This window comes from Plecotus auritus (genome assembly GCF_963455305.1).
Source record: "Plecotus auritus genome assembly, chromosome: 5".
NCBI classification, from domain to species: Eukaryota; Metazoa; Chordata; class Mammalia; order Chiroptera; family Vespertilionidae; genus Plecotus; species Plecotus auritus.
The window spans coordinates 89,593,472-89,855,537 of record NC_137776.1 but is presented as its reverse complement, the minus strand read 5'-3'; the positions used below and the strand labels follow the sequence as shown (position 1 = coordinate 89,855,537).

The 262,066-nt window shown below is 45.7% G+C and overlaps 2 protein-coding genes and 1 pseudogene across 11 annotated transcripts; 1 reads left to right on the top strand and 2 right to left on the bottom strand.

Moving 5' to 3' along the window:
* Positions 1-53,856: 53,856 nt before the first annotated feature.
* Positions 53,857-230,596, bottom strand: DBI (diazepam binding inhibitor, acyl-CoA binding protein). Of its 4 annotated transcripts, XM_080671404.1 has the most exons (7): positions 222,866-222,965; positions 198,567-199,066; positions 196,310-196,837; positions 190,317-190,481; positions 57,712-57,829; positions 55,583-55,645; positions 53,857-54,142 (listed from the first exon to the last, which is right to left on the bottom strand). In XM_080671404.1, the coding sequence occupies exons 2-7, from the start codon at positions 199,044-199,046 to the stop codon at positions 54,069-54,071; spliced, it is 1,428 nt and encodes a 475-aa protein (XP_080527530.1). In that variant the 5' UTR covers positions 199,047-199,066; positions 222,866-222,965; the 3' UTR covers positions 53,857-54,068. The 4 variants fall into 4 exon arrangements, with proteins under 4 accessions (XP_080527530.1, XP_080527531.1, XP_080527528.1 ...); XM_080671402.1 differs by lacking the exons at positions 53,857-54,142; positions 55,583-55,645; positions 57,712-57,829; positions 222,866-222,965 and adding exons at positions 182,424-184,992; positions 230,448-230,596; XM_080671403.1 differs by lacking the exons at positions 53,857-54,142; positions 55,583-55,645; positions 57,712-57,829 and adding an exon at positions 182,424-184,992.
* On the top strand, positions 59,164-167,178 carry LOC308249686 (UPF0538 protein C2orf76 homolog). 6 transcript variants are annotated; one of them, XM_080671407.1, is made up of 8 exons: positions 59,164-59,205; positions 97,246-97,357; positions 97,740-97,796; positions 98,914-99,058; positions 116,704-116,754; positions 121,186-121,223; positions 132,384-132,465; positions 139,909-140,085. In XM_080671407.1, exons 4-8 carry the CDS (start codon positions 98,926-98,928, stop codon positions 139,983-139,985), a joined length of 381 nt encoding a protein of 126 aa, XP_080527533.1. In that variant the 5' UTR covers positions 59,164-59,205; positions 97,246-97,357; positions 97,740-97,796; positions 98,914-98,925; the 3' UTR covers positions 139,986-140,085. The 6 variants fall into 6 exon arrangements, with proteins under 6 accessions (XP_080527533.1, XP_080527535.1, XP_080527532.1 ...); XM_080671409.1 differs by lacking the exons at positions 97,246-97,357; positions 139,909-140,085 and adding an exon at positions 167,051-167,178; XM_080671406.1 differs by lacking the exon at positions 97,246-97,357.
* Positions 86,723-88,114, bottom strand: LOC308249535 (splicing factor 3A subunit 2-like; annotated as a pseudogene). The gene has a single exon. The product of its transcript is annotated as a splicing factor 3A subunit 2-like (transcript).
* Positions 230,597-262,066: the final 31,470 nt, after the last annotated feature.

Genomic DNA, 262,066 nt, shown 5'->3' with positions numbered 1-262,066 from the left:
ACCGGGCTCTATGGTCTTCACCACCCGCTGTGTGACCTTGGGCTGATTGACTAACATCTCTGAGCCCAGGTTAAAAACGAGATACTTTTGAAGGTTGGGGACTCGGCGAGGCCTCAGTGAGCGCTAGAGGAGTGGAACCTTCGGGGTCAGTCCTTCTGGCGTCAGTTTTCTCTTCCCGAAAGGGGGATGTACAGATCTGCACCCCTCCGGCCTCCTTAGTGCCATCAAAAAGGCAACAGGACAAAACACAGGTCATTCTTCTTCCTCGACTTGCATAAAGTCTCCACACCAAGAGGGATGGGGGTGGGCAGGAGGGCCCAAGGGTAGAAATTTCCAAGAAAGACTCTCCTCTCCCATCTCAGTTTGTGGGGATGTGTGTGTTGTAAAGATGGAGATCCTGCTTAAGGTAAAGCAGACCCCCTCTCCGTCACTAAATGGGGTAAATGACATTATTTGTATCATTCAGACAGGCGGGCAGCTCCCCCCTCACTTCACCCCAGGATTCAAAACAACTCACTTATCTCTTTTCCCCCTGGAGCCACGTGAGAAAGGGGGAAAGTTACAGTTATCTGCATCTTCAGTCAGATGGTCATGGATTGCATCACTGCCCAAGAGGCCTTGTAAAAACCCTCAAACCCAGCCCTCAGGCCCCAGGCGCAGGAGGCCATGCCCTCAGCCTCCCACATTTGAACCAATGGAGAGACAGGACTGGACTTCCCTGGCAGAACCAGTTTGGGTCTGAGTTCTTGCCAGTTTTGCATCAGAATCACCTGAAGGGCTTGTTAAAACACAGACTGCTGGGCCCCACCCCAGAATTTCTGACAGTGGATCTGGACTGAGGTCCCCACCTGGGCTATTTCTAACAAGGTGCTCCTACTGCTGCTGGTCTGGGGGCCCTGCTTTGAGAATCACTGAACTAAGGCAAAGGGGAGCTAACCAGGTCAGCCCCTTTCTGCTAGGGGCCTTTCCCCCATGGCCCCCACCTGCCTTCTCCACAATCATGGGTCCCAGAAACCAGGTTCTCCTCCCTCCACAGTCCTGGGCTCCTGAGCAGGGGCTGACATGGGAATGGAGCACCTGGTGTTAAAGCATAGTAAGAAGCTAGGAAAATTCCAGGACAAGTGAGTAGGGAACCTAAGACAGATAGCTGCCTGGAGCCATTATGGCCCCAAACCTGAGCCTCCTGCCCTGAAGCATGCTGGGATGGATTGACCCTGACTCGACTCTGCAAGCTTCCTAGCTGTCGGCCTCCTTGGCAGGCGGCGTCACCTTGCCAATGGTGAGGGACCTCTTCTCTCCTGACTTTGCTCCTGGTGTTTCTTATTTTTCATTCCCCCTTTGGAACCCCCTCTGATGTGTTGCTAGATGGGGTGCTGCCCGATTCATGAATCACTTAATAAAGCCAATTGCATCTTCAAATTTACTAGGTTGAATTATGTTTTTTTAAAGATTGAAAAAGAACATTTTTATAACTTCAAAAAATTTTCAGAATTCTACATGATAGTTTCTGATTGAAGAACATAGATGTTTGCATGTGGATTCCTAGACTCCCTGCAAAATACTCCTGCTGTTCTGCTCTCAGTAAACGGGAATTGTCTAAACTCCTGACTGACGAGCAGAGAGGCCATCGTGCTCCTTTGTCCCTCTGAAGACCCCCTGGCGTGCTCTGCAGGGTGTGGGTGACAAATGCATGGTAGGGGCTGAGGGGCCTCCAAACTCTGAGTATAAGGGATGGTGTAGGTGTACATTAAACATTTTCATGTTTATCTGTAGGTGTAAAGAGGTCTTTCCTAGTCACAGATGTAGGCTGCTCTAAACTCTCTTTTCCACCAAACCTTCTTCTGGAAGTTTCTTACTCTGACTCGGGTGTGCCTCTCCCCCTAGAAGTCGGTTACCCGCTGTGGCAGAGTGAGCAGGCGGGGCCTCGCAGCATCTGTGGCCCAGGGCTGCTGGCCTGAAGGGTTCCGTGGGGTGTGAAGGGAGGAAGAAAGTTTCCATCCTTTCCCCTGATTGTGGGCTGCAGCAGAAGAATTATTTTGAACTGAAGGCATTTGAGAATAGATTTTTTTCTGGAATTCCCTTGTATGAAAGCAGAGCCTCTCTCTGTCTGGTTCATGGGCTGGGGCCTTGTAAATGAGGCTGACAAAAGGTGGAGGAACAGACACGCTTATTAGCTTGTGCATCACACAACAAGGGAGCACCCAGTGACTAGAAACTCAGAGGGGCAGTTTCAACTGGCATATGGGAACAGAAGAAGAATACATTTGTAGAAAACAGACAAGACCAAGGAAGGCTTCAGATTTCCAGGGTGGCAACCAGTGGGAAGGTAATGGAAGGGAAGGGCCAGTGAGCAGGTTGTTATGTGGATTCCTCTGGTGCCTTCTCCAAGGGGATAAGTGATGGTCCAGAGGTATCTCAAGTGAATACACTTTGTCCTTTCTGGCAGAAAGGGTAGGGGACATCTTTACAGATGTATGTCCTGCGGTGAGGTAGACAGGGAGAGGGCCCAGAGCTCTTCTTGGCTCTGCTTCTCAGTTGCCGTCAGCTCAAAATAATCCGTCAGCGTGTCTGTTCCTCCTTAGGCCAAAGTGCAGATTTGGGGTTTGGCATATTCTGCCTGCCCCCTTCAAATGCAGTTGTTATAAATTCCTCCCCAGAGGCAAGCAGGGAAGATGAACTCCATCACCAGAAACTGGAAATCCTCATGGCATCACTCCTAAACAGAAATTGTCACAATGTCTTACCCCTTCCTCTATCAAGATGGTATATAAGCCCCCAATTCTAACTACTTCCTTGAGTCACATTCTTTTTCTGAACTTCCATTTGTACATGATTAAAACCTGTCGTCTCTCTTGCTAATCTGGTTTTTTGTCTGTTTAATTTGTAGCCCACCAATTACTTAACCTAAGAGGGCAGAGGGAAAGTTTTTCCTCTCCAACAATATCTTCCCATCTCCTTTCTTTTTATTTTTTTTATTTTTTTTATTTTTTTTATTTTTTATTTTTTTTAAATAAATCTTTATTCAGATTACAATTATTTCTCCTTTTTTCCCCCATAGCTCCCCTCCACCCATTTCCCACCCCACCTTCTGCCCTTACCTACCCCCCACTGTCCTCATCCATAGGTGTATGATTTTTGTCCAGTCTCTTTATGAACCCCCCCATACCCCTTTCCCCCTGAGAATTATCAGTCCACTCCCTTTCTATGCCCCTGATTCTATTATATTCACCAGATTATTCTGTTCCTCAGGTTTTTAATTCACTTGATTTTTAGGTTCACTTGTTGATAGATATGTATTTGTTGTTCATAATTTTTATCTTTCCTTTTTTCTTCTTCCTCTTCTTTAAGAATACCTTTCAGCATTTCATATAATACTGGTTTGGTGGTGATGAACTCCTTTAGCTTTTTCTTGTCTGTGAAACTCTTTATCTGCCCTTCAATTCTGAATGATAGCTTTGCTGGGTAGAGTAATCTTGGTTGTAGGTTCTTGCTATTCATCACATTGAAAATTTCTTGCCACTCCCGTCTGGCCTGCATAGTTTCTGTTGAAAAGTCAGCTGACAGTCGTATGGGTGCTCCCTTGTAGGTAACTATCTGTTTTTCTCTTGCTGCTTTTAATATTCTCTCTTTGTCTTTTGCTCTTGGCATTTTAATTATGATGTGTCTTGGTGTAGTCCTCTTTGGATTCCTTTTGTTTGGGGTTCTGTGGGCTTCCTGGACTTGTAAGTCTATTTCTTTCACCAGGTGGGGGAAGTTTTCGGTCATTATTTCTTCAAATAGTTTTTCAGTATCTTGCTCTCTCTCTTCTTCTGGCACCCCCATAATTCTGATGTTGGTACGCTTGAAGTTGTCCCAGAGTCTTCTTACATTATCTTCAACTTTTTGGATTTTTTTTTTTGCTTTTTGCTTTTTCAGTTGAGTGTTTTTTGCTTCTTTGTAATTCAATTCTTTGACTTGATTTTTGTGTTCCTCTTGTCTGTTTTTGGGTCTCTGTATAATATTTTTTATTTCAGTCAGTGTATGTTTAATTTCTAGTTGGTCCTTTTTCATCTCTTCGAGGGTCTCGTTATATTTATCGGCCTTTTCTAGGATATTCTTAAAAAGCCTTATAACCGTGGTTTTGAATTCTATATCCAGTCGTTTGTTTTCCTCCATTTCTTTTGTTTGTGATCTGATTCTTAGACGCCGCATTTTCACTGCTTCCCTGAGTTGGTAGATTTGTGTGCTAGGTTTCCAATTTGGCCCAGTGGGTCTGCCTCCCCAGTTAACCTGAGGTGGACACTCTTGGTGCACCCCTTTGTGGACTGTGTGTACAGCCTTGTTGTAATTAAGTCTTTATTGTTGTTGGTATCACTGGGAAGAATTGACCTCCAGGCCAGTTGGCTGTAAGGATCAGCTGTGTCTATGCTGGGAGAAGTCCGGTGCTGGAGACAGCCTTATAGGATTAGGCTTGCCAAATTGCAATAGCCTCTGTGCTCAGCTTGGATGGGGTGGAGTCTCAGTCTTGGCTTCCCGTCAGCCTTGCCCTTGCGCGCAAGTGTGTGCCTTCAGTCCTCTGCTTTCCCGGCTCCCGATTCTCCGCCCGAGAGTCCAGACTCCCCCCACAAGAGCGTGGGTCCCCAGGGGCTCACCTGGAACTGGGGTTCACTGCAGTCAGAACTGGGGCTCACTTCAGTCAGAACTGGAGTTCAGTGCCGTCAGTAGCCTCTCACTCCCTTCTGCTAGGGAAAGCCTGTGGCAGCCTCCGCAGCCTTTGTGCGCACTGGCGCGAGCGGACTTTCAGTCCTCCGCCTTCCCCGGCTCCTGAGTCTCCGCCCGAGAGTCCAGACTCCCCCCACAAGAGCGTGGGTCCCCAGGGGCTCGCCTGGAACTGGGGTTCACTGCAGTCAGAACTGGGGCTCACTTCAGTCAGAACTGGAGTTCAGTGCCGTCAGGAGCCTCTCACTCCCTTCCGCTAGGGAAAGCCTGTGGCAGCCTCCGCAGCCTTTGTGCGCACTGGCGCGAGCAGACTTTCAGTCCTCCGCCTTCCCCGGCTCCTGAGTCTCCGCCTGAGAGTCCAGACTCCCCCCACAAGAGCATGGGTCCCCAGGGGCTCGCCCGGAACAGGTGTTCAGTGCAGTCAGAACTGGGGTTCAGTGCGGTCGGGGGCTCCCTTCCCCCTTCCGCCAGAGAAAGTCAGCCAGGCTCTCAGCCGCCCTTCCTCTCTGCGTGCACAAAGACCCTTTGCCGTACCTCCAATTCTCTGTGAGCTTTTCTCTATCCTTCTAGTTGTAGAATTTTCACTCAGTCAGCTTTCCTGCGGTTCTGGATGGTGTCCGTTCTGTCTTTTAGTTGTAGTTTTGAAATTGTTGTGCGAGGCAGCAGTTTAGGTGTTTACCTATGCCGCCATCTTGGTTTCTCTCTTCCCATCTCCTTTCTTATACAGTCTATTTCTTTGTGACTTTCTCCCCTAGATCAATGATCCCCAACTTTGGCTGCTCAATGAATGGAGGTTCAGATTTAATAGTCTGTCCTAGACTCTAAAATTGTGACTGGGATACATCCAACCCAGGTACCCTCCCTAACATTCTCTGACTTTCTTCATTGACTTGGAATTCAATTGGGTGTGAGGAACTTATTAATATTAAGTTGGGGAAAGTTGATTTATTTTCCCCAAGGAAGTAAACATTTAATTTGATGACACACAAATCTCTAATTTGAAGACTATCTGGAAGTATAGAAAAAGTTAAGTAAAATAACAGAGTTTTAGGCTGAGGACAGATCCTGAGCCAGGATTGCCAACCCTAACTAGAATCACCCGGGAAACTTTTAAAACCACATCAAGCCAGCCCCGACCCAGACCTAACTAGGCGTCTCTGTGGGGCAGAGCCTGGGATTTGCTTTTTAAAGCTCCCAGCTGTTTCTAATATGCAGTTGAGGTTGAAAACCTCTGTCCTAAAGGCTTCCTGCTTAGTTTCTTGCCCTACCCTTTTCTCTTCTGGGCTTACAGATGTTTTGACCTTGGAGTTTTGTTAGTTTGTTTGTTTATAGCTGCTCAGAGAGAGCCATGTGGGTTTAGAAGGCAGCGGGAGGGAGGGGTGGATCCTGTGGACAAAAAGGGCTTCTGTGGAATATAACTTCACAGGATGATCTGACCATAAGTTCCTCACTGGGCAGGTCACGGAGGGTAGTCAGTCCCAGACCTGTAACTTCTTCAGTGAAAGGCTTACCTTTGCCTGAAGCCAGCCCTGCCCATTGCGCATCTAGGTTAACACACCTTTGACCTGGCTTTTTTCACACCCCTCCGTCTTGAGGTGGCTACTCTGGAGAGAACACGTATTGGTATTAAGCATCCTGCAATCCACTCCCGCCTGCTTTCTCCCATCTTCGTATAATCTCCCTGAGTTCCCTCCTTACTTCACCTGCATAAAAGCTCCTTCTAAGAAACGTTTTTCTCAGCCTGTTGATCTTGCTTCCTGGTACATCTTCTGACTCAGGTAAACGCTTTTAACATTCTCTACAGTAAGCACGTCAAACTCAAAGGCTAACACGGGCCAGATAAACAAGGTTTAAATTGATGTGGGCCGCAAAAAAACAAAGGTTCAATTTTCATAGAAATGGAGGTTTATTACGATAGAGACATGCTGGATACAAAGGGCTGAAATAAATGAGTCATCGTTAATATAAAATAATAGAGCATTTTAATAAAAATTCATATTTTTCTTGAACATTAACTAACCAGACACTGAATAACTGCACAAATTAGTAAGTGTAACACAAATAAACCTATTTTTCTTGCTCTCCAAAAGTGAAATATTTCCTGTTGTGCACACCAAACAAGTCAGTCCAAGACTAATGACGTGGCAATTGGCTGCTAAAATAATTGCTGCTACTATTAGAGGAGAGAAATGGTGTGCCTATGCGTAAGGCGCATAAGGGAAATGAATGCAACACGATCATAGTAATCAGTCATTAGCGAATGTTGTAGTTCGTTATTAATAATTATGTATAACAGGACATTGTAAAAATTAAGTTTCAAAATTTTTATTAAGATGTTTCTTACATACCGTTATATTGGCTGGGCTGCAAAAATATTTGTTGTGGGCCGCATGTGGCCTGCGGGCTGCGAGTTTGACATGCTTGCTTTACAGGTTTGGACATTTCTTACACCAACACTTGCTTACCCCACATGTTATTTACTTGGCAATTTCACACGTGTCAAATACAAGTCAGAACCAAGAAATAAGCCTCCAAAAGTTCCTCAACAGTCAGTCCCTGAAGTCATTGAATTAACTTATTACACTGACTGATGTCCCCATGATCTCAGTTCAATAGAGAAAGTGAGCTCACTCTTGTTTAAGAAGATAGGGAGCCCACAAGGCCCTGAGGTTTCTGATTTTTACTGATGGAATGTTGTTGCCCAAAGGACCAAATGCAACTATTTGAAAGACTGCTTTTTGTCCATTCAGATAAATAGGGTATCAATGAGTAAATTTGAAGAGCTAATTGCCTTTTTTTTAGCAGTTCATGAATTGAGCAGCATCTCATTTAGCAACTGGAAGGGCACACTAGGGGCTGTACAAAATGGAAGGTTTTTATAGGCAGAAAGAGGGTGAGACAGGAAAGTTAAAAGAGTAGATTACCTCAGGAAAGGTCACCTTTGCTCAGGTGAAGGTAAGGGTCTGATTAGGCAGATGACCTCACTAGTGCTGACCAGGGAATTCCAGATTGATTGATCTAAAATTCCATTCCTGGGAGAGGCTGAAACTGCAGTTACTTCAGCTGTTATGTTTTGGTTTGGTGACAGGCTTAGCAAAAGTGACTCCATTTTGGTTGTTCTTTTTTTCTTCCCCTCCCCCCCCCTTTTTTAACAGAGAGCATAATCTTATATAATAAAAGCCTAATATGCAAATCGACCGAATGGCGGAATGACCAGTTGCCATGACATGCACTGACCATCAGGGGGCAGACGCTTAATGCCGGAGCTGCCCCCTGGTAGTCAGTGCACTCCCACAGGGGGAGCGCTGCTCAGCCAGAACCGGCTGATGGTTGGCAAGCACAGCGCTAAGAAGCAGCAAACCGAGCAGTAAGGAGCAGCGAGCAGGCATGCAGTAAGGAGTGAGGAGTCCCAGACTGCAAGAGGGCACAGGCCAGGCTGAGGGACGCCCACCCCAGTGCCCTGGGCCTCTAGTATAATAATATTTGTTGAGCACATATTATGTACTAGAAACCATGCCAAGCATGCTAGAATGTATTGTTTTATTTATTTTTCACATCTATCTTTTAAAGGAGGTACTATTGTCTCCATTTTAGAGAGAATAAACAGAAGCACAGAGAGGTTAGACAACCAACCCAGGCACACGCAGTCAGTAATGGCAGCATGGGTGTTCATATCCAGGCCTCTCTGCAGGGCCAGCACTCCAAACCTCAGCACGACACCCACACCCTGGACTCATTGTTCATATCCGGAGTGCTCTAAAAAGGCCTGTGGGGTTTTTTTGTTTGTTTATTTTTTTTTAAAGTGTTTTTATTGATTTTAGAGAGAGCGGAAGGGAGAGGGAGAGAGAGATAGAAACATCAATGATGAAAGAGGATCATTGATCTGCTGCCTCCTGCACACCCCCCTACTGGGAATTGAGCCTGCAACCCGAGCATGTGCCTTGACTGGGAATTGAACTGTGACCTCCTGGTTCATAGGTCAACACTCCAACACTGAGCCACACCAGTGGGGCAAGGCCTGTGTTTTTAAAGAGACTCACAAATATACCACAGCTGTTTTCTGGAGACTATTCAGAATGCCCAGCTGTTAAGATGGTGAGCAGAGAACGAGGAAATGCCTCTTTCTGGGGAAAATGTAAGCAGAAACTTGAATGGGTAGGCAGACTGTGGATCTGTGGCCCAGACTCCCTCGCACACACCCCTGGGCAGGCAGAGCGAGAGAGGAAGCATCTGTCTCTCTTCCCTTCCTTGCACATACAACAGAGTTGTGCCAGCTGGCAATACATTTGGTTCTCAAGTCTTGTCTATGGGCAGAGGACTCCACAAATCTCAGCAAGTCACAACATCTCCCTCTGCTGGCACCTGCCTGGGATTACAGTCAAGAACTTGTTTCATTCCCCCACCAAAGCCTAGCACCCCACTGCCTCCTTGGTAACATTGCGCAGCTCTCTAGAGAGATTGGTCCTCATGTCACTCCATCCCAATGGGAATATGATCTCAAAATCCCATGTCCCCTGGGCATAGCAATGGGCACATGGCCCAGGGTGGCAACAGTGAGGGGCCTAAGGGGTGGGAGGGGACAATTCTGGGCATTATGTGTACACTGCGGAAGTCTCCTTCCTCTTTGGTCTCCCCTGGTAGGGCTGTCTGTGGCCTTGGCCCTCCCTCTGGAATAAGGAAGCCCACCCACAGCAGGAGGGAATATGCCAATGGACAGAGAAACCAGAGGGAGGGAGCAGGAGCCTCCTGTGAATTTTTAGGTCCACTCTGAGCTAGCTGACCAGTTCCTTTCTTGAGAGCAGGGTTTGCTGTGGGAGTGGAAATTTAACTGAAGGAAAAGGCCCCAAAGGAGGAAGCTGGTGGCTTCCTAGGGAATTTACCACCTTCAATCTTCCCCATGGATGTGGCAGGACACACTGAGCACCCATAATTGGGAGTACCCTTGAGCAGTTTCCATTTGCACACTATTGCAGGAATTCAGAATGAGCCACCCCAAGATGTGCCTCTGTGGTAAGCAGATTACTGTGAGCTAAAGGCGGTTTTAGCTTCAGGCTCAAGAGAAATATCTGCCCCCTCCCCACCAACTACCTAGAAGAACTTGAATCAGGGAACTTGCTCATAATAAGATACTAGCAGAGGTAACTTCTTTTGACCTATCTATAGGGCAGGGCAAACTTCTACTTACTACACCTCTGTTCTTCTTATCACCCTGCAATGACCTTTTGAAGCCCCCAAGATACATGACCTCATCCCTAGCCCAGAACGTCTTATACACCTCAATCCCCCTTTCTGTCTCTGAACCTCTCCTGCACACGGGGTCTCTGACTCTCATGTATGTGGGGTTTCCATACATATGTATGTAGTAAGTTGCATTACTCTCTCTTGGTAATCTGCCTCATGCCTGTTTGATTATTAGACCAGCTGAAAAAACGTGAGGGTAGAGGAAAGTTTGTTCGTCCCCCAGAGTATCCATGTCTCACATATGCCCTTTTGTCTATCCTCTATGTTAAGCTCTCTCGCTTTTTCCTGAGCAGGGGCAGATGCTTTCATTTTATCCAGCAGTCCTGGTCCTATGTTTTTAAATTGGGAGGATCTCAAGCTAAGCCTCAGTTTACCCAGTGATGTGTTGGGGGCCTATGTCAGGAGCACAGCCTCCCCTCCTCATCTCTACACAGCTGCTGGCTGCAGAGGTGCTGGAACCTCCAGAGGCAGGATTGCCCAGGTGTCCCTCAGGGGAGGACAGAGGGCAATGGTTTGGCTCTCCTTCCCTTAGTGCTGGGAGTCCCAGATGCAGCTAGTCCAAGTGAGAGTGCACATTTTAAGACCTGTGCCATTTCTGCATTCTAGGCATGGTGGCAAAGAAAGAATACTCTTTCTTTCTTTTTTAAAATCCTTCAAAACAAAATTGTCATTTAGACTGCAGAGGTTGAGCCAATGATAAATCACTGAACTTCTGCAGGTCATTTGATGGCAACCTTTTTTTTTTAAAAAAAGAAATCTCTCCTAAGATATCAAAAGTACAACTAAAATACAGAACAACCATCATTGAGAACCCCCTGAAATCTGGCTAAATGGAAATCCTACTACTACAGAAGTAAAGAAGAAAGCAAATCGAGACTGGTAGGAGGGGCGAAGGCATGGAACGGCCTGGTCCGACACCCACATGTGGCATTTCTTTAATCTGGAGGGATATCTCCAAGACCTCCTATGAGAAGCAGGGGGTTCCAGAGCCATATCAGACCCATTGCCTAGGGTTCCAGAGCTGGGAAGAGAAGTCCCCATAATTTTGGGCTACAAAAACCAATGGAGATTGTGGCGGAGTGACACAGAGGTTGCTGGAGATCCAGGTGTTCCTCTTAAAGGGCACGCACACAAACTTACACAGTCCTGATTCATCTGAGCTCCATCACCAAGTATCAGCTTTTGGGGGATCCAGATACATAAGGGGAGGAACTGGACTGTCTGGCATCAGGGCAGAAACTTAGGGGTGCCTTTCTCCCAGACAGGGGTGCTCACAGGGGTCATTGCTCCTGTGCAGGGACCTCCCCCATCACAGAGATGACTGGAAGCCATATCTGAGTTTCCATCAGTGTGGCCCACACTGTTCGCTCCGCCGTGGTGATTCCCTGATACCCCATCCCATCCGATTTGTAGTCCCATCCAAACTGTTTGCAGCTGCTTTTCCATATGAATGTCTTGTCTTGGCTCAGGCTTCAGACTTTGATAAAATATCTTAAACAAGCAGCAGCTGGCATCAAATCTATCAATAAAAGGCCCAAGACCCAGCACTAGCACCAGCCTGCCTTGCCTCACAGCTGGGCCTCACCTGGGCACTTCCTAGTCCCGTGGTTGGCAAACTGCGGCTCGCGAGCCACATGCAGCTCTTTGGCCCCTTGAGTGTGGCTCTTCCACAGAATACCACGGCTTAAGCGAGTCTATTTTGAAGAAGTGGCGTTAGAAGAAGTTGAAGTTTAAAAAATTTAGCTCTCAAAAGGTATTTCAATCATTGTACTGTTGATATTTGGCTCTGTTGACTAATGAGTTCGCCAACCACTATCCTAGCCCAATACAAATAGCAGCCATCTGCAGACCTTTCTGTAGTTCCTCCCAGGTGGCCCCAGGCATTGGCTGACTTTGCACCTCCCGGGAGGGGTGGAAGAGAATAACCAAAGATCTTATATGCATATCTGCATTACTTATGGACACAGACAATAGGGTGGTGAAGACTTGGGGCAGGGACAGCACCCAGTGGACAGCTTCAGGCCATACCAGATTACAATAACACATCCACAAAAGACACACTCAAGGGGCAGACTCAGTGAGCACCAAGGTTCCACTGAAACAAGTCCTGCTCCATAGGGGTATCTCCTGCATAGAAGCTCTTCCACTGTAGACACAGTTGGTCCTCACAGCCAATTTTCCTGGAGGTCAATTCCTTCAAGTGACACCAACAGCAATCAAGGCTCAACTACAAGACTATGCACACAGCCCACACAGGGGCACACCTAGAGTGCCCAGCTCCGGTGCCTGGAGAGGCTGAGCCATGGGGCCCTACAGGACACCTACTACACAAGGCCACTCTACCAATTCCAGGAGACATAGCAGCTCTACCTAATGCATAAAAACAAACACAGGGAAGCAGCTGAGATAAAGAAATATGTCACAAATGAAAGAAATGGAAGCAAGCAAACTACTGGGTACATACTGGTAGTTCAAAACTATGGTTATAAGGTTACTCAAGGATCTGAGTGCTTCAAAGGACTTAGTGATACTTTCAAGGATCTTAGTGAGAAAGTCAAAGTCATGGAAAAGGATCAGTCAGAAATTAAGCATACACTAACTGAAATAAAGGATAATTTTCAGGGATTCAATAGTAGAGTAGAAGAGTCTGAGAATCAAATAAACAATTTTGAATATGAGGAAGCAAAAAACATCCAGTCAGAAGAGCAAAATAAAAAAGAATAAAAAAACATGAAGGTAGTGTAAGGAGCCTCTGGGACAACTTTAAGCATACCAACAATTGCATTATGGGAGTTCCAGAAGGAGAAGAAAGAAAGATATTGAAAACCTATTTGAAGAAATAATGACAGGAAACTTCCCCTACCTGGTGGAAGAAATAGACTTACAAGTCCAGAAAGCACAGAGAGTCTCAAACAAGAGGAGCCCAAAGAGGACCACACCAAGACACATCATAATTAAAAATGCTAAAGGTTAAAGACAAAAAGAGAATCTTAAAAGCAGCAAGAAAAAAGGAGTTAGTTACCTACAAGGGAATGCCCATACGATTGTCAGCTTATTTCTCAACAGAAACTTTGCTTGCCAGAGTGACAAGAAATATTCAAAGTGATGAATAGCAAGGACCTACAACCAAGATTACTCTACCCAGCAAAGCTATCATTTAGAATTAAAGGTCAGATAGATAGAGATCTTCACAGACAAGAAAAAGCTAAAGGAGTTCATCACCACCAAATCAGTAATACATGAAATGTTGAAGAGTATTCTTTAAGAGGAAGGAAGAAGAAGAAGAAGAAAAGATAAAAAATATGAACAATAAAATGGCAATAAATACATATCTATCAACAATTGAATCTAAAAATAAAAATAAAAAAACAAGAAATCTAATGAACAAAATAAACTGATGAATAAAATAGAATCAGAGGCATGGAAACAGGGGAGGGAAGAGATTAACCAAAGATCTTATATGCATACTAGTGGCCCGGTGCACGAAATTCGTGCACATTAAAAGGGGATTAATTAGAGGAAATAATTTAATATTGCTATTTGCCCTTTCTCTATAATAGAAGTGTCAGAGATGAAAGAAAATTAGTAAAATGTATATGAAAACCTTCCTCCTGTCAGAGTCTGGGGCACACCACAGGACCCAGAGTCAAGTCCCCGCCCACCCACATGCGCCTCAAAATCGCGTGAGACCCAGACCTGGCCAGGCCCCCCCCCCCCCTTAATTGGGATAGATCCAGACCTGGCTAGTCCCACCCTTGTCAAGCCCCACCGGGCAGGAGGTGTAGCCTCAGGTCCCCTGGCCTGGCGCCAGGACGGGGGGCATGCCTTGAGGTCCCCCGTCAAGCCCCCTGCCAGGTGTGGGACATGGCCTGAGATCCCCTGTCAAGCCCCGCTGGGTGGGGGGCATGGCCTGAGGTCCCCCATCAAGCCCCGCCAGGTGGGGAGGGCACAGCCTCAGGTCCCCCAGCGTGGCACTGGTTGGGGGGGAACAGCCTCAGGTCCCCTGTCAAGCCCCATCAGCAGGGGGGTGCAGCCTCAGGTACCCCCTGGGTGGAGGGCACGGCCTGAGTTCCCCCGACCCAGCACTGGAGGTGCACCTTGAGGTCCCCTGTCAAGCCCCGCCAGTCAGGGAGGCGCAGCCTCAGTTCCCCTGGCTCAGTGCTGGGGCGGGGGGTGCAGCCTGAGGTCTTCCAGCCTGGTGCCAGGGTGGGGGGTGCGGCCTTAAGTCCCCTGTCAAGCCCCACCTGGTGGGGGGTGTGGCCTGAGGTCTCCTGGCCTGGCGCTGGGGCCGGAGGAGCAGCCTGAGGTCCCCTAGCCCAACACCAGGACGCACCTTGAGCTCCCCGTCAAGCCCTGCTGGTTGGGAGGCGCAGCCTGAGGTCCCCTGGCCTGGCGCTGGGGCGGGGGGCGCAGCCTCAGGTCCCCTGGCTCAGTGCTGGGGCGGGGGGTGTGGCCTGAGGTCCCCTGGCCTGGCGCTGGGGCGGGGGAGCCGCCTGAAGTCCCCTAGCCCAGCACCAGGACGGAAAGTGCACCTTGAGGTCCTCTGTCCAGCCCTGCCGGGTGTGGAAGGCGGCTTGAAGTCCCCTGTCAAGCCCCGCCGGGTGGGGGGCCCTGTCAAGCACTGCCAGCCTGAGGTCCCCTGTCAAGCCCCACAGGGGCGGGGGAGGGCGTAGCCTCAGGTCCCTGCTGATTGTTTGTTAAGGCTCCTTATGGGAACTTGGCCTCAGCTGTGGGTGCAGCCATCTTTGGGATGGAGTGATGGTTAATTAGCATATTCCCTCTTTATTAGATTATTAGATAGGATATGCATTACCTATGCACACAAACAATAGGGTGGTGAAGGCTTGGGGTGGGGCAGGAACCAGATGGAAAGGGGCAATGGGGGGAAAAAAGAGGGACATCTGTAATACTCTCAACAATAAATATCTCCTAAGGTTCTCCTAATGTATTTTGCTATAATTGGTTACTCCTGAGCTTGTGTTCCTGGTGCTTCAGCCATACGTGGGGTTGCTCAAAGACTGGAATCAGGGTGCGGGGGAGAGCCCCAGGGAAACAAATCCGTTCCCTTGCTTACTACTCTTAAATACCATTCCAATACTCTGATTTAGGTCATGAACTAATCTTACCATTCTCTGATAAGAACTTTCAATCAAAACATTGCACCACACTCTTGTTGAAGTGTTCTGTTGGGTCAAGGGAACATTTCGGATCAATTAACCGGCAATGTGCTCCATGAGGTCTTGGGTTAATGAATGATTTAGTCTCCTTTGGAATTCTCGAAGAGTCCATGTCTCCCGGGCATGCTCTATCTTGGGTAACCCACAGCGCTGAATCTCCCCTAAGGCTCTGTGGCTGCAGCGACTAGCTTCAAACTGCTTTCTGCACATTCCGCAAAGTCAAGAAATTTGCTAAAAGAACCTTCAGCGTAAGAGAAAATTCTGCAAGAGGATCTTTTGGGAGATTTTAGGGAACTGGGAAGATTTGAGCAAATGGATAACAGTCATTCTTTACCTCTTTTGGAAATCAAAACCCTCTGGGCATCTCAAGAAACCTGTGTAGCCTCTGGTCAGATTTAGATGCAGGTGCCCTGGTCGCCCACTTTCATGTTCTTTCAGGGGAGTCTAGACTATTTAAGCCCAGGCTAAGGGCTTGTGCTCCCAATTCTAAATGATTGTTACACAGACAAAAACAAAAAGTGTTTATTTCCCCCTAATATGAGTGGGGCGGGAGTTAGGGAAGAGAATCAGAGAAATGTCAGGAAAGGGCAAGAGATTGGGGAAAGTGGGGAAGGGGATACTGCAGGGGCTGGCTGGCCGGCTGGCTCTCAAAGACCTCTCATCTTCAAAATGGCCCACCCTACTCCCCTCCTAGGACCAGCCCAATCTCAGGACTCTGGGTTCTGTCCATTTCTCTTCAGGGGCATAGAGGGAGCCCACAGCCACTGGCCGTCACAGTCAGTCTGGCTTCTGGTCCTGTTCTGTCTTTGCAATCCCTTGTTCCTGTGGCCATGTGACCCCTTCCACTTCTGCTGCTGCTTGTGAGGGGGACCAGCTCTCTCCACCAATGGTCACTCCATCCCCCTCCCCAGTGCCCTATGTGTGCACTGGACGTGGCAGCCCCTTCTCCAAACTGACACTGGGCTGGAGTGGGCAGCACACATTATGATCTAAGACATTTTTAATGTAGGAAAGGGCAGGTTTAAAACTGATGTTAAAAAAATATGCCATGTACTTCTGCATCACTCACTGGAACAGTCATCTTGACCCTCCGGCTCACATTCTGCCTCTGAGGGACAGGAACGCTGCAGTTGGAAGACGGCCAGCAGCGTGGAGCAGAGATGGTGTGGCTGGTAGTGATGGTGTGGTTACAAGGAAGCCCCTGAAGCTTTGCTTTAAGGCTTCTCGCTTGCGTGGGTCTTTTCTAGATAGACTAGACGCCCGGTGCATGAAATTCGTGCACTTGGCGGGGGGGAGAGGGTGGTCCCTGAGCCCGGCCTGCAACTTCTCGCAGTCCAGGAGCCCTCAGGGGATGTCCAACTGCCTAAGCCAGCAGTTGGACAATCTTAGCGCTGCCGCAGAGGTGGGAGAGGCTCCCACCACCACTGCTCAGCTTGCCAGTCATGAGCCCACTTCTGGCACACTGACTACTAGAGGGCAACTCCTGCATTGAGCATCTACCCCCTGGTGGTCAGTGTGCATCATAGCGATGGGTCATTCCGCTGTTCGGTCGGTTTGCATATTAGCCTTTTATTATATAGGATAGTAACTTTCAAACCCAATATTGGGTGAACCATTTACATCTTCTGCTTTAAAGAACCCACTGGCCCCCTGCCACTAAAACGTTTAAGTCCACAAAACCTGCCACATCCAGCCAGCAGGGAGCACCAAGCCTGACATAGGGGCTTTGAGGACTAACATTCAGTTTTGTTTTAGTCTTTGGTCAGAAATTTGGGTGTTTCTTGTGTGGTGGTTGCAGTCAGATGGTTGAATGAATGAAAAACAGACAGGCAGCCCTCTGACTTCCTGTTCTCTCATGGCCTCCCCTGGGGTTTGGCCATGTGGGTGAGCTTGGGCTTCCTAACAGCATGGCAACCTCTACAAAGTCAGACTCCGCGCATGGCAGCTGGAGGTGTCAAGAGTGAGTATTCCAGTGAGTGATGCAGAAGTACATGGCATATTTTTCTAACATCAAATTTAAACTTGCTCTTTCCTACATTAAAAATGTCTTTAGATCATAATGCGTGTTGCCCACATAAGCTCAGTGTCAGTTTGGAGAAGGGGGCACTATGCCCAGTGCACACAGGGGGCAAACCCACAGCAGTATAAAGAGGGGGGCACAAGGCTCAGAGAAGGTGAAATCTCTCCCACAAACCCCGTCAGGACACAGGGCCTCCCCTAGCTTCAGGGAGGCTGGCCTGGGAGTCCCATGATGGGCCAATTCTGATTCTTCGCCTGGGACTGGGCACACTAGCAAGCCTGGAGCAATGGATGGCTCTTGACTTGGCTGCTATCTGTGTCAGCCAAGGGCCCCCATGGGCAGAACCTCCAGGTACAGGAGCCCCCACACTGGGTACACTCGGTGGGGGGACACCTGGCTCTTCACCAGAGTGGCCAGATTCTGGCAGAGTTCATAGAATGGCCAGATTCTGGCTGGCTCCAGGGGAATTGAGCCCATGAAGGTCCAGGGCCCCGTGCTCAGGAGGGCCTGGCTGGCTCAATGCTCTGCTCTCACCGTTTTGAAATTCTTACTCTTTTTTAACAAGAGGCCCTGTATTTCCCTTTTGCTTTGGTCCCGAAACTTAAGCAGCCGGTCTTGCTTGTGTAGGAGGTACAAATCTACTAGTAAGGGCAGGGCAAGACCAGAGCCAGCTGTGTGGAGCTGAGGCTGATGGAGACCTGGGCTTTCCTCCCCCTCATTTCACGGATGAGAATGGAGGCCTCAGGGGAAAAATCTGGAGGGAGTTTGGTTAGGGGCAAAGGCAAGGTCCCCCTCCCTCCTTTCTTTCTTTCTTTCTTTCTTTCTTTCTTTCTTTCTTTCTTTCTTTCTTCCTTCCTTCCTTCCTTCCTTCCTTCCTTCCTTCCTTCCTTCCTTTCTTTCTTTCTTTCTTTCTTTCTTTCTTTCTTTCTTTCTTTCTTTCTTCTTCTTCTTCTTCTTCTTCTTCTTCTTCTTCTTCTTCTTCTTCTTCTTTTTCTTTTCTCTCTCTCTCTCTCTCTCTCTCTCTCTCTCTCTCTCTCTCTCTCTCCCTCTCTCTCTCTCCTTCCTTCCTTCCTTTCTATCTATCTTCCTTCCTTCCTTTCTTTCAATTAAAGTATAGTTGACATACAATATTTATTATTTTCAGGTGTACAACATAGTGGTTCAACATTTATATTCCTTATGACGTAACCACACAATAAGTCTAGAAACCATCTGTCGCCATACAGTCATTACGATAACATTGACTATTTCTCCTGTGCTGGTCATTATATCCCCATGACTTCTCTATTTTATAAGCGGATCTCTGTACCTGTTGTTCCCCATTACCTTTTTTACCCATCCCCCACCCCTCTCTCCTCCGTTCTCGTTTCTGTGAGCCTGTTTCTGTTTCGTTTCATTGTTTGTTGCGGGACTCTTCATTTCCACACACCTGGTGCTGCAGCAGCTCCCAGGGGTATCCTGGTGGCAGAGGCCCAGCGGCTACTCCCTGCAGAGGCTGCCAGAGCGAGGGCAGCCCAGCGGTGGCCTCAGATGGACTGGCGTCCGATTCCTACCTGTGGGATCTTGGAGAACACTCAGCCATCCTGTGTCCTCATGGGAAAAATGGAGATGACACAGCTGATGTGAGGACTCCGTGGAGCCTGGGAGGGGCCAGTCGCGTCCTATAAGCCATTTTGTAAGTATTAGTCCACCTTATTCATTCCTCCCCAGGGATGAGCTGCAGCATCTAGATGAGTGGCTGCTGGACCCAGAGCATTGGGTGGACTCCAGGGTCTGGGCTGGGTGAGGTCTGCTTGGGCTAGCCCTGTCCCTACACTGTAAGGTTTACTTGCTTGGCCATCGTTCCCATCAGCACCTATGTCTCAACTGCGCTGAGCTGTCATCACTGATCAGGGCCTTAACCCTTTGTGGCTGGATGTTGGAGATTCCTCAGGAGGGAGGCTGCAGGGAAGGGACCCACAGGAAGTTTCCACTGACCAACTTGTGCTAAAGCAGCTGAACTTGGGGGAGTGGGAACAGCTGGAGAGGTCAATGGGGAAAAAAGGAGACATATGTAATACTTTAAACAATAAAGAATTTAAAAAAAGAACAAAATCAACACAAAGGAAGCAGAGTCAAGAGACAGAGACGACAGATGTTCTCCAGATGACACTGTTCTAAGCCCTGCATGTAGTCATGCAAGAAGCCAGTCCATCGCTTGATCTTCTTAGGTACAGGTGTCAACTGATATTCCTTTTGGCTTATACAAAGTTTGAATTTTGTTTTTGTCACTTGTAACAAGCAAAATAAACTTTAACACATTACATATTAAACCAAAACCAAAACCCAAAACACGCACGACAGGGGTACTATTATTCCTGTTCTATAGATGAGGCAAGGGGAACAGAAATGTTAAATAACTTGCCCAGTGGTGTCATCATGTTAGAAGTGGGCACTTTATTGAGCTATCACTTATATACACTTAATATGTATTCACCCAGGTGGCCACCTCCCAGATCAAGATTAGAACATTTTCATCACTCTCAAAACGTCCCTCATGCCCCTTTCCAGCAAATATTCACTACCCCTCACTCCCAAGGTAACCAATATTCTGACTTCTGTTCTCATAGATTCTTTTTACATATTAAACTTAATATGAATGGAATCATTAAAAAAAAAAAAGCAGCTGAACTTTCTGGGTTCAGTGGGCAACACACAGCAGTAATCCGCAAATGCTTGATGAGTGAGTGAATGAATGGAGAACTGAACAAAGTTGAGGAGGGAATAAACTTGCCCCAGATGCCTTCAGGCTGTACTTCTGTTTGGGTCTGTATTTCATGCTGAGCACAAATTCCCTTGAGGCTCCTGATTAGAGTGGAGTGAGCTGGAGGGATCAGAACCCTGAACCCATTGCCCTGCAGCAGGGGTGCTTTCTAGACTCCAGGCCTGTGAGAGCCTTTGGTGCTTAGGAAAGCACTACCTTAACATCCCTGCCCGTGCCCTTTGCACCGGGGAGTTTCAGCTCCAAGCTTGCACGGTTTCTTCCCGCGGGGTGGCTGCTGCAGGATGGGCTAGAAAGAGGCAGCGGAGTGTAGAGCCAAAGTTTGCAAACTGTAGTGTGTGCTGGGAGCACCAGAAGGGCTGCTAAAACTCAGATCAGTGGGCCCCAAACCGAGTCTTTGATTCAGCAGGTTCGGGATGGGGCCTAGTGGTCGCACTTTGAGAACCACTGGACTGGATCAAGAACAAGGAGGCGCTGCTGCAAAGTCTCTGGTGACTCAGTAACTTACCCATCCTTTCTCTTCTTCAGCTTTCTCATCTGGGAAGTGATAATAACAACCCAAAACTCAGAGTCGTTGTGGAATTAAGTGTGGTAAGATGGGTAAAACATTTGGCACAATGGCTGGCACATAGTAAGTGCTCAATAAATATTAGCAATTATTACCTGTGGAATATGGGTCGACTAATAAGCTTGGGATAGTAGGTATGTGTCATGTGTGCAAACCTCTGACCTCTCTCGGGTCAGGCTTCACTAATTAGCGCTTTCTTACCACGTCTTGGGTCTGGCTTCAGAATCCTTCTCAACACAGTACTCCAGGGGGCCACCACCAGTCTCTCAGTTGGGCTCAGCACTCAAGTTGAAGCCCATTTGCTCTCCTTGAATGTGGAGACCACAAGCCCTTCTAGTGCTAACAATCAGATGCGAGCTGAGCCTATCTGGGAACACCAGTCACCATGACAGGCAACAGGTGGACAGAAAGCCCAAAGGGGGAAGGAAGGAGTGCCTGGTTGGCCTCGGGGATCAAAAAACTGGCCTTATGTGAAGCAGGAGGAAGAACTAGTAGGAAACCTGGCTCATGCGATGACTATAGGGATGGGTATCTGGGACAACCACAGCCCATGAGTCTCTCATGGAAAAATGGACCATCACACTAACAATCATAATGTTCTCAGTTTTTCATTAAAATTAATTTAATTCATTAAAAATTCTTAAATTTTTTGCTACTGAGAAAAATTTATAAGAAAAGCACTTAAAATTGAGAACGTTTTATTCATGTCTAAAAAGTCATGATTCGTGCTGGGAAGAACCTGGGCCCCCCAGGCATAGGCTCAGGGTGGCCAGCCATCCAGGTCTGACTGAGGCTGAGCGGGTGTCCAGGATGCGGGTCTTTCTGTGCTGACACCAGGACATTCCTGAGCAAACCGGACAAGCAGGTCACCTCTGCGGGCTCATCGGCTGAACCACTGTGAGCACTAAAGGAGCACAGAGCCAGAGACGAATGCTCAGCAAGTGCCCCCTGGGAGCAACTGGTGGGCAGTATGTGAGCTCGGCCTCCAGGAGTCTCAGGCATTGGCACCCCAGGTGTTAGGAGGCCAGAAGCTCCTGGCTTTCCTTGGGAGCTGTAGAAATTTCGGAAAAGCTCAGCTCCTGATGCTGGGAGAGACCTGGATCCATGTACGGAGAGTCAAGCTGTAGGACTGGTTGCAATCAGGGTCACTGATTATTTACATGCCCGTGCCCTGAATTCTATTTTACATGTCAATTATTAAAATGTCTATACAAAAGCATCTACCCATCATCGACTCAGGGCCAATCTTCTCTTATGTATATACTGCTACCTACTCCCCTAACCCCCATCGACCCTTGAATGATTTTGAAGCAAACACATCACATTTCATTCAGAATACTTCTGTATTATCTCTAAAAAGTAAGCGTAAGAATTCTTTTTAAAATATCATAACTCAGTATCAATATCACACTCCTCCAATAGTAATTCCTTAATATCATCAAATGTTCTATCAGTATTCACATTTTCTAGTTACCTCATCACTTTATTTTTGAATCCTCACTCAAGGATGTATTTTTATTTTAGCTTTAAAAAATGATTTAAAGAGAGGAAGGGAGAGACATAGATACATAGAAAGAGAGAGAAAGATTAATGTGAGAGAAACATCAATCGGTTGCCTCCCATATGCGCCCCTACGGGGGACTGAACTCGTCACCTTTAGGTGTACAGGACAATGCTCCAACCAACTGAGCCACAGCGGCCAGGGCTTTATCTCTTTTTAAAAAGAGTTGTTTTTCTCAACTCAGGACCCAAACACAATCCATCCATTGCACTTGGTTGATTTGTCTCTCAGGAGTTCTTTCTCCCTCTTTATGTCCCCCAAAGTTTTGCATCTTCCTGACAAAACTGGAGTTTTGCCCTAAGCATCTGTACCCACTGGATTTGCTGGTTGCATCCCCATGGGGTAGTTTCACATGTTCTTCCTCTGTGTCCTTCATTTTCTATAAACTGATAGGCCTGGACCTTGATCAGACTGGGCTAAGGACCCAGAGGTGGAATAGTGGCTCCATTTGCCTCTTTCTTGGGGGACTGAGAAGGCTTGAAAGCAGGAACAGACACCTGTGTGGCAGGGCCTCCTTAACCCCGTGCCTGAGATGAGGAGCCTCAGTGTTCTCAGAGCAGAGAATTGCATGGATTGCCTTTCTCCATTGCTAGTGGGAGTGGGGCTCTTGGGGTACCACTGGAATGAGCATTTCCAGAGGCCCCCACAGGAGGATGAGATGTGGTAGAAAGCTTTATTTGCATGGAATTATATCCATTGGTTTCAAAAGTCCCATTTCCCTTAAACTGGTCCTGGAAAAGGTGCAGCTGGGGATTCAGCAGAGCTAGAAGCAAAGCCAGAGTCCAGAGTTTCCGTTCCAGGGGGGAGCTGGGCCTGGCAGAGCATCAGGCTAGTTGCAGTCCATCAGTCCGTTGTGTGTGGTCCATATAGCGGTGAGCCATGTGGGTGACTGCAGAGGAGCGTGCCACTCGCAACAAGAGATCCGGGAGCCCAATGTGCAAGAGAGCGCAAGAGCGGGAACTCCTTTGTTCAGGAGTTTGTGTATCTCAGATGTCGTGCCTTGCAGTGGCCATGCCCATCCTGGCCAATGACCTGCTCCCAGGTGTGATGGACAAGTACCTTTCCTACGTCACCCAGACTTTACTTGGTGTGCCTATAATATTCCGCCTCCTCTTGTTTATTTTATTTTCCCCAGTTAATTAATAACTGGGTTAAATACAACAATATCATCAGCTGTGGCCTTTCAGAAGGTGAGAACCTGGCCTCCATTTGCATCAGGCTCCTGTGTGCATCCCCTGGTGCGGGCCACTCAAATGCCTTCTCCCCACAATGTGGTGCTCTGTCTGTGGGCAGACCCCTCCTAACCCGGAGCGCACCCCAAGCCCATGCAAGGGGCTAAGTCAGACTCCCTGTTGCCAGGATGGTCAGAGTAGGGGAGCAGGTATTGCAGAGCCACCATTCCTTTCTCTTGGCAAAAAGCCCATGAGGAGGCAATGTGGAGAGCTGGGGTGAGGGCTCTGGGCGGGCACCAGGTCACAGCCAGCGCTGCCTCTTACTGTGCACCTTGTGCCACTTACTTCACTTTTCTGTGTCTCAGTTTCATAACCTGTCACGTGGGGACAATAACAGCACCTACTTCCTGATGCACGGCTCCTACCTATTCCCCATCACCAGCTATTCCATCGCCTGAACACCCAGGCAGTGCTGAGGCCCCTCAGGCAGTGCGGGTGGGGCAGGCAGTGACCCTGGGAAGGCGGCATCACCCCAGCATCTTCGTTGCTCTGACACCCACAGATGCCCTGGGAGCGAGTCATCTTTTAGGGGTGAGCATTGCCTGTCCCTCATTTCTCCTTTTGGAAAGCAAATATGTGTAGACAGCATTAAATCCTAAGTAATTCTGGGGATGAGAGTAAGATAAAAAAAATCCAGCAAATGGAGGCTTGGAAGGGGTGTCTGGAAAGGCCAATTCTGCTTCCACCTGGAAGGAGCAGCCCTCAGGGGAGAAGCTCTGAGCAGATTTAGCTCCTGAGATAAGCGGGGGTTGTCATCCCAGAATGTCCCAGAGAACGGCAGAGTCATTCTTAGAGAATACGCCTGTTCCTGCTCTTGAGGTGTGTGTGTGTGTGTGTGTGTGTGTGTGTGTGTGTGTGTGTGTGAGAAGATCTGGGGTGGGATGGGGCATGTGTATTTAGAAAACACATTCAGATTGTACAAACTTTGTTTGGCAGAGGAAAAGAATCCTACTGCAGTGCAACCAGCTGCCCACAGAAGTAAAGCCGGACACAAAACCCTGGTGATGAGCTTTCCAGGCCACGGAATGCTTCTGAGGCCTGACGCGGGTCCTGTTTTCAATGAGTCTTGAAAAACACCAGCTGGCTTGGTGAGTGGAGGCCTGGGTGTGCCCTCTATCGTCCAGGAGCCCAAAGTACACCGGGACCCAGTGTCAAAGCCCTGCCCCCTTGCTCCCCTCCCTTCTCTGCCCCACCCTCCTGGGGCAGCCAGAAAATGCTCACGTTTATCGCGGTTGTCTACGTGGGGGTCTACAAGAGTATGAGACCCAGGCACAGACCTGGCAGTTGAGGCTTATAAGTCAGTCTGAAGCTACGGAGAAACAGGGAGGTGTAGTTTGGGACTTCAAAGGGCAGGAAGGGATTTGCAATGGGATGCAAAAGCAAATGTTTGGTAAATGAGGTCTGCTGGGCCCTCTTTACCAATGGGACATGGAGGGGCTGTGGACAGATGGGCCTGCGAGGGTCCTCCCTATCTATCTCACACTAGTTTTCCTGGAGCAGGTCCTCTTTGGGGCAGTTAGGGGGAAGGGCAAAGGTTTATCCTGAGTCTTTTGTTTCTTAAAAACACCCAGCTTAAGACCAATGTCCCTAAAGGCATATTCTGGGGAAATTCTGCTTCTCTTCATCTCTGAAAGAAGAGAACGAACTGCCCAGACTTCATTCCTTGAGCTCTGGGAGCTGAAACCTCTGGCCATCCTCGTGAGTTAAAATGAGTCCTCCTCATAAAGCGAGGTGCTTCTGATAGGGGCAGAAATAGAAGGTTGGGAACCAGCTAGAATTGTAAGAAATATTAATCATGCTCTGTTAACTGTGATTGTTTTGTTCTGATTAAAGAAGGCACGTTCTAACCTGGCTGGCAGCTGCACTCAGGACCTGGGAGCTCACCTGGACATGCGGCCCATCCTCCCCATCAGGGAGCTGCCTGTTATGGAAAGATGAACAACCTGTTGCAGAAACCAGAGCCACCAGCCCTTTGAAGATCCCCAGCCCTTGCATATCACTAAGCCCTTTGAAGATCCTCAGACCTCTGCTTACCTGTTAACTGCCCATTTGGCATACCCTTTGGCTGCTTCCCCATGTAATCTTTGTCCTTCTACCCAATATAAGCAGCTGGCTTATGGTGGGGTGCAGAGCAGATTTTTGTGGATGACCTGCTGCTCTCCCACACTGCTAGCATTATTGGAATAGACCCTCATATACGATCCAATCCTGTCTCTGCTGAATTGGCTCAAGTAGTGACAGGCAGCGCAGACCCATTGATTGTCTGGGTACATCTCTTCCTCTCCCTCCTCCCCCTCTTCATTTCTCTCCTTCTCTTCCATCTTCTTCTCCCTCCTCTGCCCTTTCCAGGGTCTTTTTATTGTATTGTATTCCTAGAAGGTATTGATACCAATTTTCTGTTCAGATCCGAGTTCGCTGTCTTGCGAAATCGAAGGAGTTCATGGACAAAGAAATGAGCAAAAGCAAAGTTTTATTACAGAAAAGCCCCCTGATGCAGGGAGGGGACCCAGGTGGGTAGCCGTGGAAGCTTCTTTGTCTAGGGGTTAATATGTGCCCAGCTAACTTCCCATTGGTTGGTTGGAAAAATTTGGCCCTCACAACAACCATACATTTTAAACTTCAGGGTTCCCGCTCATTTCCCCCTCTCTGTGTGTCCAGCCTGAGATCAGGGGCCTTTGTTCTTACTTTGTCCAACTGGTCTTGCTCACGCCTGCAGGGTTCAGCTGCATTTCTCTTTTACCCCAGTCCCGTCCCTAACTGCCTAGCTGCTTCTTACACCTTAGTATCAAAGTAGGCCCCACCATAACCCTACAAAGGTAAAAGAACAAGTGTAAGGGTGATGATTATAAGATGAATCACATGTGACAATATTTTAAATCAATTTTTAATGTAAATGTAGGAATTAGCTTTTTAAAAAAATATATTTCATTGATTTTTTACAGAGAGGAAGAGAGAGGGATAGAGAGTTAGAAACATCGATGAGAGAGAATCATTGATCACCTGCCTCCTACACATCTCCTACTGGGGATGTGCCCGCAACCAAGGTACATGCCCTTGACTGGAATCGAACCTGGGACCTTTCAGTCTGCAGGCCAACACTATCCACTGAACCAAACTGGTTAGGGATAGAAATTAGCTTTGTGGTCATTGTATTCATGGATATTTTATTTCAGTCTAGATTGTTGCCAAGGAAAGGCAGCCACAGATAACTTCTGAACGACAGGCAGGGCTGTGTGAGAATAAAGCTTTATTTACAAAAGCAGACAGTGAGCTATAGCTTGCTGACTCCTGGACTAGGATATCTGAAGTTTCAAATAGTCAGTTGTGGACAATAAAGGGCCACATGCTAACCTGACAAGCTCAGGTTAGACCTGTGTGGCAGCCTTGCAAACTCAGAGACCTAAAGTAACCCAAAGGATGGTCTGAAATTAAAAATTTTTTAATTAAAAAGCAGTTTATGGTGGGTAGTCATGTCCTAGGTTGGTATTGTGGATGAAAGGGGCCACATGCTGACCTGACAAGCTCAGGGGAGGCCTGCATGGCAGTCTTGCATACTCAGAGACTTAAAGTAACCACAAAGGATGGTCTGAAATTAAACTTTAACTAAATGCAGGTGGGCAGTTACAGCCTAGGCCAGTATCTTCACTGACAAGGTCAACCTTTACCTTAACTGAGCCTATCTGTCTTTTTGCATCTATGATAACATATCCTTGAAATGTCTGGGTAACTTGTAACTTCCCTTTTTCTGGAGCCCCTGGGGCACAACCAAATGTGGTGGGCGCCAGGACTGATACCACAAATTCCTTCATTATCATGTTAATTGTTCCTGCACCCACCTAAGTATGTGTCCATCATTTTACTTTTTATCCAATCCCAGGGGTTTCCCACAGCTTTGCTTTATCCCACCTCCTTAATCCATCACCAATAAATTTCATGTAACCCACCTATGTCCCTCCTTTGATTGCAATGTATAAATACAAATGTAACCCGCCATTCTCCGGAGCATTATCTCAATACGTTGAGGTTCTGCTTCCCGGCATATGTCGACAGTTTGGCTCAAATAAACTCACAAAAATTATTTACAGGTTTCAATAGTTTTTTTTACATTAACAGAACAGAAATCTGTTTGGGGCGTCCCATGGGTGAGCAATAAAATTCTATTGAATTAAGCCACTGAGATTTTAATTATTATAACAAATGACATTATCTTAATTATGGCAATGGTGGATAGCAATGAAGATTTATTAATATACTTTATTTTAAAATATCTTTGAAGGGGGTAGGATGAAGGAAGGCAAGAAGAAAAATGGATTTTGAGGGGTCCTTTCCTCCACACATTTAACAAATGTTTATTGAGGATTTATGTGGCTAAGGTCTGAGGATACAAGGATGTCACCCAGAAGAAAGCAGGGAGTTGTGCTAAGAAATCATTCTAATACAGCACGCTGAGTCCTGTGATAGAACTATATGCTTGTGGGGGGTGGGATACAGGACAGAGTTACCAGTTGGAGAAACAAAGGAACAACTTTTCAAGGGCATACGAGGATGCCACGGCCTGGGGCCAGCTCGATCTATAGTTGGGCAGGGAGAGGCTGGGGTGGGAAGGACTACTGGGAGGTGGGCCGAAGAAGCAGATACCCCATCAGGTCCCACCAGGCAGGTGAGGCGGGTGGGTGGGGTACAGGATTGAGCTCTACATAAAGAATTCAAGATTGAGCCCGGCTGGTGTTGCTCAGTGGTTGGGCTGCTGTTCCATGCACCAAGAGGTCACAGTTCCATTCCCATCAGGGCACAGAGCCGGGTTGTGGGCTCGATCCCCAGTCAGGGGTGTGCAGGAGGCGGCTGATCTATGTTTCTCACTGGTGTTTCTATCTCTCCCTCTCCCTTCCTCTCTCTCTAAAAAATCAGTAAAAATATATTTTTTAAAAAGTTCAAGATTGAGCAGAAATCTACCCTCAGAGTGCCTTTTCCAGCCACTGCGAGAAGAGGCTGCGCAGTGAGCCAGGCAACAGGACTGGAGTGAGTTTGTGGGGACCCCTACAGTGATGGTTGGCATCATCATAGTACTTCCCTTGGCCTCCAGAGGGAGCCCCGATGCTTCCTATAAAGGTTCATTCTTCCACTTCACACTGACAGTAGGGGTGCCAGGTCAGCTCCAATCCCACTGCCCAGTAGGCAGCAGACATTCCATCCTGTGATCAGCCCACCCAGAGGCACACGTCTGGGATTCCAGAGGAACTCAAAGGGGATTGGCTATATGTCCACCATAGGTAGGGAATTCTTGCCCCTCCTTCTGGAATTTGCACACCAAGTGCTTGTTCCCTCCACACAATAAAAATTGTCCCATTTATTGAGCAGATGCTGGGTGCCAGGCACTTCATACATTTTATTCAATACTCATAATAATGTGTGTTTTTTTCCCAGAAAAGTAAAAGAAGTCCCAGAGAGGGTAAGCAATAAGTGGCAGAGGCAGGATTTGAATCCAGGCCAGCCGGCACTGAAGTAAACCCCATGCTTTAAGCCCTCTATCCTCCTCTATCCTAGGGCTCCTTCAGGCAGGGGCGTGCACACGATGACTGGTCCCCAGGCCTTCCTTCCTCCAAACCTGGGCCCGCTCCAACCCAGACGCGGTCTCACCACCTCTCTCTGTGCCTCTCTGACAACTGTAGCTGACTCCCTCTGGACTGTCTCGTCCTACTCTGCCTTCCTATGCAATGGTGCGTAGAATCGCCTGTCCTCTTCCCTGGGGCGCTGGGCAATCAGGTCTCCTTGTGACAGCTCAGCCTTCTTCTACTGCTGAGATGTCATGGCCACGGTCACCGGTACAGCTTTAGGTTTAGGTTTTCTCTCACCTCCAATGTCTTCTGGCTCTCCCACAAATTCTACTCAATGTACTGTTTGCCTCAATTCTACTTTCTCTGGGATATTTACTTCCTGGCCCACAAGGACCGGACCTCTGCCTTCGAATTACCTATGATCACCACCGCTAAAACACTAACTGAATGATCATATGTTGCCCCAGGACACCCCTTTCCAATACTACCTATTTCTAGTATATTATCATATATACATGCTTTTCTTACTTTAGCAAGACTGGACGTGAATCCAATTTTTAATAGGCTTAAAATGTTAAGATGCAATTAAAGTACAACTTTATTTTTGTTTCTATTAGTGCTCATTTGGTTTTGTTACTTTAAAAACGTTAACTTTATGAGGTATCATTTAAAACCAATAAAATACAACAATTTTGAATGTACAGTTGATGAATGTTGACAAATTTACATCATCATGTTAGACCACCACAATTGAGATATAGGACATTTATATCACCCCCAAAGAATTCCCTGTGCCCCGTCTCCACCAGTTCCCCACCTTCATCCTGGCCCCAGGCAATCACTGAGCTGGTTTCTGACACTATAAATTAGATTTGTCTTCTCTAGAGTTTCATATAAAGCATGTACTTTTGTGTCTGACTTCTTTTACTCAGCATAAAGTTTTGAATATCCATTCATGTATCAGTGGTTCTATGTTGTTGCTGAATAGTAGTTTTACTGTATTAATACACTATAATTTGCTTTTTCATTTTCTTATGTTATGTTGTTTTCTGGCTATTGAGAATAAAGTTGCTAGAACCTTTGTGTATGAGGTTTTCTGTGGACATGTTTTCATTTGTCTTAGCCAATACCTACAGAGAGGAATCGCTTGGTCATATGGTGAAGGTTTGTTAATAAGAAACAATCAAATTATTAAGTGGTTGCACCATTTCACATTTTCATCAGCAATGTATGAGAGTTCCATTTGCTGAACATCTCCAACACCTAATAGTGTTAGCGTTTTTAACCTGAGCCATTTAAAAATTTTATTGATTGATTTTAGAGAGGTAAGGAGAGACAGAAACATTGATTTGTTGTTCCACTTTTTTATGCAATCATTGATTGCTTCTTGTATGTATCCTCATTAGGGATCAAACTCACAACCTTGGTGTATAGGGATGCTGCTCTAACCAACTAAGCTACTCAGCCAGGGCAATCTGAGCAATTTTAGTAGATATATATGATATTTCATTGTAGTTTTTACTTTCATCTCCCTAATGACTAATGATGTTAATTACCTTTTTTGTTTTTATTGGCCTTTTGTATATCTTATTTTGTGAAGTGACCATTTCAATTGTTTGCCCATTTTTAGAAATCAGTTTATTTTCTTTTTATTGAGTTGTAAGAACTCTCTATATTCTATATACAAGTTTTTTTGTCAGATAAATGTATAGCTAATAAAGACAGTTTTATTTCTTTTTTATTTTTACAATCTACATGCCATTATTTCTTTTTCTTGCCACATTGCTTTGCAAGAACCTCCAGCACGCTGCTGAATAGGGGTGGTGAGAGTGGATGTCTGGACCTTGTTCCTAATCTTAGGGGGAGAGCAGTCAGTTTTCATCATTAGGTGTATTATCTATAGTTCTGTTGTTCATGCCCTTCATCAAGTTGAAGATGGTTCCTTACAGTCTTTGGACTGTATTCTATATGTTTATCTATTCCACATTATTTATCTACTAGAGGCCCAGTGCACGAAATTCATGGATGGGGGAGGGTGTTTCCCTCAGCCCAGCTGGCACCCTATTGAATCTGGGACCCCTCGAAGGATGTCCAACTGCCCATTTAGGCCCAATCCTGGTACGATCAGGCCTAAATGGGCAGTTGGATATCCCTCTCACAATCCAGGACTGCTGCCTCCCAATTGCTCGCCTGCATGCCTGCCTGATTGCCCCTAACTGCTTCTGCCTGCCAGCCTGATCACCCCCTAACCCAGCCTTGGGCAAACTACGACCCGCGGGCCAGATCCGGCTGTTCTATCCAGTTCTCTTGCTCTCCCCTCCGCTCCTTTACTTTGAATTTATATTAGTTCACACAAACACTCCATCCATGCTTTTGTTCCGGCCCTCCGGTCCAGTTTAAGAACCCATTGTGGCCCTCGAGTCAAAAAGTTTGCCCACCCCTGCCCTAACCACTCCCCTGCCAGCCTGATCAATGCCTAACTGCTCCCCTGCTGACCCAATTGCCCCTAACTGCCCTCCCCTGCCAGCCTGGTCGCCCCTAACTGCCCTCTCCTGCCGGCCTGGTCTCCCCCAAATGCCCTCCCCTGCAGGCCTGGTCGCCCCTAACTGTCCTCCCCTACAGGCCTGGTTGCCCCCAACTGTCCTCCCCTGCTGGCCTGGTCACCCCTAACTTCCCTTCCTTGCCAGCCTGGTCTCCCCTAACTGCCCTCCCCTGCCAGCCCACTTGCCCCTAACTGCCCTTCCCTGCTGGCCTGGTCCACCACAACTGCCCTCCTCTGCAGGCCTGATCGTCCCCAACTGCCCTCCCCTGCAGGCCTGGTCCCCCCCAACTGCCCTCCCCCGTCAGCCCAGTCACCCCTAACTGCCCTCCCCTGCTGGCCTGATCACCCACAACTGCCATCCCCTGCTGGCCATCTTGTGGTGGCCATCTTGTGTCCACATGGGGGTGGCCATCTTTGACCACATGGGGGCAGCCATCGTGTGTGTTGGAGTGATGGTCAATTTGCATATCGCCCTTTTATTATATAGGATTCTTCTGTTGATGGACATTTGGGTTGTTTTCGGTTTTTGACCATTATGAGCATTTTTGTGCAAGTCTTTTCATAAATGTAGGTATCCATTTCAGGTGGGTCTATAACCAAGAATTGAATTTCTGGGCCATAATGTATATATTTAGCTTTAGTAGACATTGCCAAACAGTTGTACAAAATATTGAACTGTGATTTTAAGTTTCCCTGATGACTAATGAGGTTGAATACCTTTGCATTTGTTTATTGGCCATTTGAATAGCCTCTATTGAGAGGTTCAAGTCTTTTGCTCAGTTTCCTATTGGGTTACCTGTCTTCTGTATATTTTTATTTTTAGAGAGAGAGAAAGAGACATCAATTTGTTGTTCCACTTATTGGTTGCTCCACTTATTGGTTGATTCTTGTATGTGTCCTGGCTGGGGATCAAACCTGCAACTTTGGTGTTTGATACAATGCTCTAACCAACTGAGCCACCTGGCCAGGGCTGGATAGCCTATTTTGAGAGGTTCAAGTCTTTTACTCATTTTCTCATTATCTGCCTTTTAAAAATTATTTTTAATTACTAGAGGCCTGGTGCATGAAATTCGTGCACTGGGGGGGGGGGGGGGGGTTGTCCCTCAGCCCAGTCTGCACCCTCTCCAATCTGGGACCCCTCAGACATCCCTCTCACAATCCAGGATTGCTGGCTCCCAACCACTTGCCTGTCTGCCTGCCTGATAGTCCCTAACCACTTCTGCCTGCCAGCCGGATCACCCCCTAACCACTCCCCTGCCAGCCTGATCAATGCCTAACTGCTCCTCTCTGGCCTGATCGCCCCCAGCTGCCCTCCCCTGCTTGCCTGGTCGCACCCAACTGCCCTCCCCTGCCAGCCTGGTCACCCCTAACTGCCCTCCCCTGCAGGCCTGGTTGCCCCTAACTGCCCTCCCCTGCAGGCCTGGTCCGCCCCAACTGCCCTCCCCTGCAGGCCTGGTTGCTCCCAACTGCCCTCCCCTGCTAGCCCGGTCACCCCTAACTGCCCTCCCCTGCTGGCCTGGTCCCCCCCAACTGCCCTCCCCTGCAGGCCTGGTCACCCCCAACTGCCCTCCCCTGCCTGCCATCTTGTGGCGGCCATCTTGTGACCACATGAGTGCGGCCATCTTGTGCAAGGGTGTGATGGTCAATTTGCATATTACCTATTTATTATATAGGATTACTTTGTTTACTGATTTTTAGAGAGACAGCGAGAAACATTGATTTGTTGTTCCACCTATTTATGCCTTCATTAGTTGATTCTTGTATGTGCCTAACCTGGGATTGAACCTGCAACCTTGATATATTGAGGCAATGCTCTAACCAACTGAGCTATCCAGCCAGGACAGATATCTGTCTTTTTATTATTAATTTGTAGGAGTTCTCTATATGTTCTGGATAATCTTACAGGATTGATATATTACAAGCATATTTTCCCACTCTGTGGCTTGCCTTTTACTCTCTTTTTTAAAATATATTTTTATTGATTTCAGAGAGGAAAGGAGAGGGAGAGAGAGATAGAAACATCAGTGATGAGAGAGAATCATTGATCAGCTGCCTTCTGCACACCCCACACTGGGGATTGAGCCTGCAACCTGGGCATATGCCCTTGACCAGAATTGAAGCCGGACTCCTTTGTCCACAGGCCGACGCTCTATCCACTGAGCCAAACTGGCTAGGGCACATTTGTACTCTCTTAATGGTGTTTCCCACGGTCACTTTCAATTTTGTTGGTTGTTCCCTTGTCCCTGAATGAAAACTGTGTTTCCAGCAGGCCCTATAGTTTGCCAGTTTCCTCTTACACAATAAAGTATCCTTAAAGGTCCCTGCTGAGTGGTTGAGTGACAACCTAGGAACCAGGAAGTCACAGTTCAATTCCAGGTCAGTGCACTTGCCTGGTTGTGGGCTTAGTCCCAGTAAGGGGCATGAAGGAGGCAGCTGATCAATGATTCTTTCTCATCATTGATTTTCTCTCTTTCTTCCTCTCCCTACCTCTCTCTGAAATCAATAAAATATATTTTTCAATTCTTAAAAAAAAGCGTCCTTAGATGGAGGGAAAGAAGTCTCACATGAAGAATACATATCTGACTCCATCTCTAGTAAGTGGTAGAACAGGCAACACCGATCTCTGGTGGAAGACAATAAAAGCGGTATTTACCTCTGGGAGTGTGATGACAGGTAATGACTGGAAAGGAGCATGAAGTAACTTTCTGGATTGATGGCAATGTTCTGTATTTTGCTGGGGATCTAGGTTGCACAGGTATATGCATTTGTTAAAAGTTATCAATTGATACATTGAAGATATTTGCATTTTATTGTATATAACTTTTACTCAAAAGAAATAATAAAACTAAAAAATGTTGGACTTCACTTAATAATATATATGCCTAAGTATTTAGGGGGACGCTTACTGATGTCTGCAACTTACTTTGAAATGCATCATAAATAATTTGGGTTGCTGGATAGACAGAGTTAATGGGTGAATTGCTATATAATAAAACAACTAGAGTAAAATGCTGCAGTAAAAATCTGTGCAGTGGGTGCAAAGGTGTTCACTGTAAAAGTCTTACCACTTTTCTGTAGGTTTGAAAAGTTTCATAACAAAATGGACAAAAATAAATAAGTGAATAGAAAGGCCTGCATGTCCTTGGGAGGTTGGTGTGGCTAAAAGCATAGTCTGCTCTGGTCCAGGCCAGCTTTTCTCCTCCGCAGTCACCTGCTTCCTCAGACTTTGCTTCCCCTGGGCGGCCAGATGCTCTGCCCCGGGGCTGTTTGCGTTGGAAAGCAGCTTCTTCTCTCAGGGCCTGGAACACCACTCCCTTTGCCCACGAAGGGTGCCTGCACAGGCGGTTCAATATTGTGAGTGTGTGTGGGTCAGAAGGGTTGCTTCCTCACTTACTACCTGCATGGAGGCCAGAAAAGGCTGGCCTTTGGTTTCCGTGTGTGTGTGTGTGTGTGCGTGTGTGTGTGTGTGTGTGTGTGTGGCAGCCCCTCTCAGCACCGCTGCTGCCTCCAGGGGCTTCTGGGTAACTATTTAACATGCAGGACCTTGGTTAACAGAAAACATCTGGCCACTGTTTCCTGGCAGAATTAGACTTTGGAGAGCAGAGCTGGAACCGAGAAAGAGAAAAGTCTGAGAGAAGAGCTCCAGTCTAACAGGAAGGAAAACAAAAGACCAGAAATTATAAATTATGCAAGATTGTGCAAGATGATGACGATGATGAGAGAGAGAGAGAGAGAGAGAGAGAGAGAGAATGAGAAGGAGTAGAGGCCACGAAAGAAGATCTTGGAGAAGGCAACTCTCAAATTTTATTCACTTTAAGGGAGGCTGAAACTGCAGGACACTACATTTATTTCCTGTCAAATTATAAAAACAAAACGAATTTTAAATGATACTATTAAATGTTGGCAAGTATGTGATGATGAAAGCACTTTTATAAATTACCAGAAAGAGCTTTTCTTTTTTCTTAATCCTCACCTGAGGATATTTTTTCCATTGCTTTTCAGCGAGAGAGGGAGAGAGAGAGAGAGAGAGAGAGAGAGAGAGAGAGAGAGAGGAAGGGAGGAAGGAAAGGAGCGGGGAGAGAGTGAGAGAGACATCACTTGGTTGCCTCCTGCAGGGGCGGTGGGCGGGGGGGAGTGGTTTGGAACCTGGTACCCTTGATGCGGAATCAAACTCACAGCCCTCTGGTTTACAGGCAGTCGCTCTAACCACTGAGGAACACCATCCAGGGCTATGCAGACATTTTTTTTAGGGGAGAAAATCAAGTTATAGAACTTTACACACTGTGTATGCTAGCAGATTATGAGAGACTCTTTGTTCTCTTTTTCATAGTTTTAAATGAAGCACTCTGGAACTGGGATATAGATGTGTCTACCTGGGAATTTGGAATATGATAGAATGAGTCACCCTAAGATATGCCTCTGTGATATGCCAATTATTTTGAGCTAGAGGCAACTAAGACCCTGTGGTCTCAAAAGAAACTCTGTCCCACTTAACTACCCACAGAATTTATGTGCTGATAAGAGATTATTAGAGACTAGGGGCCCAGTGCACAAATTCGTGTACCTTGAAAGGAACTGTGGGCCCTGAGGCTGCAGTGAGCACAGGGGTGAGTCTCAGCCCATCCTCCAAGCCCCTGTCCGGCCCCTCCTGCCGTGGCCCCCCGGTCCCCTGTCTGCCGGCAGCCCAGCTCCTGCCTCTGCCGCTTCCACACGCTGACAGCATGGCCCTGCTCACACCTGATGACAGCACAGAGCGATTGGGGCCGGCACCAGCAGCAGGTGCGAGCAGGGCTGGCAGCCCCGATCGCCCTTCAGGAGCCGGGGAGGGGGGGGCGGGCAGAGAAGCCCTCAAGGGCAATTGAGGCTGGCAGCCACTGCTTGCACCCGCTGATGGCACTGAGTGTTTGAGACTGGCACTGGGCACCAGCAGAGGGTGTGGGCTGCAGCTCTGCCGCCGGCAGTAGGTGCGAGCAGGGTCATTGCCGGCAGAAGATGCAAGAGATGGCTGCCAGCCCTGATCGCCCCTCAGGGCTTCTCCACCTCCCCCTACTCCTGAGGGGCGATCGGGGCCAGCAGCCGCCACTCGTACCTGCTGGCGACACTGAGCCATAGGGTGTGAGTGGCGGCTCCGGCTCCGGCGCCAGCACGGGTGCAAGTGGGGCCGGCACTGGCAGCAGGTGTGAGCACTGGGCGGGACCATGGTGCATGGAAGCAAAGAATTTTCAGTAACCACCAGAGACGCACCCCATGACAGCCCCAGGCACCCCACCTTGGTCTGGCGCCCCCGCTCACTTGCTCCACCATCCCACCATGGCCAATGCCTGCCATGTTCCGCACTCTGCCGCCTGCTGCCGATGCCCACCATGTTCCGCGCACGCCCCCTGGTCGTCAGCGCACATCATAGCTACTGGTTGTTCGGTTGTTCCGCCGTTCGGTCTATTTGCATATTAGCCTTTTATTATATAGGATAACCATTTCCTTACCTATGTATGTGTCAGGGCAAACTTCTAATTACTAAGTGGCTGCTCTTCTTATCATCCTACAAGCCCCCAGGGCACCTTACATTATCCCCCTGGCTCAGGTTGTTAAAAGTACACACTTTTCCTTTTGGTCTTTGAACCTCACGTGTATGCATATGTCCATATTAAGTTTGGTTATTTTCTCTTCCTTATCTGTCTCATGTCTTTAGATTATTAGGTTAGCTGAGAGAACTTGAGGGTACAGTCTCTTCCTCACCCACACCTGTTTAGCAAGCTCTTAAAAATCAATTTGAAAACTCTTTTCCTTATAATATGAAGATAGTGAGATCCCAGTTTAGGATCAATTGATGCAAATGTTAAGTCAATGGGTAGAAGGAACAAAGACTACTGCTAAAGCATGGGGTTCTGTCTGCATTGGGCTGGAACAAATGTATTACAAAATTCCTGAGAGTGGAATTGCAAGCCAGGACTGTGAAATGTCTATAGTGGTAAAGGTTGCTCTGCTGCCATCTTGCAACATCAATGGCATTAGCTGCAATTTCCCTCTATCCTCAGGGGAAGGGAAGGGTCACTGGGAGGGAGGGAGCAAGGGAAGGAACTTCCACTACAGTTTGCATTGCGATGTGAATGTTGCAAGCACTATCAGTCATCCAATTCTAACAGCAAGCCAGTGAGATGTGCATTATAATGTTGTTGAACCATTAAAGAGCGATGTAATGGGGTTCAGTTATCCAGAAAGGGCAGCTTGATGGAGGCCTCATGGGATAAGACATGAATCTCTGGCAAGTTATATTTTTCCCAAATGGCTGCAACAGTGTCTCCTACCCCACAGGTCTTTCCTACAAGTGACTTTGATATTCAACTCATCAAGAAATGGGGTCTTGGGGCAGGAGGAGGGGGCCAATGGGGGTGGGGAGAGGACATCTGTAATAACTTTCAACAATGAAGATACATTTAAAAAGAGAAGAAATGGGGTCTGTGTTCTCTCTCCTTGGATTTGGGTGGGCTTATGACTATGGCAGAAGTGATGCTATGTGAGTTGTGAGGCTAGTTATAAAAAGTGATACAGATTCTGCCTGGATCTCTGGGAACTCAGCCACCATGCTGTGAGGACACTCAAGCCACATGAAGAGCTGAGTATAGGTGTTCTGGCTGACAGCCAGCATCAGCCACCAGACACGTGGCTAAGGAAGGTCTGAGATGACTGCATCCGCCATCCTCTAGCTGCAACCACATGAGCCGGGCTGTGCAAGAGCCACTCAGCTGAGCCTAGTCAAGCTCAGGCCATGAGAATAATGAAATTATTGTTGTTTGAGGTCATTGATTTTTGAGGTGATTTGTTACATAGCAACAGATAACTTTTTCCTGCCGGTGTCTAAATACAATCACAGGTCAGAGCTAGTCTGTCAAGTCACATGCCCACCCTTTGATAATCACTAGGGCTCAAGGAATGGAGTTTGGTGACCTAGTTGCCACCTGCCCACCCCAATACACACTTTTCCATTCCCTGGTTAACGACATCCCAATTTTATTTTTTATTTTTAATATATTTTTATTGATTTCAAGGAGGACGGGAGAGGGAGACAGAGATAAAACCTCAATGATGAGAGAGAATCATTGATGAGCTGCCTCCTGCATACTCCCTACTGGGGATCGAGCCCACAACCCAGGCATGTGCCCTGACGGGGAATCGAATCGTGACCTCCTGGCTCATATGACGATGCTCAACCACTGAGCCACGCAGGCCAGGCCCAATTTTATTTGGGTTAACAATGTACCCAGTGTCTCTTGTGGCTAGGCATGGATAGGTGGTTAAATTCTGGCCAATGAGATACAAGCAGAGGTATGTGTGGTTCTTTAAGGACAGATCCTGCATTTATTCCTATAACCCTGCATCGACTCTTGTTGCTGTAACAAGTCACTACAAATTTAGTAGCTTAAAACAACACACCCTTATTGTCTTGCAGTGCTGGAGGTCAGAAGTCTGACAGCATCTCACTGGGCTGGAGTAAAGGCGTCAGGATGACTGCATTCCTTCCGGTGGCTCCAGGGGAGAGTTGTTTCCTTGCCTTTTCCAATTTCTTGAGGCTGCTGCGTGCCTCGGTTCATGGCCTCTTTCATCTTCAAAGCCAGCAGTTGAGTCTTTCTTGTGTTGCATCACTCTGACATTAACGGTTCTCCTTGCTTCTTTCACATTTAAGGACACTTGTAATTACACTGGGCCCACCAAGATAATCCAGACTCATCTCCCTATTTTAAGGTCAGAATATTAACAACTTTAACTCCCCTTTGCCTTGTAGCCTAACATATTCACAGGTTCTGGGGATCAGGACATGGACACCTTTGGGATGCTGTCAGTCTGCCTACCACAGATACTTAGAAGGAAAAAAGTACCCTTTTGTATTTTCCTCCTCCTTCCTACTGCCTTGAATGGACTCATGACATGTCCATCTCTGGGATGAGGTTCTGTGTTGGCAGCCTATCAGAACCAACTTTTGGCAGTTGCTCAAATGAAAGACGAATTGTTACCAGTAGAACAGGAGACAGAGTATCGCAAAGGCAAAAGCACCAAATGCCTCCTCACAGATGCCTTCTATGATAATGCTGCATGACCAACAACCTCTAGTCTAGACCCAGGTAAGGTCTTCAGTTGATGGTGGTTCTGTCAGGTTTGTCTGGGATCGACTGGTCTTGACTTGAGGCTGTGGGTTAGGTTCGGGTGTGCTCTACTTGGCTCTCATTCACCTGGCACAGTGCTTCTCAGAAATATTCTCACGGCGACGGCAGAAATACAAGAGGGCAAACCAAGCCAAGTCAGCACATTTACAGTTCTTGCTTGCATCACGTCTGGTCACACTTTATTGACTAAAGCAAGTCACATGACCAAGCCCAGAGTCAATGGGATGGAGGTGAGCACTCGCCCCATTCTACTGGGAGGGTCTTCAAAGAGACAAAGCAAAGGGCATGGATATAAAATTCCATCACAAGGAGGGTTAAAGGGCTGACCACAGCAGCATAAACCAAATGACTCCCCTCACCTGTGTGGAAGTTTGCCAGGGGTGGGCAAACTTTTTGACTCGAGGGCCACAATGGGTTCTTAAACTGGACCGGAGGGCCGGAACAAAAGCATGGATGGAGTGTTTGTGTGAACTAATATAAATTCAAAGTAAAGGAGCGGAGGGGAGAGCAAGAGAACCCTCCGCTCTTTCGCCTCCGCGGGCCGGATAGAACAGCCGAACGGGCCAGATCCGGCCTGAGGGCTGTAGTTTGCCCATGGCTGGATTAGACTCTGTGATCAGAATGGGTACTAAAGGGATTTTCTTTTCCTCCCACTCTTTTAAAAGATACTTAAACATATAGAGAAATGAAAAGACTAATACAACACATACTGAAATATGTACTCACAACCCCAATTTAAGAATTTTTTCTTACTAAAAAAAATCACCTAGATTTGTATTCTCTTCTTTTTCTATTTTTGGAACATAAAATTTTAAGGACCTCAGATAACTATAAATGCAGTAGTTTCTGTTCCAGAATTTGGATCTCATACACTAGAATTTTACCATATTTATCTTATATGGACAGTCCTGACTAATCATAGCATCTGTACTACTGTGGGCAGTTAGACAGACATGAGCTGAGCAAAGACGATGGGCCAGGTACAGAAGGTCACCAGGGTGGAAAGCCCCAGGTGTCCAGCAATGGACAATCAATTTAGGGCAGGACCTTGCCCCCAGTGTGACTTTTCCTCCCCTAGCTTAACATGGTCATGAGGTTCGGACCCCTGACCTCTCTTCCCTAGAGATAATATCTAGGCTTCAAGTTGTATTTCAGCTCCAGGCCCAGATAAGCAACACAGCCAGCTTCAGGACCAGCTGCATGGAATAATGACCCCCTGCCCTAGTGCCAGCCAATCAATCAGTGGAGATGACAACCCTGAGTGGACACACCTGGAAAGCTACTGAATATTCTATTGAGATCTTCCCCTGGTTCCTCTCCTAAAATCTCCACCCTTAAAATCCTTAGGACTGAGGACCCAGTGTGCTCTCCCTCCAGGGAGCACACCCATGCCTTTTCCTTTCTCCTCCCCACCCCGCCCTCCCAGGCACGTTACCATTAGCTTCCTCACCCCCAAGATCCAAGGGCCCCTCCTTTACCCCCATTGTTTCCTAAGCTGATTTCTTCTAACAATTACTTCTTCTACCTCTGTAATTTACCAAATAAATGTTCTCTTACAGTTTGGGTCTGGACTTTGAATTCTTTCCTAGGAAGAACCCAAGTACCGAGGTTGCTGAACCCAGGTTTGGTCTGACCCCAATGGTCAGACATATGGTGCCGTTCCCACCACCTACAACAGCACCACTAGAAATTGCATTTGGCTGCAAGTGACAGTGCCCTGGATAAGGTAGTTCAAACACACAGGGACTATTCTCTTACAGGAAGAAGTCTTCAGGTAAGCAGCCCAGGCATAATTCAGTGCCTCTCCAGAATCATCAGGAATCAGGATCCTTCTATCTTTATGTTTTCATCCTCGAGTTCTCCTCAGGATCCAATATAACTGCTGGAGCCCCTCTATTATGTCTACTTAGGTGTCCCTTTTCTCCTTCATCATTCCATGTACATTCTTCTGAAATTAATAACTTGGTGGGAAAGGATGACCTCCACAGACCAAGGAGAATGTCTTTTGGTCAAGGCATGAGCGGTGGAGCTACATTTGTGACCTAGGACTTTCCAGCTCCCAAGCCTATTCTCTTTTATAGACTATTATTCTCCATTTCTCTCCTCCTCCCTATAACAGAATTATATGTCTATGTCCTTTGTCATGAAACTGCAGTGCCTCTCAGTGGAGTAAGCAGAGTGAATATTCCCAAACTTTGGGCTTCGGGCTTGGCCTTGAAACTTGTTTTTATTTTAAAATGTGACCCAAGCAGAGTCTTTGAATGTGTGTACACATCTTGATTTGACCTCTTGAAATTTCTGCAATCTTCAGGGAGAAGAACATGCCCAGGTGGGTGCTAGTTAAGAACAAGAAGATATTAAAAAAAAAAAAAAAAAGCAGCCCTAGCTGATTTGGCTCAGTAGATAGAGTGTCAGCCTGTGGATTGAAGGATCCCAGGTTTGATTCCAGTCAAGGGCACATGCCGGGTTGCAGGCTGAATACCCAGTGGGGTGGGGGGGGGGGGCGTGCCAGAGACAGCTGATCAATGATTCTCTCTCATCATTGATGTTTCTATCTCTCTCTCCTTCTCCCTTCTTCTCTGAAATCAATAAAAAATATTTTTAAAAAAGAGTTAAAAAAAATAATGAGAAGATATGTGGAACAGACATGGACCTAAATCTTAACTCAGAGTCAAACTCAGCTAATCTCAAGAAAATCCATCAGGGTCATAGCTAAACTACTGCAGACTCATGAGTAAGAAATACATGCTTATTTTTATAAGGTAGACTTGTGGGGATTATTTGTTAAGAGCATTATAACAGCAAAAAACTGACTAATACACTCACCAGCTGGTCGATTCAGGAGAGTTAAGAATACTGTTTGTTACTTTTTCTGTTGAAAATGACAACAAGCCAAGCTATATCAATATGAAAAGCCCCAGGCAAATCTGGCATCTTATATGGCTGCATTCAGAACCCAGATTATATTGCAGAGCTTTGTGTTTCTGCCTATCCCTCGCCTCTGCTTCTCTTTGCATATTAACATCATTTTATTGCCAGGGCACATAGCTTCCTCCATGCCACTGGTTTAAATGACAGCAAGCAACTCTAGCTGATAATATTCCTACAACTAGAGATTCTGGGAAGATGGTTTGGTTCAGAGATGGTCAGGTAGCACAAGAAATCATTCTTCCCTAGGATTTTCTTTCTTTTTTTTTAAAAAAAACATTATTTATTTTTCAATTACAGTTGATATAAAATCCTATATAATAAAAGAGAAACATGTAAATTGACCGTATCTCCGCTACACTCACCAGCCAATCAGGAGTGACTATGCAAATTAACCCAACAAAGATGGAAGGTTAATTTGCATACACAGGCACCAGGTGGAGAGCAGAGCGGGAGAGCCGGCTGAGAGTGGAGAGGCTTGGGGAACTTGGCTCCCCAAGCCGCCAGACGGAGAACAGAGAGGTAGAGCTGGCAACTTGGAGGACTTGGCAGAGCGGGAGGCCGTGGGACAGAGACAGAGCAGGAAGGGAAAACCTAGAGCGTGGGGAGCACCAGGAATGCTGGGAATCATAGTTCTGGTGGCAGACAGATCTCCTAGACACTAGAGCAAAGTGAGCCTGGAGCAAGTTACTGTTGCAGTGGGGGATGGAGGGAAAACAAAGGTGAGAGACATAAGTAAAATCAGAGTGTCTAGGAAAAATTAAAGGGAAGATATCCTAAAACTTCCAGGAAATCTCCATCAATGAAGCAAAGCAAAAAAAAAAAAAAAAAGCCTCTAATATTCTGTGAGCAACAAACCAAACTGGGTTGGGGTCTTTGACAATTTGTTCATATGATTGCAAAGACAGACAGAAACTTCCGGGTTGGAGGGGGCTTCCCTGAGGGCTCCTAGGTTAGAGAGAGTGCAGGTTGGGCTGAGGGACCCACCCCCCATGCACGAATCTTCATGCACCGGGCCCCTAGTCCTATATAATAAAAAGCTAATATGCAAATTGACCAAACAGCGGAACAACTGGTCACTATGACATGCACTGACCACCAGGAGGCAGATGCGCAATGCAGGAGCTGTCCCCTGCTGGTCAGTGTGTTCCCACAGGAGGAGCACCACTCAGCCAGAAGCCAGGCTCACAGCTGGAAAGTGCAGTGGTGGTAGCAGGAGCTTCCTCCGCCTCCAAGGTAGCACTAAGGATGTCCGTCAGTCGGACATCCACCAAGGGCTCCTGGACTGCAAGAGGGTGCAGGTTGGGCCGAGGGACCGCCCCCACCCCCGCCTGAGTTCACAAATTTCATGCACCGTGCCGCTAGTATTATATAAGTTTCAGGTGTACATCCCAGTGATTAGACATTATATAACACTAGTGACGTGGTGCATGAAATTCGTGCATGGTGGGGGGTTCCCTCACCCCAGCCTGCCCCCTCTCACAGACTTGGAGCCCTCAGGAGATGTCCTACTGACGGCTTAGGCCTGCTCCCCATGAGGAGTGGGCCTCAGCCACAGTCTGGCCACCCTCTGTGGGAGGTGACTGGGCTGATCAAGGGAAGGCGCCAGTCCCATTACCCTGCTGCTGCAGCTACTGCCAGCCACTGCAGCCGCCAAGGTGTTTTCATCAACACAGACTCTAGTCCCTTCACTGTGAAAAAATGACAACTTTCTTTAGGCATTTTCAAGATGTGTCTTTCATAGGATATGACATTTCTTTCTTTCTTTTTTTTTTTTTTTATCCTCACCTGAGGATGTTTCCATTGATTTTTAGAGAGTGTGGAAGAGAGAGGGAGAGACAGAGAGAAACATCATTGTGAGAGGGACACTTTGATTGCTTGCCTCCTGCATGAGCCCTGACCTGGGCCCCGGCCAGGGAGGAGCCTGTAACCTAGGTACATGCCCTTGATCAGAATTGAACCCAGACCCTGCAGTCAGCAGGCCAAGGTTCTATCCACTGAGCCAAACCGGCTAGGGCAGGATATGACATTTCTTAGCCCCTCCTTCAGCGGACCTTCGTTTTTCCTTTTAGGAGTGAGGTGGAAAAACCCTAGATCACCTTCTTGGATTCTTACTACCCAAGTTACCTAGAACACTGTGAGTGGCGGCGTACAGGGAGCTTAACCAATGAGCGGGCAGAAAAGGTGTTTACGCTGTAACTGGTTTGGCTCAGTGGATAGACCGTGGGCCTGCAGACTGAAGGGTCCCAGGTTTGATTCCTGTTAAGGGCATGTACCTTGGTTGGAGGCACATCCCCAGTGGGGAGTGTGCAGGAGGCAGCTGATCAATGTTTCTCTCTCATTGATGTTTCCAACTGTCTATCCCTCTCCCCTCTTCTCTGTAAAAAAAATCAATAAAATATATATATTTTTAACAAAATGGTGTTTCCTCTGCAACTCATGCGGCCCCTGCGTTGTATCCACTGGGCTAGGGGGGTGTCCCTGCCACCTAGTGGTGGCTGCCGGGGTCTCCTCACATCCCAGAGACCAGCAGCCAGCCCCCGCCCCGTCGTGGGCGCTGGGCTGGGGGTATGGACTCGAATCACCGCTTGGCACTGGCGCACGAGCAAGCGGCTGGGGGCAGGGTGGGAACATCCCCATCTCCAAAGCCCCTGAGGCCAGCAGCCAGCCCTGTCATGCGCGCCGGGCTGGGGGGGCATGCAGGGACCCCTGGGCCGCACACGGTGGCGGCCACCGGGGTCTCCGCAAGCTCCAGAGGCCAGCAGCCAGCACCCTGTCTTGGGCACCGGGCTGGGGGCATGGACCCGAACCGCTATTTGGCACCGGGGCACGCGCAAGCGGCTGCACCCGGAGTGGCTGGGGGGTGTTCTGGGACCCCTGCTGCTCAGGGCCTAAGTGCGGGCCTACAGGCTAGGAGTGGCCTGGGTCCCAAGGATGTTCCCGGGACCCAGGCTGCTCAGCACCTGCATATGCAAATTAACCACCATCTTTGTTGGGTTAATTTGCATACTCGCTCCTGATTGGCTTGTGGGCATGGCTTGTAGGCGTAGCAGAGGTATGGTCAATTTGCATGTTTCTCTTTCATTAGATAGGACTAGAGGCCTGATGCATTAAAATCATGCAAGAGTAGGCCTTCCTTCCCCCAACTGCTGGCACCAGCTTCCCTCTGGCACCTGGGACCCAGGCTTTGCTCCAGCTGCCAGCAGGCACCCGGGACCCAGGATTCCCTCTGGCCCTGGCTTCATCCGGAAGGATGTCAAGTCTAATTAGCATTTTACCCTTTTATTATTATAGATACTAAGTGATCATCCCAATAAATCTCATATTCATCTGACAGCATACCTTGTTATTAGAATATTATTGACTATATTCCTATGCTGTACTTTACATCCCCATGACTATTCTATAGGAACCAATTTATAGTTCTTAATCCCTTCACCTTCTTCACCCAACCCTCCAAAAACCATCCCCTCTGGCAACCATCAAAATGTTCTCTATATCTATGAGTCTGTTTCTGTTCTGCTTGTTTGTTTATTTATTTTAGATTCAATTTTTGATATGTATTTATTACCATTTTATTATTACTATTTTAAATTATTTTCCCCTTCTTTTTCTTAAAAAAGACCCTTTGATATTTTATGTAATACTGGTTTGGCGGTGTTGAACTCCTTTAGCTTTTTCTTGTCTGGGAAGATCTTGATCTATCCTTTGATTCTAAATGATAACTTTCCTTGGTAGAGTAATCTTGGTTATAGGTCCTTGCTTTTCATCACTTTGAATATTTCTTGCCAATCCCTTCTGGCCTGCCAAGATTCTGTTGAGAAATCAGCTGACAGTCTTATGGGAACTTCCTTGTAGATAACTCTTTTTTTTTTTTTTTTTTTTTTTTTTTGCTGTTTTTAAGATTCTCTCTTTGTCTTTAACCATTTGCATCTTAATTATAATGTGTCTTGGTGTGGGCCTCTTTGAATTCATGTTGTTTGGAACTCTTTGAGTTTCCTGAACTTATATGTCTATTTCTTTCACCAGGTTAGGGGAATTTTCTGTAATTATTTTTTAAATAGGTTTTCAATTTCTTGTGCTCTCTCTTTTCTTTCTGACATCGCCATGATGTGAATGTTGGTACACTTGGAGTTATCCCAGAGGCTCCTTACACTATCCTCATTTTTTTTGGATTCTTTTTTCTCTTTGCTGTTCTGATTGGGTGTTTTTTGCTTCCTTATATTATAAACTGCTGTTTTGATTCTCAGCTTCATCTACTCTACTGTTTATTTCCTGTAAATGACTCTTTATTTCAGTTAGTGTATCCTTCACTTCTGACTGGTTCATTTTTATGGTTTCCATGTCATTTTTTTTTTATGCTGTGGAAGTTCTCTCTAAGTTCATCTATTCATCCCCTAAGTTTATTGAACATCCTTCTAATCAGTGTTTTGAACTCTACATCTAGTAGATTGCTTTTGTCCACTTTGTTTAGCTCTTTTTCTGGAGTTTTGTCCTGTTCTTTCCTTTGGGACACATTTCTTTGTCTTCTCATTTTTGCTACCTCCCTGTGTTTGTTTCTATGTATTAAGTAGAGCTGCTAGGCCTCCTAAGCTAGATAGAGTGGCCTTATATAGTAGGTGTCCTGTATGGCACAGTGGCACAACCTTCCCGATCACTCGAGGGGCATTCCAGGTGGGCCCCCCATGTAGGTTGTGTACACCTTCCTGTTGTAGTTGAGCATTGATTGTTGCTGGCATGTCAATGGGAGGGATTTACCCCCAGGCTTACTGGCTGCAAGAATTGGCCATGATCACCTTGGAGGATCAGCTGTACAGGTACCTCCACCCTCCTGCTCCCCCAGAGCAGGACTTACTTCAGCGGGGCTCTTGTACCCACTGAGTCTGCCCCTTTTGGGTGTGTCAGTTGTGAAGGTGGGGGAGTGGTGCTTCGACTTGGTCTGAAGCTGTTCACTAGGTGTGCTGACTCTGGGACCTCCCAGAAAAGGCAGGCCAAGGTCATTCACCACCTGTGTTCTGTCTGGGACCACCCAGCATGAGCTGCAAAGCAATCTGCAGGTGGCTGCTACTTGTGCTGGGCTTAGAGGTGCCCAGGAGAAGAGGCTAAGCTGTGAACCAAGGCCAGCTGCCACTAGTGCCAGGCCTGAGGCCACTTAGAGATGTGGCATGCTGAAGCCGGATGCTGCTTGTCTGAGAGATCTTAGGAAAGTCTGAAGCATGAGCCAAGGCAGGCAATTCACATGGAAAAGCCACTGGAAACAGCTTCAGTGGGACAGCAAGTTGGGTGGGGTGGAGTCTCAGGATCACCAGGGCGGGGTGAACAGTGTTACGTTGATGGAGACTCAGATATGGCACCGCCTGTCAGGTCTGTGGGGGAAGAGCTCCGAAAAGGAACAATGGCCTCTGCCAGCACCTCTCTCCGGGAGGAAGCTGCCCCTCCAGCTCTCACCCTGATGCCAGATGCTTTAGTTCATCCCCATACGTCCCTTTTGCCTTTTCTGCCTTAGTGCTGGAGCTCAGAGTGGGCGAGTCCTAGTAAGTCTGTACATGGGCCCTTTAAGAGAAACTGCCTGGGACCTCTCTGTCTCACTCAGCCACAGTCCCTGCTGTTTTTTACAGCCAGAAGTTATGGGAACTTGGGTGTGGGGGGAACTTAACCTTGGGCTGTTGTGAGGCTGGGGCTCCTCACTTTTCAGGGGGGACCTCCAAAGCCGAGATATCCCTCCGATTTTTAACTGCCACACATGGGTGTGGGGCCAACCTGTTCTGAGTCTCTGCCCCTCCTAGCAGTCCCGATGTGGCTTCTTCTTTATATCCTTAGTTATAGGACTTGTGTTCAATTAGATTTCAAGTGATTCAGAATAATGGTTGTTCTGTAGTTGAGTTGTAATTTTGATGTGGTGGTGGGTTGACTAACGCATTTACCTATGCCATCATCTTGACTGGAAGCTTTCCTTCCCTAGGATTTTTATGTTGGGACTGTCAGTAAAAATAATCTCTACTATACACTAGGCTTCTGATTGGCCAATTCCCCAAGAATAGGAGAGGGGAAATTATTCTTCAAAAGAAGGGATACTAGTCCAAGCAAACAGGGACAAGAGTATACAACTTAAGGTTGAGGACATCTGGGCTACCTAACCAGAATCTTTTAAATTTTAAAGCCCTAAAAAGATTAATTCATTCTTTATTCAAATTCTTTTGATTAATAATAGCTATTATATATTCATTTTTCTTTTGTGAATTAGACATTTATTAAATCATCACTCAATGGTGCAACATATAAATTATTCCTATTTTATAGACAGAATATTTGAGGCTCAGAGAAAATGAGAAACTTGCTCAAGGTCATGAAGAACAAAAGTGGCCATGCTGTGATTCACATTCAAGTCTATCTGCAAAGCCCATCTCTTTCCACTTGATGAATTGACAGCATCCCTTAGGGCCATCCTTAGGCAAAATAGTGTTAAGAGCCCAGGTAATCTGCCCCTCAAACCCTTCCATTTTGTAGTCCCCTCTTTTTTTCTCACCCGAGGATATGTTTATTGATTTGATAGAGAAGGGGGGGGGGGAGAATTGGAGAGAGAGAGAGAGAGAGAGAGAGAGAGAGAAACAATGATGTGAGAAAGAAACATGGATTAGTTGCCTCCTGTATGCATCCCAACTGGGGATTGAACTGGCAACCTAGGTTTGTGCCCTGACCAGGAATCAAATCCCCAAACTTTTTGTTGTAGGGGACAATACTCCAACCAACTGAGCCACCTGGTCAGGGCTCTTTCTGTCCTTTCCCTCCCTCCCTCACTCCCTCCCTCCCTCCCTTCCTTCCCTTTCTTCCCTCCCTCCCTCCCTCCTTTCCTTCCCTCCCTTCTTCCTGGATGCTGATGCTCTAGAGCTGGTGATGATTTCTCAGTGCGGGCATCATGGCAGCAACCTGAGCTCTAGCTTCTTTATGATTTCAACCAAAACTATGCTAATTCCCATACCTTTAAGGCCCCTGGTCTCTAACAGATGAACCTAATCAATTATTCAAAACAAAGCCCTCCAGGCAACGGTGTTACATATGTAACAGGGGTCAGCAGGCATATCCATTTCCTAGTGCTGCCATAGCAAATCACATCAACTGGGTAACTTAAAACAACAGAAATGTGTTCTCCACAGTTGTGGGTGCCAGGAGTCCAGATTCAGGGTCTCAGCGGGGTTGGTTCCTTCTGGGCCTCTGCGGGAGGATCCATTCCATGCCTCTGTCGTAGCTTCTGCTGTGGTAGCCCTTGGCCTTCTGCAGCCCGTTGCTGCATGAGTCCAATCTCTGCCCCATCTTCACCTGCCTTTTTCTCTGTGTGTCTGTGTCTCAATTCCACCCCTCTTCTCTCTTATAAGGACACCAGTCATTGGATGGGGGTTCATCTTACATTCAGAATGATTGTATTTTGAGATATTTTATGTTAATTATATCTGCAAAGATCCTATTTCCAAATAAGATTACATTTACACGGCATTGTGTGTGGGGCCTTAGGACTTGGACATATCAATTCAACCCACTACAGCAGGGTATTTTGGGACCCCACAAGTCACACCCTTAGGACACCAACCCTGCCCCGCAAGTGCATAGTTCTGTGCCATGATTGATTCCTCACCAATTTCCCTGGAAAAACTTTATGGGGCGATTTTTACAGAAAAAGGAAAATATTTGCAATGGAGGCCCATGTTCATTCATTACTTAGTAAAAATACTTATAAAAAAATCATAAAACCCTAGAAAAAGCTGTGGGTCTACGAAATCCTGGCCTTCCAAGGACTGAGCCGTATCCAAGGCAGGGGAGTTGCAAAGCAGGGGCAGTGCTGGGAGTGCTCTGCAGGGGGCCTCTGCTCTGCACTGTGGTGACAGCTCTTTCAGGCAAGGCTGGCGCCTGAGTTATCTATCCTGAAGCCGCTTTGCTTATTTTTTGGTCTGTTCTTAGTTACCCGATGTTCTTTCGGAAAAGAGATCATCTGCAATCATACACATCAAGAAGGTAAGAAAGTTCCAAGTTTCTCTTCTCTGGGAGCGGCCAAGGGCAGAGGAGCTGTCTTGCCCTGGCCCAGGCCCCAAAGGCACAGCTTCACTGCAGCCTGCCTCCTGGGTACTTCTGGACTCATCCTCAACTTCAAACACCTGTAACTGAATTTTAATCGTTATCCATCTGGCTGCTTAAACCACCCCCGCACAACCTCCCAGCCTAACTTCCGCCAAGCCAACCACCCCAGGGCCTTCTCCTCCCCCTCTTGTGGCTCTCCTTCTTATCTACACTGGACACATGACCTTCCTGGCCAGCCCTTTTACTGATGAAGAAAGCAAGGCTTACACAGGTGACAAAACTCGCTCCCTGTCTCTACCCTGGGCAGTGGGCAAGGCCTCTGACTTGCAATCAGCGGCCTTCCCAAGTCCCACAAGCTGTGTGGTCCCTGATCCACAGCACTGGTTCCCAGGCTTTTGGACCTAGGAACTACTTTGGTGTGGGGAGAACATCCTAGGAAACCCCCACTGACTTGCATGGTTGACCCCCAAATTATTGGAGCACTGCCAAGGTGGGGAGCAGCACTTCGTGGCCCCAGGGCAGGGTTTGTGCAGTCAGTGGGGAGGGTGAGGATGCAGCTGGGAAAGAACCCCAGGCTGCTAGGCAGTTGCTGTTTGCTGGGTATTGTGCTAAGCACTTGCCCCACCTTATCAGCCCATTGTCCACATGCAGTGTGTCTCCAAGAAGATAGTGACTTAGTACCTGAGGGGCTGAAGTGGGATTCACAGCTAAGTCTGTCACCAGAGCCAGACTGGCAGTACAAAGTACCACAGGGATACTGTGGGCGTGTCATAGAGGAGAGGGGAAGCCTGTGCCCCACTCTGCTCCCATTGCTTCATTTGTTCCCAAATAACACCCTGTGTGGGACACACCCTGGGCTGTGCATGGACACCTGCAGAAGCCAAGGGAGCAGGCCTGAGGCTGCTGGGGCGTGTTCTCAGAACACCACCCCAACATTACTTTCTGAGAAACTGGTACTACTGCTTCACAGTGAGTGGGAGGGAGGGCCCTCCCACCTGGCCATGCCTCAGAATCACCTCAGGTACTTACAAAATTCTGGCTCCCACTCCAGCTGTGGGGATGTGACCTGCTTTCCCAAGCTGCTCTTCTGGAAGGAGTTGTGCAGCAGACGAGGAATTTATCCCATCTTATGCTAGCCCAGTGAGATGGGGGTCACTCTATCATCTGAGTGTCAGGTACAGAGCTGAGTGGCAGCCAGTACCATTAGAAGAAACATGATGGAAGGGGACGAGCAGGGCCTTTCTGACCAGAGCCCTGAGTTTGGACCCACACACATCGCCAGAACCTTAATTTCCTCAGTGAATAATGAGCACAGTAATCCCCATTGCACAGTGAGGAGTAGGGCCACCTTCAGGACTGCAAGGAATACATTCGAGAACCAAATCACAGAACCCAAGTGGGAGTCTGGCCCGTCAGCTTCTCGGCAAATGATGGCCGTTAATTAGAGGCCACACCAGAGGTGGGCAGATGGGCCTAAGCCTTTTCACTCCCACAGTGCTTCTCTCCCATCGTACACACAGAGAACTGCTGAGTCATCACAACAATCTTAGTTAGCCCAGTGTGGCTCTGAGCACCAGACGGGCTGTATCAGGGCTTCCTTAGGCGGAGGCCTTTCCTCTCTGACTCTGTCCCACAGAGGCGCTGACACAGGGCCTGAGCACACGTCTGCCAGGCTGCCTTTCACAGGCTAGAAATAGGGCAGAATGCTAGGCAGTGTTACCCAAGGAGTGATCACTTGTTCCTGGACTCAGTCCGTGACTCTGATGCTGTCAGGGACAAGAGTTGATTTGAAAGTTGGTGGAAAAATTTCTGATAAAGAGGCACACAGGGCACGCACTCTATGCCAGGAGCTTCTCACATAATCTCATTAATGCTCACCTCCACCCTCCGGGAGCTGCACCAGCCTCCAGGAGCCAGATCTGTTTGGACAAGAACCACGCCTTGGACTTCATCTAAGGTTGTTTTTCCTTTGTTTCACTCCTGAAACAGCCAATAACTGAGCTAGGGAGATGGTCCAGGTATGGGTTCAGGTGAGTAGCTGTGGCTCCTTCCGCCTCCCTTGGTACTCAGGTGGGTGGAGGACTGTAGGCTTCCTGCCTCGTCCGCCCTCAGTTACATCAGCACCAGGAAAGACTGTAAACCCCACATAAAGGACACTGCTACTCAGAATGTCACCTCACTTGGGCCACATGTTAGGGTTTTGGACCGTGACCCCGTTGTTTTGTTGGAGCAACCTTCCCTTGACTACCCCTGGGCTGCAGCCTGGTTTCCCATGGGCAGGCTGGGCTGACTGGAAGAATCGCTGTTCTCAACAACTGTTGACCAAGTACTCACACCCCATCACCTACGGCCAAATTCTGTGCTTTACATTTTACAGGGAAGGCATGCCCACCACAGCCACACTGGTTGCCCTCCTTCCTGTTCCCTTCTCCCACTGCAGCGTTGGTTGTGCCTGAGGCCACCTGGGGGTGCTGGCATCTGAACCATGATCTGCACCTGAATGATGGTTCTTAGTTTATTCACCAGCGGAGTGACCTTGGGCAAGTCACTCTAGCGCTGGGGCAAGGCTGAACTGTGTCTAAGACAGGGCACAGGCTTTGGTGAGAACTGACTGCTACCTTGCCTCAGAGAGCTTCTCCTCAATCCCCATCAGCCCCAATATCATCACCTGCAAAATGGGAAAGCTCTTATCTCCCATGCAGGACTGTGGTGTGACCAAAGGGGAACATCCTGCAAGGAGGGTCTGACAGCTGGCAGCTCTCGCTTTTTCTTTTTTTTTTTTACTTTTCAACAACCTACTTCCTCCAGGGTCAAGCTCATCTTTCTTCTCTGCAGCCTAACCCCTTGCCCGGCCCATCCCCCAGGTCCCGATCTCCCTTCCCCTGCTCATTTCTGCCTGCCCAGCTGCCTGTGGCCAAGCTTCCCCTGGGCCTTTGGGAATGCCCGTGGCAGATGCGCGTCATTCCTGGCTCATTGGCTCTGGAACTGTGGACTGGTTTGACCTGAGACAAACCTCAAACACTTGTCAACCCTGCCTTCCTCTGAGCAGGAGGCTAGCAATGTTCCTGACGGGGGCTTAAGCACCTGCAGACTGAAGCCTCTGCCAGGCCCCTAAAGGGTGCGGCAGGAATTGGGAGGGAGAAGAGGCGGGGAAGGCCACTCCTATGGCCGCTGCCTGCCCGTGGGAGGTGAGTGCACTCTGCGCCTGGAACAGGTGGAACTGCCTGCCTCACACCTGGCAGAGGACCCGGGATGGGACAGAGCTCACACACTTCCAGACAAAATCTTTAGAAAAAGTGAGATTGGAAGTGTAAATTATTTCAAGAAACCAGATTACCAAAGACTTAAAGTAACAAATGCAGTTTTAATTGATCTATAGATAAAAACTACTCCGAAAGGTGAGTAACCATTTCTGCTCCTTAATGTTGGAGCCGTATCCTGGACAGTGTTCAGGAAGGAGGTTAACTTCATTATTTCACTTCATCCGTGGTATCAGAAAAACAAGGCATGATTATCAGTTTAGATGACATGCGTGGCTGGCAGCCAAACCCAGTCCCTACATTCCATATTTTTTCTTCAGTTCTTCTACTTTGTTGATGTACGCTTTCATGGCATCTTCCTTGGACGTCCCTGTAAGGAATCAACAGTGTTCGTCAGAGGCAGCACGGTAGTCGAGCGGCAGCCTCAGAGCTCCAGACAGCTCTGGTTTAATGCTCTGAGGCTCAGTTTCTCACCTGCAAAGGGGGGGCCCACACCTCGAGACCTGGCCGGGATCTGACGAAGAACTCGAGAAGCCTGGCCCACAGAGAATGCTCAATGCTCCACAAAGCACTGAATCAATGTGTGTGTGTGGCTGTCCTGAGGCCTGCCAATGGCCTGCTGGCCTTGTGAGTCCCCCACTGTCATGAGTGAGGGGTTAGTCTGAGCCTTGGGGAAATGTGGGGCCCTCCAGACAGGCAGGAGAGCCGTACTTTGGAAGCCAGTGGCCTTACGGGTCCTGCTGACTTCCCAGTTTGCTTTGGCCTATCAAGTATTTCTCTGTTGGGCTCTTAACTGCCAGAGCTGTTAAGCTGGTGGTGAAGCAGCAAAGTCAGGCACGCTTTTCTCCCGAGAGAAGCTACGAGAAAAGTTTTGAGAACTCTGAGCAAAAGCAGCTGGCTCTTGGAGGGAGATGAGGCCAGTTTTTGCCTTCTAGGTACTGTATAAGAGACAATGACTACATAGTCCTCAGAGACAGTAACATCTCGTTTCCCGGATCCACAGTGAAGGAGAGATACCTGCTGGAAATCGGAGCGTGTCTGAAGCACTTGAGTGTGTGGGGCCTGAGGATGGCATGGAAATGCCCAATGAAAACGGACAGTCGGACAAGCATTCCTGTTCCAGTTACTTCAAATCCTAGGAGTGTTTTTATTGTATTCTGATCCTTTTTGAGTTCAAGTGTTTCTCATTTGCAGGAAGACAGAGGGCTTATTCAGAAGCTAGCTACAAGAACAAAAAAGCTGGCAGGCACTTTAGTGCCAACTTTTAGGTCTTGCTAGTGCAGGTGGCACGTGATTAAGTCGGAGCTGGGACACTTGGCTGCTGTTGCTTAGCATAGAAAAGCTCCATTCACTGAGCCTACGAGTGCCAGAGGCTTGCCATGCATTAGCTCATTCCTTTCTTTTTTGTGCCTTTCTGGCTGGAAGGGAACTGGGGAGGGCTGTTTGGGCTTTGGGGTCACTGCCTGGCCTTGTGGGGGAGAGGAATTGTGGGCAGCAAACCTCCCCTAATTCTGAGTATATATAAAGCCCTCACAAACTATATCGCCTTCTAATCTGTTTCTCAGTGGCCTGGCCCCTGTCCCCCCTCTCGATGACACCACTACTTGGAGATGGTGCTTTTGGAAAAGGCATTACTGGTATTAAGAGAAAAAGTAGGTGGCCCAGTTTTTTTCCATTCTGACACAGGTCAAGCTGTTTCCAGCCCGTGCCTCACCCACTTTGTTTTCCCTCCTCACCCCTTGCATGCCATAATCAAGAGTATTTCATTACTGGGCTTCACAAATGAGGGGAAACTGATGAGAACAATTACCTTTCAGCTCATTCCAGGCATCCCACTTGGCCTTGCCTTTGAGGTCCAACATCCCAGGCCGTTCTTCAACAAGAAAAGGAAAGACATTAGGTCTGCTTCCAGTTCCATGGGAAAACTTTACCAGCTTTCTTGCCGTGAAAGGCATCTTTATTACACCGATCCCTTCTACACTGTCATGAAGGTAAGCAGGCCCAAAACAGTGTACAGAAATACAGACTTAAAATTCAGAGACAGTAAAAGGGCAACTGTTACCATTACTAGAGGGTCCTTGTCTTCTAAGGTAAGTATCTCCCAAACATCTTTTAAAAACTTTAAAAAATACTACAAAGTTTCCTTCCCACCCCATTTCTGTCTCATGCATTATTGGTTAGTTTTCTGAGTGTCCTTTTCTGTGGACTGTATGTTCATACCCTTGCCCCATTTCCCCACCAAATTGTTAGTCTATTTCTTGTTGATTTGTGGGAGATTTTTCCTGAGAGCAACGTTTATTTAAGTTTTTATGCTTACAGACTGGTTATCAGTTGCACTTGGGAAACACACTTACAAGTTCCCTGCTGACCTATTCCCTGCCACGCTGAGAACAGAGCCAAGGGGAGCAATCACATCGCCCACAGCTGGACCCTGTGCCAGAGGAACATCATGCCTTCCCCTAAGTACTTGCTGGGAAGCATTCCCAGGGGTACCCGGGAGAAACTGCACCTGCAGTCATCAACCAAATTCTAGAGCAGCACACCCCCAGCAGCCCTTCTGTGATGATGGAAACGCTGTACATTTGCATTGTCCCACGTGTCACTTGAGCTCCTGGAATAGTGGCTTGTGCGACTGAAGACTGAACTTTTGATTTTACTTAATGTGAGCTATCTTCAGTTTAAATGTAGATAGCCACACGTGGCTAGTGGCTACTGTACTGGACTGTGAAACCCGAGAGGGTGCTGATCCCTCCCTGATCGGGAAGTTATAGATTCCCAGCCTACCTACCCTCACGTGACAGCAGGGGAGGCCCAGTCTCTGTGAAAACACTGCTTGGCAGAAGAGCATCTTGGCAGCTCTAGCCACCCCCACTTCATCTCTCCACCCCCTTCCCAGGCCAATACAGTTTATAAACCCAGCATAAAACTCACCTCCACCACAAGACCTTTCTCAACTCAGCCCTCCCTGGGAACCCAAGTTTAATTTGGCATTGCACCAGATCCTTACCTCTGGGCACTTCTGCATGCAGCAGGCTCACAGCCAGCCCATCTGCTCCACCTCTAACCCAACTGCAGTAGAATTGAGGGCCACACTCACCCTCCTGATCAGGAAGGGGAGAGGGTAACCTCCTTTGTGGTGCCATGGCCACCACCTCTGAGTCCTTGCATGGACTGAATCATGCCATTGCCTAACCCATTTCTCTGTCTCATGCATTACTGTTTAGTTTTCTGAGTGTCCTTTTCTGTGAACTGTATGTTCATACCCTTGCCCCATTTTTCCACCAAATTGTTAGTCTATTTCTTATTGATTTGTGGGAGACTTTTCCTGAGAGAAAAATATACACCCGAGTATCAGGGACTTTGGGGGAAGAATAAAAACTGGCCAAGGCAGGAAAGGCAGTACTATGGAATATGTTAATTCAAAGTATGGCCTCAAAATCTGCACTAAGATCTTTCAACAGGGAATGGTCACAAGGAAATGTTTCAGCAAAAATGCTCTGATCTGTCCCAGGAAGCCAGCTGCTTCTCTGCTCCTGATTTAGGCTTGGTCCACTGCCAAGTGCTCTGAGACTTTGATCTTGCCCATTTAGGGTGGAAGCAGTGTGCTTCAACAAAGCTACCAGTGAGCTGAGTTGAGCAAATCTTGTCCAAGCTGGGGGCCTTCACCACCTCCCAAGTAGATAGGAAGTGCTCTTAATAATCAGTAAAGTCTAGGATTGAATTCTGCTACCTGAGCTACTAAGAAACAAGAACAGTGCAGGGTCTGTAAACCCAATCTAGGAACGTATCTCCGGGAACCTCTCCCAGCTTACACCCCAGGAATGTCATGAAAAATTACCATTTGAGCAGGGTTCCCACAGATTAAGAGTTCCAGCACCAATCAAGGCTGCTGAGTCTGCTTTGATGAACAGGGGCCCACCCAGCTTCATCTCAGCATACCTGTATTTACGTCACCCACAGTTGCCTGTTTGTAGCGGCTGTAGATGAACAGCATCTCATCGTCTGCTGGCTTGGTCTTGAGGTGCTTAACATCCTCAGCAGCTTTGTCAAACTCAGCCTAAATGCGAGGGAGAGGAGAGGCCTGAATGGAGCTCAGTAATGGGGATGGAGGAGTTGCAAAGGCAGCACTCCTGTAATGCAGGTGAGGAAAAGCAGCACCCTCTCAAGTGTCTCCCCTCCTCCCCACAACCGGACAGCTAGAAAGACCCAGCAAAACACAGAGGTGGCTCACAGGTTCCCTTATTTGATAACTATATTAAGAAAGCTCTCACTATACCAGGTGCCAGGTACTGCAAATACCGCGGGAAGGAGACAGGCTAAGACTGCCTGCAGCGGGAGTGTACTCCGCAGGAAAAGCGGCGTGGCCAACTGCCTGGTCAATACAGGGTCGCCCTAGGAATGGCTGAGGTCCCCGTGAAGCCCTGACCTGTGGACAGGGGTGGCACAGGTGCTTAAAACAGCTGAAAAGGGGCCAGGGCATGAGTACAGCAGGGCCAGGGCCTGAGTCAGTTAGCCCCCTTCCCCTGAGTTTGGGGCGTCCAGCGCCAACCTCTGTCCCAGTGCCGGACTGGAGAGAGAGAGAGGAGAGGAGCCAAAGGTCGCCCAACACAGCTCGGACTCCGAAAAGCGGCTACATTCAAGGGAGGGAAAGGCCTCGGGGGATCACCTCTCCCCCGGCGCACCCTCCCGCTGCCGGCGCACGCTCCCCTGGCCGCACGCCGGACACTGGGCCCCTACTTCTGAACTCCAAACGCTCAGCCACCGCCTCCTTGCTTCCCTACTCCGCCCTTACTCATGTCCTGACCTTCCGGATAGGGGACTCGGTCCCCTTGCTCCTTCCATCCACGCAACCCTCTACCTCTCATCTTTCTACCTCGGACCCTCGCCTCCGATCCCTATCCCTGCTTCACCGCGAAGTCCACTCGATGGGCAACTTCCCAGCAGTTGCAGGGTGTTTGGCGGTGTAGGGAGCCCCAAACCGGAAAGTTCCGCTCTCAAGGCTCTGTCCAAAGGGTCAGGGCTGGGCATGGGTCCAGGAGGAAGAGCGGAGCCGGGAAGAGAAACACCTTTCAGGGTTCTGCCTGCGGGTGGTCCCCACGCCGGCTTCCCGCCCCGCTGCACTTTCGCAGCCAGGCATGTGTCATACCTGAGACATGCCGGCGGTGTAGGTGCAAGGACTGCAGGAGCTGGCGGAGGCGGCGAGGAGCTGGGAGAAGTAGCGCAACACCCGCCTGGCAGCGCCTTTAGAGGCGCAGTCGCAGGCCTCCCCAACTGGGCTCGGGCGAGCGACCGGTAGCCAATCAGAAGCCAGCTCTACGCGAGGGCGTGGCCATCCTCTTTGGCGGCGCCCGCCGCCCGCCTCACCCGAGCCCACGTGGGTCTGCTCGCGCACGCGCACGCGCGGACAGGAGCCGAAGGGAACTCCGGGAGCAGGTGGGGACCGCGGAAGTAGGGCGCACATAATGGAGAGGGTGCTGTGGTCCGACCCCGGTTCAGTCCCAGGCTGCGGGGGGGAGTGACCCACAGGGCAAAGGAGAGAGGGTGGAGGCTGAAGAGCAGTGACTGTTACATTTGTTTCATTAAATCCCGTGTCCGGTGGGCGCGAACACGCCGGAAGTTGCTCTGGATGAGTAACCACCCTGGCGTGGGGAGGGCGAGGGGGCTCCTGCGCATCTCAGGAATCTAGAGGAGATGCCTGGAGGATTGCGCGCCGATGGGTAGCTGAACCGGTCCCCAGAAAAGCGAAGCCGGCCTCGTCCTCTGAGCATTTGGCACTCTTTCTCGTTGCCTTAGTTTGCAGCCCTGTGATGCACATTTTTGTTTGTGGTGCATTTCTCAAGGCAGGGACAGTGTCTTATCTTTAACAAACTTGGCCCAGACCTGGTGTCCAGCAAATATCTCTTAAGTGGATGACACTTGCATTCATTAACAAATATTTACTCAACTCTTGTCAGGTAACTTGCACCTTCCGGCCCTCAGGATACAGCAGTGAAAAAAACCCCCACATAATTTTTTGCATCCTTAGAACTTATATTAGGGATAATAGTTAATAAAATAAGTTCAAGAGGATAGGGAGTTGGAAGTTTACAGTTTTACATGGGATGGGCGGGTGGAGGGTTAAGGGAAGGTAGTTTGAGAAAGACCCTCACGGAGAGGAGGGAGCATTCCTGGCAGAAAATTAGTGTAAAGGCGGGAGCAGGGAGTGAGGGGAGGAATGGAAACAGATGAGGCTGGAGAGCTAAGGAGGTGGCAGGCTAGTTAGATGATGCAGAGCTTGATCTTTATAGGGACTTTGACTTTTATTCGGAGTGACATGGGAAGCCAGAGGCTTTCGAGCAGAGGATGATGAGACTGAGGGGGGCAGGCCCTTGCAAAGTTGTTACAGAGGCTGATGTTCTCCATGGGAACACAAAGGAGCAGCACAGGTGGATGGCAGAGTTTGAGGGTGATGCCCAAGAGACCAAAGGGTGAATTTCCTGGTGGTTACAAAGAAGTGGGTGAAGGGAGATTATTAAAAATAGAGATAATTCCTTTCCTATTCCTAATATGTGACAAGAGGACTGGACTACAAATGTTCCCCCATTTACAATTGTAGGTGTTTAGAAAGAAAAGCTAGGTGGAAGCTTTCAGAAGTAAATGTAGGTGAGGCTTTATGAAATGGGAAGAAGTAGAGGTTCAATAGTAAGGAACAAATCTAGAGCCTGTAGTCTATGAATAATTTTGTTTGAGAAAACAAAGTCAAGCAAATTCACAAAAGCCTTGGAGTTAAATGTGAAGAAATTACATTTGAATTGTAAGAAGTGTGGGTTTCTCCCCAAATGATAATTCAGAGCTGTTTTTCCCCCTGAGGCCCAGATAAAACCTGGAAGCATTTTGGCTCCATCATTTGGTGCTTACAGCGTCCTTGATGGAAATTCAGGTTATTGTCTGTGTGGGTCAGATTTTGTCTGTGTGACAGTGTCTGCTAGTCAGTAGGTTTTAACATTAGGATATTGTGTTTGGCATATTTGAAAAGATGAGGTACCTCTCATAATGTAATTTTTAAAATGTACCTCAGATTGGTTGGAGTTAAACATTGTAGAAAGCCAGATTCATGTTTTATCTTGGCAGTCTCCAGTTTAAGTGGTTGATTGATTTGTTTGGAATCTACTTCACTTTCCTAAAAACAAAACATTTTCCACAAGGTAGTTTTGTGCCTAGGTGAGTCTACAACAGTTGCTTAAAGCAACTCAAGTATGGGACTAATAAGGATTGTGGAATGGCATTCAGCTTTAACATAGAGATAGTAACAAACCAGCATTTGGGATTTTATTTTTAAAAATAAATTTTAGAGTATATTTGGGGCCAATAAATTATATAAATTTTTAAAAAAATATATTTTTACCGATTTCAGAGAAGAAGGAAGAGTGAGAGAGAAATAGAAACATCAGTGATGAGAGAGAATCATTTATTGGCTGCCTCCTGCACACCCTCTTCTGGGGATAGAGCCCACAGCCAGGGCATGTGCCCTTGACCGGAATCAAACCTGGTATCCTTCAGTCCGCAGGCTGAGGCTCTAACCACTGAGCAAAACCAGCTAGGGCTGAATTTTTAATTCTGTATTTCAACAGTGTTGGAAAGGAAATTGCTTTTCATATCTGGAGAAAGTGTAAGCTTTTCAGGTCTGTTTATAGCCATGTCAGCCACTGTCACACTTTGTAATTATTTTATTTAATTTTAATTTATCTGTCTCTCTGAGCCCCCTCTACATAAGCTAGGGAGGATAGGGATCACTATGTATTGGTCAGTGCCTATCTCCAAATGCCTGGAACTTCTTAGGCACTCGACTAATGTTAATTGAATGAACAAAGTGCTTTTCTGACTATGAAATGTATTCCTTCTGATTAGCCATGAACTGGAAACCAACTGAGTTTATTAGAACTGAATGTGAAACTATGGGCTAGAGTAAAGTAGATGAACTCTGGTGCAAGGACCATGTAATCTCTATGATTTCCCCGCCGTGGAAACAGAACACCTGAAGTGTTAAGGGAAGATGGGGAACCCGGTGAGCCAGTTGGCCTAATCAACCCCTCCCAGTGAGTAGACAGGCTCCTGTCATTATAACAGCTCGCCCTCACTTTCTTGGGATCGCTGTTTTGCCTAAGAGGCTTCACTTGCTGGTTCTCAGGGTAGTCAGTCAGGCAAGATGCATTAGCAGCAGTGAAAGCAGTTCTTGTCCAGGGGTATGAATAGTAGTTTAATATTAGATTTCTCCTTATAAATGAAATCTCACTTCCTAAAAGTAACCTATCATTAAAAAATGGACTACAGTTACAGCAAAGCTTTATTAGAAGGCACGGGTTAGAGCAGCCGTGGGCAAACTACGGCCCGCGGGCCGGATCCGGCCCGTTCGGCTGTTCTATCCGGCCCTTGGAGCCCAAAGAGCGGAGGGTTCTCTTGCTCTCCCCTTCGCTCCTTCACCAGCAGCAATGTTAACATGGCAACGTCGGGAAACACAGCCGCAGCTCCTTCTTCTGAGTGGGCGGATTTATATCCCCCCATTCAGTAGAAGGAACAACCTCTCAATCTTCCAGAGGCTCCTTGTAATGCCCGCGGACGCGTCCCCCGACATCACCCTGGGAATGCGTAGACATGTTATCGTGGTGATGTAGGGAGACACGCCCCTGGAGAGCACAGTATCAGAACATTAGCTAGAAAGGAGACCAACAACACTGTTCCCAATGAGGTTGATGTTTTAAAGACCAAAAACCTTTCAACCCAGTCTACATTGCCATCTACATCTACGTCCCGGGCATAATTTGGAAGTTGCACTAAAGAAAATGTTTAATTTACTGTTTACACATTTTGTTCTTTTCTATTTGTTTTAGTTTTAAATTATTTTATTATATTTAAGTTTAATTTGAAAGGCTTTTGTACCTTTCCTTTGTTAGGCAATTTTATTTTGCCTTTGCCATCTTCAATATAAGGTATGTTATTGTGCTATGATTCCTCCATTTTTTGAAGTTTCAGATTATAATAATTAGTGTTTACATTCTTCTTGTTAAAATGTTTGAAATGAATAAAACTATTGAAATAAAAAAAAAAGACCGTACCCTTTTATGTAATGATGTTTACATAATGTAATGATGTTTACAAAATGATGATTTAATTTATATTAGTTCACACAAACACTCCATCCATGCTTTTGTTCCGGCCCTCCGGTCCAGTTTAAGAACCCATTGTGGCCCTGAGTCAAAAAGTTTGCCCACCCCTGGGTTAGAGTATTAACAAGGGGTGAATTCTATTCACTTGGTATTTATTTTCCAGTTGCTTGGAATGTGACTCCTCAGGCTTGGCTCCAGGAAAGCTGGGAGGAGACTCCTGTGTTTTAAAGGGAGGGAGGCACTTGGGAAACGCTTCTGGGAAAGGACCAGGGAGAGGTGGGCAGACTTGGAGGTCTTTGATGAGATGGGTGTACTTGCCTTGTCCTGATCTTAGGGAGAAGGCATTCAGTCTTTCACCATGAAGTGTAATATTGGCTGTAGGGTTTTTCATACATGTCCTTTATCACATAGAGGAAGTTACCCTCTATGGCTATTTCTAAGAGTTCTTAGCATGAATGGATATTGAAATTTATTAGATGCTTTTTTTTTTTTTGCATTGATTGATGTGATTACATGATTTTTCTTCTTTAGCCTATTAAAATGGTAGATTACATGGATTTCTTTTCAAATATCGCACTAGCCATACTTCCCTGGAAGAAACCCCACTTGGTCATGGTTTATAATTCTTTGTATATATTGCAGAATTATATTTGCTAATATTTTCAGGGTGCTTATGTTTGTAGTCATAAGGGATATTTGTCTGTAGTTTTTTTAAAAAATAATGTCTTTGGTTTGTTATGGAACTACTGGCTTCATAAAATGAAATAGGACATGTTTTCTCCTTTTCTATTTTCTGAAATAAGTTGCTTAGAACTGATGTTAATTCTTTAAATGTTTTGTAGAATTATCCAATGAAATCTTCTGGGCCTGGAGATTCTTCTTCTGGGAGTTTTAAAATTATAGGCCATTAAAATCTTCTATCTCATATGGGTAATGGTGGTAGTTTGTGTTTTTCAAGAAATTGGTCCATTTTATCAAAGTTGTGAATTTTGCATACCTGGATTTGTTCATAGTATTCCCTGTTATCCTCGTGATGTGTGCACATTTCCTGTTATCCTCATGATGTGTGCAGAGTCTAATGATATTCTCTATTTTATTTCTGATATTGGTCATTTGTGTTTTCTCTCTTTTTTTTCTTTGCCAAGCTTGTGCAAGATTGTCAATTTTTAAAAATATCTCCAAAGAACCAGCTCTTTTTTTAATCGATTTTTCTATTGTCTTTCGGTTTTTTAATTTTATTGATTTTTGTTTTTATTATTTTTCCCTTTTGCTTGCTTTGGGTTTGTTTTGCTCTTCTTTTTCTAGGTTCTTGAAGTGAGAGGTTAGATTATTGATTTGAGTCTTTAAATTTTAATGAATACATTTAGTGCTATACATTCCCTCTTAGTTCTCCTTTGGGTCCCCCAAATTTTGTGTTGTATTTTCATTTTCATTCAGTTCAGTGTATTTTAAATTTCCTTTGAGACTTCCTCTTTGACCCAGGGATTGTATAACTGTCTCTTGCCTAGTTTCCAAGTGTTTAGAGATAGACCCCATGTCTTTCTGGTTTTGATTTCTATTTTTATTCCACTGAGGTGAGAGAAACACTCTGTATGATTTCACTTCTTTTAATTTGTTATGTGTTTTTCTGTGGCCTAGGATATGGTCTTACTGGCATATATTTTGTGGGCACTTTAAAAGAATTTGCATTCTGCTGTCATTAGTGGAATGTTCTGTAAATGTCCATTACATTCTGTTGATTGATGGTTGAGTTTTATATCCCTGCTGCTTTTCTCTCTAATTATTCTACCATTTGCTGAGAAAGTGGTGTTGAAATCTCTAACCACAACTGTGGATTTGTCTATTTCCTCTTTCAGTTCTATCAGGTTTTTTCTTCACATATTTAACAGCGTTGTTTTTATACACATTATGATTGCTGTATCTTGTTGGTGGATTGACCCTGTTGGTCCATGGTTTTCTTTCTTTTAGGGTAGGTGTGCTGCTAACAAATTCTCTTAGTTTTTCTTCATCTGAGAATGCCTTGATTTTCTCTTCATTTCTAAGGAATATTTTCACTGGGTATAGTATATGGGTTGATGATTCTTTTCTTTCTTTCTTTCTTTTTTAATGTTTTTTATTGATTTTAGAGAGAGAGGAAGGGAGAGGGAGAGAGAGCTAGAAACATCGATGAGGGAAAAGCATCAACCGGTTGCCTCCTACTGGGGATGGAGCCCGAAACCTGAGCATGTGCCCTGACCAGGAGGAATCCAACCAGTGACCTCTTGGTACCTGGAAGGACGCTCAATCCATTGAGCAACATCAGCCTGGCGGTTGATGGTTCTTTTCTTTCAGCACTTGAAAAATGTGCCACTTCCTTTGGCTTCCATAATTTATGATGAAAAACCCACTGCCATTTGCATTTGTTTTTCCCCTATAGGCAATGTTTATTTTCTCTCTGCTTTCAAGATATTTTCTTTTAGGGCTCAAAAGTTTGATTATGATGTGTTTTGGAGTGGATTTCTTTATGTTTGTTCTGTTTGGGGTTTACTTCACTTTTTATTCTTTAGAATTATATCTTTTACCAACTTTGGAAAGCTGTTAGACATTACTTGTTTAACCCTGCTCTTTTCCGATCATTATAGTCCCACAGGCTCTAAGGCTCTGCTCATATATTTTTTTATGTTAATCCTTACCTGAGGATATTTTCCCATTGATTTTTTTAGAGAGAATGGAAGGGAGAGGAGAGAGAGAGAGAGAAAGAGAGAGAGAGAGAGAGAGAGAGAGAGAGAGAGAGAGAGAGAGAGGGAGAGAAGAAGAAGAAGAAGAAGAAGAAGAAGAAGAAGAAGAAGAAGAAGAAGAAGAAGAAGAAGAAGAAGAAGAAGGAGAAGAAAGAGAGAGAGAGAGAGAGAGAGACATCGATCAGCTGCCTCCCAAACGTGCCTTGGGGGCGGACACTCTAACCATTGAGAACACCGGCCAGGGCTTTTTTTTTCAATCTATTTTTTCTGTTGTTCAGGTCAGGTAATTTCTGTTGTTTGATCTTCCAGTCCACTGATTCTTCCCTGTGTTCCCTCATTCACTGAGTTTTTGAATTGAGATCTGTGTTTTTCAGTTTTAAAATTTCCACTTGGTTCTTCTTTATAACTCCCATTTCTTTTATGAGACCTTGTAATTTTTCATTTGTTTCAAGCATATTTACAGTTGCTCATTGAAGCACATGATGTCTGAGTAAAACCTTTGTCAATTATTCTGACATTTCTGTTGTGTTGGTGTTGGCATCACTTGATTGCCTTTTTCCATTTCAGTTGAGATCTTCCTGGTTCTTGATATGCTAAGTGATTTTCAGTTGAAACCTGAACATTTTGGGTGTTATATTCTGAGACTCTGGATCTTATCTAAATCTCCTGTTTTAGTGACTTTTTATCTGACACCTCCCTGACAGAAGACTTGCTGCTGCAGGTGGGGATAGAAGGTCAGGTCCTTGATTTGGTCCTGTTGACACCTGAGGTGGGGTGGGAGTTTTCACTTCCCACTAGGCCTCCCGCAGGATAAATTTCAGTTTGGGAGGGGTAGGAGTGCTCCCCATGTGTCTTCCCCAGGCATTGAGGTAGAGGTGGGCGTGGCCTCATTATGGATGGGTGGTGGTGAAAGTTTTGACTCACTGCCACTCATCTGATACTACCTGTTATGATTTTGTTAAATTAACTTTCGTTAAGTGAAGCACAGGGTGCAGGATGCTGAGCTCAGCCAGAAATTGCGAGAGAAATTGAAATAGAGAAGTTTATTATTCACAGGTCCTGGAGGAGATACCTGGCACTCCTCGTCGGGCCGCATGGGGAGGTCAAGGCAGGGTGCACGCAGACAGAGCGGCAGGACCTGGGGCACATGACTTTATTAGGGTCTGTGGGTGGAGTGCTTTGGGGTCCTCAGGCTAGGGCTTGCTGATCAATTCAAACCAAAAGTTAGAGGTTCTGGGAAGCCCCAGCGGGTCTTACTTACCTAAGGGGTGCACAAGCGAAGGCCCGGAGGGGAAACTGTTGCTCACAAGGACTGTTGGGGGAATCATGGTGACTCTGTGGGCGGCTGTCTAGGGTATGTACTTGCATGAGGGGGGCAAGTGTCAGTTTAAGGTCCCTGCAGGCCGCTTGGCCAAGCAAAATGGGATTCCAGGTAGCAATACAATGGGTAACTTAGCTAAACTCCTGACACCAGTGTGGAAGGGGAGGGTTCTTACCTTATGCTCAGTGGAGTTGGAAGGCTGAGTTCCCCAGGTAGTCTCCACTGACACTGGGTTTCAAGAGTCAGGCTTATTATTGCCCAGCTCCCTGCTCTGCCTTCTCTAACGTCGCCCTGAGGGTGGGTGAGTTTTATTAAAGCCATATGTCCTGACTGGGAATTGAATTGTGACCTCCTGGCTCATAGGTCAATGCTCAACCACTGAGCCATGCTGACCAGGCTAGAAATAGTTTATTTTAAAAATCATCCTTTCTGGGATGATACCAAAAGTAAGTTTCGAATTTATCTTTCTTAACAGTATTTTCTGATTATATATAAAAAGCACTGGGAGTACTTGCATGAGGGGGCAAGTGTCAGTTTAAGGTCCCTGTTCATGTCTTGTTGCAAGGGAAACTGGTTCTCTATTAGAGCTAAATACATTATCTGTGTAATATGATACGAAGCTCTTGATGGAAATGACAAGTCTTGGCTCTGCTACTGAATCAGCAGCATTATTCTTAACTCACACATCCTTCATTTCCTCATCTGTAAAATGGGGACAGCTATACTGACTTTGCTGATAGTTATTGAGGATTATTGATGATGTACCTGTAGCATTTAGCACAATGTTTGACACATGCTGGGTAGTTATTATACAATCATTAATGCCATTTATTAAAGCAGAAACCTTGAGGCAAACTCATAACAAAAACAGGGTTCAGATAACCTTCGCTGTCCTTACAATAAGGTTACAGAGTTGAGTCTGTGGCCTGTCTTCATTGACTCCATTATAATTTGGTCAGGACCTATCTGTGATTTCTTTTAACATGGATCGGTGTAATAAGAGACATTTGCACAAAGGGTTGTGTTTTTGCCTAGTAGTGAGGCTTCACTGTAATTGTAGTCTATCTTTTAACAATTAGATTACTTGTTAAGAAGTTTTAGTTTAAATAAAGACATGTAATATTAATGTCCCTGTGCCCGCCCTTCCCTCCGTAAGAACACCTCTCACTTCTACATATGACTTTCCATTTTGGCATTTGTATTAGTTTCCTGGAATAAAGTATCACATACTGAGTGGCGTAAAACAAGAGAAACTTATCGTCTTAAAGTTCCAGAGGCTAGAAGTCCCAAACCAAGGCGTCAGCAGAGTTGGTTCCCAGCCTCTCTCCTAGCTTCTGGGGGCCCTGGGCATTCCTTGGCTTGTAGATGCATCACATCCATCTTCACATGGCCATCTTCTAAGGACACCAATCATAGTGGGTCCCTAGTAGGACTGATTACACCTTCAACAATCGTATTTCTAAATGAGGCCCCATTCTGAGGTACTGGGTGGAGGTTAGGACTTCAACTATCCTTTTTGTGTGTGTGGGTGGAGGGAACGGGACATAATTCAACCCATATCAGCATTCTTCTAAACACCAGAAGCAAATTGCTGTTAAACACAGTCCTTGCCCTAGGTAGTTTAGCTCAGTGGATAGAGTGTTGGCCTGCAGACTGAAGGGTCCCAGGTTTGATGCTGGTCAAGGGCACATGCCTGTGTTGCAGGCTTGATCCCTAGGAGGCAGCCTATCAGTGATTATCCTTCATCATTGATGTTTCTATCTCTCTCTCCCTTTCCCTTCTCTGAAATCAATAAAAATATATTTTAAAACAAACAATCAAACAAAAAAACATAGTCCTTCCCCTCATGCATTACTGTATCCTGGTTGGGGCAACAGAGAGCAAGGGAATAACAAATGGGCCTGAGCCAGCCAGGAAAGGTCCTTCCAAGGAGGTGACATTTCCATTGAGAACAGGAGGATCCAGCTTTAGAAAAATCGAGAAGGTTTCCAGCATTGAACTGAAAGAAGACCAGTGTCCTGTTGGGTGGTGATTTGGGGGAGACGGAGTCTGGGTTCAAATCACGCAGAGACTTGCTGGTCATGATAAGAGATTGCACTTTACTTCAGGGGCTGTGGGGGCCTGTGGAGAATCTAAGCAGGGGAGAGATACTTGGATTTATATTTTCAGAAGATCACTCTTGATGCTATATGCCACATTGATAAAGGGGCTGGACAGTAATGGGAAGACCAACTAATTGGGAACCTTTTCCATTATTCAAGAGACAGAGACTAGGGTGGCAGTAATAAAGATGGAGAGAAATGGAAAATTCAAGATACATTTGGGGGAAAGAGCTGATAAGATTGCTGATGGATTAGCTAGAGAGTAAGAGAAAGGGGGACTCCTTTGCTGATCGCTTGAGTAACAGTGGATGGTTGTATAATTACCAAGACTGGGAATCCGGGTTGTGGTTGAGGTCAGATTTAAACTGCCAAGTTCAGTTTGGGATATCTTAAATGCCTTGTGGTAGTTAGTGAAACAAATAGCTTAATGTATGAGTTTGAACTGAAGGTTGAGGATGTATTTTTATTTATTTATTTATTTATTCAATCCTCACCTGAGGATATTTTTCCATTGATTTTTCAGAGAGAGTAGAAGAGAGAGGGAAAGACATATCGATGTGAGAGAAACACATCGATTGGTTGCCTCCTGCATGTGCCCCAACCAGGGCCCGGGCTGGGGAGGAGCCTGCAACTGAGGTACGTGCCCTTGATTGGAATTGAACCTGGGGCCCTTCAGTCCACAGGCCAATGCTCTATCTACTGAGCCAAACTGGCTAGGGCTGGGAATGTATTTTAGAGAGTGGTCATCATACAGATGGCTATGAAAGACAGGGGTGTGGAGGTGGAAGTGTGCCTCTCAGGAGAGAGTGTAAGGAGAGAAGCCAGATGTAGTACTGACCTGGGGGAGCACTAACGTTTCAACATCTAGAAACTTGGGTTCCTCTTGTTTGGTACTCTCTGCACTCCCTGGACTTGTAAATTTATTTCTTTCACCAGGAAGGGGAAGTTTTCTGTCATTATTTCTTCAAATAGGTTTTTAATATCTTTCTCTTTCTCTCATCTTCTTCTGGCATCCCCATAATTCGAATGTTGGTATGCTGTCCCAGAGGCTCCTTACACTATCTACATATTTTTGGATTCTTTTTTTGTTTTGCTCTTCTAATTGGGTATTTTGCTTCCTCATATTCTAGGTCAGGGGTGGGCAAACTTTTTGACTCAAGGGCCACAATGGGTTCTTAAACTGGACCGGAGGGCCGGAACAAAAGCATGGATGGAGTGTTTGTGTGAACTAATATAAATTCAAAGTAAAGGAGTGGAGGGGAGAGCAAGAGAATTGTAATTTGCCCACAGCTGTTCTAGGTTGTTGATTTGATTCTTGGACTCCTCTACTGTACTGTTGAATCCCTGTAAAATATTCTTTATTTCAGTTAGTGTATGCTTAATTTCTGACTGGTCCTTTTTCATGTCTTTCACTTTCTCACTAAGATAACTTGAAAGTCTCATGAAGATCCTTGAGTAACCTTATAACCATGGTTTTGAACTCTGTATCCAGTAGTTTGCTTGCTTCCATTTCTTTCATTTGTGACATGTCTCTTTGTCTCCCCATTTTGTCTGCTTCCTTGTGTTTGTTTCTATGTATTAGGACAACGGTTGGCAACTGGTGGTCCACAGACCACTGGTGGTCTGTGAGGTCCAAAAGGTTGGTGACCACTGATTTAAGGAAACCTTTGGAGCAGTGGTTGGCAACCGGTGGTCTGCGGACCACTGGTGGTCCATGAGGTCCAAAAGGTTGGCAACTGCTGTATTAGGAAGAGCTGCTATATCTCCTGGAAGTGGAGGAGTGACCTTGGTAGTAGGTATCCTGTAGGTTCCCAGTGGCTCAGCCTCCCCAGTCACCTGAGCTGGCACTCCAGGTGCATCCCTGTGTGGGCTGTGTATACATATATTCTTTTTTTTTTAAAAATATATTTTATTGATTTTTTACAGAGAGGAAGGAAGAGGGATAGATAGTCAGAAACATCGATGAGAGAGAAACATCGATCAGCTGCCTCTTGCACACCTCCTACTGGGGATGTGCCCGCAACCAAGTTACATGCCCTTGACCGGAATTGAACCTGGGACCCTTCAGTCTGCAGGCTGACGCTCTATCCACTGAGCCAAACCGGTTTTGGCTACATATATTCTTGTAGTTGAGCTTTGATTGCTGTTGGTGTCACTGGGAGGAATTGACCTCTAGGCCAATTGCCTGTGAGGACCAGCTGCGGCTACAGTTGGAGAGCTGCTGTACAGGAAACACCCCTATGGAGCAAGACATGCTTCAGTGGGGCTTTGGTGTTCACTGAGTCTGTCCTTGAGTGTGTTGTCTATGGATGTGTAGAGTTATAATATGCTGTGGTCTGAAGCTGTCTACTGGGTACACTGGTTCGCGGGCTTCCCAGGAGGTGCAAAATCAGCTATTTTTATTGGACTTAGAGAGGCCCAGGTGTTAAGCAAGGCAGGCTGGTGTTAGTGCATGGTCTTGGGCCTTTTATTGATAGGTTTGGGGCATGCTGACCCAGCTGCAGCTTGTTTGAGAGATTTTAGCAAAGTCCAAAGCCTGAGCAAGGAAGGCCATTCATATGCAAAAGACACTGCAAACAGGTTAGATGGGGCTGCAAATTGGATGGGGTGGTGTCTCAGGGAATCACCAGGATGGAACAAACAGATATGGCTGCCAGTCAGCCCTGTGACCCGGGAGGTCCCAGCACAGGAACAATGACCCCTGAGAGCACCTCTGTCTGGGAGAAAGCTGCCCCTGAATTCCTGCCTTGATGCCAGACCATCTAGTTCCTCCTCATATGTGTCTGGGTCCCCTAGAGCCTTGCCCTGGCACTGGAGCTCAGAGGAAGCAGGACTTTGTAAATTCAGTTTGTCTGCCAGCCCTTTAAGAGGAACAACTGGATCTCCAGCGGCCTACCAAGTCACTCAGCACCAATCCCTGCTTGTTTTTACAGCCCATAGTTATGGGGACTTCTCTTCCCAGCTCTGGAACCCTGGGCTGGGAGTCTATGTGGGGTTTGGACTCCTTGCTCCTCATGGGCAGCCTCCACAGAGATGACCTCCCTCCGTATTAAAAAAGTGGCACATGTGGGTGTCAGACCAGCCTTTGCCCCTCCTACCAGTCTCGGTGTGCTTTCTTCTTTATTTCTGTAGTTGTAGGACTTCCATTCAGCCAGCTTTCAGGTGGTTCTGAATGATGGTTGTTCTGTATTTTAGTTGTAATTTTGATGTGGTTGAGGGAGGTGGCAAGCACAGGCATTTATCTATGCTGTTAATCTTGGTTTTCCAATTTCTTTGTTGAGGACTTTAGCATCTGTGTTCATCAGGGATATTGGCCTATAATTTTCTTTATTTGTAGTGTATTTATCTGGTTTTAGAATTAGGACAATGCTGCCTCATAAAATGAGCTTTGGAGTCTTCCCTCTTAAATTTTTTGGAATAGTTTGAGAAGGATGGGTGTTAGTTTTCCTTTGGAAATTTGATAAAAATTCTCCTATGAAGCCATCAGGGCCAGGACTTTTGTTTATTGGGAGTTTTTTTTTTTTTCAATTACTGCTTCAACTTCACCAGTTACAATCTGTCTATTCAGATGATCTGATTCTTCCTGATTCAGTTTTGGAAGATTGTATGTTTCTATGAATTTATTCATTTTGTCCAGATTATCTAATTTTTGGCATATAGTTTTTCATAATATTTTCTTACAATCTCTCTATTTCTGTGGAGTCAGTTGTTACTTCTCTTTCATTTATGATTTTATTTATTTGGGTCCTCTCTCTTTTTCTCTTAATGAGTTTGGTTAAAGGTTTATCAGTCTTGTTTATCTCTCAAAGACCCAGCTCATGGTTTCATTAATCTTTTTGTATTAGTTTTTTAGGTTCTATTTTGTTTATTTCTTCTCTGACTTTTATTATTTCATTTCTTATACTCACGTTGGGCTTTGTTAGTTGTTGTTTTTTTGTGTAAAGTTAGATTGCTTATTTGAATTTTTATTGTTTCTTGAGATAGGCTTGTAATGCTATGAATTTTCCTCTTAGGACTCTTTTGCTGTGTCCCATAAATTTTGGATTGTTGTTTGCTCATTTTCATTTGTTTCATGGTATCTTCTGATTTTTTCCTTGATCTTATTGTTTAATAATATCATGTTATTTAGCCTGCATGTCTTTGTGTGTTTTTCAGTGTTTTTTTTTTTTTTTTTTCATGTGATTGGTTTGTATTTTTATACCAGTATGGTCAGAGAAGATGCTTGATATGATTTCATTCTTAAATTTATTGAGACTTGTTTTGTGTCCTAACATATCCTAGAACACTGGTTGGCAAACTGCGGCTCGGCTTGCGAGCTGCGGTTTGCCGCTCTGTTGACTAATGAGTTTGCCGACCACTGGGATAGGGGCTTAATCACAAGGAACAACAACAGCCTGTAGTTATTGGAATTGAGAGTCTAGGTCAGTGGTCGGCAAACTCATTAGTCAACAGAGCGGCAAACCGCGGCTTGTGAGCCGCATCTGGCTCGTGAGCCACAGTTTGCCGACCACTGTCCTAGAAAATATTCCATGTGCACTTGAAAAGACTGTATATTCTGCTGCTTTGGGGTGAAATGCTCTGAAGATACCAATTGAATCCATCTGATATAATGTGTTATTTTAGGCTGCTCTTTCCTTGTTGATTTTCTGTCTGCAAAATTTATCTATTCATGTCAGTAGGGTATTAAAATCCCCTACTATGACTGTGTTACTGTTGATTTCTCCCTTTAATATCCATCAAGATTTGCTTTATGTATTTCAGTGCTTCTGTGTTGGGTGCATAAATCTTTACAAGGGTTAAATCCTCTTGTTGGATTGTTCCCTTTATCATTATGTAGTGTCCTTCATTGTCTCTTACTACACCCTTTGTTTTAAAGTCTGTTTTGTTAGATATAAGTATTGCTACTCTAGCTTTTTTTCATGTTTATTTGCATGAAATTTATTTTTTCATCCCTTTTCTTTTAGTCTCTGTGCATCTTTCATTCTGAGGCAAATATCTTGTAACAGCATATATATGGGTCTTATTTTCTTATCCATTCAGCTACCCTATGTCTTTTGATTGGAGCATTTAAGCCATTTACATTTAGAGTAATTATTGATAGGTATGTTTTTATTGCTATTTTATTCTTTTTTTAAAAAATAAGTCTTTATTGTTCAGATTATTACAGTTGTTCCTCTTTTTTTCTCCCCATAGCTCTCCTCCACCCAGTTCCCACCCCACCCCATGCCCTTACCCCCTCCCCATTGTCCTCGTCCATAGGTGTTCGATTTTTGTCCAGTCTCTTCCCGCACCCTCCTCCCCCGAGAATTGTCAGTCTACTCCCTTTCTATGCCCCTGATTCTATTATATTCACCAGTTTATTCTGTTCATCATATTTTTTATTCACTTGATTTATAGATTCACTTGTTGATAGATATTTGTTGTCACTTTGTTGTTCATACTTTTTATCTTTACCTTTTTCTTCTTCTTCCTCTTCTTAAAGAATACCCTTCAGCATTTCATATAATACTGGTTTGGCGGTGATGAACTCCTTTAGCTTGTTCTTATCTGTGAAGCTCTTTATCTGACCTTCAATTCTAAATGATAGCTTTGCTGGGTAAAGTAATCTTGGTTGTAGGTTCTTGCTATTCATCACTTTGAATATTTCTTGCCACTCCCTTCTGGCCTGCATAGTTTCTGTTGAGAAATCAGCTGACAGTCGTATGGGTCCTCCCTTGTAGGTAACTAACTGTTTTTCTCTTGCTGCTTTTAAGATTCTCTCTTTGTCTTTTGCCCTTGGCATTTTAATTATGATGTGTCTTGGTGTGGTCCTCTTTAGATTCCTCTTGTTTGGAGTTCTCTGCACTTTCTGGACTTGTAAGTCTATTTCTTTCACCAGGTAGGGGAAGTTTTCTGTCATTATTTCTTCAAATAGGTTTCTAATATCTTGCTCTCTCTCTTCTTCTGGCATCCCCATAATTCAGATGTTGGTATGCTTGAGGTTGTCCCAGAGGCTCCTTACACTATCTTCATATTTTTGGATTCTTTTTTCTTTTTTCTTTTCCAGTTGGGTGTTTTTTGCTTCTTCGTATTTCAAATTTTTGACTTGATTCTTGGGATTCTCTAGTCTGCTGTTGGATCTCTGTATATTATTCTTTATTTCAGTCAGTGTATGCTTAATTTCTAATTGATCCTTTTTTATATCCTTGAGGGTCTCACTAAATTTCTCAGAGGTTTCTAGAAGATTCTTGAGTAACCTTATAACCGTGGTTTTGAACTCTATATCGAGTAGTTTGCTTTTATCCATTTCTGTCATTTGTGACCTGTTTCTTGTCTCTGTATTTTGGCTGCTTCCCTGTGTTGATAGAGTGGCTTTGTGTGCTAGGTGTCCTATAGGGCCCAGTGGCTCAGCCTCCCCAGTCACCTGAGGTGGACTCTCTGGGTACACCCCTTTGTGGGCTGTGTGCACAGTCTTGTTGTAGTTAAGACTTGATTGCTGTTGGTATCACTGGGCGGAATTGACCTCCAGACCAATTGGTGTGAGGACCAGTTGTGTCTACAATGGGAGAACTGCTGTGCTGAAAACACCCTTATGGGGCAGGACTTGCCTCAGTGGGGCTTTGGTGCTCACTGAGTCTGCCCCCTGAGTGTGTCTTTTATGGATCTGAAAAGTTGTAATCTGGTGTGGTCTCACTTTGGCCACTGGGTGCACTGGCTCTTGGACCTCCAAGGAGGTGCAAAGTCAACCTCTGCCTGAGGCCACCCAGCAGGAGCTACAGAGAGATCTGCAGATTTCTCCTCTTAGTTTGGGGTTTGGAGGTGCCCAGATGAGGCGCATCTGTGAAGCAATGCAGGCTGCTGACGAGCCTTAGGCCTTCTTTTGGAAGCTCTGTGGTTCTTTGACCCAGCTGCAGTTTGTTAGGTTAGTTTGCAAAAGGCCAGGCTATTCATAAGCAAATGCCTCTGCGCGCAGCTTGGGTGGGGTTGTAAATTTGGTGGGGCATGGTCTCAGGGAATCATGGGGCAGTGCAAACAGCAATGGTTGTCTGTTGGCCCTGCCCCGGATAGGTCCCTGGGTCTCTGTGTCTGTGGCCCTGTGCAGGAACAATGAACGCTGCGACCACCTCTGAGAGAAAGCTGCCCTAGTGTTCCGGCCCGATGCCAGACAGTCCAGTTTCTCCCCATATGAGTCTGGGTCCCCAGAGTCTCGCCCAGTACTGGAATTCAGAGCAGTCAGGAGTTTGTATCTCCCTCCCAATTGAAAAAGACCACAACGTACCCACTTGCCAGCCTGTTTCCACGCGCCTCCGTACTTTCGCTCTTCTGCACCTCTGCACCTCCTACAGGTCTAGATGCACTTTTCTCTTTCCTTCTTCTTGTAGAACTTCCACTCAGCCAGCCTTCCCGTGGTTCTGGATGATATCTGTTTTTTATTTTAGTTGTAGTTTTGATGTGGTTGTGTGAGACAGCAAGTTCAGGTGTTTACCTATGCTGCCATCTTGGTTCCTTTTCTATTTTATTCTTTATACCTGTCCTTCTTTCTTTTGTTTCTTCAAGAGGACCCTTTAACTTTTTATTTTTTTGTAATACTGGTTTGGTGGTAACAAACTTAGCTTTTTCTTCTCTGGGAAGCTTTTTATTTCTCCTTCAAATTTGAATGATAGCCTTTCTGGGTAAAGTAGTCTTGGTTGTAGGTCCTTGCTTTTCATCACTTTGAATATTTCATGCCAATTTCTTCTGGCCTGAAATGTTTCTTTTGAGAAATCAGCTGACAGTCTATTAGGAGCTCCCTTGTAGGTAACTGTGTTTCTCTTGCTTCTTTTAAGATTCTCTCTTTGTCTTTAACCTTTGCCATTTTCATTATGATGTGGGCACCTATGGGTTCATCTTGTTTGGGACTTTCTGTGCTTACCGGACTAGTGTGTCTTTTTCTTTCACCAGGTTAGGGAAGTTTTCAGTCATTATTTTTTCAAATAGGTTCTTGATCCCTTGTTCTCTCTCTTCTCCTTTTGGTACCCCTTATGATGCAGATGTTGTTACGTTTCATGTTGTCCCAAAGTCCCGTAAACTATCTGTATTTTTTATTGTTGTTGTTAATCCTCACCCAAGGGTATTTTTTCCATTGCTTTAGAGAGAGAGAATGAAAGGAAGGGAGGGAAGTGGGAATGGGGAGAGAGAAACATTGATGTGAGAGAGACACATTAATTGGTTGCCTCCTGCATGCACCCCAACCATGCCAGGGATAGAACCTGCAACCCAGGTGTGTGCCCTTGACCAAGAATCAAATCCATGACCCTTTGGTGCATGGGCGAGTGCTCTAACCACTTAGCACACTGGCCAGGACTGTCTTTTTTTTTTTATTCTTTTTTTTTTCCTGCTCTGATGGGGTGTTTTCTGATACCTTGTCTTCCAAGTCACTGATTGGATCCTCTGCTTCATCCTGCCTACTGTTTATTTATTCTGGTGTATTCATTTTAGATATTATATTCTTTATTTCTGACTATTGTTTTTTATGGTTCCTCTGTCATTTTTTATGTTTGCTATCCCTTAGGTTAAATTGTCATTGATTTTTCCATTCTTCCCCTAAATTTCTTGAGCGTTCTTATAACCATTGTTTTGAACTCTAAACTGGCAAGTTGCTTGCCTCCTTTTCCAGAAATCTTTTTCTGGAGATTTCTCCTGTTCTTTCATTTGGGGCATATTTCTTTGTCTTTCCATTTTATCTGACTCTTTGTGTTTGTTTCTATGTGTTGGGTAGATCTGCTGTGACTTTCAGTGTATGTAGGGTGGCCTTATGTAGTAGGTGTCCTGTAGGACCCCACTGCACAGTCTCCTTGATCACCTGCTCTGGGTGCTTCAGGAATGTCCCTTGTGGGGTTATGTGGGCCCTCCTGTTAGAACTGAGTCTTGATTACTATTGGCCCATTTATTTTGGGGACAATTCTCAGGCTGGCTAATGGTGAGGATTTACCCCAACCACAGGTGTGGGAGCTGCTGTGCAGGTGCTGACCCCTCAGCTGAATTTGTCTCAGCAGGGTTTGTTGCCTGCTAGATCTCTCTTTGGATAGTCCAATTATGAAGCTAATTGGATCCTGCTCTGATGTTGTTTGATGTGGTCACTGGGTATGCTGGTTCTGGTGCCTCTTAGGAGGGACTCTGGTGCAGGTCAATGTCAGATGCTGTCTGTGGCTGGCCATTGTCAACCTGTTTGGAATTACAGTGTGATCCACAGTTTGTGGCTTCCTCTGCTGGGCTTGGGTTTGCACAGGAAGGATTAAACTGCATACCAAGGCTCGCTTTTATCAGCACCGGACCTGGGGGCCGGTCAGCAAAAGTCCCTAGGAACCCCGAGGTCCACTTCCAAATGCCTCTGCCTGCTAGGTACCTATTAGGCTTAGTCACTGAGAGAACCTCTGGCGGTACTCAAGTTGCACTCAGTGGTTTTCAGTGAGTTAATGGGTAGGGGCGAGAGGTGTTCTCCAGATCTATAGGTGTTCAGTCTTGGTGCCAGTGCTGGGTCTGAGGCCACTCAGCCAGTGTCCCAGGGTATACTAAGTCTAGTTGCTACTGCTGGGTGCTTGCACACTTTTGTGGTGGGGTGGGGTCTCAGGGAGTCGTCAGGGTGAGGCCAGCAGAGTCTAGCAGATCTAAAGAGACCAAGATTTGAAGGGAAGGCTCTGCATTTGTTGGGGGTGTGAGGAAAAAATGTCCCCTGTTCTAGAGCCAACTCAATCTGTCCTAGATTCTGCCAGGAGCTTGATCTCAACAGGGAGGGGCCATTGGGAGTCAAGAGAGAGTGAGGTGCCTGTGAGGTTTGTGGGAAGTTGCAGGGAGTGGCCCCTGTCCCAGAGCCACACAACTCAGATTGTCTCAGATTCTGCTCAAATCTTGGCAGGGTGGAGCCACCAAGAATCAAGAGGATCTACTGTGAGGGGGAGGTGCCAGTCAGGATCACGGGAAAGTGGGTCTGCCCATACCTCTACACCCTAGCCCATGCAGGGTGGATCAACAGGGAGTCCATAGGGTGGAGCCATTGCTTTCCCCCAGGATGATGTCACACAGAGGAGCATGTTCCACCCAAGAAAGATGGGGTCTGTGGTGCAGTACAGTGACTCAGCACAGGGGGTCCAGGCAGTTGTCCCCTCAACTCTCTCCCCAGAGCCACAAACTCCAGTCTCTCCTCATATGACTCTAGTCTGCTCCGCCCCCCCTCTGCCAGAGCCAGGGTGAGTGGTGGGACAGATTTTGTGTGTTGGCCCCTTAAGAGGGTGCCTAGTTTCTAGTGGAGTTCCATCTCGCCCTAGTGGACAGAAACACCACTGTTTTTCCAGTCAGATGTTTCATGGGTGCCTCTTACAGGCTCTGGTGCTCTGGGCCGGGGAGCCCGGCTTGGGCTTGAGAGCCCATGCTGATCAGGTGTCCGCCCCCCCCCCTGCCCCGCTCCCGCCCCCTGTCCCCTACTGAGATATCCCTCAGGAACCTCAGCCGCTGCCTGTGGGAGCAGGGCAAGCCCTTTTTGCATCTCCGCACTTCCTACCAGTCTGGAGGTAGCTTCTTCTGTAAAGCCTTGCTTATAAGACTTCTCTTCAGCTAGTCTTCAGTTGGTTGTTCAGGTTGATTGCTCTGTATTTTAGTTGTCCGCCTTTTTCTTTTAGTTTCTCTATTGACTTCCCACTAGGTTTGAGGCATCAATCCAGGGCAGGAGCATGTGCTAGCCATTGCACAGATTCTACCTGGGGCACAAGGAGGAGGCCTGGAGCGATTCTGTCATCCATAACAACCCCGGCCAGTGAGCTAACCACTAAGCTGAATGCGCGCAGGGCAAGGTGGTATTACTGCTCCCTTTCATTAAAGTCGGAATATTTCTTACCACCTTTTAATTGGGAGACTCATTGTAGGTAAAACTGCCCTTGGGGCACATTTAAGATAATGATTCAGTTAACCCTCCTAGAAGCTTCCCTGAGTAACCAAGGGCAGTTTTGGAGAGCTTGCCACCAATGGTCTAGTAATTGATCATCTGAGAGCTTGCTTATGGTGTTCTTTGAAACACCTGCAGGTCTAAGATAGAAATAAGGGTATTTTTTGGGGGGGAGGAGGTTAAGTCGATACTGGCTTCCACAAATAAATTACAGGCCTAGAGGTATACATGGTGTTCCTGGGAAGTAATTTCTTTACAATCTACAACTGGGCCCTACGTGAGCGGAGGGTACAGGTTGTCAAGGGCCTCCAGTGTGGCCTTCCGTCAGCTGGTAGGTATGGGTTTTCACTTGAGTTCACATCATCGAGTTTAGAACTTGGTTTTGGAGGAACTGCCTGAGGGCAGTCAGTCCAGTCGGTCTGGTTTGTCTGTGCTACCAGCTGAGTGGTGTTTGTCCCACAGAATGTCTGTACAGTGGCTGAGGGGATGGGTAAGAGGTTGGGGTATCAACAGTTGTATTGTATGAGAGGCACAGCAGTTGGGGTACATGTTTCTGATAGACTTGTTGGTAATGGTGATCATATTGTCATCAGGCCATCTGCCAGAAGTTGCCAGATTCAGGAGTCAGTTAAATTTAAGCTGCTTTCAGCAGTTTGGTGGAGCCTTGCTGCAGTGATTTGCGTCCTGAGAATTGGCCCAGGCACAGTTTTGAGAGACAGAGGTCATTAGTGGGTGGCCCTCCCCATCCCTCTCTCCTGGGGTATAAGTTGTTGTCTCCTTACATGCGGAGGTTATTTCTTTCCTCCACCTCCAGAAAAACTCGTGTGCCCATTCCAGTAGCAATAATTTCATTTTTTATTGAATCCATTCCTAGTTTCTGAAAAGAATTTTTGTAAAACTTACAGAGACCCATTATGTCCCGCACTTTGGCCTACAGTGTACTCAAGTGGCATTATCCTTGTGATCTAGGATCTTGTAACCAACAAGAGAATTCAGGGAGACGAGACTCCAAGATCTCAAGAGGTGCCTGCCTCCCTTTGCTAGAGGCTCCAGTTGGCAAAATCGTCAGAGACTAGTACCTCAAAGGGGTCGTTAAGGTTGTGGGGCCCAAATGCACCGCAGCTTGCTGGATAGCTCTCCATGCAGGCGATTGATTTTGGCACCACTAAGGTGCTGCCTTGTGGTGTAGCCAGTATACAGGACCAGTTAGAACGTCCAAGAGGGGACTGTATTAATCAAGGTCAACTGGAGAAGCAGGGCAAAATATAAAACACACACACATACCACATAAGTTGTTGGCTTACCCCATCGTGGGGGTTGGCTAAGCAACCCTGAAGTCCAGAGGCAGGCAGACGGGAAGGGCCGATGAGGAGCAGCTGGCCCCACACAGACACCAGCTGAAGCCTGTGGTCCCAGGCAGCAGTCAGGAGGGGGACCCAAAGGAAGGGAGAACAACTGAGGCTCCCACTGCAGTTTGGAGTCTGTGGGCTCAGGGAAGGCCTAAGTCCTCCCTGACTTCTAAGTGATGAAGTTAGGCCCACCCAGGAAGAGCTCCCTTTTGAGTAATTTAAGGTCAGCTGATTATGGGCTTTAATTATGACAGCAAAGTATGCTACAGTCTGCTTGGCCACACTGACAAGTCACAGAGTCACACTGCCTCCAATACCAGAGTCTAGCACAACATGCCAGGCTGCCTCTGGTGATTGGTGGCTGAAGGGCCAGCTAGCTGTTCCTTGATGGCTAGAGGGATTGGGCTTTGTGAATTCACCCACACAATCCCAAGAAACTGTACTTGGCAAGTAGACCCCTGGATTCTGCTGGTGGAGGTGTGGTAACAGCACAGTCAGGGACCGTTGGGACGGAGGTTTCTGACTTGTCAGTGAGCAGGGCATTTCATATATTGAAACCTATATACATCAGAGGGTAGGGGCAATTCCATGAATCCTAACCCACCCACTGGACCTGGACCTCTTCCAGATGGGGGAGAATCAGTCGCCTCTGGCACTATGGGCAGGGAAGTCTATATATATATATATATATATATATATATATATACACACATATATATATATACATACACATATATATATATGTATATATATATATATATACACACATATATATATATATATATCACATCTTTTATACATTCAGACGTAGAAACAACAATCCTTTGAATCCGCCTGAAGAAACCCATCTACTCCGTCATGTTAGTTTCCCTTCGCCACTGTGAATCCTGTCCAAAACCCATTAGCTGAATCTTGAGTACCCTCTCCCCACACTGGGCAAGGTAGGGTGGTGCCTTGGGTGTCTGTACCCATAGAACCATAAAAGTTTGAGTCCCTTCCGTCCCTGAAGTTCCCCAACACACTTGGGTGCATAATGCCTTCAGTCTCTTGGGGACCGGGAGACCTTGGCCGCCTGCTCCTAATCACCTTCCTTAAAACTTCCTGGAGGGTGAGAGGTATCAGGAGGTGTAGAGAGGGAGGGCAGCTCTGCACCAGCACGCAAGGCATACTTCCTCTTAGTTTCAAGTGGCCTGGTGGCTATTCATGGCTCAACTTAATTTACTTTTCAGTTACCCAAAGCTCTACAACCTCATTGCTGCCATCATTGTTTCCACTCTGGGGACTCTCAACAGCTACAGCCACAGTGCCTGTCACCTAGGGTCGTGGAGCTCACTGCCTTATTGAGGAGAGAGAACCACAACCGAAACACCATTGGGCAGCTTGTTTCAATCCTACCTTTTGCTCTAATCCTCAAAGGTTAATTAACCCTTACTCCCCCACGGCCCCCACTTGGACAAGAACATTTGCTGCCAGGTCGCAGGGAATCATCTTATCTCCCTTAAGCTCATGGGACCTTTGTCTTCTCTGTTCTGGAAAGTCATGCCTCTGCCGGCATCCCATCCTTGTCAGTGAAAACTGTGAAGAGTCTTACTTGTAAGCTGGTCAGCCAGCCTGTCAGTGTCCTGGGGACTGAGGGAAGACATGCGACTCCTGGGTCAGAGACCAAGGACTGTATTACAGCACAGCCAACAGCATGAGCTTCCTGTTTGTGTCATGTCTGCCTCCCCATAAGTCCACAGCTGAAGAGCCCCGAGTTTAGGTAATTCAAGAAAACCTGCTCAACCTTAACCCAGGGAGAGAGACATCATTTTGATTATACTGGACAGTAAACAAATCTGCACTCCACTCAGGAGGGAGATAATATCTCAGTCTTCCTATGCTGTTTGCTATACAGACATCCTTGAACAGTTAGCTCAGAACTAAAGCAGCCAGTACCTTTGCTTATGAGACATGCAGAAGTGTGAGAGACTTATGAATTGTCTCCCAACACACTGGACAAGACTTAACATACCCACTGATGATAGTGGATCAAGAAAAATAGAATTTATATTCAGTTACCTTGTTTAAGAGAAATGTATGTGTGAAATATTCTTTCCAGTTAAGTCTCTAACCCTTTGGAAAACTCAACTGTTCACAACAGTTAGTTCTCTGAGAGTCTTTACCTCCTTTGAGCAGGGAAAACAAGTTATGATTTTGTGTATTTGCCCCAAATTGAAGGTTACATAGGCAGGTATGTGGAATTTTAGGTGTTGATTTGTCAGTGGGTGGTATACTCAAGGTGAACAGCAATCATTGACTTATCCTAATATATAAAAACCCTGGGTCTGTCACATCTGCAACAACCGGGAGGCTTGACTGTTCACCAGGCTGCGCGTGCAGCAGGTGAGTGGGCTGAACTGCTGACCTCTCAGAGAGAGAGAGAGGCGGGGCTGATCAGCAGTGGCAGCGGCTGCTGGCGAGTCCCGGATAGAGAAGCAGGGTGATCAGACCCTGCTTCTCTCTCCCTCGCCAGCAGCCAAGCCTCTCTCTCTCTCTCCCACTCCCAGAGGTCAGTAGTTCGGCCGCTTGCCAGCAGCCTGGGGTGGCTGCTGATCAGCCCTGCCTCTATGATCAGGCCCAGAGATAGGCCCGGAGATGCTGACTGGCATAGAAACCGACCAATCAGAACCAAATTGGCCAGCAGAGGAGGCCAGTTGGGGGTGAGATCAGGCCTGCAGGGGAGGGCAGTTGTGGGCGAGATCAGGCTGGCAGGGGAGGGCAGTTAGGGGTGATCAGTCCAGCAGGGAAGGGCTGTTGGGGGCCATCAGGCCAGCAGAGGAGGGCAGTTGGGGGCAAGATCAGGCCGGCAGGGGAGGGCAGTTGGGGGTGAGATCCGGCCAGCAGGGGAGGGCAATTGGGGGCAAGATCAGGCTGGCAGGAGAGGGCATTTGGGGGCTACTGGGCCAGCAGGGGAGGGCTGTTGGTGGTGATCAGGCTGGCAGGGGAGCAGTTCAGTGTGAATCAGGCTGGCAGGGGAGCAGTTAGGGGGTGATCAGGCTGGCAGGCAGAAGCAGTTAGGGGCAGGCAGGCAGGCAGGCGAGCAGTTGGGAGCCAGCAGTCCCGGATTGTGAGAGGGATGTCCCAGATTGGAGAGGGTGTAGGCTGCGCTGAGGGACACCCCCTCCAGTGCATGAACTTCATGCACTGGGCCTCTAGTCCTATATAATAAAAGCCTAATATGCTAAGTGTCCAGTTGTCCATTCAACCAATCAAAGCATAATATGCTAATGATATGTTAAGGTTCTCAACTGCTCACTATAATGTGCACTGATCACCAGGGGGCAGATAGTCGACTGGTCGACCAGTCGCTATGACATGCACTGACCACCAGGGCGCAGACGCTCAGACTGGTAGGTTAGCTTGCTGCTGGGGTCAGGCTGATTGGGACTGAGCAAGATGGGCCGGACACGTCCTGGAGTCCTCCCGTGGTCCCTCCCCAGCTGGCCAACCTCCCACATCCCTCCCTGGCCCCAGTCGTGCACCAGTGGGGTCCCTCAGCCTGGCCTGTGCCCTCTCGCAATCCAGGACCCCTTGGGGTATGTTGCAGAGCCGGTTTTGGCCCAATCCCACAGGCCAGGCCGATGGACTCCACTGGTGCACGAATTCGTGCACCGGGCCTCTAGTTTGTTATAATTGACTAGAGGCCTGGTGCACGAAATCTTTGCATGCGGTAGGGGGTCCCCTCAGCCCAACCTGCACCCTCTCCAATCTGGGACCCCTCAGGGGATGTCCAACTGCCGATCCTGGTGATCGGGCCTAAACTGGCAGTCGGACATCCCTCTTACAATCCAGGACTACTGGCTCCTAACTGCTCACCTGCCTGCCTGCCTGGTCATCCCTCACTGCCCCCCCCGCGGGCCTGGTCGCCACACGCAGCCTGCTGCTTGGTCGTTTGGTCGCCCCACGCAGCCTGCTGCTCGGTCGTTTGGCCGCCCCTCACTGATCCCCCTGCCACCCTAGTTGCCCCATGCTGCCTGTTCAGTTGTATGTTAGGTTGCAATGGTCACTTAGGCTTTTATATATATAGATTATGATAATTCTTCAGGAAATGCCACTGACAATGTCGTTATGCAATAATTATAGCATAGAAAAGCATTTGTGAGTTGTCAAATTTAGCTAATATTGATTTTTCACTTGTGCTATCTAAACACCTAATGTGGAAGGCTTTATTTTTTTAACCTCTCTCAAAATGAGCACCTAGCATACTGCTGAGTTATGAGCTTAAAGACTTTAAAATCATTTGTAAATTAATACATTGAAAATGTCTTTCTCAAAAGGCTTATATTAGTGAAAGATGAATAAATTGAATTTTCTAACATAATAGTGCTTTGATTTGAATTATATAACTAAATGTTTGCGGGGAAAAAGACCAAGAGATTATCAAATATTTAATCCTCACATGGTCTTTGTCTATAAATGTATACTGAGTTTCATATTTCATTATATTTTTTAAATACATTTTTATTCATTTCAGAGAGGCCGGGAGAGGGAGGGAGAGATAGAAACATCAATGATGAGAGAGAATCACTATTCGACTGTCTCCTGTACACCCCTCACTGGGAATTGAACCATGACCTCCTGGTTCAGAGGTCAACGCTCAACCACTGAGCTACACTGGCTGAGCTAGTTTTATATTTTAAAAACTAGAGGCCTGATGCATGAAATTCGTGCAAGAGTAGGCCTTCCTTTCTCAGGTGCTAGCACTGGCTTCCCTCCAGCCACTGGCAGGCACCTGGGACCCAGGCTTCCCTCCAGCCACCGGCAGGCACCCGGGCTTCCCTCGCAGCCCCAGCTTTGTCTAGAACCGTGGTTGGCAAACTGCAACTCTTTGGCCCCTTGAGTGTGGCTCTTCCACAAAATACCACAGCCTTGGTGAGTCTATTTTGAAGAAGTGGCCTTAGAAGAAGTTTGGCTCTGTTGACTAATGAGTTTGCCGACCACTGGTCTAGAAGGATGTCCAGTCTAATTAGCATATTACGCTTTTATTATTATAGATTACACTTTTGAAACAACTTAAAGCAAGTTCCTGTTAACTTTTCTTTTTATTGAAATGTCCAGCTTTTGGTATTTTATTGTTACTGAGATCTACTTTTATAATATTTTTTATTCCCACCTAATCATTAAAAAATTATGCTTTTGAAGTAGGCTAGAATAGATTAAAATGAAATTAACATTGCACTTTTAGTGTTAAATGTGACTGAATTATAATTTGTCATTCTTAAGTTCAGTAAAATTGAAAAAAAATTTTTTTTTTTTTTTCTGAGAAGGCTGTTTAATGAGATCTAGGGACACGGCATAGCCCTGTACAAAAACACCAAATTCGATCAGGGAGAAGAGACAGGAAAACAGGAAAGTAGACTTGCAATGAGAGGGAGTGGCTTTTCAGTTGGCTGGGGGAGGGGGTGGAATGTTTCCAGGGCCCTCGGAGGGTAGCGGGGGTCTCATCATTGGGGTATGGGAGCTGGGGGATGGACCCCGGGATTGGAGGGATGAACTCCAGGAGGCTGGGGTGAACCCCAGGAGCTGGAGGATGAACCCCTGGAGGAGGGGGGGTGTACCCCTGGGGCCTGGGGGTGGACTGAAGAAGCTTGTGGGTGTACCCCTGGAGCCTGGGGGTGAACTCCAGCAGATGGGGGAGGGTGGACACCTGGGGCTGGAGGATGGACTCCTGGGGCTGGAGGGTGAACCCCAGAAGCAGGGGTATGAACCCCAGATGTTGGTGGGTGGACCACCGGTGCTGGGGGATGGACCCCAGGAGCTGGAGGGTGGACCCCAGATGTTGGTGGGTGGACCACTGGCGCTGGAAGGTAGACTCCAGGAGCTGGGGGGGCAGCTGGGGAGGGCCCGGGGGCCCTGCAGGTGTAGGCCCACTGGGTGGCATGGGGGGCAGAGGCAGGCCTCCTGGTGGGGGTGGAGGCAAAGACTCAGGCAGTGGTGGCCGTGGGGGCAAACCATTCATCAGTGTGGGTGGTGGCCGTTTCACCCCAGGAGGCTCAGCGGGGAGGCTTGGCGGGGCTGGAGGCTTTTCCATCTTAAAGTGGAACTGAAGGAAGAACTGCTTGGTTTCCCGGTTCCAGTGAGTCCAAAACTTGCCCTCGGCCTTGTCAATCTCTCTGCTTGGCACCTTGAAGGCAATGGTCTTGTAGGGCTCAGCAGCCATCAGCAGGTACTGCCAGCGCCTGTCTGGGGGCTCGATCCTCTGCTCGTAGGCAGACATGAAGCGGTGGCGTGGCATGATACTGTCAGCGATCTCAGGATAGTCGATCTGGAAGAGGAGGCTCTGCTGGCTCATCTCTGTATCCCTCTGCTTGTTCTCTTTATAGCCCGGGCGGCTGATCTTCACAAACTTCTTCACTTCTACTTTGACCTTTCTGGTGCTGGCTGGGCGGGGGCCTCCTTAGCCTCCTTGGCTGCTGGCCGGGCCAAGTTGGTCTGGCTTTTTCCCCTGGGTGTGCGCGAGGTAGCTCCCCTCATTGTTGTGGAGTGTCAGGCACAGCTTGCATTCATATGAGCCCAGGTGGTTCTTCATGAAATAAGGGTCCTTGTTGATGTCTATGGTCTCCAGGGCCAGCTGCCGGAGGTGTTCTCGGTCCCCCGGTTGCTCTCAGAAGAGGAGGCCACGCCCCCATGCCCGGTCTTGCCCCCACGCCCGGTCTTGCCCCCACGCCCGGTCTTGCCCCCACGCCCGGTCTTGCCACTACGCCCGGTCTTGCCCCTACGCCTGGTCTTGCCCCTACGCCCGGTCTTGCCCCCAGGGTGATGTTGGAAGTCCATGGTGAAGGCCTTTGGGCTTTACTGGACTGGGGGGTTACCTGCACCCGAGGCCGCGATCCCGTCGCCTTTTCATCCGCCACGGGCCACTACGACTTTTTCTAAATTGAAATTTTATATAGTTATTTATTTGACTAGGATAAGTTATGTTTAAAAGGAGAACTTTTATCATTTACTTAGCAGTATACTAGGTGCTCAGTATTTTAAAGTAATGAATTGAATGTAGGTTTCTCCCCTTTTCCTCTGGCCTTAACTTAATTTTTTTTAAATTTTTGGTAAAATGACATATTTGGATGTTATTAAGTAGTACATAGGAAAATGTACTCAAAATCATTAAGGTGCAATTTTAGAATCATTTGCATATTCAGTGATTTTCATCTCAATAGAACTCTTCTTTTCCCTACTTTTACACCCGATCATTTATGCCTGTTTATTTTCCTCACATAAAAGAACAATCAGTTGTATTTATTAGCTTCTATTGATTGATTTGTTTCAAAAGAAAGGCGAATGGAATCTTTGTTCTAGAATATTAGTTTCTAACCCTAGAGGAAATTTAAGCATTTAGTGTGATTAATATATAAATATATTTTTTGTATACAGTTAGAACATTACTTTTTGGAAAGTTGTACTTTTTTCATATAGTCAAGACAAGCTTTAAAAGAAACTTGATATCCTTAAATTAAGGGAGTAAATATGACTTTACAAAATATTTGTATTAAAATGATTCATTCTAGGAGTCTTAAAATTCAAGTCCTGTGCACACTTCTTGGAAGCCTGCCACCTCGGAAGGCAGGCTGTGCATTCTCCTGCTAGGGGTGTACAACTTCTCCAGGTTAACTGCCCCCTGTGGAGTGCTTTTCTGCACTGAAGGCTGCTAATATTTGGCTCAGTTTTGAACCGCATCCAGGCCGGCCAGTGGTGAACCTGAGGAGGGGTGGTGAAAGATTAAAGAAAACCGACGAGAATACAGTTGGGGCTAGATGGGACACTGTTCTCTGATGGAGAGACAGTGCCACTTACACCTGTCAGAATGACTATCATCAACAAATCAAAAAACAAAGCTTTATTTTATAGTCAGATCACACAAAGCAAAACAAGGGCAAGATGTTTACAATGTTCTTGGGAATTTCAAATCTGCTTCTTTCTTGTTGTTGTCATTCTCTGCTCTCTATTAAGCTTTGTTTAGGCAGCACTTGCTGCACCTCCACATCCCACATCCCTTAGCTATCTAGGACTGCAGTGTAGGACTGTAAGGTCAAGCTTACAACCAATTCCTTTTGGCTATAATTGTGCTGGGAGGGCTTTGCCCTCCAAGCTGGGACTTGTATGTGGCTTTGCCACAAGTCAGTCTGAGGCTTGATCCTGTCCAAACGCTGTAGCTGCTCTCCACAAGTTTGAATTCCATTCTCTTACGAAAAGGTCAAAAGGTTAAAAAGAAGTACTGGAAGTGCTTTGGCCGGTTTGCTAAGTGGTTAGAACATCACCCCACAGACAGAAGGGTCTGGGTTTGATTCCTGGTTAAAAGGCATGTCCCTATGTTATAGGCCTGATCCTGGCCTGCGTGGGGGTGTCTGCAGGAGGCAACCCATTCATGTGTCTCTCTCACTTCGATGTTTCTCTCTCTCTCTCCCCCCTCCCTCCCTTCCACTCTCTCTAAAAATCAATTGAAAAAAATAGCCTTGGGGTTAACAAAAAAAAAAAAAAAGACTCTTTTGTTTTGGCAGTGGGGGGGGTGAGAATTATAGTTAGTCCTCTGTATTTGCAGTTTCTGTGTTTGTAAATTTGCCTACTTACTAAAATTGTAATCCCAAAGGCAATACTTGGGATATTTTCCCGGTCACTCCCCGACATGTGCAGAGAGGTGGAGAATTTGCATCAAGGAAGTTCACGCTTCCAGCTGAGGTCAGACAAGGCGACTTGCTGCCTCCTTCCAGCTCTCACACTGTAAACAAGTGTCCGGGCTGTGCTCTGTTCAGCGCCATGGTTTCACATTTTTGTGCTTTTTGTTGGTGATTTGGCTGTTTTAAAAGAGCCCCAAGCGTAGTGCTGCAATGCTGACGTGCTGTCTAGTGTTTTTAAATGCATGAAGGCCGTGTGGGGCTCACAAAGAAAATGTGTATTGGATGAGCGTTGGTAAGACTTGACTTAAAATGCTACAGGCTTTGAGTTCTATGTTGGTGAATCAACAATACATGTTAAATAGGTGCCTTTATTCAGAAACACACATAAAATAAGGTGATGTATTGATCGGTGTTGACAGCATTGTGAGAACCTAGGCCTGTATCTCCTCAGGAACAGAGGTCAGTACTCATTAATTCGGTGTTGGGGACGACTTTATATAGACTGTCTCCACTGTGAAAACCCAGAATCGGTGGTAGTACTTTTTTTTAGCTGATAGAGATCAATCTAAAGTCAGTAATCAAGTGTTTTGTGAGTATACCTGTCCTGCGCTGCGCTCTGAGCTTTCTGTGCTGCACTGTACCTATTTTTCACCTCTGGAGCCCACCCCAGCTGGTTTACAGCTGGCTCTTCCCCTGGGAACTTGCCCCAGGGAGAAGAACCAGCTTGGGAATGGGAGCAGTTGGGCTGCTGGGGAACCGGGCATGCAGCTTGTCTTGACTTTCCTGGAATTTGCACCTTCCCTGTTCACCCATTGGAGCCTAGGCCATAAAAACCAGCTCCTACTGACCCAGGGAATTCTAGCCCAGGAGGAGAAGGTGCTGGGCCGCGCCATTCCTGGCTCTGAGGGTGCAGTGGGTACCTGTTAGGGACCTGGGAGCTCTAGATGAGGGGTTCCTACATGGTTTTGTTTGTTTCTTTAGTTTTAATATGACTTGGTTTTGTTTGCTTTGCTTTGGATATGACTTATCTTTCATCTTAAACCAGCTGGGTAAGATACCAGCCAGAACAGGTTTTTTAGGCAGGGAGGTTTAAAGACCTTTTGTAAGCCCTAGGCACTGTTACTTTTCAAATCCCCACCCTAAATCATATAAAATGTACCCATACTCTATATTAAATTAATATATATATAATTATGAATAGAGTTGAATTGCTGTTGAAATGTATTTAATTAAATGTTAATTAAAATTTTTCATATTCTGGAGCAATAAGGTACCCCCCATACCATCTCAGACATTTCACGGCCCTGGAAAAAGCTCGTAGACCCTGTAATGCAGGACAGATATGTGTGTCCTTACTAAAGGAGGAAATCAGGCTTTCCTCAACCCTTCACTGCTCTTCAATTCTCCAGACCTTGCCTCATGCCACACATGTTTCGGGGTACACAAAAGTAACCACACTGCTCTTTCCCTCAAAAAGCTCACAAGCATTCTGATCAGGTGCTGTGGGCAGACGGGGCCTCTAGCTGCTCTGGGGGGAGGTGAGGAGAGGAGCTCGAAGGGGTCCTCAAACTTTTTAAACAGGGGGCCAGTTCACTGTCCCTCAGATCGTTGGAGGGCCGGACTATAGTTTAAAAAAAAAACTATGGACAAATTCCTATGCGCACTGCAGGCCCGGGACGAGTTGGCTGCTAAGCAGGACAGGCAGCGGCACCCGGCGGGCCAGATAAATGTCCTCGGCGGGCCGCATGTGGCCCGCGGGCCGTAGTTTGAGGACCCCTGTAGGTGTTTTGGAGCAGATGGTCCTGGCTGTTTTGAAGGATGCCTGTGGTAAAGTGGAGAGGCCAGGGGCAGAGGGAGTTTGGAGAAAGGCTGGGAGTGGAGCCATGTGGCAGAGGCCTGGAAACAGCATGGTGTGTGGGAAGCCGTAGGCTGTCATGTCATCCCTCTGGAGTGATAGGATAAAGGTGGCAAATACCATCAGAGGCAGGGAGGGGCTGTGCGTGGAGGCCTTTGTGCCGTCTTAGACAAGGTGAGGCTTGTTCTGGGCATGTGACCTGCTTCTGGGGCCTCTGACAGCGGAGTACTTTTTGGTTTCCCTCAATGAATATCAGTGTATAAAGGAGTTTCTAACCCTCTCTATCTTTTACAGTATTTGATAAGTTCTGTATTATTTTCTTTTGTTCATTTATCTCTTTTTAAAAGAAATGGAAATAATTTTAGAAATAACTTTTTTGTTGATGTATAGCGCATTAGAAAAGTGCAAATATAGGTACACCGGGAAATAGCTTAATTTTAGCCATTCTGATAGGTATGAAAATAATGATTTTTAAATTTTATCATTCTTTCAGAGCTTTTAAGCTGCAATTCTTCTGTAAAGAACTTTTCTTCATCAACTACTTGGTAACCTTGAAATACAGTCTGTATAAGAAAGGCATAAAACATTTGATTATTTTCTCATTTCAGTGAAATGAGCAAGTCATTTTCAGTAAAACAAATAAGTGCCCTGTTAGGATCCAGAGCAATGAATTGAGTTTTGTTGTGCTAATACTCACCCAAGGATATTTTCCATTGATTTTTAGAGAGAGTGGAAGAGAGAGGGAGAGACAGAGAGAAACGTCGATGTGAGAGAGACATATCAGTTGGTTGCCTCCCGCTCATTCCCAAACCAGCTAGGGTTGAACTAAATCCTACCTAATAAAAGAGTAATATGCAAATTGACAATTACTGCAAGACACAAGATGGCCGCCCCCATGTGGACACAAGATGGCTGTCAGGGGAGGGCAGTTGTGGGCAGTTGGGGGGGACCATCACCACCATGTTATCGTGGTGATGTAGGGAGACACAGGCCTGCAGGGGAGGGCACTTGGGGGGGGGGGACCAGGCTGGCAGTGGAGGGCAGTTGGGGGGGACCAGGCCAGCAGGGGAGGGCAGTTGGGGGGGACCAGGCCTGCAGGGGAGGGCAGTTAGGGGTGACCAGGCCAGCAGGGGAGGGCAGTTAGGCATCGATCAGGCTGGCAGGGGAGTGGTTAGGGGGTGATCAGGCTGGCAGGCAGAAGCAGTTAGGGGCAATCAGGCAGAGGCAGGCGAGCAGTTGGGAGCCAGCAGTCCTGGATTGTGAGAGGGATGTCCCAGATTGGGGAGGGTGCAGGCTGGGCTGAGGGACACTCCCCCCATGCATGAATTTCGTGCACCAGGCCTCTAGTTTTTTAATCTAATATCTATTTTTGAGTTTTCTGTTATGTTTCACTGATTTGTGAGCCTACTTCTGTTTCAGTATCACAGTTTAAATTACTATATCTTAATTATCCTTTACAATTTTTGTTATTTGATTTTGTAGATGTGTGAAAATCACACAAGCTCTCTTATGTATTACTATTATGTTTATCTATTACTTTACAGGGTATACTAACAACTGGTGCTGCTGATCTCATTTTTCTTTTATGACTTTGCTCACTAAGTTCACAAATGTATTCTTCCTTGACAAAGGGGATTAAGATGTATAAATTGCCAGTTATAAAAACAGTCATAGGGATGTAAAATACAGCATAGGGAACATAGTCAATAATATTATAGTAACTATGTATGGTGCTAGACGTATTGGGAGATAACTTCATAAATTACATAAATGTCTAACCACTATGCTGTACACTTGAAACAAATAGAATATTGAATGTGAACTGTAATAGAAAAAAATTGTTAATTAAAAAATAAAGTAAATGTATTCTACCAGATGGATTTTAGAAATATTTGTGATAAGTTCTCCAAACCACTCTTGTATATTTTGAGTGGGGTATTATTCAATTTATAGAGAATTTACTTCTTATAATTTTGAGACTTCATAGTTAGGAACATGGTCTATTATTTCATTTATTCAAATCTTTTTTATATGCTTGACTATTTTTTATTAATTTATCTCTAAGTTTATTGTTTTTGGTTTCTCTGTCTCTTCATTTGAAGAATTGTTTTTAAACTTCTTTAGATTGAATTTTTTTTTATGTAAGGTAAACTTCTGGGAAAATGTCATTTTATAATCTGTAATATTAGCTTTATAAGCTATCTATTTAGTACGTCTGCCTCCTTCAGCTAACCAGCAGCATTTCCCATAATCTTTAAGGCAACATAGATAATGCTTTATTTCCTTCTGATAATATCTATTATTGTTTAGTTACTGAGTATATATAACAACAAATTTTTAGTTACTGAGTATATATAACAACAAATTTTTTATGAAGATTTGACCAAATTTTTTATGAAGATTTGAAGTACAGTGTTGACCAAAATTAGATATTAACACAAATGAGGAGTTTTAATTGAAAGCCTCAACTATTTAAGTACAACATTTGGGCAGCTTTATATTAAGTGGAAAAAACACACACCCTACAATTATAAAACAGTTTCATAGGCATGCATATGCCAGCCTATCTGGCTTCCTCTGTTAGATCATTTACATGATTTGTTTCATTGTACCTGGGAATCTAGTATCTTTATCTGCTGCCTATATGAGCTGTCTTTATACCCAAACCTATTTTATCACAAGTAGACTAACAATAAGAGCAGCTACTTTTTATTGAGATTCTACTATGTGTGATCTGAGTGTGTGTTGCGGCTAAGAGATAGACTGGATATTTAAGCTACATCTGTCTAGCTCAGCCGTGGGCAAACTACGGCCCGCGGGCCGGATCCGGCCCGTTCGGCTGTTCTATCCGGCCCGTGGAGCCCAAAGAGCGGAGGGTTCTCTGCTCTCCCCTCCGCTCCTTCGCCAGCAGCAATGTTAACATGGCAACGTCGGGAAACATGGCCGCAGCTCCTTCTTCTGAGTGGGCGGATTTATATCCGCCCATTCAGTAGAAGGAACAACCTCTCAATCTTTCAGAGGCTCCTTGTAATGCCCGCGGACGCGTCCCCCGACATCACCCTGGGAATGCGTAGACATGTTATCGTGGTGATGTAGGGAGACACGCCCCTGGAGAGCACAGTATCAGAGCATTAGCTAAAAAGGAGACCAACAACACTGTTCCCACTGAAGTTGATGTTTTAAAGACCAAAACCTTTCAACCCAGTCTACATTGCCATCTACATCTATGTCCTGGGCATAATTTGGAAGTTGCACTAAAGAAAATGTTTAATTTACTGTTTACACATTTTGTTCTTTTCTATTTGTTTTAGTTTTAAATTATTTTATTATATTTAAGTTTAATTTGAAAGGCTTTTGTACCTTTCCTTTGTTAGGCAATTTTATTTTGCCTTTGCCATCTTCAATATAAGGTATGTTATTGTGCTATGATTCCTCCATTTTTTGAAGTTTCAGATTATAATAATTAGTGTTTACATTCTTCTTGTTAAAATGTTTGAAATGAATAAAACTGTTGAAATAATAATAATAAAAAAGACCGTACCCTTTTATGTAATGATGTTTACTTTGAATTTATATTAGTTCACACAAACACTCCATCCATGCTTTTGTTCCGGCCCTCCGGTCCAGTTTAAGAACCCATTGTGGCCCTCGAGTCAAAAAGTTTGCCCACCCCTGGTCTAGCTCTAACCTCATTGGGGACTGGGACTATGTTCTAGGCCTTCCCAGTTTGTGTGGGCATGTGTGTGTGGGTGTGTTTTGGAGGGCATCTTTATTGTTGGAGGAGGTGGGTAGGTGAGAGGGGGAAGAAGTCATAATTCTTAAAAACCTGTTAACACTGCTTCTGAAATACAGAAGTCTTTTATAATATCCCTCTCTCAAGAGGTATTCTTTATGAAGTACCTCAGTCTATTTCAAATTATAATTTTGTAGATGTTAGCTGAACTGCTATTATGTGGTAGATGTGGTAGATCACAATTTTGGGGAGCATTGTAAATTAGATTTAAAACAAATAGCATAGCCTGGCTGGCATAGCTCAGTGGTTGAGCATTGACCTATGAACCAGGAGGTCATGGTTCAATTCCCAGACAGGGCACATGCCCGGGTTGCGGATTCGATCCTCAGTGTGGGCATGCAGGAGGAAGCTGATCAATGATTCTCTCTCATCATTGATGTTTCTGTCTCTCCCTTCCTCTCTGAAATCAATAAAATTATATATATATATATATATATAATAAAACAGATAGTATAGTAGCTAGTATTGGGATTATCAAAATATTTGTTAATTTAAACTCATTAAAGATTATAAGGTGAAACATTATTTTAGAGGGAAAATATTATTTCTAGTCCCTTAGGAACCATTCATTTAATTATAGTACGTTAATTATAATTACAATTTATTTTATGTATTAAGTCTGCTTGAATTTTGATTTCTATATAGAATATGCTATATATTCTCTCAAACCTAGTAAATGTTTGTATAAGCATTCTATGATTCAGAGAGACTATAGGCCAAATTAGTGTGGCTTGTTGCTGTCTATTGTGAAACATTCCAGATATGCTAAAAGGCATAAAGTATAACATACTACCCATATACCTAAGTCCTGCTCAGGACATAAATGGCTAGCAACATAATCCAAGTGCATGTGTTCTAATTGTATAACCCTTCCTCTGCCTTGGGGATGACAACTACCGTATTTTTCTGTGTATAAGACATCCCCATGTATAAGATGCCCCCCACTTTTCCAACCCAAAATTAAGAAGCCAATATTTTAAACATAAAACAGAACACATTTTTATTTAATAATTACCACAGCTAATGTTTACAGACAGTACTATGATATTATGCAGCATATCACTTTATTCAGCCTCTGTTGCATCACTGCTCTCTTCTTCATCACTATTAGCTCCAGACATATCAATTTCTTCAACTTCTATTGTATCACTGCTGTCTTCTGAGTCACTGTCCATATATGTGAGATATCCTCATAAACTGGTGGCATTTTCTGAGCTAACTTTGTTTGCATTCTCATGGCCAACCTTTCTCTCCTCATGAAATTGAAGCACCACTTTTGCCTTTCCGATAAAATCAAATGTTCATTTCGCTTGCAAACATTCTTGCCTGACATTGAATAAGCGTGGTTGACACACATAAGCCACTCTGGCACTGCTCCATAATCCAAGTCTTAAGCCTCAGCTCCACGTTTGCCCATTTTGCTGGTTACTTAAGGCCTTATTTTTTGGTATCTTCAGGAGTTGTTCTTCCTGTTTTCTCCACTGTCTGATAAGACACTCAGTGGGAGAAGGTCCAAATTGTCTCTCTGCAGCTCTATTTCCATGTTCTTTTGCAAAGCTGATGACATTCAGTTTGAATTTTGCAGAGTAAGACAATCGCTTACCAGTATTTATCTTTCTATTTTTTGACATCTTTATGGGCTCAGAATGTTCCAGTCCCTGTTGCATCTGCGCACTCTACACCTCCACCTCCAATTACGGCATCAGCTGACGTCAGTAACAATAAGGCTCATGATTGGAGGAAGCCTGTTTGACAAGGTGTGGGCAGCTATGCACCCTCGCGGCTCCCTTCTCCACTGACTTCTGTGTGTAAGATACCCCTCGATTTTTAGTCTAAGGATTTTAGAAAAAAATAGCGTCTTATACACGGAAAAATACAGTAATTACCTCCTTTTCCACATAACAACAGCTGTGTTTTTTAACTTTGTATAAATGATAGTATACTCTGATTCTTTGACTACCATTTTTTCATTCACCATAATATTTTTGAGATTCACCTATGTTGAGGTATATAGTTCTAGTCCATTCATTTTTATTGCCTGTACTATCCATGATTTACTTATCTGTTCTTCTCTTGATGGACATTTGTTTCCAGTTTTTATAATTAACAAATAATGTTGCTATGAATGTTCTTTTACAGTTCTCCCTGTGCACATAGGTGGGGTACTACCTGCGAATGAAATTGCTATATTGAAAGGTATGTGTGTCTTTAGCTGTACTAAGTATTGCCAACCATCTCCTAAAGTAGTAACCATTTGGATGCACACCTTCACTGATTAAATTGTCATTGTTCTGCACCCTTGCGGACACTAGACATTGTCAGACTTTATTTCAGTTTGATGAGTGATATATCTCATTGTTATTTTTAATTCCCCTGATTACTAGTGAGATTGGACATCTTTTCTTAGGTTTCACAGGTATTTTTTCTTAGCACTTGCATATTATGGCTTAAAGTTGTATATAAAGTTGAAAGAAGCACAAGGTGGTTACTACTAGATAAAAATGTACTGTATTTGTATCATTAAAGCATTGGCAACTTTGCAGATTTTTTTGGAGGAAATAATTCTGGTGATTTTCTGGTAGTGTATTAGAGAGAGCCTGGACTTTGAAATTAAATTGGTGCTTGAATCCTGGCTTTTTGTTTAAACTTTATGACTTTGGGAAATTTGTACACTCTCTCTGAGTCTGTTTTCTCATCCTTAAAATTAGTGAATAGATTTATGACTTGGTGATAGAATAAAACGCAATAATGTTAACACCTGGCACATGGCCCTAGTACATGGTTTTAGGATGAAATAAACACATTAAACAGTAGTATGAGAGGTTGTTGATACTAAGGCATATAATTAAATCAACACTGAAATCTGGCAGCATTTGTGAGATTAAGATGTGGTCTGCTCATAGTTGACTCTGATATAAACATACTTCATCTCAGGGCCAAGTGAGGAGGCCCCTGGCATAGCAAATCCAAGGCAGCTGTGTGTATGCCAGGTATCTGTCTTTGGCAAACTCTGCTTATCCCCATACATGAACCCGAGTCTTCCCCACCCCACATGTCACTTGTGTTCGTCTTCTGTGCCATCAGTTTTCTGCCAGTCAGACTATCAGCAACTGTGATGAGGCTGTTCAGGTGACAGCGGGTAAGTGGGAGTAACCTTGGGACTCTCATGGGTGCCCGAGAATCAGCGTTGGTGTGGAGGCTGTGCTAGACAGTATGGGAGACATGGTCTGGGTGCCAGAGAGTTGATGGCAGAAATGCAGGCCATAACTCTGAGCTGGTGTTATATAGACTGTTCTTGTGCCCCTTGCCACAGGAGATTCTTCACATGGCTTCCAAAGAAGTGACCATCACAGTTCGCCTCATTCGTTCTTTTGAGCATCGGAACTTCAAACCTGTGGTATATCACAGAGTTAATTTCGACCAGACTGTAAAGGAATTTATAGTATTTCTGAAGCAAGGTATGAGACACCTTAGTCATTTTGTTTTATTAGTATTTTGAAAGAAAATAGTTGACTATTACACTGATAGTAATCTTTTAAAAAACACTTTGAAAGGTATTAATGTAGGTGAGAAGCCAGGTGCTGGCCAGGCCGACTCTCATTCTGCGCCTTGAACAGGAGCAGAGTCACCTCGGGATCATCAGCAATGCATGTCTTTTCAGGGAGTATTCCCGCCATATGTGGTCTCTCTCTCTCTCTCTCTCTCTCTCTCTCTCTCTCTCTCTCTCTCTCTCTCTTAAAATTAAAAACATTTAAGGTCCAGGTTTGCTTGTGACGGGCTTCTATATTTGGGGGTTGCTTAGTAAGGGAGTATGTGAAGCTAATTTAGGATGAAATAAACACATTAAATAATAGTATGAGAGGTTGTTGTTACTATGAGATGAGCACACAGAGGGCCTCCTGAGGAGCTGGCGGAGGGTGGCGGGCCTGATTCCACAGCCAGCAGGTCATGAGAGCTGTGTGTCCTGCGATCACGGAAGTGACCAGACTAGCTGGTGCTAGTTTATCATTGCATGCTCCAAAACAGCGGACATGAAGTTAGTCTCCATTTTGATAGGCCCTAGATGGGTTTCTGACTTCTGTTTTCAATTGTTGAAGTTTTCTATTCATCAATATTTGATAAAATATTTAGAATAAGCTTTAATTATTTTAACTGAAGTGTAATTTATACATGTTATAATGTACAGATCTTAGCATGCTGGTCCATGAGTTTTGACAGATGTATCACTTTATATCCAACTTTTTTTTTTTACTTCAGCGTAATTTCAGGCACAGCAATGTTGTAAAAAGAGGACAAAGAATTTCTGGATGCTCTTTACACAGATTTCCAAATGTGAACATATTGTTACATTTGTTTTCTTTCACCCCTTTTTTCCCTTCCCCCTTTTATCTCTTACTCTCCTTACTGCCCCTCCCAGTTTTTTCTTTCTGAGTCACTTAGAAGTATGTTGCTGACACAATTCCCCTTTATCTCTAAATATATCAGTGTGTATTTCCTAAAAACAAGGAATTCTCTTGCATAATGACAATACAGTGATGAAAATCAGGATTTAACATTGAAAAAATGCTATTACATAATTTACAGATCTTACTGAGATTTTAATTTTTCCAACAAGGTCTTTCTGTAACAAAAGAAAATTCAAATCATATTACATTTAACCTGAAATTAATTTTTTTAATATGGAGTCTTTTATTGTATTTTATCACATTGGCAAGTTTGAATAATATAGGCCAGTTATTCTATAGAATGTCCCTCAGTTAGGTTTTTCTGATATTTTCTCATGATTAGATTTAGGTTATGCCTTTTGGCAAAGAACTTATAGAAGTGATGCTGACATCACCAGGAGGCTCTGCTGCCCATGAGCCCCGTTACTGGCAACGGTAACTTTGATTGGGTTAGGTGGTGCCTGCCAGTTTCTGCTCTGCAAATTTTAATTGTAATTGAAAAGTAAGTTATAGAGCAGGGGTGGGCAAACTTTTTGACTCGAGGGCCACAATGGGTTCTTAAACTGGACCGGAGGGCCGGAACAAAAGCATGGATGGAGTGTTTGTGTGAACTAATATAAATTCAAAGTAAAGGAGCGGAGGGGAGAGCAAGAGAACCCTCCGCTCTTTCGGCTCCGCGGGCCGGATAGAACAGTCGAACGGGCCGGATTCGGCCCACGGGCCATAGTTTGCCCACGGCTGTTATAGAGGCATATTCTGAGACTATGTATGTGAATGTCCTGTTACTTCTCAAAATTTCATCCACTAGTTTAGCATTCTTTGATGATTCCTGCCTGAATCAGTTATGATGATGATGATTGGTAAGTGGTGATTTTTCTTATTCCATCATTCCTGATACGTATATTAGTAGTTTTTGTACAGTAAGGAAGAGCTTTCTGCCCCACTCCACAGCATTTACTTAATCATTTGTTTATGTAACTGTGGAATCATGGATTCTTACTTTATTGAAGGGATTATAATTTTTTACTATCATTATTTATTTTGATGCTCTAATTATTCCCGTTTTGGCCTATGGTAGCTCCGTAAATATGGCTTCCTGTCCTTTTAACATGACCCAGCATTCTTTGAGCACTTTCTTAGTTTTTGGTAGAGTAAGACCTTCCAGACTTGTCTTGTTCTTTCCCTGCCCCAGCCCTAGGATCAGCCATTTCTCTGTGGAGCTCTGATCCCATTACAGAGAATGGTATTGGGAAACCAAGATCTTGATTTATACATATATGTGCAATGTAAGTGTGTATAGCTAACTTTTTTAAATGTTGTCAATTCTTGACATTTTACTTCTTGACTTTGTAGATTTTCTAAACCCTTTTTCCTCACTTAAAAATGTTTTTATTTATTTCAAAGAGAGGAAGGGAAAGGGAGAGAGAGAGAGAAACATCAGTGATGAAAGAGAATCATTGATCAGCTCATGGGTTGATGCTTAACCAGTGAGCAACATCAGCTGGGCCTCCCTCAATTTTTTTTCCTGTCTAATTTTGGGTAGTTTTACTGATCAGTATTACCTGAGTAAGGAGTAGGTGAGTTATGTAGACCCATAGAGAAGACTGACTAGTCAACTTGGTAGTAACTATAAAATATTTCATATGAACATAATTATTCCTTAAAGTAACTCCAGGGTTTTTAGAGTATATAGATATATTTATTGCTGTGTTCTTGTTAGAGGGAAATTGAGAGTTGGTACTAAGATACTGACAACTATCGAGTGTCCGCTTTTGAAAGGTTATCACCAAAAGCATGTTCATGAAATAGAAACAAATCCTACATTTTTATTTTAGTATCTGTGTGTTATGGGTTACAGTGTTTCAGTGTTGATACAGTGAGTGCTATGAGGCCCTTGGTACAGGACAGAATAGGTTGTTCTTGAAGTCCTCAAGCATAAAGTGTAAGCTTCAAGCTGTTACAGTGGCGGGAAGATGTGTTCTTCCCAGGGTCACTGTGTTCTTTCCTTCCCAGGACCTAACGCCTACCCATTAGAGCAGCAGGCGGATCACAGTTAGAGGCTCAGCTCTGCCCACTCACATCTTTTCACCTGTGTTAGCAATGATTTAACCACGGCATGTGGGAAGTGTGTTCCACTGACTATAAGGGGAATTTTTGGGATACAGATGTTTTTGAGTTATGGGATCTGTGCCCAGGCCTACCTTGTCATTTGATTGGGGTTGCTCTGAAAGGTTGCTGTACAATGTATTTATCTTTTATGAATTGTAGGCATACAAAGACCAAGGAGTTTCATACTGAGGAATTTTTGAAGTAATTGTGAAATTAATATGTATTAGGTACTGTGTTAAAACTAGATTATCTCATTTTATCCTCACACATCCCTGTAAATTAGGAAGTTTTTCCCCATTTTACGGGTGAAGAAACTAAGGAATGGAGAGGTTAAGAAACTTGCCTGAGCCCTAGCTTGGCTCAGTGGATAGAGCGTTGGCCTGCAGACTGAAGGGTCCCGGGTTTGATTCCGGTCAAGGGCACATGCCTGGGTTGCAGGCTCGATGCCCAGTAGGGACCATGCAGGAGGCAGCTGGTCAAAGATTCTCTCTCATCATTGCTGTTTCTATTCTCTCTCCTTCTCCCTTCCTCTCTGAAATCAATAAAAATGTATTAAGAAAAAAACACTTGCCTGAGATACATGACTAATCAAAGGCAAAGCTGCAGTTCACCCCAGCAGTTTAACCATACAGCATGTACTCTGAAACACTGCACCCCTTATTCTTCTCTACTGCCTTCCTTGCTTAAGTAGGATCATTGAAACAAGTGGATTCACAAGTGCTTTAGTGTTTTTCATCTCAGAGCTAGAAGGATGGTTGGACATTATGGTTTAGTGAATTTACCCACAGATACAATGTTCACTGTGATGAATGATCTTTTGGGGATTATTTTAGATGCCTTCTTGCCTTTCTGAATATTATTTTCATTTTTAAATCTTTATTGTTGAGAGTATTAGAGATGTCTCACCCCTTTTTCCTCCACCCCCTTGCCCTCCTCCACCCAGATCCTGCCCCACCCCAGGCTTTCACCATCCTATTGTTTGTGTCCATAGGTAATGCCTATATGCATATAAGTTTTTTGGTTAATCTCTTCCCACCCACCCTCTCTTCACTTCAGTCTCAGATTCATCAGTCTGTTCCATATTTCCATGCCCCTGGTTCTATTTTATTCGTCAGTTTATTTTGTTCATTACATTCCTTGTTCATTTATTTTGATTTTTATATTCAGTTATTGATAGATATGTATTTATTGCCATTTTATTGTTCATATTTTTAATCAGTTTTTCTTCTTCTTCATCTTCTCCTTTCTCCCTTCAGCATTTCATGTAATACTGGTTTGGTGGTGATGAACTCCTTTAGCTTTTTCTTGTCTGAGAAGCTCTTTATCTGATCTTCAATTCTAAATGATAGCTTTGCTATCCTTATAGTTCCTTGCTTTTCATAACTTTGAATATTTCTTGCTACTCCCTTCTGGCCTGCAAAGTTTGTGTTGGGAAATCAGCTGACAGTCTTAAGGGAGCTCCCATGTAGGTAACTTACTCCTTTTCTCTTGCTGCATTTAAGATTCTCTCTTTGTCTTTAACCTTTGACATTTTAATTATGATGTGTCTGGGTGTGGGCCTCTATGGGCTCATCTTGTTTAGGACTCTCTATGCTTCCTGGACTTGTAAGTCTATTTCTTTCACCAGGGAGGGGAGTTTTCTGTCATTATTTCTTCAAGTAGATTTTTAATTTCTTGCTCCCTCTCTTCTTCCTGCACCCTCATGATGTGAATGTTGGTACACTTGAAATATTTGTCTTTCTCGTTCTGATTTAATTTCCCCTAGCAGTATACCTTTAACGTCTATCCATGTTGTTTTAAATGGCAATATTTTATATTTTTATGGCTGAGTAATATTCCATTGTATATTTGTACACATCTTTATTCATTCATCCATTGATGGACACTTATGTTATTTCCATATCTTGGCTATTGTAAATAATGCTGCAATGGATATAGGGGTATGTACATCTTTTTGAATTAATGTTTTGTATTCTTTGAATTAATACGCAGAAGTGGAATAGCTGGATCACATGGTAGTTTTATATTCTTAACATTTTGAAGAATCTTTATACTGTTACCCATAGTGGCTACACTAATTTCCAATCCTACCAGCAGTGTACAAGGGTTTTCTTTTCTCCACATCCTCTCCAACACTGTTATTTCTTGTCTTTTTGTTAATAGCCATTCTAACAAGTGTGAGGTCATATCTCATTATGGTTTGGTTTGCATTTCCCTAATAATTAGTGATGTTGAACATCTTTTCATGTGCCTCTTGGTCATCTGTATGTCTTCTTTGTAAAAATACCTATTTAGATCCTCAGCTCACTTTTTATTTTTTAAATGTTTTTATTGATTTTTTAGAGTAAGAGGAAGGGAGAGGGAGAGAGAGAGAGAGAGAGAGAAACATCAATTGCTGCCTCCTGCATGCCTGCACTGAGGATCGAGTGTACAACCCAGGCATGTGCCCTGACCAGGAATCGAACCTCTGGGTGCATGAAACAATGCTCAACCAAATGAGCCACATCAGCCAGGGCTCTGCTTGCTTGCTTGTTTATTTGTTTGTTTATCCTCACTGGAGGATATTTTTTCCATTGATTTTCAGAGAGAGTGAAAAGGAGGGGGGAGGGAGAGAGAGAGAGAAACAGCGATGTGAGAGAGACACATCGATTGGTTGCTTCCCAGAATGGGGCCAGGGATTGAACCTGCAACCCGGGTATGTGCCTGTGACCGGAATCGAACCCATCACCCTTTGGTGCATGGACCAATGCTCTAACCATAGAGCAACACTAGCCAAGGCTCTGCCCACTTTTTAAATTGGGTTGTTTGCTTTCTTTTCTTGTTGAATTGTCTGAGTTCTTTATATATTTTGGATTTTTAGCCCTTATATACTATAGTCCCAGTGCACGAATTTGTGTACTGGTTGGGTCCCTCAGCCTGGCCTGTGCCCGCTCACAATCCGGGACCCCTCGGTGGATGTAGTAGTGCGTGAAGCAGCAGGCAGCCAGGGAGGAGCCCGGGCTGGGTGCTGCGCTGCTCCTGCTCATCCTGGCCCCCCTGCGCCTGCCACCACTGCTGCTCAGTAGCGCTGCCATCGAGGCAGGATAGGCTCACACTGCACAGCTGCGCTCACCAGCCATGAGCCCAGTGTCTGGCACCCATTGGTCAGCTGAGCAGTGCTCACACTGTGGGAGCATACTGACCACCATGGGGCAGCTCCTGTGTTGAGTGTCTGTCCCCTGGTGGTCAGTGCAAGTCATAGCAACTGGCTGTTCGGCTGTTCGGTCGCTTAGGCGCATATATATATATATATATATATATATATATATATATATATATATGGAGACTAGAGGCCCAGTGCACAAAATTCATGCATGGGGGGGTGTCCCTCAGCCTGGCCTGCACCCTCTCTAATCTGGTTCCCCTGCAGGATCGGGCCTAAACCAGCAGTCAGACATCCCTCTCACAATACAGGACCGCTGGCTCCTAACTCACCTGCCTGCCTACCTGATTGCCCCTAACCGCCTCTGCCTGCTGGCCTGATTACCCCCAACTGCCCTCCTATGCTAGCCTGATCTCGCCCCTAACTGCTTGCTCCCCTGCCGGCCTGATCGCCCCTAACTGCTTGCTCCCCTGCCGGCCTGATCGCCCCTAATTGCTTGCTCCCCTCCCAGCCTGATCACCCCTAATTATCTCTGCCTTGGTCCTCGCCACTGTGGCTTTGTCCGGAAGGAAGTCGGACGTCCGGAAGATGTCCGGTCAACCCGTTCTAAATAGCATATTACCCTTTTATTAGTCTAGATAGATTTGCAAATATCTTCATTCAGTAAGTTGCCTTTTCATTTTGATGATGGGTTCCATTGCTCTGGAGAAATTTTACTTTTATGTAGTCCCATTTGTTTATTTCTGCTTTTGTTTTCCTTGCTTTTGGAGCCAGATCCACAAACACATGACTAAGACTGATGTCAGGGAGCTTTCTACATATGTTTTCTTTGAGGAATTTTAGGTTTTAGGTCTCACATTCAAATCTTTAATCCATTTTGAGTTAATTTTTTGTGTATGATTTAGGATAGTGGTCCAGTTTCTTTGTTTTTCTTTTTTTTTTTGCTTGTGGCTGTCAGTTTTCCCAGCACCATTTATTAAAGAGACTTCCCTTTCTCCATTTTATGTTCTTGGTTCCTTTGTCATTTGTTAATTGTCCATATATGTGTGGGTTTATTTCCAGGCTCTCAATTCTGTTTCAATTGGTTTGTGTGTCTGTTTTTGTTTTAATATCATACTGTTTTGATTATGATAGCTTTATAGTATAGTTTAAAGTTAGAAGTGTGACGCTTCCAACTTTGTTCTCAATATTGCTTTAGCTATTTTGAATCTTTTGTGGTTCTATACAAATTCTAGAATTATTTGCTCAAGTTCTGTGAAATAGGCCATTGAAAGTTTGATAGGATTGCATTGACTGTAGATTTCTTTGGATAGTATGGACATTTTAACAATATTAATTCTTTCAATTCATGAGCATGGAATACTTTTTCATTTAATTGTGTCTTCAATTTCATCAGTATTTCATAGTTTTCAGTGTATAGATTTTTTACCTCCTTTGTTAAATTTATTTCTAGGTATTTTATTCTTTTTGATGTAGTTGTGAGTGAGTTTGTTTCTTAATTTTTTTTTCCAATAGTTTGTTATTAGTGTATAGGAACACCACAGACTTATGTATTCTGAAACTTTACTGAATTTGTTTATTCTAACAATTTTTTTGTGGAATCTTTAGGATTTTCTAAAAATAGTTTTATTTAATACTTACTGATCTGGATGCCTTTTATTTATTTTTTAAAAAATATTTTTATTGATAGATTTTTAGAGAGAGAAGAAGGGAGAGGGAGAGAAACATCGCTGTGAGAGCGAAACATTGATTGGTTGCCTCCTGCACATCCCCTACCAGGAATTGAACCTGCAGCCTGGGCATGTGCCCTGACCAGGAGTCAAACTGGCAATCTTTTGGTGCATGGGCTGATCCCAACCAACCAAGCTACACTAGCCACAGCACCTTTTATTTGTTTTACTTGCCTAATTGCTGTGGCTAGGACTTCCAATACTACATTGAACAAAAGTGGTGAGAGTTGGCATCCTTGTCTTGTTTTTTATTTTAGAGAAAAAGCTTTCAGCTTTTCACCGTTGTGTATGATGTTAGCTGTGGTTTTTGTCATATGTGACCTTTATTATGTTGAGGTATGTTTCCTCTGTGCCTACTTTGTTCAGAGTTTTTATTTTAAATGGATGTTAAATTTTATCAAATGCTTTTTCTGCCTCTATTGATATGATGCGATTTTTTTTCCTTTATTTTGTTAATGTGATGTATTATGTTGATTGATTTACAGATGTTTAACCATCCTTGCATTTCTGAAATAAACCCCACTTGATCATGGTTGTATGATCCTTTTAATATATTGGTGAATTCATTTTGCTAATATTTTCTTTTAGGTTCTCTCAGCTGACAGAGAAAAGAAATATATCAACCTTTCAATCTGTGTATCTAGACATATCTATAAGTATTTTCATGTTACCACTTGTATCTATATGTTAAGCATGAGCTCTTACTGATGTTTCCAACTCTAATCCACTACCATATGGGCATTCTAGCTTCCTCCCCTTGCTTATCTGAACATTCTCATCCTTTTATTGGAGAAATGCATGGATGGCTTTTCTCTGTTGTTAGTGGGAGTGGGGTTCTTGGGGTGCTGCTGGAATAAGTATTTCAGGAGGCCCCCACGGGAGGGTGAGATGTGGTGGAAAGCTTTATTTGCATAGAATTATATTCCTCATTTTCTAAAGTCCCATTTCCCTTAGTCCAGTCCTGGAAGAAGTGCAGCTGGAGATTCAGCAGAGCTAGAAGCAAAGCCAGCGTCCAGAGTGTCTGGGTCCAGTTTAGCATTACGCTAGTTGCAGTTCATTGCATCCACATCCCTGTGAGCCATGTGGACGAATGCAGGAGTGTGAGAGTTCGCAAGCCGGGAGTGCCAACCAAGACAACAAGAGGGCAAACTCCTTTGTTTAGGAACTTAAGTATCTCAAAACTTCCCAAGCTTGCAGTGGCCACGCCTACTCTGGCCAGTGACCTGTTCCCAGGTGTGATTGACACACAAGTATCTTCCCTATGTCACCCAGACTTTAATGGGCATGTGTCTAAACCAGCCGTGGGCAAACTATGGCTCGCGGGCCGGATCCGGCCCGTTCGGCTGTTCTATCCGGCCCGCGGAGCCGAAAGACCGTACCCTTTTATGTGATGATGTTTACTTGGAATTTATATTAGTTCACACAAACACTCCATCCATGCTTTTGTTCCGGCCCTCCGGTCCAGTTTAAGAACCCATTGTGGCCCTTGAGTCAAAAAGTTTGCCCACCCCTGATCTAAACTGTAGCTTCCTGGCAAAGCTGCTAAATGACATGCCCGTAATATTTGGCCTTCCCTTTACTCCTTTCCAATTAATTACTAACTGGGTTATTACATGGTATTAACTCAAACAGTGAGAAGCCTGGTTCCCATCATCGTCCACCCATTTACTTGATTGTTTAATTCCATATACATTACAGCAGTGTCAGAGCTGTTCATCTGTAGCCTGTGGGAAGCAACTTGGTATTAACTAGGGTACAGTGCTTTTGTGTATTTACTTTGGCTGTTGTCTTACAAAATCTATTTATTGCCAAAGTTATTTAGGTCGACATCCTTTCTTCCATTCCCTCCAGTAAGGTTGTTTCATGTATTGGAAATACAGTTAGATTGTTTTGTCACCGTCTTCATTCTTCCCTGGGATTCCCTGACCTACTAAATTTTTCTTTTTTTTTGCTTTTTACTTTGCATACATTAAGATTCACTCTGTGCTATAAGGTTCTATCTATTTTGACAAGTGAATAATGTTATGTAGCCACTGTTACAATTGTTTCACTGCCCTAAAAATCCCATGTGCTTCACTTACTCATCCTCCCCACCAAGTTCCTGGCAACCACTGATTTTTTTATCGTCTCTATAGTTTTGCTTTTTTTTTTTTTTTTTCAGTATATCATATAATTGGAATCACACAATATGTAGCCTTTTCAGACTGGCTTCTTTCACTTAGAAAGAATGAAGGTTTGTCTATGTCTTTTCATGGCAAGTCATGTCTTTTAGTCTCCTTTAATCTGGAATAGTTCCCCACCTTATTTTGACTTCCATTGTATTGATTTTTTTAAAAGAAAAATCATGTCAGAGTTTTATAAGTGTCCCATAATCTGGATTTGTCTGATTGTTTTCTCATTATTCAATTCAGGTTAAACATTTTCAGCAGAATTACTGTGTAGGTTGCAGGTCAACAAATTATAACCCGGGTCCAGTCAGACCTGCCTCCAGTTTTTATAAATAAAGTTTATTGGAACACAGCCACACCTACGTGTTTACATCTGTGGTGCTTCACTGGCAGAGTTGTGTGGTTGTGACTGTATGGCTCAAAGCCCAATAATTTACTAGCCGGCCGTTACAGAAATAGTTTACTGACCCCTGATCTGTATGGTTCCTCCTCGTTCATCACATCAGGACACTGTCTGCCATTATGTTCCATTATTGATGAGACAGATGGAATCCACTTGGTTAAGATACTGTCTACCAGATTTCTTTGTTGTAAAAGTATCTTTCAAATCAATAAGTATTGTATGGAGTGGTAAATATGAAGATATATGCATATCTTGTTTCCAGTGGTTTTAGCACCTATTGATGAATCGTTGGTGTTGCAAAATCGGGATTTTTTTTCTTACTCTTTGATTCTTCTGTAAAGAAGCACTTCCCGGATGCCCCTCTTTTTTAGAAAGGAATGGGTTAGTTTTTCAGTAGCACAGTCATAGCACATTATCATCTTCTCACAAAGGACCTGTTCCTTCCAACTCTATGTGGAGGTGATGCTCTTCTGTTTATACCACACAATGTGCTATAGATTCTTTAGTTTAAATGCTCAACTCTGTAAATTTAAAACACAAGATAATACTGTTTTCTGTGGCTGTGCCTTATGGAATAAGTATAACAAAGAGTGTGTACTAACTTAATAATAGTGGTTAACTCTAGGAAGGCAGGGGTAATGGGATTAGGGAAGGACAGAAAGAAGGTTTTAACTGTGCTCACATCATATTTAACCAAAGAAATAAAGGATCTGAAGCAGTTATGACAATATGTAAATATTAGTTAAACTTGGTTGGTGGGTTCAATGACTTTTTTATTCTGTTCGTCATACCTTTTAATGTTTAGGTTATTTCATAATTAAAGTAAAAAGCATCTTGATATAGCTTAACCTTGGAATATTACTATAATATCTGATAGAACCCCTTATTAGATTAGAGTTTTAGGACATTGTTCTGATTAATGTTAGGTGTTTGGTATTCTTGCCCATACAGGTTAGCCACTGAGTTAGTAAATTTATTATTTTCCCTTAAGTGTTTGTACTTTCCTAAAAGCCTTCAAATGTAGGTGCAGCATCTAGTAATAAGTTACAACATATACTGCTTCTATTTTCAGAGCTTTTACTATGAGGTGACGAGTTATTTTATTAAACATTGATATTTTAATAATTTTTCAGACTTTACTGATTTTTATATTGATCTGTTTGTTTTAACATTTTATACTCCTTTGTGGCATCCTTATGCCAGCAGTATATTTATTAAGTTGTCTTATTTGTCTAATAATTTTTCTGTAGATGCCCTCTTTTGGAGACCTAAGTGAATGAGTAAAGTTAGTGGTTACCTTCTTGTGAACTTTCTAATAATGAAATATTAAATTGTTTTTTGCAGAGTTGTGTAATCCTCAATTCTTCTGTAAAAGTTCATTAATTCCAAAGATAAGTTCAAAGGTGAGGAAACATAGAATGAAAGAAAACTCAGTGCAAAGTGGAAAATAGTTTCAGAATATACTAGTAATAGATATGCCACAGACTTTTGCTTTTAGCCAAGATGGAGAAACAGGGACTGGACTTATTCTTCTACTTGAAACAACTAAAACAACTATGCAAGCCAGCCAGTGTTGCCCAGTGGTTGAGTGTCAGCCCATGAATCAGGAAGTCATGGTTCCATTCCAGGTCAGGGCACATGCCCGGATTATGGGCTTGATCCCCAGGACTGGGGGCGTGCAGTAGACAGCCTATCAATGTTTCTCTCTCATTGATGTTTCTATCTCTCCCTTCCTCTCTCTAAAAAAATCAATAAAAATATATTTTTTAAAAAATTAAAGCTATGCAAAATATATGAAATAATGGCTTTTAGAGATTGGACGTCAAGTAGCACAAAACTGTTGTCCCCACAATGGGGGAAATAAAGAGTTGACTCCTATGATTACTGCCTGGAGAGAGTGTGCAGGCCACAGAGCAGGGCGGGAAGTCCAGGCAGACCCTGGCAAGTTCCATGAGTTTATGAGCCAGAGCTGGCAGTCTGGAGTGGAGCCTGGAGAATTCACAGGGCAGAGTACTAGAATAGAGAGCTGTACAGAGAGTGAGCTCTGATTATGCATACCAACTTGGATGATGTGAAGAGCATGAGTCATCAGTTGAATGAGATCAGCACAAGTGTGTAAGGAAACTACTAGAAGCCATGCAGAGAACCACATGATGATAATAGAAGGCAACATGCTCGGAGCTCATAAAGGGCTTGGAATAGTTTTCTTTGTACCAGCCAGAGTGGAAAACCAAGTACTGGGTGGGGTTTCCAGAAGAGATTTCTGCAATATAGTAGGCAAAAGTTAGCACTAGGCTAGATTCTGCTCTGCTCGCACCTGACAAAGCTCAAAAGCAAGACTCAAAAGGATCTGTTGCCAAGTAATTTAACTGTGTTCCAGAACAGAGCTCAGGGTGTTTATAAGAATACAAATATATCCAGCACTCAGTAAGTATCCTGCAACAAATCAGCACTTATCAGTAATGTAAAGAGAAAACATGAACCATAATTAGGGGAGAAATAAGTCAATTTGAAACCAATCCAGAAATGTTGCAAATGACAGAAATAGTAGACAAGGACAATTAAAACATTTTTTTTATAACTACATTGCATGTAGTTAAGAAGGTAGAGGAAAGATTGAACATGTTGAAAATGGAAATATTTTAAAAAACAACAATCCAGAGATAGAAAATAAAATGTCTGAGATAGATATATGCCTGATCACATTAACATGTAGATAATATGAACAGAAGAAAGATTAGTAAACGTGAAAACATAGCCACAAAATATCTGAAATAAAGCACAGAGAGAAAAAAGACTGAAAGAAAAATAAACAGAGCCATAGGGGAATATGGGGCAACTTCAACTTCCAGTAGCCAAATATACATGTAACTGGAGTCCATGAGGAGAGGATCTGGGACAAGGGAACAGAAGACCTATTTGAGGAAATTATGGCTGAAAATTTTACAAATGTGGTGAAAATTATAAACCCACATATCCAGGCAGTTTAACAAATCCTAAAAAAGCTACACCAAAGCATATCAATCAATTTTCTTACAACTGGTAATAAAGAGAAAATCTGAAAAACAGCCAGAGGAGAGAACTAAGATGACAGCATAGGTAAACGCAAGTACTTGCCACCTCCCACAACATCAAAATTACAACTAAAGTACAGAACAGCCATCATTGAGAATCACCTGAAAGCTGGCAGAACGGAAGTTCTACAACTAGAGGAGTAAAGAAGATAGCAAAATGAGACTGGTAGGAGGGGCGGAGGCATGGAACAGGCTGGTCCAACACCCACATGTGCCATTTTTATAATAAGGAGGGATATCTTAGCTGCAGAGGCCTCCTATGGGATCAAGGGGTCCCAGCCCCACACCAGACCCCCAACCCAGGGTTTCAGAGCTAGGAAGAGAAGTCCCCATAACTTCGGGCTTTAAAAACCAGTGGGGATTGTGGCTGAGTGACAATGAGGCTGCTGGAAACCCAGGCAGTTCCTTTTAAAGAGCCTGCACATGAACTTATATAGACTTGCTCCCTCTGAGCTCTCGAGCTGGGGCAACAGCTTAGAGGGATCCAGGGACATATGGGTAGGAACTGGATTATCTGGCATCGGAGCGGCTTTCTCTCAGACAGGGACGCTTGCAGGGGTCATTGTTCCTGTGCAGAGACCTCCGCAGCCGTAGAGCTGACTGGCAGCCATATCTGAGTTTCCATCAGCCTGGCTCACTGTGTTCACTCCACCCTGGTGATTCCCTGAGCCCCACCCCATCCAATTTGAAGCCCCACCCAAGCTGTTTGCAGCGGCTTTTTCATATGAATGCCTTGTCCTGGGTCAGGCTTTAGACTGCTAAAATCTCTCAAAGAAGCAATGGCTGGGGTGAGTGTGACCCATACCTAGCAATAAGAGGTCCAGAACAGCTTGGCCTCGCCTGGGCTCTTCTAAGCCCAACACAAGCAGCAGCCATCTGAGGATTGCTCTGTAGCTCCTACTGGGTGGCCCCAGGCAGTGGCTGACTTTGCACTTCTCAGGAAGCCCCAGAGCCAGCGCACTTGGTGGACAGCTTCAGAACATACCATTTTACAACTTTACACATACATGAGCGACACACTCAAGGGGCAGGCTCAATTGTGAAGCATCACAGCTGCAGAGCAGCACAGCTGTGAGGTGGCCCTGGGGAGATGCAGCCCTGATCTGCTCCACCTACTTCTTTCACTCTGCCCTGCACCGTGCAGCGCCAACTTGCTCTGTGCCAGTCTACTACACACTGTTTGCTCTGCTCTGCTCCAGCTGTGGTCTGGTGAGATGTCTTTAAGTGTTTCATCTCTGGTATTTCAGCTCCAGCCAGGGAAATGCAGTCTTCAGTGGAAAGGAAAAATGCACTTCGGGGCCAGAGGGGAGCTAATTTACTAGACAGAAATCTGCACCCCTGGTCCCTGATTGGTTCATGCTCATGCAAATGAGGACTCCAAATTCTCACAGTTTGACTGGTTCAAAAGGCACTGTCCTTACTGGTCAGAATGGAGCTGCCCTGATTGATTAGTGAAGATGCTGATGGGAGATACAGCTGTGCAGCTCCAATTGGATGGAGAAAGCCTCAATCCTATTGGTTGAAATAGGATTCCAGGAACTCCTTTATAGGGGCTGGCTCAGATGGCAGGCACACAGTGCAGGCAGGCAGATTGCTCCCTGAAGTGTGGTTTGCATGAGAGGCCCCTGTGTAGAAATGGCTGCCAGGCTCTGCTTTTAAATTTGAGATCAATTAGCCATCAGTAGCCCTTCTGGGTAGGTATCTTCTTTCTCAGGGTCCACAGGTGCATTGCTGTCAGATCTCACGGCCACCTTCTGTTTGACCCACTTCACTCACTTATGTCATCTGGCTGCCCCCTGTAAATTTGTTTGTCTCAGAATCATCTCAGGAAGTTTTTATTTTATATTTAAACATTTATGCTTGGAACCAGTCTGCTACAAGTCTGCTCTAGTGCTGGGCTGGGCGACTGTAATGTGCAGCAGGTGAGAATCACACTCTTAAGACATAGCCCTGGCTGTGAACATTCCTTTGTTACAGGATTTACACAGGGACATGGGCTCTTAAGAGTGGGGACTTGTTTTGGTAACTTCTTTTTTAAATATGTTTTTAGTTATTTCAGAGGGAGGAAGGGAGAGGGAGAAAGAGAGATAGAAATATCAATGATGAAAATCATTGATTGGCTGCCTCCTGCACGCCTCCTACTGGGTATATGCCCTGACTGGGAATCAAACCCTGACCTCCTGGTTCATAGGTCGAGGCTCAACACTGGTTGAGTGGTAACTTCTTACTGACCCTGTCTCTGAAATATCTGGTAATAGGTTCTTTAAAGCTGTAACATAAATGAATGTGTTATATTTCAGTATGTGTTTGACCTCTAAAAAGCATATGTACTTAAAAAACACATTTCCTGCTTTAGCCAGTTTTGTTCAGTGGATAGAGCGTCAGCCTACGGACTGAAGGGTCCCGGGTTCAGTTCGGGTCAAGGGCATGTACCTCAGTTGCAGGCTCCTTCCTGGCAGGGCCCTGGTCAGGGTGTGTACAGAAGGCAACCAATCAATGTGTTTCTCTCACATTGATATTTCTCTTTATCTTTCCCTCTTTGTTTCACTTTCTCTAAAAAATCAATGGAAAAATATCCTTGAGTGAGGATTTAAAAAAATAATAAATAAATAAAGACAAATCGTTAAAAAACAAAACAAAAACATTTTCTAATTCAGATGTGTGGGTTTTTAGAGTTTACTTTAATAGGTAACACACTCATGTGGTTTTAAGATCAAAATATAAAAGGGAATAGAGTGAAAGTTTCCTTCCCACTTATGTTCTCTATCTGACCAATACAGCATGCTCCCGCCCATGAAAGTATAGGCAAATGCAAACATACATCCTTATTTTTTCTTTTTACTCAAAACGTGGGTTATTAAAAAAATAATGTTCAACTTTATGCCGTCTTTGCTCTCAACATATCTTGAAGATCTTGTATTAGTACAGAGCTTCCTCCTCCTTTTTTTGATTGTTTTACAGTTGAAAAATGTTTCATTGTTTGGGCATATTATAATATATTTGACAAGTATCCCCAGTGAAGGACTTTTGGATTTTTCTAAGCATTTGCTATTTTAAACAAGCTAAAGTTCCTACATTTGTATGTATGTCATTGCACACACATGAATACACACAGTGCAAAATCTATATAATAAATTCTCTAAGTGGAATTGATGCACATGTTAATTTTGATGGATATTACCAAATTGCCCTCCGTAGGGATTTTAGCATCAGATGTTATTAGTTAAAGCTAATAACAATATTTGTAATACTGTTTTAAAAAGAATATTTGCTCTGTTTTTGTTTTCTTTGCTGAATTATCTGAATTTTGGTAAGAGAATTAAGATTATTCTAGATCATTGGTTTCCACTATGGGCCAAAAACTCAAGGGGTTCTCAGATTTATATGCTAAATGAACATCAACTATATAAAAAGATAATGTCACACATGTGAACTCTGTATTTCAAATGTACATAGATGAGATTATCCTATATAATAAAAGCCTAATATTGCTAAGTGTCTGACCATTAGACCAGTCACTATGGTGCACTCTGACCCCCAGGGGGCAGACGCTCCGGTAGGTTAGCTTGCTGCTGGGGTCCAGCAGATCGGGACTGGGCGAGAAGGCCGGACATGCCCTGGAGCCCTCCCACTGTCCCTCCCCAGCTCTGATTGGCCCCAATCAGGTCTGGGTGAGACGGGCCAGACACACCCTGGAGCCGACCTCCCGCGGTCTCTCCCCTGCCCCTAAAATATTTCTTCTAATTAATTTTCTTTCAATGTGCATGAATCCTTGTACCGGGCCTCTAGTGTTTAATAAAATGCCAGTTTATTCAGTAGTGTCACTGAATTCTTGGCTCAGCTAGTAGCAGCTCGGCATCTTATCAGTGGTTCCCTTGTTTCACATGGTCTTGGACCTTGCCAGGATGTCAGCTTTGTTTTGTGTCCCATCAGTTTTTTTATTTTTTAAAGTAGTTTAGACTGGAGGTATGGGAGTACAGAACCAAAAGACTGCATTTACTTTTTATAATAAAAATAATCTTTTTCTTATAGATATTCCTTTAAGGACCAGCCTGCCACCACCATTCAGAAATTATAAATATGGTAACCAATTTTTCTTATTTTTTTAAAGCATATATTAATGTAATATCACATTAGTTTTACATTGATATGAATTTAAATTTGGTTTTCAAAAAGGAATTTACTTTTTGTAAGTAAAAACCAATATGAACGTTTATTTAGAAATACCGGAATTCTGATAGTGTGTCATTAAAGTACATGTGATTGTGCAGGGAAGTGGCCAGTTTGTGAGGACTAACATGTTGACAAACTGTGTCTGAAATGAATTTCTTTGTCGGGAAATCAGAAAAGGAAAAATGATTAAAGACTAGGAATAAAAAGAAGATATTTAAGATTTTAAATGCCAGTAACTTGAGCGTGTTGTGCAATAATTTTTATGTTGCAATTATTATTATTTTTTAAATGTTTATTGTTGAAAGTATTACATATGTCCCCTTATTTCCCCCATTGACCCCCTCCAGACCACCCCCCCACCCCAGGCCTTCATGTTTCAATTATTGATTTTAAAATGTAGTAATAAGGCAGTAGTAAGCTGGGATTCCCTGTTCATTATAAAGATGGTACAGTTGGCTATTAACCTTTAGCATAGTGATACTCACCAAACTGAGACTTCTCTTGAGAATTATGGTGCACCTAATAAATATTTATGCTAATTGGTATAGACATTTTAAAGTATAAATATTTTATTACCCTAGGTCATTTTTTGGAGTAGCTTTTAATTCTGTTCCCATTTGGTAGAGCAACTTCTGACCTAAAATTCTTTGAAATCACAGTCTTCCCTCGTGCGTATGCATTTTAATATCCAGAGACTAATTGTGAGGTCATTGGGGATAGTCAGGCAGAAACTGAAGGCACTGAGTGGAAAGTACTTTGATTTATTGGACTTAAAGAATTTACATACTAAATACTGAGTAAGAGAAAGAAATAAAAAGCATGATTAAGTAAATATGAAACTTCTTAGTTCTGGCCTCCATGGCTTTCAAAACACGATGCCTTGAAATAGCACCTGAAGATTGAGTCAGTCTTCAGACGCCATTTCCCTAGAAAAACTATACATGGCTTCCTTCTGAAAAACTATACATGGCTTCCCTCTTCTGCATGGTTTGTATCTATATTCAGATTTGTGTTTCGTGTAAGTTATTTTGAGAGATAAGTTTTAGATAATGAAATAGTCACAATATCTGGCTGCCAGTCATTATGGTAGGTATGTATCTTTTACATGATTTTACCTTATTGACATCTTTTTGTCCTAGTATTCCTGCACTATTCAGAGGAATTGGCAGGAAAAATGAATATGCTTATCTGTGAGAAATGAGAGAAGCACTAAGGCTTAGATAGACTTCAAGTGATTCTGTCTGAATTTGGCTCCTCAACAGTCTGCTGCTTTGTGTTCAACAAGGAAGGCCGAAGTGTTACTTTATCACCAGTCACTGTCCAGGGCTGCTACATGCCCTGTGGGAACAGAACTCTTTGGGTGTTAGGGAGTGGAAAGGGCACAGAGGCGAATTTCAGTTTTGTTAGTTGCTGTCTCCATGCCCTGGGACAAAGGGCTGGTTCTTGGCCAGGCCAGGCCACAGAGAGTCTGAGGTTTCTCAGAGCCCTTCATTCATTTATAAATGTACTAGAGGCTCAGTGCATGGATTTATGCATGGGTGGGGTCCCTCAGCCTGGCCTATGCCCTCTCACAATCTGGGACCCCTCAGGGGATGTAGCAGTGCCAAAGTGGCAGGCGGCCGGGGAGGAGCCCCAGCCGGGGGCTGGGTACAGCTCCGCTGCTGCTCATCCTGGCCCTCCTGTGCCTACTGCTGCCGCCCCCCCTCCCACTACCCCTCGTAGCACTGCCAGGAAGGTGGGAGAGGCCCCCGCTGCCACAGCTGTGATCGCCAGCTGTGGGCCCAGCTTCTGGCTGAGTGGCGCTCCTGCTGTGGGAGCACATTGACCACTAGGGGGCAGCTCCTGCATTGAGAGTCTGCTCCCTAGTAGTTAGTGTGTGTCATAGCGACTGGTCAACTGGTTGTTCCGGTTGTTCAGTCGTAAAGGTCGCTTAGGCTTTTATATATATAGACTAGAGGCCCAGTGCATGAAATTCGTGCACGGAGGCAGGGGGGGGTGGTGGTCCCTCAGCCCAGCCTGCAACAACGCCAGCGTCCTGCGTGCCCCGGCTGGCCTCTGGCCAGAGGCCCGCCCTCCCATCCTCTCTCCCAGTGCCCCGGCCACTATGGGCGCTGCCATCTTTGTGATGGAGTGATGGTTAATTTGCATATTACCCTTTTATTAGATAGGATTCCTCTCATTTAGTTGGCATCTACATGTATTATTTACTTACCTTAGACAGACTGTGTTCCTACAGCACAGGGCATGTTGTTTTATTTTTAAATCCTTGTTGCCCAGGCACATCCATTGTGCAGTGTGGGGCTGCTGATCCTATTTGTTTTATAAGGCTGCATGCGATTAAACTGCACATGCAAACACATTAAATACTTCACAAATATAAAACATTTTTATTTTTATGAGGTTACTTTCCTCAAGGAATTTGCATTAAGGAAACAATACCCATAGATATTGCTTCTGAAGCTTTTTTTGAAAGAAGTAAAAACAAGTACAAGATCATTGAGCAAAGGAAGGGACATTAATACATCTTTTGCTAGCTTGTTATTCTCTTTTCTATCTCTTTCAAGTCTTACCAATTTCTGTTGGAGAGAAAAATCTGGTGAAAATTTCCGTTCAAAGCATTTATTTTCTGCTAAAAAATGTGGCCTTTTTATTGTGTGTTGCAGGACTTAATAGAACAAAGATATTTCTAATTTAGTGGCTCATTACAAAATATACAGAACATGATTAATATTTGGTAAGGTCAAACTCCAGTTTTGCAGGTTGATTGTAACAAAGGTTAAGCAAGGTCCTTTTACTAAGCAACAACTACAAACCAGTATTGGGTTCTCTAACTTGTCTCTAGTAATAAACTGATATCTATCTATATTGAGAAAAGGACTGTAGAAGGTAACTCAATAATAGATGATCCAAAAGCTACATTTGTTTATTTTCTTTTGTACCCTTGTGAGCTAATTTTTAGCAGTTGTGGCATATTTACATTTCTAATGTTCATATTTTACTTAGATTAGATTTTTTTTTTACTTCTTAACAATACATAGGATTAGGCTGACTTTGCATTAAGAATTGCAATAGATAATTGAAATTTGACTACTTAAAATAATGGGTAATTCAGAGTGCTGGTTCTTAACTGGATAGGTACTCCTATTCTCCTATAAGAACATAGTTAAATCAGGGTCTGTTTATTTATTTATCAGATATATTTTTATTAATTTCAGGAAGAGAGAGAGAGAAACATCAATGATGAGAGAATCATTGATTGACTGCCTCCTGCATGCCCCACACTGGGGATTGAGCATGTGCATCTGGCATCTGCCCTGACTGGGGAATTGAACAATGACCTCCTGGTTTATAGGTCAATGCTCAACCACTGAGCCACGCCGGCCGGGCTCAGGATCTGTTTTTTTAAATAGATCCTGTTATTTCATTTCACTGTTGGGATTTCTCATTGAATCAAACAGTGTGATGGATAGAAATGAATTTCAGTTTAAGGTTAAGAGTTTATTCAGGTATAGTAATACATACATGTAATCATAATACATTAATTAAATGCTTAAGTAAAACTGAGTGAAAATTGGAAAATATCTTAATTTAAACCCGTGGAATGCTATGTCTATTATATGATTAAGAGCTGATTATCGGCAGTCAGGATTTTACCCAATGTGGAGAAATTTCTTATTGGAAAAGTACAGTGCAGCCTCACTTCAAGGTGAACAGATGAAGAAGCGAAGGACGGACTGAATAAAGCAGGGTAGACGGTGGAAGCCTGTGCAGTGGTTGAAAACCGGGCGGCAAGTATCAGGACTCCCTGTGCATGCGCAGCGTTGCTCAGGTTTCCAGTGATCTTCGATGGTGTTTGAGTCCTTGGTGTGGTAATGACTTGTCACTGTGATCATTTTACCTCCTGTCACTGGATCTATTCTGAGTGATTAATCAATATTTTGGAACTGTTTTTGATAATATCAGTCTTAATTTAAGACACTTTTTTACACTGTTTGCTAATCTTAGCATTTAGCAACTTCAAAGACCAGGATAAAGTGATACGGTTCACTTGTCTTCTGTTCTGAGGGACACCTGCGGAGTTGACTTCAGGTTATGACACACACACTGCTGTGTGTGTCAAAGACCAAAGCTTTAAAATGTCTTTGTACAGTAATCTTTAATTTTAATGATATGCAAAAGTAATTTTTCTTTTACTGTGTAGTAGATTTTTAAGAGAACCTGGTCATAAAGTAAGGACTTAAATATTTGAATGTCATAGCCACCTTCCCCTCATCTCTCTTTAATAATTAGAAATGAAGTTTTAGAATAATCTTTGTAAAAAGATAATTTGCTTTTTTTCAGATAAATTGAAGATTATTCATCAAGCACATAAATCAAAGGTACAGTATCGGGTACATAGCAAGTAATCAATGTTGGTTGACTTAGTGAATAAATGAATGAAGATATGAACTTCTAAAATATTTTCATCATAATAGCATTTTTTATTTTGTAAAAACCTCTACTATAGCTTTACTCTTCCATTAAAGAAAAAAAAAATCTAAGTCATATGCCTGTTCATAGTAGATCCTTTAAAATGTGTTAATTTTTTTGTCCTGGCCAGTTTGGCTCAATGAACAGAGTGTCGGCCCATGGACTGAAGGGTCACGGGTTCGATTCCGGTTAAAGGCATGTACCTCGGTTTCAGGCTCTATCCCCAGCCCTGGTCAGGGTGTGTGTGAGAGGCAACTGGTCAGTGTGTCTCTCTCACATCGATGTTTCTCTCTCTGTCTCTTCCCCTCCTTTTCTCTCTCTCTCTCTCTCTCTCTCTCTCTCTCTCTCTCTCTCTCTCTCTATTATCTAAAGTTTTACATATGTCTCCTTTTTCCTCAATTGACAACCCCCCCCCCACCAAGCCATTCCCACCCCAGGCAAGCCCCCACCTCCCCAGTGTCTGTGTTCATTGGTTATGCTAATAGGCATGCATACAAGTCCTTTGGTTGCTCTCTAAACCCCTGCCCCCCTACCATTTGTCTCTGGATTGATCTGTTCTTGTTCATCAAATTATGTTGATCATTATATCCCATATATAAGTGAGATCATGTGATATTTATCTTTCTCCGACTGGCTTATTTCACTTAGCATAATGTTTTCCAGTTCCATCCATGCTATTGCAAATGTTAAAAGTTCCTTCTTTTTTAAAATTATTATTTTTTTAATATATTTTATTGATATTTTACAGAGAGGAAGGGAGAGGGATAGAGAGCTAGAAACATCGATCAGCTGCCTCCTGCACACCTCCCACTGGGGATGTGCCCGCAACCAAGGTACATGCCCTTGACTGGAATCGAACCCGGGACCCTTCAGTCTGCAGGCCGACGCTCTGTCCACTGAGCCAAACCGATTTCGGCAAAGTTCCTTCTTTTTTATTGCGGCATAGTATCCCACTGTGTAGATGTACCACAGTTTTTTAATCCACTCATCTGCTGATGGGCACTTAGGCTGTTTCCAAATCTTAGCTATTGTAAATTGTGTTGCTATGAACTTAGGGGTGCATATATCTTTTCTGATTTGTGTTTCTCGTTTCTTGGGCTATAGTCCTAGAAGTGGGATTACTGGGTCAAATGGCAGTTCCATTTTTAAATTTTTGAGGAAACTCCATACTGTCTTCCACAGTGGCTGCACCAGTCTGCATTCCCACCAGCAGTGCACGAGGGTTCCTTTTTCTCCACATCCTCCCCAGCATTTGTCGTTTGTTGATTTGTTGATGATAGCCATTCTGAAAGGTGTGGGATGGTATCTCGTTGTTGTTTTGATTTGCATCTCTGGGATGATTAGTGACTTTGAGCATGTTTTCATATGTCTCTGGGCCTTCTCTATGTCCTCTTTTGAAAAGTGTCTATTTACATCCTTTGACCATTATTTGATTGGATCGTTTACCTTCCTTTTGTTAAGTTGTATGAGTTCTTTGTAAATTTTTGAGATTAAGCCCTTATTGGAAATATCATTGGCAAATATGTTCTCCCATGCAGTGGGCTTTCTTGTTGTTTTGTTGATGGTTTCTTTTGCTGTGCAGAAGCTTTTTATTTTGAAGTAGTCCCATTTGTTTATTTTCTCCTTAGTCTCCATCGCCCTAGGATCTGTGTCTGTAAAGGTATTGCTGTGACATATGTCTGCTATTTTGTTGTCTTGCAGGATTTTTATGGTTTCCTGTCTTACATTCAAGTCCTTTAGCCATTTTGAGTTTGTTTTTGTGTATGGTGTAAGTTTCATTTTTTTAAAAAAAAATCTTGTCCAAGTTTCATTTATTAAAGAGACTGTTTTGACTCCATTGTATGCTCTTGCCTCCTTTGTCAAATATTAATTGAGCATAATGGCTTGGGTCAATTTCTGGGTTCTCTGTTCCATTCCATTGGTCTATATGTCTGTTCTTGTGCCAGTACCTGGCAGTTTTGAGAACAGTGGCTTGGTAATATAGCTTGAAATCTGGTATTGTGATCCCTCCAACTTTGTTCTTTCTCAGGATTGCTGTGGCTATTCGGGTCTTTTTTTATTCCAGATGAATTTTTGGAGAGTTTGTTCTAGATCTTTGAAGTATGCCGTTGGTATTTTAATTGGGATTGCATTGAATCTGTAGATTGCTTTGGGTAGTATGGACATTTTAATGATGTTGATTCTACCAATCCATGAACATGGTGTGTTTTTCCATTTGTTTATGTCTTCCTCTGTCTCTTTTTTCAATGTCCTGAAGTTTTCTGAGTATAGTTCTTTTATGTCCTAGTTAAGTTTATTTCTAGGTATCTTAATTTTTTTGGTGCAATGGTAAATAGGATTGTTTTTTTCGTTTCTCTTTCTGTAAGTTCATTATTGGTGTATAAAAAGGCCATAGATTTCTGGGTGTTAATTTTGTATCCTGCTACATTGCCAAATTCCTTTATTAGGTCTAGTAGTTTTTTCATGGAGTCTTTGGGATTTCCTATGTATAGTATCATGTCATCTTCGAACAAGGAGAGTTTTACTTCTTCTTTTCCAATTTGGATGCCTTTTATTTCTTCTTCTTGTCTGATCGCTATGGCTAGCACTTCCAGTACTATGTTGAACAGGAGTGGTGATAGTGGGCATCCCTGTCTTGTTTCTGTTCTTAGGGGAAATGACTTTAGTTTTTGCCCATTCAGTATGATGTTGGCTGTAGGTTTGTCAGATAAGGCTTTTATTATGTATGACCCCTCTATTCCCACTTTGCTGAGGGTTTTTATCAAGAAAGGGTGTTGGATTTGGTCAAATGATTTTTCTGCATCAATTGATATGATTATGTGATTTTTGTCTCTCAGTTTGTTTATGTGATGTATCACATTTATTGATTTGCGGATATTGTACCATCCTTGCATCCCTGGAATAAATCCCACTTGGTCATGGTGTATAATGTAATGCTGAATCCGATTTGCTAGAATTTTGTTGAGGATTTTAGCATCTATGTTCATCAAGGATATTGGCCTGTAGTTCTCTTTTTTTGTGGTGTTTTTATCTGGTTTTGGGATTAGGGTAATTCTGGCTTCATAGAAAGAGCTTGGAAGTGTGTCTTCCTCTTGAATTATTTTGGAATAGTCTGAAGAGGATAGGTTTTAATTCTTTTTTGAATGCTTGGCAGAACTCCCCTGTAAAGCCATCTGGACCAGGGCTTTTGTTTGCTGGAAGATTTTTGATCGCTGCTTCTATTTCTTCAGTAGTTATTGGCCTATTCACGTTTTTTGATTCTTGATTGAGTTTTGGGAGCTTGTATTTTTCTAAGAATATGTCCATTTCATCTAGGTTGTTCATTTTGTTGGAATAGAGTTGTTCATAGTATTTTTTCATAATCGTTTGTATTTCTGTGGGATCTGTTGTTACTTCTCCTCTTTCATTTCTGATTTTGTTTATTTGGATCCTCTCTCTGCTTCTTGGTGAGTCAGGCTAGAGGTTCATCAATCTTGTTTATCCTTTCAAAGAACCAGCTCTTGGTATTATTGCTCTTTGGTATTGTTTTTTTTTGTTTTGTTTTGTTTTTGTTGTTGTTGTTTTGTCTCTATGTAGTTTATCTCCGCTCTGGTCTTTATTATTTTCTTCCTTCTGCTTACACTGGGCTTTTCTTGTTGCTCTCTTTCTAAATCTTTGAGCTATAGGGTTAGATAATTTATTACCATTGTTTCTTGTTTTTTGAGATAGGCCTGTAGAGCTATGAACTTCCCCCTCAAGACCGCTTTCACTCTGTCCTGATTGTTGTGTTTTCATTGTCATTTGTTGCCATGATGCTTTTTATTTCTTCTTTGATCTCTTTGGTAACCCAATCATTGTTTAGTAGCATTCTGTTTAACCTCCAGGTGTTTGATTTTTATTGTAGTTGATTTCTAGTTTTATGCTATTGTGATCTGAGAAGATGCTTGATATGAATTCTATCTTCTTGAATTTGAAGAGACTTTGCCTGTGACCCAATATGTGGTCTATGTGCACTTGAGAAGAATGTATATTCTGTGGCTTTGGGGTGAAATGTTTTGAAGATGTCAATGCCATCTGATCTAGTGAGTCATTTAGGATTGATGTTTCTTTGCTGATTTTTTAAAATATATTTTATTGATATTTCACAGAGAGGAAGAGAGAGGAATAGAGAGCTAGAAATATCGATGAGAGAGAAACATCGATCAGCTGCCTCCTGCACACCTCTCACTGGGGATGTGCCCGCAACCAAGGTACATGCCCTTCACCGGAATCGAACCCGGGACCTTTCAGTTCGCAGGCCGACGCTCTATCCACTGAGCCAAACTGGTTTCGGCTCTTTGCTGATTTTTTGTTTAGAGGATTTGTTTAGTGGTGTTAGTGGGATATTAAAGTCCCCTACTATGATTGTATTGCTGTAAATCTCTCCCTTGATATCCTCCAGAAGTTTTTGTATGTATTTGGGTGCTCCTGTATTGGGTGCATATATGTTTAGCAGAGTTATATCTTCTTGTTGAATTGCTCCCTTTAGTACTATGAAGTGGCCTTCCTTATCTCTTGTTATGGCCTTCACTTTGAGGTCTAATTTGTCGGATATAAGTATTGCTACCCCAGCTTTTTTTTTTTTTTTTTTTTTTTTTCATTTCCATTTGCTTGAAAACCTTTTTCCATCCCTCACCATCAGTCTGTGTGAGTCCTTTGGTCTGAGGTGGGTTTTTGTAGACAGCAGATATATGGGTCATGTTTTCTTATCTCCTCAGCTACCCTATGTCTTTTGATTGGGGCATTTAATCCACTTACATTCAGAGTTATTATTGATAGGTACTTGTTTGTCACCATTTTTATTCTTTATGCCTGTGTTCCTTCTTCCCTTCATATTTCTTCTTTTTACAGCAGACCCTTTAGCATTTCGTGCATTGCTGGTTTGGTGGTAATAAACTCCCTTAGTTCTTTTTTGTCTGTGAAGCTCCTGATTTCACCCTCAATTTTGATTGATAGCCTTGCTGGGTACAGTATTCTTGGATTCAGACCCTTCCTTTGTATGACTTTGTGTATTTCATTCCATTCCCTTCTGACCTGATGTGTTTCTGTTGAGAAATCAGTCCCTAGTCTGATGGGGGATCTTTTGTAGGTAACTTTCTGTCTCTCTCTGGCAGCCTTTAAGATTCTTACTTTGTTGTTGGTTTTTGCAATTTAATTATAATGTGTCTTGGTGTTGGTATTTTGGGGTTCATCTTGTTTGGGACTCTGTGAGCTTCTTGATTTGTGTGGGTTTTTTCTTCCCTATATCAGGGAAGTTTTCTGTTATTATTTCTTCAAACAGGTTTTCTATTCCTTGCTCAGTTTCCTGTCCTTCTTGCACCCCTATTATGTGGATGTTGTTTCATTGCATGTTGTCCCAAAGTTCCCTTAGGCTCTTCTCCTGTCTTTTAAGTTTTTTTTCTAGATGCTGCTCTACTTGGGTATTTTTTCCTACCTTGTCTTCTAGCTCACTGATGCAGTCCTCTGCTTCTCCTAATCTACTGTTAATGCTTTCTATTGAGTTTTTTTTGCAGCGATGTCTTTTTTCATTTCTTCTTGGTTCTTCTTCATTTCCTTTTGGTTCTTACACATGTTGTTGAATTTGTCTACCATCCTTTCCAGTGACCTTATGACCATTGCTCTGAATTCTTTCTCTGACATATTGCTTGCCTCCATTTCATTTACTTTCTTTTCTGGTGATTCCTCCTTTTCTTTGATATGTGGGCTGTTTCTTTGTCTCTTCATGATCACTCCTCTCTGGATGTCTGGTTATGTAGCTCTCTCTCTCCTGCATTGACTTTCCCTAGGCGATGTCTGACCTGTGTTTAATTTGCCAATTCTGTGTGGATATTAATTGATTCAGCTGTTCCTTCTCTCTGCTCTGTGAGAAGGTGCAGGGCTCGTCTGTGTATTTGCGCTGCTTTGTCTCCTTCTGGACAGACTTTCTAGGTGCCCACAGTCAGAGAGGCTGGAGTCTTGGTGTTCTTCGGTTTGCAGCTGAGGCAGCTCATCCCTGGGGGTTGTGTTTGTAGGGTCCCGGGAAGTATCTGAGGTCCCTGGTTGAAGGTAAGGCTGGGCTTCAGATCACCACCACTCTCCCCTTCAAGATGGCACGGTCTCTGCGGCAGAGTCGGCCACTCCGGGAGAGATTTCAGCAGCAGTAGAGGCTGCCCGGCCAGGGGAGCTCGGTCTGGAAGTCCCCAACCATTCCTTGGATTATAACTGTTCCTCCCTCACAAATACAGACACTCCCTGCACATACATGCACTCTCCTTTTGTTCTTTCACTCACACACTATCTTGCAGCTTGCCATCCCGTCGGCAACCATCTTGTATCTCTCCTTTCCACTCTCTTTAAAAAAGTCAGTCAAAAAATATCAGGTAAGATTAACAAAAAAATTAAAAAATTAAATGTGTTATTAAAAAAACCACGATACATGTTATATGTAAAGCAAATATTTAACAGAAAATAAGCATAAAACTTCGTAAATTTGGGTTACATATAAAGGAAGCCACTTATTTGGCACGTCAATCTCTTTCATTTTCTTAATCCTGTTAGGGAAGAAAGGTTCCCAAAGAAGGTAAAAATGATCTGCTTTTTCTGACTTGGCTCTCACTGTGTAAGCGAGGGCCCAGGACTTGGCTCTGGGAGCAAATCTGTAATCCTAACATTGTCTTACCTGCCCCACAGAGAACTGCTTGTTTATGTGTTTATTGTGTGTTTCATTACCTTTTTAAAGTAATTTTTTTATGAAGCCACAATCAAAGATTTGCTTCTTACAACACAGACTAGCATGATCCTTTTTCTTGACTCTCAGTGACCCTTGTATTGACTCATAACTATAACTACCTTACTCTGTTATACAAACTAGTCAAGGACCAGGGAGTGTATCCTCTTCTTCATAGCTCCAGTACCTAGCACAGTGTCTCATTCTGAGGTATGTTTCCATAGCAATTTTTGAATGAAGTATTTATTTATAAGTTCACTTCATTTCATTCCCTTCTCTGATCATAGATGCCCTTCATAAATTCAGTCAGATTTCAAATAAATGTATAGCACAGATTATAAAGAAAATAGCATGATGGTATGTATATTGTATATTGATTATGAATTAGTAACATTTTTTTCCCTCTAGTTTAAAATAACATGGATTCGTGTACCAGTGGGGTCCCTCAGCCTGGCTTGCGCCCTCTCGCAATCCGGGACCCCTCGGGGGATGTCAAATTGCCGGTTTCAGCCCGATCACCTCAGGCCAGGCCTAGGGACTCCACTGGTGCATGAATCCATGCACCGGGCCTCTAGTATGCATATAAGATGTTTGGTTAATCTCTTCCTGCCCTCTCCCCACTCCCCTTCCCTCTTGAGATTCATCAGTCTGTTTCATGTTTCCATGCCTATGCCTTGAGCGTCTATCCCCTGGTGGTCAGTGCACATCATAGCTACTGGTCAAATGGTCAGATGGTCGGATGGTCGCTTAGGCTTTTATATATATAGACATGAGAGATCTTTAATTAGAAAACTTTGAAATGCTAGTGAGGATCTTTAGTTGTCCAGACTCAAGGAACTGAACTCCTCTGAAGATATGTGCATTTTATTTATGTGAAATTCTACCTTGATTTAATAAAAACATATATATATATATATATATATATATATATATATATATATGAAGAGGGATCCAAAATAAGATTTAAGTAAAAATGCTTAGAATATTTTGGAGGGGAAGGTGCAGAATGAAGATGTAAGGTCTTTCTTTATTAATTTACAAATTTAATGCCACTCCAACAAAACACTAACAACAGTTAGTTTTTAAGAAACATGATCATTTGAATAAGCCCAACATAGTTTTATGATTATAAAAGTAATATGCAAAATATAAATGACAAATAATAGTCAGGAAAATGAGAGTGACTGGCCTTAGCATTAATTAGACATTTTAAAACTATGGTAATTAAAACAGTGTGGTACTGTAGCATGAACTGTGAATTCAACAGCATAGAATTAAAAGTCTAAAAATAGACCCAAATATATGTAGGAATTTTAGTTTATAGTAAATACGGCATTTCAAATATGTGGAGGATTTAATAAGTGTTATTGGGACAACCGTGTAGACATCTAGAAAACAGTTATGTTGAATCCATAGCCTTTTCTTTATTGGATTAATGACTTAAATGTGAAAGTGAAACTTTTCCGTGGGGTAGAGATGAAACAGATTGAACATCAGTGGGTAATTTGTTCAAGCTGCGTGATGGGTACATGGAGGGTTCATTCTACTATTCTCTACATTATATGGTTGAAATTCTTTGTAATTAAAAGTTTATAAAGAATGAAATTAATAAAAATACTTGAAGAAAACATGGAATTTAAAAAGTAATCTAAAGGTGAAGGTCTTTTTAAGTATGATACTATAAAAGATTGATATATTTTATTTCATTTATTTTTTATTTTTTTGTTAGTCCTCACCCTAGGATATTTTCCCATTGATTTTTAGAGAGAGTGGAAGGAGGGGGAGAGACACAGAGAGAGAAACATTGATGTGAGAGAGACACATCAATTGGTTGCCTCCAGCATGTGCCCCAAACAGGGCCAGGGATCGAGCCTGCAACCGAGTTATGTGCCCTTGGCCAGAATCAAACCCAGGACTTTTCAGTCCATAGGCTGACACTCTGTCCACTGCACCAAATCGGTTAGGGCTCATTAATTATTTTTTCATAATTCAGCATTCTACTTGAAAATGCTCTAAGAAAAATCAAAGAACAGATGATAACTGGGGAAAATTTTCTAACTGATAGAAAAGGCCTTATTTTCTTAGTAAATAATGACATTCTATAATCCTCCTTTAAAAAATTATCCTACAAGTTCATTAAAAAGAAAATATTCACAGCTTTACCCATAATAAAATAAATACAAATTAAGACTATTCTTAATCTATATCTATTAAGTTGGCAAAGATCAGATGGTTTGGATAATACATGCCAGCAAAGGTATGGGAAATAGGTATTCTCAGCAATGGATAGTGTTAATGTAAGCTGGTACCACTTCTCTGGAGAGTAACTTGCAAATTAAAATTCATTAAAATGCAACTTTTCAAAATAAAAATTGCAAGTACTCTCTGACCCAACAATTCTACTTCTAGGAATTTATCTTTCCTATAAAACTTGTACATATGCAAAATGATACATGTAAGGATACTTGTTGCAGGTTTGTTTACGGTAACAAGAGATTGGAAACGACCTAAATGCCATCAATAGGGACTCTGTGTGTGTATGTGTGTTTGTGTCCCTTCAATGGAATATGCTGCATCCTTGATAAATTATGAGGCAGCTCTTATACTGATTTTGAAAAGTTTTAAGCTATATTTTAGGAGAAAAAAAGTAACGTGTGAGAACACAGTTCCCATGCACATCTCTGCCTGCATGTACACGCCAGGGACAGTCTCTGGGAGGTCACACAGGAATTGGTACTGGTTCTGTGGAGAACTATATAGCTGCTGGATAGGGGTTAGGAGGAGACCGACTTCACTCTCTGTCCATATGTACTTAGAGACTTGTATCATGAGTATGACCTATTCTAAAATGATATTTTTAATAAAGATTTTTTCCCTATAATCTCTGTGCTCGGGAGGTTTGAGCCCCTGTGCTCTCTAGGCCGTGAAGGTGTGCCCGGTGGAGCATTTTTTCCCTATAATCTCTGTGCCTCGGGAGGTTTGAGCCCCTGTGCTCTCTTGGCTGCCGAGAGGCCTTCCTGTTGATGCTCCCTCTCAGCCGCACTCTAGAAATAGAAAATGTTGCTACACAGCTGTGTGCTAGTTGACAAGTGGTACTGTGTGCCCAGCTAGTGGTCACCTCTATGTGCTGTTTAGAGGCAGATATCAACTCAAAGTTTTCTCCGATATTTATAATTTTTAACTGGATTTGTAAATATTGCAGAGCAGATTCATCTACCTCCACCCCAAATCACACATGGAAATGTGACAGTTAATATGACATGGGAGCAAGTGTTTATTAGCTAGGGCGAGGTTTTAGCTATATGGATTTTGGCCATTGAGGTAAACTTGTTTACCTTGGAAGTCAGACTGATCAGGTACAGGCCTAGAGTACTCTGGGTCAGCCATGTACTCTAGGCCTGTATCTTTTTCTTTTTTCTTTTTTTTAATTATTGATAATATTACAGGTATCTCCCATTTACCCCCCTTCCTTTCCCTCTTCCCAGCCCCAACTCACCCCTCAGGTCTTCACCACCCTGCTCTGGGCCTGCATCTTAACCTCTCTGATTTGTCTTGGAATATTGTAAGGATGAGATGGTGATGATGATGATGATGATGATGATGATGATGATGATGGCGGGGGCTAAGATGGTTGTGATGATATGGTGGTGGTGATGATGATGATGATGGTGATGATGATATGAGAGGATGATGATGATATGAGATGGTGATGATGATGGTGGTGGTGGGATAAGATGGTGGTGGTGATGGTGATGATGATGATGGTGGCGGTGGGCTAAGATGGTTGTGATGATGATGATGGGATGGTGATGATGATATGAGATGGTGATGATGATGATATGAGAGGATGATGATGATATGAGATGGTGATGATGGTGGTGGTGGTGGTGGTCGTGGTGGTGGTGGTGTGGCAGTGGCAGCAAGAGAACAGTTAACAGCTAACAGAGAGTTCTTGCTATGCGACTGACACTGTGTTGTGTGTTTTATATGCTTCATCTCATTTCATCCTCACCACAAGGTAATAGAGAAGATGTATCCTTTCCCCCTTTTGTTCAGATGAGGAAACCGAGTCTAAGAGAGGCTGTGTAGTTCGTTGAGAGCACACAGCTGGACATTGGTGGAGCTCTAAAGCAGTGTGCTGCAGCACTGTCTCCCTAGTGCTTTCCACAGTGTGCGCACTTAGTAGGTACTCACTTGTCCATTCACTTCTCTCCTTACAGTAGTGGGCGTAGAATGTGACTCAGGTTATTGCTGTGTCCTTAAGTAATAATTCTGTGTCTTTGAGAAATCTCACCACATATGAAGCACAGAAGTACTGCTAAAATGCAGTTTTCCTTCTTTCTAGACAAATGAACTTGTGCTGAGTTTGGAAGATGATGACACACTCATGTTGAAAGAAGACCACACTCTGAAAGAAGCTGGAATCGGTGAGAAAGAGTGTGTGCGGTGCCAGCAGGAGTCCCAGCCTGCATGGCGGCCCTGGCTGATTATACTTGGATAACTCACTGCAAAGTAAAGCCTACTCTTGGTGCCCTGAGCACTGCCTGATAATTATTCTGAGGAGGATGAGAAGGATGTACATTCAGATCATTTCACTGAGGGCAGTAGTTATCCGCTCTCTAAATGTTCCAAATGCAAATAGTTCTTTTCAGAAGGAATGCTCAGAATTCTGCTGAGGGTTATTTTAAATGATTGGCAGGTTATTGCTCAATAACCTGCTTATTCTTATCAGCCTCATTTGAACAGATGGTTTGAGAGAAGTGGACCTGGTAGAAACTAATGTGGAATAAGGAAGGGTGATGTTTGTAGAACATGCAGCATGGTTTCCATAGTTGTCCAGCTCACTCCTGGCCGACCAAGTCACGGAATCTCAAATAGGAGCCTAGTGAGTACAGTTGAAAAATGGCCCGATTTAGCCTTTCAACCTGGAAAAGGCATGCAGTTCTAGTTTAAATAAATGCTGTTACATATTTTGTGACCATTAGATGTCACTCTAATTCTACTTATATGCGCACCTAAAGATTATCTGGCAGCACGAGTGAAGATTTTGGGAGAGCTGTGAGCAGTTGAAGCCTTTATGCCTCTGACACACCTTTGTGGTCGGTGGCTAATGAAACAGCACAAGTCACACTCTGCAGCTGCTACGTGTACTGCTGAGGAACACTGTCAGGGAGGCCCATGTTAGGAAGCCTTCCGTGTTTTGTTTTGTTACTTTAGTCACAAATGTCAGGAATTTACTTTTGAGTGATATATGTAGTTAAAGGAAGTTCCTGACATATCTTCTAATTTAAATAGGATTTTTAAATAACATGTTATGAAATATTACACTTGATTTCTATGTTTGTCCATACTATTTGCTAGATTAGTATCTTTTCATATTATGATACCATATACATAAGATTTATTGTTATTATTTGAAAAAAAGTTTTTATTTTGGCATATATTTCTTCAAATGCTATTGTATTATTATAGCAGGTGGCACATGTGTTATTGAGGCACATGGCCCCTAGGATAACGCTATAATGAATATAACCAACTGGTATTGATGCAGGAATTGACAGATCATGGAAAAGAATAGAAAATCTAAAAACAAACTAAAAAAAGGTAAGGTTTCACAATTTGATCAATTTTTAACATCTCAAATAAGTGAGGAAAGAATGAATTAACCAGAAAATGATGTTAGGCTCATTGCCAAAGCATTTGGGGAATTAAAATTAAAATTTTAATCTCAGTCTTTATTCCAAAATAAATTCTAGGTGGATTAGTGTTATAATGTAAAATTAAAAAAACAAACAAAATGTAGCTCAGTAGTTTTATAATCTTGGGGAAGAGAAGAGCTCTAAGCATGACCATAAACACTAAAAACAATGTAAACAGTTAAAGGAGGAGCAATAAACTATGAAAAAGTATTATCATCATATATGAGACATGAAAGGGTATGAGCCTGATTTTATAAGAAGCAACTATAATTAGTCTGAAAAAGATAAAAAAGAAATTCTAGTGATAGAAGAAATAGCTAACATGAAAAATAATTCAACCTTATTAGTCATGAGAAATGCACATGAAAATAGATACTGTTGTATGTCGTGTACTAGTCTAAGGGTTAGGAATTAGACCTGGAGCCAGAGTGCTTGGATTCATGGCTGATCTGCCACTTACTGGCTGGGTGACCTTGGGCCAGCGGTAATTATAAGACCAGCAGCCATGAGGAAAGTGCTGGTGTTGGGAAAGGGGTGATCTTCCAAACTACTGTTGGGAGTATCCATTACCTGTAACTTTCAGTTTGACCAACAGGGCTTCCTCAAACTTAACGTGGTGTCTTATCTATCTACATGCCAACAGGAGCCTGCTTCCTCAAGCTCTGGCTCCTGTGAGGTAGTGATATGTCTTCAGAGAGGTGGCCATGTACTCTAGCCTCCCCATTAGTGAATCACTCGTGTGGAGCTTTATTTATTGACTGGAAATAGAATATATTGTGCCATACCTTTGTTATTTAAAAATGTACATATTGCCCGGCCAGTGTTGCCCAGTGGTTGAGCATTGACCTATGAACCAGCAGGTCACGGTTCAATTCCTGGTCAGGGCACATGCCCGGATTGTGGGCTCCATCCCCAGTGGGGGGCATGCAGGAGGCAGCCAATCAATGATTCTCTCTCACCATTGATGTTTTTATGTCTCCCTCTCCCTTCCTCTCTGAAATCAATTAAAATATATTTTTAAAATGTACATATTTACATGTCTGTATGTGTATATGGAGAAAAGAAATGGTTTTTCAGGGAGGTGACATTGCTAAAAATTGATTTTTTTCTTTCCTCGACATACTATCTAATTGTTCTTGTAATTTAAAATTTGTCTACAGTTTACATATAAATTACATCTATTACTTGTAGAGAATAAAGTCCTAGAGTTGGAGAAAATTGATTTGAATGAAGGCTCGAATTTTACTTGCTTTGTGGCCTTCTGTAAGCCATTCAGCCTCTCTGAACTTCTATTTCGACTTCTGTAAAACAAAACAGAAGTAATTAAACCTATTTCAGAGGCTCATCATAGAGATGAGTAAAAGCATGGATACAAAAGCATCTGGAGAAATGCATGCAAAGCCCTCAAAAATACTCATTTTATTTAGGAACCATTCTGGGGAAGGCAATTGGCAAATGTTTTGAATTTATTAAAATATTGAGTTGTTGGCTTAATTGTCATTAATTTCAGATTCATGTACTGAGTCACCTGTAAAGGTGAGAATCAATTCCATCATGTTTGTCTTCCCCGTTTTCAGGCCATAGGCCTTTGAACAGAATCAGATCCTTTGCATGAGTTCTCGCTGGTCTCTGGGTGGTACAAGAACGTCCACTGGCCTCCTGCGCTGGCCAGCCCGCAGCCCTGGTCAGGAGCCATTCTCTCCTCTGTACAGGCCTTGCTGTCACCTAGAGAAGTGGTGATGTACTCGGAGAACAGGCCACAGTGCGCAGGGAAAGGAGGTCCCTGGAGAGCTGCAGTGTGAAACGATCCTTGAAGTGTGTGATTATCCTAGGGGACTTTCCCTCCCTCGGTGCTGCTCTGGTTGGCTTTTTAAGAGGTTTAAGAGAAAAAATCCAAGTCATCACTCTCCCCTTTACCACTGATCTCGCTGTGGAACAGTCACTCTGCTCTCACAGCCAGTTGACATGGGAATAATGCCAATGTAACAAAACGTATCATTATGACTTTTCTGCAGGAGTCATGAAAGGAAGAAGAGACAGGGAGGGGGGAATACAGGGGACAGAATTGTTTGAAGATTTCTTTTCTTACCGCGAAATTCTCCAGTTACTGCTCTGGCCTTTTATCTGCACTGCAGATCCCAGCTGTATGTTTGCCTGACGTAGGGGAAGTTAGTGTTTGTGGACCAGTGCTGGCACATAAGTAAAAAGATTTGCTTTGTGGAAGGAAGAAAAAGGCTTCACCTAGAATTGTTACTTACACTTTAAAGAAGTTTACCTTGTTTTTAACAATTTTAATTTTATGGACTAATTCCCTAAAGCAATAAATTTGCATGTAAGGTTTTGTGTTTTTTTTGGCGCTACTGTATTTTATCTTTTGTTTTGCTACATTCTACAACTGTTACACTTTTTGGATCCTCTCTGGTTTAGTAAAGAAATTGTATCAGGGAAACTCTTCCAAAGCCAGTTGTGGTTTATTGGAAAATTTTTACAAGATACAGTAGGCCAGACTATGAGCCTTCGTCTGGGACCGGGTAGAGGAGGTTTGGGCCCAACAAGTGGGGGTTTCAGACAGGGGGCCAGAAGGAGCCTCCCATAAACCATTCTTTTTTATCCTCCCCTCACCATTGTGGAAATCACAGGCATGTGTCCTGTCTATCAAATATCAGGTTTATTTCACTGTTTTCTTCAAACTGTAGTTTGAAATCTTCTCTGCTAGCTATCTGAAACAGACACTTTGAGCAAATAGGAAATAAACGCACAGTAGTTGGGACCGTCTTTCCTGGATGGTTGACCTCCTTTGGTGAAAATTAGAAATATAATTCAGCTGCCTGCACAGTTGTGAATGATTTGTGGATTAGGACTTTATGAAACTTGGAAGGATAGGATATTTGCCTGAGCAGGAAGGAGGGTGAACTTTGTCCTTTGCGTCTCAAATTGCTGCAGAATCCACACCTAGCTCTTCCTGTTTGTTTTTTGGGGTTGGGGTTCTTTTGCCAATCATCTGCAATTATTATCACATTACAGCCTGGCCTGATCATTCGTTGTCTGAACCACAAAGTCAGCGTTCATGTGTCCATCTCTCTTCTCAGACAGCAGTTGCAGTGCCTCACGGCACTGCTGCCGACGGGGACTCGGCTCAGACTGGAAACTGCCATGAACTCTCATCAGTAGCCAGTTCATTGAGATGTTATTTGGGTTTGAGTTCATTGCATTAAATTTTCCTTGAGATTTTACATTTAAAATTGGTTTTTATATTCGTTTATATAAAGTCATTATTATTACTTTCCTGATAAAGGTGTGTGTGTGTGTGTGTGTGTGTGTGTGTGTCCTGTCTGGAAACAAAATTACTGATCTTATAGCCAAAGTTTGAATGTGCTGGCTTGTGTTCATGTCATTAAAATTGAAAGTCAGTGTTTAAATGATCCACAAATGTATTTGGAGGGCTCTTGATTTCATTTGCTAGTAAGACAAAGGGAGGAACTGGCAGTGTAGTTATTGGATTTTAGATTGCACGTTCATTTCAGATTCACACACTGAGGCACCGGGCACCTCCGCCTGCAGCACTTTTAATTTACAGTCAGCTGCCCAGAGGACCAGCGCAGGCAGACTTCCCGAGGCTCTTCCGGAGCCATTTGAATAGAATCTGGGAAGCAAGGATTTAAGGGATAATGGTGCAAAGGGTGATTATGTAGAGGTCTTGAAAATCTTTCATAATTCATTTTACTTTAATTGGCAACTAAATTTGCATTATAAGTGCTTGAAATCATTCTCTCAAACATTTTCAACAGAGTTTTACAGATTTAAAAGAAACATTATATTCTATTTCTGTTTGAGACCACATTCCTAAAGTTTAAAATTCATTTTATATCTTACTTTTGAATGTTTAGAGAAACTAACTTTTAATTTGTATTGTTTTCCAATTTGTTGGGGGTGAAAAAATTTTTAAATATATTTTTATTGATTTCAGAGAGGAAGAGAGAGGGAGAGAGAGATAGAAACATCAATAATGAGAGGGAATCATTGATTGACTGCCTTCTGCATGCCCCCTATTGGTAATCAAGCCTGCAACCTGGGGAGGTGCCCTGACAGGGAATTGAAGGGTGACCTGGTTCATAGGTCAGTGCTCAACCACTGAGCAACACCGGCCAGGCAGGGGTGAAAATTTTTATCAACCTGATGAATTTGAGTTTAACTCATTTGCCAATCTAGTTTTCTTGAAAAAATGCATTCATCTGAAAATAAAATCTTTATCTTAGATGATCTCATTTGAGCCTGTATTATGAGAGGTGGCATAAATACTTTATATGAATAATGGATTGATCTATAAGTTAATTAGATCCAGGAGAACCTGCTGTCAAAAGAAAAATGCTCTGTCAGTCCTTTCTTTACATCAGCTTATTCTGGACCTATTGTTACTGTACTGAAGAGCTGTACGCTGTATTAGTTTCTCAAAAGGGGTACGGATAAATGTCAACCTCGGGAAGTGAATATTGTCATTACAGGTAGTGTGTATTGGCGCAGTGCTGTGGGGAGTTCTGTATGTAAATAGCATGTGGTAGATGAAACCTTGCATTGTGATTATGAAGAACAGGGTGCTTTTGCTCGTTCTCCATTAGAAAGATGATTAAATCACTTGCAAATGATTAAGTCTACTTTTAGATTTGCTTCCCTTCAAAAGGAAACCCCAGGAGCTTTTTATATAAAGGATAGATCTCAAAATATCTTGTCTTTGAATATTGGATTTTTTGAAAGCCCCCTTTCAACATTTTTACTGATTCCTAGCGTGGAGCCTCTTACCCATTCTTTTAAATGCTTTTTTTGGGTGCAATTAACCAAATGCTCCCTCCTTGCTGATTCCCAGTTTCTCTCTGCTGTACCCTCCCCCACACCCCCCAAGCTCATTTTGATGAGAGTTTGCAGTCTGATTTTCATCAAGAGGAATCTTCATGTAGTGGACTAGAATGAGGGTCTGAGACTAGTGATTTTATTTTCTTCTTCAATATTTCTGTATTTGCTGTAATGAGCATGGGTAACTTACACTTGGGAAACATTAAATTTGATATTCTTAAAACCAGCAAAAACATTTTTAATGAAATGTCATACTAAGTGTTTGATTTCCTTGTTCCGTGACATATTCTAATGATGAGATGAGCATTGTAAATGAAGTGGTAATCCTGGGCACCCCTCCTTATTATCCTACTTATTTGTCTTGAAGAGTTTACTTGTCTGCTTTTAGAGGATATGTTAATTGACTGATCAGTATTCATTACAAAAAATCTTGTCTGTTTTCTTGTCGAGATTCTGAAGGCCCTTTTGCTCTTTCTGAAAAAGCTAAGCAGACTGTATTAACTTCTGGTTTAATTTAAAAAACGAATGTGGAACTTGTTGGCGCAACACCTTAAAGAATTGCATGTTTAATAATTGGAAGGCTTTCCATCAGATTTGTCTCCAGTCTGAATTAATAATGTTGCTGACTTATTGTTTTAGAAGACAGAGTCCTTGACCTGCTAGGTTGAAAGAATTGTGACTGCTCTGAACCTTGCGGGTCCTTTAGCTGTGCCGTATCCCCTGTGAATAATTAGAGGTATTTGAAGGTATTGAGGTAGAAGCCAATTTGTGTCTTTCACTTTGCATATTGTCGAAGCCTCATGAATTAATCATAAGCAGGCAAAAAATTAACTTTTTCAGACACATATTTTGATGGGTCATGAGGGAGAATGTAAAGTGATCTGTAAAATATTCTACTGATCCTCTGAGTATTAAATTATTATACCTACAGGCTAATTTCAGAGGAAAAAAGAGTTTTTCCTCCTTCAGTAATTGAGTAGCAAATTTGAAAAAAATAAAGGTTTGTTATTTTCTAGGACTGTTAAGAGGACTATAAATGAGCAAATTTATGATTTTCCGAAAACCAGATTCTTGTGTTAATTATTGTTTTAAATTTTTTTGTTTATTGTTCTTTTTACTTTTAAATTACTTGATTTCTAGATTCTTATTAACTCCAGTTTATACTTCTTGTTGATTTAGTGAACTGTGAAACCAAACAAATAACTCATCTCTCTCACTTTAGGCATCTAAATCACTAAGTCAGAGTAATGTGGGTTTCCATACTTATTTAAATCCAATTTTACATTAAAATTATTTTCCATTTTCTGTTTATCTTTTTTTCAGCCAATGAAACTGAAATTGCATTCTTCTGTGAAGAAGATTATAAGAACTACAAAGCTAATCCCATTTCATCCTGGTAAAAACCCCACGGGCTTCCTTTTTGCCTGCCTATATTAAGCTCTTTATTCCACTAGTGAGTTTTTAAATTGACAAATAAACTTTAAAAATTAATCTCGGGCTCTGCTATTTGAGTTAAAATCTGTGGTATTTTCTCTCTCTGCCAGTCTTGTTTTTCTTTCTTTCTTGTTATAAAATAATATATTTATTTATGAGAAAAAGTTTGATGGATTATTTATTTATTTTTCTGGAAAAGCCATTTGAAATGGCTTGGGTGGGCTTGAAAGTTGGGTGGGGCAGGGTCTCAGGGAATCACCAGGTGGGCAAACCGGGTGAGCCAGGTTGATGGAGACTCAGATATGGCACCCGTCTGCCAGCTCTGTGGGAGGAGGACCCAGCAGAGGAACCATGGCCTCTGCCAGCACTTATGTCTGGGAATAAGCTGCCCCTCCAGCCCCTGCTGGACAATTCAGTTCCCCCCTGTATGTCCCTGGAGCCTTTTGAGCGCCTGCCCAGTGCTGGAGCTCAGAGCCTGCGAGTCTGAGTAAGTCTGTGCATGGGCCCTTTAAGGGAACGCCTGGGACTCCAGCAGCCCTTTGTCTCACTCATTTACAATTTCTGCTTCCTGGCACTGGAACCCTGGGCTGGGGAGCCTGGTACAGGACTGGGACTCCTTGCTCCTCAGGGTGGACCTCCGCACCCAAGATAGCCCTTTAACTTTTTTTTTTTTAAATGTTTTATTGATTTCAGAGAGAAGAAGGGAGAGAGAGAGAAACATCAATGAAGAAGGGAAAGAGAAACATCAATGATGAGAATCATCCATTGGCTGCCTCCTGCACGCCTCCTACTGGGGATCAAGCCTGCAACCCAGGCATGTGCCCTTGACCAGAATAGAACCTGGGACCTTTCAAACCAGCCAGGGCTCCTTTCTAACCTTTAACACCCCACCTGGGTGTGGGACAAGCTCCTCTCCACCCCTTCTACTCATCTCCACATGCTTTTTCTGTACATCCTTAGTTATAGGACTTGTGATCTAGGCTTCAGGCAGTTCTCGATGGTTGTTCTGTAGTTTAGTTGTAATTTTGATGAGGTCGTGGGAGGAGGTGAGTACGGTGTTTACTTACTCCACTATCTTGACCGAAAGCTCCAGCCCAGAATTTCCAAGTTTGATTTTTTAAAAGTGAAGAAATAGTTTTCCAGAAATCATCATGGAATATTTGTTCTTTAGTCATAATTTGTTTTTCTGAAGTTAGGGGTTATTTTGGTGAGTTACATGTTGAGTTCTTTAAAAAGATTATAAGACTAAGGTGATTCTGTTTATTTTGTATTTTTTCCATAGTTTCTAATTAAAGGCACTATAGCTATCTTTGGCTAGCAGAGATTTTAAGAGTCTCTTATGATTATCAATGCCATCTTTTAGCTCATGGTGATACCACCACTCATGAAATTGAATCATGTATATTTTAGGAAGGTTTTCTGATGTAAGAGGGTTTCTTCTTTTAATATTTCAGCCTACACAAATAATGTTGCCGAAATATTTTTATGTGAGCTATGTTTCCTGACTTAAGAAGAAAACTACAATAGAACCAAAGTCATTTATTTGGAAAAAGAACGTACCAGGATGTTTGCACTTCATTGAGAACAAGGCTAGTCATGGACGACACATTCTTTCACAGTAATACTTCCATTCCTAATAGTGGCTGACCACCAGTGCCTGAGGAGGAGGAATTGAAAAGGGGCCTCTTGGCCAGCATGCATCTAATCAGAACTCCTAGGTAGGTTGTTGGCTCTAGAATTACTCCATGAACCTTTCAAATTGCCGTTAGGGCAAATTGGTTTGTTTCATGGTGGTAGAGGCTAACTTGAGAAAAAAACATTCTTTTTAAAAACTCAACTTTGAAAGTTTGGTTAACATAAGAAGATGCTTTTTTTTGTTGAAAAATTTAATAGAACCTATTTTTAAAAGAAATTTATTGTTTCATTCATTAAGTGAACTGCTGAATGCACACACGGTTTAGACTTCTGGGGGCTAATAAGATACAGTTTTGCCTCAATGAGTGGGGAAAGATATATTAGCAAGTAATTTTAATGGCTGTGAAAACTGCTACAGAACCATTAATGTTGGGGTAATTAATTCTATGTGGGATTAAGTTTTATTTTAAAAGAAGTACCAGTTCAGCTTTGTCTTAAAAGATTGAGTAGGAATTTTTGCTTAGTGGAAAATAAGGGAAAGGCATTCAGGAAAAAGGACAGGATATGTAAAGGCAAAGCACTGTGGACGAGCTTGGGGTGTTCACTAGAAAGTACAAATTTCATCTATAATAATAAAAGCATAATATGCTAATTAGACCGGACGTCCTTCCGGACAAAGCTGGGGCTGTGAGGGAAGCCTGAGTCCCGGGTGCCTGCCAGCTCCTGTGGGGAGGCCCGGGTCCTGGGTGCCAGAGGGAAGCCGGTGTTGGCAGCCAGGGGAAGGAAGGCCTCCTCTTGCATGAATTTCGTGCATTGGGCCTCTAGTTGGAGTATAAAGCACTTGGAATGAAGTGGAGGAAGATAAAACCAGAGGTGAGTTGAGCCTTGTAAATCATGCTAAGGAGTTAGAACTTTATCTAGTTGGTAGCTGGGAGCCAGTCAAAAGATGTAAACAGGTAAATTACATGATTAGATTTGTATTTTAGGAAGTGAGCATTGTCCAGATGGCAGAAAGACTAAAGGCATTTGTCATAGACCAGCTAACTGGAAGGCCTTGCCCTAGGACACAACAGAGAAGAGGAGACCTTGAGATAGTGTTAACATTTGGTCATGCATTGTGTTAGGTGCTCTACATACATAATCTCGTTTATTTTTACCACAAGTCTTCAGTCTTGATAGTATCATACCTATTTATAGAAGAGGAAACGGGGGCCCAGAGAGGTAAAGGGATTTACTCAAGGCAAGGCAATGATGTGCATTGGGATCGGAGGCTGGTCTGTTAAAATCCTGACCTGGCCTCTCAATGGAGGTCTGAGGTAGAATTATTACTGGAGGAGGACCAGCCCAGTGCTGCCCCTCACAGCTGGAAATAGGATTCTTCTGTGGTGTTGCAGGAAAAGAATTTTGGGACACACACACGTAGGAGGAGTTTAAGCGGTAGTGGCAAGATTTATTTAGAGTGAAAAGAGGTAGTACACCCTCGGAGAGGTGGAGTGGGCAGGCTGCCCCGAGGTCCTTGCTAAGCCTCCATATATTTTCTTGAGTTTGGAAAAGATCAGACTTTCTTTCACACTATCCAATCTCTTTCCTGGCTTTTCCCCGGGGCTTTGCCTGTGCCCTCCCCTTCATCCAGTCCCTTTCCTGGCTTTTCCAGGGTTTCTTGCCCTCATACTCTTTGATCTTTCCCCACAAAGTACCCAGGCTAGTCCCAACCCCCTTTATGATTGCCGTTTTGGCTCCTGTGCATGCCTCAGAGTTCTGCTTCATCATTTGGCTTCTGCTGCACATGCCCTTAGTGCAGTGGTCGGCAAACTCATTAGTCAACAGAGCCAAATATCAATAGTACAACGATTGAAATTTCTTTTGAGAGCCAAATTTTTTAAACTTAAACTTCTAACGCCACTTCTTCAAAATAGACTTGCCCAGGCCGTGGTATTTTGTGGAAGAGCCACACTCAAGGGACCAAAGAGCCGCATGTGGCTCGCGAGCCGCGGTTTGCTGACCACTGCCTTAGTGAAAGGAATTTCCCTTCGTGGTCCCTACTCCCCTCCTGTTAACCTGGCAGAACGGTGCTGGTTGCTTCTGGGGTGCTGGTTGCTTCCCGGCGTGCTGGGTGCTTCCCGGCGTGCTGGGTGCTTCCCGGGGTGCTGGTTACTTCCCAGGGTGCTGGTTGCTTCCCGGGGTGCTGGTTGCTTCCCGGGGTGCTGGTTGCTTCCTGGGGTCTAAAAAGCATAGTTCCTGCCTGCTCAGATGCCTGGAGTGACTGAAACTGTCCTTTCCTAGTTAATCTGGCTTAATCTGATGTCTGATTCCATTTTCTGGGGTCCCTTTTGTTAATATCTAGCTAACTGTCTGCTGTATCAGCATGACCAGTAGAATCTTTGGGACGTGGTGAGTGACTGGGGGTAGAAGGTGGAAGAGAAGAAGGAGGTGTGGAGACTTCAGTGATTCTTGCTTGAGTAAGTGACTGGATTGATGGTGACAGCATTAACCCAAACAGTGAATTTAGTAAGTAGAAGAACAGGTTACAGCATATTCCATTTGTTCATTTTAGGTTTTTAATTTTATTTTTATGTTATTACTAGAGGCCCGGTGAACAAAATTCGTGCACGGGGGGGGGGGGGGGTGGTCCTCAGCCCAGCCTGCACCCTCTCCAATCCAGGACCCCTCGAGGGATGTCCAACTGCCAGACATCCCTCTCACAATCCGGGACCACTGGCTCCTAACTGCTCACCTGCCTGCCTGCCCGATTGCACCTAACTGCCCCCCTGCTGGCCTGGTAACCCCCATCTGCCCCCCCTGCAGGTGTAGTCGCCTCCAACTGCCCCCCTGCCAACCTGGTTGCCCCTCATTGCCCCCTTCTGCTGGCCTGGTTGCCTCTCACTGCCTGCCCCTGCCAGTCTGGTTGCCCCCAACTGTCCCCACCCCCCGCAGGCCTGGTAGCCCCATGCAGCCTGCTGCTTGGTCGTTTGGTCGCCCCTCGTTGCCCCTCACTGCCCGCCCCTGCTGGTCTGGTTGCCCCCAACTGCCCCCCCCTCCATGTAGGCCTGGTTGTACCACGCAGCCTGTTCGGTCGTCCGTTGGGTTGTTTCGGGTGTGGTGGTCATTTAGCCTTTTATATATATAGGTTTTCTTTTTCTTCCCATTTAATCATTTTATAAGCATTCAGTTTACACATAAGTTTTTAAATAAAATGTAAGCATATCTTTACCTGTAAGTTTTCTTTTAATAAACAGTGCAAAAATATGTACATATGATCCTTCTGGTGTGTATTTATTTTCCTTATTAGAAAGTCACATACAGGCTTTTTTTCACTTATAAACACAATGTAAAAATAAAAACTAGAAATATATTATGACTATAATGGGCTTTTACCAGAAATAGAAGATTGGTTCAAAACTATAGAAAACCAATTGATGTAATTCACAACATCTATAGATTAAAAAAGAAAGAAATTATCTCAATAGATGCATTTGATGATATGCAATCCCATCCATGAATGAGTAAAAATTTAGAACAGAATGCCCTTCACTTGACGAAAGTTACCTGCAGAAAGCTACTTAACGAAGAAGTGTTTGAGCACACCTATTAGACATGATTAGGGCAAGGGTGACCACTATCAACAGGACTATTCAGAACTTTTCTTCAGGTCTCATTGTGGCGGACAATAAGAAGAGTCAGAAAAACCACAAATACTGGAAAGGAAGAAACGAATGCTTATTTGCTGACAACATGATTGCAAAAGAATCAGCTGAAAAGTTATAAGAACTAATAAGAGACTTCAGGAGTGCTTAATAATGAACCTAAAATGAAGTGTGCATAAAGGTTATAAAAGGGTAATAGAGGCCCTGGCTGGGGAGCTGAGTTGGTTAGAGCATCATCCCAATACTCCAAGGTTGCAGGTTCAATCCCTGGTCAGGGCACATACAACAATCAACCAATGAGTGCATAAATAAGTGGAATAACAAATCAATGTTTCTCTCAAATCCATAAATTTTAAAAAATGTTACTAGAGGATATAAAAGACCTAAATAAAGAGAAGTATTACATGCTTATAGATGAAAGTTTTGGTAGTAAAGACAAAATATTTATTTTCAGAATATATGAAGAACTGTAAGTCAATGAGAAAAGGACAAATATACAAAAGAAAATGACACATTTTATTTAAAAAATTATAAAAAACATATGTCTTATAAAAGTGAAAAGATGCACATCCTGTTATTTATGGAAATTCAAATTAAAACCAGGTACCATTTTCATTTATCTAGTTGGCAAAAAGTAAAAGATTTGGTAATAAGTAATGGCAGTGATGTGTGCCTACACTGTCAGTGGGAGTATAAATTCGTGTCCAGTCACTTAGGCAAGCAATTTGGGGTGGTGTTTATTTAAATAACAAATTAGCATATTCTACTGACCTAGCAGTTCTACTTCTCAGAATCTGTCCCAGAGAAACCCTCTCATGCCTGCAGAAGGAGGCTTTGCAAGCAAGTTTACTGCAGTTATTTATCATAGGAAGACACTGTAAACAACCTATATGATGTCAGTAGGGGACTAGCTAAATAATCCATGGTATATCTATATTCTGGATTACTACTTAATTTAAAACAATGAGGGGCATCCATATTATTTACTGATGGATGATGATCTTTGAGGTATCTTGATAGATGAAATTGCAGAGGGTCTCATAACCTATGCCATTTGTTTAAAAAAGCACAAAGGGATAATATACTGTGTATGTATATGAATATGCACATGGTATACACATATACATATACCCAAAAGTATATACACCAAATTGATAACATTGATTACCTCTGGAAAGGGGACTAGAATTGGGAGGTATGGGTAGTAAAAAACCTTAGGTGTACTGTTTAACTTTATAAGGAGAATGTATTTAAGAATTTGTAAAGGCTAATACATATATGGAAATGAAAAGTATCAGGAAAAAACCAATTGCCATTAACATTTTGTCATATACCATCTAGGATATTTTTCTATGTATATTTTTCAGTATTTCTGATATTTTTTTGTGAGTTTTAAATTATACAAGTAATACTTGCATGTTAAAAACAACCAATTATCAGGTGAAAAGGTAAAAATTCCCTTCTTCAAAGCTCACTCCTTGCATGGTTTGGTGTTCACACTTTCAGAGTTTTTCTGTGCATATTTCATTATTTAAACATACATTTCAAAGCATGACCATTTTATTTTTAAAAATTACATTTTTATTGATTTCAGAAGGGAAGGGAGAGGAAGAGATAGAAACATCATGATGAGAGAGAATCATTGATCTGCTGCTTCCTGCACACCCCACACTGGGGATCGAGCCTGCAACCGGGCATGTGCCCTGACCGGGAATTGAACTGTGACCTCCTGGTTTATAGGTTGATGCTCAACCACTGAGCCATGCCAGCAGGCCACCATTTTGTCTGTTTTAAAACATTACCATTCTCCTCAATATGGTTGAGGAGTCTCATTTTGTTTTGAATCATCACTCTGTGCCAGACAGTGCATGTGTTTTTATTTTATTTTTATTTATTTATTTTATTCTTTATTGTTTAAAGTATTACATATAGTATTACACATGTCTCCTTTTTCCCCCATTGACCTCTCCCTGGCCACCCCCAACCCCGCTCATGCCCTCACCCTCCTCGTGTCTGTGTCCATTGGTTATGCTTACTAGTGCATACAAGTCCTTTGGTTGATCTCTTACCCCCCACCCCCTGCCTTCCCTCTGAAGTATGATGGTCTGTTCGATGCTTCTGTGTCTCTGGATCTATTTTTGTCCATCAGTTTATGTTGTTCATTATATTCCACAAATGAGTGAGTGTTTTGTATGTCCTCTCATCCACGTCCTCGAGTTGGGCAGAGCTAGGCCCATCTGTGAAATGGAGAGGATAATGCCCACTTCACAGAACCCTGGGATCGAGGGAGACATTGCCTAGTGCGCTTAGTAACAGCACCTGGCATGTAGTAAGTGCTCATTAAATGTCTTATGATGACTGTTATGGGCAGTTTAGGAGCTTCAACTTCGTGTGACTCAAGAACTCTGATGCTGTCAGATATTAAGCCACTTGCATAAGCCTAAAATATGATATCCAAGAGCAGGTTTCTTCTGGCTTCAAATCCCATGTTCTGCCACTCTTTGAAAACAAGGGGTGTGACGCCCTTGGAAAAACATGGTAGGAAGGCTGTCCCAAGCATGGGTCAAGAGACAGTGTCCCACTTTTGTTGGCTGGCACCCCTTCTACATGCATTGGTGCCATTCTCAGTTGAAGATAACATATTTTCTCGTGACTAAGGGACATACAGGCCCTAGCCTCATTGTGTATCCAAGCCTAGTTTTAATATCATACCCTAGTTTTGATATCGCTGTACTATTAATTAATTAACCGGAAAGGAGCAAAAGGAAAGGCCAGATAATACAGGCATGCCATTTGTGCCAGAAAGCTGCAGCTTAACACTCTCCATTCCATTCCCCACAGATCCTGGGGGAAGGGACTGGACAAAGAGTAGACTCATGCAGTAAAGTCTAAATAATGTAGAGAGGGTGCTTGTCTGTCAGTCACACGTGGGAGATGGTCATTGGCCAAGATGAGTGTAAAATTTGAGCTACATAAGCTCCTGATCAAAGGGAGTTGGCTGTCTAGGCCCTCTTGCTCTCTTGGGACTCCTGTTGCAGGGGGTGTGCTCTCAGGCTCTGCACTCGCCCACATGGCCCACAGCCACATGGACCACACACATGTGGACTGATGGACTAAAATTAGGTTGATGCTGTGCCAGGTTCCACTCCACCCTGGGATGGAAACTGGACACTGGCTTTGCTTTGGGCTCTGCTGAAGCCCCAGCTGCACATCTTCTAGGACTGGTTTAAAGGAATGGGACTTTGCAAACCGAGGGATATAATTCCATGCAGATAAAAAGCATTCATTCTCCCATGTGAGTCTCAGAAAATTCTTTTTCTCAAGATACTATAATAACCTGACCCCCAGCACCAATGGGGAAAGGGATCCCCCACTTCCACCCGTGGACACTCCACTTCTACTAACAATGGAGAAATTCCACTAACAAAATTCTCTGGTAACAGTGTGATGTGAGTTTGAGGAGCTTATTGCCACAGCAAAGGTGTTTTATTTCCCTTCTCTTCCAGACACATGGAGGAGAGGCGATGATGCTTTGCCTGTTTGGGACACCAAGAGAGGGGACTTGGCCTAGGCCCCTTGAAAAACTGTTGCTGATGGCTAAGGAGAGGGGGGCAGGAGGAAGAAGGAGTCCGAGATCACTGTACCATGTCTCTAGCGCACAGAGAAGTCCATGTATGACCATGTCTGAGGGTCCAGACCAGCCGTGGGCAAACTACGGCCCGCGGGCTGGATCCGGCCCGTTCGGCTGTTCTATCCGGCCCACGGAGCCCAAAGAGCGGCGGGTTCTCTTGCTCTCCCCTCCGCTCCTTCACCAGCAGCAGTGTTAACATGGCAACGTCGGGAAACACGGCCGCAGCTCCTTCTTCTCAGTGGGCGGATTTATATCTGCCCATTCAGTAGAAGGAACAACCTCTCAATCTTCCAGAGGCTCCTTGTAATGCCCGCGCACGCGTCCCCCGACATCACCCTGGGAATGCGTAGACATGTTATCGTGGTGATGTAGGGAGACACGCCCCTGGAGAGCACAGTATCAGAGCATTAGCTAAAAAGGAGACCAACAACACTGTTCCCACTGAAGTTGATGTTTTAAAGACCAAAAACCTTTCAACCCAGTCTACATTGCCATCTACATCTATGTCCCGGGCATAATTTGGAAGTTGCACTAAAGAAAATGTTTAATTTACTGTTTACACATTTTGTTCTTTTCTATTTGTTTTAGTTTTAAATTATTTTATTATATTTAAGTTTAATTTGAAAGGCTTTTGTACCTTTCCTTTGTTAGGCAATTTTATTTTGCCTTTGCCATCTTCAATATAAGGTATGTTATTGTGCTATGATTCCTCCATTTTTTGAAGTTTCAGATTATAATAATTAGTGATTACATTCTTCTTGTTAAAATGTTTGAAATGAATAAAACTATTGAAATAATTAAAAAAAAAAGACCATACCCTTTTATGTAATGATGTTTACTTTGAATTTATATTAGTTCACACAAACACTCCATCCATGCTTTTGTTCCAGCCCTCCGGTCCAGTTTAAGAACCCATTGTGGCCCTGAGTCAAAAAGTTTGCCCACCCCTGGTCCAGACTCTTGTCACCTTTTTTTCATTGTGTCATGCTTGTGTGTTGGGGGAAAGGCTCTGATTATTGGTTATTGGGAGTTTTCCTTCATTTTCTGCTTTAAAAATCTTTCATGATTAATCAGATCAGCAGAGATAATTGGAGGAAGGGGAATAACTACTTAATTGGTTTGAGGTTAGTATTTCAAACTCTACCATCCAGACGGCAGGTCTCGGGTGTCTGCAGGCTGAGAAAGTACCCATCTCATGTTGAACCCACAGCATAAAACTCATTGCCACTCTTGACCTTTCACTCAGCACTTCCAGCATTTATGGGAGGTGAGGACAGGGCGGAGGAGAGCACAGCTTTTGTCTTTCCTTCCATCAGAGGAGCTATATTTAGTCAATGGATCAGACTGAGACCACTTCTCCATCTCCAATGTGCGTTTTGGTTTATAAGACTAATGTTGACTTGGGATAATGGTCTTTGGAGACTCATTTTTAAATTGTTAGTCAGTGAGATGCTCATATAATGTGTGATGATTTAAAAGAAACATACGGGGTATGTGTCCTACTGCTCTGCAGTGTGGTTTTTCAGAGATGGGTGACCCTGCTCTTTCTGTGCTTCTGAGCCTTCGCCTGAGTGTTCAGTAAGTACTGCCATTCAGGCAGCGAGGTCTAAGATGGACACAATCCTCTTCAGGTCCCTGGTTATGTCATACAATTGAGATAGGCAAAGGCAGATGATTGGGGAATGCTGACATGGAGACTCCAGCTTTTGGTTTCAATTCCTTCCTACGAAGTCCAAGACACAGGGAAATGCCGCTAGCAGCAGTGATATTCTTGTGGTCAGTCAAAGCAGTGACCAGAGTTCTCGGAGTCTTAACAGGACCAAGGCACATGGTAGGATGAGGATCCTGAGGGCTTCTTCCCCGCACTTCTCACTTGGTGGGAAATGAGAGCCAGAAAGTTCAAGAGCTGCCATCCTCAGTCCTTTCAGTGTTAAATTCTGTTAAGCAACCCCCCCCCCCAAACCTCACAATTTCCTGGTCATGGCCCCTTCCTCCTCCTGTAAGGCCAGCTTTGCATCTTCTGCCATCACTATGCATTGCTTGCCTCCCCGCCCACTTCTTGCAGACACCTGTGGGCCCCTGTGCTGCTCCTCCTTGCTCCCTGCTCACTGCTGCTCTCTTCAATACCACTCTTGTCCTGCTCCAGTGTAGACAAGCCTCCCCATACCATGGGGCATTTTAAGTCATTGAACAGCTCGATTGCAATGTTCTTTTTTTAAAAAAAAAAAAAGTATATAGAGAGATATTAATGATGAGAGAGAATAATTAATCGGCTGCTTCCTGCAGCATGCCCCACACAGAGTTAAATCCACAGGGTCAAATCCACAACCAGGAATCAAACTGTGACTCCTGTTTCATAGGTTGACACTCAACCAATGAGCCACCCACCTGGCTCTACTGCAACGTTATCATCAACTCTGTCTCAGCCACCTGCTCCCACAGTCACACCTTAGCCATAGTCATCATCAGCAACCACACTCTAGTCCACAACATAATCTCAATATCGTGTCTCCCATTCTGCAAACACTGCTCCTGTCTCTCCATTTCTGTCCTTCTGCTGCCCGCTCCAGCAGTTCTTCAACCTCACCAGACCTACAGGTCACTGACCCTTCACTGCCCCTTCCTTTCACCTAATTGAGATTCTCTGGTGCTCCATCATTCCTCTGTATGGACTCTCGCGTTCCTTACCATCCCCATGCCCCAGGGTTAATTCCACCCTGCGTTCTCCACACCTGCCCTGGTATAGCTGCACATGGCTGGATAAAAACAGGCCGACAAACGACGCTTTAGCTCATGACTTCCAAACTCGTAAGTTCCTAACACAGCCCTGCGGTTCTACATGTCTGTAGTTCCTATGCTCTCCCAGGTTCTCCTTGGCCCTCAATCCTAACACCTCTCCTTCCCACTCTGAGCTGCCATCCTTGCTTCCTGTTTCCTGAGAAAGTAGAGGCCATCAGAAGATAGTTTGCTCATGCTGCACCCCATGTGCCCGCCTTGTGATGGTATGACTAGAGCTCCTTTCCACATCTCGGCTGGAGCACCCTGAGTGCTCAGGAGCACCTCTCTGCTGCATCATCACGACTCCCCTCCCCCCGGATCGTTCCCACCAGCATGCGGTAAGGTCTCCCTTCTTGACCCTCCCTCAATAGTTGTTCCATTTTCCCTTTATAGAAAAATTTCTTAACAGATGTATCCACACCCTCTTTTTCCCACTTTCCTCCCATTTTCTCTTGAACTGTCGTCGGGCCTCTGTCCCCATCATTCTACTAAAATAGCTCTGGTCACGGTCACCAATGGTTTCCTTGTTGCCAAAGGACTATGATTCTGTCTTCAAGTTACCTAACCTATTAGAGGCATTTAATGCAGAGAAGCAGCTGACACCTCCTGCTTGCAAACACTTTCTTCATTTGGATTCCTGTGCTCCACTGTCCTCATCTTCTTTGCTGGTCCTTCCTCATCTCCTTAACCTTTCAGCATTGGCACACTCAGGGCTCAGTCCTCAGACCTCTCTGATTATATCTACTCCCGTGATGATCTCATGCATTTCACAACTTTATTTATTTATTTATTTATAGCTTAAACAACAGACATTTATTTCTCACAGTTCTAGAGCCTGGGAAATCTAAGACCAAAGTGTCAGCAGATTTGGTTCTTGGTGAGACCTCTTTTTCTGGCTTGCAGACAGCCACCTTCTCACTGTGCCCTCACATGGCGGGGGGTGCGGGGGGAGGTGGGGGTGCAGGGGAGGGGGAGAGAGAGCGGGGGGGGGGAGAGATAAAAAGAAAAAGATGAGAAGAAATCTCTAAAAAAATAAAATTATATAGGTTTCAGCTGCACAATTCTAATTTACATCATCTGTATATTGTATTGTGTGTTCATCATCACAAGTCAAGTCTCCTTTCATCACAATTTATCCTCTCTACCTTCTTCTACCTTTCCACGCACTGCCCCCTCCCCCCCCCCCACCTTTTCCTCTGGTAATCACCATGCTGTTATCTGTGTCCTTGAGGTTTTTTGGTTTTGTTTTGTTTTTGCTTAATCCCTTTACCTTTTCCACCCAGCCCACAACTCTCCCCCACTTGCATTTCACAACCTCAAACAGCAAGTAAATGCTGCACACTCCCAATTTTTTACCCAGCCCAGATATGTCCCATGAATCACACACTTGTTCATCTCTCTGGCTACTCTACATCTTCATTAGGTAGCTAATAGGTGTCAACTGATCGATATCACTGACTTTCACGTGTCAGAAACTGAGTTTCTGAGTTTTCTCAAATCTGGTCCCTCTCTTAGTCTTCTCCACCAAAGGAAAGAACTCCAGTTACTGCAGGCCTACAACCTCACAGTCATTTCTTTTTTCCTCCTATAACCAACATCCCGTCCATCAACCTGTTGTTTGCTCCACCTTCAAAGTATATGCAGCATGTCCAGCCTCATCTAACCTGTTTCATTACTGCCATCTGGTCCAAGGCACCACCATCCCTCACCTTTTAATGGGGCTCTCTGCTCCCAGTCCTACCCCACTGCAGTTCTCCTCCAGCAGTCAGAGTGATGCTTCTAGAACACAAGTCAGATCTGTCATGAGTAAAACCTTCACTCAGAGAGAAAGCCAGCTTTCTGCTGAGGCTTAGTTATCAGGAGCCTGGGAAATCCAAGACCAAAGTGCCAGCATATTTGGTTCTTGGTGAGACATCTCTGGCTTGACCAGCCCCTGCCAACTCTGACCTCATCTAGCATCTCCCATCACCCCGCAACAGCCACCTTGGCCTAGGTTCTCTTCCTCTTGGTGTATGCCAAACATACACCTCAGGGCCTTTGCATTTGCTTTTCCTTCTTCTGAATGCTTATCTTCGTTATTCCTGTGGGTTAGCCCATCATTTCTATCAGGTGTCTATTCAAATGCCATTAACGAAGACTTCCCTACATATATATATATATATATATATATATATATAAGCAACCAAGCAATCAAATGACTGAACAACCGGTCGACCAGTCGCTATGACACACTGATCACCAGGGGGCAGATGCTCAATGCAGGAGCTGCTCCCTGGTAGTCAATGCGCTCCCACAGCCAACCTCCTGGAGCCCCTCCCCCTGGTCAACCTCCCCTGGCCCCAATTGGTCCTGATCCCCACCCATGCACGAATTCGTGCAATGAGCCTCTAGTCCTATATAAAATAGCAGATACCTACCTCTGCAGCATTCTATGTTCCTCTAACTCTACTTTTAAAAACAAAACACCATTTTCAGGCATGTCTCCTGCTATTGGAATGTCCCCAATATATAGAGCTGTGCTTGGCACTTAATGGGCAGCATAAGTATTTCTTGGATAAATGAATAACTTTAAGATTGTATTTCAATTTTAAAGCAAAACTTTAGGGATTCTTGAAGCTCATCTCATAGCAAAGTAGACACATGTAGACTGGAAAATTCTAGAAGCTTCTTTACTTGAAATAGTCATCTGGATTTATACCCTGCTGTAGCCTGTGCCTGGAGTAATTGGTTAGCAGTCCTGAGTGAATATGTGTTTCCAATGGAATTGAGGAAATGAGATTAGGAATCTTGTTAACAGTTTGTTTCTATTGGTCTGAATGTGGTTGCTGCCACATCTGCATGTTCACGCAGCTGACAGTTCTCTGCCCACAGTTCCTCTGTATGCCTGGGGCGATCCTGCGCCTCCTCCACCGCTTTCCTACCAGCTGGAAAAACGCTGCATGGTTCTTCACAACAGGCAAGGCGGTGTCCCAGGCTGTCCTCTGTACTATTTGAACAGTCCCTGGAAAGCTGAGTAGAAGACTGAACGGTGGTTTCTGCAATCATACAAATTACAGCAGGGGACTCCGCCCCCCTCCCCCCCCACTTGCCTTCAAGCAAAGTTGCTTGTTTTAAAAGTGACCTAGAAGTGAACTCATGGTGACATTTAAAATTATACAAATTGAAAGTGGCAAATGGTGCATTTTTGCATGTATTGGAATTATTTATCTTCCAGTGTTTGCTTTAGGCAAACGTGATGAGGAGTAAAGAGCATTGGCTTTCAAGTCAGCCTGCCCTGGCTTGGAAAAATGCAGGCGCTGTTACTAGCTTAGAGGTGTGACCTTGGGCAGGCCACTCAGCCTCTCGAGCCTCAGTTTCTTCTCTGCTAAATAGGGACAACATTGACCTCACAGAATTGCTCTGAGGCTCTGGTAAGATGACCTAGCTCGGTGCCTGGCACATGCATACTCTATTTTTGGGACAAGTGTCACGCTGCTACTTCACAAGGAACTATTCATCCTGTTAGAGGGAGAGTTTAGACTCAGAATGAGGGGTTCCCACTTCAAAGGTTGGCATGGATCCAGGTCTTTTCCTAGAAGGCAGGTGTTCCCTGCCACTTGCCCATCTCTCTCCTCACCTGTCTGCTTCAACTACGTAGCCCAGTGTTTTTGGAACCCGGGGACGGACTCATGTTTTATTCCCCAGGAATCTGTCCTTTCCATTCTCTTTCCTGGGGGGCCTTGCCCTTGATGCAAACAGCCCTTATCACGTCGCCTGTCAGATGTTTTTTACACATGTCCCCTTTCTTCTGGTTGGAATTGTTCCCAATTAGGGCTGAGTTCATTAACAACAGCAGAACAATTTAAACTTTTGGGAAGAATAAAGCCTTCCCTTTTTCTATTCTCTGGGCATAACTTGCTTTAAACGGGAGTAGGGCGGGGATGGGAGAACTAATGGACACAGAGGTAGATTCAGAGGCTCTTCAAACAGATATAATCTTGGGGAAGAAAAATCCCTCCAAGGCAGGTTTTGCAATTTGAATTTTCTAGAGACCAACCCAGGCTTTTTAAAATTGGTGCTGATTAATGCCAGACCATTAATCTGTCGATCTTGTGGAGCAATTCTTCCTCCCATTCCAATGAAACACCTTCCCTGCGGTTTTCATGGATATTTATGACACAGACTGGGCGTCCAGGAAGCAGGTCAGGTGGAGGTTAACCTGCTGTGGCCTCGGTCCGCTACCCGCTGTGGCCACCAGGTGTCAGCAGAGGCTGCCTGGCCTCACAGCCAGAGGCGGAAGGAGCCCAGCCCTTTCTCAATGCTGGCGGGTAGGTCCATCCACCTGCCAGGTGGGCCCGCCGTCCCTTCGCTGGAAGTGACAGCCTTCAGCCGGTAAATGGTTTGCAATATTACACTCATGTTCAAACGCGAGCATGTGCTTGCTGCTGCCTAACATTTTGATTCATTTCAAAAGTCAATGCCTAATTATTTCAAAGCCAATAACTAAACTTTTAGTCACTTAGGCCTCTATAATCTTGCTTATTTTTAAAATGAATACCAATGGTGTGTTCACGCGTTGGAAGATGCTCCTGCTTACTCGTTGAAAATCACGTTTGGAAAGCCTAGGATTGCAAGGTGGCAAGCAAGTGTTAATAGATCCTCTGTCCAAGGCTCCCAAGCACTGGCATTACGGGTAACTTCCTTGGACAGAGCTGAGATGCTGAAACAAATTCCTTCCCGACCAGTGACGCCAGAGCACAGCCCCTGCTGTGGAGGCTCCGGGCTCCCATTGGTGTGAGGTGGCGTCTCCTCCCTTTCCAAGGAGGGGTGTTCCCACACGCGAGTGGGCAATGCCGCGAGCCATTTGAATGGTTTACGAAAGCCCCGGATGTTTGTTCCTAGGTTACCCAGACATTACAGCATAGCCCTTGGCGCTGGTGGGCTGGATGAGACTCCATGGCCGTGGTGCGCCGCCTCTGTGGGCTCGGTTCACAGCTCGGCTCCGGCCCGGCAGGGGCACAGGTGGTGTTAGGAGAAACGCAGGTGGCTGGGGCCCTCACCATTTCTCACCTTGGCCTTGGAGGCGCCCTCTCCCGCGTCCTCACGGACCTGCACCCTGAGGACTCACCCACCGAGCTATCCCTCCTGCCCGCGACCAGATTGACCGTGTCCCTCCATTAAGAATGCGTGATGGACCTTCCGGCAGGATGCAGTGCACACCAAACGGCACCGGGAGTTCCCAGCTTCACCTCCAGCCTTCCTCCCCTCCCCTCCTGCAGTTCCCCTGCCCCGTAGCCTGCTATCGGGTGCACTGGCTGCAGGCCTCCAAGCTCTCGCCACTAGATTGCCTTCAGCTTGGGAGACTGTCATGGATCACCTGGTCTCCAGATCTTTCCTGATCCCCTCTATCACCTCCTCATGGCCACAGACCCGACTGTGAGCTCCTTCGGGTCCCTCCACGCCCTGGCCAGTCTGTTATAGCACTTTCCACATGTGGCCTTCATTGTTATATGTCCACTAGAAGCCCATGGGCCTTCCTTCCCCTGGCTGCTGGCACCACCTTTGCTCTGGCCAGAGCCACCTTTCTGCCTTCCCACACTTCCCAGAGGCCCAGAGTGGCTTGGGTGGTGCAGAATGCCTGTGTTGTTGCCATGACCACCATGCAAGCCTCCCACCCCACCCCAGCCGCTGGGCGCCTGTGTATGCAAATTAACCTACCATCTTTGTTGGGTTAATTTGCATACTCACTCCAGATTGGCTGGTGGGCGTGGTGAAGGTACAGTCAATTAACATGTTACTCTTTTATTAATGTAGATCTTCCTGCAAGATGCTGCTCTCCCCAAGCTTGGGGATCAAGTCTCACTGTTGCTCCACTGACTGGCACATGTCAGTACTTAATCAACAGAGGGCTGTCTATGTGGGTGTGGGGCGCATTTTAAGTCTTTGAGCTGGTTTTTAGTGGACCCTTCTTCAGTCGGGAATTTTCTTGTTCAGGTTCTTCGATGCTTTCTCTCTCTGCTGTTCCCTCTGTTCTCTGTGGCATTCCTACTCACCAGGTATTGGGCTTCCTGGATTGTTCCTTTCAGTCCTTATCTTTTGTCTTCTGCTTTTCCTTTCTGGGAAATTTACTAAGTTTTATCTTCTCATTTTTCTATTGCTTTTTGAATATTTCTGCTATATATTTTCAAATTTCAATTTCTAGTTCTTTATTTATTTTCCACAATATCTTTTTCTTATTTTATGGGTGGAATATCTTCTCTTTTCTCCCTAATAATGTTAGGTGTAGTTTTTTTTTTTTGTTTTTTTTTAAAATATATTTTATTGATTTTTTACAGAGAGGAAGGGAGAGGGATAAAGAGCTAGAAACATCGATGAGAGAGAAACATCGATCAGCTGCCTCCTGCACACCTCCCACTGGGGATGTGCCCGCAACCAAGGTACATGCCCTTGACCGGAATCGAACCCGGGACCCTTCAGTCCGCAGGCCGACGCTCTATCCATTGAGCCAAACCGGTTTCGGCGTTAGGTGTAGTTTTAAATATTTTATTCTTCCCCTTGCCTTGCCTTTGTTTCCTCTGGGTTCTCTTTGAATTGGTTTCTTTCTCACATAGTGCAGGCATCCTCAAATGTCTCTCCATTTATATTTAAGCATGAGGTACTCCAAAGCTCCTTGCAAGTGCTCTATGCTTGGGTGGGACCTGCTCTTCCAGGGTGTTCCAGGTCCAAGAGCCCCAAGAATAAATTTCCAGTCCCTGCCAGGGAATGGCCTGGGGCTCCCAGGATCAGAAGGAGAAAGGAGCCAGCTCCTTAGGGATGCCACTTTCTGTCAGCACTTCAGTGGGAGCTTGCTCAGATCTGCTTGGGCAATTCCTGCTCCTCTATCCACTTTCCATCCTAAAAAACGGGATGAACTCTCTTGTCCCTGATGTCTTCCCTCCTGGTCTCTTTGTCTTCATGGGTTTATATCTAACTAGAGGCCCAGTGCACAAATTCAAATTCATGCACTTGAGGGGGGCATCCCTCAGCCCAGCCTGTGTCTCCTTGCAGTCCTGGAGCCCTCAGGGGATGTCCAGCTGACAGCTCCATGGGGAGCGGGCCTAAGCCATCAGTTGGACATCCTTAGTGCTGCCGCAGAGGCAGGAGAGGCTCCCGCCACCGCCACTGAACCCAGCTTCTGGCCGAGTGGCGCTCCCCCTGTGGGAGCACACTGACCACCAAGGGGTAGCTCCTCTGTTGAGCGTCTGCCCCCTGGTGATCAGTGCACATCATAGCGATCGATTCTCCCGCCATTGGGTCAATTTGCATATTAGTCTTTCATTATATAGGATTATCCCTTTACTCTCATTTTTAGTGGTGTTTCCAGAGAAGATAATAAAGTGAATATGGTGTCTATTATGTTCAACTGGAAATCTCCCTCCCTCCATCCCTTCCTTCCTTCCTTCTAAAAAAATTAAAGCACCCTACCCCAGAGACAACAAACTTGAGCATTCTAGTTATTTGTAGTCCTCACTTTGGGTTTGGCCCTTGGGCCCTAGACAAGTGGGCCCTCCATCCTTCCTTTCTTAGCCCAACACTAATTATGCTCCTGCTACAGACTCTGTGTGGGCCGGGGGTGAGGGGCGGTAGAGGGAGGACGGGACTTCCTTAAGCCAATCAAATTTATTTTATTTTTATTTTATTTTTTAAAATATATTTTTTATTTATTTTTTTACAGAGAGAAAGGGAGAGGGATAGAGAGTTAGAAACATCGATGGGAGAGAAACATCGATCAACTGCCTCCTGCACACCTTCCACTGGGGATGTGCCCGCAACCAAGGTACATGTCCTTGACTGGAATCGAACCTAGGACCCTTCAGTCCGCAGGCTGATGCTCTATCCACTGAGCCAAACCAGTTAGGGCAATAAAATTTTATTAAAAAAAATAATAAATAAATTAATTAAAGTGCAATTTAAACACAGGAAGCTGCAAAGATCTTAAGTTACATTTTGATAAATGTATACCATGTACCTTAATCTGTATCTTACAGAACATGCCCTCAACCCAAACATTTCTTTCCTCCCCCCTTTCCCTTCCCCTAACTCTGCCTCTCCATCATTTAAGTGAGAGCAATGCTATTTCCTTAAAACAAAACAAAACAAGCAAAACAGTTGTCTGAATCTAGCCCCCTTTTTCAGGAGTGAGGAGAAGCTTATTGTTTCCTAGAAAGGGTTTTGAGGAAACCAGTTTCTGTCATAATCAGCAGAGCTGCATGTCACATGTGTATTGAAAAACTCAGTTAATCAAAAGATTCCTAAAGTCTTTGAATAAATGTCATGTCCCCTGTACAGATCTTCAAGGTCTTACTCCCCTTTTTTTTCTGAACAAAACTTGAGATTTTCCTTGTTTTCAAATGTATTTGACCTCTTACCAAATAATTATCTGATTAACCATGCTCTCAAACACCATGAAATTAGACTTGAATATCTGTAGGTTGTGAAGGAAACTTAGATTCTGCTCCTACACTGTACAGCACTGGCTGCAGAGACCATGGGCATATTAACATGTCTGAGGGTTGGGTTTCTCCTTGTAAGGAGGGGCATAATATCTGCTCAAGGCTGTGGAGACCAGATTAGAGCATTGATCTACAAAAGAGCACACCACAGTCATCAGTACTCCTGCATTCCCTCTCAGGTTTCCTTCGATAAGAGATGCACATTTGTTTTTGTTTTTTTTAATAAATCTTTATTGTTCAGATTATTACAATTGTTCCTCATTTTTCCCCCCATAGCTCCCCTCCACCCAGTTCCCACCCCACCCTCTGCCCTTACCCCCCCACCACTGTCCTCATCCATAGGTGTATGATTTTTGTCCAGTCTCTTCCCGCACCCCCCACACCTCTTTTCCCCCGAGAATTGTCAGTCCACTTCCTTTCTATGCCCCTGATTCTATTATATTCACCAGTTTATTCTGTTCATCAGATTTTTTGTTCACTTGATTTTTAGATTCACTTGTTGATAGATATGTATTTGTTATTCATAATTTTTATCTTTACCTTTTTCTTCTTCTTCCTCTTCTTACAGAATACCCTTCAGCATTTCATATAATACTGGTTTGGCAGTGATGAACTCCTTTAGCTTTTTCTTATCTGTGAAGCTCTTTATCTGACCTTCAATTCTAAATGATAGCTTTGCTGGGTAGAGTAATTTTGGTTGTAGGTTCTTGCTGTTCATCACTTTGAATATTTCTTGCCACTCCCTTCTGGCCTGCATTGTTTCTGTTGAGAAATCAGCTGACAGTTGTATGAGTGCTCCCTTGTAGGTAACTAACTGTTTTTCTCTTGCTGCTTTTAAGATTCTCTCTTTGTCTTTTGCCCTTGGCATTTTAATTATGATGTGTCTTGGTGTGGTCCTCTTAGGATTCCTTTTGTTTGGGGTTCTCTGCGCTTCCTGTACTTGTAAGTCTATTTTTTTCACCAGGTGGGGGAAGTTTTCTGTCATTATTTCTTCAAATAGGTTTTCAGTATCTTGCTCTCTCTCTCTTCTTCATAATTTGGATGTTGGTAGGCTTGAAGTTGTCCCAGAGGCTCCTTACACTATCTTCATATTTTTGGATTCTTTTTTCTTTTTTCTTTTCCAGTTGGGTGTTTTTTGCTTCTTTGTATTTCAAATCTTTGACTTGATTCTTGCATTCCTCTAGTCTGCTGTTAGATCTCTGTATAATATTTTTTATTTCAGTCAGTGTATGCTTAATTTCTAGTTGGTCCTTTTTCATATCCTCGAGGGTCTCGCTAAATTTACTGGCCTTTTCTAGAAAATTCTTGAAAAACCTTATAACCGTGGTTTTGAACTCTATAGCCAGTTGTTTGCTTTCCTCCATTTCTTTCATTTGTGACCTGTTTCTTTGTCTCCGCATTTTGGCTGCTTCTCTGAGTTGATAGGGTGGCTTTGTGTGCTAGGTGTCCTATAGGGCACAGTGGCTTAGCCTCCCCAGTTACCGGAGGTGGACACTCTTGGTGCACCCCTTTGTGGGCTGTGTGCACAGTCTTGTTGTAGTTAAGCCTTGATTGTTGTTGGTATCACTGGGAGGTTTTGACCTCCAGGCCAATTGGCTGTGAGGATCAGCTGTGTCTACGCTGGGAGAACTTCTGTGCTGGAGATACCCTTATGAGACAAGACTTGCAAAAGCCTCTGTGCTCAGCTTGGATGGGGCGGAGTCTCAGGGCGGAGCAGACAGCAATGGCTTCCCATCAGCCCTGCCCTAAGAGGCCCCTGTGTCTCAGTGTCCCACGGTAATCGCTAAAAGCACCTCTGAGAGAAAGCCTCCCTCGAGTTCCACCCACTGCCAGACAGTCCAGTTTCTCCCTGAATGAGTCTGGGTCCCCAGAGTCTCGCCTGGAACTGGAGTTCAGAGCTGTCGAGAGCTTTTGTCTCCCTCCTGATTGAGAAAGCCAGCCTCGTACTCAGTTGCCAGCCTTCTTTGTGCGTGCGCGCCTCTGTACTTCTGCCTTCTGCAGCTCCTCTGAGTCTCAGCGTGCTTTTCTCTTTCCTTCTAGTTGTAGAATTTCCACTCAGCCAGCCTTCTTGTGGTTCTGGATGATGTCCGTTTTATCTTTTAGTTGTAGTTTTGAAATGGTTGTGCGAGGCAGCAGTTTAGGTGTTCAGGTGCACATTTGTTTTCATGTTTTATGAAATTCCTTCTTTCTTTATTTTTTAATCCTCATCTGAGGATATTTTTCCATTGATTTTTAGGGAGAGCAGAAGAGACAGGGGAAGACAGAAAGAGAAGCATATCTGTGAGAGAAACACATCCTTTGGTTGCCTCCTGCATGAGCCCTGACCAGGGGAGGAGCTTGCAACCAAGGTACATGCCCTTGATGGGAATCGAATCTGGGATCCTTCAATCCGCAGGCCGATGCTCTATTCACTGAGCCAAAATGGCTAGGGCTTTTTAATTAATTTATTTTTTTGTAAATTCTTAAAAGTAAAATATTTAGTCAAATTCAGGCCATCCATATACACATATGTAATAAAATTATCTACTGTGCACGAAATCACTGGAAGAGAAAGACACCGTAACTATGAACCGGCTTTCACATGACCGCGTGCCATCAGTCTCAGTACAAAGTGACCTTAACTGCCACGAGATTCCTCCCTTGTTTTTACTGCAACAAATCATGTGGCGAAGGAAGACCTTTATCGGGCCGCGCAGCTCGCAGGGCTTCTTTGGGGCGTGCACAGGCATCTCCGGGACCTGGGAGCAGAGTCTCAGTAATTGTTAGTAGCTTTTCCCTCACAGGATCCGTCCTGTCTCCCTTTATGTCAGGTCCTCTACAGCGGGTCCACACTTCCTGTGTCTTTTGTGTCCCAGCTCCCCCACCTGCCAACTCACGTCAACAAATACATTTTGAACAGGGAGTGCATACCCAGCCCCGTGTCAGGGCGTGGAGAGAATATCAGAGAAACAGAACTGTGGTCCTAGCTCTGAGGCTGGGATGATCTTGTCAGGCAATGTGGGCACAGCTGCATTATCTGGATATTATTGCTGGTATCTGAATTTCTTTATGTAAATTCCAGAAAACCCAGCAACCTTTAGAAGAGTATCTGATGCAATGAGGATATGTTTTTTTTTTTTTATTGATTTTAGATAGAGAGGAAGGAAGAGTGGGGGGGAGAGAGAGAAAGAGAGAGAGAGAAACCGTGAGAGAGAGAAACATCTATCAGTCGCCTCCTATAGGCACCTTGACCAGGGAACAAACCTGCAACCTGGGCATGTGCCCTGACTGGAAATCGAACCCACAACTCTTTTGTGAAAAGATGACGCTCCAACCAACTGAGCCACACTGGCCAGGGCTGGGTTAAATACTTTAGAAAATTGTCAACCATAACGTTTTGTTGGCAAACACCTGTGGTATATTTATTTATTCTTATTTGTTATCCATGTACATGTATTTAAGTTCTAAACATTAAAATAATTTAGTTGTTAGATGGCAAAAACAGAAAAAAAAAGATGCACAGTGTACAAAGTGAACAGAGGCTGATGTCCACCAGTCTCTCCGCGTAGTGACAGCTTTTCAGGGTGGAGGTGATCAGACAATAAACACCTAAATCAAAACTACACAGACCAAGTTACCCATGGAGGTCTCTTCGGGATCCTATGGGCACAGTGACACAGTGGTTAGCGCAGAGGCTCTGGGGTCCATGTGACACTAAGCAATTGACTTTGAGTCCATGTTCCTTCTCCGTGAAATTAGGCTGAGGGGCCTGGTGCATGGCGTGGTCAGGATTAACTACCAGGCGTCTGTCCAGTGCTCAACACTGTGCCACCCCACTTACGACTCGGCGAGGGGCACGGCTCTTGCCATGGCTGGATGCGCACACTCCTTCACACCAGTCAGCAGGGGCACACTGCTGGTTCTGAAGGCTGAGGAGCAGGGAGAACCTAGACTTGGGGCTGGTTACCCAGGGAGGGCTTCCCGGGACTCCAGTGTTCCAGGGAGAAAGGGACGCGGCTCAGAGGAGGGTGAGCCTGGGGGCTGAGACCATTATTGTGCCGCCTGAGCAACAAGAGGCTGACTGTGCCAGGAGCCCACCCGAGTGTCTGTGCTGTGCTCCTGGGGCTGTGGCCATGTCCTCGTCCAGCCAAGCAGGCCTTGTCCTCTGGACTTCCCAGGATGTCTGTTTCCAAGTTTAGTCCATTGTCAACACTGAGCCCATTGCCCATCCTATCACACGCCTGTCAGGACTATGAAGTTGGATTGTTTTTAAATCCTCTCTTCCCACTTTTGTTGTTCTGCTGGACTGATGGTGCAGAACTGTGTGCTGGTGTCTGTGGCCCCGCCTCCAGGGCTGGAGCTCTGCCCTCCGAAATCACCCTCCTCTGCTCAGGGAGGGACTCGGGACCCTGGTGTGCTCCTGTCCATCAGGCCCAAGGTGGCCACTACACAGCGGCACCTGTGACCTGGCCACACAAAACAGGAGGCTCAGAGCGCCACGATCCCAAGTCTGTTGCCCACTGTGCTAGCCATCCATCTGCGGTGACACTGGGGCTTAAAAAAATCAACACGTGAAAACTAGCCCAGCTCTGCCCACGAAAGAGAGTGGAAGGTTGTCACCTAGAATCACAAGCGGGGAAGTGCTGAGTCACCCGAGAGGATGGAGAGGAGGCTCGGTGAGTGACAGTCCCACCAGCAGCACCTTGTGCGATGAAACTTCAATTCAAAAGGAAAACAGATTCTCTGAGTCGTGCCAACCTGTCCATGTCAGATATCTCACTCCTGACGCAGGGATGTCTGATGAATGAACCCACATGGGAATGCAGGTCTCATTTCCATTTATATGTGCTGCTTGGAACACCTGTCACTTTCCCGACTTTCTACATCTTAATGGCTATTCCAGAACTTTCCAGAGCATACACTCTTGGTGGGCCTGGCTGATTCCAGGTGGTAGCACAGTGGGAAGGTTGCTTCGCTTTTCCTCCAGGTCTTCTGCTTGAGTGAGGAGGCCACAGCTTGGTGTTGCCCTGTCTTTGAGATTTCCTTAGCCTCATTCCCTCCTCTCTGTGATATATATATAAATATAATCTATATATATAAAAGCCTAAGTGACCATTCAACTGTTCGACTGGTAGCTACGACAACCAGGGGGCAGACATTCAATGCACAGGCATGGAAACACAGAATAGACTGATGAATCTCAGAGGAAAGGGGGGTGGGCGGAGGGCGGGAAGAGATTAACCAAAGATCTTATATACATACTAGAGGCCCAGTGCACAGATTCACACACTGGTGGGGTCCCTTGGCCTGGCCTGCGGGGATCAGGCCTAATCTGTGCATTGGGCCTCCGACATCCCCCAAAGGGTCCCAGATTGCGAGAGGGTGTAGGCCAGGCCAAGGGACCCCACTGGTGCACCGGGCCTCTAGTTAAGTATATATTTCATTGATTTTAGAGAAAGGAAGGAAGAAGGGTAGAGAAATAGACACATTGATCAGAGAGAAACGTCAATTGGCTGCCTCCTTCATGCCCCTACTGAGATAAAGCCTGCAACCCGGGAATCTAGCAGTGACCTCCTGGTTCATGGGCCACTGCTCAACCACTGACTCATGCCAGCTGGGCTCTGTTTTATACTTTCAAAGAGAGACCAGGGCTACTCCATTAAGCATGTTAGCAGGTAAATACAGAGCTAGGATTTGATAACACCACTTTGTTTTTATTTATTTTAAGGTTTTATTTGTTTTAATATTTTGGTGGCAAGTAATTCTGGCTTTCTATTTACATTAGGGGTATTTGTTTAGCAAACATATAACACTTACTCAGTGGAAAGCCTGTTTCAAACACTTTGCAAAGAGAAACTTCTATGAGTCCCATAACCTAATTATAAACCTCTGTCTGTGACAAGAATTGTAATCCTCTTTTTTTTGTTAATCTTCACCCAAGGATATTTTTCCATTGATTTTTAGAGAGGATAGGGAGAGACAGAGAGAAACATTGATGTGGGAGAGACACAGACATAAACACCCAAATAAAAACTACACAAACCCAGTGACTCATGGAGGTCCCTTTGGGAATCCTATGGGCACAGTGACACAGTGGTTAGCGCAGAGGCTTTGGGGTCCATGTGGTGACAGATAAGAGAGATAATATGTGTTAAAGAAGATAATGCACGCACTCCGACTAGGGCCAGGGAACCTGCAACCAATGTATGTTCAGAATTGAACCCGGGACCCTTCGGTCCACAGACCGGCACTCTATCCACTGAGCCAAGCTGGCTAGGGCTGTAATCCTCTTTTATAGATGGGGAAACTGAGGCATGAGCGATGAAATCTGGTTAGAAAGTGGTGGAATCAGTGTTGAAACCTGTCCATTTGGCTCTAGATATTGTTCTTAAGCTCTGTGCTATGCTGCTTCCACAAGGAGCACTTGAAAAATTAATGTATTCAAAGAAAAAAGTGAGTTGATTTGAAGAAAACATCGATACAAAGAAAAAAGGTTCATGCACCATCTGGAAGTGGCAGATATTGTGAAGGTGAACTAAAATTAGAATGGATGGCTGCTACCTTGGCCTACAGAATGAATCAGTGACTCTCTGATTAAGCATTTGACCTTGAACACAGCATACTCACTCAGAGGATCCCCAGAACTTCAGATAAAACTTCTTACAGGTTGATTCTACAGTAGAGGCATCTTGCAGGAGTAGATGTATTTGTAATCTTATGTCCAGGCATACACACACACACACAAACACACACACACACACACACACACACACACACACACACACACACTGCTGCTTTGAGCTAGTATGTAGCAGGGGTGGAGCTACACAGAATTATCATTGCCATGCATTATCTTCTTTAACACATATTATCTCTCTTATCTGTCACCACAGCCTGTGTGTCCTTTGCTGAGCTAAGATAAGCTGCGGAACTTGCCCAGGGCCACTCTGCTGACTGGGGCAGAGCTGCGCTGGGAGATGAGCCCAGGCCATCCGAACCCAAGCAAGTGCTTCCCCACTGCCTCATCCTGTTGGTGACTTGTTACGGAAAGTGAGCTCGATCTACCTACATTCGAAGGTAGGAGAGGGTGGGGGTAAGGGGGAGAGATCAACCAAAGGACTTGTATGCATGCATATAAGCCTAACTAATGGACACAGACAACAGAGGGTGAGGGCATGAGTGGGGTTGGGGGGGCAATGGGGGGATAAGGACACATATGTAATACCGTAATCAATAAAGAAATTTAAAAAAAGAAAAGAAAGAGTGTTGGGTCTCAGCCTGACTCTGGACCACAGTTCTCAGACTCAGATTTAAATAATAAATAACTGAAATCTTAGAGATTGATGTGGATTTGCCAGCTCTTTATTTAATAAGTAAGTGCATTAAAAACAAATCCAGCTCTGGCTAGGTAGCTCAGTTGGTTAGAGCATTGTCCCAATACACCAAGGTTGTGGGCACATATAAGAATCAACCAATGAATGCATAAATAAATGGAGCAACAAATCAATGTTTTCTTCTTCTTCTCCTCCTCCTCCTCCTCCTCCTCCTCCTCCTCCTCCTCCTCCTCCTCTCTCCCTCTCTCCCCCCTCTCTCTCTGCCTTCCTCTCTCTCTATAATCAATCAATTAAAACAAAAAAATAAGCCAACAAACAGATTCATACTTTCCTACATAAGTAACAAAGCCCAACAACCATCCGTCATCACGGGTAGTACAGAAAGGACAGACGATCCTAACACAGAAATGTAGGGAGGACATACACTCAGAATAATGTGTGTGTGTGTGTGTGTGTGTGTGTATGTGTGTATGCATGTATGTATATGTGTATATGCATATGTGGCATATGTGTGTGTGTGTGTGTGTGTGTGTGTGTGTGTGTAATATTTTTAAGACAATTGGAACTGAAGTGGCTGTGTTGGGAGCTGCTGTCTTGGAGTGCCTACCTGCTATCTCCTGTTGGCTGCTTAATTATATTAATTTTAAAATCACCTCCTTCAGGTGATATCAAGAAGGTGTCGCTTAGGTATCCTGAAACTGATTGTTTTCATTGCGGATTCTTCTGGCTCTTCCTGTTCACGCTCAGCACCATCCCCAGTGACCTAAGCCCCAGGAGGTTGTGAGCTAAGAGAGGGAAGCAGCACTGTTGGTCTTGTTCACTGCTCTCTCCTAGACCCTAGCACAGGGCCTGCACATAGTGGGCACACAATAGTTGTTGAGTGACTGAATGAATGAACAAATGGCTGATAAATGGGAGTAATATGTTTAATTTTAAAATGTTTTACATGCAGATCTGATAAAATTCTTAATATAAAAACATATATTTTAAAAATATATTTGTATTGATTTCAGAGAGGAAGAGAGACAGAGAGAAAGATAGAAACATAAATGATGAGAGAGAATCATCGATCAGCTGCCTCCTGCATGCCCAGGGGATCGAGTCTACAACCTAGGCATGTGCTCTGATCAGGAATTGAACTGAAATCAAATCGTGACCTCCTGGTTCAGAGGTCAATGCTCTACCACTGAGCCAGGCTGGTTGGGCATTATAAAAACATATTTGTAAATTGTGAAACAAAACAGTGAAAAGTACACTGTTTTATTTAATTGTTTTTAAAAAAATTATTTGGGAGAGAGGAAGGGAGAGAGAGAGAAACCTTGATGTGAGAGAGAAACATCAATTGGTTGTCTCCTGTATGGGCCCTGACCGTGGATCGAACCTGAAACCTGGGTATGTGCCCTTACTGGGAATGGTGCACGGGATGATGCTCCAACCAAGTGAACCACCCAGCCAGGGCGCAAAGCACACTGTTAACTTCCATGCAACTTATGAGAAAACCTACCCTAGCCCATCCTCATTGCTTCTCCAGAAATACTAGTAAAAACCATCTTGAATTTTGGGTTTATCATTTGCTTGCTTTTTAAAAGGGTGGTTTTAAAAATCACAAATGTATATATGTATCCCTAAACAATGTATTGTTTAGTTTTTGCTTGCTTTCTGAAGCTTATAAAAACGGTATCATACAGCTAATTGTTTTTTGCTACCTGCTCCTTTCACTCTGTATCATGTTTTTAAGTTTCACTGGAGCAATAGGTTTCTTTTTAATTGCTGAGCGATAATGGGTTGCTTCCAGTTTGGGCAATTCTGAACAATACTAAGAACATTCTCTCCTTAAAAAAAAATTAGGTGGTAATTATGCACACACATGTATATGTAGCATAAAACCAAATGAAAAGTGAATGAAAATGTGAACAGTGTTGAACACCTTCAGGGTAAGGAGACCGGAGGCTGACCCTGGCCGCCAGCCTGCGTGCTCTGTCCCACACACAGTGCCCGCCCTCCTCCGGCCTGACTCTGTGCCAGTCACCTCTTTACTTTTCTTTTCTGCAATGTCGCCTATTCCTAAATACGACAACGTAGCTTTGCCTGCTTTTACTTTTCTTTTTTGAATGTCTGTTAGCTCTCCTTTAATCTGTAGGTTCCCATTCCATCTCCCCTCCTTCCTTGGCCAATTTGAACTATTTAGTGATGGTATTCACCTCTATGATTCACTGGCATGCTTTATTGTCTGCAGGGATGTTATTTTGATCCTTATTTTTCTTTAAACAATGATACAGGGTTCGACTTCAATCATTTTCGGTTACTTACATTTAATAATATGAAATTTCCTGAACTTTTGGAAAGGAAGTATCCTATATAATAAAGAGGTAATATGCAAATTGACCATCACCCCAACACACAAGATGGCTGCCCCCATGTGGTCAAAGATGGCTGGCAGGGGAGGGCAGTTGTGGGCGACCAGGCCTGCAGGGAAAGGCAGTTGGGAGGGACCCAGGCCTTCAGGGGAGAGCAGTTGGGGGGGACCAGGCCTGCAGGGGAGGGCAGTTAGGGGTGACCAGGCCTGCAGGGGAGGGAAGTTGGAAGCAACTAGGCCTGCAGGGGAGGGCATCCTCGAGGGGTCCCAGATTGGAGAGGGACACACACCCCCTCCCCCGTTCACGAATTTTGTGCACCGGGCCTCTAGTAATTTCAGAATTGTTCAAATTTCACAACTTTAGAGCACCCTCTTCTGGCTTTTTTGTTAACTCCTCTGTTGGGGTTTGTCAGGGACAGGAGCCGGGCTGGTCAGTCCTAGGGTTTCTCAGGCCCAGTCTTCGCTGGCCCCTTCAGACACTGCCCCTCATCCTCACCAGCAAGTGACCAACTCCCCCTGACCCGGGCCTTCTCCCGTGGGCCCACTGGATGACCCCACTGCCTTGGCTGTTTGAAATTCTTAGCTCTGTCAGGTACACCGCCACTTCCTCCCGCTTCCCCTGGCACCTGCTGTAGCCTTTATTCAACCATCAATTGACTGACATTTGGGTGATTTCCACTTTTATGCTTATATGAATAATGTTGCTATTCGTGCACATGTTTCTGTATCAGCATTTGTTTTCAATGCTGTTGAGTATATACCTAGGAGTGGATTTTCTGGTTCCCATGTTTAACTTTTTGAGGTTCTGCCTACGGTAATTGTTTTCCAAAGTGGCTATACCACTTTACATTCCAGCAATGTGTGAGGGCTCCAACTACTTCACATCTTTGCCAACACATTTTTAATTTGATTATAGCTTTCCTAGTGGGTGTAAAATGGCATCTCATTTTGATTTTGATTTGCATTTTCCTAATAACTGATAATGTTGAGCCTCTTTTCATGTGCTTCTTGGATAATTTTATATCTTTTTTAGATATATGTCTATTCAGAGCCATTGTCCATTAAAATTTTTAAAATAAATCTTTATTGTTCAGATTATTACAGTTGTTCCTTCTTTTCCCCCATAGCTCCCCTCCACCCGGTTCCCACCCCACCCCATGCCCTTACGCTCCCCCCGCCCCCGCCGCCACTGTCCTCATCCATAGGTGTAAAATTTTTGTCCAATCTCTTCCTGCACCCCCTTCCCCCAGAGAATTGTCAGTTCACTCCCTTCCTATGCCCCTGATTCTATTATATTCACCAGTTTATTCTGTTCATCAGATTTTTTATTCATTTGATTTTTAGATTCACTTGTTGATAGATATGTATTTGTTGTCACTTGGTTGTTCATAATTTTTATCTTTACCTTTTTCTTCTTCTTCCTCTTCTTAGAGAATACCCTTCAGCATTTCATATAATACTGGTTTGGTGGTGATGAACTTCTTTAGCTTTTTCTTATCTGTGAAGCTCTTTGTCTGACCTTCAATTCTAAATGATAGCTTTGCTGGGTAAAGTAATCTTGGTTGTAGGTTCTTGCTGTTCATCACTTTGAATATTTCTTGCCACTCCCTTCTGGACTGCATAGTTTCTATTGAGAAATCAGCTGACAATCGTATGGGTGCTCCCTTGTAGGTAACTAACCGTTTTTCTCTTGCTGCTTTTAATATTCTCTCTTTGTCTTTTGCCCTTGGCATTTTAATTATGATGTGTCTTGGTGTGGTCCTCTTTGGATTCCTCTTGTTTGGGGTTCTCTGCGCTTTCTGGACTTGTAAGTCTATTTCTTTCACCAGGTAGGGGAAGTTTTCTGTCATTATTTCTTCAAATAGGTTTTCAGTATCTTGCTCTCTCTCTTCTTCTGGCACCCCATAAATTCAGATGTTGGTACACTTGAAGTTGTCCCAGAGGCTCCTTACACTATCTTCATATTTTATTTTTGCTTTTCTGGTTGGGTGTTTTTTTTCCTTCTGCATATTTCAAATCTTTGACTTGATTCTTGGGATTCTCTAGTCTGCTGTTGGATCTCTGTATATTATTCTTTATTTCAGTCAGTATATGCTTAATTTCTGATTGGTCCTTTTTTATATCCTTGAGCGTCTCACTAAATTTCTTAGAGGTTTCTAGAAGATTCTTGAGTAACCTTATAACCATGGTTTTGAACTCTATATCCAGTATTTTGCTTTCATCTGTTTCTTTCATTTGTGACTTCTTTGTCTCCACATTTTGGCTGCTTCCCTGTGTTTGTTTCTATGTACTAGGTAGCTTCTAAGTCTCCTTGAGTTGGTAGAGTGGCCTTGTGAGGTTGGTGTCCTACAGGGCCCAGTGGCTCAGCCTCCCCAGTCACTTGGGGTGGACGCTCTTGGTACACCCCTTTGTGGGCTGTTTGTATAGTCTTGTTGTAGTTAACCCTTGATTGCTGTTGGTATCACTGGGAGGAATTGACCTCCAGGCCAATTGGCTGTGATGACCAGCTGTGTCTACACTGGAATATCTGTTGCACAGGAGACACCCTTATGGGGCAGGACTTGCTTCAGTGGGGCTTTGGTGCTCACTGAGTCTGCCTCTTGAGGGTGTCTCTTATGGATGTGAAGAGTTGTAATCCTGTATGGTCTCATTCTGACCACTAGGTACACTGGCCCTTGGATCTCCAAGGAGGTGCAAGGTCAGCCACTGTCTGGGGCTGCCCAGCAGGAGCTACAAAGACATCTGCAGATTCCTCCTCTTTGTATGGAGTTTGGAAGTGCCCAGACGAGGCCCAGCTGTGAAGCAAGGCAGGCTGCTGCTGCTGGGCCTTGGGCCTTCTTTTGGAAGCTCTGGGGCTCTCTGACCCAGCTGCAGTTTGATAGGTTTTAGGCAAAAGGACAGGCCATTCTTATGCAAAAGCTGATGGGCACACCTTGGGTGGGGTTGTAAATTGGGTGGGGCGGGGTCTCTCGGAATCAGTCAGCCCTGAATTGGAGAAGTCCCTGGTTCTCTGCATCCTGCACCCCTGTGCAGGAACAATAATTGCTGCGAGCCCCTCTAAGAGAAAGCCACCCTTGCATTCCTGTCTGGATGCCAGACAATCGAGTTTCTCCCCGTATGTGCCTGGGTCCCCCAGAGTCTGACCTGGAGCTAGAGTTCAGAGCAAGCGGGAGCTTGTATCTCCCTCCTGATTAAAAGAGCAGCACATCCAGGTGCCAACATGTTCCGTGCCTCTGCACCTCCTACCAGTCTCAATGCACTTTCTTCACCTCTCTAGTTGTGAAACTTCCACTCAGCCAGCCTTCCTGTGGTTCTGGGTGGTAGTTTTTCTGCTGTTTAATTGTGGTATTGATTTGGTTGTGAAAGGCATCCAGTACAGGAGCTTACCTATGCCACCATCTTGGTTCTGTCCATTAAAATTTGAGTTATTTATCTTTTTATTTTGGGTTGTAAGAGTTCTTTATATATTCTGGATACAAATTCTCATCAGATCAATGATTTGCAAATATTTCCTTCCATTCTGGCATTGTCTTTTCATTTCTTGGTGGTGTCCTTTGAAGCACAAAAGTTTTTAATTTTGATGAAGTTCAATTCATCTATTTTGTCTTTTGTTGCTTGTGCTTCATGTGCCATATCTAAGAAATCATTGCCTAATTCATGGCCATGAAGATTCACATCTGTGTAAGAGTTTTAGCTGTTACATGTAGGTCTTTGATCTGTTTGAGTTAATTTTTATATATGGTGTGAGGTAGAGGTCTAACTTTTTTCTTTTGCATGTGACTATACAGCTGTCCTAGCATTTTTATTGAAATGACTATTCTTTCACTATTCAGTTGGCACCCTTGTTGAAAATCAATGACCATGGGTGTACAGATTTATTTCTAGACTCTAAATTCTATTCTATTGATCTATATGTCTATTCTTATGCTAGTCTTATTTCCTGTAGCTTTATAGTAAGTTTCAAATTTGGGAAGTTTGAGTCCTTCAACTTTGTTCTTTTTGAAAATCATTTTGTCTATTCTGTATTTGCCTTTCTATGTGAATTTTAGGATGTGCTTGTCAATTTCTGCAAAACAAAAAACAAGAAACAAGAACAAAAACCAGATGGAATTTTGATTGAGATTGGATTGAATCTGTAGGTCAATTTGGGAAATAATGTCACCTTAACAATATTAAATTCCAATCCTAAAGACGGGTGTCTTTCTGCTTACTTATGCCTTTATTTTTTTAATGATGTTTTATAGTTTTCAGTGTACTTACAAAATTGTGTTAAATTTATTCTTAAGTATTTTAGTCTTTTTGATGGTATTTTTAATGAAATTATTTTTTATTATCATTTTTTTATTTTCATTGCTAGGACATAGAGGTACACCTGAGTTTTGTATATTAAACTTATATCCTGTAACCTTAATGAAGTCATTTATTAGCTGTAATTTTTAAGAGAATCCTTAGGATTTTCTATATATAACATCAGGTCATCTGTATACAAAGGTAGTTTTGTTTGTTCCTTTCCAATCTGGATGCCTTATTAATTTTTTCCTTGCCTACTTGTCCTGGATAGAACTCCAGCACATTGTTGGTGAGAGTGGACATACTCTGCCTCCTGATCTTAGGAGAAAAGTGCCCAGTCTTCCACCATCAACTATGTTAGCTATGGGCTTTCATATTTGGCTGAGGAAGGTCCCTTCTATTCTTAATTGTTGCGTGTTTTTCTCGTGAAAGGGTATCGGGCTTTGTGATGTGCACTTTTTTTAACATCTAGTGAGGTAATTATGTGATTTTTGTCCCATATTCTATGAATATGGTATGTTACATTGATTTTCCATTTGGTTATGCTGGATAACACTTTTATGTTATATTTAATATGAAAATTGAAAATGGATTTAATTATCTAGTATTTTATTGAGGATTTTTTGTGTATATATTCTTAAATGACATTGACCTGTAATTTCCTTTTCTTATAATGTCTTTGTTTGGTCTTGGTATCAGGGTGATACTGACTGCATAGAATGAATTGGGAGTATATTAGTTTGATAGGGCTGCCATAACAGTAGCACACACTGGGTGGCTTAGATAATAGATATTTATTGTCTCATATTTCTGGAGGCTAGATGTCCAAAATCAAGGGGACAGCAGGGTTGGCTCCTTCTGAAGGCTGTGAGAGAAGGATCTATTCCAGGTTTCTCTTTTTGACTTGCAGATGACCATCTTCCTATGTCTCTTCACATCGTGTTCTTTCTATGTATATTTCTATGTCCAGATTCCGCCTCCCCTTTTTTAAAATATATTTTTATTGACTTTACAGAGAGGAGATAGAGATAGAAATATCAATGATAAGAGAGAATCATTGATCGGCTGCCTCCTGCATGCCCCACTCTGGGGATTGAACCCGCAACCCAGGTATGTGCCCTGACCAGGCATCGAACTGTGACCTCCTGGTTCTTAGGTCAATGCCTATTTACTCCTTCAATTCTGACAGTTTTTACTTCATGCATTTTGGGAGTCTTGTTAGGTGCATTTGTGTTTGTAACTGTAATGTATTCTTGATTGGCTGACTCTCTTATTGTTATGTAATGTTCTTTATGTCCAGCAACAAATTTTGTCTTAAAGTCTGTTTGCCTTTTATTATATAGCCATTCCAGTCTCTTTTGGTTACTATTTGCAGAGAATGTCTTTTTCATCCTTTCACTTTAAAACTATTTGTGACTTTGAATCTCAAGTGTGTCTCTTGCAGCTAATAGATAGTTGGATCATTTTTAAAAAAAATCCATTCTGGCAATCTCTGCCTTTTAATTGGAGTGTTAAAACTTTTTACATTTAATGTAATTACTAATAAGGTAGGATTTATGCCTACCATTCTGATATTTATTTTCAATTTTTCTTTTTTGTTCTTCATTTTCTCCATTATTTCTTTTGTGTTAAATAAATATAGAGTAGGGCAAAAGTAGACATACAGTTGTTTGTATGGAAAATAATACAATAACTAATAAATAATAATACAAGAATAAATTCCTGTGTTTCATGTATTCACAACTGTAAACCTATTTTTGCCCCACCCTGTATTTTCTAGTGTACTATTTCAATTCCGTGTAATTTCTTTTGCTATATATTTTAAATTATTTTCTTAGTGGTTGCCCTGGGAATTATAATTTACATATTAATTTATAACAATTTAGTTTGTGTTAATATTAACTTAATTTCAGTAATATACAAAAAACTTTACTTTTTTTATACTCTATTCCATTCTTCCTCCTTTGTTCTGTTATTGCAGATATGACATCTTTATACACTGTGCCCATCAACCAGATATGTAGTTATTGTTTTATGTGTTATCTTTTTAATCAGATAGGAGGTGCTACAAATAAAAAAATACAGTTACATGTTTCCATATTTACCTCTGTAGTTACCTTTACTGGTGTTTTTTCTTCATGTGGGTTTGAGTTACTGTCTGGTGTCCTTTTAATTGAGCCAGAAGAACTTCCTTTATGTGTCTTCTATGGCAGGAATGCTAATGATTAATTATCACAGTTTTTGTTTACCTGTGGATATCTTCATTTTTCCTTCATTTTTAAGCATATTTATAATGGGGTTTTGAAGTCATTTTGTGTGAAATCTGATATCTGGTAATTTCCACAGGCAGTTTCTATTTCCCTGTTTTGTTTCATGGTGTGTGGGTTATATTTTCCTGTTTCTTAAATGCCTCATAATTTTTTGTTGGAAACTGGACATTTTAGATAATGTATTGTAGCAACTCTAGATATTGGTCCTTTCCCCTGCCTCCACCCTATTTTTGCTTCTAAGTGACTGGTTGGATTATTTTAGTGTCTATTTAGTGCCTATTTTCTCCCTCCCAGCTTCTATCATTGCTCCTCAGGGAGGCTCAGTTTGTGCATACCCCATCGCCTTGGGGTAGCAGTGGTATTGGTAGGGCTATCTTTCTTTCTTTCCCTGGCCACACCCAGTTTATGGCCCGGGGACATAAACTGTTCCATACGCTAATCCAGTCAAAGTCTGGCTCCTTTGAAGGGATAGTTCTTGTGTTGATATTTGTTCTGACCCTGGAGGTCCTAGACCTAGGATCACTTTTCTTCTATTTGAAGTATACTTTTTAGAAGCTCTTTGGGTAAGAACTATTGGGAAATTCTAAATTTTTGTATATCTGAAATATTCTTATCAAATTTGAAATATGCTTATCTTTCCTTCTTTCTTGAAAATCAGTTTTGCGGGATTTACAATATTATGTTGACAATGAATTTTCTGCATTAGGCTACTATTTTCTGATTTCCATTGACACTGTTAAGTAGTCCATTATAATTTCACAACTATAAATGGTCTGTCATTTTTCTCTGGCTGCTTTTGATGCCATTATAATAACCTAATTATCATTTAGTAGAAAAGGACTGAAAGGGGACACCAGATAATTTAGGGATGCCATTTATAGAGCTTTGCCAAAAGCTGCATTTAACACTTTCCTGTCTGTCCCCCACTGATTGATGGAGGAAGGGACTGGACAAAGGCAAGTTAGACACATGCCAAGTAAGGTCTGAGTGACGTGGGAAGGTGCCTACCTGCTTGCCCATCAATCACACCTGTGAATGAGTCACTGGTCAGAATAGGCATGGCCACTGAAAGCACAAGAAATGTAATATATAAACTTCCAAACAAAGGAAATTCTGGCTCTCTCTCTTCTCCCTCTGGGGACTCCTGTGGCAGAGGATGCTCTCCCTGTGCCCACATGGCTGTGCCCACGTGGCACACAACCATGTTGGACCCACACATGGACTAAGAGACTTTAATCTGGCCTGAATGCTGAGCCACACCCAGCCACAACATGAATCGGAAGCTCTGGACACTGACCTCCCAGCTACACCTCTTCCAGGACTGGCTTAAGGGAAAGGGGACTTTGGAATCCAAGAAATGTAACTCCACACCAATAAAACCTTCTTCCACATCCCATTCATTTCCTAAAGATGTCGCAAGAACCTCATTCCCACTCATGGGAAATCTGGCCCATTAGTTCCTCCTGCGCCACTTGTAAGAGCTCCTTAGAGTTTGTGCGGTTTTAATTTGTAAATTTGCTTTCCTCTTGATGACACGTCCTGCACTCTCTGCTGTTTTGGATCCCAGTGCTTCATTATGGTTGGGAAATCCTCAGCCTTTCTCTTTAAAATTTGCCCCCCCTCCCCCCGACATGCTTTCTCTCTGGAACTCGTTATTTGTATATTAGACACTTTCATTTTAACCTCTAGATTTTTAAACCTGTCATATTTTTTTTCTATCCATTTGTCTCTTTTTTTGCATTCTGGGTAATGTTTTTCAGCTCCATTTTAGAATTTACTAATTTTCTACAATCTGCTGTTAAATCTATTAAATTATGTTAGTTTCCAACAATTTTTCATTTCTGAAGATTCTATTTTTCTTTTTTTAAAATTCACTTGAGAGAGAGAGAGACAGACAGACATTGATTTGATTTGTTGTCTCACTTATTTATGCATTTGTGGTGGGCAAGATAGACAGACATGAGCAGAGCAAGGACAATGGGCCAGGTAAAGAAGGTCACCTGGGTGGAAAGCCTCGGGTGCCTAGCAACAGACTATCAATTGTAGGGTGGGACCTCACCCCCAGGGTGACTTTTTCTCGCTGGTCATGTGGTTTGGACCCCCTGACCTTTTCACCCTTCACATAACATCTATGCCTCAGTTGCATTTCAGTTCCAGGCCCAGAAGAGCAAAAAACCAGCCACAGGCGACCTCAGGACCAGCTGCATTGACTAATGACCCCCTGCCCTGGTGCCCGCCAGTCAGTGGTGACCATAACCCTGAAAGGACACACCTGGAAAACTGCTGACTATTCTATTGAGATCTCCCCCTGGGACCTCCCCTACAATCTCTGTCCTTAAAATCCTTAGGAATGAGGACCCCAGTATACTCCCCCTCCCGAAACCTTCCCTTCCCTCTCCCTCCCCACCCCCCAGGCACTTTGGGTTACCATTACCATCCTCACTCCCAAGCTCCTTTGCCCCTAACACTCCATTTCTTCTACGAGTTACTTCTTTTACTTCTGCGATTTTCTAAGTAAATGTTCTCTTATAGTTTGGGTCTTGGCTCTGAATTCTCTCCTAGCCAGAACTCAAGGATTGATTTGCTGAACCCAGGTCGGTCTGACCCCACAGGTCTAACACCTGGTGCCTCTCCCACTGCCTACAACACTTTCACAGTGTCTTATAGCTTGTTTTTATGACTCTCTATTTTACTCTTTCTATATTTGGTGCATCATTCTACATTGGATAATTCTATTCTTTGATGTCCTGGGGGGTTGTGTTTCTGCTAATTTCTCAGCGACGTTTTGTTGATTTTAGATTTGAGCTCCTATTTGCTTGATCTGATCTGACGTTGTTTTTCTCCAGAAAGGACTTGAATTTGCTTCTGCCAGGAGTCAAGGAGAGTATGGTTTTGTCTAGTGTGTGTGTGTGTGTGTGTGTGTGTGTGTGTGTGTGTGTGTCCCACTTGTTTTCTGCCCTCCTGATTTCTCTTACCTCCGGAGAGTTCAGCATTAAAAAGTATGTCCTTTGCCCAGGAACGAGTTGCTTTGTACAGGAAGTCTCTTCAGGAAGTGAAGGCCCTAGTGAATTTTCTAGTTGGGGAAAAGTTTTAACTATTGCGTAAAATTAAATGTTGAAGAGTAGGTTCTGTGTGGGAACAAATATGCTAGGTTTCTGGCCCAAGAAGTGCAATCAGCACTTAAGCAAGGGGTTGATAGTTCACGTTGCGGGAGAGTTGGCAGTGGGCTGTTTAGTTGGTGAGTGTACCACAGGCTCCATGTGTGCTCATTCATTTCCCGACACAGAAAACAAAAAAGAAGCCAGAGCACTTTAAGTAGCTGTTAGAGATCAAACGGAACCAAAACAAACTACCTGGAATTATTACAGAAATTAGTGGGACCAACGGAATTTAACTGAATAAAAACTCCACTTTGCATACTTTCCAGGAAATACAATTAGTATGTTTCACCTTAGACACCACCCCCCCAAAAAAAAATTATAACCAAGTGTTTGTTTGCTTTTGTCTAACCCTACCATGTTTCCCTGTTCACTTCCTCCAGCAATTTGTTTTAACCTTTCCTCCCTTTTCAGTCCTCAGAGCCAAACCTCCTCCCTTCCCTGTCACTCTCAGAAGGTGGCATTGGCTACTTTGTTAGAAAGGCTGCAGACACAATCGGATCGGAAGAGGACTTCCGCACTGACATCACCAAAGCTTGACCCTCCCCTCATTGTGCTCCTTGTTGACGCTTCCTGTGCTCTCTCTCTCAGTGTCAAGCAGGTCTGTTCATCGCGTTCTTCTCCAGAAACTGAAATCATGCTCATGCCCGAACCATGGAAAAAATAACCCACCCACTCTGTGCCCTCCAGCTTTCCCGTGGCCAACCCTCTCTCCGCTACTCCACAGCAATGCTCAGCAGCTGGCAGAATTAGTCCATGTCCCCACTTCTCACTCATCACCTACAATCTCAGTTTTACCCCCAACACTCCACTGAAGTTCTCACCATAAAGTTTCCATATTTCCAAATCCAGTGGACATTTCTTTGTCTTCACTCTTCTTAACTTCTCCCAGTCTCCAACAGTTTCAAGCGCGCGCACACACACACACACACACACACACACACACACCTTTAATCCTTATTTTAAAATGTCAGTTATAAAGAGGGTAAATGATATTTCATTGAATATCATTGTATTTCTCATAAAACAAACTCATTTATTGCAAGGACATTACTTATATTACTATTCATTTTTAGTATATATTAGACTAAATTAATTTCTAATTTTTATTTCAATGAAGACCTTAAATTGATGTTTAAAAAACCATGTGTATAGGTAGGTTACATTATTTCTGAATTTCATTTAAGGTTAGTGAAAAGCGATTTTTAACGTATTTGTTAGGGAAAGTTGGAGGGCGGGTGGGACTGCGTTTCTATTCTCTCCTGTGCAGCCCAGGGCAGTGGCCCGTGCCAGTGCACGGCCGTATGTCCGAGGGCCACTTCAGTGCTTGTGGAAGAGATTCAGCTTGTCAAACAGCGGAATGATAATTTCTCTCTTTAACTAATATGAGTTATTTTGGTTGCTCCTTAGTTCTCATATCAGTGACCTGAATAGTGATTTTTTTCATCAAAATATTTTGTCACTTCTTTTTACACTTAACTCTCCCAGCGTTGTGTGGGAAGACACAGAGTAGAAGATGAACCTCCAAGTGCAAGGTTCCTCTTCCGGTGACAATCACTGTGGTGGAGTTGTTTTCCGGCCACGGTTCTTTCTTTGGAGAACGGTTATCATGGGCTCAGAATGGAAGGCCCTCTTTCTGATTATTGTTCCCAAGAAATGGTTTTAGCCATTAGTCTGCATTCTGCACATGGGTTTTCTTTTCCCGCCCTGCACAGGAAGTCAGTTCTGGCTGCTTCAGGGAGTGGCCTGATGCATGATGGGTGGTCTCTGAAGTGACTGTTCTCCTGGTGGGCCCAGGCCCATGGGTGGGGCCACCTGGGGCATCGGCGTACATGGCCTTGCCTCTGCCGGCTTCCTCCCTCCTTTAAGAGAACAGGCTGCAGCCCCATGGCCATGTGCAGAGGTAGGGCTCACCAGGGCAGCCAGGGCACCAGGGTCCTGGGGAAGGCTCGTGGGCAGAGAGGACTGTGTGCACTCGTTTGTGGGCTGTTGAGTACAGCACAGCTGACAAAGGAATCCATCTAAACCCTTGTTACCCAGTGTCTGCGGATCAAGCCCATCCTGTCACCTGGGAGCTTATTAGAAATGCACAGCCTCAAGCACCATATGATTTCACTCCTGTGTGCAGTCTAATGAACAAAATGAGCCATCAAGCCCAAGCCCACAGCCACCTGCCATCGGCAGAGAGCAGGCTGACAGCTGGTGGGGGCTGGATGGCGGGGTGGAAGGATTGAGAAAAAAAGGAAAAAAAAAAAAAGAAAAAACTCATGGATACAGATAACAGCGTTGGGTGGTGGGGTAGGGGGAGTTGGAGGAGGGAATGGGGGGGTAAATGGTGATGGAAGGAGACGTGGCTTGGTGGTGGAACACACAATAAAGTGTACAGGTGATGTGTTGTGGAATTGCGCATGTGTAACCTGTATCATTTTGTTCATCAGTGTCACCCCAGTACATTCAATTAAAAAAGAAAGAAGTAGAGAGTCTTAGGCCTCCGCCCCACCAACGAACCAGAACGTGTGTGAACAAGACCCCTAAGCGGCTTTCATGCACAGTCCAGTTCTAGAAGCACTGCTGCCCTAGCCCACATCCCCAGCTGCAGCCTCAGACCACCGCACACTCACTGCTCCCTCCAGGTAGCCTTCCCAGCTCTCTGCAGGCTTGGTGCTCCTCTCACTCCCCCTGCACTTTGTCACCTGGATCCTCAGGTTTCCTCACTGGCCTGTCGCTGCAGGTCTGCCCTTCCTCAGAGGTGAGCTGTAGCCCGGATCATTCTGTGCTCACCTTGCATGTTGCCTAACTCGATGAAGGAAGGAAGAGTGGGCAGGTGAGCGACAGGACAGAAATAAAAGCCTGAAATTCAAAGGGTAGATATTTATTTTTGCTGCTTCTTATACAAGCTCTACAGGTAAAAATGACTTTCAATGCATCCATTTTAAACATAACCTCTGACGTGGCAGTTAGGATTTCCAGAGCACGCTGGTTCAGGCACTTGTGCACCCAGAGGCATACAGACTTTCCCAGGCTCTGAGAGTGGCTCGCTCTCTTGGGGATGCTGTTGCCAGCTGCTTGGTGAGGTAGGGAAGAGCAGCAGACACAAGGTCAAGGCCAAGCCCAAGCCCACAGCCACCTGCCTTTTATGAGCTGCTTATCCAGTTGGTGGGTGGGGAGGTCCTCTGCTGTGCCTGTTCCTCCCGCCACCCACCTTAGCATCCTCTCCCTCCTGAGCACCTGTAGTGGGATGTGGTGGGAAGGGAGGCCAAGCACTGGACTTTGCTGTGTCAGCATCTTTGGTATAAGGACCAGTCCCCAGGCCCAGAGAGGCTTGGAGAAGGAAGGCAGCCAATATCCACTGGGGTTGGCGGCCTGGTGGGTTGCAGCGGCCCATGTTCTCCCTGCTACCTGTCAGCAGGAAGCATGGGCCCTCATGTTGCCCAGCAAGTGCTGAAACCGCAGCTTCACCCGCCTACTCACAGAGACCTCTGAGGGCCACTGAGGCTGCTCCACCAGGGCCCGTTAGGAGGCAAGGAGTGGCAGGTGGCAGCATCTGCAGGAAGTGACAGCTTTGCCAGCTCTGCCCCTCCCCCCCCGCCCCCCAGTCACTGGCCTAATGAGATGTCTTGCACTTGGCTTTTTTCCCCTTTTCACTAACGGACCCTGACGAGGTCACGGAGCCTCTCCAGAGAGGCAGGGCGCCCTCTCCCAGCAGCCCTGCCTGCTCAGCCTTTGCGGCTGGACTCTTCCATCCTGAGATGCCCTCTGGCCCAGGAGACCTAAGAAACGTAGGTGTGACCCCACTCCCTGCTCAGAGAGGAGCGCAGTGTGTCTTGCAGAGGTCTCCATCAGGAGCTCCCACCCTCTGTGTCCGAGGGGCTTTGTGTGGAAATGACAGACACCTTGGCTCTGCCAGGAGCGCGGGGCGGGGGGTGGGGGCGGTTTCAGGGGAGAACTGTGTGTTCACAGGGGAAGTAAACACAGTTTCAGGGTGAATCAGGCAGGGATGGCATATGACTCAAGGGCACATGTCCTGTGGCCCTGGCTGTGGTCCAGCCTCTTATGCTTTGTGGCAGCAAATTTCAAGTTTGTAGCTTTGGTGGCAAAAACGCCCCAGCTGTTTTGAAATGTACCTCTCCTTTAAGAGGAACTTGGAACTTTCTGGGTGCTCAGGGCAGCAGAGGGCATTGGAAGAGACCCCTGTGTTTCCCACAGGACCAATTCAGCCCTGCAGCCTCCCCGGGGGGGGGGGGGGGGGAGGGGTGGGTCCTGAGAGAGGGTCGCCTCCCCATGCAGGGACTTGGCGGGGCCTGCTCCAGGCTCCCTGAAGACACTCAAGCTGATGATCTAAAGGGAGAAGGCACCGTGGTCCAAGGACCGGTCATCACCAGCTTAAAGGAGTAAAGACATTCCACTTGTTCTCAAGACATGGCTCATTAGTGCCGCCAGGAGGGAGGTGCCTTCCCACGCCCACAGGAGGATCCATTTGCAGCGTAGTGGTGATGCCTGGATTTGAGGAAAAAATCTCCCAGCTCAGGGCAGATTAGGGGGAGCCGTTCAGCCCAACCTCCCTCCTTCCCCTTCCCCACCTGGCAAAGGAAGGGCCTCAATTGGTTCCCAGGGCACAGACAACAGGATCCCCCCACCCCAACCCTGTCTGCCCTGCCACCTTAGAGCCCAGCTCTGCAAACGCCTTGGGAAAGCAGCAAAGGGGGGTGCAAGGCACAAATGGGTCGACTCCACCAAGGACAAGCCCCTCATGGCCTTTCCTGGGCTGAAAGTGTAATCTGTATCATTTTGTTCATCAGTGTCACCCCAGTACATTCAATTAAAAAAGAAAGAATGCAAATACCAGTGGAGCTGCTGTTCTCCTAACACCTGGCACTCGCTTTTAGATCTGCAGGTTGACATCTCAGGGCATGAACATTTTAGCTAGGAAATATAATTGCAAATCCTGTTATATATAAGAAATATATATGAACCTACAAATCACACACACGTGTGTGTCATTCTGAATATTACTAAATACATTTGCTTCCCAGGAATTCGAGCCTCAAACCACCGATTCGTGCAGTTACACCATACCAAGAAAGCAGCCCTGACAGGCGCAGGCGCTATCCTGCGGGGCTGGTTTCCGGAGCCAGCTGCGAGTCCTCACAAGTGGCTTGTCTTCTGGCCCAGGGCGTGGTCCACGGGCAGCGTGAACTTGACAGCGCTGTCCTTCTCCCAGCCCCTCCGGATCTTGGAGAGTCTGTGGCTTAAGCAGGGCAGGAGGAACAGGGCTTTGGCGAGGATGACGACGCAGGGCACCAGCAGGGTGAGCGTGAAGGTGGGAGGCAGGTAGAACTTGTAGTGGCTTTCCTCGAAGGCACGGGTCCAGCCGTAGGTGAGCGTGTGCAGAGTGCTCAGCACCAGGGCCACGAAACCCAGAGTGGACTGCGGAAGAGAGAAGGCTGGAGTGAGGGCCAGGGGCTGGTGGAAACAGTGGTCCACCAGTAGCCCACTGCTTGCCTGGCAGAGGGGAAGGAAGGAGTGTGGCTTTAGCAGTCAAGGCTCTGGGTTCAAATCCAACCTTATCACTTGTTCTCCACATGATCTTATCACTACCTAAACTCTCTGAGCCTCAGTTTCCCCAACAGAAAAACAGGAATAATACCTCTACCCTGAAGGTATATAAGGACTGACTGATTCATAAGGATTCAATAAAGTAACTGTTATTCGTACCTTTGGTGGCTAGCAGAGGACTTTTTATTTTTTGGCTTTAAATAATTTTGTATTTTTCAATTACAGTTGCCATACAATATTAGCTTCAGATGTACAAGCCAGTGATTAGATATCATACAATCCACTAAGTGATCACCCAGATAAATCCAGTACCCATCTGACACCATACATACATTGGAATATCATTGCCTACATTCCCTATTCTATACTTTACATCCCTGTGACCATTTTGTAACTACTAATTTGTACTTCTAAATCCCTTCACCACCCGGCTGGTGTGACTCTCTTGCTGCTTTTAAGATTCTCTCCTTGTCTTTAACCTTTAGTATTTTAATTACGATGTGTCTTAGTGTGGGCCTCTTTGGGTTCATCTTATTTGGGACAATCTGTGCTTCCTGGACTTGTGTGTCTAATTCTTTCACCAGGTTAGGGAAATATTCATTTATTATTTCTTCAAATAGGTTCTCAATCCCTTACCCTCTTTTTTCTCTTCTGCTACCCCTATGATGCAGATGTTGTTAGGCTTTATGTTGTCCCAGAAGTCCCTGAAAGTATCCTCATTTTTTAAATTCCTTTTCTTTTTGCTGTTTTGATTGGGTGTTTTCTGCTACCTTGTCTTCCAAATTGCTGATTCTATCCTCTGCTTCATCTAATTTGCTGTTAATTCCTTCTAGTGTATTCTTCATTTCAGTTATTATATTCTTCATTTTTGACAGATTCTTTGTTATGGGATCTATGTCCTTTTTTTTTGCTTGCTATCTCTTTGTTGAAGTTCTCACTAAGTTCCTTCAGCATCCTTATAATCTGTGCTTTGAATTCTGTATCTGGTAGATTGCTTACCTCCATTTTGTTTAGTTTTTTTTTTTTTTTTTTTTTCCTGGAGTTGTATCTTCATCTTTCATTTGGGCCATGTTTCTTGGTCTCCTCATTTTGGCTGCCTCTCTGTGTCTTTTCTGTGTATTCGGTAGATCTGATTCAGTACTGGCATGGTGGCAGTATGTAGTAGTTGTCCTGTGGGGCCCAGAGGCACAGTTTCCTAGTCCTCTGAGCCGGGCTCTCCAGGAGTGTCCCTTGTGTGGGTTATGTGGGCCCTCTGGTTGTAGTCAAGCCTTGATTGCTGCTAGCATGTCTATGCGTGTGGCTGACCCTCAGGCTGGCTGGCTGTGAGGATAGGCCATCACCACAGTGTATGAGCTACTGTATGAAGCTGAACCCATGAAATGGAATTTGCCCCAGCAGGGTATGGTACCTGCTTAGTCCTCTCTTTGGGTGTGCAACCTGTGGACCAATTGAGTGGTGCTCTGTTGGGTCTGAGGCCAGCCACTGGGTGTGTTGGTTCTGGGGCCTCTTCCGAGGGCCCAGCATGAGGCTGACTCACCTCACTCCTCAGGGGGGGCTTCTGCCACTGAGACATCCCTTCGGATTCTCAACTGCCACACATGGGTGTGGGGCCAGTCCGTTTTGTGTCTCTGCCCCTCCTTGACGTGGCTTCTTTATATCCTTAGGTATATGACTTCTGTTCAGCTAGTCTTCAGATGGCTCTCCAGGTTGATTGCTCTGTACTTTAGTTGCAGTTCTGATGTGGTCATGGGAGGAGGTGAGTGCAGCATCCACCTACTCTGCCATCCTGGGCCCTCTCCTGCAATCTAATGATGTTTAACTGGCTTAATTAGGAGCAGTTAGCACAGCCCAAACCAAATTAAAACAATACCCCCACCACCACCCAGACCAGTGGTCAGCAAACTCATTAGTCAACAGAGCCAAAAATCAACAGTACAACGATTGAAATTTCTTTTGAGAGCCAAATTTTTTAAACTTAAACTTCTAACGCCACTTCTTCAAAATAGACTCTCCCAGGCCATGGTATTTTGTGGAAGAGCCACACTCAAGGGGCCAAAGAGCCGCATGTGGCTCGCGAGCTGCAGTTTGCTGACCACGGACCCAGACAAACAAAAATCCAAATTTAATACTTTGAAAATGGCCTTGGGAACAAAAGGATAAATGTAAACACAAATCACCTCTATGGAACCAATGCACTGTTTTGAAAGCTTTTAGCTAAATAAATCAGTAAGGACCCAGGCAGAGGTCAGCTGGACCCACTGAGAGCCAAGGCATCTCCATAGCCAGTTGAGAAGCCCGGTGGCTTGCTGGGTCATGTGTAGCAGGGGAAGGAGTTGGGGTCAGCTTGCTCCTCACTGGCAGTGCTAACTTTACAGAAGACGGCAGCTTGCCTCAGCAGTCAGGCAGCCACCGCTGGGCCTTGTGACTTTTACACATGAGTCTTCAACTCATGCACTCTCCTGTCCTCAACTCAAATACTACCAATGACCACAGGACGTGGACACAGACATAAGTAAGGACACAGATGCTCTGAGAGGCTAAAACACTGTCTCATGGTACAGGGCCAGAGGGTGGTGGTTGTAGGACTGAAACTCAGGTCTGGGGGCTCCAAACCTGTGCCCCCTCCCTCAGAGGGACTGCATCATGCACACCCAAGAGGCACCCAGGAGCCAACAAAAACCAACTTCCAGAGCCATCGAAGCCTCCCCCAGGCATCTGAGCTCATAGGTCAGGGATGAGCCTGCATATTTCTGGAAGAGATCTCTGTGACTTCAAACTTTTTTGATGGTGGCTCACAGTAAGAATCACACATTACTGCCCAGTACACAACCAGGCATGACATGTGTATCTATAACTACTGAGTCAATGCAACTTAAAAAAGGCAACATGCAAAGCACTCTGATGCTTTCTTCCCCATTCTATTCTATTTCATGTTTTTAAAAAGCTGCTTGTGAGCCACTAAATTGATTTCATGACCACCAATAAGTATCAATCACAGTTTGCAAACAGTGACCTGGACCTTCTCCTGCCCAGGGTCAGAGTCCCTTGACCTCTCTCGCCGCCTCCTACTGATTGGTAGCTTAGTCGGGGATAATGGAAATGCGGCCACATACTGTAAGAATAATAGCAAAATGCTTTTTCTCTTTCACACATAACCCCTCACAGTGGCTCAGAGCATCCTTGTAGTGCACTAGCTCCATTTTACAAGAGGCTTGGGAGGATGTGCTCTGTCCCCGGTGACAGCCAGGGCCGGGCTCCAGGGCACTCACAGCTCCCCCCTCTTGTCAGCACCCCCGGGGGAGACAGGGCGGTTGCTTTTCTGGACAAAATGCGGGCAATTGATCTCCACAAGTAAAGCCCTGCCTCTCTCCCCACCTCCCGCCCGCCAATCACGCTGCTCCTGCACTGGCAGGGGGACTTTCATATTTGTCTTTTCGACTCTTCAATATGTAAAGCAGAGTGTGGCTGCTGAGGCCCTGGTCAGTTTGGCTAACAAATCCTAATCCTCCAGCTTTCCTGGGCAGTCGGCGGCTGGCTTGTAATCTGCGGCTGCTTAAGGGAGCAACTTTCTGATGAGAGGAGCAACTGCAGTCTGTTTTAATTGTGGATAAACCATGCACCCTGGGATACTCGGGCAGGAACAGGAAAATCCTAGCTTTGGGTGTGCGACACATGAGGATTAGTGGCCAATAAATGAAATTCTTGTTCCCCTCTAATGCCGGCATGTGTCAGCCCTGAGCATTCCTCCAGGGGCCTGCTGAGATGAGCAGAGCCAGTGAGATTCAGAAACTGACACACTTAAAAAGGAAGCCGCCACAGCTCTGGTGGATTCTGAGCTGGGTAAGTGGTCCCAGCCAGGGGCAATTAATGGGTTCCATAGAGCCCTGCACTGTCGGTGTCCCTCTGTGAATCCTGTACTGTGTCCTCACTGCAAAGAGAAGATTGCAACAGGTTTTTGTTGACAGTGGGGGTGGATATGATAGCTGCCCTCTGCCTGCCATGATAGGGGGGCGGAATCCAGTCCCGGTCAGCTCCCTCCGTGGGAGGGGAGAGTTAACCTACCAACACCGGGGAGTTGGCCACGCCTTCTGCATGGGGAACAAGAGCAGATGCCAACCATGTAAAAATAGTCTGTCTCAGTTGTCCTTATCATGGAAACGTGGCTAGGCCTGTCTTGTTCCTTGTCACATCCCCGGCCTAGCCTGATGGCTGGCATGCAGTAAGTGCTCAATAAACAGTTATTGAATGAATGAATGCATAAAGAACCTTTTGTCACAAGCAATGTATTCTGTGGAGTGTAGACAGTGCTCAAAGAAGTCTGGTTATTGCCCTGGCCCGTTTGGCTCAGTGGATGGAGCGTTGGCCTGCAGATGAAAGCATCCTGGGTTCGATTCCCGGTCAGGGCACATGCCTGAGTTGTGGGCTTAATCCCCAGTAGGGGGCATGTAGGAGGCAGCTGATCAATGATTTTCTCTCATCATTGATGTTTCTATCTCTCTCCCTCTCCATTCCTCTCTGAAATAAATAAAAATACGTTAAAAAAAGAAGAAGTCTGGTTATCAAGGTTTGTGTTGTAGACATTAGGATTTCCAGTGTGCCAAAGTGCACTATGTCTCCCTTGGGGGGCAGCAAACCTTTTCTCAGATTCATTTGACCACAGACCTCCTTTTCTCTGGGTTTCTCACAGGAATGGGGTCCTATGGGAGATGCTGTGTTTCATCTGATATGAACTGGCGATCCCAATGCTCACCTCCCTTCTGCCCTGCTCAGATCCGGGGTTACAGGACCTACAGGGCTGGGTGGAGAGGAGGTGCTCAGCGAGGCTCACTCTCTGGCACAGTGACTCCCCGCCAGTGATGCCCAGTGACTGCACATCATGAAATTTGGTTTGGGAAGCTCAAGAATTGTAAAACTGATCCTGCTTAATCCAGGGCTCCCTGGTCTGTTGTCTACTCTTCTCACACACTTATATCTGCTTCCCCAGATGCCAGGAGAATGAGCTGGTCCCAGGCAGCCCTTTATCAGGCACATGGACGGCCCAGAAGCCCTGGCACCTGACTGAGCAGTCCTGCTGTGTAGATTATCACAACCGAGGCCGTTTGCAAAGGGGGAGGTGCTGGCACACAGGAGGCGAGGCGAGGCGAGGCGAGGGGAGGCCGGGCTGAGGCTCACTGCCACAGGCAGCCCTGTTTTACCTGAACGAAGCTGAACTCCCTCCAGTTAAGCGAGTTTGCAATGGACGGCAGGGAGGTGACAGCCAGCAGGGACAACGTGCCGAGGGCCAGCACTCCTAGGGAGAGGTATATCTCCATCCGCCAGACATTCTCTTCAACCCAGAGGTGACTCTTGTTGGTCAAGACCTGTTGAGGATGGAAGGAGAACGTGAACACCAGGCCCTGGGATGCAGCCAGCGGTACCTTCAGATGCCAGACACAGAGTAACAGCCAACCACACGCAACACGTGCCTGGCTCTGTTCTAAACGCTTTCAGGTATCAGACCACCTGAGTCTCACAGCCACCCACGAGGCCGAGGTCTCTCTTCTCCCTATTATACAGAACAGGGAAACTTCCCCAGGGTCACACCAGCTAGGAGATGGCAAGCTGGGATCGGGACCCAGGCAGACTGGCTCCGAAGACCTGGGCTCTCTCCCTGTGGCTCTCACAGACCTGCCTGGGCCAGGAGCCCGATGGTCACAGGAATCGGTGAGAGTCAGAGAAGTCAGCAGACAAGCAGACCCTGCGAACACGACCGTATCACCAAGTCCCCTAAAGGAGGGAGAAGCTCTCTTAGCTCGGAATCCCATCAGCCAGATGGACCCCCATTTCTTTTGGAGGCATGTAGCTTTGGCTTACCGCTGCCAGGCCACAGGGACTGACACACACTCATCAAGCACTTATAAAGCACCTACTGCGTATCACGCCCTGGGCTGCAGAGAGCAAGGATACCTGTCCTCACAGAGCTCTGGATTCCCCCTGAGCTTCAAATCAGGGATCCACGTGGACTTGGAGGTTTCTACCCACTTCCCCACCCAGAGTGTCTTTAGCTGAACCTCCCCCAAGCCCGGCTGGCACTCAGGCACACGGCGTATACACGAGGAGCTTTTATCAAGGTCATTCCATTGGAAGTGCCATTTCCCACCACGAAACAGGCAGAGTTCCTGGAAGTCGAGGTGTTCTCTGAGAAACACCGTGACATGCTGGTGCTTTATCACGAGGAAGTCTTCCCATTAGGAATGGTGACAATGCCAGGCCTCTGCTTCGCACAACACAATGACTCACACAGGTTTTTGAGAAAGTATTTCAGCAGAAAAAACAACACAAGCCCAGTAACCAGATATAACATTAAAAAGTAATCTAGTGGGCTGAGCAGAATGCTTGAGTAGCTTATGAGAGAAAGTATAAAAAATGGAGAAAATGCCATCCATTGGGTACTTCTCCTACAATTTGAGAAAATGATTGCGTCTGTTCTAATTTAAGGGCAGGTTAGCCCACTTTGGTGTCTGTAAGCCTCAAAAGAACCAGGGGTCTGCGGACCCAGCTTCTCGTCCTGACAAGTCATATGTGAGTCTGGGCTTCCTCCGTCCACCTGAGAGCGTTGGTGAGGTCACGGCTAAAACCCTGGGACTGCTGCTAGAGGACTAGCTAGAAAGGTGGCTGACATTACCACCGAGGGCAGATGGCAAAGAAGTCTTACATCCTCGTGCGCTAACAACTGCAAAGTCATCTAGTTGCAGGTTGTGCGTTGAGTCTGCTTTCTTAGTCACTGCCTTTGCACGGCGATAAGATCAGGCAGCTCGTGTCTCCAGTCAAGTTTGGATGATTACACACCCCACAGTTGCTTGCAAAATGTCTTGCTTTTCCCTCTAATACTTCCATTCTGCAGAAGTGCTGGGGAGGATGAAGGGGGGTCACGAGGGAGCAGTGGGTGGTGTGGAGCCTGCGTGAGGATCTGGATCCAGCTCCCTTTCATAGCCTGTGAGTCTCGCCCAACCTACTGAACCCCAGTGCTGGACTCGGGGCTCCCAGTGACCAGCGCCACACACACTGGAACACAGCTGACAGCTCTCCACTCCTCCTAGTAGTTCAGCTCTAGAGCTAATCAAGGCGGCCACCTGGAGACTGATGAGAGTTATTCATCAACAGACGATACAATGGTGGCAGCATTCATGTGGGATTTCCCTCCCCTGCAGGTTGCAGGGCCAGGAGGACCAGCAGGGCTGCAGCACCAGCCCCTCTCTGTGTCCCAAGGGTGGCTGACGGATGGGACGAGAGTGGTGCCGGCCTGGAGGAGGGGAAGGGGCAGCCTGCGGTAGTTGGGGGAACGGCCTCAGTCCCAGGTCCTGGATTCCATGATACTCTGCCTGGGGCAGACTTGGGGCCCTGGCTAATGGCAGCGCTGTCTCTTTCTCACTGCGCTATCGCCAGGACTAAGAGGATGTTCATGGCACAGGTCACAGGTGACTGGCACGCAGCAGGTGATTGGTGTCAGCAGCTAGTGCTGTTGTTCCAATGAGAACCGGGCAGGTGGGCTAGCTCTTGCTCCAAGTCCCACATGGACTCCTCTTAAGAGACACCTGGTGTTGGCTTTGTGTGGCCACGTTAACAACCAGCCACTCAGTGAACATATGGTGGGAATCTGTGTCACATACATGGGCCTCCAGCGGTGAAGGCCCAGTCATGGAGGAAGACAGATGTGCAAATGAGTGAGCACAGTGTTGCATGAGAAAAATCATAGAAGTGCGCACAGAGTGCCTTTGATGTAGGTGAGCATGGAGAATGGGGGAGATGGGCTGGGAGCGGAACAGCAGGAGGGTTTTGAAGGATGAACAGGAGCTTGTCAGGCTGTCAAGTTGTCTCCAGGTGGGGAGCCCAGGCCAAGAGGAATAAGCTTTGCCCAGTCACAGGACAGTGTGGGATCTAGTGGGACGGTCACAGGAGCAGTGGGGAGACACAGCTGGGAAAGAGGAGGCTGCATGCTGAACAGTCACACTACCCCAGGGCGGTGGGGCGTCACTGGGCACTTTTCAGCAGTGACATGGTCAAGTGTGAGTTTTAGACAGTTCTCTCTGACAGCCAAGATTAGATCCGGGGTGAGGAGGAGAAGAAAACTGTGTTGGTTAAACACTTTCATTGATCTTGATCTTGAAATACATTTTTAGGGAACCACACAGCACCTTAAAACACTGTGCAAATATTAGTTACTGTTCGTAGTGATATAGTCAATAAACATGGTCCGAAGTTTTCTCTGCAGCCGGGATGCAGCTCTACCTCCAAGTCTGTGGGCTCAGGGGCTTGGCGGAAACCTTGCCGTGTCCAGTGCCCTGGCTAATGCGATCCCCTCCCCCAAAGGCCCAGCAGGGCAGCGGGATGGTGAATGTGCACCCACCTGGAGGCCCTGAGGGGAGGCCCAAGGGCAGAATGGGAAAGCCACACACCAGGCACCGGGAGGCCCTGCTGTGACCTGCTGGCTGCAGAACAGCCTAGATGTCCAGTCTCAGCGCCTGAGAACAAGGCTGACCCACAGACTCAGCATCTGCTAGAGCACCTCCAGGTCAGGTGGCTCACCACTTGGTAGCTCTGCTCTGTTAACCCCGCCTTCCTCTACCCCCTCTCTGACATCACCCCTGCTCTGCCCTCCAGACTCTGCGGACCAAGGTTAGGCCCCTTTGTGTGACAGGCCTTCGCTACTCCCACTCGGAGTGATCCAGACCTCTGGGAGTGATGGTTGCCTGGCAACCTCCACCAGAGCCTCCAGCCCTATGGGCTTTGGAACTCAGGGAAACTGCGTGGCATGTGCCCCCCTGTGCCCTACTATTTGCATCTTGGCAGCACTGGGTGAACATCCTGTCAAGGAGAGCCTTGGCAGGGCAGAGAACTTAGGGAAAGGCCTTGGGAGGCTGTGTGTCAGGTTTGCCTAGTCGCCTTCCTCTCATTACCTTCTTCCCCACCCACTGCCGGAAATGCCTGCCACTCAGATCTGCCACCTCCTGGGCAGCAAACACGGTGCCAGTCCCAGAGGAACCATACAGAGCAGCCCTTTTTAGAAGAAAATATCATCATAGAATCAAAAACATTAGCACTAGGGGAGACCTTGATCTACATCCACATCAGGGCCCTAGGACAAAAGAGGGGCTCTGGCCTTCAGACCCTCCCAGTCCCCACCTCAGCCAAGGGAAGGGACAAGGCTGTCTAGTCTTATTCCCTTCTGGGACCCCAGGACCTGGAGAGAAGGTGCTTAGGGAATGAATGAGATAAAGACCTGAGTTCATCTACTCAGCTCTTCATCTGGACTTGTTTCCCCTGCAGAAAGCTGTCTGGTTATGAACATGGATCAGGGGATGGCTGGATCTGAATCCCAGTTCTGCCTCTTACTGGCTGTGTGACTTTGGTCAAGTTACTTAACCTCTCTGTGGCTCATATGCAAAATAAAGGTAGTACAGCACACTGGCTTATAGGGGTGAGAGAAAGGTTAAGTGAATTCACACTGAGGGTGTGAAGCCTTTGGAATAGCACCTGGAACACAGCAAGCCCTTTTTAAAGGTTTGTGACTATAGTCCCCTTCCTCTCATTTCCAGCAGGCATCTTACTTCTCTGCCTCAAGTGTGGTGTCCTCTTCTCCTACGAAAGGCCAAGCCCACACATGCGTGATGCCAGGAGTCCGAGGGTGGGAAGGGCGAGGGCATTGGAGAAGCTGCCACCAGGGAGGCTGAGAATGAGTAGGGGCTGAAGTCTGTGGTTCACAGTGGGATGTAGCCCAGCTAGTGAGGGGACGGCTGCAGCGGGGGTGCACCTGGGGAGGGTGCGGCCCCACCACAATCCCTGCACTCCCCTAGGCTGGAACAGAAACTGCAGGGACTGTCGGGGCTGAAAAGAGGGACGGACGAGCAGTGTCTCATTGGCACCTGGGCCAAAGCCTGCTGGGCGACTGCCTGTGAACCCATACACCAGTCCAGAGGGCAGGAGGTGGGATTAGGGAGGTTGGGGAACCTACAGAAAGACTGTGTCACTTGCAGAACTGAGCTTGCACCCCGTGAGCTTGTCAGCCAGGAGACAGCATCAGGGGGCCTGTTTCTGTGGGTCCAGGTGCCAGCTGATGCTGCCTGTGTTGCTCCCTGCTTTGGCATGAAAGCTCCCATTTCACAGGAATCCTGCTGGCAAGAATGCAGCATGTGGGTTTCTTAAGTGAATGAATACTCCCCCGTGGGAAAAAAAATACCTTGCTCCTGCAGCCTTCCTTTCCTCAGCTGATGGCAACACCATTTCTCCAGGTGCTCAGGCCAAAGCTCGGAGTCACCTTGTCCGGTCTCCATCCATCACAAGTCTGTGTACCCGCCTCAATGCCGTCTTGCCCCTCCACTGCCCGCCCCTCTAAACCTTCCCTGCCTCTCAGCTGGGCTCCCGCACAGCCCCTACCTGCTCTCTCAGCATCTGCCTCCAACCCCCTGTTGTCTATTCTGCACCAGCCGTCAGAGTGAGCCAGTGGAAACATCAGCTGGATCCTCACTCATCTACTCAAGGCCTTCGCTGGCTCCCTATTTTAGTGAGTCTAAGGCTGAAGCCCGCCCTCAGCCTCGCAGGCTTCCCTGGTCTGGCTCCAACCCATCAGGCCTCACCCACCACCCTCTCCCTCGGGTTCAGCCACAAGGGCCCCCTGGCTGCTCCTCACATGTGCCAGGCAGCCCCCACCCCCCAGGCCTCTGCTCTGGCTGCTCACTGCTTCTCCTCCCCCCACCCCTCAGCAAGGCCTCCTGACCACCCATTACAACTGTACCCCACCGCTGTCCCCTGCTTGATTTTTCTCCTTAGCTCTCAGACCTAAAAGCAATCTGTAACTTACTGCTGTATGTGGCCAAGTCCCCCTGCCGGGCTGTGCCCATGAGCACAGGGATTTTCATAGTTTGTTCACAGATACTCAAAATCTTGGACAGCAGGATGTGGGTTCTGCTGGGTCAGGGCAGAATCGAGAGGCACACCGACTCGGCACGTACTGTGTACCGGGCTTTACCCCTGCGATCCCTCAGCCCTGCCACAGGCCTATAGATAGGTGCCATTGTCCCCAATTGTCAGGTGAGGAAACTGAGGCCTAAGCTTTTGCAGGTTGTCTCCTCAGCCCGGAATGCCCTGCTGCTCACAGTGACTGGCAGGTCACACCCACGGGCACGGCTGGCCTTGGTGACATGGACTGTACCTGCTTGATGGCGAGGTTGACGAGGTCATAGCGGTAGGAGACGCGCACTGGCAGACAGACGCTGTAGAGGGCGTGCAGGGCGGCGCAGAAGAAGCTGAGCAGGCCGATCTGCTTGCGGTGCTGCAGCCAGTGGTCCAGCCAGTCAGGGAAGCGGCGGTACTTGGTGCCACGCCACAGCTGCAGGGCGGCCGCCAGGATGCCGGGCAGGTAGACCAGCGACAGCAGCACGTAGGCCACGCACGGCAGCGACGTGTTGACCACGGATAGGGGGAGCTTGTAGAACTTGCTCTTGCCCTCCTGCACGTAGGGCTGCAGCACATCTCGGATGAAGTTGTAGGTGTAGAAGAATATGAAGAGCCCCAGGGCCAGGATGACAGGCACCTTCCAGCTTGGGAGGAGGTGCAGAGGTCTGGCCTCCACCTCCCGGGCTGCGGCCAGGGACCCCATGTCCACGGGCATGAAGCCCATGGCATGTGCCAGCTCTGAGATGACGCGCTTGGCTTCTGGCTGGTCACTGCAGATGGGCACCTGTGGGAGGGAGGTGAAGGGGAGTCAGACTGGGTTACAGGCCACTGGGGTGGGCAGAGCTTCAGAGCATCAGGGCCAAACTCCCCACTGAGCAGCTGGAAAGCCGAGGCCCAGCAGTGCCAATTAACGGTGTAGCTGGGCACAGAGGTGGCTCTGACACCCAGGCCTGGGGTCTTCCCTCGCCCCTTTGTGGCCTCCCAGACTCTGGCCCAGCAATGCCTACTACTCAAGGAGAGCACCAGGCCCTCCCAGCAGTGAACGTGCCGCCCAGGTCATTACCATCAGCCTCCACAGCACAGTGCTCACCTCAGCGGCCCCTGCAGGGCCTGGGAATAGCTGCATCAAGAACTGTGCTCTCGAGGGCACTTGGCAATTGGGCTGTACATGTAGCTGGGAGTGCAGCTCTACCCCTCAGTCCAGAGTGTCCCTTTTGATCATGTTCCTCAGCCCTTATGACCCTCAGCCAACACAAAGCCAGCCCCAACCTCGGTTCATGGCTCCTCACCATGAGCTCACATGCATGCACCCTGGTTTTGTCCCTAAAACCTCCATGGGCCTGGTGACCCTGCTATGGTCAGCATGTTCTACCAACACCAACTCGGCATATACTGTGTTCCGGGCTTTACCCCTGCCCGGTACCACTGTCCCCATTTTTTCAGGCGAGGAAACTGAGGTCTATGACTTTGCAGGTTGCCTCCTCGGCCCAAAATGCCCTGCTGCTCACTATGCATAAAAAACATGATGTGGGCAAGGCCAACGTCGATCTCAAGGTCTTCCCTAGCCAGCTGCTAGCTCTGTTTCCTCCAAGTCCTACCACCCCACACTCACCCACGGTTCCTGGCCTGTCCACACATGGGAGCCCTAGGATGCAAGCTGCACATAGGTCCCTGCAGACAGGGATGGCCAGGCCCCTGTGCCTGGCATGCAGCTATGCAGTAGCATCTGGCCTGAACTCAGCGGTGGGAGTTCTCACACATACGTGGGTCCTGGCCCCTTCCTCCAGGAAAATGCTTGGCCTCTTGGTATTAAAAACTACCTTGTCTTGGTAAGAGCCCCTCCTTCCAAGAACTGTGAACAGCTCGGGCCGTTCTCCGGAGCCATTTCCACCATCAGAAAAACCTGCTAGAGACTGTTTTGAGAAATCTACTCAGTGCTGGGAAGCCCTCTGAATAAATGGATGAAACTTTGGGACATACACAGTTCCTCAGGGCTTGGCACATACGTGTGTGCCTTTCCTTCTTCTGAGTCCAATTCTAAAAGCAAAGTTTCTTCCCTTCTTGACTCTAAACATAAAAGGAAAGCCATTGGCTGGAGGGAGTTAATGGGGGGGTGTGGGGGGGTGGGGAAGGAGGGCATACGTAATACTTTCAATAATAAAGAATTATTTAAAAATAAAAAAATAAAAAATAGGCAAGTCATCAACCTTTTCCTCCTTGCTCCCTAGGTAAACAAGTTACCATAGAAAAAAGAATATGAATTTCAGATTCATAGGAAATGGGTTCAAATCCCAGATCGCCAACTGTGGGACCTGGAGTAAATTCATCAATATCTCTGAGCCTCAGTTTCCTCTCTGTGAAATGGAACTTCACAGTGATGTGAGATGAGCTGAGACAATGAGCACAAAGAGCCTTGTGTGCTGAGGGCCCTCAAGGAAAGCTAGCCATTATATCTATTGTTATGATGGTTGTTATCCCCCCTCCACCCCCGCCCCCGCCCGACTGGCACCTACCTGCCTGTTCCCATCCCTTGGGCCAGCCTGCAGGGTCCAGGCAGAGATGACATTGAAGGCCTTGACCACTGTGCAGGTGGGGAAGAGGGCGGCCAGGTACTCAGCATTGGACTCACGGTGCTGAAGGTGCTCCTGCTCTGTGGGGTTGCTTACGTCCACCAAGATCTTGCCGGCAAGCTGACTGCTGAGCCCACACAGTGAGGAGTAATGTTCCCGGAACACAGCCACAAAGATGACCTCAGAGGAGTCTACCGCCTCCGCCTGGAACACCACTTGTGCTGCCGAGGGGAACAGCCCAACCGTGCGTTTGGGGTTGCGGCTTCCCACCACCACGCTGAAACCAGAGCGTACCAGGCGTGTGGCCAGGGACCGGGCAAAGTCCCCAGTGCCCAGGATGCCCACTTTGGGGGCCCCACTGGCAGCCTCGGCAAGGCTGCCATCACTGTCCACCAGGCGACGGCTGATCAGCGGCTTGTCCATCTCTCCTGGCGTATTGGTGGCTAGAAGAGAAAACAGGGACCTGGTCAATGGAGGGCTCCTGGAATGCCCTTCCTGTCAGCTCTGTCTCTTGTTCACTGCATGGTGGTCAAACATTCACCCAACAGGCCTTCATGAGTGCTAAGCGGTGCCAGCATGGAGCGACAAGCTGAGTGAGACCCAGCCCCTCCCTGAGGAGGGCACAAGTGCAGGAAGAGGAGGGGGAAGGACCTCTGCTCTCCACCCTTTGTCCTTCCTACTGAATTATTTCTTTGGGACAAATGCGCAAGAGTGAGAGTGCTGAGTAAGGAGGGTATGGAATTTCCAATACCGTGCTAGGCAATGCCATGCTCATTTTCAAAGGAATATGTGGTAGACAGTGTTACTATCCTTAGTGACTGTTGACCTCAGCCTCACCATCGCTGGGTGTTATCTTAGATTACCAGGAAGGGTAGGCATGTTTCTCTGCTCGGCTACATTTTGCATTTGGAATAGTACCTATGATGCTTTCCTTAAGTAGATGGTGAATAGCTCGAAGGCAAGGACCTCATCTTATGTGACTTTGGATCTCACCACTTGTCACAGGGCTGGTGCTCAATATTTGCCGAATGAATGACTAAATACTGCAGTGCTACTCTAAGGGTAAGGGAGGCTGGGTCATGACTTTGAATGGGATCTCCCTCACTGAGCCTGAGGGATGAGTGGACACGGATGAAACCCTGGACTTGAACCAGGAGTTACCAGGAGTTTATAGTAAACTTATTGGGAAAAATTATATTTTAATTGTTACCAAATTCTAACTGAAATTTGCTGTTTCCTTATGCATGAAAGTAAGCAACAAACCACAACAGTATTCATAGTGAGCTTGTCACCCATACTGACCAATGTGACAGCACAAATTTAATTGTGAAAGTTTTCCAAATGCTGCTTAAACTCGTCACTAATTTAAAATCATTGTAAAGAAGAGCACCTAAATATATAAAGCAAATATTAGCAGATCTGAAGGGAGAAATAGACAGCAGTACAGTTCCCACTTTCGACAATGGATAGATCATCCAGACAGAAAATCAGCATGGACACATTGGACAGCCCTGTAGCCTCCTCATGTGTACATGGAACATTCCTCAGGACGGGTCATACGTTAGGTCACAAAACAAATCTTAACAAATTTAAAAATATTGAAATCATATCAAGATTCTTTTCTGACCACAACAGTATGAAACTAGAAATCAATAACAGGAAGAAAACTGGAAACTTCACAAGTACGTGGAAATTACACAACACACCCTGAACAACCAATGAGTCAAAGAAGAATACAAAGAGAAGAAAAAAATTTTTTGAAACAAATGAAAATGAAAACCTAAAACTTATATAATGCAGCAAAAGCAGTTCTAAGAGGGTTATTAATAGTTTAGTGAGTACATTAAGAAAAAAAAAACACACTCAAACAATTTAACTTTACACTTCAAGGAACTAGAAAAGGAACACAAACTAAGTCCAAAGTTAGCAGAAGAAAAAAAAAGATCAGGGTGAAAATAAATGAAATACAGGAGAGAAAAACAGTAGGAAAACATCAGAGACCTGTTTTTTTAAAATCTCTAAGGGAGCTGGTTTTCCCTTAGTCTATGACAGTGTAAACATTACAGGCAGCATAAGCAGAGTGAGATATGTTTGTTTTTAATTGACAAATCTTTAGTGAGACTAAAAAAAGAGAGATAAATAAAATAAAAAATAAAAGAGGAGAACCCTAGCCAGTTTGGCTCAGTGGTTAGAGTGTTGGCCTGCAGACTGAAGGGTCGCAGGTTCAAGTCCAGTCAAGGTCATGTACCTCGGTTGCAGCTTGATCCCTGGCCCAGTCAGGGCTTGTGCAGGAGGCAACCAATCAATGTGTCTCACATTGATGTTTCTCTCTCTGGGTCTCTGCCCTTCCCCCTTCCACTCTCTCTAAAAATCAATGGGAAAAATATCCTCGGGTGAGGATTAAAAAATAAATAAATAAATAAACAAATAAATAAATAAATAAAACAAATAAATAGAGAAATTACAACTGATACTATAGAAATATAAAGAATCATAAGAGACTATTATGAACAATTATATGCCAACAATTGGGTAACCCAGAAGAAATGGATAAATTCCTTAAAAAATATACAATCTACCAAGACTGATCATGAAGAAACAGAAAATCTGACAGGCCAATAATGAGTGATGATACAAAGAAAGGGCCCAGGACTGATGTCTTCACTGGTGAATTCTACAAAATATTTAAATAAGAATTAATGGCAGCCATGGCCTGTTTTGTTCAGTGGTTAGAGCATTGGCCCTCAGACCCATGGGTCATGGGTTTGATTACAGGACAAGGGTATGTACCTCGGTTGCAGGTTCCCCAGGCCTGGTAGGGGCATGTGTGGGAGGCAACCAATCAATGTGTCTCTCTCACATCAATGTTTCTCTCTCTGTGTCTCTCCCCCTCCTTTCTACTCTTTCTGAAATGGAAAAATATCCTTGAGTGAGGATTAACAACAACAACAACAACAACAAAAAACACACAAAAAAAATTAATGCTAGTCCTTCTCCAACTCTTACAAAAAATAAGGACACTGCAAGAAAAGAAAATTACAGGACAATATCTCTGATGGAAAAAAAATCCTCAACAAATTTCCTAGCAAAAAAATCCAACAGTGTATTAAAAAATCCTGTACCATGATCAAGTGGGATTTTATCCCTGGCATGCAAGGATGTTTCAACATCTGCAAACCAATAAATGTGATACACTCCATTAACAGAATTAGGGATAAAAATCATCTGACCAGCCAAAACTGGTTTGGCTCAGTGGATAGAGCGTCAGCCTGCGGACTGAAAGGTCCCAGGTTCGATTCCGGTCAAGGGCATGTAACTTGGTTGCGGGCACATCCCCAGTAGGAGGTGTGCAGGAGGCAGCTGATCGATGTTTCTCTCTCATCGATGTTTCTGACTATCTATCACTATTCCTTCCTCTCTGTAAAAAATCAATAAAATATATTTTAAAAAAAAATCATCTGACCATCTCAACAGAGGCAGAAAAGAGCATTTATCCTTTCATGATAAAAACTCTCAAGAAAATAGGTATAAAAGGTATGTACCTCAACATAATAGAAGCCATATATGACAACTCCACACCTCACACCATCCTATATAATAAAGATGTAATATGCAAATGGTCGTTATGCCATGAAGCATAATGACCGACCACATAACGACCGGATCATGGGTCAGCAGGAGGGCAGGGCAGCGAGCTACAAGCAGGTGGTGGAGAGCTACAGGTGGGGGCAGGGCAGCAAGCTATGAGTGGGGGCGGGGGAGAAGGGGGGTGGGGAGAGCTACAGGAGGGCGAGCTACTGGTGCACAGATTCGTGTGCAGGGCTACTAGTACTATGATAAAAAGCTTTTACTTTAAGATCAGGAATAAGACAAGGATGCCTACTCTTGCCACTTCTATTCAACACAGTACCAGAAGTTCTAGTCAGAAAATTCAAACAAGAAAAAAAAAAAAAAAAGGCATTCAAATTGAAAAAGAAGGAAAATTGTCACTAGTTGCAGATGACATGATCTTATATATAGAAAACCCTAAAGACTCTACCAAAAATTTGTTAAAGCTAAAAAACTAATTCAGTTAAGTTGCAGGATACAAAACTCAATGTACAAAAATCATTTGTAGTTCTAGACACTAATAATGAACTATCTGAAAAAGAAATTATAAGAAATCTCATTCACAATACCATCAAAAATAAAATAAAATAAATACTTAGGAATAAATTTAACCAAGGAGGTGAAAGACCTGTACACTGAAAACCATGAAACATTGATGAGGGAAATTGAAAAAATAAACACATTAATAAATGAAAAGATATCCGTGTTCATGGATCAGAAAAATATTGTTAAAATGTCCATAATACTCAAAGTGATCTACGAGTTCAAAACACTATTAAAATTCCAATGACATTTTTCACAAATATAGAGAAAATAATCCTAAGATTATATAAGACTGCAAATAGCTAAAGCAATCTTGAGCAAGAACAAAGCTGGAGGCATCATACTCCCTGATTTCAAACTATATTATAAAGCTATGATAATCAAAATACTGGAATAAAAATAGACACATAGACTAATGAAACAGAAGAGAGAGCCCAGAAATAAACACACAGATAAAGTCAACTAATCGTTGACAAAGGTGCCAAGAATACACAATGGGGAGATGACAGTCTCTTTAATAAATGGTGTTGGGAAAACTGCATATCCTTACACAAAAGAATGAAATAGAACCTTTATTTCACACCATACATGAAATTCAACTCAAAATGAATTAAAGACTTAAATATGAGACCTGAAACTGTATAACTCCTAGAAGAAAACATAGGGAAAAGATCCTTGGCATTGGCCTTGATCATGAATTTTTTGGATTTGACACCAAAAGCACAGGCAAACAAAAGTAAAACCAAACAAGTGGGACTACATCAAACTAAAAAGTCTTTGCATAGCAAACAATCAACAAAATGAAAAGACAACCTGTGGAATGGGAGAAAGTATTTGTAAATAAGTTACCTGATAAGCTTATATCTTATACACCCAGCTATATGTATCTGATAATATCCAAGAAACTTACTTGTGTACAACTCAACAGTTTAAAAAAGAGACAAATAAATGGGCAAAGGACCCGAATATACATTTTTCCAAAGAAGAAATACAAATGGCCAATAGGTACATGAAAAGATAACCAGCATCATTAATCATTAGGGAAATGTAAATCAAAACTCTTAGGATTATCATCAAAAAGTCAAAATATAATAAATGTTGGCAAAGATGAGGGAAAAAAGGGAACCCTTGTATGATGTTCACAGGAATGGAAATTAGTACAGACAATACAGAAAACAGTATGGAGGCTCCTCAAAAAATTAAAAATAGAACCATCATATGAGCCAATAATCCCTCTTCTGGGTATTTATCTGAAAGAAATAGAATCACTATATATATATATATATATATATATATATATATATATACACACACACACATACATATATATATATTTAATATTTTTATTGATTTCAGTGAGGAAGGGAGAGGGAGAGAGAGATAGAAACATCATTGATGAGAGAGAATAATTGACTGGCTATCTCCTGCACGCCCCACACTGGGGATTGAGCCAGAAACCTGGGCATGTGTCCTGACCTGGAATCGAACCGTGACTTTCTGATTCATAGGTTGATGCTCAACCACCTAGCCACACCAGCCGGGCTAGAATTACTATTTTGAAGAGAATTCTGCACCCATGTTCATTGCAGCAGTATTCACATAGCCAAGATATGGGAACAACTTGAGTGTCTATTGATGGGTGAACAGATGAAGAAGATGTGGTACGTGTACACAGTGGAATATTATTCAACCTTAAAAGAGAAGGAAGTCCTCTGGGCATTATGCCATGTGAAATGGGCCAAACACAGAGAGACATATTATATGATCTCATTTACATGTGGAATCTAAAAAAAGTCAAACTCACAGAAGCAGAGAGTGGAATGGTCACCAGGCTGAGGGGTGGGGAAACGAGGAGATGCTGGTCAAGGGGCACAAACTTTCACTTATAAGAGAGCAGGTTCTGGAGATGTGACGTCCAGCACGGTGACTACGGGGAATAGCATGGAACTGTGCACTTGGAATTTGCTGAGTAGATCTCCAGTGTTCCCAACACACAAAAGTTGTAATTATGTGAGGCAAGGAACATGTTATTGGCTCGACTGTGGTAATTATTTCACAATGCATATCTACATCAAAACATCACACTGCGCCCTAACCAGTTTGGCTCAGTGGATAGAGCATCGGCCTGCGAACTCAAAGGTCCCAGGTTCGATTCCGGTCAAGGGCATGTACCTTGGCTGTGGGCACATACCCAGTGGGGAGTGTGCAGGAGGCAGCTGATAGATGTTTCTCTCTCATTGATGTTTCTAACTCTCTATCCCTCTCCCGTCCTCTCTGTAAAAAATCAATAAAATATATTTTAAAACAAAACAAAACATCACACTTCACACCTTACATATAAACCATTTTGATTTGTCAAGCTTACCTCCGTAAAGGTGTGGGGGGATTAAAAATAAACAAAATCATGGTAGATATTAGAACAGTCACTAGATTGTGTTATTTAATTAAGAAGCACGCATATTACTATAGCACATCCTTTTTTAAAAAATCTGGAAGCTATGTTTCAATAGCTGGTTTCCTTTTTGACCCTGTTATTCTATTTCATGCATTGTTCCACGCAGAGGTCCAGGGGCTTCACCAGCTGTGGGTCCACAGGGGTTCCTGGCATGGAAGGGTTAAAAACCACTGTCTGGAACCGGCTTTAACACCCTGCAGTGGCTGCCTCTTCCCACACTCCACAGCGGTCTCCCGGGTCCCACTCAGCACCAGGTGAAGTGGGTGGGTGGGTGGGGGGTTACGCAAGGGGCAGCAGGGGGCCAGGAGCCCGTGGCAGGCTCTGCCATGGACCAGCTGTGTGTCCTTGGACCAGCCCCTGTGCCTCTCTGGGCATCCCACCTTTGTGAATGGAAACCACAGTCTCCATCAGAGATAACAGACAAGCAATCCTAAAAGGTTTGAGAACTGTGACATGGACTTAGGAGATGCCCACTACGTGCCAGACACTGCCTTTCTGGGAGTGATGCCGCCTAGTCCTTACAAGAACTCCCCGAAACAGGTACCGTTGTTACCCCCAACTTAAAGAGAAGGGAACCGGGGCTCAGAGAGGCTGAGGAACTTACGCCCTCGGCCTCTTGCACTTTAAAGTGGTTTCAAAGCATCTGCCTGTCCTCACAGCATATCAGGGAGCAGCTGAGCTAAGCCTCTTTGGGGTTATTTTTGTGGGGACCCACAGATGGAGGGGCCACGCTCACACAGACATGCAATACCAGTAGGGACCCACCCTGCTCATTCGGACTCGACTGTGGACAATGAAGGGAACGGCCCCTCCCTGGTGTTTTCTGCCTGGTTCTGGGGGAGGTTTTCGAGTGCAGCAGCCCTTGCGGGTGCAGGGAGGCTCCTGACTCCTCTGTGCACAGGCTGGAAGCTGAGCCCATGGGTGCTGGGGCGGGGGGTTCTGGGGCCAGACTGCCTGGGTTCTAATTCTGACTGCCACCTGCTGGCTATATGACCTCAGGCTTCTCAGTGCTCAGTTTCCCCAGCTATGAAAAGGAGGCAATCAGACCTTCCTATGGGGAGATCATAGGAATAAATCAATCAGTATTTGTGAAGCACTTAGGACAGTGCTCGCTCAGCACACAACAGCACGCAGCGGATGCAGGGCAGTAGTTATGACATAAATACTGGCTGCCAGCAGGAACCAGCAGGGCCAGGCACAGGAAGGACGCAGAAGACCCGGGGCACATCCTCAGCGTGGGGCACAGGGCGCAGCGTGGCTGTGCCTGTGCCTCGGGCTCCCAGGGCAGCTTAGGGGATGGGGCCAAGGTGAATGTGAGCGCTGACTGCCCGGACTCCAGCGTTCCCGCAGCGGCCTGAGGCTGGAGAAGGTCCACTGGCACCTTTCCGAGTGGCTGCCTCAGCCTTGGACACACCAGCCCTGGGTGAGCTTTGCCCTCATGGGGAAGGAAAGTAACCACAACACCTCCAGACCATCTTCTCCACATTTGTCAGCAACTTGCAGGAGCAAATTCTCCTTCTCCCTCCGTCTCCTGAGTAACTGCTATGTGAACCCTCAGAGGATAAAGATGGGGAAGATGAGGTCCCACCCAGGTGGTGTACTGTCTGGTTTTCAGCGGTGTGTGTGCGAATGGTGAGATAAGGCGCGCCCGCCCAGGACGGAACACAGGGCAGCACGGGAGCCGGAGAGCCAGGCACGCTTGGCTTCGTGGCACACGTGGCATCTGCTGGTCCTTGAAGAACCCCAATGGTTTACAGACTCAAAGCAAAACCCAGCCCACCCAAAGGAAGAGAGACAATGAGGCCCGGACTCGGCGCGCTGTCCACGTTGACCCCAGCCTCCAGTGCGAGCGGGAGGAGCTATTTGGAGCTGGCTCTTGGAGCTCAGTGCTCAGCACCCGACTGGGTACTTGCTTCCTTTGGGGGAGCTGAGACAGAGGCACCACACAGAGGGAAGCCATGAGCAGGAGCTGGGGGGACATGGGGCTGGTCCCAGCTTTGCCGCAAACTGGCCCTGAGATGTGGGAGTTGCCGAGCCTCTCGGGGTGGGTCCTGGAACATCAGAGCCTCTCAGAGCCGGCAGGTTGGAGAGCGATGAGATGTCCTGACTTACGGACCTCAGGGGCCCTGCCCAGGATGGAAATGAAACATAAAGCATCTCTACTGTGCTTCTTGCCATCAGAATTCGGTCCTTAGGACAGGAAGCGGCCAGGTGCTAATGCCTCCTGGTGAAGCCTCCGCCCAGGGGCTGCTCCTTGGCAGCGCTGACAGGCGCCCACGGGGCCTCGCGCTGAGGTCATCCACAGCCACACCCGTCACTTGCGAGCTGGTGCCTTTCAGCCTTATTCCCAGGGCCTTTAAATGGGGATACCAATTGCACCTTTCCACACGGGTTGCTGGGTTGCTGTGAGATGAAAGGAGGAAATTTGTGCACAAGCTCAGAGCCCTCTCTTCTGAGTGGCGCATGTGCCGGTGTGTGCCTGGGCTGTTCTCTGGGGTGCTTCATGGGCAGCGGGCACGTCTCAAAATTCTTTTGCCCTCCCAGTGCCCAGATCACAGCCTGCTGCTGGTGGAGACTAATCCTGGCTTTGCCCTGGCTCCCAGGTTGTTCTATTTACAGATCTGGGGGAGGAGAGTGGGAGGGGATCAAATTGCTGCTGGGTGGGCTGAGACCCAGCCTACCCACAGACCTGCCCCCGCCCCTTCCCCTCCCAAGCTTCCAGCAAAAAACCACTCAGGCCTGCAGGAGCTCCAACCACAGGTCCTAGCCCCTCTGGGTCTCTGCCAGGCTCACCCATTCCCTCCCACTTCCTGGCAGAGGCATGGCAGGGCTGTTTGTGGCTGGGAGCCACACCTGGCCCATGGGCCTGCCTGCCAGCTCCTGCCAGGTCCCAGGCAGGCCACTAATGGTGGGCAGTTCCCACACGGCCAGCCCTGCAGCCTCTTCTGCAGGGGCAGCAGACAACCCTCAGGCTGAAGTGGCTGGGTGGGCAGCAGCCACAAAGGGGTCACCGTGGGTAGGGACTGAGGGTAGCTGGCTGTGGTGCCCTGCAGCTAGATGGAGAGATGGGCTTCGGGCCAAGTGGGGTACCTCCCCCACCTCCCAAGCAGAGGCCGATGGAGCTAATATTTATGGCCCAGGCTGGCCATGGGACGGAGAGAGGATAGGGCATAGTTCTTGTCCTCATGCGGCCCACAGTTACCTTCAAACTTTGTTTTTAAATGTTATCTGATAGTAAAATTAAATTTGGGGGATACATTCCTGTTATTGCTACATTTCTGTATATGTTAAATATACTTAAAATGTATAATTTGTGCACTATAACGTGATATACAGAATAAATCAGATAGAAACAAATAGAAATGTAAAGGGATACGGCTGGAATTTAAATACACATAGAAGCTCTAAATTTTCTTAAACTCTGGGGAGTTCATGCCCATTCTGCAGACCTGTGTCCAAGGAGAGTGCCAGGCACAGGAGGAAGTTGAACAAGGTCTCCTGAGAAGAGGGCACTGGCTTCAAAAGGGGGGAACTGGGCGGGCTGGCCTGAGCTGAGCCTTGAGGGATGTGAGAAGGAACCAGGAAAAAGCACTTCTGGAAGAGGGCCTGTGGCTGGAAAGGGCAGTGCGCAGGGACCCACCAGGGCTCGACTCCCTGGGGCAAACTGGTGTGTGCCCACGCCAGCACCAGCGCCTCAGCAAAAGCCACAAGTGAAAACACAAATTCTTGCACTGACCTTTGTTTAAGCCGAAAAAGTGCAGAGTTAGAAGGAGTAATCTGAGAGGTTGAAACTCTGGTCCTATCCGATGATTTCCTCTCCTGGAGACACCACAAGTCCTCCTCTCTCTAGCCTCAGTTTTCTCATCTGTACAAAACGAATGCCTACAGCTGCCCAGCTGCCCTCAGTGGGCACAGCGAGGGCTGTCACACCGTGGCATTGCTCTGTGGCTAGAAACTTCTCAGAAGTCCTTGCCTGCTGACTCACATGCTTGTCCGCCTTCCTGCCCTCCTGTCACCTTGGGGAGGGGAGAGGTTGCTGTGTTTGCTCCATGCTGTACCCCTGGCACCCAGCACCATCCTGGCACATGGCAGGGGTTCCATGAAGGCACACATCTCTGGAACTTATAGCTTCAAAACTCACTCTATCCTTGGGGGACAGAAATCCTTTCAAAATGCAGTGTATATTTCAAAAGAAGGCAATCAGATCCTCAACCGAAAGGCAGGGACCACCCAAGCTGCAAGAGATGCTTGTGGGTCTTGTCTTCTGTTTTATAGAACCTGCTCTCAACAAGGGAGGATGCCTCTTGCCTCCCCTGCCCCCTTTCTATTGAATTTATTGGGGTGATACTGCTTACCAAAATTATGCAGGTTTGAGGTGCACAATTCTATAATATATCATCTGTACACTGTATTGTGTGTTCACTACCCCAAGTCAAGTCTCCTTCCATCACCAAGCCGACTTGCCTCTTAAAATCTCCCCTCTCCCCACCCAAGTCCTGATAATTTGCTGTGAACAAGAAATACAGACAACATACCATTGAGAAAGTATAAAGACAACCCACAGAATGGGAGAAAAATTAGGCAAATCATGTATCTGATAAGGGATTTGTTTCTAAATAGATAAAGAACTCTTACAACTAAATATTTAAAAGACAGCCCTGGCTAGGTAGCTCAGTTGGTTGGAGTGCTGTTCTGATACAACTTAGGTTTTGGGTTCAATCCCCCGGAAGGGCACACACAGGATGCATGGATGGGTGTAACAACATACAGTGTTTCTCTCTCTCTCTCTCAATCAATGAATAAAAATTAAAAGAAAGCCTTGCCTCGATGGCTCAGTAGTTGAGTATCGATCTATGAACCAGGACAGGAGGTCACAGTTCGATTCTTGGTCAGGGCATATGCCCGGGTTGTGGGCTCAATCCCTGGTCATGAAGGAGGCAGCCATTCAATGATTCTCTCTCATCATTGTTTCTATCTCTCTCTCCCTCTCCCTTCCTCTCTGAAATCAATAAAGATTTTTTAAAAATTAAACAGAAAGAGCCAAAACCGGTTTGGCTCAGTGGATAGAGCGTCAGCCTGCGGACTGAAAGGTCCCGGGTTTGATTCTGGTCAAGGGCATGTAACTTGGTTGCGGGCACATCCCCAGTAGGAGGTGTGCAAGAGGCAGCTGATCGATGTTTCTCTCTCATTGATGTTTCTGACTATCTATTCCTCTTCCTTCCTCTCTGTAAAAAATCAATAAAATATATTTTTAAAAAAATTAAACAGAAAGAGGTAAATATTAAAAGGACAAATAACCTATATAAAAAGGGGCAAAGGACTTGAATAGACACTTTTCCAAAGAAGACATACAAATTGGCAAAAGCACATGAAAAGATGCAAATTAAAACCATGTGGCATCAGTTCACACCTATTAAGATGCTATAATCAAAAAGATAAATAATAACAAGCTTTGGTAAGGATGTAGAGAAGTCAAAACCTGCATCCACTGGGAATGCCAAATGGTGCAGCAACTGTGGAAAAGGGTCTGGCAGTGCCTCAAGGGTTAAACAAAGTTTCTATGTGGCCCAGCAATTCCGCTCCCAGGTATATACCCAAGAGAAATAAAAACATATTTCTACACTAAAATGTGAACATCAACATTCTTAGTAGCATATTCATAATCCCCCAAACATGCTTTGAGTGAGAGCTTCAGGACTCTTCATGAGCTTATTGTGTAGATTTTGGACATTCATCTTGGTGGTTCTATGATCTTCCAAAGTTATTTCCTAGCTGTTTTCCGCATATTTGAGGCCTCTAAGCCCCATGACCTTCAGAAAAGTGAGGCTCACATAATCAACACTATTAACTGTTGTTGTAGGGGAGGTGGTACAATAGGCTAAGCAGGCCCCTCAGCTTCTGAATGGGCCCTGCAGCTTTTGCTCACACAGCTACTTCTCTGTACTTCACCTCACGCAAGCAGATAGCCTTGCCAGGGTTACATGGAGCGGCTCGCAGAGAAGTGTGCTGAGGTCTGAGGCCAACCCACCCAGCTCCCGGGTGGGTCAGCCAACAAGGCAGATGCGGTCTGGTAAGAGGGTGGGGGGAGGTTATCATTTGCCAATTACCCAAGTGACTGAGGGTTTACAGGGCACACAGCTGCAAAGCTGCTAGGGGGGGCCTTGGGTCTGAGTCATTCCCCTTTCCCCACCCAACTCATCTCGTCTTTAATTAGACAGAGAATCAGCCCAAGAGCCAGCCGGCTTCCCACAACGCAGCCACGGAGTGTGGGCTCAGGAAACTCAGGACGTGCTGGATTTACTCCGCAGCAGGCGCCTTTGGAAACAGCAACACAGGCCAGCAAGACACAGGCTGGGAGGCAGCGGGGTCGAAGTGCAGCCTACACTTACAAGCCAGTGGCCTCACCAAGTCACATTACCCCTCTGAGCCTCGGTTTCCTCATCTGTACAAGCGAGTGCTATTGCTGTAATGAGCTATAGTAACGATTTTATGAGATAAGCCAAGTGCCACGGTCTGAGCCTATTAAGTTCACTCATTTTCATTTTGTTCCTCTCTATCTAGAATTTTTAAAAACCTCTTGTCTGTGTAAAGCAGAAATAGATGCTCCTAAATCAATACATGATGTTCCCTGCTGAATGGAAAAACTGGCTCTAAAATTTTCTAAAAATGTGCGCTGAGGTAATGGCCTGGAGGTTCGCACACATTTCCCACCAGGGCAATTGAAGAAATTGACTTGCTGCCATTTGCGACTCAGGGAGTGGAAAGGGAGGGGCGGTGGGACAGGTGGGGGTGATAGTAGGGAGAGGCTAGCAGTCAGGGGCAGAGCACCAGGGTGCTTTGGGGTTTGGCCATGGGCCCCATGAACCCTCTGGGGCAGCTAGTCCCAACATCTGGCTCCTTGCCAAGACGGCCTTCATGCCATGGGGGTCTCCAGGCCACCCGTCCTTGCCAGGAACCCCAGCTCCTGGGCCAAACCCATGCCAGCTGCCTCTCTGCCTCCACCCCTTTGAGAGCAGCCCCTTTCCCGCTGACAGTATTTCATTCTTTCCTGTCTGCCCCCTCCCTGGACTCCAAGCTCCACCAGGGAGGGATGAAGTTAAACTCCCTGGGCACCTCCCCACCCCCCGTGCTTGGCCCAGTGTCTGGCACGCGTTAGGTCAAACTTGAGCCTCACTGGAGCCACCGGGAGGGCTTGTTAAAATGGTTGTGGGCTCCATCCCCAGAATCTCTGGTGCTGCTGGTCCCAGGACCACACTCTGAAAACCACTGCAGTAGATGCTCAATGAAGGTCTGTGCAAGGTGTGAATGAATGAAATCACTTGCAAGAACCACTCCACATCGACCTTTTCCTGGGTTCTCACACTCAGGCTCCTCCTAAAGCCCTCCTGACCCCCAGGACCCGGCAGCAGTGCTCTCTCCCTGTGCTCCTCCAGGTCCTGAGGGTCAGAGCTGGGTCTCTGTGGTGAGGAGAAGGCAGTCAGGACCATGGCAGCCTTGTCGCTGAGCCAATGAGGCCAATGCCACAGGGACACTCCCATAGCCCCCTCCACTCCTGTGCGGTGGGACAGGTGGGGGTGATAGTAGGGACCCACTGCGGGCTGAGGGAGAACAGAGGAGTGGTATGAGGAGACATCATAGATCCTGGGGACCCCAATACCCCAACTAGGGAGATCTTCACTGAAGACCGAGTTTCCCAGATGACCAAGAATTCAGATGGCTTTACTCTACAAGCAGGACTCTCTCACTACCGACGGCGGGGCCTGGAAGAGCTGCTCACTGGAGCAAGTCATCACCAGCCACTGCCAGCAGAGGCAGGAGGGAGGCCAGAGCTGGCTGGGAAAGGGAAGGAGAAAGGCCCAGTGGTCAGCTCCAAGGCCAGGGGCTACAGGCAGTGAAGATGCTTTAGGCCCATGGTCCCCATGCTGCACAACCCAGGGGCACCATTTACACTGTAGTCCCTGTGAACAGTACCTCCGGGTCTGTGCAGAGCACAGCCTGTGCAGTTTTAGGCAATAGTTGGTCCTGATAATCCTCATCTGAAACATTCCTCATTCATTATTCCCTGTAGACCTACTGGGTACCCCGCATGGAGCAAGGCACTAGGGCAAAGGCTGGAGACACACTGCAGCAAGGATTGAAGTGCTTGATTGATGGCACGCCCAGCACTGTGGGAGCCAGTGTGGAGCAGCTGACCTCCACCCAGTGAGGTCAGGGAGCTGGCATGCGGGGGTGGCAGCCCGCTCTTTGTGGGCTGGTTAATGCAGCCAGGCTGGAGGCTAGCAGGCGGGCAACTGAAGCTGCAGCCTCAATGCCTGGGTGGGTGGCTTCTTGCTTTCCAGGGACACTTGGAGCCGCAAACCCTGGGACCAGATAGGTGCTGTGGGCTGTGGCTGCCCCACCCGCTCCCCTAGCCATGGCGCAGGTTTGCAGAAACAGGGCTAGAAGCTCTGCTCCCTGAAGGGGAGGGGTGGGTGCAGGGAAAGGGGCAGAGGCAGCCAAGCCACATGGGGGCAGCTCCAGGGGCTTCTGCCAAGGAGCTCAGCTGCCTCACGTGGTCTGACTCCAGCTTGGGGATGCATGCTGCCCTGCTTTGCCCAGGTGATGGGCCACCTTTTCCAGGAAGCCTCTGAGGCTCAGTGGCCTCTGGACTCCTAGGGTCTGGAAGTCAGCCTCTAGTCTAACTGGGTGGGGAGGGTCATGCAACTACTTCACACTCGACCAGCTCTGCTATGCGCCAGCTCCACGCACAACTCTGACCTCTGCAGGAGTCCCTGGGACCAGCTCTGCCATGCGCTAGCTCCACGCACAGCCGACCTCTGCAGGAGTCCCCCCCAGGACCAGCTCTGCCATGCGCCAGCTCCACGCACAGCTGACTTTTGCAGGAGTCCCGGGGAGTGCCTCCTGGCTTCCTCTGTGGACTCACGCTGCACTGTCACGTTACCATTGGCGATACACACTGGTTCACTTGTCTGTCACCCACCAAACTAGGGGTCACTTCTTACTCACTTCTGTGTCTCTAGCAATCAGTCGGGGCCTGGCACCAAGTGGTGCTCAATTACTGTTTGTAGCCTGAAGGACTTCCCTGCTAGACTGGCTGAGGGCAGTGTGCTGTGCGTCGGGCCTTCTCCCCAGAACCTGGCGGGGGCCCTCCCATACCCAGTGGTGATTAAGTACTGCGAGTTTCTAATCCCTACCGCAGCCTGGCAATTTAGTTGGACTTGGCCAGGCACTTCCCTGTTTGATAGACTTAATAACACGGAAGACAAATAATGCCCATATGTATTTAAACACTGCAAATAAACAGACAACACAATGGACTTACACAGCTCTGGCAGAGTGGAAAACTAAAGACACACGTGAGGCACATCAGCGGTAGCTGGGTATGTGGGTACCCGGGCGTCCAGGGAAGGAGGCTGCAGGAATGCTGGGTCAGTGGCTACCCGGCCCATGGGCTTCTGAGATGGGGGCAGGTAGCAGCCATTCGGAGGAGTCTGCCCAGTCTCCATCTGGCAGGGTGTCCAGGGGCGGGCGAGGCCCAGCTGTGGCCACTGGCAGATGGCCTCCTTGGCCTTTCCCACCAGAGTCCTGCCTGGCCCATCAGTGGCCACCACACCCAAGCGTCAGGCTCTTCCCTGCTATAGTCACAGCCCTAATCTTTTTGCCTGTCAAGTCCCTTCCTCCAACTGATAGCAGCTTAGGTCCAGAGGAAAGGCCACCTCGGTGAAGCTCTCACCTCCTTGAGGCAGGATTAATCCCTCTCCCAGGTCCCTTTCCCTTAGAGACCCCTGCCCTCGTAATCTCCATTACTCCTTCCCACATGCTAATGTTAATATTAAAATTAATATCCTTTCATATAGTAATTAACATTTCCCAGCCAGGTAAAATGACTAACAGCTCCTGTAAATCCTTCCCATTTTATGGGTCTGAAATAATCTAAGCAAAAAGCGGGCCTTTGCTATACAAATAGAAGCTGCTTTCAGGGAAGTCTCGAGTTCCCCTTCCATGTAGAAACCCTGGGCTTCCCCAGCTCTGAAGTCACCGACCCTGCAGGGGGGCAGCGGGTGAGTCACAGCCCAGAAGCCAGCAAGTGTCCGGCATGGGGCACATCGGCAGAATTCAGGAGTCACAAGAGGATAAGGTTTTGAGAGGCGAGGTCCACATGGAAAGATCCCGACTCTGGCTCTGACATGTAGAAAGCTCTCATGACTTCCATGTTGCAGATGAGAAAATTGAGGCCCAGTTAGGAATTCTTTAAGGCCACAAAGTTGGCTCTTGCCCTGGTCCCATCCAGTCCCTGCATCCAAGCTTCCTCCAGGGTGGTGAGGGCGGGCGGCTCGTGGCTGTGGTATGAGTAATAGCCATCACCTGGTCCACACGGGTCTGCTCCCTTCCCCTTGGCCATCCCTCCGCCTTGCTGAGCTGCCTGAACCCATACTTTCTAGCCCTCATTCTCAGGCTGTCTCTGCAAATCCACCCTCTATCCTAGACTCCAGACCTTGGCAGCAGGGCCCCAGGCCCTCCCCCTCCCTCTTAGGCCAAGGGGTCCAGGAGGCAAAAATGAGGCTCCACCTGAGTCCTCCTCCCACCTGGTCCCCACAGCTGACCCGAGGGGAGACAGGGTGGAAGATGCTGGTCTCAAATTGGGGCTTAAAAGCTGGATTAGAGCCACACACATCTTAATTGGTGCATTTCTACTTTCTCTGTGGGCATGGTCCCTTTCTGATGGACTCGCACAAACATTTTCCTGTTATATTTCTTGTAATACTGCCTGGAATAGTTACTTAGACATCATAAAAAAATCATTATATTTTTAAAAGGAAGGCGGAGAAGTTTCTACAAAAGAGAATACAAAAAGCTCAGCACACACACAAACACACACATATAAGCCAAACCACACACAATGCACATACGTGCAAATTTGGTCTAACAGAAAATGGCAGTTTATTACTACACCGCTTTGCAAAATAGAAGTGAGTGCATAACTTATAGGGCTTTTTACAAACATCTAGATTTTCTAATCATTCTAGAAAAATCCGGTTTGATTACTTACAGCAGCAGTTCTGTGATAAACCAACCCAGAAATGGTTACCAATAAATAAAATTTACAGTTCCCAGTGGGTCTGTCTCCACAGAAATGCATCAGAGGCATTAACGACTTTCTCTCTAACATGCCAGACCCCACATGGCTCTTACTCACCAAAGGCGCTGTGTGATAAATCCTGAGCCCTTTACTTTAACAAGTCTCCTGGCTTAAGGTTTAGATGATATTTCCCATTTTATATTGGCAAGAACTTCATTATATTTCCCTCTATGCTGCCAGTCGCAAATCAGCGGCGCCTGAATTGAGCCGTGCAGCTCAGGGCCTTGGGACTCCGAGATGACAGGGAACAGCGAGCAGGCCAGGGGCTGGTGGGGCAGGTGGGAAGGGGCTGCACACTCCCAGGGGGCCATCTGGGACCTTCCCTAATCCACTTACCCACCACAGGCTGGCACCACATCTGGCGACACAGGGGTCTGAAGCACCAGTCCTGACAACTCCACTGTGACCCAGGCCACCCAGGAACCGTGGGGATGCTCTTCTTGCCTGGATCTCCCTCTCACCTGTGGGCAGCCTGACTTTTGTTTGGAAGGCGAGGGACCTCCCAGGGGCTGAGACAGTGGGTGGCTGCCCCTCCGCCTGCACTCTGGCTCCTGGACACAGGCTGGCGCAGGAGCGGTCACTGATGATGGGTTACAGAGGGCACTGCACAGCGTTTTGGCTCCACACTTCCTGTTCGGGGAGGAAACCTCACTGATGATAAGTAAGGGCTCAGACTCAAGTCTGTTTGCTCCAGGAACTAAAGAAGGAGAGCCAGCAGAACCCAGGACACATAAAATGAATGAATGTCCTCCAAGCAGGGCAGACTGCCTCACCATAGAGTGTGTGTGTGTGTGTGTGTGTGTGTGTGTGTGTGTGAGAGAGAGAGAGAGAGAGAGAGAGAGAGAGAGAGAGAGAGAGAGAGAGAGAAGGTGCTTTTACACTTTGGGATACAAAGCCAAACATAATGGCTATAGAAAGTGGCAATTTACAAATTGCTGAGGAGGTAATTTATTGCAATCACTGTGGCTATCACAGGCTTAGTGATAATTCTCTCCACATTTTTGTGCCAACAAAGGCTTCCTGGCTGTCTTTCCTTGCTGGTCACCGCGATGGTGGGGAGAGGAGAGACAGACAGGCCAGCACTGTCCCGGGGCAGAGCGGGCTGGGGCGCCTGCCTGCTGCTAAGGGCTTTCCCACTGGACTGGAGGCCACGCCCACAGCACAGGGAGGTCAGCGGTTTGGAGGCTTCTCTATCATTAACGCAAATTATGCCAACTTCAGTCTTAGGACAAGTATTCGATTGTTTTCAACTTGTTTGAAAACTGGTGATCTTGGAAAATTGTAGCTCTGAGTAACCTTGGGCATTTGATAACCAGAATATACACCACAGGCTCACACAGGTTTACTCTGTCATTAACAGAACAGGGCCTGCATGGTTGACTGCTGTGGCCAGGGTCGCTCTTCTGCTGGACAGAAGCCTCCTGTGGGCTGAGATGATTCCCGGGAGTCCAGCGCTGTCCTACATGCAGACTGATGCCGCCTTAGCTCATCTTCCACCCTCTCCTCCGGTCCCTGCCGCTCCCCACTTCTGCCAACACTGCTACATCTGGGCATCCTCCTGGCCATCCAAATCCCCCTGTCCTGAAGGGCCTTGGGCAGGTAGGTGCTTCCCAGCCCCCACCGCCCCACAACAGCTCTCCAGATCTGAAGTCAGAGAAGCAGCTGTGTTCATTGGTGGATCTAGTAAGACAGACCTGAGTATGAATTCGGGTTCGGCCATGTACCAGCCCTGAGACTTGGGCAGGTTACTCCTTCTCTGTCAGGATGATTAAGTAAAACAGTGAACTTGAAAGCCCCCAAAGCCACACCTTAGAACTCTCTTGTTTTCACAGTTGCTGTGCTCTGCTCTGAGCATGCTCACATTTCAGCTTCCCAATTAGACTCTAAGCTCCAGGAGCGCAGGGACCTGAGTGCCCGCCACACCTGTCTGCACAGTCCTGCACAGTGTGCTCTGCTCACTGGGGGTCTGTTGATGCCCGCTGGGCCCACAGGCTCAGGCAGTGAACACGGACACTCTGCTCTTATCAAAGCTCGGGGGGTCTGAGGCCCTTGGAGAACCGTCCTGTCAGGAGCCATGCTTCCTCTGAAAGCAAACCCTCCAGGTGGTGGGCAGGAGCTCCGAGAGCATCCCCACGGTTCCTGGGGTCATCCAGGTCAGCTGCGATCTGTCCCTGGGGTTCTCACTAAGCCTTTAGCTGTGCTCTGAGCTCCCCCCAATCCTGGGAACCCCATTCCCCTCCCATAGACAGCCAGGCCAGATCAGAATGTTCAAGAAGAGTTGTAGAAGCTATGGGAGGAGAGAAAGCAACTATGCTAGAACTCATAAGAGCAGAGCGTGCTCAGGCCTCCAACCTCTAGCCTCCAACCTCCCAATCCTGGGAGGCCAGAGGGCGGGGGGGAAGCACCCCAACGCCCCTTACCATCCCGGCTGCCCAGGCTGGCACTGTCCTGTTCCTTCCCTTCCAGTGCCAGGTGCCACATATTTTGGCCATTCTGGAGCCATCTCCATGAACCAGCACAGAGGGCCACGTCTTGCCTCCTGCGCTGCTCAGCCCCACCCAGGCTGCAGTTGATTTGCTGGAAATGGTGACGGACCCCCACCCCACTCGGTGCGTCCAATGCACAACGACTGACCCATGTGCAGGCCTGGTCATCCAGAAAGCCTCGGTACAGGCCCTCGGCCACCACAAACATCGGATGCTATGGCAACAGGAAGGACCATCCCATCAGATGCCAGCACACCATCTTTGGGATTTGCTGTCTACACAGAAACTGGGCGTCCACTCCACCCGGGAAGCTTAGTGGGCACATTCGCCAGTCCCTACATTCACCTGTGACTGACTTTATAATCTTGAGGTTATTTTTTAGTTTAATCTGATCTGATAGTGTCAGGAGGCTTAAGAAATGCACTGTTTGCTTAGATCCTACCTGGCTCTCATGAAGCGGAAAAGGGAGACAAGAATAAGCTGCTGCGTGATTGCAGGACAATTAGTGTCACCTCTTGCATGATCTGCCAGGTGACAATGGTGATTTATGAGGACAGACTGATTGGGAAGAGTTGAGCCCTGGGTTGAAGTGACAATTCAGGTCTCGCATAAATCACCCGTCACCAATGGAGCCCTGAGAGCAGGTGGGGGTCAATAGCTCCAGCTCAGCAGGGAGCTGTCTCTGGTTGTGAATCCTGGCTTGCATCAGCTGGGGACCTGGGAAATACAGTTCCCTCACTTGTATTTAGAAAAAAGTGGGGGGAGTGGGTTTTTCACAGGGTCATAAATGACAACCGACACTCATCCTGCCAGAAGTGGGACTCAGTCAGCTCTTGGGGCTCAGTAGATGTTTGTTGAATGAATAAATGATGAGACAGAATTTGGACAAGGATATATAGTTAGTGGTTAGGAGTCGAAAGTTTAGGGTCTAAAGAATGGATTGGAGTTCCGTGTGTTCTCGGGAAAGTTAAATAGTTGGGAGAACATTATCTATGTCTTAAGAATCGGAAGATTCGAATGTGCTCAAACATATAGCATGCTTGGCCCAGGGCCTGGCACATGGGAAGCTGAGTGTTCAGTGATGATGGAGATTTATCACTTCAGGAGTGATGGAAGTGGTACCGTGGCTCCTGCAGGAGAGTGCATGACGAGGATGTGAAGGGCTGACATGCAGAGGCCTCAGATTGGGAGGAGGTCAAGTTGGACATGAAGGTGGGCCCTGCTGTAGCAGGAAGTGTGACTTCTGTCGCTGAACCTTTGAGAACCACTGTCTCTGGTTTTGAATCCTGGCTCGAATCCTCCTGAACAGGGTTGGCGAGGGCAGAGTGTGTGGGGGAAAAAGAGGCACTCACCTCTCCAAACCCCAAGAGGGAGGAAAAGAGCCAGCTTGGCCTTAGGCTCTTAAAACTACTTAAACTGGCAAGCATCTCTGTTTTAAATCGAGGCCCATTCCTGGTGCAGATGCTGGAAAGCAATTTCGTGGAGTGCTCAACCTATGCGGCTCAGCCTGCCCCGCCCAGGAAGACCCGGCCACGGTGCTTGGTAGGGAGGGCAGAAGAGGTGGATCCAGCCTCAGGTCGGGCCCAGGGAGCCTGGATGTTACTGCACAGCCTGTTCTGCTACCCCAGCCTACCTGAACACCACCCCAGCCTGCTGAGGTTCTAGGAGGCAGGCTTCTCCCTGATGAGGTTCTAGGAGCCTAGGCCTGGACATTGAACAGGGAGTCCTGAGGCTGGGCCTGAGGCCAGCTTTGCAACAGAGAAGGGGGCAATGGAGGCCATTCTCTGGGCCTTAGTTACCTTCTCTAGTGAACTGAGGGGTTCAGACTAGGAGAGTGATGAGTCTGGAAGGTCCTCGGGGAGGGGGAGGGAGAAAGGGGGAAGTATCTGATATTGCACTCCTAAACTCATTGCCCTTCACATAATTAATCCCCCAGGAAGGCAATATTGTACCCTATTTATAGGAATATCAGGTGCAAAGCCCTTAGCTAGGTTTTACAGATAAAGAAACAAGTTCAGAGCTGAGGACTGCCAAGGTCATCACAGGGCAAAGAGCTGTGGGGATTCAGACTTGGGTCCATCTGATCCCAACGCCAGGAGCCCTTCCCTACAGTCAGTTCAGCCACTTCACCCCTCTACCACCGAGGTGAGCAGCTGTGGACTTTAGTCATTCACTTTCACTTTTTAACTACCTAGAGCCCTGTCCAATAATTGATAAACCCAAGGAGGGAAGAGCAATGGGGCAAGGACGGCTAACATGGACAGGAGAGGAATCCACATGTTTGGCATCTCCAGGCTGGAGAAGTGGTCCCAGTGTGACCAGGCCAGGTCCTGGGGAGCCCAGCACTCATGGCTCTGAGGCCACTGTCCACCATTTGATTCCTCCTTCAGGAAACCTTCTCTACCAGTGGCACCCCCCGCCCCACTAAGTCAACTCATCCATCAGATACTGACTAAGCATATGCTTCATCCCAGCCCCTCGTCAGGCCACTGGGTGTAGAGATGGGCATAGAGATCAGTAAAACAGGTCCCAGCTCCCTGGGTGACCTTGGCTGGGTATGAGGCTGGGGATGCACCCTGCTGATTGGGATTCCCTTGGCTGGGGTGGGACCAAGCATCTGTATTTTTTAAAGATATTTTTATTGATTTCAGAGAGGAAGGGAGAGGGAGAGAGAGATAGGAACATCAATGATGAGAGAGAATCATTGATTTGCTGCCTCCTGCATGTCCCACACTGGGGATCAAGCCCATTACCTGGGCATATGCCCTGACCAGGAATTGAACCGTGACCTCCTGGTTCACAGGTCGATGCCCAACCACTGAGCCATACTGGCCAGGCTAAGCGTCTGTACTTTTAACAAACCTTGCAGGTGACTGAGGGACACACCCAGGTGGGAAATTTGGTCTTGTGAAAACTCTGGCCTCCAGCACTTGCATCGTTTGGGCTGCCACAATCCTAACAACATGCCTCTTTCCCACGAGTAGGCTCCTCTGGGCTCCTATGTCGGGCTTTGTACAGTCCTCTTCTACACCTCGCTACCTGTGTACCCCTGCAAAACGCCCATGCTCTGTGAGGCTCCCGTTCCGCATCGTTAACTAGCGAATAATGGCGCCTTCCCGTCCTGAGGATGAACTGGGGCTGTGTGCAAAGCAGGCTGCCGGCACAGATAGATGCAAAATAAATGTCTACTATTAATTCTATCATCACTGCATGCATAGACAGACATGCTTCCCTGGGGGGGGGGGTGTCAGAACCCCCACTTCTGGAGCCTGTCCCGCAGGTGGCCTGGCCCCTGGGAGGCCTCTCAGTGCCCTCTGCCAGGCTCTGATCCCGCCTCTTGCCCCCTGAACAACATTCGGGGTGGGCAAAGGTAGGCTTACAGTTGTGAGTACCCGAAAGTTTACTTTAGTATTATTTATTATTGTATTGTTTGCATTACAACAGCAGACCTGCTTTCACCGACCTCTGTGTTGGCTTCGCACACGCACAAGTGCCTTCCCTTCATGAGTGCCCCAAGTTCCAACCACACCTCCGGCAGCCCACCCCAATTTCAGGGAAATGCACAGGAGAGGTAAGTGCTAGCCAAATGCTCCCGCCTCCTTCAGACCAAGGTGGGCGCCTCGGACCCGCCGCCTCCTGAGCCAGGGAGCAGCCTGGGAAGCCCTGGCGGGGAAGCCCGGCCCAGGCCCCGGTCCCCAGCCCACTGCCCCGGCCCTCCCTGAGGCCGGCGACCAGACAGCGGGAACAGGGACCGGTCACCTCGGCGGGTCGCCCCGCCAGCCCCCCAGCCCTACCACCCCCGCGGCTCGCGTCTCGGAGGAAGCAGGGCGCGCGGCGTGGGCACCCAGGACGTGGTGGGTCCAGGCGGCCGCAGTCGCCTGCGTACTTGGGGCGCTGCCGGCCTCCGCGCGGCCATGGCACAGGGGGGCAAAGGGGCAGCGCCGGGTCGCGGGCTCCGGGCAGGGCGCAACCCACGGCCTGGGGACCGTCCAGGGGACGGGTCACTCACCTCTCCCGCTCGCTGCTCCGAGCAGCCGCTGAAGGATCCGCGACGGAGGAGGTGGCCCGGCCCAGGCTCCTCCTCCTGCCCCGCGCCCCGCCCGCCTGCCCGCCAGCCCGTGGCTGCCGCTTATCCGGCTCGGCCACCTCCCAGGTGTGGGGACGGGGAATTGCCCTATCCGCGCTGACCTGCTGCCTGGGCGGCGGCGGCAACCTACGACCCTCCCCGCTCGCCCAGTGTTCGGGGCCAGTCCCGCAGCTTCCCGATTTGCCCCTGTCGCTCCCCCGTAAAGTGTGCAGAACTCCGGAACCGCCTGTTAACCAGGACGAGGGGGTCGTGGAGGCCGTGACTTCTAGACCCGCCCCCTTACTCTGAGGGACACTCAAATCCACGCTAGTTCACAGCCAGCTTTCCGTGGCTGCACAGGGGGAAGAAGCCACCGTGCCAGGTTGGCCCTGCTTCCTTCTGCGCTGGAAGCAGCAGCAGAGGCCCCTCATCAAGGCTGCACTCAGGCCTTGGTGTTCCTGCCCCATCTCTGTCCCTTGTCCACCCTTAGGGCCAATAGTCTCCGGGTGTCCAGGTGCTTGGGCCTCCGGAGCTGTGAGGCACTTTGCAGCTTGCCTCAGTCTGGACTTCAGGGACCCCAAACACCTCCTTCCCCGGCCTCCGTCCCCATGCTGAAGGCAGCACAGCAGGCAAGAGGGGGAGATCTCGTGGGCGCTTCCTAGAAGTTTGTGCCTTCATCTGATGCCCATCTCACTCAGGACTTCACATCGGGGTGCTACTGGCAGCTCTTCCTCTCCCCGCGATAACACGGCTTGGAGGGAGAAGTTGGGCACCAAGGCCAGTGCTCTGGGAGGCTCACGTGTTATCTGATCCCCGGGACTCTCTCTGGAATATTGCTGGGGGCATAGTCCACCAGCCCCTGGTAAAGACCATTCATAGTACTCCAGGAAGCAAGACTGTGCTGGAGAGATAAGCCCTAACAGGGGTTATCTGAACCCCTAAGCAGAGGCAGTGGGGCTGGGCCTCAGAGAGCACAGTGCGAAGAAGAGGCAGAGTTCTCACAGCCCTGTGGTGGGAATGCTGCTGTGAGGGGCATCTCCCCCCCCAGTTCCCCACCAAGACCCACCCATGAACATCTAGTGCTTGCCTGCCTCCATGGGTTTTCTCCTGTTTAAAATAAACCCCCTTCCCAGCCCTCTCTTCTGCCTGGCCCCAGGGCCCAGATCCTCTCCTGTCTTCTTCCGGGACCCTCCTGCCCAACCCTGCCCCAGGGCATCGCCCTCTCTGTCTTAGGGAGCCCTTTATCCATTCAACACTTAGGGAGCCCTGCAATGCCACACAATGTCCCAAGTGCTGGGGACACAGGTGCCCATTGCCTGGTCCCTGCCTTTGGATGGTGAGTTGCCTCTGCAATGAGTTGTAAAGTTTAAGAAGACAGAAACCAGTTTCTAGCCCACCGCCGCCCCGCCCCGCCTTGGTGCCCCTAGCATGGGGCCCTGCACAGAGTAGGTGTTCTCCAAATACTGGCTCTAGCTGACAGGAATCTCTGAGCATCCTTCCTGCAACTACAATGGGTGGCACAGGACATAGAACTTGGAAAACGAGTGCGAAAGTCTCCCAGCATTTTTGGAAGGATCCTTGGATCTATCCAGCATTCCTCCCAAGAGATCTGGTAGGTATCTTTGTGGGGATCCCGGGAGCTGGAGAGAGATTTGAAAGATGAACTGGCACAGGCTGTGAGAAAAGTAACCTCACAGGTGATCTGGTGGTAAATTCTTACTGGCATGTCCAGGTGGGCAGTCACACCCAGGCACAGGAAGTGTTTCTCTCACAGAATGTGAGCTCTCGCAGGGCAGGCGGTTTTTCTGTCTCATTTACTTTTGCATTCCCAGTGCCTGGCACATAAGTAGGTGCTCAGTAAATAATTGTTGAATGAATGCACTCCCAATCTCACCCTTCCTAACCTCCTTCAGCATCTCTGAGAAGCTCCCCCATGGCTCTTGCCCACCTCTGGCCTCCTCCCCTGCCTGCCCCAGAGCTGGTAGGGTGCTGGGGACTGAGGAGTGCCTAGTGTACTAGTACCTCTGATGCATGTCGGCACCGGAGTTGCTGGGTATTCTCTTTAGGGAGCCCGGGGCTGCAACCTCCTGAGATTTCCCGTCTCCTAAACAGGAGGGTAGCCTTTTGGTTAAGAGGACAGGAGCATCCGGGATGAGAATCTAGGGTCACATCCTACTCGGGTCAGAGAGAAGAGGACTGTTGTTCCCTTTCAGCTTCTCGGATTGATGCAACATTTATAGGCCGCACATCCATTTTACAAAATAAATATTCTAACTGACTATTAAAGCCTGATGGCCAGGAAAAGCAGTGTGCCATGATGTACTCTGACAGCGCTGGCTGGGAGCCAGGCCACAGGAGCCAGTCCTGCCATGGGCAGCACCCTAACCTGCACTTACCTCTCCTCTCACCCAAGCGTGGGGAGCCGCCTTCAAACGTGGGCACAGAGAGCTGCTTCCCTATGTGAGGAGGGAGTGGGGCTGCAATTTCTCCATATAAGAACTGTAGAGAATTTTTATGAGTTTATCTGAGCCAAACTGAAAATTGTCAGGAAGCAAAATCTCAATGGACTTGTTAGGGGGCAAAAATAGAATATTGGGGATTAGCTATGGTTATGGGAAATATGAATTATGTTTTGTTAACCATGATTGCCTTGTGCTGGTTAAAGAAAGGACATTCAAGCTGGTTTGGCTCAGTGGATAGAGCGTTGCACCTAAGGGTTCCAGGTTTGATTCCGGTCAAGGGCACATATCTCGGTTGCAGGCTCCTCCCTGGCCCCGGGTCCTGGTCGGAGCTCTTGTAGGAGACAGCCAATTGATGTGTTTCTCTCACATCAATATTTCTCTCTTCCACTCACTCTAAAAAAAAAAAGGACATTCTAACTTGGCTGGGAGTTGTACACCCCCAGGACCTGGGAGTTGACCTTGGACCTGGGAATGTGGTCCATTCTCATTTAAGAACTGACTATTTTCGCCCGTGGACTGAAGGGTTCCAGGTTCAATTTTGGTCATGGGCACATGCCCAGGTTGCAGGCTTAATCCCCAGTAGGGGGCGTGCAGGAGGAAACCAATCAGTGATTCTCTCTCATCATTGATGTTTCTACCTCTCTCTCCCTCTCCCTTCCTCTCTGAAAATCAATAAAAATATATATATTTTAAAAAGAACTGCCTATTATCATGGAAAGATTAACAACCTTATTGCCCAAATAATAGGGTCCCACCCCAGCCTGCATAGCCTACTTCCCCATACCCATAATCCCTACTTCCCCATGTAATCTTTGTCCTACCTATATAAGCAGTTGGCTTAGGGGTGGCCGAAGAGCAGATTTTTGTGGATAACCTTCTGCCAACAGTATTGGAATAAACGCTCATATATGATTTGACCCTGTCTCTGATTAATTGGCTCAAGTAGTGACAGGCAGCACGATTGTGTGATTACAGACAGAAAACACTCTGGAGAATGGCAGTTTTACAGCTTATTTTATACATTAGAGTCAAAGGAGGAGATGCAAGGGATTACATGAAATCCATCGCTGGTTGATTAGGGGGAGGGAGAAAGCAATGAGGGAAATCGCTGGGATTGGATGAAGAGTCAGACAGAGAGACACATACTCCTACATTGCTGGGTACAGGATGGGTAATACTTACAGCACATAGAGATGCTATGCAGGGAACAGATAGCAATGAGGAGTCTGTGGTCTCCTGTTTTGGTGTGAGGTTGTGCCCTAAGGAGTCTGGAAAAGGAGATTACTCTGACATTTCAAAGGTATGTTATCTTAGATGCAAAAAGACAATAGGCAGGCTCAGTTAAGGTCAAGACTGACCTTTGTCAAGGAAGCTACAGGCCTAGGATGTGTCCCTGCCATGGCTGGCTTTTAGTTAGAAATTTTTATTAATTTTAAAAATTTTATTGAATTTATTGGGGTGACATCTATATATATAAAAAGCCAGCAACCAGAATGCTGGAATGACAGGAATGAATAGTCACTATGATACCCACTGAGGCCAGCAAACCAGCCCGATCGGGGGCGGGGCCAGCAGGCCAACCTCCCATGGCCCCTCCCCCAAGCTGGCCCCACCCCAGATGGGCCCCCAACACCCTGATTGGCCCATGGCCCCTCCCTCAAGCCAGTTCCACCCCTGATCAGCCCCGGTGCTCTGATCAGGGGCAGAGCTGGCCGGCCAATCACCCATGGTCCCTCCCCCAGGCTGCTGGCCCCCCCCCCATCGGCCTCCCCCCACCCCATTTGGGGGCAGGGCTGGCCCGCTCACCGCCCACAGCCCCTCCCCATGGCAGCCCCATCCCCAATTGGCTTCCCCACCCCAATCGGGGGTGGGGCCAGCCTGCCAATAGCCCTCGGCCCCTCCCACCAGCTGGCCTGTCCCTGATGGTGCATTGATCAGGGCAGGCTGGCTGGCCAACCTCCCACCATCTCCTCCTCCCAGCAGACCTGGCCCTGATCCAACAATTGGAGCCAGGCTGGCCGGACCCCACCCATCATGAATTCGTCCACTGTGCCTCTAGTTGGTTAATAAAATTATATAGGCTTCAAGTGTACAATTCTCTAATACATCATCTGTATATTGTATTGTGTTACCACACAAAGTCAAATCCCCTTCCATCACCACTTATCCCCCTTTACCCTCTTCTATCTCCCCCACCCCCTTTCCTTTAGCTAGGAATTTTTATGTTGGTTATTTTAGGTCTCTGAGTTTGTAAGGCCACCATGCAGGCCTCCCCTGAGCTTGTCAGGTTCAATATGTTGCCCCTTTTTCATCCACAATTTCAAGGGGTCTTGAGGGTGATTTGGGCAAATGGAGGGTTGTCTGCCACCGTGATGACTCAGTGGGTTAAGTCACGTCAGAAACTCCCAGAGCTCAGGCATGTGAGCAATGGGCATGGCCTGTGAGGGAGGGCCACTGACTGGGGGGCAAGCTGGCACAGGTGTGCTTGGGGCCTGGGATTTAGCTACAGGCTCTGTTCTCACATGGTACCTTATTTTGAGACAGGGCACTGAGATGTACCCACCCCTACATCAATCTCCCTGCACCTGAGGTTGGTACTCTAGCTTGGCATAAGGCTGCCCGCCGTCTGATCCTTGGCTGAAATATGAACTCTCCCAAGAGGAAATGTTCTCTGAGCTCAGCGGACTGGGGAGCCATGTCTCCTATTTTGGTGGGAGGTTGTGCCCTAAGGAGTGTGGAAAATAAGATTACTATGACATTTCGGAGGTATGTTATCTTAGAAGTAACATTTTAACAGGAATTGCCAGAGACTGAGTGCACATGGAAGTCTGAGAAATGCTGGTCTACAGTACAATCTAGGAGATTTAGCTGTGGCCAGCACAAGTGTGGAGAAGGTTCTGAAGGCAGCTGCTAAAGGGCAGGGTGGGTAAAGAACTGGAGGTGGGGTGTTTTGCTCCCTGGCACATAGTAGGTATGTCAGTATAAGAAAGTCCACACCTACACAGAATTTTTATAAAAATTCATTTGAGCCACACAGAAGATATGCCTGGAAACAAGACAGGAACAGGCTGAGAAAATGCTTCCTAGAAAGACAGCTTGCAGCTGCTTTTCTGCATTTGGAACTAAGGAAGATTCCATGAAGATGGGAGACAGCGAGGCAGGGATTGGATTACAGGAGAGTTAACAAGATTAGGTGTTCTCTTGAGGGAGGTTTTGCTTGAGGGGTTTGAAAAGAAGCTTTTCAAAGGTGTGTTAACTTAGATGCAAGAACAATGGGGAGGGTTTGCTTAAGGCAAGGATAACCTTTCACTAGGGAAGTTATAAGTCTAAAGCATGACTTACCTACTTGACCTGTATGATTAGATCACTCTTTGGGGTTACTTTCTACAGAACCGCCCTCCCCTCCCCCCACCCCCTGCTTTTTTTTGGCCACAGTACTTAATAACTTTTTGTGTGAGATCAAGCGTCTTGGCTTGTGACTAGGCAATCGCTGGCCAATGGGAATGTAGGAAGCTGGCCAAGCACCTCCAGGGAGCATTGAGTGAGCCCAGGAGCAGGTCCTTCCTGTGAGTGTGGGAGCCTAGCATTGCTTTTCAGCTGGGGGAGAGTGCAAAGGCACCAACTCCAGAAGTCTGGGCCGTAGCCCCTTGCTCCCGGTGTGGTACACATGATGGCCTGGGAGGATTTTAAATTGCAAAGCCTTAGGCCCAGGCTAGACCTCCTGAATCAGAACCACATTTTAACAGGAACTGCCAGAGACTGCACATGAAAGTCTGAGAAATGCTGGTCTACAGTGCAATTGAGGAAATACCAAACTCCTTGCACACCTAGGCCAAGACAGAAAGCCAATACTGGGCCACACTCATCCTTACTGGGTTGCACTTTAATATTGCTCATACCCTTTGTTTTCTTAAAGGTCCTTGTGAGCCAAATAGACTTGTTTAATCTGCTTCTGAATTTAAAATTTTAAAAATTGATTTTACAGAGAAAGAAAAACATCAATTTGCCATTCCACTTACTTATGCATTCATTGGTTTGATTCTTGTATGTGACCTGACTGGGGATCGAACCCACAACCTTGGCGTATCGGGATGATGCTCCAACTAACTGAGCTACCCAGCCAGGCTGCTTCTGAATTTTTATAAATATGGAGTAAATGACTCTTTCCTTCACAACATTCAATGCCTGCTATGCAAAGCTTCAAGGAGAAGATAAAAGACTAGTATGCTTACTCCTTTCCAATAACTGATCTTATTTCCCTTTTTACCATGGCTACTATGATACGCAGACCCATATTCATGACTGTGTTCACCTTGTCAACTGTATTTACATTCTACTTTATTTTCCTTTGGTCCATGCTTTTTGTGTCTAGTGTATTATGAGCCTTATTGTTAAGCTTTTCATTATAAGCAACCGTAAGTTGCTTTTAGAAACAGCACATGGTTTGAGTCAGATGACTTGGCTGTGTGCTACAGCAGCAAACCCTCTCCCCTGCGTGGCCATCACCCTTTCATGGTAACGGCCAGGTCATGGCACGTCCTCTGCTGGATTTTTGTTTGGGAAGAGGATGGAGTGGTTGGGAGAAGGTTGTGTCCTGGAACTTCTATCTCGACTTAGGAGAAAAGAAAACCCAACCAGCTAGAGGTCACTTTGAGACAGGCTAATCAGCCGGGACAAGCAGAATAGGAAAACACAAATAGTTAAAGGGCCACGAAGTTTATAGCCATCTAGTAAGCCCCCAAATCCTCTCTTCCCTAACCAAGGACACTTTTGTCCTGGGCTCAGTTGCTTGAGCATAGTCCCATGCACCCAGAGGTTTCTGGTTCGATTCCTAGTTGGGGCATATGCCTGGGTTGTGGGTTTGATCCCCAATAAGGGTGTGCAGGAGGCAGCAGATCAATGTTTCTCTCTCTCCTCCTCTCCCTTCTTCTCTCTAAAATCAATAAACACATTAAAGAAAAAAAAAAAAAAAGAACCAAGGTTTCAACTTCATCAGTAACAACTTGGGGTGCTTACACTGTGTCCCGCCCAGCTTCCCTCCTGCACACCAGTACCCATCTCACCTGATCCAGAGTCCTTCGTGTTGGGGGACTCTCCACAGCCTAGGGCAGGATCCTGTTCACCAGGACCTTCAGCTGCCATCTCTCCACATGCCGCTCCTTCTGCTGCTGGGCCTGCAGCGGGGCGGCCAGCGCTCACTCAGCACAGTGTGAACTGTGGACTCAGTTGAGGCTGCTCAAGGTCAGGAGGGTCATGGCATCGCCCAGCACAGATGGGGTCAGTGGCCTCAGACTATGTACAAACAAACTGGTTCGCACACATCCCTCGAGGCCTGGGGATGTTTCAACTTGCTCAATTCTGTTTCCTGGGTCTTGGCTCCCAAGGGGAGGTGAAGGGGAGCAGCTTGTCACCCCAAAATATGCCTCTTTGAGGTAGTGATTATTTGAGGCTGGTTAAGAAACAGCAGACATGGGAGAGGCTCTGAAAATCAAAGGCCTAAAAATAAGCACAAAGTTTGAGAAACATTTGGGAAAAAGGGCCCCCTGGTTCATCTGTCATCTGGAGCTGAAATACAACTGAGGCCTAGATGTTATCTTTAGGGAGATGTTATCTTTAGACATGGGAGAGGCTTTGTAAATGACAATGAAAGGGCAGGGAGACTCCATGTTCCTTTTGTTCCATGTCTTCCACCTCGTGGAGTCAGGTTCCCTCCCTAGAACCTCTCCAAGAGTCCAACCCACACCTTTGAATTAGCCAATAGAAATGCAAGGGAAAGTAAGCCTTGCCCTGCCCACATGTGCAACCTGACCCCGACCAATCAGCGGAGGCCACACTACCTCACCCCTCCTACCTCTCCCAGGCCCCCTATAAATCAGCACGTTTGGGGGCTGACTCTCTCTCTCTCTCTCTCTCTCCACCTCGCCGCTGTGCCGGTGTGTGTGTGTGTGGGGGGGGGGACTGGGCTCGAGCTAGCTCGATTAAAGGCTCTTTGCTTTTGCATCGGACTCGGCTCCCTGGTGGTCTTTGGGGATCATGAAATCTGGGCATAACAACACTTACATTTGTAAGGGGAATCTCCCTGGTAAGGGGCTCTGCCTCCGAGCCAAGCCTGCACTGGAACCCAGTGGCAGCCTTACCCTGGGTCACTGTGCTCTTCCTGGTTACCTCCCATAACCGACTCTCCACCCCCAGCATCATCTGTCTTTAGCTGAAGGTGGTATTTCAGCCGATGGCTACAGCCACTCCCATGTGTACAGGAGGTATACATGTTATTAAACTTGTTAGCGTAAGAAACATTAAGAAATGTGAAGAATTTTTGTGAGTTTATTTGAGCCAAACTGTCCACAATTGCCGGGAAGCAGAATCTCAATGTATTGGGATAATGCTCCAGACTCTGGAGTCCAGAGAATGGCAGTTTTTCACCTTGTTTTATAAATTTCCTCAAAGGAGGAAATGTAAATGGGTTGCATGAAATCCATTGGTGATAGATTAGGGAGGCAGGAGAAACCACGCGGGGAAACCTCTGGGATTGGATAAAAAGTAAAATGATAGACTGTGGGGGCCCTGACCAGAGTATGCCGGAGGTTAAAGGCCCACTCGCCATACACATGCGTGCAGGCAATGACTCAGCAGTAGCACTGTACGTACTGCGCAGGCGCACCCTTAAATAACCTGCTTATGTTAATGTAGCACGGACGAAACCAATTGGCAGGAGGCCTCTTTTGTTTGAGCGCGTGTATAAGGTGACACTGACCAGCCAGTTGTTGCTGCTTTGTTCGTGATAAAGCATGTCCCACCTACCTATGGTCATTCATGTGTTCTTCCAATTTCCTGCACCCAGAGGGGTCAAGTCCCTGGCTGGGCAACTGGCATGGGACATAGACACATACCTCTTTTACACAGGTGGGTACAAGATAGTTAACAGTCAACAATTAACATGGTAAAATAATGAGAGGATTTATGGACTCCACTGGGTTGTACCCAGTGGGGGTCTGGGAAAAGGGGGGTTACCCTGACATTCCAAAGGAATGTTGTCATAGATGCAAAAGACAATAGTTACCAGGTAAAGATTGACCTTTTTCAGGGAAGATACCAGCCTAGAACATGTCTACCCACCCTAAACTGCTTTTAGTTAAAAAAGTTGAATTTCAAACTTTGTGCTTACTTTAGGCCTCTGAGTTTGTAAGGCCACCACGCAGGCCTCCCCTGAGTTTGTCAGGTTTCATACATAAACTTTAATTTGTTTCTCTACTGCTAATCTTGTGTTAATTTGATGTTAGTCCAGCCAGAAGAACCTTGAAGGGTAGAGGATAATTTTCCCTCCCCAACAGAGGTGAGGGTAGGGAAGTGACATTTGTTGACGTCTCACCTTGAGGCAAGCACTGTGCCCTGTTTACATTACTCCCTTTGGGCCTCACCGGCCCCTGCCAGAGGAATGGGATCAGCCCCATTTTTCAGATAAGGGATGTGCTTGGTTAGCATCACGCAGGGAGGAAGTGGCAGAGCTAGGGTTTGAAACAGGTCCTCCCGACTCCTCTTTTTGCCTCCTCTGCCTCACCAGGTGGAGGGCTCCTGTGAGTAGTGGCCAACATCCCTTCAGTGACAGCCTGCTTGGTGTGAAGGACTGGAGCTAGCCTGGTGCAAGGGCTGAGCAGTGCTGTGTGTGACAGATGAACCAGGGGGACCTTTGTCCCAAATGCTTCTCACAATGCAGCCTTGCCCTGCCTACCCGAGGTCCCACCAGCTTGTTCCTAATGGGGTTACCGGCTGGGACTTCGGTTCCTCTCATCGACACAGAAAAGATCTTAAGGTCAATGAAAATGAAAGTAAAGCAAAGTGGGATTTGTTGAAGGTACACTCCAAATGAGGAATGGGCTAGTGGAGAGAGACTGGGAAATCAGAGAAGAGGGGGCCTTGGAGACAGGTTGCGGGAGTCAGGCCGAGACCAGCTGCTGCTGCTCATTGCTCCCCTGTTGCAAGTCTCATGGGGTCCTTTGGAGGTTGAGGGATGCGCGCCTGTGGGGAAACGGCACGGGTGTGCTCCTTGGAGGGAGAGTGCGCACTGGGTCCTTTGTCCTGAGCATATTTATCTCTCTCTTGCAGGTGGAAATCTTAGGGGAGTGTATCAATATTCATTAGCTTTCCAGGTGTGCTTTTTCAGGGTCATGGTCTCCACTGATTGATCAGTGCCAGGGCAGAGGGTCATTAGTCAATGTAGCTGGGCCTGAGGCAGTCATAGCATCACTTGTACGGTTTTGTTGCTTTTCTGAAATACAACTGAGGCCTAGATGTTATCTTTAGGGAGGAAGAGATCAAGAGGCCTAAATCACATGACCAGTGACATGAAAGATCAGGGCTCCAAACCACATGACCAGTGATGTGCTCTGGGAGGATAGCTTACCCTGGGGCCAGGTTCTTGTTTTCCCAGTTTTGCCCCTTGCTAAGTATCTGGGGCTTTCCGCCCTGGTGAGTTTCTGTACCTGGCACATCCCTCTTGCTCTGCTCTTATCTAACAAACTGTTCCCAGCCTCTCACAGGTTTGTCCACCTGATATTCTTCAAGCCTGGAAGCAGGTCTGTGGAATGCCAGGTAGGTCTTCAAGGTTCTGTTTGTGGACGAAAAAGGAGCCACATGCTAACCTGACAAGCTCAGGGGAGGCCTGCCGGCAGGCCTCTGACCTGGGGTGGAAAGGCTGCAGAAAGGCCCATTATCCAAGGTCATATCTCTTGACGGTGACATCCAGGAAGGAAAGCAAATGCAGGACCCTTGGGCCACCTACTAACTGACACTTGGAAAGAAGCCTTTTGAAGTTACAAGGACCTAGGTTTAAATCCTGAGCCTCAGTTTTCTTGTCTGTGAAATGAGGATGATGACAGCAGGAGGAATAAGCCAAGTGCAGATAGTACAGTTGGGCCCTGGACACATACTAATCCCCCACTTCCCCTCACCTATACTCCTTTGGCTCCACAATCTTAGCCCATGGATTCCAGAAGTCTGAGGAGACAGAAGGAGAATGCTTGGACTCAGTGTGAGAAAACACTCACCTGTCCGAATTCAAATAATGGACTCGGAGATACAAAGTATGGTGAAAGTGAGAACTTTAATGCGGGCTTGCAAGATTGGGTGTCTGGTTAAGCAGGCACACTGGGAGTGGTGATCACAGGTAGTTTATCCCTAGTGTGCGGAGTCCCTCCCCCAGTTCCTCATTGGCTGAGTACTATGTGGTTAACAGTTTCCCCGTATGTTGCCTCGGTCTTATTGTTTCCTATTGGGTTATTTAAAAATATATAGGGTGAGGCCTTTTCTAGTTGTTTTTACCTCCCTTTGTCTAGTTGTAGTGGGCAGATCTTCCTGGAAAATGTGTTGCTTTTCACCTACATAGTTCTTTGTTCTTATACTCTTTCCCCTTCTCCTTATATCCTGTTTTCCCTGGGAAAATTCAGTAACTGGCAACATGCTGTTAGTTTTCTCCATTAAAAGTTGACTATGCTGCCAAAACCGGTTTGGCTCAGTGGATAGAGCATCAGCCTGCAGACTGAAAGGTCCTAGGTTCAATTCCGGTCAAGGGCATGTACTTTGGTTGCGGGCACATCCCCAGTAGGAGGTGTACAGGAGGCAGCTGATCGATGTTTCGAACTCTATCTTTCTCCCTTCCTCTCTGTAAAAAATCAATAAAATATATATAAAAAAAAAGTTGACTATGCTGAAAATGGATCACAGATGCTTATTTCCTACACCAGGGTACAAACTGCCCCGTGGCTCCATCTTGGCTAGAGGGCCTGATTTGGGTGACTGCAAGGGCCAGTCTTCCCTCAGCTCTCTGCCTCACAGTCTTCCTTGGAGTTCCAGAAACCCTCATCCTCCCAGAATGGGAAGGGGGATGGGACCCCTCTTTTGCCCTTTCTGCTCCAGGCCTATCTGGCTACTCTTTTTCTGGAAGTTGCTCTGTGAGGCCTGGAGCCTCCTGGGCATGCTGGCCATCCCTGCTGGCTGCACAGGCATACCAGCTCCTCTGGGTCTGGTTCTGGCTTTGCTGTAGCCACTGTGACCAAGGCTGAGACCCTTTCCTCCCTGGGCCTCCGTTTCCCCAGATGGAAATGAGGGGTTTCATATGCTCTGTGGAGCCTGAGGTCCCTGCAGACACCACTGTATGGTGAGGACCCAGACCATGGTGGGACTCATCTAGAGCAGGACGGCTCTTACTTGTCTAAAGGGGGATCAGGTTGAATACCTCTGAGTTAGATATCCTGAAAGTGGCCTCCACATCTAAGAGACTAATCTTTAATTAGGGCGCTCAGGAGTGGGGGACGATTGGAGTTGCCAAGACCCAGCCTTCCCTGGTGGTGGAGGTCAAAGGCAGTGGCAGTAGCTCCTAAGGGGGGTTTAGGCAGCAGGTATGTGTGGGGGAAGAAGAGGTGCAGGCCCAAGGGAGACTAGTTCCTGTTGGGGTTGAGTAGGGGCCCTGGATGCACTCTTGACATGAAGCCCAGGGGGCCACATCTCTGCTGGTGCCCTTTCCTGGATGCAGAGATACCTGAATAAAATAATTGGCTATAAGACACATGAATACTGTGCTCATGCAAATTTATGTAAATAACATGCAAATGTAGCTGGCCTTAGGCTGGGTGCCCTGGGATGGCAGCTGGTGGGGATGGGATACCCCCCTTTTACTTCTGACTTTGCCTCCTGCCTCTGCTTCCCAGGAGGACTTCACAGGGAGAGGCCTGCCCCTTCAGTCAGAATCATTCTCAGTGGGCTTATGCAGGAGACAAGCAACTACGGAGGGCCCACTGCGTAGGCCTCACTCTGCAGGAAGCACCAGGGGCACCGAAGGGATGCCCCAGAGGAAGATTTCAGGCACTGACCCCTGATTCAGGACAACACCCTCACCCATAGAAAGGCCAGTGAGACGTGGAGAGGTGTGGTGAACTGCCCATCACACAGCAAGAGGTGACAGAACTGGAATTCAGTCCAGACCTGCCTGATTGCATTCCATGCCCTTTGCCATCGTCGCTGTCTACGATGCTGTGCTACCTAATAACTAAATACTGGGGTGTGTGTACATGTGGGCATGGAGTCACCTAGAGCCTGCAGGCCCCTACAGTGGGACTCAGGCCCCCTGAACGTGCCACCTCTGGGCCATCTCTCTATTCCCAGACCCATGGCCTGGCACTTGGAAGGGGCTGGGCACATGCTTTGTGAATGCATGGAAACACACTTTAAGGCGGTAATACATAAAGTCTGTTTCAGCCATAGGGGCATTTGTTACTCTTTCCCTAAGCTGGCCTTGTCTAGGCCAGACCACACTCTGAGGGTAGCTGGGGGTAGAGTTTTTATTTCAGGAAATGGATGCTCTATTAGCCAATCATGGGTAAAGGCACGCATCCTGGGGTGGGGCCTTAGAACTGGGCAAGGAGGTCCCCTCTGGGCCCAACTGCTCAACTGTGGAGGGGCAAGAGTTCCTGTTGGTGAGAGTTGAGCTGTGACTTCCTTCCTCCTCCTCCCAGCCCCCACCCAGTCCACCCTCCAGTTCCAGGGAATGGGGGGAGGAGGACACAGGCAAGAACTGAGTGGGGTGGTAAGATCAGGCTGAGGTCGTGTAAACTAAGAGTTCTGGATTTGGGTTTACTCTGAGCTTTGTGGGATATTTAGCTCTGAGTCTTAGCTGGGCCTGCTCATGCTGGGGTCAATCAGGGATCCCATTCCCTCTCTAGAGCAAGTGGGGGCATTCGTGGTCCTCAGTGGAGAGAGCTATGCCCACACAAGTAGGCATGTGGCCATCTCGTGTGGTCATTGGTAAGGGGGGGGGGTGGGCAGAGGCTGGAGGAAGGGCCTTACTTGGAGAGAATTTTCTGGGAAATACTCAGAAATAACGGTGGTAGGGGTGGGGCAGGTATTCTCCAGAGGCGATAACCTTCTAGTAGGTGGTGTAGGAGCTTGTGTTAGAATGATTTCAGCCTCGAAAGCATAGGCACATTTTTAGGGGGTGGCAGGCTGATGGGCTCTGAGACCCACATAGCCCACCTGTTCTCCGGCCTGGGTACCGGCCAGGCACAGTGTGGAGGGACAACACCACTGAGGCTGGGTGGTGATGGCAGAAGGCATGGTTGAGCTGGCAGGGGCCAGGCAGTGCGGTGGCACCGGCCCCAGAGCAGGATCGCCAGGCCCAGCAGCCAGTCTCCACCCCTCAACCTCGGGGCACGGAGCTTCTTCCCAAGCAGCATTCACTTTGGAATTTGACTGGCTCCCCAAGTGAAATAAGACAACTCTTTGCTTCCCTAGGCTTATCACACAGGGACCAGGTACAATTATGGGCAAAGTAAGATGCCAAGCCCCACAGCAGAGGCCCAAGTCCTTGGCGGAGGGCAAACAGGAGCCGAGGGCAGTGTGGTGAGGGTGGCTGCGGGGGCAGTGCCGGGCTTCTTGCCCAAGCTGGGCAGAGGTGGGCAGGCAGAGCACTTAGCTGGGGGGGGACGCTGGTTCGTTCCCCTGGCCATTAGTTAGGTGAGCGGCTGCTGAAGCATTAAGCACCGCCTGGCTAATGTATGGCGCAGAGGAGTGTTCCCCAGGCTCTCAGATGCATGATGCACTGAGGGGTAAGCGGGGGTGGGCAGGGCTGTGGGTCCTTGGGAAAGGAGAGCGCAGAGACATGGAACCTGTCCCTCATGGCCTTCCTCAAGAGTGTATTTGAGGCAGTGACCCTGAGCACGGGGCATCTTTACCTGGACCGCCTGGAGTCCCAGGTCTGGAATGCCATTCTTGTCCCCACTCCGAGGCTCTGCTCTCTCACTCGAGGGGGCTTCACCCTGGCACATGCTCTGAAAAATGGGCCCACGTTCTCCAGTCTCAAACCCTTAGGCAGGGGTCCTACCAGAGCAGGGGCAGGAGAGCACACGGGGCCAGGGCCCAAGGCTGTGGTCTCCCTCTGCCAGATGCGGCCGCCTCATCAGCCACCTGGCCGTCCTGCTGCCTTTTTTTTTTTTTTTAAAATATATTTGTATTGATTTCAGAGAAGAAGGGAGAGGGAGATAGAGATAGAAGCATCAATGATGAGAGAGAATCATTGATCGGCTACTTTCTGCATGCTCCCTACTGGGCATCGAGCCCACAACCTGGACATGTGCCCTGACGGGAATCAAACCCAGACCCTTCAGTCCTCAGGCTGATGCTCTATCCACTGAGCCAAACCAGCTAGGGCCATCCTGCTGCTTTTGAGCAGCTCTTGCCTGCCCCGGGCTCCCCTTCATCCCTGACAACTTCAGCGCCTTCTAGCAAGGCCCCCCATGCCCGTTTCTCAGCTGAGAACGCCGGCGCTGCAGCAGTGGGGATGGGATGGCGTCCCATGTACCCATATGAAGAGATGGAGCTGCCCACTGAGTGGGGAAGAGCTCTGAGAAGAGCAGGTGGGGGCTGCGGCTCAGGCCCACTCGGGGCCGTGTGACTGGGACTTAGGCCAGCCTCACATCCCTGCCTTCTGGATGCTGCCATCAGAAGGGCTGGAGAAAGCCCAGCAAGAAGGCAAAGCAGGCAGCATGGCTCTGAGCTCCCGCAGGGCCCAGAGCCACAGAAAGCCTCCCCACCCCACCCCTCCTCCCCCTCCAACCACCTGCCTGCCTCACTCCTTCCTTTCTCCCCCCCCCCCTACCCCCGCAGGGCCCAGAGCCACAGAAAGCCTCCCACCCTCCCACCCCTCCCCTCCCTAACCACCTGCCTGCCCCACTCCTTCCTACCCCCACCCCCCACACCTCCGCAGGGCTGCCACCCCGCAGGGCAGTGCTTTATGAACAGTCAGGCTCTGCTGTGTGAGTGCCAGTCAGGCCTCGACGCCTTTCTTGCTGAGGGAGAGGCACTGGGTGGTGGTTTCTCCCAGGTTCAGGGTTTTGCCTCTCCGTTGGCAAATATCACATGTGAAAGCTTTTGTTCGGGGCTTGATTTGTCAAATGGGTATAAGCCGATGGTGTTCAAGCTTTTTCACCTGACCCAGTGCATATGTGCTCTAATATATTACAGATCTGTAGCTGAGACAAAAGTGCTACGAGATAGCCAAAACCGGTTTGGCTCAGTGGATATAGCGTCAGCCTGCGGACTGAAAGGTCCCGGGTTCGATTCCGGTCAAGGGCATGTAACTTGGTTGTGGGCACATCCCCAGTAGGAGGTGTGCAAGAGGCAGCTGATCGATGTTTCTCTCTCATCGATGTTTCTGACTATCTATCCTTCTTCCTTCCTCTCTGTAAAAAATCAATAAAATATATTTAAAAAACAACGACAACAACAAAAAAACAAAAGTGCTACGAGATAAACTTACCCTATGGCGTGTGATAATATCTGATATCTTAATTTCATTCTATTCCATTTCATTCTTTTTTTTTTTTCATTAGAGAGAGAGAGAGACCAAGCAAGAGAGAGAGAGAGAGAGAGAGAGAGAGAGAGAGATCTTTTACCTCCTGTATGCACCCCGACTGGGGTTTGAACCCAAAACCTGGTATGTATCCTGACTGGGAATCGAACCTGCCATCTTTCGGTTGTACGGGACAGCGCTCAGCCACACTGGCAGGGCCATTTCATTTTTGTTGTTGTTGTTTTTTATTAATCCTCACCCGAGAATATTTTTTCCATTTATTTTTAGAGAGAGTGTAAGGGAAGGGGAGAGACAGAGAGAGAGGGAGAAACATTGATGTAGAGAGACACATCGATTGGTTGCCTCTTGCACACGCCTCGACCAGAGCCAGGGATCCAGCCTGCAATCGAGGTACGTGCCCAGGTTTTGGGTTCAATCCCCAGTTGGGGATTTCCCATGTATATTTGGTCTTCCCTTGTGGTTCCTGGTGTGCAGTTCCCCAAACACTTGGAATGCCCTAAGTGATGAGAGCAGTGGGAGCATCTTTGGTTCTAATCCTTATTGTCTCCTCCTCCCTCAGTTCCTGAAAATGCCTCAGAGCCTGAGGGTGAGATGGTCTCATTATTCATAACAGGCCTCTTTCCACAACTGGGTTACTCTGCTAATGAGGTGACGTGTGGAAAGCACCTAAAAGGGGCTGGTTGGCCCTTAAACTGGGGTTGGAACTTTCAGTCCCACCTGATTTCTGGGGAGCAGAGAGGCTGGGGTTCAATCAGTCACCAGTGGCAATGATTCCTTCAGTCAGGACTGTGTACTGAAGCCTCCATGAGAGCCCACCCGGAGGGCTTCGGAGAGTTTGCAGGCTGGGGACCCGGAACGCTTCCTCGTGTGGCCACCTGGGCCCAGCCTCCTCGAGGACGGAGCCCCTTTTAGGGGACCTCACCCTATGCATCTCTTCTTCTGGCTTTTGATTCGTGTCCTTTAATATCCTTTGCCATGAATCAGTAATCTAGTGAGTAGAGGGGTTTTCTGAGTTGTGTGAGTCACTTCAGCAAGTTTATGGAACCCAGGGTGGTGGTGGGGTCTATAAATCTCCGATCTCTAGCCGCTCAGTCAGAGCACAGGTAACATCTGGGCTGGTTAGCATCTGACGTGGAGGGCAGTCTTGTTGGACTGAGTGCTTAATTTGGTGCTATTTCCAGGTTGAGTGTCAGAACTGAGTTGAGTTGTAGGACACCCAGCTGCTGTCCACGCATTGCTTGTTGGTGGTATGGGAACCCCCACCACACATTGGAATTGGGTGCTAGCATCTTAGGCCCCTACGGGCTGGCCTGCCATTGTTCTTGGTTGAGAGTTTACTAACTCTGTCTACACATTTTTCTTTAGGCTGGGAAATCAGTAAAGAAAGATTACTGATTTCCTAATGCTGGGTCAGGGAACCTTTTTTCTGCCAAGGGCCATTTGGATATTTTCTTTTAAATATATTTTTTTTATTGATTTTAGATAGGAAGGGAGAGAGAAAGAGATAGAAACATCAATGATGAGAGAGAATCCTTGATCGGCTGCCTCCTGCACAATTGGGGATTGAACCCACAATCTGGTCATGTGCCCTGACCAGGAATCAAACTGTGACTTCCTGGTTTATAGGTCGATGACGCTCAACCACTGAACCACATGGGCCAGGCCCATTTGGATATTTATAACATCATTTGCGGGCCATACAAAATTATCAACTTAAAAATTAGCCTGCTATATTTGGTCAAACATTTCATTTACACACTTCTAATGCCCTGGCAGGGCCAGACCAAATGATTTCCCGGGCCTTATACGGCCCTTGGGCTGAGTGTTCCCCACCCTGTTTAAGGAATCGCCTACTCTCCTATTTTGCCTTAGGGTCCTTTCTTCTTGAGAGACAAATAATGAGGGGTCACACATGGCCCTTACAGGTGCCAAGCTCTGTCATGTATGTCCTGACAAGTATCATCTCCTATCGCAAACCCATAGGTGGTTTCCATTACCATCAGCCCCATTTTACAGATGAGGAAACTGAGGTACTCCCAGATTCCACAGGTTTAACCACTGTCTCTAGTGAATAGCTTTCCAATTGCCCATTGGGGTATTTCTTAAATCATCTCTGATTAACCCAGGGGTTCTCATCTGGGCCAACTCTGCCCCCAGGGGACATCTGGCAATGTCTGGAGATCTTTTTGTTATCTAGGCTGGGAGGGCACCCCTGGCATCTGGTGGGTAGGTATCAGAGATACTGCAGTGCAGGCCATGGCGCCAATAGATGGAGAGCTCTGGGTTAAGCAGAGCCCTCTGGAGCTGTCCCCAAGAACTGCTCCTGTCCGGCTGTGCTTGCCTTGACGCTTCTCCTCCTGGCTCCATGCCAGTGCCGCTGCCTTGCCAGAGATCCTACTTGGCACCCAGGAAGCCCTTCTTGGCCGCAGCCCACCACCTGAGCCCTGTGCCCTCCTGCCTCTGGCCCTGACCCAGCTTCCGGGGGCTCAGGTCTCAGCCTGGAGTCCCAGTGAGGGCAGGCCCCCAGCCGGCCTGTGGTTTAGAGCAGAGGAGAGGAGAGCTCAGAGCTGGTGAGGGGCTGGAGGAGTGAAGTGGAGAAAAGCAAGTCAAATCAAGCGTGTACTATAGACGTGATCTCTGTTCTTCTAGAGGCTTCTGCCCCACCCCACCCTGCGGTGGAGGGCTGCACGGAGAGCCCCTAACTGCCCTGCGCTTCAAGCTGTGAGTGCCTGCGCGTGGGACAGGTGCTTCAGGCACCTCATGTCACAGCGTTGGAGAAGCCCTGGGACGGGAAAGGAAGCGGAAGCCTGCAGAGGGCAGGCGGGCATGGCTTCAGTCAGAGGGCCATTGGAGGCAACTGGTATAGCCAAGGAAAGCCCCAGTGGGCCATGGCGAGACCCCCACACATTTTCCACAGACTGACACCAGTGAGTGTGGGCACAACCCCTGCCCTCAGAGACACCCTTACCCTGATGGGGACAAAGAGAGGGCTGCGTCAAACAGCCAGAGGACTGGAGGACCTCGCAGAATCGTCCCCCAGAGCCATGGATGAAGATGGCAGAGCTGCAACTAGTAGGAGCTTCTTGTTAAGTCTAGTCCGTCCTTGACTCAGAGATGAGAAAGTGAGGTTTGTTTATTCATTCGTTCAACATGATGCCCATTTCACTATAGTAAAAAGGGAGAGGGGTGATGTCAGTTCTAAAGGGGGCCCATGCCACTACTAAGTCCTAGAGGGTTCGGTGGGGGTTCTAGAGCCTGAATGGGACAGGGTGGAGGTGCGCAGGCTGACTCCTCGCACCTCCCTAACTCTCGGCACACCTGGAGGTGACTGCCTGTCTAGGAACACCTGGAACCTCTGCTAGAGTCTTTGCGCATCCCTCCCCATTGTCGATGGGTATTGACCTGCAAACAAATGCTTAAGTGCAAGAGATGAGGCTCTGGTCAGAGAACAGGCACACACTCTGCAAGAACGGGAGTCCTGCGCAAAATGAATGCTCCTTCCCTCCGGGGCACTGGTTCTGACCTCAGGCAGGTCAGCTTTCCTCTCTCTGGGCCTCAGTTTCCCCTGTTTTTTACACAGCTGGAGCCTGCCAAGAAGGCTGGCTTGATAACTAATTGGTTGAATGCCTGAACCAACCCATAGGACTATCAGTGGACGCAGCGTTGGGATAGTCTTACCAAATTTCTTGTTTAAAGATGTGGGAGCCGAGGCCCAGATCGAGGAAGTACAAGTTGCCCTCCAAACACCCACAAGCAGATGAAGAAGGCAGATGTTTAACCAACGCAAGGTGATGAGTGTTGGAGCAAGTGGACCAGGAACAGAGTGCCAGCCAGAGAGGCATGAGCAAGTCTGCCCACACCGCTTTGGACTGTGGGAACTCGGCTGGGAACAGCCTTAAATTCCCCCAGATGCCAGAGAGGTCTGCCAGCAGCGTGTTTTCTCCTTCTTCCCTCCCTCGTCTTCTGTGACCATTCCAGGTTGCCCACAGCATACCTGGGCTCGGACTGCCTGGGGCAGGATATGGGCCCTCGTAGAATCTAGGGAGTCCACAGGCCACCAAAAAGACCGCTGAGGGCATGTGACAGGGCATCATGGCCATGAGTGTGAACACCAGCTGCCACCCTGGCCCTCTGCTCCTGCCACCGCAGTCGGCTGGGCTTCTGACCTGCCCTGCTTCTGAGAGTCCCACCCTCTAGTCTTATGTCACTGGTGGGAGCCTCCCATCATCTAAACTTAGGGCACCAGCGCTGTCCAGTGGCCCAGGCCAAGGAGAGCAAGGCAGGGCCTTTTAGGCTTTCAAAGAGGAGGCAGGGGCTCCTCCTCCCCAGGTCTCAGCAGTGGCCCATTCCTGAAATATGCAGAGGCATACTAGGTCCATCGACTGTGTGTTCTGTACTTGCCTGTCCTCCCACACCCACCCTGTGTAGGACAAGGTCCCGAGCTCAAAGAACCCACAGGCCGTGAGAAGGCAGCTTGAGACTGAGCCCCCTGAGGCCCAGCCTGGACCCAGGGGTGGCCTCTTCCATTCCAGGAATGCTGGAGAGGTGACAGTGGCCCAGTGCCTCCCAGCATCTCCAGAGGGCATCTCAGTGGGCATTCTGACCTTTGTGCTCAGAGGCATCACAAAGAGATGGGGACCAAAAAGAACTTCATCGGAAGAGAAGGATGTGGCTGCAAAGTGGCCAAGGGCTCACTTTACCCATCAGCTACGTATCGAGCACTGTGGACCCCAAGGCGACAAGGGGACCTGAACAGCAGTGCAGTCCTCTCCCATCCCTCGTCCTCCGTGAGCTGCATTCAGTAAGTGACAACACAAGTTTGTCCCCTCCCTTGCCTCTCTGCTAGGTACTATCAGCACAATGGGTAGCAGAGGATGGACAGATCTGCACCTTGCTCCTGCTCAGCAAAGCATCTGGAGGTTACTCCACATCAGAGCACGCAGCGCTCACTCCTGTGACGGCTGCAGGACATGCCATAGGAATTCATTTCCTTGTTGGTGAGAGTTTGATGGTTTCTATGCTTTGCTTTTACAGTGTTTGTGGGTTTTTGTACATATACATGTGACTTTTTGCAGGCTAAATTCTTAGAAGTGGAATGCTTGGATGAAATGCCCATTTAAAATGTTACCCAAGCCCTAGCCAGTTTGGCTCAGTGAATAGAGCATCAGACTGTGGACTGAAAAGTCCCAGGTTCTGTTCCGGTCAAGGGCACATGCCCGAGTTGTGGGCTCGATCCCCAATAGGAGGCGTGCAGGAGACAGCCAATCAATGATTTTCTCTCATTATTGATGTTTCTATTTCTCTCTCCCTCTCCCTTCCTCTCTGAAATCAATAAAACTATGTTTAAAAAAAGAAATTTCTTTTTAAAAAATAAAATGTTACACAAATAGCATGCCCTAGCGGCTAGCCAGTGTGACTAAGTGACTAGAGCATTGGCCTGAGCACCGAAGGGTCTCAGGTTCAAGTCCCGTCAAGGGCAGTACCTGGGCTGAGGTTTGCTCCTAGTAGGGGCGAGTTTGGGAGGCAACCAGTCAATGTGTTTCTCTCACATGGATGTTTCTCTCTCTCTCCCTCTCTCCCCCTTCCCACCCCCCTCTCACTGTTTCTAAAAGGCAATGGAACAAATGTTCTCATGTGAGGATTAACAAAAACAAACAAACAAAGAAAGAAATAAAATGTCACCCAAATTGCCAGATTGCTCTTGAGTAGCGGCTGTGTCAGTGTGCACTCCCACGAGCAGCGGATGGGAATGAGAGCATCTGCCACATGTACCGCGTGTTTGGAATACGGGGGAGGTAGAAAAGGTCGAACAAGTTGGCCAGTGCTAGTCAGACCTAGCAAGATGGCATTGCCTGGTGCTTGGCTGGGGAGATGGTGCCTCAGTTCTCTGGCTGTATTATAAATGTTGATTTTCTGAATGCAAAGTGTTTTGTCAGGGCTTTTCCCTCCTGATGGCAGATTGGTGGGGGGCCTCTGTTAGCCCGCAGGGTAACGGCTGTGAGGGCGAAAGAGAGAGCGGGAACATTCCTCTGACCACACTCTCTTGCATGTGAAGCTGATGGGCCCTGTGGCATGCTCATTGCTCAGTCAACAGGAAGTGGCCACGGCCTAAAGATCATTCTGGAGCAAGCATTCCTTCACTTTTCACTGACCCATCTGTCCGTCCGTCCATCCATCCATCCATCCATCCATCCATTTCTTCTTTCATAAGATGTTTATGGGCCCCTACTCTGGGCTAGACACTGTTCTTTGTGCTTAGAGAGCTATGAGGTGAGGAAGAGAGAGAGGATGTAGAAATGCAAGTAACTAACAGCTCTGATGTCCCTTGTGCTGATGTGGAGGAAGGTTAGTTACAATAGATGGTGCTCCTTGCAGACTCCCAGTGTGCCAGGCCCTCGCTAGGTATGTGGGATGCAGAAATGGTGGGAAATCGTCATCTCTCCTCTAAGGACACCAGGGTCTCCCAGGGAGGAAGGACAGTTATGCAAAGAACCAATATTAGGGAAATACTGTATACTCCACACTGAGGAAAGGGGTTAGGTCTTGCTGGGAGTGAAAGAATGTCACATTATTTTATTTGCTGTAAAGCAAATTAAAGTGGCTCCAAGCCCCCATCTGTCAGGATAGATGAGAAGTCCATGTCTGTCCTGTGTTGGGTGCTCTTCACCCGGGGGTTGTTTGGGGAAAAGCCTTCTGGTCTTCTGCTCTCAGGGGGTCTCTCACAGGGTGGCCCTCTGCTTCCACACCGGCCAAAGCTGGGCTCTTACGGAGGCTGGGAGCGTCAGGGCTGAAGGACAGCCTCTGCAGGCACCTCCTGTATGAAGTTTTTATCTGCTTGGGAAGATGCTCATACAAAGGCCCAACTCCTGCCAGCTCAGAGACCCACCCCAGAAACTCTAAATTGCCACTCTAGGCCCTGGGGAGGACAGAATCCTTCTTTCCTCTCTGGAGTCCAACCTTTGCAAGTATTGATGTCCTTTCCTTTTAGAGAATTCCGTTCTGTCAATGCCAGGAACACAGACTTTGAAAACAAAAGCTGTCCAGCAGGTGTGGCTCAGTAGTTGATCGTTGACCTATGAAGCAGGAGGTCACAGTTAGATTCCCGGTCAGGGCACATGCCCAGGATGTGGGCTCCAACCCCAGTACAGGGTTTCCAGGAGGCAGGAGATCAATGTTTCTCTCTCATTGATGTTTCTATCTCTCTTCCTCTCCCTTCTTCTCTCTAAAATAAATAAAAATATATTTGAAAAAAAGAAACAAGAAAACAAAAGCCTTGGTGGTCATTGTCTCCCTGTGGCCTGGGCCGTTCCTGACCTTCGCTGGCTGAGCAACACAGAATAGTTAGTGCGCCCCGAACCAAAGGCTTGTCAACACCTCTGTGGAGGGGAGGCAGAAATGCTTGCAGTTGCGTAGAGGACACTGTCTTGATCCCCTCGGTCCCTTTACCATATCTGCTTGCTGAGCGTGAAGCATCAATCTTATATAAAATTGCTGTTTGAAATTTTAACCCTGCTATTTTGGCTTCTGTAAATGCTTGCTTGCTTAAATAATAAGGAGAATAAGACTACTCCCATTCCAGAGAGGCCGTGGACTATGCCCCAGACAGAGTTGTCAGTGCTGACACCAGGCCAGGCCTTTAGATATGGTCTCATGGCCCCTTCCCAGCATGTAGGCCTTCTTTCCCAGAAGGCCTGGAAGTCTCATTCCAAATTTGGGAGACAAAAGAGCTAGGAAAAGTATAAATAGAAAAGGTTTCCTCCATGTGGGGGGGGGGCAGAATTTGAAAGGTACATTTTTCTCTGGCCCTGCCCTTAATAAAATGTAACTCCCTTTCTCTAAGCATGGCTTGCTTTTTTTCCGGTCTTCTGTAACATAATGGTTCCCTGACCGGGAAGAAGCCCAAACATGCTGGCCTTTTGGCCTCCAGTGAATGGACCGGGTTTGGGGCCTGGGGGAGCTGGACAGGCCTCCAGGAGGCACCGCTTTGCTGATTTAGCACAATTGAACCGGGAGACTCTGAGTGCTCCCGGACCTCAGTCTAGGACCCAGCTGGCATCTGGAGAGAGTGGACAGACACTTCTGGATCTGTTGACAGAAACTGTAAGGTAGGGGCCCTATCAGTCAGGCCCACTCCGAGTGAGTGGAAGGGGGAGCTTGATCACCTCCCGGAAGTCAAGGACTTTCTCAGGAGATTAATCAGGAATCAGGTGGACTGTTTAAACTCTGAGTAAATATCTGGTAGAAGTCAAAAACTCAGACTGGTGTATAAATGTAAGTGTGAGAGTCTGTATGAAAGTGCAAACCCTGCTTTAGAGGGAAGACAGTAGAGAACTTTCAATTGCTTTTCCTTGATTTATAATTTTGCTGTGTTAGTTTAAAATTTTGGAATTCTAGGGTTAATTTAAGGGTATAAAATTTGTGAAAGTTGCCAATCCAGAGAAGTTTAAACAAAAGCTTGTTGGGTTAAGATTAGTTATAATTAACTACTTTGTAGGCTGTCTTTTTCAGCCCTGCTAGCAAACAGAGAATCATGTGGTCCCGAGAACTGCGACCTGCCTGCCCTTCCTGATAGATTTACAGTGGGTCTCTGGAGGAGGAAGAGAGCCGAAAACTGCTCCGGAACAGGTGTGAGAAAAGGTAGAGGCAGTGGAATTCACTCTCAGCCTGCTGAGATAGAGAAGCCCTAGGCTGGGGGACAGGAGGATGGTTGGCGATATCAGAAGTGGTGAAGGAGGAGGAGGATTTGAGATCTTCTGAGGCCTCAGAGTAAAGAAGGAAAATCTGAGAAGGAGATCAGCTATTCCTTAAGTGTAAAAAGCCTGGTTATACAGGATCTCAGACCACTTGCCTTATTTCCCCTGCTAAGAACAGAGTAAATGGTTAATGCAGAAAAGGGGGAGGGCATCGACGGGGAGAGCAGGGAGAGATAGGTTTTTGTTGATTTTGCTGACTGCAACCTGCTCTGCTGGCATCCTTGGTTTCTTACTTATCTGAATTATGCTGGACTCAAGGCTTTCTGCAAAACACAGTGGATCTTCCTCTGCACAGTTTTCTTCTTTTTAACCCTTCCAAGATTTTCTTTCCACATAAAGAAAATCTCATTGTCCAAGCCTGGCAGGGCGGGGTTCCTGGGTACTTCTTGGGTGGTGGTGGAATATTCAGCAAAGGAACTTTAAGATATAATATCTTTAATGTTACAACTAGTTTAAGTTTTTAAAATCTCTGTCTCTCAAAAAGAAATATTTTTACCTACTCTTAGTTTTATCACAGAAGGTCTAAGTCATAAATGTCAATCTAAGAAATTCTGGCTGTTTACTTTTTAGGAATCATTAAAGGATTGAGGTTTCAAAGAATAAGGAATACTGAGTAGAAGGTCTGAGGCATAGTTATGCATTTTTAAAGGACATAGAAAGAAGGTTTGAAGGCTAATTCAGAAGTATAAAATTTATAAAGGTTCTGTATGTAATAAGAAAGAGAAGAGAAATGTTGAAAGGAAATAAAATAATACAGGCCAGTAAGCCAGGAAGAGTAAATAATTTACATTCTGCCTCCCTAAACAGAGGGCAAATAGTTATGCCAAAGTACTTAGGGAGGGACTGATAAAAGAAATCTAACAGTTACTGTTTGTTATAATACATTCAGAAAATATTACTTTGGAAAGTCCATAAAAAGGACTGGCAAGGAAAATTCAGGTCAGTATATTTTTCTCCTTATACAATTCCTCCGAAATTTGGCAATACTTAATAAATAAATCATGGCAATACATTTCTTTGCATAAATTCAATAAGACTGGTTTCCAATAGTGGTTTTATTAACCAGAAACTTTGACTGGAGTATCGTGTTTTAAAGAGCCCTGCCTGAACTCTGAAGACTGGAAGCCAATAAGAGTGCCATGAAGAAAGTCTGGTATCCTGCTTGGTAGCCCTGAAAATAGCTGGTGCTGGAGCATCAGGCCCATGCCCTACCATCACTGGCGGTTGGTCAGAGTAAAAGGGGAGCAATAAGGGCACCTCTGTGTCCCTGCGGGACCCCCACTCTTAGCCTCCACAAGCAGGAGGGTGGAGATGGGCCTTGAAGCCTAGGGCATGGGCCCGGTAGAGCCACTACAGGTGAGGACTTCACCTAACTCAGCAGATACTACAGGCAGGCCTGACGGCAGCTGGATGGCTTGGCTTCCTGGCCCTACAGGGCACATTAAGATTCAATCATGAAATTCCGGCAAAGGTAGTCAGTTACCATTCTTGTTATGTTTATGCAAACTATCAGGCCAAATTAAATACAATAGATAAATTAGTCTTTATTTGGCTCTTTTGATAAACATGGGGGTAATTTTGAGGAGAAAAATTCTATTTCAATAGAAGTTATTAAAACTGAAAGGTTTTCTTTCCCTTCCACCAGACCATTTGTTACAGTTTGTCTCCGCCAGGTCATAAGCCCACCTCCTTCTGTGCCCAGGCCTCATTGTCCCTCTGACAAACAGCAAGGATCTCTTGGCTCTGAGAGAAACCTCTGACCCGCCTCAGCAGGAAATAGCTAGAAGAGCCCACCAACTTCCATTTTCCCTAAAAGAACTCAGAGCCAGGGTCCTTGAGGTAATATATTAGGCAGTTAGACAGATATGAGCAGAGCAAGGATGATGGGCCAACTAGCACTACCAGATGTAATTAAGTCTTTCCATCTCTACCTATGTGAGACAAGGGGACTCCCCAGAAGCAAGAGGGAATGAGGCTGCAGATGAAGCAGCCCAGGAGGTTGCCCTAAAACCAGTGGGGCCTCTACAGATTCTTGTGACTCTTCCAAACCCTGACCTACCCACCTCACCAGCTTACATGGAAACCCAATCTAGAAAAGCTGAAATCCATAACCAATTTTTACTCAAGTTCTTACAGGCTTTACAGTCCACCTAGAAAGCAGTCCAGAAGCATATCCACGGTACTCTGCCTATACCAACTTCTGATCCAGTCCATCCTTCCACCCTAGTGACTCTGTTTGGGTAAAGAAATTTGCCACACAAGGACTGACTCCTACCTGGAAAGGACTACCTCCATGGCAGTCAAGGTTGACGGGATCCCGATGTGGCTTCATCACACCCAGCTTGAGACAGCCCAGGCAAAATAGAGAATCCAGGACTCTTCGGACTCTCTAAAGATTACTCCTGGCCCTCATTCTGGGCCCTTATCTTATAAACAGGCCCACTGACTTTATTCAGCAGAGAATTAATTCTATCAAGCTTATAGTCCTCAGGGGTCAATATAACTCCCTTGCCAACAATGACCCAAAAGAGTCAATGATTTGACTCATGTACATAAAACCAATGGGGAATGAAGCATCCATTTTATATAAAACTGCTGTTTGAAATTTTAACCCTGCTATTTTGGCTTCTGTAAATGCTTGCTTGCTTAAATAATAAGGAAAATAAGACTACTCCCATTCCAGAGAGGCCATGGACTATGCCCCAGACAGAGTTGTCAGTGCTGACACCAGGCCAGGCCTTTAGATATGGTCTCATGGCCCCTTCCCAGCATGTAGGCCTTCTTTCCCAGAAGGCCTGGAAGTCTCATTCCAAATTTGGGAGACAAAAGAGCTAGGAAAAGTATAAATAGAAAAGGTTTCCTCCATGTGGGGGGGGGGGGCAGAATTTGAAAGGCACATTTTTCTCTGGCCCTGCCCTTAATAAAATGTAACTCCCTTTCTCTAAGCATGGCTTGCTTTTTTCCCCAGTCTTCTGTAACAAGTGCTTGGTGTGGAATGGCCTGCACCTGAGCCGCCTGCTGCACACTTGCACAGAAGACCCAGCGAGGGGGTGGTGGCACCTCCTAGGGAAGCCCTGAGGCAAGGACTGACTGGCTTAGACAGGCGGGCCCTGACTGCTCCCCTGAGCCAGGCAGCTGGACGGCCATGGGCGTCCTATATTCAAATGACGGGAGGCACCCACCATGGACTTGGGTCCAAGAGGGAGGGACACACAGAAGGAGGGCAGGTTAAAGTTCCTGTTGGCCAAGGTGGCATTGCTGCAAACAGCAGGGCCAGTGGTGGCACTTGGTGTCCACACTAATGGTCATAGCACCCTGTCATGTGCCCTCAGCGCCATCTTGGTTTCTACCCTTTCTCTGTCCTGATCCCCTACTGCTTCTTGTGTCTCCTTAATCACTCAACTGAATCCTCATCTCGGGCCCTGCTTCTGGGGACCCTGACCTATGACAACCAGCAAGGACTAAATACAAATAATAGCCTCTTCCTGCTGCTTCCCTGACAGATTCAAGGAATGTGTTGCTTCAAAATTGAGAGGGGACCCCAAGCCCATCCAGTCTACTTTGTCTCAGTGGGGTGGTCCAGACGACCAGCACAGGCGAGGAGCGGTGGCTCTCCAGGGCACTGAGGGTGGCAATGCCTTTGCGACCACAGGCTCAGGCATGCCCAGCGCAGCTCAGCTGCCCCACCGTAATGAGTGCCACCGTGTGGTGCTAGCGAGCTGGAGTCCAGAGTAAGACAAGTGAGCCCTAGCTGGTTTGGCTCAGTGGATGGAGTGTTGGCCTGTGGACTGAAGGGTCCTGGGTTCGATTCAGGTCAAGGGCATGTACCTCGGTTGCAGGCTCCTCCCCAGCCCAGGCCCTGGTCGGGGTTTGTTCAGGAGGCAACCAATCGATGTGTTTATCTCACATGGATGTTTCTTTCTGTCTTTCCCTCTCTCTTCCACTCTCTCTAAAAATCAATGGAAAAATATCCTCAGGTGAGGATTAAAAAAAAACAAAAAACACAGAGTAAGACAAGTGAAATCCCACTTAAACCAACAAGGGCACATGGCCCTGAAGTTGTGGGCTCAGCTGGAGGCTGCAGCTAGAGAGGGACATTAGCCCAGCTGGCGTGACTCAGTGGTTGAGTGTCGACCTATGAACCAGGAGATATGAGTTCAATTCCCAATCAGGGCACATGCCCGGGTTGCAGGCTTGATCCCCAGTGGGAGGCATGCAGGAAGCAGCTGTATCAATGATTCTCTCTCTCTCCCTCTCCCTTCCTCTCTAAAACATCTATATCTATATCTATATCTATATCTATATCTATATCTATATCTATATCTATATCTATATCTATATCTATATCTATATCTATATCTATATCTATATCTATATCTATATCTATATCTATATCTATATCATCTATATCTATATCATCTATATCTATACCTATATCTATATGGAAGGACATCAGACTTCTGGTGAAGAGGGTGGAGAAGGTAAACGCAGAACTCGCCTCTTCCCGCAACCACATCAAAATCACAACTAAGCTTCAGAGCAATCATCATTTAGAACTGTCTGAAATCTGGCCAAATGGAAGTCCTACATTTAGGGAATTAGAGAGGAAGCCACATCAAAACTGATGCTGCTATGAGGACAGATTCATCAAAAATGACTGGTCTGGAGCCGGTGGTCTTCAGCAAGGGCAGCCGCTGGGATGGCATCCTGGCGCCCCGCTCAGCTGTGGCCGGTGGAGCTGCAGAGCTGCCCTGGAAGTGGAGGCCTTCTTCACAAAGGGAGACATAGAAAAGAAAGATGAGTCCCAGCTGGTTTGGTTCAATGGATAGAGCGTTGGCCTGCGACTGAAAGGTCCAGGGTTTGATTCCTGTCAACGGCACATGCCTGGGTTGTGGGCTTGATCCCCAGTAGGGGTTGTGCAGGAGGCAGCCAGTTAATGGTTCTCTCTCATCATGGATGTTTCTATCTCTCTCTCCCTCTCCCTTCCTCTCTGATATCAATAAAATATGTTGGGGGGGGGGGGAGAAAGAACGATGAAGAAACACAAGACTAATTGAAAAGCCCCAAATGAAGGGAAATGAAGGCTCATAAGCTATCAAGAGTGCTGAATTTCTGCACGTTGAAAGGTTTTATTTTAATTTTTTATTGAATTTATTTAGGTGACACTGGTTAACAAAATTATACAGGTTTCAGATGCACAATTTTACAACACATCGTCTGTACGCTGCTCTGTGTTCACCACCCAAGTCAAGTCGCCGTCCATCACCATTTATCCCCCTTCACCCTCCTCCCCCTCCCCACTGGCAATCAGCACACTGTTGTCTGTGTCCATGAGGTTCTTTTCTTTTCTTTTTTTTTCCTCAATCTCTCTACCCTCCCCACCAGCCACCCCACCTCCCCATCCTGGCAGCTTGCTCTCTATGAGTCTGTCTCTATTTTGCTCGTTAGTTCATTTTATTTATTAGATTCCACATATGAGTGAAATCATATACTTGTCTTTTTCTGACTGGCTTCTTTCTCTTAGCACAATGCTCTCCAGGTCCATCCATGCTGCTGCAAAGAATAAGATTTCCTTCTTTTTTATGGTGGAATAGTATTTCATTGTGTAAATGTACCATAACTATTTTATCCACTCATCTACTGATGGACACTTGGGCTGCTTCCAAATTTTGGCTATTGTAAATAATGCTGCAATGAACATAGGGATACATATGTTCTTTCAGATTGTATTTTGGATAAACTCCCAGAAGTGGAATTGCTGGGTCATTGCAGTTCCCTTATTAATTAAAAAATATTTTTATTAACTTCAAAGAGGAAGGGAGAAGGAGAGAGAGATAGAAACATCAATGATGAGAGAGAATCATTGATCGGCTGCCTCCAACACGCCCACACTGGGGATCTACCCCACAACCCGGGCAATTGCCCTGATGGGGAATTGAACCTTGGCTCATAGATTGCCGCCCAACCACTGAGCCATGTTGGCTGGGCCCATTATTAATTTTTTTGAGGTAACTCCATACTGCTTTCCACAGTGGCTGCATCAATCTGCATTCCCACCACAGTGCACAAGGATTCCGTTTTCTCCACATCCTTGTCAACACATGTTGTTTGTTGATTTATTGTGGTTTTAATTTGCATTTCTCTGATGTTTATTGACATTGAACATCTTTTCATATGTCTATTGGCCATCTATATGTTCTCTCTGGAGAAGTGTCTATTCAGGTCCTTTGCCCATTTTTAATTGGATTCTTTGCTTTTTGGTGTTGAGTTTTATAAGTTCTTTATAAATTTTGGATATTAACCCTTTATCAGATGTATCATTGGCAAATATGTTCTTGCATTCAGTGGGTTGTATTTTCATTTTGTTGATGGTTTCCTGTGCAAAAACTTTTTAGTTTGATGTAGTCCCACTTGTTTATTTTCTCTTTTGTTTCCCTTGCCCGAGGAGATATATTAGAAAAAAATACTGCTATGAGAAATGTCTGAGATTTTACTGCCTATATTTTTCCTAGGATTTTTAGGGTTTTGAGTTTAACATTTAAGTGTTTAACCCATTTTGAGTTTATTCTTGTGTATGGTGTAAGAAGGTGGTCTAGCTTCATTTTTTTGTATGTATTTTTCCAATTTTCTCAACACCATTTATTGAATAGGCTATCTTTACTCCATTGTATGTTTTGCTTCCTTTTTCAAATATTAATTGACCATAAAGGCCTGAGTTTATTTCTGGGCTCTCTATTTTATTGATCCATGCACCTGTTTTTATGAATACCATGCTGTTTTGATTACTATAGCTTTGTAGTGGCTCTGCTTAATGGAGATGATTGATCTGGTAGTAACCATGGTTACATTGCAGCCCTAAGCAACATGTGTGTATTAGGTAATTCTGTTGTGATATTTACTTATTTGGATTGCAACCGGGATGTCCAATGTGGGTTATTAAAAGGCAGATTACTTCCAAATTGCACCTAAGGGGAAGGGTCAATAAAGTATGGTCACTTAAGTCCATGTCATTGACTATAAACTCAACAAAATTTGCTGTTCCCCTTTGGATTTATTTAGCCAGATGTGTTTTTAATTCAGTTTTTATGGCAGCAGGTAAAACATTTCTCAGTAACTATAAACCATCCCAAAGCCATTAATTTAAAGCATTATGAAATTTGTAGGAAATTATGGTAGTTTTGGCTTTATTTTTTAGTCTTCTTTATTTTATTCTAAAGTTTTGCTTTTCAGATACAGTTTTTTAATCTCCTTGCAATATTTTTAATGTTTTATAGTATAAAGTAGTATAAAGCAGGGAATCATATGGATAGCTTCTTTTTTAAAAATTTTTATTTTATTGTTTAAAGTATTACAAATAGTAGTACATATATCTCCTTTTTTTCCCCCCCATTGACCTTCCCCCAGCCTCTCCTACCCCCCGGCAAATGCCCTCACCCCATCCCCCAGTGTCTTGCATCCATTGGTTATGCTTATATGCATGCATACAAGTCCTTCGGTTGATCTCTTACCTCCCCTCCACTCCCCAGCCTCCTGCTGTAATTTGACAGTCTGTTCCATGTTTCTCAGCCTCTGTATCTTTTTGTTCATCAGGTTATAATGTTCTTTATTAACCATAAATGTGTGAGATCATGTAGTATTTTTCTTTCACTGACTGGCTTATTTCACTTAGCATAATGCTCTCCAGTTCCATCCATGCTGCTGCAAATGGTAAGAATTCCTTCTTTTTTATAGCAGCATAGTATTCCATTGTGTAGATGTACCATAGTTTTCTAATCCACTCATCTGCTGATGGGCATTTAGGCTGTTTCCAAATCTTAGCTATTGTAAATTGTGCTGCTATGAACATAGGGATGCATATATCCTTTCTGACTGGTGTTTCTGTTTTCTTGGGATATATTCCTAGAAGTGGGATTACTGGGTCAAATGGCAGTTCCATTTTTAAATTTTTGAGGAAACGCCATACTGTTTTCCACGATGGCTGCACCAGTCTGAATTCCCACCAGCAGTGAAGGAGGGTTCCTTTTTCTCCGCATCCTCTCCAGCACCTGTTGTTTGTTGATTTGTTGATGATAGCCATTCTGACAGGTGTGAGGTGGTACCTCATTGTTGTTTTGATTTGCATCTCTCCAATGATTAGTGACTTCGAGCATGTTTTCATATGTCTCTTGGCTTTCTGAATGTCCTCTTTCGAAAAGTGTCTATTTAGGTCCTTTGCCCATTTTTTGATTGCGTTGTTTATTTTCCTTTTGTTAAGTTGTATGAGTTCCCTGTAAATGTTGGAGATTAAACCCTTATAGGAGATAACATTGGCAAATACGTTCTTCCATGCAGTAGGCTTTCTTGTTATTTTGTTGATGGTTTCTCTTGCTGTGCAGAAGCTTTTTATTTTGATGTAGTCCCATTTGTTTATTTTCTCCTTAGTCTCTCTTGCCCTAGGATCTGTGTCTGTAAAGATATTGCTACGACGTTATGTCTGCAATTTTGCTGCCTACGGAGTCTTGTAGGATTTTTATGGTTTCCCGTCTTACATTCAAGTCCTTTAGCCATTTTGAGTTTGTTTTTGTGTATGGTATAAGTTGGTGATCTAGTTTCAATTTTTTGCATGTATCTGACCAAATTTCCCAGCACCATTTATTGAAGAGACTGTTTTTACTCCATTGTATGCTCTTGCCTCCTTTGTCAAAAATTAATTGAGTATAGCCCTAACCGGTTTGGCTCAGTGGATAGAGCGTTGGCCTGCGGACTGAAAGGTCCTGGGTTCGATTCTGGTCAAGTGCATGTACCTTGGTTGCTGGCACATCCCCAGTGGGAGGTGTGCAGGACGCAGCTGATCCATGTTTCTGACTCTCCTTTCCTTCTCCTTTCCTCTCTGTAAAAAAATCAATAAAATATATTTTTTAAAAAATTAATTGAGTATAATGGCTTGGGTCAATTTCTGGGTTCTCTGTTCCGTTCCATTGGTCTATATGTCTGTTCTTGTGCCAGTACCAGGCAGTTTTGAGAACAGTGGCTTGGTAATATAGCTTGATGTCTGCTATTGTGATCCCTCCAACTTTGTTCTTCTTTCTCAGGATTGCTGTGGCTATTTGGGGTCTTTTTTTATTCCAGATGAATTTTTGGAGAGTTTGTTCTAGATCTTTGAAATATGCCCTTGGTATTTTAATAGGTATTGCATTGAATAGGTATACCTATTGTATTTTAATAGGTATTGCTTTAGGTAGTATGGACATTTTAATGATGTTGATTCTACCAATCTGTGAACATGGTATGTTCTTCCATTTGTTTATGTCTTCCTCTATCTCTTTTTTCAATGTCCTGAAGTTTTCTGAGTATAGGTCTTTTACATCCTTAGTTAAGTTTATTCCTAGGTATCTTAATTTTTTTGGTGCAATGGTAAATGGGATTTTTTTTTTTTATTTCTCTTTCTGTGAGTTCATTATTGGCGTATAAAATGGCCATAGATTTCTGGGTGTTAATTTTGTATCCTGCTACATTGCCAAATTCCTTTATTAGGTCTAATAGTATTTTCATGGAGTCTTGGGGATTTCCTATGTATAGTATCATGTCATCTTCGAACAAGGAGAGTTTTACTTCTTCTTTTCCAATTTGGATGCCTTTTATTTCTTCTTCTTGTCTGATCGCTATGGTTAGCACTTCTAGTACTATGTCGAACTGGAATGGTGAAAGTGGGCATTGTCTTGTTCCTGTTCTTAGGGGAAATGAGTTTAGTTTTTGCCCATTGAGTATGATGTTGGCTGTAGGTTTGTCATATAGGGCTTTTATTATATTGAGGTATGATCCCTCTATTCCCATTTTGCTGAGAGTTTTTATCAAGAAAGGGTGTTGGATTTTGTCAAATGCTTTTTCTGCATCAATTGATATGATTATGTGATTTTTGTCTCTCAGTTTGTTTATGTGATGTATCACATTTATTGATTTGTGGATATTGTACCATCCTTGCATCCCCGGAATATATCCCATTTGGTCATGGTGTATGATCTTTCTAATGTATTGCTAAATCTGATTTGCTAGAATTTTGTTGAGGATTTTAGCATCTATGTTCATCAAGGGTATTGGCCTGTAGTTCTCTTTTTTTGTGGCGTCTTTATTTGGTTTTGGGATTAGGGTAATGCTGGCTTCATAGAAAGAGATTGGAAATGTGCCTTCCTCTTGAATTTTTTGGAATAGTCAGAGGAGGATAGGTTTTAGTTCTTCTTTGAATGCTTGGTAGAACTCCCCTGTAAAGCCATCTGGACCAGGGCTTTTGTTTGCTGGAAGATTTTCTATCGCTGTTTCAATTTCTTTGGTAGTTATTGGCCTATTCAGGTTTTTAAATTCTTCTTGGTTGAGTTTTGGGAGCTTTTATTTTTCTAAGAATATGTCCATTTCATTTAGGTTGTCCATTTTGTTGGAATAGAGTTGTTCATAGTATTTCTTCATAATCATTTGTACTTCTGTGGGATTGGTTGTTACTTCACCTCTTTCATTTCTGATTTTGTTTATTTGGGTCCTCTCTCTTTGCTTCTTGGTGAGCCTGGCTAGAGGTTCATCAATCTTGTTTATCCTTTCAAAGAACCAGCTCTTGGTTTTGTTGATCTTTTGTATTGTATTTTTGGTCTCTATGTTGTTTATATCTGCTCTGATCTTTATTATTTCCTTCCTTCTGCTTACACTGGGCTTTTCTTGTTGTTCTCTTTCTAAATCTTTGCGTTGTAGGGTTAGATAATTTATTACCATTGTGGCTATTTGGGGTCTTTCTTTATTCCAGATGAGGTAGGCCTGTAGAGCTATGAACTTTCCTCTCAAGACTGCTTTCACTGTGTCCCATAGATTTGGGATTGTAGTGTTTTCATTGTCATTTGTTGCCATGATGCTTTTTATTTCTTCTTTGATCTCTTTGGTAACCCAATCATTGTTTAATAGCATACTATTTAGCCTCCAGGTGTTGATTTGTTTTATTGTTTTTATTGTAGTTGATTTCTAGTTTTATGCCATTGTGATCTGAGAAGATGCTTGATATGATTTCTATCTTCTTGAATTTGAAGAGACTTTGCCTGTGTCCCAATATGTGGTCTATCTTTGAAAAAGACCCATGTGCACTTGAGAAGAATGTATATTCTGTGGCTTTGGGGTGAAATGTTCTGAAGATGTCAATTAATACCATCTGGTCTAGTGACTCATTTAGGATTGATGTTTCTTTGCTGATTTTTTGTTTAGAGGATTTGCCCAATGGTGTTAGTGGGGTATTAAAGTCCCCTACTATGACTGTATTGCTGTCAATCTCTCCCTTGATATCCTCCAGAAGTTTTTTTATATATTTGTGTGCTCCTGTATTGGGTGCATATATGTTTAGCAGAGTTATAACTTCTTGTTGAATTGCTCCCTTTAGTATTATGAAGTGGCCTTTCTTATCTCTTGTTATGTCCTTCACTTTGAGGTCTAATTTGTCAGATATAAGTATTGCTACCCCAGCTTTTTCTTTTTCTCATTTCCATTCACCTGAAAAATCTTTTTCCATCCCTTCACCCTCAGTCTGTGTGAGTCCTTTTTTCTAAGGTGTGTTTCCTGTAGATAGCAGATATATGGGTCATGTTTTCTTATCCACTCAGCTACCCTATGTCTTTTGATTGGGGCATTTAATCCATTTACATTTAAAGTTATTATTGATAGGTACTTGTTTTTCACCATTTTTATTCTTTATGCCTGTGTTCCTTCTTCCCTTCATACTTCTTCTTTTTACAGAAGACCCTTTAGCATTTCTTGCATTGCTGGCTTGGTGGTAATAAACTCCCTTAGTCCTTTTTTGTCTGTGAAGCTCCTGATTTCACCCTCAATTTTGATTGATAGCCTTGCTGGGTACAGTGTTCTTGGATTCAGACCCTTCTTTTGCATGACTTTGTATATTTCATTCCATTCCCTTCTAGCCTGATGTGTTTCTGTTGAGAAATCTGTTGCTAGTCTGATGGGGGATCCTTTGTAGGTAACTTTCTGTCTCTCTCTGGCCACTTTTAAGATTCTTACTTTGTCATTGGTGTTTGCCAATTTAATTATAATGTTCCTTGGCATTGGTCTTTTGGGGTTAATTTTGTTTGGGAGTCTGTGAGCTTCTTGGATTTGTGTGAGTTTTTTCTTCCCTATATCAGGGAAGTTTTCTGTCATTATTTCTTCAAACAGTTTTTCTATTCCTTGCTCAGTTTCCTCTCCTTCTTGCACCCCTATTATGCGGATGTTGTTTCATTTCATGTTGTCCTAAAGTTCCCTTTGGCTCTCCTCCTGTTTTTTAAGTTTTTTTTTTTTTTTCTAGATGCTGCTCTGCTTGGGTATTTTTTCCTACCTTGTCTTTTAGCTCAGTGATGTGATTCTCCACTTCTTTTAATCTACTGTTGATGCTTTCTATTGAGTTCTTTATTGCAGCGATGTCATTTTTCTTCTTCATTTCTTCTTGGTTCTTCATTTCCTCTTGGTTCTTCTTCATTTCCTCTTGGTTCTTACACATATTGTTGAATTTGTCTTCCAACCTTTTCAGCAATCTTATGACCATTTTTCTGAATTCTTTCTCTGACATATTGTTTTCCTCCATTTTATTTACTTCCTTTTCTGATGATGCCTCCTTTTCTTTCGTATGTGGGCTGTTTCTTTGTCTCCCCATGATCTCTCCTCTCTGGGTGTCTGGTTATGTAGCTCTCTCTTTCCTGCGTTGACTTAAAGGCACAAAATACAACACAACAAGGCACAACGCACAAGGTATTAAGACAGATGTATTCATGATACTAATAACCCCAAATAAAGGTGACCACCAGAGAAAAGAGAATTAGGGGATAAAAAAAAGAGGCAAAAATGATATTGAGAAAAGGAAAAAATAGTAAGAGAGAAAAGAAAGAGAATAAAAAAGAAGGGGGAAAAACTATTTATATGGGGAGAAAACTCCAACAGAACAACAACTAATGCAAAAAATGCAACAACCAACATCCAGAGATGAATGCAAAGTACAAACAATAAGTAATAACAAGCAAGGGGAGGAAAAACAGAAGCAAAAAAAAGAGATAGAAACAATTATACAAACAAACAAAAAAACCAAATTAATCAACAATCAAACAAACAACAACAATGGGACAGAGAGAATGAAGGGCAAAACAAAACAAAATAAAACAAAAAACATAAAACAAAAAAAAAGGGGAAGAGAGAAAATAATTTGGATAGTGAAGAAAGAGAAGAGAGAAGTGTGTATGGACTTGGAGCAGGGGAGTGGAAATTAGATATATAAGTAGGATACATTTTTAATAGGGGGTAAAAAGAAAGAATAGGGGAAATCTATAGCAGGAATAGAGTAAGAGAAACAGGACAACAAAAGGAGAAAAGTGAGGAAGAGAGTGTTGGCATAAAGGTAAAGTTGAGATAGAGTAAAATGATGCTAAAGGAAAAATGAAAATAGAATGTAGAACACTAATCCCAACATAAAATAAAATAAAATAAAATAAAACAAAACTTTTAAAAAGGTAAAATAATAGTAGTAATAATGCTAATTAAAAATAAAAATATAATAGTTAAAAAGGTAAAATCAAGTGAGAAA

Excerpts from the sequence above, each read along its gene's own strand:
- LOC308249686 (XM_080671408.1), top strand. The coding sequence starts at position 98,926 with ATGGCTTCCAAAGAAGTGACCATCACAGTTCGCCTCATTCGTTCTTTT. Across the intron at positions 116,755-121,185 it reads ATTCAGAAATTATAAATATG|ATAAATTGAAGATTATTCAT; the intron begins GTAACCAATTTT and ends GCTTTTTTTCAG. Across the intron at positions 132,466-139,908 it reads TCTGAAAGAAGCTGGAATCG|CCAATGAAACTGAAATTGCA; the intron begins GTGAGAAAGAGT and ends TCTTTTTTTCAG.
- DBI (XM_080671402.1), bottom strand. The coding sequence starts at position 230,526 with ATGGCAGCTGAAGGTCCTGGTGAACAGGATCCTGCCCTAGGCTGTGGA. Across the intron at positions 196,838-198,566 it reads CAAGGGATGGGAACAGGCAG|GTGCCCATCTGCAGTGACCA; the intron begins GTAGGTGCCAGT and ends TCCCTCCCACAG. Across the intron at positions 190,482-196,309 it reads TCAACCTCGCCATCAAGCAG|GTCTTGACCAACAAGAGTCA; the intron begins GTACAGTCCATG and ends CATCCTCAACAG.